This window comes from Rhinolophus sinicus, linkage group LG17, assembly GCF_036562045.2.
Source record: "Rhinolophus sinicus isolate RSC01 linkage group LG17, ASM3656204v1, whole genome shotgun sequence".
Lineage (NCBI taxonomy): Eukaryota > Metazoa > Chordata > Mammalia > Chiroptera > Rhinolophidae > Rhinolophus > Rhinolophus sinicus.
The window spans coordinates 16524310-16812667 of record NC_133766.1 but is presented as its reverse complement, the minus strand read 5'-3'; the positions used below and the strand labels follow the sequence as shown (position 1 = coordinate 16812667).

Here is a 288358-nt window from a genome sequence, read left to right as displayed (position 1 = left end):
CCTCCTCTTACTAGCTGTGTGACTTTGGGCCCGTGATAACCTCTCTGAGCTGAGTCTTAGCACCGGTGTGTTGGGAATTACGTGTGAGTGGGCTAAATGACAGACACTGCTTCTTCCCCCACAGCACAGATGCTCTACAGCATCTCATGTCCAGGGCTCAGCCAGGGCAGGCTGGATGTCAAGACCAAACAGCCTGCCCCGCAAGCTGGGTGCATCCTCTGGGAAGCCTACCGCTGCCAGCTCCTTCTACAAATATGCAAATCAGAGCCAATCCCCTGAGTGCTGAGCCTCCTACCCTACTGTGTCTGAGGTCAGGGGTCAAGGGGGAAAGCAAGTGGCCTTTGTGTCTGGACTTTTCCCCCTAATTGAGCTCTGATGTCACCTCCAACCCTGCAGTTCCCTGTCAGAGGCTGAGATGGGCTCCGCCCTGAGGGCCCATCTCATTTTCTCTTCCCCCTCTGCTCCTCTGCCCCAGGGTCCCCAAGCTCCTGTCAGAGGCCCAGGGAGGGACAAACCAGTTGAGCCCTGCGGCTTCGGGGGCCTAGTTGGCAGGATTGCATCTGGAATTCTGTGTCTCCCAAGGAAGAGGCAGCTCTGCTTCTCCTGGTATCCCACGAGGATGGCAGCAGCATTTTGGAGTCTGACCCCTAGTGGGGTCCTCAGTCAGATTCTAGAGGCTTCTTCCAGCCAGCTGCGCCTGGTCCCATGAAATGTAAACGTTGATGGGTTTACCCTCCTGGAAATAGACTTTGGGTTTGGCTCTGGCCTGGACTCTAGTCTATGTCTTAAACACTGTCCACAAGACAGACTTGGATGAGCCTCTTGCTGGGCCTGTGGTTTCCCTAGTACTTTCCAGAACTTGCTTCCCAATAATCAACTTGTTAGCTGCAGCGTGGGCTCCTCCGGTGCTGGAGGCTGGGCTGTTGGTCACTGTGGCCACTAGGTGGCAGTGTAAGCACTTTCCTACCTGCACCCTCCTGCTGGGGCGTGATCTTCAGCCCGGTGTGCCCCAGAATCACCCAAAGGGCTTGTTCAAACACTTTTGCCCTGCCTCTTACTAGCTGTGCGACTTTTGAGCAGGTTACTCCTCTTTCTGAGCTGATTTTCTGATTCAGCAGGACTGAGGTGGGGCTGAGAATTTGCATTTCTAACAAGTTCCTAGGTGATACGGCTGCTGCTGGTCAGGGAACAGTGTCAGGGGTGAAGAGCCCTTCCCAGACTCCTGGGAGCCCAGGGACCTGGGATCAAACTCTCTGATTCCACAGGAAGCAGGTGGAGGTGGCCAAGGCTCTCCTTCCTGGAAGGCTCCTCTGCGGGCACTCCCACTCCGAACGTCCTTTGTCACTGAATCCCTAGGGCATCTCTCTCCACCAAAGCCCTCAGTGGCCAAACAATTAACCTTTCTTCAAGCACAGGAGCTCAATAGAGGAGAGGTGTTATTGGAGAGAGAACAGGAATTGGAGGGAAGTAATCAGAGAAGGTCAGAGAGGAAGGAGACCAGCGAGGAGTGAGCCCCACACATGCGCAGTGTCCCAGGATAACCACCACCCATGCTGGGGGCCTGGGATGGGGAGACAACGGCCTCACCAGCTAAAAAGAGTCCTGGAGGCCAGGCCCTGGAGATCCCTCCAGGACTTCTTCCTGGCACCCTTCCCTGGTTCTTTGGGTCTTGTTGAGTTCTGGCCAGTGGACTGTGGGTGGAATGATGCCATTCCTATCTGGCCCACAGAGGGCGTCCATGGAATCCTCACTCTCTCAGCTTGTGGGCCACTTGGATGTCATAGCCCTGGGCTGCCTTGGGGATGATGTCGCCCTGGCAGGCGAAAGGACTGCATGGAACAGAAAACCCCTCCCAGGCCCATTAGACGTGACATGAGAGAAGAATGAACCACTGAATTAAGCCACTGAGATTTTAGGATCTACCTGTTACAGCATCTAGTTTTCCCTTCACCAGTGATTCAGACACCTACCCTGATGGAAATGAGACAGAGGAGATGCCGCCACAACATACAACCTTGCTGACTGTCCATGAGCTCAGTCAGAACAGCACATTGAACATCTCCAGCTCTAGGACAATAACAGTCACCACCTACTAAGTGTGGTCACGTGCCAGACACTGCTGTGCCTTCATTAGTTCATTTAGTCTTCACGACAGTGTGAAAGTTAGTACTGCTACAATGCCCCCTTGAAGATGCAGATCTGAGCTGGGCAGTTGGGATGCTGTTAAGGATTGTGTCCAGGTCACCCAGTGATAGCCTCTGGCAAGAGGACGAGGCACGATTTGAATCCAGGCTTTCTGTCTGTAGCCTGCACACTCTAAACTACACCATGCGCCCCCGGAAGACGCAAGGCCAAGCCCTCGGCTGGGAGGACCTTAAGCTGAGTTGGGAAGACATAGTGTACACTTCCGAGTATGGATTTGGAATTGGGGAGAAAATTTTTTCTGACTCTACAGTTGCTTGCTAATTGCAGATATGATGACCCCACAGGTGGAGGAGGAAGGAGGAGGAAAGGAAGATGGGATTAATGCAACAAGGACAGATTCCTAGTAACCTTAGGAGTTTGATGAAATAATGTGTCCGTTTGGGGAACTTTGTATGAAGTAATAGATTCCCAAGCTTCCCTTCCCACTCTCTGCGCCATCCTGCATCCTTCTCTTTAGCCTCATTGTTTCAGATCTGTCCCAAGAGTTGGACACAAGAGAAGTCTCATTCGCTGTTCTATCTCCAGCATCTACACAGTGCTAGGCACATAGTAGGTGCTCAATAAATATTTGTGAAATGAATAGGGAGAAATACAGGTGATTGGAACGTAGCAACAAAAGTCTGTCCACTCAGAGTCTCAAATAATTGAATCTTAGGGTAGTGGAACTCTCAAGAGGCCATCTGGTCCGTGCCTGGCTTCTACTGAGGACGGCCTGCCAATCATCCCCTCTCCTTTCCTTACAGGCTTAATGAATGGCAGGGCTGATTGAGGTCTTTAGAGTCCATGCAGCCCTGAGGGTCTCACATTTGGCCGTGAACAGTATTCTGGTTTGTGGGATACTGATGCCTGGACCCATTCCTAAAGATTCTGATTTAATTGGTCTGGGCCGCCACCTGGGAATCAGAATTTTGAGCAGCTCCCCAGGTGATTCTAATGTGCAGCCAACATTTAGAACTAGGGGTCTAATCCAACTCCCTCACTTTATAGACTGACCCTCAAAGATGGGAGGGGCTGCCCAGGATTATCCCAGCCAGTTCGCAGGCTGAGTCCCAACATAGTGGGTGCACCTCTCTCCTCCAAAAGCATCAGCCACATTTCTTCTGCAAATGCATCTTAGGATTTCCTGGCTCTTGTGGCAGAATGTTCTTCCTCAGGTCACACCTTTGAAGCCTTTGCTCCATCTGCCCAGAGTGGATTGAGTTTGAATCCAGCCCAGAATGTTCTGCAGCTTTACTCAAGTCCTCCTTCCTGCGCTGAGCGGTCCTCCCTTTATAACCATGTGTATCACTTTCTTCAGCTTCTTGGGAAAGCCTCCAGTGCAACACCCCACCTCACCGGCCCTGGGCCTCTCTTTGCTCTCCCTCTTTCTTGCCCCGTTTGTTTCTGGCCTTCCTTCCTGCACCTCAGCTGCCTTTCATCCACTTAATCTTTTCCTGGCCATAGTCCTTCCCCGATCATCTCTCTCTCATTGAGCTGTCCCCAGCAAGACCTGGAAGAAAGTGTGTTTTGTCTCCTTTTTCATTTCTCCTCATTGGTGACTCCATCTAGCTCTGCAAAGGAAAGGCTGGCCCCCAAGGCCTACTCTGTCTCCATCACAGCTGGCAAACAGCTAACTTAAATCATGGCCTTGGAACACACAAATCTGATCTCATTTATTTACGAAAAACACCACCAGCAGCCAAAAAAAAAAAAAAAAAAAAAATCTACTGATAAAGGCTATGGTGAAAGATGATCCAGAGCAGATAAACTGTTCCTTCAGCAGCAGCACAGTAAATAAACCCCCTCCTGGGGAGCCTAGCTCAGAATATTTTGGGCATTCTGGAGAATTTTAACTCTCATTAGCCCCCAACTAAAAATGGACCCACTGGAATTTTTATATGCAGCTATTAAGCATCTATTAAGCATCGAGTAGCACTTTCAGTGCGTTGTTACACTCTTACTAATTATGTCTCCCAAGCCCTCACAAGCAGAGGAGGCTGTTTTGTCCCTGTCTTCCAGGGGTGGAATCACTCTTGCTCTCATCCCTGACAATTTCTCCACCTTGCAGCTGTGCCCTGGGCTTTCCAGAACACCCTCTGCTACCTTTCAGAACTTTGCTAATCGTTTCTATTTCAAGCATGTGACAACCATGAAAGCCACCAGTCTCCTCTATGGAAGGAGCTGAAACACCGTACATAGGGACACCAGATAGCGTATGGAAAGCTCTGAGCATAAGGGCTCTGAGCCCTAGCGGGGCTCTGCACACACGTGATTATTTGCCAGTTGCTTCCTCATGCATGCCTTTATTTAATCCTTCCAGAACTCTGTGAGGTGGGTGTTACTGGACCAATTTGCAGAAGAGGAAATGGACGCAGAGTTACCTGGCTCAGCGAAGTCGACACAGTGTTCTTTGCACGGACTGGACCTTGAAACAATCCTGGGTGACGATGGTCCTCATCTTCCTGAAAGCAGGGGGCTTAGAGCCTGCACAAAGGAATACTGCCAAAGGCAGAATCATTGCCAAGGAGAGAGGGAGGAGAAAGGAGTGTAGGAAAATCATCTAGTCCAGAGGGAGCAAACCAGACACTGCTTATCAAACATGGCCCATGGATATGTGTCTTAATTGGCTTGCCCACTGTTTCATGATGGAATTTGTTGCCAGTATTTGAAAACCCACATTTCGCCAAAAGATCCAGACTTCCACGTTTGTCTTGAAAAACGAGATCTGAGAACACTAGCTACTTGGCCAACTGTTAGTTGAAGCTGACCAGGGCTACCCTCTCTAAAGGGGCCTGCCCTCTACAGTTTGTCACAGTCCCCACTTGGCCAATGTCACTCATTTCTGTTATTTGCCTGACCCCTGTTGACAACTGAGTTTATGGCTCCTGATCTATTCCCACCTATCTTCTTCGTATAAGAAAAGCAAGACCCAGAGAAGTGAAGAGATCAAAGTCAAAGGCAAATGGGGTGACCTTAAGAAAACCACTTAGCTTCCCTATGCTGCAATTTCCTCACCTATAAAGTGGGAATATTGACAGCACCTGTCTTAGTCTGCTCGGGCTGCCATAACAAGATACCACAGGCTGGGTGGCTTAAACAACAGATATTTATTTTCTTAGTTATGGAGGCTACAAGTCCTTGATGAAGGTGCCGGCAAATCTGGTTTCTGGTGAGAGTTCTCTTTGTGACTTGTAGATGGCTGTTTTCTTGCTGTGTCCTCCCAGGGCCTTTCCTTGGTGCATGTGCTGGGAGAGGGTGACAGACGCTCTAGTGTCTCTTCTTATAAGGACACTAATCGTATCATATCAGGTCCCCACCCATATGACCTCATTTAACCTTACTTATTTCCTTAGAGGTCCCATTTCCAAATACAGCCACACGGGCTTGGGACTTCAACATACAAATTTTAGGGGAACACAATTCAGTCCATAACAGTTCCCATTTCCTAGGGATGTGAGGATGGGATGAGTAAACGCAGGAAGAACATTCAAAACAGTGTCTGGCATGTAGTATGTTCTCAGTATCGTTGATCCTTGAAACACTCAGAGGTTAGGTGAACTGAACCCCCTTCCTGGTGCCGTTGAAAATCTGCAAGTAACTTTCGACTTCCCCCAAACTTAACTACTAATAGCCTACTGTTTATTAGAAGGCTTACCAATAACATAAGTAATCAATTGGCACGTATTTTGTATGTTATATGTATTATATACTATATTCTTACCATAAAGTAAGCTAGAAAAAAGAAAGTGTTATTAAAATCATAAGAAAATACATTTATAGTATTTATTGAAAAAAAAATTTGCATAGAAGTGGACCTGTGCAGTTCAAACCCATGTTGTTCAAGAGACAACTGTAAATGCTAGCAATAATATGTGATGATAATATTGAGGGTTTGGCTTCCTCTTTAGTGTTTTGTATCGCTTCTTTGGCCAAAAGATACGTTTGTTACGTGCACTCACCCTGCTCCCGGAACAGCTGTTGTCTTTCATAGGGCAGAGGAAAGTGACACAATTAAGAAAGGAAGACGTGTCAGCACATTTCTAATGCTGACCCCTATCCTCAAATCAGATATTCAGTGAGCTTCTAAGGGGACTGTCCACAAGAGACCCCTGGGTCTTACTCAGGGCAAGTCAAGCCACCTCCCCACACAGCCCTGGGCTCACACTCTATTCAGCTCACCTAGGAAGTCAGTCAGCCTCTGATGGTGCTTACGCCCATGTCTTCTTTTCCCTCTTGTGGTGTCCTTGTTACATCTTATCTGTCTTTCCCTTTCATCTCCGTGTGTGTGAAATTCCCCTGGAGGGCACTGGGGCCTGTGCCCTGGCCCTGAAGATCAAAGCACACTCGTCTGTCTCTCTGTTTGCCCCTACTCCACTTTCTGCTCTGCTCTCTGCCCAAGACACTGCCCTTGGTGGACTGGGCTTCCATCTCTTGTCCTCACCCAGCTCCTTCAGGCCCAGGGCCTGTAATGGCTTCCGGGTCCCTGGTCCTGGGTCCCTCGCTACTCTCAATGGTTCCCTTCACCCTGCCAATGCCTCTGTCAACAGGCCCTCCAAAAATATAGTTCGCTTAAACCTTTTTGAGAGTTGCCCCTGCTTGGCCCCTGACCGATATAGGAGGAACCGAATCTGTACATAGTTTTTCAATGGACAGTAGAGGGAAAACCCAGAAAAATTGCTCAGTGGCCAGGCCTGCTCAAGGAAGACTGTCCAACTCTCATCTCTGTGAGTATTTATAATACACATCTCGTGGAATTTGTCAAGTACCTGCCTCACTCAGGATGATACAGGCAGAGTGAAGATTAGCAGGTGGGGCTCCCTTCACATCACTCGGGTTCCCAGACCTCCAGAAGCTCCCCAATATAGCTCCCGTACGATCTCAACCGACGCGTCTCTAGCAACTGCATTAGGTCTCATTCATCAGACTGGGCAGGCCTGGATCAGCACGTTCCCATTTTCTTTTAAGACACAGATGCTATCGTGTTCAACTTCCTTCATTTTCATCTTCCTAAAGTGCCAGAGAACCCAAGGGGGAGCTTTCCTTACATCACCCCAGCGATGGCAAGGCATCTGAGCAACTGCTTCTCTTTGCAAACCTTAAGAAAGCCCACCCAGAGGCCAGATCCAAGAGTTTGCAAGATGGTTGCTACTAGAGATGAAATGTTTGTATCCCCTCCAAAATTCATGTTAAATCTTCACCCTCAAGGTGATGGTATTAGGAGGTGGGGCCTGGATTAATGCCCTTATATAAGGTGCCCCAGAGAGCACCTTTGTGCCCTCTGCCTTGTGAGGACACAGTGAAAAGATAGCCATCTATGAACCAGGAGTCCGTCCCTCATCAGACACTAAATCTGCCAGCACCTTGATCTTGAATGTCCCAGACTCTGGACCTCTGAGAAATGTTTGTTATTTATAAGCCATGCAGTCTATGGTATTTTTGTTATAGCAGCCTGAACTGATCAAGGCAGTTTCGTTCCTAAGAAGGGGCAGGTGGGTAAGAGCCTCCAACTGCACTGTCAAGTAGGGAACAGCTGGTTTCTCCCTGCGGGCTGCCACTGTAGGAGAAGGAAGGAATTTTACAGCCGGTGATCTTCTTTTCTGGGCAAAAAGTAGCTGTAATCCAAGAAAGTCTTAAATTTCTGCTTCCTCTCGCCAAATGTCCTCAAAGCACCTTAGCACCCTAAACCTGGCAGGAAGGACATTGTCCAGGGCCCCGCTGCTGCCAGTGGGTTATTCAGGCCTCACTGTGGTTCTTTCCCTGGTCTTGGTCAATTTGTTTCTAACTGTTCTCCATACCACACCCCCCCACCCCCTTCCCGGGCATCCCCTCTCTAAAGAATACGTTAGAAAAACAAATGAACCTGAAATTCAAGGGAAGGCAAAAGTTTGAAACATCAGGATAGTAAAACTTTCTGATCATAAGGACAGCTGGGAATTGCCTGTGATTACCATTTAAATCCATGTTCTTCCTGCTATTACAAGAAGAAAGGAAGGAAGGAAGGAAGGAAGGAAGGAAGGAAGGAAGGAAGGAAGGAAGGAAGGAAGGAAGGAAGGAAGGGAGGGAAAGAAAAAGAAAGAAAGAAAAGGAAAATGAGAGGGAAGAAAATGGAGGGGAGAGGAAGGAAGGGGCGGGGCGGGGAGGAGAGGGGAGAGCAAAAGAAAGAGTTGGATTAAGAGAATCTAGATTTAATTCCCAGTTCTGACACTAATTGTATTATCTTATGCAAGCTACCTAAACTTTCTAAACCTCAGTTTTTTCTTTTGTTAAGTGGAAATAATAATACCTATCTCACAGGGATTACAGCAACATTTATTATGTTTTCAGAGGTTATTCAGTTCCCCCCACTTTTTAAAACTTTTTACTTGGAAATAATTTCAAACTTACAGAAAAGTGGCAAGAATCAGAATAGTACAAAGAATGCCCATATATACCCTTTACCCAGATTCATCTACTGTTAACATTTTACCATATTTCCTATATCATTTTTCTCTCTGTGTACACACAAACACGCACGCACGCACGCACGCACACGCATACACACACAGAGTGGGGTTTTTTCCTGAACCACTTGAGTAAGTTACATATATCATAGCCCTTTTCTCCTATAAACCTCAGTGTATGTTTCCTAAGAAGAATCATGACCTCCTCTTACATCACTATAGCACAGTAATTAACTTCAGTAAATATAGACACAATATTTTTATCTAATTGAACATCTATATTTCAATTTGGTCAATTGACCCAATAATATCATTTACACCCTTTCTTTTCTCCTGCAGGTCAAGATCTAGAGTATGATCAGATATCATATTTACCTGTCATGTCTCTTAAATTTGGAATATTTTCACAGATTTTCTTTGTCATTTATCATGTTGACAGTTTAAAAACTATATAGTTTTTAAAATACAAGTTTTCTTATTTTGGATCAGTCTGGTATTTCTTCATGATTAGGTTCAAGTTACGGATTCACAGCCGGAATAGCGCATTGGGATGTGTCCTTGTCAGGATATTCCATCTAGAGACGTATGTCCACCGGCCCATCATTGGTGACGTTAATTTTGATCGCCTGGTCACGGTGTTGCGTAACTAATCCACTGAATAGTTACTATTTTTTCTCCCCCAGCTTCTTCCGCCTCCCCCCACCCCCTCCAGTTCAAGCCGTTGTTTCTCAGTCTAGTTGTGTAGGACACACTCCCTGGCCCATGTTGGGATTATGAGCCTTGAGCTCCCCGGGCTGATGCAGTCAGTCACCAGTCGTCGGTCAGCCGCTCACAGCAGCTCATGGCAGCTCTCACCGGCTGCTGGCCGACTATTTTTTCTTCTGAAACTAATAAGCAATCTTATTTGCTTATTAGTTTCAAGAGAGGAAGACACTTTAAGACAATGCAGACATCGTGCTCCTCGACAAAATGTCACCCCTAGATTTAGCATCTACTTATGACTCTTGCTGAAATAATCTTTACTATTAAGGTTGCAAAATGATGATTTTCTAACTCTAGCACTCTGTCCACATTCACATTCTCGAAGGCATGCCCTTCTACTGTAAGCAAGAGCCCTCCCTTCTTTCCCATTTATTTATTGATTTATCTATTTATAATCAGTATGGACTCATGGATTCCAATTTTTTTCCCCAACGGTTTGTAATTCGCTACAGTAATTATTTTGTGCTCAGATCGTCCCAGATCTGACCAGTGGGAGCCCCTTCAAATTGACTCTTTGTCCTCGTGTCCTTGTGAAATGCCTTCATCATTTTTAAAGCTATTCCTTTCTGAGATAACATGATCTTCTGGGCTCATCTTGTATTTACCCTGCGCCAGCCATGGAACTGGCCATTTTGCCAAGGAGCCTTGGCTCCCTTTGGTGGGGAATGGTTTTAAGATACCAAGATATGGGTTCTTGGCGTGCTTATTGCTGCAGGGGCATCTCTCTCTGCTTCTTGACCCTTTCAGCAGACGGTGCTAGTAAGTGTAACTCTATAATACACATACATATGCGTAAATATACATCTTACATGCACATACACATATTTAGAAACGAGTTCACATCAATGTCTGTAACTCCAATTCATCCCACAAGGTTCTTTTTTGCTTCCTTCCATTCCATATTTGCATGACTCTGCTTCCATTGTGAGAACATTCTCTCCCAACAATAGCAATGTGTTTACTCATTCGTTTAATCCTAGCAGACATTTCAAATAGTTGCAGAATTGTGCAGCCTCTTTTGAACACTCTTGTTATGTCTGTGGCATTTCCCACCATGGGAATCTTTTTTCCCCCCAAGATAAAATCTAGGAAACTCCCTCTTCAATTTTCTTTGCAGGTCGGGCACAAACAAGTGACCTGGATTTTACCAGTCACACTCACCACATTCAATCAATGTGAGATGTTGATTCACAATAAAACAGGGGGAGGAAATAAGCTCTGCATTAAACATCCATTCTGCTGACGAGGGTGGGTGATGGCTGAATAGTCTGGATTTGAGGACTTATTGGGGATGTCAGGCGGAGCTCTACACAGAAATGCCATTGTAGGTGGCAGTAAGCGCCACTCCAGTCAAGCCAAGCTGACAATGCAAGTTCTATGGTCTAGTATTAAAGGTGGTAGTAGGAATTCCTCATCGGTCCAATTCTGCAACACCGTTTTGTATGTTGGAAGCTTAGCTTCAAGCCTGGTTTTCTAGTCCTCTTAACAATTCTGTGAGCTACTCAGCATCCTTTAATAAATGCTTTATCTACTTGGTCCTCCAGAGTCAGCTTTGGTGCTTAGTATGAAGAATTCTGCCCAATAAACTTTCCCTATCCTGCATCATTTGCCTATATTTTCCTCTAAATATTTAAAATTTGCTTTTCACATTTAGATAATTAACTCCCCTAGAATTTTTTTTCTTAAAACTATGTCTTAACCCAGGTTCCCTAGCACTTGCTTCTCAAAGTATGGTCCTCAACTAGCAGCATCATTGGGAGTTCGTTAGAAACGTGGAATCTCAGGCCTCATCTCAGACCTACTGAATCAGAAGCTACATTTTAATGAAACCCCTTGGTGATTTAAAATTTGAAGAACTTCTGCCCTAAAAACAGAGCTGGAAGCAAGGATTAAATACTAATGCTTTATTTGAGGGGTGTTAACTAACAACAGAAAGAATAAGAACAAAGAGCAATGAGTCCGAGAAACCTGGGAAGCAATACACGGTGATGGGTTTCTACTCTGGCCTTTGCTGTCACTGAGCCTCAGTGACCAAGCAGGTGGTTTAGCAGGTGTGAGCACCTGACCATGTGGTAAGTCTTTGGACAGGCTGTATGGAGAAACTGTGCCTCAGAGAAATCCAACAGTGAGGCAGGTGAGGGAATTTATCCTCATAAACCTTCTATTTCATGTTTCCCACTGGTTGCCCCACAGGGAGTTAACACCTATGCTTCTGGATTACATCACGCAGCCTCTTTGGTGGCCATTCAGAAGCCAGATTTCACATCCAAATCTGAAAGTAGGAGGAGCCAGGAACACATTTACTAGCTGGCTAGCCTGGCTATACAACAGCAGCCAAAGAGAAAGGCCTCGGCACTGGAATTGTGTGGAGCTGGTTGGCTGCAGAACCAACCAAGGCCAAGAGAATCTGAGAAGGCATCGTAAGGTATGTCCAATCCAGTCTACCCATTCATCAACCAGAAAAGTTGTATGGGGTGATGTCAATGGATGCTCTTAAATGGTGGTGCTGGTTGAAGCCCAGCGCACAATGAAAGCAAGTCCATATGTGGTATATGTGTGGATTCTGGTCAAGACAAATCACTGCCCCTTCAAGGATGGAAGGCATGTGCTTCCATTATACATGGGTCCCATCCCAGAATGCAGAGCCATCATTCTTTTTCCTTTCTCTCTCTCTCTCTCTCTCTCTCTCTCTCTTAGAATAAAACACCCTCACTCTTTTTCAAGGTTGTGATCAGTTGCAATCTCCTAGACAACCTAAGGGAAGAGGGCCAATGAGTCTAGCTACGGTCAGCATGATTCAAGCTACTATAGCTGGCCCTAAGGCTGTAACTGATATTCATCATCTCCCTTCCCCATCACGCAGTCTAGACTTCCCTCACTCTTGTCCAGCACTTCAGCTGGTTTATTGAAATCGGTTGCCTGATTGGGTGATTGACACACCTGGGAGCGGGTCTGAAGCTCTCAGTTGAACTGCTCTTATTGAGTTGTAATTGCTGTCATTGCAAAATTATTGCTTTACCAGGCATGGAAATATTAGGAGCTATCCCAGTGAATCCCTGGGGCTCCCTGCAATCCAGAAGGAGCAATCCAGGCTCCTTGATGTACTTAGGATATTTTAACTCCGTTCTTTGCTCAGGGGCCTTAAGTGGCCAGTACAGCCAGATAGCAGTCATAGCTTCCAGATCAGTGGAACCTTACTGTATATCCTGGCAGAGCTATCTCAGAGTCCCAAGTTGCAGCGACAAAAAGCACAAATTCCTCAAGCGTGTCACTAGGTGTAATAGTGAAAGGTGCCACTTCTACTTCCCTTGGTTCCTGGATTCATTCTTTCTGGCTATTGGGGATTAGTACCACAGATTGGTCATTAGTTGAAAGCATATTATGACTGGGAGGACTATGCCACAACTCTACAAGCTGTTGCCCCAGCTTTGCCTTAACTATTTCAACAGGCTTTCCCACTGTATTGTCAGCTCAGCTGCTCTGGGTGTGGGATACGGAGTAAGACCACTAGACCGTGGTCATGAGCCCACTGCTGCCCCTTCCTTCACCATAAAATGTGTCTCATTTGAAGGAAATGTTGTATGGGGTAACATGTCAATGGATAAGGTATTCTAGCTCTCAGATGGTGTTATTGCCTGAAACCCTGAGGGCAGGGACACAAACCTATATGGTGTTTATATTAATTGCAGTAAAGTCACATCACTGCCCTCTCCAAGCAGAAGATGTGATATAAATTTATCTGCCACCAGGTGGCTACCTGGCTCCCCTGAGGAATGCTGCTACATGGCGGGCCAGCATCAGCTTTTGTAGGTGGTCATTTGGGCTCACTCGGCAATGGCAATAGCTTTGGGACAGACCTGGCTTAGATTTGGGAATCAGGTGAGGGTCTCTGATTTTTCACCATGGTGACTGTCCGCCTTCTGCTCACCGGTTATTCTGATTATACAGATCAAGCACCACACTGGTTGGCTGCTCCTATGTCTCAACCTTGGTAGGGTGACCACAGGGGTCAGTTTGACTGAGATGGTCCTGGTGTGGACCAACTGTCCCCATGTAATCACTACTAGCACCCCTTTTCACTCTCAAATGTAGCTCAGTTTGGACAATAAAGTAGATGAATACCCTTCCCTTAGGAACACCGCGGTCTACTAGCCAGGAGCACGAGTCCTTGCAAAGAACGTCACCCAGATCATTCCTCCACCTTGCTGTCCATTGTGGTATGTCCACCTTGCCCGTTATAATTATGTGGTTCCACTTGGCCTCTGCAATTCTGCGATTTTTGTCGTCTTCACTAAGAGTAGGGAGCCCAGTGATACAGCAACCTCCCCCCTACCATCAACCCTGGACGGCAAGGATAGCCACTACCAACTGCTCAAAAAGCCTTAGGAGTGCATTCTTTCTTGCCTTAGTGAAAGGAATGTCTTCTGGGCAGGCCCAGGGAACTAGCCAGGTGGTGGGTTCTTGAGCGATTCACAATACAGCCTTCTAAGAGTGCCACCTTCCTGAGTCTTCTGATGCTTTCCTTAACACTACCCAGGGAAGTCTGGCTTCTCAGAGTTGTTTATAACAGGCATTGTTGAGACCAGGCTTCCAAGAGCCATCCCAGCAAACTATTAGGACAAGCTCTAGGCATCGTGGCTAAAACATTAAATCCTGAGTTCTGTATGATTATCCCCAAATCAGTGGAGACTCCTCACTGAGCTCTGCTTCACGCCTGCCCCCAAATACAATATCTTCAAGTTCCACTCCCCCTGTCTCCACTTCCACACTTCCTGCCTGTACACAGTAGCCAAGTCCTACAAATATCTCTGGCAGATATTTTTTCTTCCCAGAATGGGCTACAACTTGACTAGGGGAATTGGTGGAGGCCAACAAGTGGTGAGGGCAGGTCTTGAGAACAAGCTGTGGAGAAGGGGGTCTTCTTCGGGCAGGAGAATTCAGAGGATTTGAAGGGTCAAGATGCTCCTCCATCACAGCATCCCTATTTCCGGCCTCAGGGTCCCACTGTCATCAGGCTCTGGCTTTGCCATGGAGGCCTCTGAAGGTCATGCCTTTAGTATCCTTTGCTACCCTGTGTTCAGGGCCTGGGCTTGATTTTAAGAGTCCATCCTATGGCTGCAGGAAATAAGGCTCTCCCTTAAAGTTGCCATGGAGGCATTCCAGCTTCCAGAGCATTCCAAGAGTTGGTAATTAACTGCTCTGAGCCTGTCATTGTCTATTTCCCAGGTCTCTGGTTCCTTATAATTACCAGTTTCCAAACAGATTGAATGCCACAGCTACTTGATCTCCCAATGTCTTACTCTCCACCCAGTGTACACCCATTAAACACAAGTGAAAGCTGTGATTATTGCATATCAGAGTTATTACCATTTCTCTTATCACCAGCAAAGGGGTCTCTATTGAGCCAGAGATAGGTAGGCAATACAACCCCAAAATCTGTCCAGAGAATTTGTTTTCTAAAGCCATGAGTGGCACCAATTGTCTGAGCTCAGTTTCCCTAGGAAGCAGAATCTGAAGCAAAGATGAAATCTGACTGAGAAGGCAGCAAGAGTGAGTGAAAAGGGAAATGCGGTAGGTTAGGATGAGAAGCAGTGCAAGGTGGTGTGTTATCACGCAGGTAACTGCTTCACGCCCGGCTGTGAAGAGCCATGGCAGGTTCTCAGTAGGTATGTCTGCTCAGCCATGCAGGACATCTCCAGACAGGCTATGTTGGAAAACTATGACTCTGGACAGTTAATAGGCGGGAGGAAGAGAATGTATCTGCCCAGCTCCCTCCCATCTCGTGTTTCTCACTGGTCAAATTGCTCCCCACAGGGAATTAATTTCCTTGGACTCATCTAGCTCCTTTGATGGCTGCTTAGAAGCCACATCCTGTAGTGTGGCATTTCCTCTGAGTCCAGAAGTAGTGGAAGAGTCAGAGGCTCCAGACATGTGGCTGGCCAGCCTGGCTGTGCAACAGCATCCAAGAGGGACTTGGCTGAGCAAGTGACTAGTCAGTCTCTGGTGGCTGAAGTGTACAGATTTAATTGGCTGTGGAGGTAGCTGTGGAGCCAGCAGACAGGCAAAGTCTAGCCAATGTGAGCAGGCACATGAGATGTGTCTGATACACACATTACTAGGCTATTAACATCAACAAGTGGTGAAGCTAGAAAAATGATCGTCAGGTCAGGATTTTGTCTCATTTACCTTTGAGACTCCAGCAGCTGGCACTTGAAAAATGAGATGCTATTTAAACCCCGATTTTCCTTGTTCCAAACTTTCGCACTACACGTCTCTGCTATACCAGTCATTATGCCAATGAACAGAAGTGACTAGGCTCTCGGAGGCTGAGCACGTAGTTACCAGGTGTCCCTGTTCAAATCACAAGTTGGCTCTGTCTCACTGTGTGCGTACGTCGCTCTTACTAACTACCTGAACTTTCAAAATCCATAATCTGTCAGGCCTGGGTTCATTTGAGTGTGATGGAACACAAAACACACAGGGAAAGGAAGAGCAGAGTTGGCTGGTCCATGCAACTAGCACAGCTCTCAAATGCAAAAGAATTGTGGACAACAGGGCTCTTCTGCCTCCCAGTCCCTTCACTGGGACGGCACAGTTTAATTCAGAAGCCTCTCACCACCTTGTGGGAAATGTAACCAAATCTCACAGTTCTCTTCATATGTCACTTGGCTCCCCAGTGCACCCCACCCCCAAGGAATAAGAGAATAGACAGTTGGAATATTAGAGATGAGCCTCCAAAGCTTTTCCCGGACTGTCAGGGAGTCCTGAGGTGCCGGGGCAGTAAGATGAACCGATAACCCTCTCTGGTCCCTAGGATTTTGATTCAAGCAAAGCAGGATCCAGGCCTCGGTCACAGTAATTGTAGATGTTTGGACTTGGCCTGAGTCGGACACTGGGAATCAATGCCAGGGAAGGTGACACTTGCCAGACATTCTGCGATGTTCACCAACTGGTCTGATCACTTGAGCTTTGAGATCTCAGTTTTCTCCTGAGGGATTGTGAGGCCAAATTCTCATCCTCTGCATATAGGTCTTCATGCTGAAATCCTAGTCTCCTGGACTTGAAACTGCAGGGAAGTGCAGAGAAAGGGATGGATCTGAGAGACGAGTGAGAAAAGAGGGAGGAAGGATGTTTGAGATGAGAAAATAGATGGCTCGCTGTGGCATGTTTTCTTTTAATCAGGAAACGAAAACTGAAGCAATTGAATGGTGAGAGGATAATTTTTTTTTTTTTTAATTTCCTGGTGTTTTTCTGGTGTGCTTGTTCCACTTGCATTATTTGGGTAATTTCCTGAATGAGCCTGTTCCCTTTGTCTCTGTGGACCTAAGTTATTATTCTCATTGTTGAATCCATAAGGTCCTAGGCATGCAGTAGTGCAGGACTGGTCCAGAATCCAGGTCTCCTCACCCGTCTTGGCTCTCAGCTACACTCCAGGGGCCTCTGCTGGCAATGGCCTCTCACCACACCTTCCCATAGAAGAGAAGTTCCAGAAACCGATCTATCTATCGTCAGTGGCTCTTTGACAGTTGCATTCTTAATTCTAGGTTAACTTAGCATTGCTATTGCAACTGCTTCACCATCTCATATCTGGCATGCGGGCCTACAGTTTAAAGAGATATTATGGCCAGGTTCCTAAGTGCCCATGAGAGAGGAAGTCAGAAGATCACAGAATCTTAGAGTCAGAACAGACCTTGGAGAGTGAGGAGTCTGTTCTCTTTTCAGAAAGAGAAGCAAAGGCCCGGAACAGGCAAGTGGATTGTCCTGGGTCACACAGCTTAGCCAAGTGACAAACCTGGACTTAGAGCCAGCCCTCAGGTCAGTGGTCTGGCACTCTTCCCACTTCATGTTGCTCTTCTCTTTATTTAAAGGGCGAGGGGGAGGCCTTTAAGGAAAAGGATCTTCAGTGGAAGGTGTGGAAGGGCCTCCCACTTCACTATGGCTTTGAAGCATCTCTCCATTGCCTCCTAATTCTGCAGCTGTGACAGAGCAGTTAGGGTCTGGCTGACTTCTCAGGTTTTACTGTGGCATATTCAGCTTGGGTTTAAACGAACCTTATTAATCATGACTCATGTCAGAGGGTGGGTACATGGCTATGTCCCCTTGTTAGTTTTGGGTAGTTTGTAATGTGGGATTAATAAAAAATAAAAGATGTAGTTTTGTACCGTCATGTGGGCAGCCCCTGCCTGAACCATCCACTACTACCTCTTGGTAGCGGCAGGTGACTGTGTCTAGCCTTCCTCAAGGAATGATGCCCTAACGACTAGTCCTGCTTTACCTCGGTGACTTTACTTCTCCTCTGCTTCCCACAGTTGCAAACCCTCGCAGTGTCACGACCCCTGGGGAAACTCAGTCTTAAATCCCTTGGACAAACGCTCCAGCCTCGCAGGGCTCCCAGGACAAGACAACGATCGGATTTCTCGTGGCAGCGCAGCTCTCCCTACTCCTCTCCCCTCCCGCCCCGGAACCCCCCGAGCCAATCAGAGCGTCGCGGAGCTCCGGGTTGTAGAGTCCCGAGCCCGGGACCCGCCCCTCTTTGTTGCGGCGGCCAATGGACGCATTCGGAACATCGGCGGCTGCCCGGGTGACTCGGTTATATGTCACAGAATAACATTCGAGAATGGGACTTGGAATGAGGGGACGGCCGCAGCGGCCCCAGCAGCCCCCGCCGCCCGGAACGGCGCCGCAGTAATGAGGCCGAGCGTCCCAAGGTAGGGTCCGGGAGCTGCGGCGCCCTTCCCGCGTCCTGTCTGCAGCGGGTTCCCCCGGGTGCCTGGCGCGGGAACTCGGGGGACGCGGGCGGATGGAGCTTTTTCCACTGGAGCCTGGGGGCTCCGGGAGGGCTGCCTGGAAGAAACGCGGCCGCCTTTGCAAACCGAGGCTTCTGCTGCGCCCTCGCGCCGACCCCGGGCGCTCGCGTGCCGGCACGTTCTCGGCTCGCTCGGCGCTCGGCCACATCTGGCGACCAAGCAAGATGTGGAGCCTTGCGGGGACCTCCTGTGCCTTCACGCTGCACGAGCTGCCTTTCTTCCCCCCTTCCCCGTCCACTCCGCCTCCTCCACGCTCCTTTATTTCCCTCCGGTGTTTGGGTGTGCGTGAAATTCGTGGTAAAATTCCAGTCGCCTTTCGAGGTAATTGCAGGGCTGGAAGCTCGTCTGCAAATCCTGGGGTGGGGGGGTGTCTGTCAGCGCGCGGGGGTGGGGGTGGGGGTGGGTAGTGACGTGGGGACACTCCGAGGCCCCACCGCCGTTGGACACGGCTTCCCAGGATGTCCACTTACCGCGGTGTGTGCTGTGTCTTCACTGATTTCAGGCACGGCCCATAAGCGGAGCTCCCGCCGCCGCTTCCCCTTGGCGCGTCCTGCAGCAGCGCGAGGCATGGAGGCGGCGGCCCCCGCGGGGCGCTGATCCTGGCGCCGCGCCCGCGCGCACACGCCCCCCGCCGCCGCCGCGCGCCCCCCGCCCCGCCCACCCGGCCCCGGCCGCATCATGACCGGCTCTGCGGCCGGCACTCATCGCTGCCCCCACCCTAAGGGCGCCAAAGGCACCCGGTCCCGGAGCAGCCACGCGCGACCCGTGAGCCTCGCCACCAGCGGGGGCTCGGAGGAGGAGGACAAAGACGGCGGGGTGCTGTTTCACGTTAACAAGAGCGGCTTCCCCATCGACAGCCACACCTGGGAGCGCATGTGGATGCACGTGGCCAAGGTGCACCCCAAGGGGGGAGAAATGGTGGGCGCCATCAGGAACGCCGCCTGCTTGGCAAAGGTCAGTGGCTTCCAAAGAGCTGGGTGGGGTGGGCGGTGATGGGAACATTTCAGCTCGTACAGAGCAAATAAGAGGCAATTTCCGTGTTTCTGGTCTTGCTACAAACTCCCTTCTCCCCAGTCTTCTCCACAGCCCTATCCCCTTTGCTTAATTGAGACGTTTGTCTTGGAAGCCTTAGAAGTGGGGGAGGGAGGGTTAGGTGCTTGCTGTCCTGGGACTCTATGGTCGAGTTGTTCCAAGGCTTCTTTGAATCTCCATCCAGATTCTATTATTTATTTATTTACCCCAGTCCATCCTCCTTCAGCAAGAGCTGTAGTCCCCAGGTAGCAGCAGCGATGCCAAGAATGCATAGGGGCCCCCTAGGGATCCCATCCTGCTTCCCCTCTTTGGAGTCTCTTGGTCTTTCTCTGCCTCCCCCTTGCAAATGATTTATTAAGCTGTGAATGAATTTGCACTCAGCCAGTCAGACTTCTCAGCGTGAATCATTTCTAGACTTTCTGCCAATTTTTTTTTTTTTTAAATGACAGTGACTTTCACCTCTGAAACTTGCGAAACAGTGAACTATCTCTTTTCCCAGCTTATCTGGGCTCCAAGAAAAAAAAAAAAAAGAGTTTGGCGATGGCTTAAAAGGGACTTTCCAGGACACATGATGAATTAGTCTCACTGGATAGAGAAAGAGGCTTTCTGCCTTGGAGAGGAGCCAGCAAGCCGACTGGGTTTGGTGGCCAAGGATAACTTAGCAAAACGGAGGAAGGGAGCTGTGCAGTGGTCGCTATATGAAACGTCAAAACGCAAAGTGAAGGAGAAATGGTGCAGAGCCTGGGGGGTTGTAGCATGGCAGATGGGTTCCCTGGCACCGAAGATTCCTGGGCACATCTAGGAATGCCAGGCCTGAGACCTGGAAGGCCATCTATCTGGTGGAGTCCCCAACCTGGAGCATCTGGTGACCCAAACATCTGAGCCCTACAGGCCAGAGCGCTGTGTGTGCCCTTGGGGAAGTGACAGCGCCTATAAGCATCTGCTGCCGTCAGTTACAGTGTTTTATTTCTCGGCTTGTCAAGGAGATTGTCATTGTGCCCAATGAGAGTCTTGCCTGCTGTAGTGTCAGCTGTAAGTCCTCCTTGAGCATCAGAAGGTTCTGGATTGTGGTTGTGACTTCAGAACTTGCAATTACTTGAGTGAGCCTTTCTTTTCTTGAGGAGATGGGAGCCTTTAAACCCGGAAGAGAGGTGGCTAAGGGAAGAGAGAGCGGCCGGTTCCCACTGTCTAACTCCACACCCTCAGCATTGACTGTGCTTCTAATTGTGGCTTTATCCTTCTCCTGATCTTGTGGGCGGGGTCACCCCCCTGGTTGGTGGGACTCAGGAATGTTAGTGTTCGTGGAGACCAGTCTCCCACCTCTCAGGAGAATCCCTTCCTCTTTCTGAAGCCCTCCTGGAAACAGGGGGTTCATGGCTTCACAGGGCAGCTGGTCCCAGCCCTGGCCAGATTTGATTGGTGGGAAACTCTTTTCTTAGACTGAACAGAAACCCTCCTTCTCCCCCGGTAGCCACGTGTCACCACTGATTCTTGTGTTGCCCTTTGCACTAGGGCAGCACATGACAACTTCCTTTGCTACTCACCCACCCTTGATTGTCTCAAGACGGGGTTCTTGGAGTAAGGAAGGGACTGAATTCCAGTCCTGGTTGTGCTACCTCTAGCTTTATGGCTTAGGTCACTTACTCAAAAAAAAATCTCTGGCCTCAGTTTTCTTATCTATAAAATGGGAGTAGACCAGACTTCATGAAAAGTTCTTTCCAACTCTCAAATCCCATGATGATGTGACCCTTGAGTCTCTAGGCCTCTAATGCTGAGTATGAGTCTCATTAACTGTGACATTCTGTCAGTCTGCATCTTCCTTTAGTCTTCCTTGTCCACAGGTAGCTCCTTTCGCCTTTCTTATGTGTCATCGTTCCCAGATCGGTTTACTCTCCTCATCCTCTTTCTAGGACATTTGCTAGTTTGTCATCAGTCAATCCCCCTAAAATTAGCACACGTGAAACACAATATTCTAACTGTTGTCTAAGCAGCTTAGAACACAGAGCACTATTCCCTGAGGCCTCTACTCAGTACTTCCATTATTGTGGCTGAATGCTGTGGTCTTAAAAAAGTGTGGTCCCTTTTTTTATAGAGTGGCCACATGACATAGTAACCCTAAGGTCACATGCTAACTCCTGCCAAGCCAGGACAATGCCAGCCAGAACGTGGCCATTGGCTTGTTGAGCCTAAAAAAAGAACTCTCTCTCTTACGTTGTGTCCTAATGGTTGGTTCTCTGTCCCCAACTCCATCATGGCATGCCTCATCCCTGGTCCCGACATTTCCCAAACCCTGACCCCTATGCAGGCCCTGAGATGGGACAGCTTCCAAAGCTCCTGTTTCCAGGGGGTGCTCTGATTCAAGGGCTATTCCTGCACTCAGCTTGCAGACTTTTCCCTCTGGGGCTAAGTCTTTTGCTCCTTTAACCAAATCAATGTCTTCCTGAGGAATTTGTGCAAAAGAGACGGGTGGTGGGGTCAGGGTGGAAGGGTTGGAGAGTTTCAGGGAGATTTACCTTTTTTTGGCAATTGAATTTGGCAGAGAAGTGAACAGGGAAGGTGTCACAGACCTAAGAGGACTGAATGACACTTCCTTTGACTATAGGACATTCTGTTGGCAGCCATGGTAAGTTCTGCCTGAAGGTCCAGGTCCCCCCACCTGGAGGCAGAGTGGGGAGCTCACCAGCTCTGTGATTCTCCTTTAAATTTGTGACCACAGGCCTCTCCCTTGGTGGGTACTGGGTCTGAAGTTAACAACTGACTAGGTGAAGGCCAGGGTGTTAATATGGACAGTGGAAGAAAGCAACTCCAGTCAGCTGGAGGATGACAGAGAATGGGAAGTGAGGTGGCTGGCCCAGAAAAAAACAACCCCACGTCTTGTGACTCATCTCACCAAGGAATTCTTATTAGAGGACTCAGCTTTGCCTGAGCGAAGAAGTGAGTGCTGCGGGATGAGCCTTTGCTGCAGTCAGGGCTCCACCCCTGCCCCCTGCTGGCTCACACCGGTAGCTCCTTTTCTCGCCTGTCCTGTATGCAGAACCATTCATCTGTCCTTGCTGCTCTGCCCAGGGTTGTGACCCCTGGGCCTCTGGACCAGGCCCCTGTCAACAGATTCCTGGGCCTCGGGCCCATCCTGGGCTCAGGAGTGATGATCTGTGCTCTCCAGGTTGCCAGAGGAGATTCTTCTGCCTGGTGCCTGCCCAGGGTATTTTTCAGAGCAGGGACTGCAAAAGGCCTTGCTTTCTCCTTGTTCTTTCTTGTCAAAGATTCCTGGTACCCAGGCGCTCTTACTGCCTCCCCGGCTCCTTTTCTGTTTTTCCCCTTCTCTCCCACGTGGTGATGCCATGGTAATGATACACATTTATGTCCGTCCACACATCCCTCCTCCTCACATTCTTCTGACAGGTCGTTGTGTTTGGAGTGAAACACAAGAATTGAGTGAAAGAGAGCTTGTCTGCAAAAGTCGAGTCTGTGGTTTGTTTCATTGTTCTTGAATAACCATCTTCCTGTCCACTCCACTCCCTCCTCCTACTCCCTCACCCCCCAGGGCCCCCACCCTGTACTGCTTGGTGAAGAGGGTGGTTCTGGTCTGTTGTCTCAAGATTCTGCCTTTGTCAGCTGGGCTGTGGCTTGAAGGTGGCTGAATGCAGGTGGCAGGAGGTGAGAACCTGTAGGGGAGGGTCTATGGACAATGTAGTCTAGAGTTTCAGGTGAAATAGGGCAGAAAAATAACATGAAGAGATATTCTCAGGACCCCCGTCAGAGAGAAAACAGAAGTGTGCCCTGGGATTTTCCTAAAATGGTACCGATTTATGTTCCCATCTGACTGTATGAGAGAGCATCCTCACCAGCATTGAATATCACATTTCAGAATATCTCTGCTAATTGGAGAGGTGAAAAATGACATTTTGCAGTGGCTTTAATTTGCATTTCTTAAATTATTAGTGAGCTTGAACATTTTTTCCAAATATTTATTCACTATTTACATTTCTTATTTTGTGAATTGCCTTTTTATGGCCATTAAAAAGAAATTGTGGTAAAACATACATAACATAATTTACCAATTTAACCATTTTTAAGTGTACAGTCCTGTGAATTCAGTACATTCACATCATTGTGCAATATCAGCACCTTCCATCTCCAGAACCTTTTCTTCTTTCTCAACTGAAACTTTGTACCCATTCCTCCCAAACCCCTATTCCCTGGCAATCACTCTTCTACTTTCTGTCTCTATGAATTTGGCTACTATAAGAACCTCATATAAGAGGAATCATACTATTTGTCCTTTGGGAATAGCTTATTTCACTTAGCATAAGGTCTTCAAGGCTCATCCATGTTGTACCATGTGTCCGAATGTCCTTCCTTTTCAGGGCTGAATAATATTTCATTGTGTGTATATATACCCCATTTTGTTTATCCATTCATCTGTTGATGGACACTTGGGTTGCTTCCACCTTTTGGGGCCATTTTTCTTTTTTTTGAGGCTGAAAGAGTTTTCTTACCACTTTGTGTGAATTCTTCGTGAATTGAGATTAACTCTTGGTCCCCACGGGGACGTGGATGTCTTTTTTTCATCCTCATTTATTAGGGTGAGAAGGCATCTGTGTGATGCTCCTGAGTGTCCGGGGACTCAGGCCCTGCTAATTCTGTCTTCCATTTCCTGAAAAGTGAAGACCTTTCATGCTTCCCCATTCTAGACCCCTGAGAAAACACTGCCGATGATAACATAGCTAACACTTGAAAAGTACCAAGTACAAAGGCCCAAGTTGCCTGCTTTATACATTAGGTCGTATAAACCTCATAACCAGCCCAGAAAGCTGTAGGTAGGTGACATTTGCCGATTTTATCAGGAAGGATACAGGCTTAGAGAGGTCATGCAGCTTGACCAGGGACAAAGCAGGAAACCGAACCTCTGTATGTCGGATTTGTAATTGCACCCCAAGTAGCCCACCTGGTTATAGTAACGCTATATATATATATATATTTTAATTAAGAGTGTTTTTCCAGGAATCATCAGCGCCAAGTCAAGTAGTTGTTTCAATCTAGTTGTGGAGGGCGCAGCTCCCAGTGGCCCATGTGGGGATCGAAGCGGCAACCTTGTTGTGAAGAGCACCGCGCTCTAACCAACTGAGCTAACCGGCCGCCCCTCCCTACCTGGTTAATAGTCCGTCGTCCTGTGGGGCTGGTTGGGAGCTGAGCCCTTGCCTGAGCCCCCGTCAGCTATCCCAGATGTCAGGGGGAGCTGTAGCCGGATGACATCATCTCCTCAGCAGGCTCAGCTTCTCTCCCCACCACAGCTCTGCTTCCCAGCTGGGGTTTGGGGAATGTGGCCACAGCTCCTATACTCACTGTCAGCAGGGGCTGAGGTAACCAGGCAGCTGTTTTTAAAAGCCTTTGGGCGCCACTGGGCTGCTATTCTGAGGACCAGCTGCTGCCTGACTCCCACCCCATCATCCGGCTCTCGTGGGCTCTGTTGGGCTTTGGGGAGTTGAAATAATTTGGTGGTAAGCCCCCATAGCCGACTCTGACCCAGTTACTCTGGCCACCACAGGGTTGTGGCCAAGGAACACCCCTCTGGAGATCCTTTAGGTGGCCCTTGAGTCTATGGGGCATTTTCCCATGCTTATCAGATTTCCTCTTAAATAGGTACCAACATCACTTTTCTATGTAGAACTATGCTCACGCCTTAAAAAACTGTAATTTCCCTCCTCCCTTCCTCTGTCTCTGTGCCTCCTCCCCCTTTTGTATCTTCTCTAGAACTTGGAACTAGGAGGTGCTAAAGACATGTTGATTTACATCTCCCCTTCTCTCCTCACTTCTCTGTGAAATCTCTCGCACATTCCTACGCAGAATTCCAGGTTTGGAGAGATCAGTGGATGTTACTGTTAAAAAAACAAGGACAAGCTGGGCACTGCCTAGTGTTTGTTAGGGCAGAATAACGAGGAGACACTTCATATGTTGGCTCTGGGGATGGGGCATGTGAGCAGATGTTCCCTTTGGAACATTTTGCTCCCAAAAATGACTCTCCGAGACGTGAATGGGATTTGAGCTGATACGTTGTAATCATCGTGTAGTTCACAGAACAGCTGTGTGTGTGTGCGTACGTGGGCGCGGGTACACACACACGCACGCACACAGCACCTTGGCTGTGAAGTAGGAAGTATGATTTTTTGTTGAAGGGGTGGTTGCTGTGAAGTAGGAAGTTTCAAAGCCAAGAGAGAATAGAGGCACTGAGGGGAAAAGAATAAGTAGCATTTGGGGTAAATGCAGCCCAGGGTGTAGAAGTATGGGAGTGCCCCCGGCCGCGGGCCCAGCGGGAGCATGCCCTCCAGCCTCACTGTGGGGCCTGAGCTCAGGGAGCTGGGAGAGCTCGGGTGTCCAGCCATGCTGCTCAGCACTGTCCCCAAGTCTGTTCACCAGCAGCTTCGCTGTCCATCAGCTAAGCCCTAAATCCCCAGGGCCTCCCTTTCGCTGTTGGTGCCCAGGTGGAACTAATCTGTCCTGAGGCCCCTTCTGCTCCTCCCTAATCGGCTTAAGCCTGGAGGAGCCTCCCCTGTCCTGGACAGCAACCCTGCAGGCGCCGAAGGCCCACGTGGGCTCAGGGACTCTGTCCCCATCAGCTCCACCCCACCAGAGAGTCCGAGGTAGAGACTGAGGAACATAGTGGGGATAAAGCAGAAACCATCCCTTGCTTCCCAGGAGTGGCCGGGTTGGAAGCCCCAGCCTGTTCTCGCTGGTGGCCCCGTTGGCAGGGTTGCTCGGAGCTCAGTGGTGTCTTAGCTCTAAATTCCTGAGGAGAGGCGCTTCCCTCCCCCTCTGTCCTTGCCTGCTATTTCTTCTTTTCTTCCCAGCAGGGATTAAAACTATCTCAGTTGTAGACACTTGGTGAGTGTTGACTAAGAGGCAGACTAGGAAATGACGAGGTGACTGGGCAGCCATGAGGGACAAAAGGGCGAGATGGCGTCTGAGTCAGAGGAGCTGCACTTACCTGGTGAGAGTCAAGGCAAGAGGGGAATCTTTCCTAATCCATTTGGGCCAGACTTGGGGAAGGGACATAATGGGCGTTGGGGGTGGGGGATGTTGAGAAGTGGCGGCTGTGCTGCCATGTTGCATTACCATTCATCTGGTAATCAGTGGTGCCCCGGAGTGGAGCACATATAGTGGGTCACACCAACCATGCAGCAAAAGGTGTAGTCATGCAGTGAAAATGTGCGGATTCATGGAACACCTCTGTGAACGTCCTGGGCCGGGCTCATCGGGGGACCCTATAGGATACGGTCCTTGTCCTCAATGAGGCGCAGAGATGCCCATGGAGAGGCCGGCTGTGTTCACACAACCCACAGAGCGCCATGGAGAGCCACGGTGACCCAGGCGGAGTGTGTGCAGAGGGAATGCATAGAGGGAGAACTTGAGCCTTTAGCAAGGGACTGACTGGTCTGGGGAGACCTTGTCAGGAGGAACCACTCGAGCAGGTGACCATGGCAGGGTGGCCCTCTGCTCTCAGGGGCAGCTTTCTGGTGGTCTCAGCACTGCCTGGCCCCAGGCCCTGGCCCTCAGAGCATCTCCTTGATAAAAAGATCTCTCTCTCTACTTCTCTGCAGCCTTCAGTACCCCAGGTTCCAAACTACAGGCTGTCGATGACTATCCCAGACTGGCTCCAGGCAATCCAGAACTACATGAAGACACTACAGTATCCTTCAAACCGGGGTCTGAGCAGGGGACAGACGTGGTGATCTCAAACCTGCTGGCATGTTTGTCCCCAGCTGGTCAGCAAACGCTCTCTAAGGTTGGTGAGGCCAGGCATGGAGGGATGGCCCTACGTGAGAGTCTAGAAGGAGTGATAACAGAGGATGTAATTGCAACGATAAGGTTCTTCTCCCTTTAAGCAGGGTGTGGGCCAGGATGGCAAGAGGGCAGTGACTCAGGGGTGGGCCACCTGGAGTCCCTCTGCCTTCCATCTCCTCCTTCCTCTCCACCTCCTCCTTCTCAGTCATCTTTCCCTCCTCTCTTCCTCTACTGTCTTTCTTTCTCCCTCTTCACTCCTAGTGTTCTGTTCTTTTTCTTTCCTTTCATTTTTGCTCATAATCTATAATAGGCTCACCTGGCACAGCCTGTGGCTCCTCAGGTGACCCAGACTGGTGGCCTTGCTCCATTCCGCATCACCGAATGGGGCTCTGGGGTGGGAGCCTGCTCCCCTCACTTGAGCTTGTAGAGAGCTGAGGAGCCCTGTGGGTCCAGGCTGGGTTCAGACCAGCCAGAGTGTGGTTCTTTTCTCTCCCAGTGTCCTCAAGTTGTTTGTGGTCAGGATTAGATCAGTTCTGAGGGCCTGCATGAGCAACATTGACAGAGCAAAGGGGCTGAAGTAGATGATCCACTGGCTGCTTCTGGTGCTTTATCAGGGACAGGCGTCCCAAGGGAGCTGGGCTGGCAGAGGTGTATGTGAGAGGGACCGGCCATTTGCCCAAGCGAGTCAGTAACATTTCGAAGTCAAGCCAGCATCAGACTCCCTACGGAGGCAGCTGCCACCACCCCAGGCTCCCAGCATGTTGTCCAAAAGGTCAAGCCTCTGCTGACCTCTGTCTTTCCGCTCTAAAGACCTAGAACTTACCAGAAAGGATTTCATGGGGTACTGACACATGTCCCACATGCCCCAGAAGAGCCCCCTCCTCTTGGTGCCATAGGGAAGAGTCTTTCCTATGGATTTTTGTGACTTCCCTGCTGGGATGGGTACTCCCAGATGGGAATAACACAATTCCTGCTCTTTTGGGTGGGCCAATTACTTGCTTAGCCTTTCAGTTCCCACGTCATACATGAACTCCCCCGCATGACATCTTCCCAGTGGAATCCTGAAGCGATATTAGAGGGGGAAGGTAGCACCAGCTTCCAGGGGTGAGGCAGACAGCCCCAGCCCTGGGAAGGCTATCTGGTGTGTTGATCCCCAAAATGGGACTCAACATGGGGAGCTCCATGTGGTCCAGAACCGTAAACTCCTGCCAGGGTAGAAGACCTGGACCCCAAGAATTGAACCTTCCCGGATGTTCCCAACTCTCACAGAACATTCCAGAAAGTGACAGAAATTAGAATGGCTCCCCATTTCTATCTAGGGCATGGCCTTCACAAGGATCATTTGGCCAGAGATGAAAGCGAATGAGCCTGGCTGGGAATGCATTGGTAGGGGCAAATTTGGATGCGCTTTACACATCATCTGCTCATTCTTCTATAAACCCTACAGCACATTCTCAGCCCAGTTTTCATTGTTGGCCTGAGGAATCTGCTTTTTTATGTTTCTCTCTGATGCATTATGATGGTCACTGACCTAGATCACTGACTGTAGAGAGGGCTGGAGAAGGGAAAGCATCAGCAAGCTCCTGGGACCATGCTCCCTGTCACCTGGTCATTAGAGTCACCTGGTCACTACACAAAGCAGAGTGTGGCCTCTTCTCCCTTCTGACCAGACTTTAGTGACTTGGGACTTCCTACTTTGTCCTGAACACAGCGATCCATGCTAGAGTACGGGGACCTCTTGGGGCCAGCCCTGACTATATTGCTGTGCTCAGCTGGCAATGGAGATATGAAAGGACAAATCCTGCCTTCCCTTCTGACAGCCTCAGAGCATTGGCCAACAGGAGTGTTGGTCTTGCATGAGGTTCTGGAACGAAGTGCCACCTGAACTCTGCTGCCTGGGAGAACCTTCTGATCGTGGGCTCAGTGAGTCTCTCACTTTGAAGGCAGTGTTTACAGGAAGCTTTCCTCCCAGCTCACTTTCAGGCCTAATAACTTAGGAGCTGAGAAGAGATGGCCAGGTAACTTTAAATTATTGCAGGTTTATCTCACTTTATGCACTAGATGTGTGGACTATATATATACGTAACTAGGGAAAGTTGGGTGTATATATTGAATTTTTGCCAGTTGAATTCTACTTTAAATATACTGGGAATCTCACTGTGTGAATGAAGTCTTTGGTAAAGTTGAAAAAAGAAACTCACTTCACAAGGAGGCTAGATAGTCCCTCATTTTTCTTTTACTTCTAGGGTTCTGTGTGTTGGATTTTTCTGAACGCTGGGCAAGCCTGTCTTGTTACTGGTTATCCTTATGACCACGCCAGTCCTTTCCAAACTGCTGGTGAGCTTGTTAAAATTAGCCCCTGGCCCTTACCCTGGAACTTTCAATTCAGCAGTCAAGATGGGGTGACTCTGAATGGCAGCTAGGGTTAAAACCATGGCCTGAAATCAGAGTCTCCAGGGGTGGGGCCTAGAATCTGCTTCTAAGGAGCTTCTCGTGTCTGAGTGGCCACGCCCCTCTGTGCCAGGAGAGGACTCCCACCCCTTCTCAGGAGGGTGTGCAGCACCTTTAGGCGGTCAGCACCACATTCTGCCGCTGCCTCTCCCACTGGAGGGACAGTGTAATCTCCTACACCCACCCCACCAGGGTTACAAGTTCATGCTTCGTTAGCACCTTCCCAATACGCACTGTTTCTGTAGGATTATGTTTGAGGCAGGATAGGGAAACATACAACCTGACTAGTTAGCCTCAGAAAAATCAAGACCAGTCTCAGAGAGCACAGCAGCAGGGAATCTCTGGTCTCCTACAGGATGAGCTGGTGCAGCTGACCAGTCCCGGAGACCTTCTGGGCAGCCCACTAAATCCCGGGTTGTGGGTAACGTCGTCTTCTCAGATTTAGTGATCAATGTCAAGTGTTAGTCCGGGCATGAAATGAAAGTGATGTTTCCACAGTAAGCTCTGCTGCAGCGTCTGTGTGTTACTGAGAAACCTGTTGCCATCCATCCACCTTTCTATCCATCACCCTTCCCCTTCCTTCTTTCCTTCCTTCCTTCCTTCCTTCCTTCCTTCCTTCCTTCCTTCCTTCCTTCCTTCCTTCCATCCACTTACCCTTCTATCCATCCATCCATCTACCCTTCCACCCATCCACCCGCTTATCCATCCATTTGTCTGCTCAGCCATTCTCTATTCCTCATTCATTTAATAATACTTGCTAACTGGAATATGTTGAGCTTGTACGAGGCTTTATGGGTGATATGAAGATGATAAATGATCTCAACTCTCAAAAAGATCTTGTAGTCTGGTAGGTGCATTAAGACATGTATTCGAATAGCCAGAATATAGAGCAGATTGAAAACAGCTACAATAAAGGTCCAAGACACTGTGGGGCCTAAGTTAGAAGTTAGAGTTCCACAGGACAGTGAGGCATTAGAGGCTGTTGGCTGTCTTCTGGCTACTAGTCACCTCTGGAAAGCCCCCACTTCCTCATCCCACTGAGAAATCAACGCATAGCTTCCTCTGCTGGATTCCTGGGACCTTTGGAGTTTCTTGTCACTTTCCCTTTACATACTTCACACAGATACAATCATACAGGGACCCAGTTCTTTGAAATTAGGAAAATGAGACCGCTGAGTGGGTAAGTGGTGCATGATCTGTGGGCCAGATGACGTCTCTCCTACCTGAGAGCTGCCAACTCCTCCTACCTTTTATCCCTGTATCCCAGTGCTCAAATATCCTGGTCTGTAAGGGGTGGAGATGGGGGCGGTGCCCCAGGGCCATGTTGGAGGTAGAAGCTCTGGAGTGGCTGCTATCTGGGCCATTCTAACAGCTAAGTTAGTGGTGGAGACTAACTCTTCCAGAGGATGGGAGGGGGCTATGAAATTTGTTTCATGTGGCCTCCTTTACTTGCTCCATGTAATGTCCCTTGTCCTAGGGCAATGGAATATGGGCATTACCATCCAGGAGCTCACTGTTGGAGAGAGGAGTGTAGAATTTAGGATTTTGGTTGTGCCAAGTATGGATGTGCTTTGGCACCCTCCTGTGAGGCGAGTTCTTCCGGTTCCCTCTGTTTTCCTGCATGGTGCCTAGGGAGGAGAAAGGCATGCTGATGGATTGGCAGACAGACCAACTGAATCATTAAATAAGACCTGAGATCCTTTGCTGTGCTCTATCCTACAGGTTAATGGAAACAGCGAAGGAAATGACTCGGGAGTCCTTGCCTATCAAATGCCTTGAAGCTGTCATCCTGGGCATGTATCCTTTAAGTTTGTTTGCTTCCATTTACTCCATAGATGGTGGTCTCACTCTGGGGCTAGCTGTGCCTTTAACATCCTAGATCCACAAGATGATGGCTGTTGTTTCCTTGGAGGAAAGTATCAAGCTCTCCTAAGGGTTCCCTTTCATTTCCACCATCTGGAGTTGAACGAAATCAGAGCTTGGCTCCTTGGACCATCATCTGTGTGACCTGTTAGCTAAAGCCTGCCTCCAGGCCAGCTCTCAGGCCAGCCTCACTAGTTATAAGGAGAATTCTAACTTAGAAGAACTAGAGAGTGTGTGTATCATTGTTTTTTGCATTAATCTGTCATTGCAACAGGAAAGACATTTAGGGGAAATGGGATCCTCCAAATCCATCTCCAGGGAAAATTCTTTGAGTGGGTTGTGGAGGAGACCATGTCATGGTATGGTGTCCTGACTACAGAACATAGAGCTGAAAAAGGGGTCCTGTCTCTCCCACACTTTCTGTTCTGTTTTCCACCAGACTCGACTTGGCTCCTCAGCCTAAGGTGAAGATGGCCCAGAAGACTGTGATAGAACTGACATATTAGTGGTGATAGCAATAGAACATGATCTGGTAGAAGAGCAAGGAAACTCCCAGTCCTTTGGGGTAGATGGCTGGAAGGGACAGTGACTAAGGGAACACAGCAAGTCAGGAGCTTGAGAGGGGGTCTGAGGTAAGAGCAGTTAGGTCTTTAGTGCTGTGCTGTTGAGTGTGACCTTTTCCCAAAAGGCAATGGGCAGCCCAGATGGAAGCGCTTGAGGGGAGGTGTACACTTCAGAGCAGTGGGTTTTAGGGCTGATTGAAGGATGGGGCTGGATCTGCAGAGCCAAGGACAAACTGTGACATGAGGGAAATGGGGATGCTTGAACCATGGTCCCGGCAAGGAGAATGGATATCAAGAGATATCAGGGGGGTAGAGTTTACAGGACTTGGAGGCCAGCTGGGTGTAGTTGATGAGCAAGGAGTCAACAAATACAGGTTTCTGGATTGGGTGACTGTCTGTGGAGGATGGGCTGGAGGGACGGGAGCAACCGAGAGGTGAGATACTTCAGCACAGATCCGCAGCAATGAAGGTGGAGGGATGGAGCTGGAGTGGTCATCAACACCACTGATGGACTGATTAGATGTGAGGAGTTAGAGGAGAAAGAGGCTGTGACTCCACATTTCTGGCTTAGGAAATTGGGTGATTGGATAGTAACGCCACTTCCAAGTCCAATGGAAGGACTTAGAAAGGAGGATCAGATTTATAGGGAGGTGAGTTCAGATTTGGACGTGTTGAGTTTGAAATGCCTGTGGGATATCAGGGTGGGATGTCACTGTGGAGCTTGAGGGGTCTCAGTGCTGTAAATGCGAGCTTGGAGCTGTGAGTGTTTGCGGGTGGTAGATAATGTTCAAGGAGTGAGAAGAGAAAAAGATCAAGGATGAAGTCCCACTATTTTGGGGTCTAGTTGGACGCAAAGAGCCCCTAAATGAGACCAAGAAGGACAGCTTGAGAGGTGGAAGGAAAACCAGGAGAAAAAGGAGATGCAGCAGCGAAACGTCAGGTGGCTGAGAACTGGACTGGAGACGGGGACAAGCCTAGTCTGCTTTTCTGATCTCCTGGACATCTTTATGGAAGGAGGAATTGGTGCCCCCTGCAGAGCACTGGCAGGCCTGACCTGAAACACGGTCGTCCACGAGTGCCTGGGCCCACATTGGAAAAATGGAAACTTGAGCTTTATTGAGGCGCCTCCCCAACATTCCTTTCAGACCTCCTCTTTGCTCCCCACAAAGGAAATGAAATGTGTGCCTGGGGAGCCCAGCAGGAGGACAGGACAGGTGGGGACAGCAGATGGCTCAGCGCCCCCCTCCTTTGGTAAGTCAGCCACAGCTGTTGGGCAGAGCCTCCTACAAGTTTAATAAAGGTGAACAATAGTTGGGATTTGCTGGTGGGGATCAGTGAGGGTGATCACAAGCACAGTCCCTTCCCCAGGTGGAAGCTCACTTCAGACCCCCTGCTGAGGGATGTCTGAGTGCACCTGGACAGAGGTCATCTTGCTTTACACAACAGTCATGTACACAATAGTCTTCTCCCTGTGCAATTTGATACATCTAAACCTTACATTAGGTTACGGGAATTACCCAAACCTTTTAGGATTATGGAAATAGACCTGTGACCAGCCTCTGGCCCTTAGTTCTAGCATCGGCCAAATCTGTGGGTAGGGTGCTCTTGGTTGTCCTTTGTTCTTACTGGTGTGACATTTCAGAAAAGTATGGGGAGAGTAGAGAAATTCAGCTCACACTGCCAAACTCAGGGAAATTTGACTCTTGGACACAGACAAGAAACACAGACCTGAATTCTAAAACTTACAGCATCTTTGTCTTTCCTCTTTGCTCTGTGTCAGCATCCCTGTGGCCTGCTTCCCTCTCGGGCACAGTGAAGGACAGAGGTCTGGGATACAAATAGTGACAACGCTGAAACAGGTCTGATTGGCTGTGCTTGGAAGCCTGTGTCCATCCTGGTTTGATCTTGTTTGACGTTAGCCCAGAGTTCAGGATTCATTCTGGTTTTTTTTAAAGATTTTTATTAAAAATATACCTAACAAAGAATATTATATTAGTTTCGGGTGCACACCATAGTTGCTCAACATTTATATACCTAAAGAAGTGATCACCTGAAGCATTTGAGATCTTGCTTCCAGGCAATTGTCATCAGTTTTGGCTCAAATAAATTCTTATAAAAATTTTAAAAAAAAGAAGTGATCACCATAAGTCCAGCAACCATTTGACACCGTACCACACTATCACAATATTATTGACTGTATTCCCTATGCTGTATGCTGTATGTCTTTTGATTTTAAGTGATAACTTTGCTGGGTAGAGTACCCTTGGTGGTAGGTCCTAGCTTTTCGTCACTTTGAATATTTGTGCCAATCCCTTCTGGCCTGCAAAGTTTCTGTTGAGAAATCAGCTGACAGTCTTATGGGAGATCCCTTATATGTTACTAGTTGCCTTTTTCTTTCTGTTTTTAGGATTCTCTCTTTGTCTTTAACCTTTGCCATTTTAATTATAATGTATCTTAGTGTGGGTCTGTTTGGATTCATCTTGTTTGGGACTCTCTGCACTTCCTGGATTTGTATGTCTATTTCCTTTGCCAGGTTATGAAAGTTTTCATTTTCTTCAAATAGGTTCTCAATCCCTTGCTTTCTCTCTTCTCTTTCTGGTGCCCCCATCATATGAATGTTGTTACGCTTGACATTGTCCCAGAGGCCCCTTAAACTATTCTCTTTTTTTTTTTACTCTTTTTTTGCTATTCCGACTGGGTGTTTTCTGCTATTTTGTGTTTCAAATCTCTGATTCAGTCCTCTGCTTCATCTAGTCTGCTGGTGATTTCTTCTAGTGCATTCTTCATTTCAGTTATTGTATTCTTCACTTAGTTTCTATGTCCTTTTTTATGCTTGCTATCTCTTCGTTGAAATTTTCATTAAATTCCTTGAGCATCATTATAACTCTGTCTCTGGTAGGTTGGTTGCCTCCAATTCATTTAGTTCTTTTTCTGGAGTTTTCTCCTATTCTTTTATTTGGGACGTATTTCTTTGTTTCCTCATTTTGGCTGCCTCTCTGTGTTTGTTTCTATGTATTAGGTAGATCTGCTATGTCTTCTAGTCTTGACTGGGTGGCTTTATTTAGTAGGTGCCCTGTGGGGCCCTGGCACAGTTTCCCTGGTCACTTGCTCTGGGTGCTCCCTTGTGTGGGTTGTGTGTGCCCTTGTGTTATAGTTGAGCTGTGGGATCAGTGAGTGGGAGTGACCCTCAGTACAGTTGGCTGTGGGGTTTGGCCACCTCTACAGCTCATAGACTGCTATTCTGGGGGCTTACCCCACTGAGTGGGATTCACCCAGTGGGCATTGGTGCCTGTTGAGACTGCCCTTTGTTGCTTGTGTGGGGCTAATTAGGTGGTGCTCTGCTGTGGTCTGAATCCAACCTCCAGATATGTTGGTTCTGGGACCTCTTGGGAGGGGCAGTGCTGACCTGCTGAGGACTATGTGGTAGGAGCAACAAAGCGATCCACAGTTGTTTGCTGCCTGTACTAAAGTCATAGGCATGTGAGAGGCCACACTGTGAACTGAGGACATCTGCCACCAGTACCAGATCTGGAGTAGGTGCATAAAAAGCTTGGACACCCCGAGGCCTGCTGCCAACTGCTGACTCCCTTAAGGTTCAGACACTCATAAAGCCTCGTGCAAGCTGAGTGAGTCAGGATCTCAGGGAGCAACTAGAATGGGGAAAGTTGTGGTCACCAGGTTAATGTAGCCTCTGGTTTGGTGCCAGTATTGAGCCTGGAGCTACTCAGCAAAAGTCCCAGAGTATACTGAGGCCAGTTCCTGCCCACCTGGGGCCTGTGGACTCCAAAAGTTTTCAAAAAAAGAGTGCAATGTGGGTGGGGCTGGCTGCTTTCCAATAAAATGCCTCTGGTGTTGGGGAAGTTGGGTGGGGTAGGGTCCCAGGGAGTCAGCAGGGCGGAGCAGTGGAGCTCACCAAGCCAATCAGATTCAGTTTTGGCTAGAGAGGGTGGGCTCAACACAGAAAAGATGTTGCCTGCCTGCTGGCTACATGGGAGAAGGCCCCCCTCACAGGGAAAATGGCCTCACTCCAAGGCCACACACTTCAGTCTGCCCCCCTGTATGCCTCTGACGCCCCTGAGTCACCGTTCCTCCGCCGGAGCCCCGGGTAAGTGCCTGTGAGTGAGTGAGTGTGTGTGAGCCATTTAAGAGGACGTCTGAGTTTCCCGCAGCCTTCTGACCCACCCGGATGGTTGGAATCCCCACTGGTTTTCACAGCCAGATGTTGTACAGGCTCCTTTTCCCGGCAACAGTACTCCGGGCTGGGGAAGTTGGTGTGGAGTTGGGACCCTTAGCTCCTCTGGGGTGAACCTCCACAGCTGAGATAGCCCTCCTGATTCTCAACCTCCACATGGAGGTTTGGGGCTGGCCCTTTTCATGTCTCTGCCCCTCCTACCAGTCTTAATGTGGTGTCTTGATATCCTTCGTTATATAACTCTGTTCCGCTAGTCTTCAAATGGTGCTCCAGGTTGATTGTTCCATAATTTAGTTGTAATTTTAATGTGTTCACAGAAGGAAGCAGGCACCGTGTTTTTCTACTCTGCCATCTTGGATCTCTTCAGGATTCATTCTTGAAGAACCTCGTCTTTTGATCTTGCTTGAGTGTGTGCACACTTTCTTGTGCATACTGGAGAGAGAAACTTTTGGTTCCAATTATCTTACGAATCATGGCCACTCTTTTGAGGCCCCTATTGACCCTAGTGGGGCTTAATCCTGGTAGTAAAGTACGATGGTTCATTCAAGTAGCAGGTTTGTTAGTGGAGATGGGTTAGACATATCTCCGGCAGGCTGAATGCTAGGCAGATCTACCAGGAGCTTGGGGCCCTTCTGCTCTCTTTTCCCTAGAGTTCAGGCTACTCCTCTGCTCTCATCTACCCTTCCTTGTCCCCTTCCTCTTGGTTCCCAGTTGTTCCAGGTCCCAGGGCTTTACTGATGGCCATAATGATGGAACGCATCCTAGAGACTGGTGACTTGTGACAGAATGGACTGGTGTTCTCTCCTCTCCTCTCCCCGCTTCCACTTCTCCATTAGACTAGTTTTGGGGCCTCTTCTCTGCTCTCCCTGTGGTCACTGGGCGTGTTTCTCTTACAGCACACCTCACATTGTGGGTTTTTTTCCTCTCAGTTTTATTGAGATATAATTGATATATACATCATTGTAGAAGTTTAAGGTGTATAGCATAATGATTTGACCTACATATATTGCAAATATGGGTATTTTTTAAAATTGTGGTAAAATATTCATAATATAAATTTACCATTTTAACTATTTTTAAGTGTGTAGTTCAGTGGCATTGAGATTATTCCCATTTGTTGTATGGCCGTCACCACCATCCATCTCCAGAACTTTATCTTCCCCAACTGAAGCACCACACCCATTAAACACTAACTCCCCCCCACCCTCCACCCCACCATCCTCAGCCCTTCGCACCCACCATTCTACTTTGTCTCTATGAATGTGATTACTCCAGATACCTCAAAATGAAATTATATAGTATTTGTCCTTTTGTGACTTGACTTATTTCACTTAGCATAATGTCCTCAAGAGTCATCCATGTTGTAGCATGTGCCAGAATTCTCTTCTTATTTAAGGCTGAATAATAATAATAATCCATTGTATCTATAGATCACATTTGTTCATCCATTCATCCATCCATAGACACCTGGGTTGTTTCTATCATTTGGCTGTTGTGACTAGTGTGGCCGTGAACATGGATGGACAAGTATCCGTTTGAGTCCCTGTGTGTAATTCTTTTGGGATATATACCCATAAGTGGAATTGCTGGATCATGTGGTAATTCTGTGTTTAAATTTTGAGGCACTGGCATACTGATCATATTGTATCCATTTTGAGCCTGTCTCCCCACCAGACTTCTGGAGAAGGGCTGCGTTCTTTAGCTCCTCAGCCCTGCCCAGCAGGCTGTCTGCCACAGAAGCTACTCACTCAATGAGTGTTTGTTGCACTGACTTAAACAACTAAGGAATGCCCTTATTCCAGCCCCAGAGCCTCGTCCCAGAAAGCAAGAAAGCATTTATGTAAGAGGACTCAGAAGGATGTGATTTCACTCCCTGACTGCCAGTCGATCTCACATGATCAAGTGAAGAGAAAGCAGGTAACCATTTTTATAGAGAGATGCCCTCTATTATTGAGGGCAGAGGGCAAGGCTGACTTCAGGGCTGGGGTAGGGTTCTGTCAGCTTCTTTCTAATAAGGGTACCAGGATTAGCCCTCCATTGAGTGCAGTCCTTTTAAGTGGAAGGAAATGTATCCTCACAATCGAAGGTTCCTTCTTTCAGCAAGCATTTCTGTGTGCCAGGCCCCTGCTAATCCCAGGGATACTAGGACACACAACACAACCCCTGCTCTCACAGGATACAAACAAACAAACAGAATGTTGAATGATGAGGCACCTAGTGCTATGGGCGTTCTTGTGGGGTGCAATACCTAACCCGGGCTGAGGAAGTTCAAGGAAGGTATCACACCAAGGAACGGGGAGGGGATTATAGTGAGGCTTTTGCATTCAGAGTGCAGCCTTGGTGAGCCCACAGCATCCTTATTACTAATGATTCTTAGGAGACCCCAAGTATCTCTGCCAGGTGTGAATCCCCTGTACTCGTAAGGCTGATGTGTGAGTGAAGCCATAAAAGAAGGGACATGATGTAGTATACAGAGTGTGTTTCATGGCATATGTTTGAGAGTTTCATAGATCACTTTGGTCTCATAGCTTAGTAATATAAAGGCTATGTAAAAGTCATTTAAATTTTTCAGTTACATTTAACTTCATGTTATGGGGGAATGTATGTGCCGAGGACAATGGGCACAGATCTGGTCTCAGGGTGTAGCCTTCACAAATATCATGGGCCTGCCCAGAGGTAGGTCAGGGTCCTAGCCCAGAGTGTGTACTGGGGGGACTCGGGGGGGTGACAAGACTGTACAAAGGATAGACAAGTAGGGACCAAAATCATGGCAGGACTTTGCTAAGGGTTTTGGCTCAAGTCCTGGAGAAGATGACAGACACTGAAAACTTAAGCAGAAGAGTGACATGTACCAAATTTTGGCATAAATGGATCGTTCAGGCCACTGTGTGGAAGGTAAGTTGGAGTGGGGACAAGAAATGGTGAAGACAGATTCTCAGAATGGAAAACTGTACCCACTTGCTGTGCATTTACAGTGCACAAGCCACCATGTTAAGCATCTGGGTTGTTATTTAGGGACAGTCTGGAGACACCAGAGGTTTTCAGCAGAGGAGTGATTTTATGAGTTTCCAATATCCCTCTCCAGAAAAGCTGGGTCGTTGGGTGACCATGCCTCACCAGGGCTGTCCAGACTCTTTGAGATGGACTTGAGGATATGATGCCTCTTGTCCATCATTCCAGGATGTGGCGTCAGTGGGCAGTTGCTTGAAGCTGCACCGTAGGGTTGCTGGGCCTAAATTCAGGTAATAGTGAGAGGCTAGGTTACTCCATCCTAACGGGCCAACACATGGAGAAAACTAGTGATGCCACATGGGTTGGGGATGGAGGGCAGCCAGAGGTTCTGGTGTTGCAGGCAACTTTCTGTGTAGTACCCACGGCTGCTGCCAGGGCTGTGACGGGGCCAATGAGAGGAGCAGATGAGGTGCACACATGACCTATTCTCACACCCTTCTGTCCCTTACCATCTAGATAATCAGGCAGTCTGTCTCTTACATCTCCATGGCCTTGTCTGGGTTCTGTTTGTCTTTTCTCCCCTGCTTGAAGAGGCCTTTAATTCCTGGTGTATCCCACATACTCCAGCCAGAATTAACTTCTGAGAATATCATTCTGATTGTATTAAAAAAAAAACCAAAAACCATTCATAGCTTATCATCCCCGTAGAAAACCTAGGAAGGAAAAGGGGGCTTGTTACTGTTTTGTTTTACATCTATTTAAGTACTAAAGAAGATGGCAAGTTTTTCCTCTTTGTCCCATATTCATTTGGTTTTGGTTTGTGCCATATAGTACTAGGTACTCCAAGATAATCAAGTGATTAGTCTGGAAAAGGTTAGCTGTGGTCCTGCTCAGAGGTGGAGGGATGGACTCACCGACTGAATGGGCTCCTTTCCCTTCTTGGGAGTCCAGGCTCTGAATTTTCAAGGCCTCCTCTCTCTTCCTTAACTCAGATTGTCTAAGATACTTAACCAATGGACAGCCTTCCATCGAGCGATTCCCCATCAGCTTTAAAACCTACTTCTCAGGAAACTGCTTTCACCATGTTGTGCTGGGGATTTATTGCAATGGCCGCTATGGCTCACTGGGCATGAGCCGAAGGGCTGAGCTGATGGACAAGCCGTTGACCTTTAGGACTCTGAGTGACCTTATCTTTGACTTTGAAGACTCCTACAAGAAATACCTGCACACAGTCAAGAAGGTCAAGATTGGGCTGTATGTCCCCCATGAGCCTCATAGCTTCCAGCCTATTGAATGGAAGCAGCTGGTCCTCAACGTCTCAAAGATGCTGAGGGCTGACATAAGGAAGGAGCTGGAGAAATATGCCAGGGACATGAGAATGAAGGTAGGTGCTGGGAAGGCAAAGGAGTGATGCAAGAGAGTTCTTTATCTGTTCCTCCCTCCCCCCTCTCCCTCTTGCCCCATACACCATATTTTTGGGATGGTCAAAAGTTTCTTGAGGTTATCTTGCTTGGTAGCCACTCTGAAAACAAAAAAAGATAAGTCACTTGCTATTTGACATGGACAATTCAATGCTCTCTTTGCATGTACTACTTCAAAACCCAGAGTTTAGATGTTACAGTTAAAGCAATGTCTTGGCCTGCAATTCCTTCTATGAAATCAATCTAAAATGTTTGTCATTTTCTATTAAGGCTCTAGCTCTGCCTTGTCTTTGTAATAGAATGGCCAGTAATCCCAGTTGTTCTGAAACTGAAGGGTTTCCCAGGACATGAGATTTTCCGTATTTAAAACCAGGAAATCCCCGGGCAAACTAGGATGAGTGGGTCACCCTACTTTATGACGTGTTGCATAGTCACGTTGTATCTCTGCTTTGCTTTATAAGTTGCAAAGCCCTTTGGCAAAAAATTCTGACCGGGTGTCACAAAAGCAAACAAAGCAGCATGCATGGTGCTGGCTTTGTATAAACTGTACTCATAAGCCCTTCTTCTTCCTACCATGTCACTTCCAAGATGACATGATGCCTGCTTGTCCTTGTCCGTCCAGGACTTGGGGAATCACTGAAAGAATGCTCTGCAGACACTGAGGAGCACAGGGGAAAGGATTGTCTGAATTCAGGCTTTCTTGTCTTTAGCACGTGGGGACTTGTCATCTTCCGTATGCGGAACCTGGAGTGGAGATTCTTGATTAATTGAAACCACTCTAGAACAGGCAATATACATGGGACTCTGTCTTCATGAGACAGGAATTTGCTGAGCAACTACACACAGCCCCCGGAGGCTGAGGCCCTGTGCTCTGCTTCCTCTCTGTGCCGTGGAAAAGCAGGCACAGTGTCATCATATCACCTCCTGGGAAGTGGTACCTTTGCTTCTCGCCAGTGCAGAACGAGAGAGGAGCATCTGTATCTCAGACTCCTCCCGGAAGTCTTCCAGCTCAGGGCCTTCTAAACCATGGGGTCACGAACGGGCTGGGGGCTGGGATGCCGCGCTGTGGGAAGACACGAGGGTGGGGTCTGTGTGGTAACTCCTCATCTCGCCTTCAGATCCTGAAACCTGCAAGTGCCCACTCTCCAACCCAAGTGAGAAGCCGGGGAAAATCCTTGTCCCCCCGAAGGAGACAGGCAAGCCCCCCGAGACGGCTCGGCAGGCGAGACAAGTCGTGAGTAGTATTTCCTCTAAGCCTAACACACCCATTCGTGGGGTTGTCCTGGCCCACGGGAACAAAGCTGTGTCCTGGGCTTGGCATTTGAACCAAACGGGGAGCTCCAAGTCCTGCCCTTCATTCAAGGGACATCTTTTATGGGAAAGGATCTACCATGCACATCACCCCCATTCTTCTTACTCTACTGACTGAGCTGTAGACACAGTTGGAGGGATAAGCCCCAGACACGGTGAGATGAAGGGTAGCCCGAAATCCTGGCAGTATGGAAGGAGCAGTGGACTTAGAATTAGGAAACTGGGTCGGGAGCCAGCTCAGTGCTGATAACCTATGTGACAGATATGTCGTGAAAGCTTTCTGGGCTTAAATTCTCTCATCTCCAAAATGAGACTGTTAGAATTGATGAACTTTTCCTAAAACTCTGTAGCACTCTGTGTGATTGCCCTCCATGGATGGTGGCATCAGAAATACCCACAGGCTCTTCCTCTTCCTTGGCTGACTCTACGCTCCCCTGTTTTAGCCCTGAGGCTAGTAACTCCACGCCAACTTCTTAGGTCGAAATGACCCACTTAAGAAATGACAGATTGCAGATGCTAAGGCTGCCCAGAGTAACCAGTGAGAATCCACTGGCAAATATTTGGGCCATAATTACACTGGGAAAAAATACTACTTTTATTAATAACGGCCGCATGCTGTGTCACGTGATGTTCTCACCATGCTGGGCCATGTGGCACAGTGCACAGAGGTCCAGGTTGAGCAGCCTGGGCAAATCCTTTGGGAGCCTTTGTTTCTTCATGTGACCAAGAAGATAAAACTGCTTTCCTTGCCTACCTTACAAGGTGTCAGGAGCAAGTTAGAAGAGGTAATGAGAGGGATTTGTTCATTATTATCCTATCAATCCTGTAGAGGAAGCAGGCAGAGTTTTACAATTTTCATTTTCCAGTGAAGAAACCAGAATACAAAACAAAGTGGTTCTTAGTACTGAGTTTGTAGCTGGTCAGTGATGGAAGTGGGGCTAGAGCCCAGCTCCCCTGACTCTGGGAAGGTGGTGAGGAAGAGGAGTGTTGGATCTGTCTGAAGAACAGGACAAGACGAAGTGCTGTCCGTGCCAAGGAAGGTTCCTGGTGTGTCTCCAACCTACTTCCTACTGCAACCCCAGGGCTCAGCATCGACAGCCAGGACGGCCTTGGCTAAAATGACCGGAGTCCAGGATTTGAAAGGGGAGAAATGACAAAGTGGGGGGGTTGGGTGGTCCTATAGCAGGAGAAGCTGGAGATCAGGGTGGTTTCAGCCTAGGTTTGTCCTTTCAGGGAGCAGGATGGCTTCAAACATTTCAGACGTGGCCTCTGACCCTAATCCTGCTCCTGATGCTGACCGCCATGCTTGACCCTTGACCCTGACTCTTACCCTGTCTCTCCTTCCTGATTCAAACAGCCATTCTTTCATTGCTTTCACTGAACAAAGTAGCAGTGGTCTCAGAAGACTGTGAACATGTAAACCCTTCCCATAGAGTGAGTGACCCAGAAATAGGAATCTGATTACTCATGATGCAGGGGAGGGGGGCCCTTTAAGCTGATTTGTTCTCCTTTCTGCCAGAGGAGGGTTGAGTCCTTCTCTTTGGGGCTCCCAATCTTCAGCAAATGTTGAGCAGTCCCCAAAGTCCTCTTTCCTCTGGCTGCGATCCCAGAGCACTCGGAACCCTAAGCATTCTACCTGCTTGATTTAGGCACAGAATGGATGAACACTGTTGTTTTTTAAGAGGATTCCTGTTGGAAGCATTTTACTTGGATCCTCAGGAACTTTGCAGCCCAAGGCTTGTTAACCAGGAAAAGTTACCATGATTGTCCGGAGATGGTAAAGCTGATAAGATCTTAGAAACTGGTTGTGCAGACAAAAGTCAGGATGATAAGCTACACGATGGTGGTGGCGGTGGCGGTGGCGGTGGCGGTGGCGGTGGTGCTTTGAGAAGAGTGGAAGAAGAGGGGGGCTTTGAGTCTGGACCGTGGAATTTGAGGTGCTTCTTAGGCATCCAGGGGGAGTGTCTTAGAAGCTGCTGAAAAGCGCAGGTCTGGAGTTTGTGGAAGTTGGGGAATAGAGATAATATTAGAACCATCTACTTAGAAGTGACAGCTGAAACGATAGCTGGATAAGTTTGTGAGGAGAGTGAGAAGAGAAAAAGAAGTGATGTCAAGGCCCTAAGGAGGCCAGAGGAAGAACCAGAATAGGAGGTTGGCAAGGAATAATTAGAGAGAAGGGCTGGATTAGAATGTGCAGGGCATGGGTATGTCTGCAGAAGACAGTGGTTGAGAGGGCAGGGCCAAAGAAGGGGGAATGAGGGAGGGTTTAAGGTAGATGAGGTAGAAGTGGACGGACTAGACATTAAATGGCTTTTATCCTGCCAGTGAAGGAGGCCTGGTCACCCAGTGGGAGTGAGGAAGTGTGGGTGGGTTATCAGTACAGGATGAAGAAAGGGCTGCATACAGCACAAGGGCCCCGCTGAAGATACAGAGAAGGGTCCTGTCACTCTTGGGCATGCGTAGACTCACCCAGAGGGCTTGTCGAACCAGATTGGTGGGGGGCATCGCTTAGTGTTTCGGACTCAGCAGACCTGGATGGGGTCTGAGAACGTGCTGTTCTAACAAGTTCCCAAGTGATGCTGATGAGGTAGGTCCAGGGACCACACTTGGAGATCCACCATTTGCTCAGTCGGTTTGGGAGAACTGGGGGTTGGCCTTAAAAAATAACAGTATGTTAAGATGAAAGTACATGGTTTGCTGAGAGGGGAAGATGAGGCCATCGAGTGGTTCAGCAGCTCAGCCCTGCCCAGTCCTGCCTGGGCTTCTGGATAATGAGGTTACTGAGGTGAAGTCAGAGGATGTGACACTGGCTTGGCCCCATGTTTGGGCCCCACTAAAGTCCCTCTGTGTGGAACCAGCACTCTTTCTCCTGGGGGCCAGATAGAGAAATTCAGTTCTTGGTCCTCCCCTGGGCCATGCCCATATCCTAATCTCTGGCTCCTTTGTCATGCAGCCAAGGCAAGCGTCCATGTCCGTGTCTGCAGAGGACAGCTGTTAGACCGCCACAGTTGTGAGTGCAAATCCACTTTCCAGTGTCAGGCCCCGCTCGCTCTCTCCCCTCCTTCCCACCTGAAGTGTGGGAGGGGGCCTGGGAATGGGGAGCAAGACTAGGGACAGGGAAGTCACCAGAGGGGTCGGGAAGGAAAATCTGCAGAAAGGTGGGGATTCCCTTCCATCCCCCTCCTCCCTCCATGCTCAGCGTGGAGACCCCAGAAGTGCCGAGGTGATGGTTCATTGTTCACTGAAAACAACCTCTTCCAAAATGGTGAAGAGTGGCTGCCACCAGCCCCTGAACCCCCAGACCCATGTCCTGTCCCCACAGCCTTTTGTCTTGGGCAAAGCCCTAATTCCAGCGGCTCTTCATGCACTCCTCTCAGTGGGTCAGAATTTGGGGATATTTTTTTCACAGTTAGAGCCAGTTGGCTTTGGAAGACTGACCATCAAGGGAGCCCAGGTAGCTTGTAGGTTCCTGTGGACAATTTTATATGAGCAAATCCAGTAAGACCATGGTTATTGTTGGTGATGGGAGCCTTCGTCACTTCTTTTCTCTTTTCTCCATGCTTGGAGGTCGGGAAGGGAATCTACATGGCAAATATCTTAGCTGAAGTTTCAGAATGGATTGAGGTGTTATAAGAGAGAAGATTCTCTCCCTAATTCCTTCTACACCCTGATTTCTGAGCTGCAGGGCTGGGTAAGGGATTACAGAGGCTGCCATGTTGGAAGAGAGTAAAATGAAGGGCTGAGAGAGGTGGGGACCACGAGAAGAACTGAGGCACCAAGCCCCTCCCTCCCTCTCCAGATCCCTGCTTCTGCCATTGCTACACCACTGTACCCGGACACCCTGGTTCCCAGGGGTGTGTCTGGAGAAAAGCAGCTTCTCAGCTTCTACCCCTGGCCTTCACCAAGCAGGCTTTTCTCCATGTAATCTTGCTTTGGGCAAGGAAATGAGAAAGTAACCAATTTGGTTATGACCCACTAACTCCACCAAACTCTGGGAATCCTACTATAGAATAGTCAGGACTCGGAAGAGTTCGGTGACTCTGTCACTGTTATTATTTCCGCATTACGTAAGGCCATCAAGTCATTTCTAAATGTGTTGGGTTCCATCATAAAGCTGAGGCGTGGCCCAGAGGGTGGAAAATGACCATAACAGGCAAGAGGCCCATCAGCTGTGGGGTCCCAGCCCATCTGTGTGGATAATTTTAGTGGCTTTGTACCCCCATCCCCCTCCTCCCTACACCTGGAGCTACTTCCAGGCCTGCATTCCTCTCCATTTTTGTACTTGTCTGAATAATCCTTCTGGAAAGGAGGATCAGTGTCACTGGGTTGACAAGAGTCAGCTGAGTGGGAGGGCAAGTCGCAATGGCTGCGACTACCGTGTTTCCCCCAAAATAAGACCTGGCCGGACCATCAGCTCTAATGAGTCTTTTGGAGCAAAAGTTAATATAAGACCCGGTCTTACTTTAAAATAATAAAAGACCTGGCATGATATAATATAATATAATATAATATAATATAATATAATATAATATAATATAAATATAATATAATACCGGGTCTTATATTAATTTTTGCTCCAAAAGAGGCATTAGAGCTGAGGGTCTGGCTAGGTCTTATTTTCAGGAAAACACAGTAGCAGCAGCTGAGACAAAGTTTCAAAAGGGAAACAGAGACTCCTCCACTCTCCACCCACCAATCCTTTCTCATACTCTGCTCCCCAAGGAGTGTTTAAAGCACCTTCCACACAGAATAGTAGAGTTGTTTCCTGTGGTTCTTAAAGAGACAGGGAGATGGAGGTTGAGATCCATGTTTAAAAGATCTTCTGTGAACTTAAATAAACCTCCTCCTTCACAGGCCTCCTCCTCAGTCGCCTTGTAGCTCTTTCTTCACTGAGGGGCGGTCACAGTGGTTCTCAACAGGGGCCAGGATCCCCTCTGGGGGAGAATGGTTAGAAATGCGGTGGGACGGGAAGTGAAGACCGTGCTCCCCACTAGGGCCTGGGGGCCAGGGATGGTACATGTCCTATGAAGCTCAGGACCACTCTCCCCAGTAAAGAACTGTTCTGCCTACAATGCTGCAGCACCCCCACTGAGAACCACGAGTGCCCTCTGGGGTCCTTTGCCTCTCTGACCGCCCAGGGCTCTGGGCTTGCTGCCTGTGACCTGAACCTGGGAGCATCGGGATGAGCGGACAGTGGTTTTCTGGCTGGACTACCTGTGTTAGCATGAAAGCAGCTCCTACGCAGTGGCGTGACCGTGTGGAACATTCTTCTAAATTGGGCAGGAGTCCCTGAGGACACATGACAACCTCTTTGTCTTCTTTCTCATCGGCTCCTGTTTTCCTCTGTCCGTCCTCCGCTCCTCTTTGCTGTTCATAATTCTTTTCCTCTTTTTCTTTTTCTTTAATTTGACTTTTTCATTCTCTCTCTCTGTATGGGAAAGCCCAGTTTTTGTCCTGTGTAGGGAACCCCCCCCCCCCCCCCCCAGTTCTTCCCTACGGTTTCTCTCTTGTGCGTCTCCTTTACTATTCATCCAGGACACTTCATTTCTGACACGGCTGGTCACCAAATATGTGGAGGTATTTCCCCCCACACCAAGCAATTTTTGGCAACACCAGCTTGGTGTCCTACAATTGAATTCAGTTCTGACACTATCTGCCAGGAGACAGCGTCAGGTCCCACAGGTTAAGGGCCCGGGTCTACAAGACAGCCTCCCCTTGTGCCCACTTCAGACTCTAGTCGAAAGTACCAGTTTACCACCCATGCTTCTGACCGACCAGCTATAGAGCAGAGGTTGCAGTGACCCCCATCTCAGGTTCAGTTAATTTGCTAGCACAGCTTACAGAATTCAGGAAAACATTCACGTTTACCAGTTTATTGAAGGATATGATAAAGGAAGGATGAACAGCCAGATTAAAAGATACATAAGGTGGGGTCTGGGAGGGTCCCAAGTGAGGGGGTTTTGTCCCCGTGGGGTTGGGTGCATTGGCCTCTGAGCATGGATGTGTCCACCAGCCTGGAAGCTCTCTGAACCCCGTACTTATGGGATTTTTGGGGAGGCTTCATCACAAATGCATGATTGATATTAGGTTGGTGCAAAAGTAATTGTGGTTTAAAAGGTTAAAAAAAATTGCAAAAACCACAATTACTTTTGCACCAACCTAATAATTAACTCCATTTTCAGTCCTTCCCCCTCCTAAGAGAAGGGGCGATGGGCTGAAAATTCCAAGCTCCTAATCATGGCTTGGTCTTTCTGGTGACCAGCCACCATCCAGGAGTCCACTCAGAGTCACCTCATTACCATAAAAGATGCTTCTAGGGCTCTTCACATGTAGGAAATGGGATGAAGACCAACTCATATATTTCTTATTATAAATCATAATGTCACAGTCTCTACGGCTGTGGCTGTCCTGGGCTTTGCTCACCCTGCCTGACACCCTCAGGGTTGCGGAGGTCAATAAGCCCCACCTTAAGATAAGGTCTCCTTTCACTGCTGGGCCGCAAGCTGGTCAATGGCCTTCCCGCTCCAAGTTGTCATGAAGGATCAGGAAGCTGCCTCCAGGCATCTGGCTGAGTGAGGGCAGGTCTGGTGCTGTTTAATGACGTCACAAATCAGTTTGTTCCCCTGTGCTCACCACACTGAAGTCACTTTGAACAGGGCCCCGGAAGTCATTGTCTTTAGATCCCAAATGAGAAAATATCCCCAAGGGTTGAAAGGAGAAAATTTCCTTAGCATAGAAGATAAAAGGGGTTGAGAGAGAGAGAGAAAAAAAAAAACTAGAAAGGCTATGGAGGGAAAAGTAAAGTAAAACCTCCAAGATGATGTAAAGTTTATTTCCAGAAGCCCAGAGAAAGTAGTTTCCCACCCAGAAGAATGCCCAGTTTAGTTCCCCACGGGATTTCACGTGGGCCAGGGCCCCTGGGGATGCTTGGGGAAACCGAGATGGAGTGATGGGCCTTGTCAGGGGAGACCACAGGCAGAGTGAGCCCGGGGCATCCAGAACTGACTCTTGCAGATAGTCAGAGTTGGGGTTCCTAGAGGGGTTCCGTCACAGAAAGGAGAGGTGAAATCAGAGCCCTGAAGGTGTGCTCTGGAATCTCAAACAGTGGCTGGTGGCTCCCGCCTGGGGAAGCCTGAAGGAATGGGCAAAGGGCTGGAGAGTCTCTTTAGAGCCAAATCTCTCTCAGCTGAGGCCTATTTACAAAGCAAGTTCAGCTGTCTGTCCTGCCAGCTGCCAGCGGGGTGCCTGCAGTCCTGGGAAGTGAGGAATGTGAGTGAGGAGCACGACTGGCCTTGAAGGAGGGGGACAGGTGTGAAGGAGCCACTCTACCCCAGTGCTCCTCCAGCTGGCCTGCCCAAATAGGCCGGAAATCCTGAATCGGGGCCTGGCCTGCCCTGGTTCCTGCCACACTAGACAAGAGAGGAGGGCCTGGGGCCTCCGGTTGACTTGTAAATGCCGGGCAAGCACCATCCCGATTTAATCTGTTTCACATCCTTAACAGATTAAGAGGTTAATGGTAGAGTTGCATATTTACTGTATGTCCCTTTCTAGAATCCTGAGTTCACAAAGAATACAGCCAAAGTGTGTCTGTGTGTGAGGGTGAGTGCATGTGAACACATGGACATGTGCGCCCCCACCCAAAAGGGTAGTGTGACCTCGGGGGAGACAGGAGCAAGAAGCATGGCTGGGCTGACTGGTGGCCCCCATCAGGCAGCCCCAAGTGACATAGATGGGCCATGTCCCTGAATTATCTTACACTCAGAGGGGAGACAAGAGGTAAATTTGCATCAGAAGAAAGGGAATGGATTTTGGCTCCACTGAGGGCAGGAACTACTACTCTTTGTCTTGGTCACCCCAAGGTTCTTGGGTTCTAGAAGGTTCTTGGCACAAACTATTGCGTAATAAATCCTTGTGAATGAGTGAGTAGCAAGCAAGTTTCAGGAGCCCTGCTTTTCGGCTGCCACTCAGGCCCTCTGACCAATCCTGCCCAACAACAGCCGGGCAGAGGACGTGGGGGGCGTTGAGAAGTGAGGAGAGGAGATGCCCCCAACACAGCCCTTGATCAGAGGTACAGAAAAGGGACTGAGCGGTTTAGGGGGAACCCTGTAGGCTTTCCTTCCACTTACTGCTTCTTTTCTTAAACCCAGTGTCGCACAGACACATGCCAATTTGTATGTTCAGCCCCAGGATGTGATGTGCGCCCCACTTTGGTCCCCAATATGCTGCCGTCACTTTCTGGTTCTGAGGCTTCTTGTGGCTTCCCTGACGCCCTCATCCAATCCAGCTGAGCTCTTCCTCTTCACTGAGGCTGCCTCAGGATGTGTGAAGGACGGTATGTTGCCCGGCACATGTAGGAGGTGGTCCACTCTCCCCCAACTGTCAAGGTTTGGGGAGCGGGGGTGAATACTAGGAGTATGTCCCACAGAATACCTTCTCTGTGGAACCACCACCTGTCCTCCCTAACTTACCCCCCCTGCCGACAGCCTGTGTCACAGCTGACCCTGGAATGCAGGCCGGAGGTTGGGGTTCAGGATAGACTTCGGATCAGACCGTCAAGCGGTCACCCTAGTTCATCCTGGATACACTTATGTGACAACAGATGAGGCAGGGATTATCCATTTGTGTGCCCCCTCCTTCCTTGCACAAAATGCATCAAAAGAAAGTTCCCTAGGGATCCCTGTTCCCCTAAAACAGAAGGCGGCCTGAGAGCCTTTCAAAAGAAAAACCCTTATTTGGACTGGGGAGGGGTTTTGAGAAACATATCGTTCTGTCTAAAATATAACCCTAGATCTGATGAAAGGTTCTGGGCAAGTGCAAACCCGGCTGAATCATCGCCCTGGTGCGTGTGTTTCTGAAAAATAAATCCCTTTGCAATGTTCTAATTATAGCCAGGGAGCCCTTGGAAGAGGCCTTTCCCCACACAATAGCTCACCCAGCTCTGGCCCTCAGAGGAGCTGGCAAGGACTGAACAGGATTTCTGGCTGGGCCCTGCAGGCAGGTGGCATGCTGTGCTAACCCACTTCTGTGCTTCGCCAGGCCAGGCAATGGCAGCGGTGTGGCTGTGAAAGGAAAGGGTTTCATCTTCCAGGCAGTTCACCAGGAACCTCAGTTTAACTCATTTCCTGCCAGTATTAGACTTTTGTTTCCTCCTCTAGATTCTGGGTTCCTAGGGGGAGGTGGGCAGGGTGGGATGCAGAGGAAAGAGACAACCTAGTTCCTTTCCTCTGGAAACCCTCAAGCTATCTGTCATTACTTAGCTTTCCAAGTGGGCAGGTTCCCCAAGTGGCTTTCAGAGGTTAGCTAAAGCCTCTCCTACCCAGGAAAAAAAATATATATATATATATTCTTCCTACTTGTTAATTCTTAGAATGTTGTCATGGTGACTTGGATTCTTAGTTTAGGACTTTGTCTCTGTTAAAATAAAAATATCCCATGATAAGGGTGACATAATGAAGCCTTATCAGCCCTTTACACGTTAGTGAGAACTCGACCAAAGTTTATTGAGAGGTTCAGGATATTCAACTGTAGCGATTCATAGATGAATTCATTTGATCCTGTTCTCAAGTTGTTCAATCTCTGAGGCAGGCACAGGATTATGAAAGTGCAGGACTCCTGAACTGACGTACAAAAAGAAATGCCATAGCATACAGAGCAAGGAGCCGTGTAGGCGGTGAGGGAAGGAAGTCAGGAAATACTTCACAGAAGTGGCAACTTCGGGGTGCACTTCGGAGGGGTGACAGGAAGACATGCGGGAGGGCATTCCATAGGCCAGGTGCGGAAGCAGGAGTGGCCACGGTGTCATCCTCAGGTGTTTGGGAGGGTCCTTGCGTGGAGTGCAGGAGGACAGGGGCAGTTTGCGTCATGGTTAAGGGCATGGGCTCTAGATTCTGGGACAAACTCTGGCTCCACCATTTGCTAACCATATGAGTTTGCTTTGAGCAAGTTCCGTAACTTCCAGTGCCTGTGTTTTCTCCTCTGTTATATGGGTAGGAATGGTATCAACCCCATAAGGTGATGGTATTAATTAATCCATATAACCCTCCTAGAACAATGACTGGCACATTGGAAGGCTAACAGTTTAGAACGGTAACTTTTCAGGGCCTGGAGGCATAGGGGAACTGGAGGAAGTGCTAAGGAAAGGTTTAGAAAAAGGAGGCCAGACCCCCAAGTGAAAGTGCACCTATTTCCAAGGCTGCCGATAGCAGAACAGGGGTAAAGGGAAAGGGTGAAGTTTTAGGGACTCACAAACCATGAAAAATGTGAAAATTCTGTTCCTCAGGGCTGAGTGGCTCCACAGGGAGGAAATCAGGTGAGTGGCCACCTGAGAACTCAGAGCAGGTGGCTCGCCCATGGCTTGGTGCTGCTGGGGTCTGGGGAAAGCCCACGTTACAGGGTTGAGTGGGTCGGCTTGGGTCCCCTTGACCTTCCCATAGCCTGTCCTGCTACCACCAACTTTCCAGCAGGGGCTGTTGGTCCAAAGACTGAGGGAGAGAAAATAGGTCAGTGCAGTTCCTTTCCAGCACCTGAAAACTGTGGTAAGCTAGTGTCTTATTAGCATTACTTTCATATGTGAAGGGCAGCATGCGTTTCCGGAGGAGAGGTGTGACTTGGTGTTGAGGAAGGTGCCAGGCCAGGAAGAAAGCACGTGCAAGAAAGGTTCAGAAACTAGGGTGAGCGACTCGGTAGGTGCTGCAAGGACCATGGCACAAGGAATTCTCCTGTTAGCACAAGAACTGCTTACTTTTCAGAGACAGTGGGAGATCTGAAGAGTCACTGTGGCTTAGGGCCTCCATAGGACCTAAGGTTCCAGGGAAGAAGACTGACTCTTAGAAGTGAGTCTCTGGACTCCATTTAGGGTTGCTTGTCCTGAGTGGAATTATAGAGAACATGCTAGAAACATGTTCTCCTTACTCCACACACTAACCTGCCTTAGGCCTCCTCACCACCCACTGTTCGTAGCATTGTCTGAATTTGCGTGTATTAGTGAGTTAATGGAGGGAAATGGTACCAGTTAGGGTTGGCTTTGGCCACGGGGAAGGTTAAGTTGAAGCTGTGGCTTAACCATGATTCACCATAACATGAAAGAAGCTCAACAGAGGTGGTGGGGGGGCGTTTTACTGCTCTGCCTTTTTAGTGTGCCACTCGAGGGGCCAGCCCCAGCCATCACTTCTGCAGGAAGGAAGAGAAAGAAAGAGATGAAGGGCACGTGCCAGCTGTCGTTTGAAGAGGTGTTCTGGTAGCTGATGGCCACACCCCGCTTCCTCTTCATTCTTGTTGGCTACACCTTAGTCCAGGCCATGTCCAGGTTTCAGGGAGGCTGGGAAATACAGTTTGTATTCTAGGCAGCTCTGTGCCCGGCTAGAAATCAGAGGTGTCTTTAGTAAGGAAGAAGGGGAGAATGGATGTTGAGGTAATTTATATTTGGGTAAGGAATATGCTTACAGAGTTACAATACCCGGAGAGGTCGTGTGGAAATCATATTTTAATTGGTCTAGGAAATGACTCCCACTTAATCTTTTTCCAAAGCAAGGAATACAGATGAGTGCTTCAAGCTTAATCTTTGAAAAAGTGAATTTTTGATTACTGGATTTTCTAAAAGTAGGGCACATGGGGGAGGGGAGAACACAATGTTTAGGTGTAATTGTATATTACAGTTAGCACAAGAACGGGAAAGTACTTTTAAAAATGTGTTAAGAGAGGTGTTTTGCCACTGAATGATTTTGCATATTGACGTGCTTTTTCGGATGAATTCTGAAAGGGTCACCCTGATTTTGTACCTTCACCTCTGGAATAGTAACCTCTGTCAGAGATTCACCTCTGGAATAGTAACCTCTGTCAGAGACAACCGAGACCCGCCCGAATCGGGGTCGCTTGAGATGGCTTGCAGCTGCTGGGCTTCCCCCATGGCACAAACACTAGGAAGCCACGGTTTTGGGAAGCATTCGGCTCAGATTTTTAGTTTTCCTGTAATGTATGTGACTTTTTAGAACCTTGTCAAGTTCACAGGGACAGGGTTTCCGAAGTTATAGCGTGACCCAATTCAGGCTTCAAGTTGAACCAACTCAGTCAGCAATCTGTAAAACTGTTTGGCACTGTAGGCTGAAAGCCTATTACAATGTTCCTTAAACTGAGTCGAGGCCCCTAAAACTAAGTGTTCTTTCTCCATCCCATCCCTTTTGCCCCACCCCCTTTCTGTCTTTTACCCTTAGGCCTGCTCTGCCTGAAAAGAAGGTGGCTGATCTCAGCACTCTGAATGAAGTGGGCTATCAGATCCGAATTTAGGCAAAGCCATACACCAACCAGCAAGAGGGCTTCGATGGTGCTTCTCTCTGCACTTTACCCAGCATCTTCAGGAGGAACTGCAACTATTTATTAAGAACTTGTGAATTTTATTTTTAAGGCTTCACTTGGAAATAGAATGAGTGGGCGGAAACCTGAAAATTCACAAAGGGGCAACTATGAAAAGGCTAAAATCATAAACCCCACTGGGGTTGGACTGCCTCCCTCACTCCAGATAGAAAGGATAATACCATAACTGTAGTTCTGTATTTTTCCACTTACATTCTTTTACTTGCTTTGAACATTCTGTAAATGTTCATGAAATCCTCCCTCCCACTTTTGATATAGTAAGGTAACTCAATCAGTGTTAATGTCTTTTGCAGCAATAACAGAGGCAAAGATTGGTGGGTTGTTTTTAAGCAGTCAATATTACCTCAGCATCTTGACATCAGATATGCAAACTTAATGGTTTTTTTTATATATATATATATTCTATTTGTATTGTTTCCCCAGTATTTCCCACGGGGATCTCCACAAAGTTTGGAAATCTTTTCCTGGTGCATACATGTGATGAGATTTAAGGTATTATATGCAAGTGTTTTGCTAAAAAGCACTGAAATTCTTTTGGCAATACGGGAAACCATTTTCAGGATCTTGGAGTTACTTCTTTCTTAATCTTTCTTAAAGCATTCACTGACAGCAGTTTTTGTTCTTTCAAAAACAAAACAAAAAAAAGCACGTTCAGAAGCTAGTCTATGTTCTGTCACTAACATTTAAACTTTGCAGACTCGAGCAAAAAACACAGGTCACACACTATTATAAAAATGTAGCAGTATTGCAATAACCTCTGGCAATAACACTCAGAAAGGCAAATCAGTAGGTCTCCAGAAACAGGTAACCTTTCTGTTCACATTTCATCAGATTTTTCAACTCTGAGGCAGGCCTTGATTCTGAAGGACTCGTTGTTGTTAGAGACGTGTTCTGATGTCTTATATTAAGACCAAATGTGGCGCAATGTGATTATTTTCCAGTATCTTGCTTTTCAGTACCACTTCATGACATTTAGGAAGTGGTATTGGAAAATGCAATGAGTTAGAGAAGTGGAACTTCTTTTTAAATGGAAAAGTCTTTAAGTACAATGTTACACCTTATAGCGTGACTTAATTCCTGAAGCAAGTATGACTATCTGGCCTGCATATGGTAGTTACAGTGTAACTTCTGGCTGCAGACCCCACAGAATAACTCTAACAGCATACCAAGTCTGTTTGTTATCAAGAGTACAGCTTCCCGTTTCATTTGTTTTAATAACCATGCCAACTCATGAGACCAAAAGGCCTATTTAAGTGACATCTGCTAGTCAACAAAAGTGTTACTTTAGTCTTAGTGCTTCCCTTCTGGCTTTCTTTGACTGAGGGTGATTTTAGGAAGTGAGTAAAAAAATAACCTGCTCATTGAGGTTATTTATCTGAGGCTGACGTGGAGAGCAAAAGGACTTCATCCTTTAGCCATGTGCACAGGAGCTCACTTTACCCTAAAAATCAATATTACTACTGGAAAGTACTATTTTCTTAAAGAAGTCTAATGACCTTTACATGAACAGGAGCAAGTAAGTATACATCTCGATTAGATTAAAATATGGCATAAGTTACAAATTCTGAACTTAATCACTTTCTTCAAGAATAATATCAGTTAGTAGAGTTTGAAACGAGTTAATCTTTGTATATCTTCATAAGGCAAACCCATTTGCAGCCTCATGGCCACAGGTATTTAGATGTTTGGAGTGAGTGAATCATTTCATTCTCATTCTAAAACAAACTGACTCCTCTCTGAGATATTACACACACACACACACACACACACGGTGCCAAAAAAAATGTACACACATTTTAAGAAAGGAAAAAACTATGTTAAAGTTGTAATACTCAATATATGCCTATAACAAAAGATGAATACAAGTCGCGTATGCATTTTTTTGGCACCCCTGGTATATACATCTTATCAATCTGAAACTTTATTATATCCAGTAAGTAGAGAATAATATTGCAATCATTCTACGAACTTGGAATAGGATTTTCTAAGCATTACTTAAGTACTGTCCCAACTAAAATATAGAAAGTCAATAGTTGCATAGCCTCGTTTCCGACAAAAACAGGGAAAATAATAGGAATACAAACTGTTTCTAATACGATGTATAAGTCTTAAAACGGCTAAGTGGTTTGATGATTCAATTAAGTAACCTAATGTCTTCCACACTAACTTCTTGATTGTACAATTCATTTCCCCAAAACTAGTCAGTTACAGAAACATGAAAATTCACTGAAAATGTTCTTAGTTGTCATCTGTTTTAATACCTATGGAATGTTAATTTCTAAAAGATATGGGAAAGGCACCAAACCACTAAATTCTAGTGCAGTAATTTAAATATTTAAGGCACAACAAACCAAAAAACCCATGACATGATTTACCCCAAAAACTGATTTTAAAATTGGCTATAATTCAAAAGATTAAAAATAAAATGATTTGAAATCTAGTTTTGAAAAAGTTATCAATGCAAGAGAAATTTGATGCGTAAGCCATTTGGCAATATATGCAAAGTTTAAATGAATGACAGAAATCTTGATTTTAGACTACATGTTGTGCTGTTTTGAGTACACTTTGTTTCAGAAAGTGGTATTTAGTATTTTCTATACACTGAAATCATGAGCATTTCACTTTTTCTAAGTCAATTATTTCATAAGGATTTTATTAATAGATACTAGTAAATAGAACTTTGGAAATCTTGATTCAGTATTCTTACTATACCCAAGGCTTTTGTAAGCTATAGTTTTATGTACAACCTTGTACAGTTTTTTTGACATACAATTCAGAATCTTGTTTATTCTCTTGGACTTTGTTCTGGCCAATACATTTTTTTCCCCTTAATCTTTAAGGAAAACTGTGATTGTTTTAGTGGATATTTTTCTAAGTAAATGAAAACTTGTATAACAGTATTTTAGAGAATGCCAGATAGTGCATGTTTCAAGTTAATGTTTTTCTCATCACCTGTATGTTTATACAGCATGGGACTTTAATAAAACCATCCCGGAAACGTAAGGATTGTTTTTCTTCTGAAAAATGGAAGATGGTGTGATCTTTTTTTTCCCTTGTCCTCCTATTATATACTTGTCCTAGTCGACTAACTTATCACTCTGTCACCCTTGTCTTCTTCCACAATTTTCAGACTCTATATTAAACATCACTCTATTTTGGCACATCTTAATTCACTTACATTTTAACATCAGCCTAAGTAATAAAGGCTGAAAAGGGTAATGAAATTGTTCAGAAGAGGCAACAGGCAAGCCTTCTTCGCAGCTTACTCCGTACACCTACCACAAAACCTTCAGGCACAGATGTACTAGTATAATAATTTATTAGGTAATTTATAGATACACAGTGCAAATGACATGACATCTGTTTCCCCAATCCCTTGAACTCTCTGGATTCTAACTTAGTTTTTTAGGAAAGCAAAGGGTTAAAAGCAGAAAGTTGCTCAATTCAAAAAAAAAAATTCAAACATGTATGTTCTTTTGGTATCAAAAGGTACAGTAAACCAAAATTTCATTATGGTATCCCTTTCCATTTAAAACTTGGACAGTATAGCACTTGAAGTTGTAGGAGACTTGGTTTCAGCAATTAACCAGATTTCACTGCTTTTGGTGGGTAAATACAAGGCTCCAACAGAGTTACCAGCTCTTCTGACCAGAAAAAGTAAAAACAAGTGGATAATTACTTTTCGTAGACCTTTAAAAACGTGTGAAAAAGTTGTATTGACCCTTTGGCCTCCAGTCTACAAAATAATACTTCATTTTATATGCTACAGTAGAAAGCAATTTTATGGATTAACTATCAAAGTGAAGCACATAAAAAGGGTCTAAAATCACATTATATTAAGGAGGACATAAAAAATATTTTCACAGCTGTTTTCAGGGATGTTAGTTTGTCAAAAATGACCTATATATAGTTATTTGTTAATAAACTCACATAACAGAAAGCAGTAATTATTATAATCAATGATTTTTTATTTTTCTTTCCCCAATACTGAAAGGGCCGAGGTCGCTGGTTGCATTCCCACATGGGCCAGTGAGCTGCGCCCTCTACAGCTAAGTTTGTGAACAACAGCTCTCCCTGGAGCTGGGCTGCTGCGAGCAGCCAGAGGTTGGCGTGAACTGTCGCGGGCGCTGCTGTGTGTTGCCCCGGCTTTCTGTGTACTGCCATGGCCACCATGAGTGGCTGGCAGCTGCCATAAGCGGCCGACCGACGACTGGCGACAGACTGCGTCAGCCGGGGCGGGGGGGGAGCTCAAGGCTCATAACACCAGCATGGGCCAGGGAGCTGTGTCCTACACAACTGGACTGAGAAACAAGGGCTTGAACCAGAGTATGGGGTGGGGGGAGGCGGAAGAAAAGGGGGGGGAAGATGAAGTATTCTATTAAGAAAATGCATTGTAAAAACTTGTAATTCAGAATAACTCAATTACAAAATTACGTAGTAAAAAATGCATGTTAATTCTTTGATCCCCATATCTAAAAAAGAAATGTTCACTTTTTATGTTGTAGAATTTTTGATTCAAACACTCATATGGAACAAACTGCAGGATTATTTGACCTGCTCTTAACCACTTTATAAAAAATGTCAGCACCACCTCACACTGCTGCATCATGGCAAAAGAAAACCATTTTAGAAACAAAATTACCATTAAAACAGTTAAATGACTACTTAAGAGTGTTAGGTCTCCAAGTTGGTATCTCCCACTAGAGCTGTGCTGGCTTCCTCAAATTTCTGAGGCAAAACAAAAATAATCTTATAGCTGCCACTTTGTTCCAAAGATAAGTTTCTTAAAATACATTTCTATAGAACTGATCCACTAAAATAAAATCTCTCCCCCAACCCAGGGATCTTTTTTTTTGAAACTGAATAGAAAAAAAGAAGAAAAACTGCTAGGGAAACAAAGGCATACCCCAAATTCTGCCTCTCTCAGGTATCCTGTAATGATCTGTTACAGGATAGAAAGAGAAGGCTTGTGTGAAGTACCTCATCCTTCTCTGTATAGTGACCTATATTTTCCCAACAAAATGCAGGTATATTACATGGCAGAGGATAGCAATAAGATGGACTGAGCAATTTGTACAATTTGAAAAAGCATTACCAAGCTCCCTGAAAAACTGAAATGGTTAGATGGACACTTGTGAATGACCTAACGACTTCTGAGATAACTAATTAGGACACAACAAACATAAGGTCCTCACAATGAAATCAGGTCTTTAGGAAGAAAAATGAGTTGTAGTTTGCAAGAACTCAAAGGTAGTTTATATCCATTGTAAAACTTACCAAAACATGAAATGAAATTCTTTACTAAGAAGACTAAAGAAGATGCACTATATTTAAAAATCACTGTCAATTTTACTGGAATTTAGAATAAAAAATATACAACTCTTTTACAATAGAGAGCGTTTAGATCTCACTTGTCAGGAAAATAGTCTTTCATTATTAAAAAAGAAAATTGTAAACTTGCTTCTTCTGATAATCTGTTTCAAGCATTTAGTATTTAACATAACCTCTTCAGGAACTCCACAGTATAAAAATGAACAACATGCAAAATCTGTACACATTCTTTGAAAAAGAATATAAACTGGAAAGAAAAGTACATATGTAATCAAAGAAAAGTCAGAGCTCAAGTCTGAACTTGGCCAGTAAAGGCAGATGATCTGAAGAGTTATTTTCATTTGGAAGTCCATTAACAGTCCATAAGTCTTGTTCTGTAAGAAGTGACAGTCTAGCTAGAAGTTTCAAGCCACCAACCAAAGCAACTTCAGTTCCTACATTAAAGAAACACATATTTAGTGAAACTGTGTCAACGAGTAATTGTAAATTAATCATACAAGTCATTTTTCCCCCCCTAAACAGCAATGATATAGAACTTGAGACCCCTTTGGAAATCTAATATGAAACAGTTTTCAGAGTACGATTAAATTTTTATTGAGTATAACCTAATTATAATCCTCAAATACACAGCAGTTTCAGATGTTTGTTTTTTTCTATTTCAGGTATTTTTCGATTTCAAGCTGCAAATAATTTTAATTTTCTTTTTAAACTTTTGTTTAAGTATGTTTTTCCAGGACCCATCAGCTCCAAGTCAAGTAGTTGTTTCAATCTAGCTCTGGAGGGCGCAGCTCACACTGGCCCATGCGGGGATCAAACCAGCAACCCTGGTGTTACCAGCATTGCGCTCTAACCAACTGAGCTAATCGGCCGCCCCCAAACAGTCTTCAGAAGAAAATGTCATACATAAGAATGTTAAGAGTAATTTGAAATTGACAACTATGTAAAAAATTCATCTATCGACCATTCTACAGTTGTATAAAACTAGACAGCCCAGTCACAGCTGAGTAGGAAGTTTATAAGGTGACTGAACCATACATTAGTATAATCTGGTCCCAGAGAGTCAGTATCCACAGAAGTACAGAAAGAGGACATGCTCTTAATGTTAAAATTTGAGATGCTGGTCCATGACACACTGCCGCCACCCAGTGAACATTTATGGCATGACAACCACCAGAACCTTAACATAAATTCAAAGCAGCATTTTGCTGAACTGATGTAGTGGGGAGGAGTAAGCCATCTCCTGAGTACTATTAGGTTGGTGCAAAAGTAATTGTGGTTTAAAAGGTTAAAAATAATTGCAAAAACAATTACTTTTGCACCAACCTACTACTGATGTTATCCTTGGTAGGAAGGGAAAACAAAAGGGGAAAAGAAAAGTAGCACCAAAAAAGGGAAGGAAAGATGAGAAGACAAAGATGCCCCCATTTTGGACTTCCAACGTTTTTTGAATGGTATTTTGACTTCCAGGTGTATGAAACTGCATTTTCTTCTCCACGCTAAATCCTTTGGTTAATAGTTCAAACCTTATTTTCACTGAATCATACAAGGAAAAGTGTTTTATCACCTTTGCTTTTTTGAAAGCACACAGTCATATTATAAACTTCTCTTTCCAGAAAAATCCAGTATTCCAGGGTCAACATGACAGAATTGTCTATTGTTGGCAGTATAAGCAAGGTCTTAAATGAAGGCAGCATACTTTAGTAAAATTTAAGCACAAACTATGTGATGCTGCTGTCACAAGAAAACAGTAAATTTATGGTATATAAAACCAAGTGCAAAATGAAAGACCCAGAACTCAGAAGGTGATGGGAACTCAGGTAGAACGGAGGGCATAATTCTTAGGTAATAACTTGCTTTGAGGTGTTTCACTGCCTCCATCTTTTATAGGTGGCTAAATCAGTCTGTTTAAATATCATACCACTTTAAAACTATTTTTTAAGTTCTAAATCTAGAAGTTTAGTTAACTTTCTCAACTCTGACCTTGAGGCTTTAGTTCCTGTGTCCTCAAGCAGAACTTAACATGACATGCACTCTTACCTGGCTGCCCAGCAACATCTCCCTTGTCAGCAGAATAGAAAATATAATCCACGGTTATGGCACTTCGGGAATGACAGGTGGTCACTTCTGGAATTCCAGTGTCAGGAAAATAATGTGAATAAACAGACGACAAGCTGAAACGGTGCTGTAAATTTGAAGACAACCTAAATTGAAAAGAAAAAGTGTTTAGCAGCCATCAAGTTTTTCATGATTTATAATTCCTCCTATTAAAACACTTTTTCATTTCATTTCTAGACAAAGCCAAGACATTAGGACAAGCATTATTTAAAGAGATGATATCACAATGTGGCATTCATTTATTCATGCAGTGATATCCAAAACCTATTAACAAGGCTGTGAAATGGGGGGGAGGGGAGAAAAGCTCAATAATTAACATACTAATGTGATTTTTTGTTAATTATATTTGAAAGCCTTCTCTCATTAATAAACACGTATTCTAAATTTACAGGCATACCTTGTTTTAGCGCACTGCATTTTATTGCACTTCGCAAATTCGTTTTTTTACACATTGAAGGTTTGTGACAATCCTGCATCAAGCAATTCTACCGGCACCATTTTTCCAACAGCATTTGCTCACTTTGTGTGTCTGTGTCACACTGCAGTAATTCTCACAATATTTCAAACTTTTTTATTGTATTTGTTATGGTAATCTGTAATCAGTGATCTTTGAGTTACTATTGTAATTGTTTTGGGGTGCCATGAACCACACCCCTATGAGACAGTGAACTTAATAAATACTGTATGTGTTCTGACTGCTCCACCAACTGTCCATTCCCCCATCTCTCTCTCTCCTCGGGCCTCCTTATTCCCTATAACATAACAATACTGAAATTAGGCCAATTAGTATACTCGCAATGGCCTCTAAGTGTTTAAATGAAAGAATCGCACGTCTCTCACTTTAAATCAAAAGCTAGAAATTATTAAGCTCAGTGAGGAAGGCATGTTGAAAGCCGTGAGACAGGCCAAAAGCTAGGCCTCTTGTGCCAAACAGTTTGCCAAGTTGTGAATGCAAAGGAAAAGTTGTTGGAGGAAATTAAAAGTGCTACTTCAGTGAACACATGAATGATAAAAAAGCAAAACTGCCTTATTGCTGATATGGAGAGTTTTAGTGGTCTGGATAGAAGATGAAACTGGCCTAAACATTCCCTTAAGCCTGATTCAGCACAAGGCCCTAACTCTCTTCAATTCTATGAAGGCTGAGGGAGGTGAGGAAGCTGCAGAAGAAAAGTTAAGGAAAGAAGCCATCTCTACAACATAAAAGTGCAAAGTGAAGCAGCAAGTGCTGATGTAGGAGCGGCAGCCAGGCTAAGATAATTTATGAGGATGGCTACACTAAACAACAGACTTTCAATGTAAATGAAACAGCCTTAGACTGAAAGAAGATGTCATTTAGGACTTTCATTGCTAGAGAGAAGTCAATGCCTGGCTTCAAAGCCTCAAAGGACAGGGTGACTCTCTGGTTAGGGGCTAATGAAGCTGGTGACCTTAAGTTGAAGCCAATGCTCATTTATCATCCTGAAAATCCTCTGCCTGTGCTCTGTAAATGGAACAACAAGGCCTGGGTGGCAGCACATCTGTTTACAACATGGTTTACAGAATATTCTAAGGCCACTGTTGAGATCTACTGCTCAGGAAAAAAAAAAGATTCCTTTCAAAATATTACTGTTCATTAACCAAAGTACCTAGCTATCCAAGAGCTCTGGTGGAGATGTACAATAAGATTAATGTTTTCATGCCTGCCAACACAACATCCATTCCGTAGCCCATGGATCAAAGAGTAATTCCATCTTTCAAGTCTTATTATTTAAGAAATACGTTTAGTGAGGCAATAGCAGCCATGGATAGTGATTCCTCAATGGATCTGTTGAAAGTAAATTGAAAACCTTCCGGAAAGGATTCACCATTCTAGATGCTGTTAGAACATTCATGATTCATAGGAAGAGGTCAAAAATCAACATTAACAGGAGTTTGGAAGAAGTTGATTCTAACCCTCATGGATGACTTTGAGGGGTTCAAGACTTCACTGAAAGAAGTAACTGCACATGTGGTGCAAATAGCCAGAGAACTAGAATTAGAAGTGGAGCCTGAAGATGTAACTGAATTGCTGCAATTTCAGGACAAAATTTGAATGGATGAAGGGCTGCTTCTTAGGGATAAACAAAGAAAGTGTTTTATTTTGTTTTTTAAGAGTTGATTTGAACCAAACTGGCAAGAAAGTGGCTCCTTGAGATGGAATCTACTCCTGGTGAAGATGCTGAGAAGACTGTTGAAATGACAACAAATGATTTAGAATATTACACAAACTTAGTTGTAAAAGCAGCAGCAGGGTTTGAAAGAACTGACTCCAATTTTGAAAGAAGTTCTGTGGCTAAAATGCTGTCAAACAGCATCACATGCTATAGAGAAATTGTTCATGAAAGGAAGTCAATTGATGTGACAAACTTCATTGTTCTCTTATTTTAAGGAATTGCCACAGCCACGCCAGCCTTCAGCCACCCCCACCCTGATCAGTGAACAGCCATCAACAACGAGGCAGCACCCTCTACCAGCAAAAAGATTAGAACTCACTGAAAGCTTAGGTGACGGTTAGCATTTTTTTTAGCAATAAAGTATTTTTCATTAACATATGTACATTGTTTCTTGAGACATATTGCTATTGCTCACTTCAGAGACTAAAGTATAATGTAATTATTTTATGCACTGGGAAACCAAAAATTCATTTTATTGCAATATTCACTTTATTGCAATATTCACTTTAGAAGTCCAATGTGCTATCCATTGCACCACAGAGCCACGTGCAATATTCACTTTATTGTGGTGTTCTGGAATGGAACCTGCAGTATCTCTCAGGTATGCCTGTATTAGATTTTTATTGTTTTTAAGAAAGAAAATCAAAGTGGCCTTTAGGAATGCTATTTAGAACCCACCAGACTTTTGATATCAGAGGGGCCATATTTTTCTATGATTATTCTTGCTATGATAAATGAGATAATTTTGTACTGCATCTGAAATAGCTTCTATAATAGTTTACATTTACCCTACACTACAAATACATGTGATATTATGGGTAAGGATTTAAAAATCATTTCCTATTGACACATGAATTTTAAGGATCTTTTATGCTATGAAAGAAAAAACTAAAAAAAAAAATTTTTATTCATCCAACAAACGTTTATTAAGTAACGTTATCTACTAAGTTCCAGGCACTATGTTAGCTGCGGATACACAGATAAAGATGTTGCCCTGCTTTTAAAGAGCTCCGATGTCAATGAACAAAGGTAATTGCTTCAAAATGCCCTTACTTCCAAGCTTTAGCAATTATTTATGTCTAAGGACTTATATTTATAATACTATTAAATGTAAAATAGGTCTCCTACAAACTGTTATCTTAGTATTGACTTTTCAGTTTATAGATTTAAACTGTGTATATAAACTGTTTATATATAGATACTTAAAAGTATCTTTTCTTATACTTCATTTTGTTGTAAAAATTTTAGAATTACTCAAAACTAAGTTTTTGTTAGTAAGATTAGCCTTTTTATTACTCTTACTCAGGGGAGTTTGGACTATTTGAAAGGTTTAATCAAATTTTTATGTGTGTTTTAAAAATTCAAAAAATTGTTTCCTTTCTTATTTTTGTATGAGGTAGTATTTGCTCGTAACAAAGTAAACAAAAGAAAGTAACACTGAAAAGAAAGCAGATAAAATGAATGAGAGATGATTCTAATTTGATCCCAAAATTTAAATGTTAAAAATCAAAACTATAGAAGAGGCGTAATATAAAACAATCAAGATATTTCAAGACTCTCCCAAAGAGACAAGATTTAAGTCTCCATCTGTCACGTTAACATACGTCTGTTTCTCAACCATAGCCCCACGCAGTCTTACTTTTTGAATAATAAAGAATCCAGGGAGCTTCACCTCTCTACCTCTGAGGAGATAAGCAGAAACAATTATCTTCTCTACTGACATATTCTTTTTGGGGTCAATTCTCCTAAAGATTGTTTTGAGATCTAGTAAGTCAAAGGAGGCTAATGATCCTGTTGAAATCTGAAAGATATTTTTCTGTGATCTTGACCTTTGTTTAAATATATAATAGTGTGTAAATACTTACTATACGAGTATGTCAAACATCAAACTTTACATGCTTCGTCTCATCTAATCCTCACAATAACCCAAATTATAGATAAGGAAACTGAACCTCAGAGATGTTAAGTTTCTTGCCCAAAGTCAAAAAACTGAAAAGCAGCAAAGTCATGACTGGAACTCGGGTCTGACTTAAGAGACAGCATTCTTCACCAGAACAACATCACATCTTCCTTTTTTTATCCAAGTGATTTTTGAGAATTGATCAACAGAAGTCAGCAAAAGTGTACTACTGCTTTCCAGAACTCACTTTTCAGCTGTCACTAGGACCTCTGTTTTGTCCAGCTGTGTTTCTGTCAGATCACTGTCTGTAAGAACAAAGAGAAATATTTTAATACTATCGATATATTGTTTTGTTCTAGTTTGCCTTAGTATAGCCCTCTCACTCTAGAAGTATATTTAAAGACATGTCAAACTAGATATGTATCTGTCTTAAACTAAGAGAGATACCTAGTTAAATGTTTCATCTGGAATCTGTTTTGATTTGATCTCCAGATTAGCAAACATAAAATGAAAACATTTCCAAAGCAACATGCAAGTAATTCATGCAAAGATAGTTTTGGAAGTTCAACTTCAAAAAGGTAAATTTAGAGAGCTTTAAGAAAAGAAATGAGCAAACAGCTGTACGTTTTTATATATCAATATTCATTCCTGAGATTTTATCCCTTTAAAAGTTTAGTTTTATGTCTTCAAAGGGAAACTTAAGAAGACTGCCAAAATGTATTACAAACACTTACCTGTCTTTTCTACTTTTGGTACCTGCTGTACCTCATACACACAGTTCTGTGAGATACCTAGGTTTGGGGGCCAAATTGGAATAGATAAAATTCTTTGTCCCCGTGAAGACTGTTCCTGGCCAGACACCTAAACAAAATTTCAACAGGTATCTTAAGTGAATAGATTTTAAGTAGTTTATGTATTGAAAGTTTATGTCTTAAATGAAAGGGAAGCCAAGAATGGTAAATATAACCCTTTATTCATTATGTTAAGTGATTATGTGTGCTTATAAAATCTTGTTCAAATACAGTTCAGAAAACCCTATTACTTACAAGAAAATGGCAATCTTTTTCTATACATGTTTTTATCTAATTTGGACATCTAAATGATGTACAGTTTTGGACTAATATTGCCCCTCCTCCTTTGCTACCTGCAATGTAGTTCCTAATATATAAATCTAAGTGAAATTAACTCATAAGGTTTTATACTATCACTCAAAACTCAGTGGTGGAAAACTTATTCTGGTTAAATACACTGAAGATCAAATGATCTAAAGTAAGCAGAAGTGAGCCCAATGAAAATAAAAACATGGGATACATTATAAGTAATTAAAATATGTATCATTATGTAAAGGAAAAATCACAATAAATAGTAAATTACTGTTTTGCCAACTGTACTGTCCACATGCAGTATTCAAAATTCTATTCTGCCACCTTATGAGTAGCTCCTCATTTATGAAGTACTCATGTCTGTCAATGTTTTTCTTTTTCTTCTTCTCCCCCAATTTGGATTTTTTGCTGACTGCCAATTTCTCCAAGCAGAATGTCACCGTGAAAGATGAAATTAAACTAAGTGTAGTGGCTCATTGGTAGCTGTGTAAAACCACCAGAACGTGGTAAAGTGAGGGCACTGGATCACCCAAGGTTTTCAATCAGCCCTGTGATGATTATCCTCACATCACAATGAACAGAGGACTAAGTCCGCCTCTTAACAGTAATGAAGTGAGCACTTACCTTTCCTATGGCAAGTCCTTCATAATTCAATTTTCCTTCCTTTATGAAACTATAGAGCGGAGAACCAGGAACAGAATTAAAATCACCACACATCACAATCGGGCAGAAGCTGCCATCTTTCTGATGAGCAACATTGGCAATCTCTGCCAGAAGTATGGCCAGTTGGGTCAGCTTAATATCACCTCGCCTTGGATTGTACAACAGATGGGTGTTAGCCACACAGATGGCAGGAGAGGCGCCACTTGCAGTTTCGGGCTGTTTGGGCTGCAAGAGTAACACTAATCCTACATTGTCTCTGTCCAGCAGAGGGACATCAGGGCGGTAGAACTCCACTGGGTTCACTGACAAGAGTGAAAATTTGGAATGTTTGAAGCAAATGGCACAACCATCAGGTTTCCTTCCTGTCCGAATCTTGTATTCACAGTGATAACCTATAAGAAAGAAAGAAATTTAAAACAAGGGACTGCTTTACACACATACACACAGCAAAACACAGCTCTCCTATTATTTTTAACAATTTTATTATTTAACAATTTTTACAAGTGTATCCTGCAAAACATTAGTAATGTAGGATGTTAATAAGTGTATCTTGCAAAACATTAGGATTGTAGGATAAAAACATTTGGGACTGGGTCTAAGAGGTCTCTGACTAGCACACTTCAGTCTTAAATATGCTAATGTGTATTATCCTGCTCTCATTTCCATCTTAGTAAGTCAATCATGACAAAGACACCAAGGCCTGATAATAATCTACCCACCATGTAATTCTGATGATTTTGCCTCTAACTCCCCACCTCCATCCCCTCCACAGCTGGGCTCACCTGCCTTAAGGAACTCCAACCTCAGGGCCTTTTCCTTGCTATTTACAGTCTGGAATGCTCCAGGCATCATTTGTTCATTCATCTCCTTCACGTCTTTGCTCAAATGTCACCTTCTTTGATCATTTTATTTAAAATAGAAACCTGACCATTCCACTTTCCTTTTTTCTCCAGAAAACTATCATTACCCAATGAACTCTTTGTTTTTTTTATTTAGCTTACTGTTTCTCCACTAGAATGTATGCTTCTCAAGGGCAGAGACTTTATCTGTTTTTCTCACTTCTGTATCCCCACTACCTAAAACACTGCATGATGTACACTAGGCACTCAAAAAATACTTGCTGAATGAATGAATGCAAAGTAGGCAGCACTTCTCAAACAGATAACCTTGTTTTTAGAAGTGTTCATTCATCAAAGAGGTTTCTAGCTTCCATCCAATAAGCACTGGTAGACATGTGTGTTTTCATGATGACCTAAGTAAATCTCACGAAACTCAGAATCTTAGGGGTCTAGAGGTGGGCAGAGCAACTCCTGGAAAGGAAACTGTAAGAGATTCTTATACACCTTTCTCTTCGAATTAAGATTATATCCACACAAAAGTTTCCACTTGAAATATCTCTATCTTTTCCCAACCTTTTGAAACTGGAATTAAGTTTTTTCAAAATTAAGATTTTTGGCTCAAATATGCCACATATCTTTGTTAGCAAGTTATGCTTTAACAACATACCAATCTTCCAAAGCAAATTTGGTAAAATAAAAGTTACATTGTACCCAACGATTCCAAACTTGGTCTGATCTCTGTTCCATAATGATCTTCTTGGACTTCTTGCAAACAAAGTACCTTGGAAGAAAAAAAATGGCTTGAATTAAACAAAGATATGTAAATACGAATTTTCTGGTGCTTCCATCTTTAAAAAAGACTTCTAAAAGCCTGATGAAAATTGAAATAAAAATTCTTTTTTCTTGTCATTTATAGCTCTACCAAATTAATGTTTCCACATCTGATCAGTCCCCCAAATCCTGGCCTATAATCGCATGAAGCTCTCTTACTATCTAAAACTGGTATTTCCCAAAGGAAATACTTTTAATTTATGTCAGAATATTTTTCCTGAATTTACATGTTTATTAGTACTAAATCCTCCTGGTCCTTTCTTAAGAGGTAATTTTCTTGAATTCTTGAATGCCATCATTTAGCATAATCTTTGCACAAATTAAATTTAAAATCAAAGGAAATATTTATTGAATACTTAATATGTTGCCAGTCCCTATCTTAGGACTGACCAATACTTAAAATTTTTGGATCTGTTTTGAAAAGTTAGATGATTATTTCTGCCAACAACCATTAGCAAATAATTCTTTGAAAGTCACGATACCTTGTTTAAAACTGTTCCATCACTATATTTAAATGTCTTCTCTCCTTACCAAAGGGAGAAAACTATTTAGTTCACAAATGAACTAGTTAACCTAACTTTTTTTCGTGTGAAGAATTCTGATATTTTGTACTTACATCTGCATCAAAGTGTTTAATTTCTTTCAGAATATTGGGAAACCTAAAACTCCAGTGTAATACTGGCCGCCGGCAGTGTCTATAGAGGTGTGAATTATCTTCCAATAAATTTTGTGAAAGTATATTATAAGACATCACTGAAAAGTCAAACTTGTTCTCACTGTCTTCACATTTGGAGTCAACATTTTTGTCTCCTAGGATCTTCATTTTTTCTTTATTATGGTGACATATATACTCCCAATGCCGTTCTATCATGCCTGTTAAAACATATTGGACAAAACATAAGTAAAAAACATACCACATATTTTCCTGTATGTAAGTATTTTCTTGCCTTTTAAAAATTTGCATACGCAATAAACAACGTGTTTCCCTGTTGAGTAGCACTAAATAACTAGAAGTTGTCATCAAACTGATTAAAAGGCAGTAAAATGATATATTGACTGACCAAGAGGTACACAACAGGCTTAAAAAGTCATTCTGGAGACTGAGAGTGTGTGCTAATAAAACTAAAACTATACAGGGATCATGGTTTCTCAATTCTTTATGGTTAAGAAGTGGCTCTGTCACAGACATGCTTAGCAACTTTATAACCGTAATATGTTTGTATGTCACAGTTAGCTTTTTAATAAGATAATTTCACATTTTTTATTCCCTTTTAGTAAGATAAAATCATCAAGTGATGAACTAAGTTCCAGAAACAACTCATCTCAGAATTTTGCTTTAGACATGAATGAAGGGTGTACAACGGCAATATATGGAAGCATTATTTAGTGCCTAAAATACAAGTGGAAAACACAAACAAAATGAACGAAAAAGACATCTTTTAAATGCACATTAAAGCAAAAGTTAAATGTAACATGGTTACAGAATGCTAGTAAATGGTAACGGCTGATTGATGAACCTAGTATGCAGCAACCAGGAATGCGAGATGGTTTATATTCTGCAAAGACATCATGTACCCTGAAAAAAGTGATGAAAAGAGGATCAAAAAAGCACAAAATTTGGCAATTATAGGCAGTCCTTGACTTAGAAATGACCACACTGTATGTGTGTATGTCTCTTACCCCATCATTAAAGAGCATACTCATATTGCCATGGAAGTCATGAAGAAAAACGTGGAACTTTTAGAGAATCTATGAGTTCAAATGAAGGAGAAAACAAGAAATGGGAAGTACTCAGAAAATAGACTTGGAAATAGATTTCCAAGCACGATTAGATTATGTGGGAAAGCCCTGCCTGAAGGCTTTTACTTCACTGGATTGCAATGCCTAAAATTCCAGCAAATAAAAATTAAATTGAGGAAAAATATTCTATACACAGGGGAAAAAAGATTAAAAGAAAATAATCAGTATTTTTAAGAGCAGTTATCTCTGAGTGGTATGATTGTGGGAGATTTTCCCAAATCTACAATGATATACCAGGGGTGCCAAAAAAATGTATAGAAGTGGACACTTTGGTCAGCGTTGCTCAAGCAGTAGTTCGCCGTAATCAGAAGTGTCTGGACGCTGATGGTAACCACTTTGAGCACCTCTTGTAATTGCAGAAGTCAAATGTGACTTGTATGCATCTTGTTACCGGTATATACTGAGTATTACAATTAATACAGTTATTTACTTTCTTAAAATGTGTATACAGTTTTTTGGCACCCTCTGTATTTATTATCGGAACACTAATGCAATAGAAAAATGCCCTTGAAGTAAAATTCAAAAATACCCTACGATCCATGAGTTTAATCAGATTACTTTCCTCAAAATCTAAATGCTGATAATCTGCTGCACAAAGGGAATAGAAATTTTGATCAAAGGATAGAAGAGGAGGATGATTTTTGTGATTAGTGAGGTCTGAGTGGAACAATGGAGTTGGAGACTTTGATACCATGAAGGTGCTTGGAGCCTGAGGAGAAGGGTGAAGAGAAAAAACGTGTAAGGAGAGAAAAGCAAGCTAAATAAAAGCCTTCGACTATCACAGAATTTAGCCTAGAGTTTGTCCCATGCCCAGAAAAGGGAGGGAAACTATTCCATTCTCTTTCCTTTACGGAACATAGAGAACCCTACCCCTAATGGCCCAGAAGTAAGGCTAATTGTACTAGCTCCGCAGAGCTACTGAGATTTGGATCTGAGTTTCTATGGGGAACTCAGATATAACTGATTCTCAAGAACTGATGATCTAGAACAAAACTCATTTATAAATTGGGGAGGACTTATGTTTTTAGCCACAAATCATAAAGTCCTCATATGGACAGATGGAAAGGGCTCCAGTTATGCAAAAAAGATGTAAGCTTTCATCAGTTAAAGCACTACACTGGTATCACATTAAGATATGAAAGCTGAAAAAACTCATAGTTTCTTGTAAAAAAGAAAAAAAAAATATATATATATGGGCGTATAAATGCATTAAGATTTTTATAGTCCTGGCAACTAAGCGTTTTAAGCCAATTCTTTTTGCAATTCCATTTTTTTTAAATGACTCAGACCACCAGATTACCTAATTTATGCGGTGTCTTTCAAACTTCTAGAGGTTGTAAAACCCTTCAGCATTACCTTTCATGTCATGAATATCAACCCCTGGTATTGGGACTGGGGCTGGAATGATGGGGTAAACACATTTGACCTGACCACATTTGCTTTGAATAAACATAAGGAAACGTGTTCGAATGCTAGAAGTCCATGGAAGACAATCTGAATACTGATGGAGTAAACAGTCTTTGGCCTTCATATACTTCACAACAAAAATTCACACTACGAAAGCTTATATACCTTCCATGTCAGGAGGAACAAGGTGATCACAGCAGAGAAGACAGATGAATCAAAGAAAGTAAGCAATAGGCCTGATCAGGTTTTTAGGGTGCCTAATTAAAAAGTCATAATTGTGTCACATAAATCCTTCAAATACCAGTTTAAAGTGATAGGCAAGTTAGCAATGCTGTTCTCTTGATTGAAAAGTATTAGTGAAATAGCGGAAGTCACAGACATGGCTTAACGAAGAGCATTTTCCTTATTCACAATACCTAGGAAGAATGGACATATAGAGAGTCAGGTTGCAATCCAAGTTTATCAGTGTGCAAATGTAATTCCGCATCCATCAAAGGGAAAACGACACCATCACGCTTTTGTGAGCACCTACTATGAAGCCAACAGTGTGCTGGGCACTTGGACATCTCTGTTCATCTTCCACAGGCTTTCAAAGCAGGTATTATTTTACAGTAGGAAACCAAGGAGCAGAGAGGCTCAGTAGCCTGTCCACGTTCACACGATTCGTGGTGGAGCAGAGTGAGAGCAGGGAGTGGTTCCTAAGCCCACGCTTATGGCATTATTCCACAGCTCCACCTGAGAGCCACCAGATTTACAAAAGGCTAAACAAGTGTGCTGACCTGTTGGACAGTGAATATGTGAATGAAAAGCAATCTTATGTCATCATACAGCCCTAGGTTTATAGACTATGGATTGTTCTTAGAAACCTAATTCTAATGCCTCTACATACACCTTTCATTCATTCAAAGAAATATTTAGCAACACATACTGTGGCTAAATACCACACAAATAGATTTTTCACTTCTGAATGCTTAGAATTTCTACTTAAATGTATAGCATTTCTACTTAAAAGAACACAAGCTAATCTTCTAGCTCTAACTTCCAGGTGAGACTTACTGTGAATGTCTTCTTTTGACAAACTTATGTCCACTCCCTACACATTAACACTCACGCAGCCTATTTTCAAATATCTTCAGAGGAATTATCCTCGCTAAGAACCACAGCTCAGTAAGAAAGACAATTCCAAGTCCTACTTGGACAATTCATGTACGTTGGGGGGTGGCAGCACAGAGGGAGCCTGGTGAACTGTTTACGGTAAAAAGAGTTATGAGAAAAATAGAAAAAAAATCAATATATTTAGAAAAAACTTTTTCTCAAAATTGAGTAAGATCTGGTTTTCTTTTTAAAAGATTAAAACTTTCCAAAGACTCTCAAGATTACATCTATAGACTCCAGTATAAGAAATATAGAATAAGCTAAAATCTTATTCTGTAAAGTATCTTCATTTATGATTGTTTCTATTAAAGGAATGCTATCTTATTTTTTAAAGTTAGCATTAAATAAGTTAGCATTAAAAACGAAAACATGAAATTTAATTTTTTAATAGATCCGTGAACTCCCAATAATACATCCACCACACCAATTTCTAAGACATCTAAGAAACTTTGTTTCAAAAACACTGGATTTGAAAATCATTCTTAAACTTAACGTTTTAATCTAGTCCTCCATTCATTTCCACCTTATTCTATATGTAGAATCACTTCTATTTTTACTGCCAGTAATACACAATTAATTAAAGATAAAAATAGAAACTTCATTAAACGAATAATTTTTTTTTCCTAACAGAAAACTATTGGCTGAAAACAAACCTCAAATATCTATAAAACCTGCAGGAGGTTTTCCTGAAGATTAGATATAAAAGCTTCAATTAGTCTATGGCTTATGTCTATTTCTGCACCAAGATACACGTCACCTTTACCTTGGTGTTTTCTTCGTTTTGATGAAGGTTCATCTCCCTCAGTGTTCATGATGTAACTAGAGAGATGAAGCAAAGATGTCTGGCTCAGGTTGTCAGGTCTCCAGTTCCAGTACTGAAACTGAGTTCTAGACTCAAACAAACAAGGTGGTCTCCAATTTAGTGAAAAATGCCTACTACTGAAGTACGGGTAAGGAGCACGAGAATAATGTCCAGGCCACCTCATACAACTAGAAACATGTCTGTTCCAGCAACACCTTTGCAGATTCTCCCACGGTGTAGTCCAGTCTCTGCCCAGACTCTTCTGGTGATGGGTTAACATGGGGTATCTAAAAGAAATAAATATACTCCTTGAGGCACCACTTTTTGTTCAGCTATACCACATGAAATCTAAATCTGTTTCCTCAAGGGAAGACAATGTCTAATATTTAAAATCTGACTTCTAAATCTGTGGCTGGGGGAAAGCAGCTATGATCTAACTATTAGCAGCAATCTCAATACTCTTGCTAAACAACTATGAATCCACCAGCCTCCCAAAACACATACACTTCAAAAGCCCACAGTTCAACTGAGAAATGAATCAACCATCAAACTGGTATTCAGAATAGCTTTCTAGCATTTTATATAACTCAACAAATAAAATCCACAGCAAAAGTAACACTTAAATCAAATATGGAACACATAAGCTGACTACAATTAAAGTGAATCTCTCCTCCAACTTGGGTCTGGGGTAAAAACACATTTTTGAACAGTTTTTTTATACCAAGGTTATATTTTCCAAACATTTGAATAGCTAAGAAAACAAAAGCCTATTACAATTTCACAAAACTCTCTTGCTAATCAGGCAGATAATTTATTTTTCCATCTTTTTTTTTTCCTTTTTAAAGCATGCTTCTCCTTGAGGGAAATGAAAGAGGATAAAGTTTACTAGAAATTCACCAACACTCCAAACCCAACAGCACCAACTTAACCTATCATCCAAAATATCTCTAAAGTAGTGTTATCATTATGTTGAAGATACGTTGCTCTCAGGCTCTCTTAAGCACCATCTTCTGATACTAGTATTCTGGCAAAATGTTAGGATTAAGAACATTTATCTTTTCCTCCAGAATTCCTTAAAGGTACATTTCCAAGATCACGCCAACAATGTCCACTTTCATCACCAAAGGAATTTTACTTGAACTGTATTTTCTGTTATTTGACTTTTATGTATTATGTTCGTTTCATTTCAACATTTAAATTTTTTATTATTTTTGTAGTTTATGCATTTTCAAGTTATTCTCTAAATTCAACTTAATTGTAAACCTTTTTTTTAAAATTAAATTTATTGGGGTGAAAATGGTTAGTAAAATTACATAGGTTTCAAGTGTACAATTCTGTAATACATCCTTTATATATCACATTGTGTGCTCACCACCCAGAGTCAGTTCTCCTTCCATCACCATGTATTTGACTAATTGTAAATATTTAAATGCATTACATGGGCAGACTATCCTGCTTTGTGAAAACTCGGAAAGCCATGGAGATTTGGGCGCTTGTTCCATACATTGTCTATCCTATTAAACTACCATATTGAGGTATAATACTTGCACTACAAAACTTATTCTCTGTATTTGTAATTATTTATATAGATGTCTTTTTCTCTTAAGATGGTGTGCTCCTTCAAGGCCAGAACTTTCTTAATCACTTTAATCCGTCTTCCCAAGTGCCTAGCACAGCGCCTGGCACACAGCTGGTACTCAGGAAAACACTGTTGAACTGAATTGTCAAGTCCCAGGACTATAGGAGTTAAAACCAGATCCCCAAAACTTATGTAATAATACAGTGCTGTGCTTCCCATGTGTGGTACACCAGTCGGTTTCATATGGTACACAATTAAACTTTTTTATTTTTAACATCTAAGTATTTAAAGTGTATTAGAAAAAAAACACCCCAAGATTTCGCAGGTAACAGCTTAGAGCGACGCTAACGTATGTAGCACCGATTGAAGTGCTCTTTTTTAATGAGTCAATTCCAAAAAAAAAAATATCTAGTAAGTAACACAGGCGTGAACGAGAATTTGGTAATAATCGTAAATGTAAGTGACTCAAGTTCGAGGCATTAACACACCAACAAACCAACGCCTGGGCGTGTGAACTGCGCGCGCGCGCCTCCCTCGGGGTCCGGCCGCCCCGGGACCTACTGCGCCGGGCGGCCTCCCCGCGGGCGGTCAGCTCCTAGAAGACGCTCAGGAGCCGGAGAGTAGCCGGGGACCCGGAGGCTCAGGCAGGCTTGGAGGTGGCGACGGGGTAGTGGGCCGGCGCTCCAAGGCCAAGCCTGGTGGGAAGGGCATCAGCCCGGCCAGCGGCCGATGCGGTCCGGGCCCGGGCCCTGGCCAGTCCACCGTCCCGCCGGCCGCGTGCCGGGTTTACCTATCCTTCGGGGTCTCCGGAGGCTCGCCACGGCCGCACCACCGCCCCGACCCTCTTCCTCCTCCTTCCTCCCCCAGCCCGGCCCGCCCCGCCCCGCCCCGGCTCACCCGGGCCGCCCCTCCCTCTTCCCTACCGCCCCTCGCCCTACTAACCGGCCTCTCCCCGCTACACAGCGGCCGTAGCCCCTCCTCACACAGCGCCACGCTTCCATCTTGCCCCGCTGTCGTCGGCCAGGTCTCAGGCCCGTGTCTCAACCTCAACCTCTACAGCCGATTTGGCGACGGAAAGCTCCAGGGACTCCCCATCAGTAGCCCTCGGGCCTCCCGGCCCGGCTGCAAAGCATGCTGGGAGGCTCAGTCTCGCCCGTGGCCAAGTCCCCATCTTGCGCCGCGAAAGTCACTTAATTGTCTCAACCCTGAATTGCGTTCAAGATGCGTGCGCAGAGCGTGTGAAGAATGGGCAGCCATTTCAGAAGAGGGCAAAACACCCGTCCTGCGTCTTAAAGAAACAGGAAGAAACAAACTGCTGACTAGTTTTCAGGCCTGTGGGAGGGTGCAGTGGGGTTACTGTATGAGAACTGAGAAGAAAAAAAAATTATTTTCGCGTACTTTTATAATGTCTTTGGGAAATTCGGAAGGTGGATGCCCAAGGTAGGGAAATGCCCTTCTCTGGGTTCTCATAGAACTGAGGTACCACGGAATTTTGCAATTAATTTTGCAGGAACACTTCCCGCAGAGGTCACTTTTAAACGTATGTTATTGTCATGTGTGTCCATCTCTATCAAATTTGGTATACGATTCTAGGTTCTTGGAAAACGTATTTAAGTGGAGACTCCTCCAAGAGATATAAGTGTGGAAGAATAAAGTAGAGAGAGCAGAAGGGCAAAGGATACTGGAAGGCAGGAGCACTGCTTTTATAGGCTCTTTGGGAGAGCAGCGGAGTAATTTTTTGGGAAGGCTTGTGTTAATAAGGAAATCAGTTGCATTTGAAGAAAACTTCTTTCTTTAGTATAAATATAGTTGATTACCCTTTCTTGTGGTAGTTATGTTCTACTGCCAACATTGAATTAGTGAATACTGAACCCTTTCTCCTAGGGGAGCACCTTAGTGGTTTTTGTTTTGTTTTGTTTCTTAATTTCTCTTTGTACATTTATCTCTCATTGCTATGTGTATGGAGCAGAGGATATCTTCAGTGCAAGAACTTATATCTCAGCTGGAAGTACAAATATATTGTGTTAAGTAATGTCCAGAAGCAATTTCTTTATAAGTACAAAATTTATGCCTCAAGAACCTTGAGGACACTGAGCACAGGAAATGGGAAGACTCCTGAGTCACATAGACCAGGGTTTTAGCACAGACCCTGACATGTCCCACCTGTGCCATTGGCAAATACTCATATGTATATCACCTCTTTGACTGCAGTTACCTCATCTCTAAAAATTGAGATAATAATGCTTATGAAATATTGTGAGGATTAAATAAAATGATAGCTGTGAAGTATCTGTTATAAGACGCACAGAGGCAGAATTGTTTTATGTTGCATCAACTTTGTATGCAAAACAAACTTGAACGCATAAAATTGGTTAAATAGTTCCCGAAAGCGGCCTGAGGTGACCTCTGAAAATGGTTCCCTATTCGCTTGACCCAGAGAACCCCACAAAATCATGTAAATCGAGAGGTTCAAATCCACAGATTCATTTTAAGAACACTTGTGAGACTGGCCATCCAGGGTATGCATATCCGAAAAGCCACCAAGTATTTAAAGGATGTCACGTTACAAAAGCAATATGTGCCATTCCATCATTACAATGGTGGAGTCGGGAGGTGTGCCCAGGCCAAACAGTGGGGTTGGACGCATGGTCGTTGGCCCAAAGAGAGTGCAGAATTTTTACTGCACGTGCTTGAAAATGCAGAGAGGAATGCTGAACTTACGGGTTTAGATGTAGACTCTCTGGTCATTGAGCACACCCAGGTGAACAAAGCTCCCAAGATGCGGTGCAGAATTTACAGAGCTCACGGGCGGATTAACCCATACACGAGCTCTCCTTGCCACATTGAGCTGATCCTCAATGTGAAAAAGAACAAATTGTTCCGAAACCAGAAGAGGAGGTTGCTCAGAAGAAAAACATCTCCCAGAAGAAACTGAAGAAACAAAAACTTAAGGCCCGGGAGTAAATTCAACATCAAATAAATGCTAATAAAAGTAAAAGCAGAAAAAAAGATTGGTTAAATAAACTATGATATACTGAATAGATAATACGCTCGTACACATAAAACAGAACTTTATGCAGACCCTTTGGGAAACTGTCAGGAAATTAAAAACGAGATAAAAATGTTATAAAATTAAATGAAAAGTAATCCAGTATAGATTCAATGTATATGGTATTCATTTAATACTCTCAGGTTTTTTAGCCAAAAACGGGTATCCTAATGTTTAATAACCTATTTTGAACTATTGATATAAATTTTTCCTATTTTCAAGAAACCTTGTATCCTTTGTTAATGAAAACCTCCCAATTAATGAAGTTACATAATCATATGTACATGTACATGACATTTATATATAAATATGGGGTATAAAAATTACTTTTGTTTTTTGCTCTTAGAAAAACAGGATTTGGCAACGTGTGGATTGCAAGGAAAAGCTAAGAACTAAAGATTAAAATCTAAATTTGAAATGTGTCTCAACTCCCACACATGTTCTTCTACTTCACTCTGAACCTCTAAATTCTGTTAAAGATTTCGTTATAACCTCACAACTCACATAATAAAAATATCCCAGGTTGTCATGGTGACATAGTTCTTTCCCCTGCGGAACCTTGTAGTCTGGTGCAGTGGTCTCCTAATTCCTGATGGTTGTGGAATCTTTCCCTTCTTTTTTTCATACTGTTTTTCAGTTTTCCAGCCAAATATTATTAATAACTCTGAGCCTGCCAGAGTGGTGGCAAATTAAAGATTTAATTTGGAACAGGGCAGATTTAATTAACGGTCTTACAATAATCAGTAAATCAGTCTGGAAAGCTAATGGAATCCTCCATGGGTATATGTTCTGTAGTGGTTCTTGATTAAAACATTACAGTGCTCAGTCGTTGCTAGAATTTCTCATTTATTTCTAAGCCTGTATAGGCTGATTAAATTAAGAACTCTTGGTGTCTAGCTTTTTAAAACAGAGGTACAATGATGGGAACTAGGTAGTCAGGATATAAACTTCAGGTTAGCTATTCTCTTCCCTCCACCCCTAAGCCCTTTCTTTTCTCCAGCTCTCAGTCCCAGAATGGGTGCTTTGCACATTTGTGAGTTCCTAAAATGCAGAGACTCGTGGATGTTACAGAATTGAGCTTAACTCTGACAAATGATCCTGCTGCCTGGCTTGGTCTGTTTTAAGTCTCCTACAATTATCTTTTTTGGGAAGGTATTCAAGAGTAGATCTCAGCAGGAGTTCCTTGGACTCAGAGGAGAATGAAGTGGCTGAGAAATAGAACAGCAGAGGAAAGCATGAGAAAGCTGCATGTAAAAAAGAATAAAACACTCTTTGTGGTTGTCCAATACCCATTTGAGGAGAAAAACCATGTCTTTTGTTTGTCTACATGATGAATAAATAAATAGCTATTTGATGGTAACTTTACCAAGTATTTTGACTTTGCCCCTGTCAAAACTACACATTAGCTAGAAGCAGCATAAGTCCTTCACAAAGGCTAACATCAAGGTGTAAGGTATGTATCACTTTATTCTCTTTAATGAATCTTTAGTTCATAAAGAGTTATCTGAGAAGTCTGGGATTCTAGAGGTCAAAAAAGATTTAAGGGAATCTTTGAGCTATTATAATATTTTGAAAAATCTAATAGAAATTGAAGGAAAATGCAAGAAGGAAGCAAAGATGTACCAAAACCTCAAGTTTCTTTGCTTTTGACTGATATTACATATACGAGTTTAATATGGGAACATTTGTTATTTCATTCTGGTCAGAAGCTCAGGTCAGTAGTTATATATCAATGACTTTGGTGAAGAAGATAAAACAAATAATTATACTTAATGTATATAATTAGATTGGCAGGGAAAAAAAATCTTTAGAGCCTTGGAGTTCATGCATTCAGCAAATACCTCTTATCTTCCAGCCACTGTGACAGATACTGAGGGTAAGAATACCAGTGATGGATAGTCCCCATCTTTAAGGAGCTCACAACATAGTGGGATAAAAACATGTCAGCCTAAATTACTGTATTTCCCTGAAAATAAGACCTAGCTGGACAATCAGCTCTAATGCGTCTTTTGGAGCAAAAATGAATATAAGACCAGGTCTTATTTTACTATAATATAAGGTCTTATTTTACTATAAGACTGGGAATATAATATAATATAATATAATATAATATAATATAATATAATATAATATAATATAATATAATATAATATAATATAATACTGGGTCTTTATTAATTTTTGCTCCAAAAGACGCATTAGAGCTGATTGTCTGGCTAGGTCTTATTTTTGGGGAAAGACGGTAGCTTACGTAACATATCACTATCCTGTATGAATTGAATTGTGCTGTAGTTCAGATGTGGGATAGAGGCATGGGAGCAGAGAGGCAGGAGTGCCTAATCCTCCTTGAAAAAGAATACAGGGGCTGTGAAAGAGTGCTTTAGAGAGAAATTAGTCCTTGAGTGGGCTGGTTCCAGAGGCTGGTTGGGGGTGGTGTGAGGTAGGGATTTCAAAAGAAACATGGTTTGAAGATCTGGAGGTGCAAATTTGCAAAGGATTTGGCTGAAACCCAGAGAAATGAGACTGACAGGTGAGCAGGCAACAGACAACATGGATTCTAGAAACTATGACAGAAATGGCAACAAGACCCACTGAAGAGTTTTACAGAGGAGGGATATAATGACATGGTTTTAAAATAAATAATTTTAATGGGACTATGAAGGATGGATGGGAGGAGGCTAGGAAGACCAGGGTAGTTTTTACTTCCTTAAAAATTTAAAAAACATTAATTGGGGTACAACATACAATAAAGTGCATAATCTTAAACGTTGAGCTTGATAAATGTTTTCATGTATATGTGCTTATGTAACCGTTAATCAGATTATGAACTGTTCCAGCAACCTAGAAGAGTCTCTCATGTGCTTCCCAGGCAATACCCATTGTACGTACTACCCCTCACCCCACACTCTATGGAGAGCCATTATTCTGACTTCAGTTGCTATAGATTCGTTTTGTTCTTGAACTTTATATGAATAGAATCATAGAATATGTACTCTTATGTCTGCCTTCTTATGTTCAACATTATGTGTGAAAGATTCATCCTTGTTGATGAATGTAGCAGGAGTTCATTCTTTTTAGTTGCTCTGTACATTCCACTGTATGATTTTATACCACATTTTAACTTATCCATTTTACTGCTGATTGACACTTGGGTTGTGTCAAATTTTTGGATCTTATGAATAATAGTGCTTAGAACTTCCTTATGTGTGTCTTTTTATATTGGATATATTCACTTTTCTTGAGTATGTATCCAGGAATGAGATTATTATTATCAGTATTTTTAACTTTAGTCATTCTGGTACTACAGTCTATTAGGTGGATATTTGGATTGTTTCCATTTTGGGACTGTTATGAATAAAGCTGCTATAAAAATTCACACATATGTCTTTATGTGGACATATATTTTCATTCCTAGGAGTGAGATAGCTGAGACATCTGGTATGTGTACAAGTATGTTTATAAGAAACTGCTAAACTGTTTCCCATGTGGCTGTATCATTTTGAATTCCCACTGGCAACCTATGCAAGTTTCAGTTGCTCCTATCCTTGTCAACATTGGGTAGTGTCAGTTTTTAAGATTTTAGCCATTGTTGTAGTTCTAAGGTAATATCTCGTATTTAAAAAAAAATTGAGATAAAATTCATATAACATAAAATTTACCATTTTAAAGTGTACAGTTCAACGGTTTTTAGTATATTTGCAAGTGTGTGCAATCATCACCATTATCTAATTACTGAATCAATAGTTTTACTTGTTATAGGCCTATTCAGATTTTTTTTTCTTGAGCCAGTTTTGGTTTTGGCTTTGGCCAGTTTGGAAATGCTTTCCTTTAGCTCTTTGAACATATTTAAAATAGCTTATTTAAAATCTTCATCTAGTAAAGACCAACATTTTGGCTTCCTCATGGGCATGGTTTTTATTGATTGCTTTTCCCCTATGTATGGGCTATATTTTCTTGTTTTTCAGGATGCCTCAGTATTTTTTGTTGAAAACTGGACGTTTTGAATATTATAATGTGGCAACTCTGGAAATCAAATTTTCTTTCCTTGGGGAGAAGGGTGGTGGCTCAGTTGGTTAGAGCGCAAGCTCTGGGCACCAGGGCTGCCGGTTCGATTCCCACATGGGCCAGCGAGCTGTGCCCTCTGCAACTAGAATGTAGTCAATGAGCTGCCACTCAGCTCCTGGGTAGCCAGATGGCTCAGTTGGTTGGAGCGCAGGCTCTCAACCACAAGGTTGCCAGTTCCACTCCAGCAAGGGATGGTGTGCTGCACCCCCTGCAACAAACAACGGCAACTGGACCTGGAGCTGAGCTGTGCCCCCCACAACTAAGATTGAAAGGACAATAACTTGACTTGGAAAAGTCCTGGAAGTACATACTGTTCCCCAATAATAATAATAAAAAAGTCCTGTTCCCCTTCCCCAATAAAGTATTAAAAAATGTTCTTTTTCTTTCCTCCCGCAACTGGACCTGGAGCTGAGCTGTGCCCCCACAACTAAGGTTGAAAGGACAGTAACTTGACTTGGAAAAGTCCTGGAAGTACATACTGTTCCCCAATAATAATAATAAAAAAGTCCTGTTCCCCTTCCCCAATAAAGTATTAAAAATTTTTTTTCTTCTTTCCTCCCCGGAGTTCACTGCTATTGCTTGACTAATTCCTATCTCTCGTTTCAAGAGTCAGCCATAGTTTCCCCTTTATCAGAAAACCTTAGCTAATCTTCAATTCTGAATTAGATGTACTCTATAGCACTCCATATGTACATCTGTCATCGTACTTGTCACAATGTATTTTAATTGTTTTTTCCTACTGGATAGCACTTGAGAGCAGGGATTCTGTAACTCCAATGCTTAACTGACATGTCTGGCATGTAGGAAGTGATTAATTCAAATTTAATAAATAAATGACAGATTTAGGCATTTGTAGACTGAGAAGGAGCTGGTAGTCAGGAAGAGATTGCAGGCAGAAAAAGCATAGTTGGGATGTCATTGATGGAACAATGTCTGCCAACGAAGGTCGGTTTCAGTGCACAGGTGGAGTGATTAGTCTTAAAAATGAAGTAGGGATCTGTCTACATCTTAGATAAGAATACAAATGTGAGAAGAGGGAGGGATTGTTACTAAGGGCTCCTTCAAATTTTTCCCCTGTAAAGAGGCAACACTGCAAAGGGTAGGGAGGCAAGCCGAAGAGGAATAGAGGACTGAAGAAAATGGCAGACTTGGAACGACTTATGGAGAGAGAATCCTGATCAATGAAAGGTAAAGGAATTGCCAAGTAGTGGATAGCAATCAATTGAAACTGTAGCTTTGAGAGGTCGTGTGATTTTTTAAAATTTTATTTTCCTTTCAGATGCAAGCTCCCGCTTTTAGAATCGAAGGGAACAAATGTTAAGATTGATAGCGTTGGGGTTTGCCGTGGAGGTAGACAGGTGGACGGGATTCGTATTAGAAAGAAGGACGGGTTATGTCTGCGAGAATTCAGATGTTGCTGTGGGTATTTAAAATGATAGACCGCGAGTAGGGAAGGAAAGATGCTGGGCTAGCGCATCTTCCATCCCTTTAGGACTCCAAACAAGCGTGTACAAAGGCTGGGTAGGGCTGTGGAGGACCAAGCTCTCACCGGTGTGTCGTGCCTACAACAGCTGTCACAAAATATAGCAGTGACAGAGTTAGCGCACTACGAGACTCGGTGAGGACGACTCAGATCTCCTCAGTGACGAGAGCGGCGGTGCGACCACCTGACCGTCGCCGACGTGCCGGGCTCAAGCCCAGATACGGCTCAGAACATAAAACGAGATCTTCTTCTCCCAGGATGCAAGATGATGCCTGACCCGGAAGCTCCTCTGCCGACCCGGAAGCAGAGCTGTGCGCCGGTGGCGCTGGTGGAGCCACCGCCCCCTCGCCGTTTCGCCGCCGCTTGGGGAACCCGGAGACCCGCGGCGGCGGGTTACCCTGATGTTACCCCGCAGGCGGCGGCGGCGGCGGCGGCAGAGGTGGCGGGAGGATGAGCTCTACCCGGGAGCGGGGTGCCGACCTGGCCCGTTTCTACACTGTCACCGAGCCCCAGCGACACCCAAGGGGCTACACCGTGTATAAGGTTACCGCCCGGGTGAGTGCCGATGTCGGGCGGGGGCAGGAGCCTGAATTGGGACCCGACGGACTGGCGTGGGGACCCTGTTCTGAGGGTACCTGACCCCGGGTCACAGCCGAGCGGGGGACTGGGTGGGCCGGGATGTGCGCGGAGGTGGGACTTCAGGAAGGCGGGGCAGGGCTGGATGCGGGATGCCCGGGATTCCGCTGGGGAAGGCGGCCGTCGGGTTTCTCATTCCAGGGTGGGGCAGAGATTGATGCCTTTTAATTCATGACTCAGCCCCCATCCCATTTGGACTTTCTCTTCGGAGGCTGAAATTTGCAGAAGTGGTTTTGCTCGCTTCCGAGGGATAATGCAGAGTCAAGAAATAATTTATGTATTGTTTGATTTATGTAATGGGTGGTATTTCTTGTTTCCACCGTTCATACAGCGTCAGGTTTGCTCTGAGGCAGACAGACTGTAGAGAAGGACGTCAATGTGAGGGCCACCAGCCTGGGATCTTTGTCTGTCTTTTGGCCTTTGGTATTTCATCGTTTACAGTAGGAGACATGAGAAATTCTAGTTAAGATGTCGTGTGTGAGTTGTCTTGAGGGCACATTTAAAAGTTGTGAGTCTTCTTTACAGGAGCTAACCGGTCCAATTTGTAGTACCCACTTTGTTTATTTTTCGTTGCTTTTGCTCCTTTTAAAGAGAGTTTGCATCTCCCTTCTTGGAAAATAAGAGTAATAAAATTAAATACGTCTATATGTATGTAATGTATGTATGAGTATGTATGTATATGAGGCATTTTGTACACATCATCAGTTGAACCCTAATTTTAATGACGAGGAAACCGAGGTTCAAGGAAGTTTCCTAACCCAACTTTACATTGCAAGGCAGTAGCACATCTGGGATTTGAGGCCACTTCTGCTTAACTCCAAATTATATAAAAGGTTAAGAATTAACTTTGCTATTATCATTAGTTGTTAAAAAAAGAGAGGTACAGGTAGCAGTAATAATATGGTATACGTTTGGAGGATGTAGTAATCGTCTGATAGAGAGCTCAGGAAGGAGGCCTTGAGAAGAACCTTGAAGATTAAGTAGATTTAGAGAAGCAGAGTTTGGGATATGGGAGTGGCATGAGGTATATGGAAATGGTGCAGAATTGAAACAAATGTGAGAAGACGGGATGAGCAAGTATGTTTAAAGATATTAAGATACTGCAGGGCACTGTACTGAGAATAGAGGGAATTTTGCTACTCCCTGTTTAGGTGTAGTGTTAGTTGCAGGCTGTGTAAGAAATTTTTTTAAGGTTAAGGGGCCCTTATTACACCACTCTTAAAATCTTTGTAGTCATTGGGCCCTTCAAAAATCTAGACTTAGTTTCCTAATATAATTTATGGAATTAGAACGATTTTCAACATAGTGTTTCCCTCATAGCACCCTGTTCATTCTGTATTATAACAGTTGCCACATTTTTTTTTGTATTACTGTTTATATGTCTATGTTTCCAGTAGATTTAGAGCAGGTCTGTATCACTGGTATGTTTCCTTTTATAACACCAAAGGCAGTGCATGGCACACAGTGCCTAAAAATCATTGTGGAATGTTTTCCTCTCTATTCTAGGCAACATGCCGAATAAATGTTTAGTTCCAGGCACTAAGTGCTGTGAGGGATACAAGGCTGAATAAAGCATGGACCTTCCTTTCAAGGATACTCAGAGTAGAAGAGAGTTTACTGGACTTGAAGAAGCATAGTGCAAGATAGAAAGTGTTAAATGTCAGAAGAGACTATAGGAAAGAGCTATGGGATTTCAAAAGCTAGAGGTTGCTTCTGGTTCAAGGGATCAGGGAGCATGTACCAATTAAGATGGGTGGTGAGAGGTGGGATAGAAGGAGAGAGGTAGGTGGAAGGGAGAGCCCAGAAAGGCTTGAAGGTATGACTGGGTGGGGAACTTATATAGGTAGCAATGATAGTGGTAATTACTTTTATTCTTTACAAAAGGGAAGGTTAACCCAATTCAGACTTTAAAAATCTTTTCTTAAGCTGTGAACTATTTGCTGAGCTTTTATGACAACATAAATTAGAACGTAAAGTAGAACGTTGCCTTTGAACTAACCAAATCCATATAATATGCATGTTATATATTACTGCTGTAGTTATTTGAACGTGAAAATTGCTTACACTGCCTTTTTTCTCCTTGTAAATGTTTCTGTCCTCATTTATTCCCTATGTTACATATTTTAATTTTAATGTTTGAGGGTCAACATAGAGATATACTAAAAAAAAACTGTGCTTAATAGTATAAAACAAGTAAAATGTTTATTATTTTTTGAGGTGTAAGGAGAAAAACATCTTTTCTCAGGAGAATTAACCAGGTAAGCAGTGCTCTCCTGAGAGAACTTCATGAGATACAAACTAGGAATGCCTTCTATGTTTCCTACTTCTGATTTACTTTTAGCTTTAAGGAATAATCTCTATATTCTTGCTCTTTATGGAGGAGTAGAATTAGAATAATTGGAAGTACCATTGTTAAATTTTGGGTAGCATAAGAACTCTTTCATCTTTTTAAATCTCCTTTATACTTTTTTCTTACAGTTCTCTAGAACCTGGCAGGTTTAGATAACCTCTGGCCAGTTACAAGCTTGTTTGATAGATTTCCTAGTTAAACTCTGTGATGCTTATTAATTTTTATGTAAAATAACTACCTCTGTTTAGAATTCAAAAATTCTTTTGTAGGTTTCCTTTAAGTCTTTAGTTGAAGGAGACAGATATAAAAGAACCATTAACAATGTTTGGTTGTTTCATCATGCTGAGTAACACTGTAATATTGTATTTATATTGTAATATAGATTTATCAACAACATTAAGTGAATGGTGATTCTTGCCTGCATTTTTTCCATGAGTATGGATAGCAGAAGGTATGCCTTTATTTAAAAGACAGTGTTGCCCTATGACTTTATTTTGTTTATATTGAAGCAAAATTTATATACAATAAAATGCACCAATGTTAAATGTACAGTTTGATGAGCTTGGACAAATATATATAGTTGTGGCATCACCACAACAGTTATCACTGCAGAAGTTCCCCCATGCTCCTTTGCAGTCAGTCCCTTCTCCTTACCCCCTTTCCTTAGGCGACCACTGGTCAGTTTTCTGTTATAGATTAGGTTGTATTTTCTAGAAATTTATCTAAATGGGATTATACAATATGCACTATTTTTTTTGTTTTGGCTTCTTTAACTCAGCATGAGTGTTTGAGATTCATCTATGTTGTGTGTTTTTATTCTCTCTTATTGCTGACCAGTATTCCATTATATGGTTATACTGCAGTGAATCCATTCACCTGTTGATGGACAGTTGGTTTGTTTCCAGTGTTTGACTATTATGAATAAAGTTATTATGAACACTTGTATACAAGTCTTTGTATAGACACGTGCTTTTGTTTCTGTTGATAGTACATAGCCTTGTTTACTGTAGCTTTATACTAAGTCTTGAAATGAGGTAGTCTGAGTCCTCTGACTTTATCTTTCTCAAAATTTTTTGGCTAGATTATTTTCATTTCCATATAAAGTTTAGAATTAGCTCATCAAGTTCTATAAACATGCCTACCCAGGTCTGGGGATTAAATGGAGAATGTCAGTCAGTTTCTGAATTGATAGTAATATTGAGTCTTCTGATCCATGAACATATATATATATATCTTCCATTTATTTAGCTCTTTAATTTGTCTGAACAATGTTTTCTAGTTTTCAGTGTGCAGGCCTTAACACATACTTAAATAATTTGGGTTTGTTTTCAAAATACGAGAATACGTAAGTCCTCATTTTATATAGCTAATATTTGTTGAGTAATAATAGTAAACACTTATATGGTGCTTATTATGAGTCAGGCACTGTTCTGAGCACTTTATGTAAGTTAGCACATTTTTCATAGTAGCCCAATGAGTAGGTGCTATTATTCTCACGTTATCAATGAGGAAATTGAAGCACAGAGAGATTAAGTAACTTGCTCAGGATCACACAGCTAGCAAGTAATAGAGTCTAGATTTGAAACCAGGCTGACTGGCCCCAGTCACAGTGCTTTTAATCCCAGTGCTACGCTGCAGAATACTTATATTATACAACCCATTTTATTAGATGATGTGGGTGTACATGTGGGAACGCCTATTTGTTCCCGCAGGGCCTTGCTATAGTTTGGCAAAAGTGATGATACATAGAGAACACAATGACGATGATGATGTGATGATCAAAGGGGAGGGAGCAATGGAATGAATGGAAGAAGTGCTGCTAGATTTGAGTCTAAAAACAGCCATTTCCAAAGATTCAAATGGAAGCACTATTTTATTGCTTGGAGGGAACTTGCTTTCAATTCCTGACCGAATTCGTAATGTGGCCTGCTTGTGCTTGGGAAAGGAATTAATTGTAAGTTCCCGAGTGACTGTGTATTATGTTCTTCCTCTGTTTGAAATGCTTTTCCCTTTTGTCTTGGCAATTCTTGCTCCTCTCATGTGTCTGCTCCTGTCCTGTGCTCTCTAGGAATCCTTTCTTAGGTGTAGGACTCCATGTGAGTTATGTGCTCCTCCATTAAAGCCTTTACCATACTGGACTTGATTGTCTCATCTGAGGGCAGACTGGAGCCGAGCACAGAGCCTGGGCTATTGTAGGGACTTGAGAGAAGGCTGGAAATAGGCAGTACATTTTTTTTAAAGTGTTGTTTTAAAAATTGACATACAATAAAATTGATCTTTTGTTATATTTGGTTGGTGCAAAAGTAATTACGGCTTTTGCAATTTTAACCTTTTAAACCACAATTACTTTTGCACCAACCTAATATAATTCTATGAATCTTGACACATATATACATTCATATATCCACCACCATAATCAGGAAACAACGGTTCCATCATTCTAAAAAAACTCCCTCATGCCATCGCTTTTTCACATTCCTCTCCCTTACCTCTTAGCCTCTAGCAACCACTGATGCACTCTCTACCAGGGTACTTCTGTCTTTTTAGAGTATCAAGTCAATAGAATCATGGTATTTCACCTTTTGACACTGTCTTTTACCCAGTTTTTTTATTGGGTTTTTGTTTTCTTACTGTTGAGTTTTGAGAATTGTTTATTTGTTCTGGATGTAAGTTTTTTTGTCAGTATGTGATTTGCAAATATTTTCTCCCAAATGTGTAGCATATCTTTTAATTCTCTTAACAGTCTTTTGCAAAGCAAAATTTTAAAATTTTGGTGAATTTCAGTCTATCATTTTTTCCTTTTATGGAATGTGCTTTTAGTGTCATGTCTAAAAACTCTTTACTAGCCCCATGTCACAAATTTTTTCCCGTGTTTTCTTCTTGGTGTTTTATTTTGGTTTCTACGTTTAGCTTTATGATCCATTTTGAGTTTATTTTTGTATAAGGTGTGAGGTTTAGGAGGAGGTTCATTTTTTTTTTTTTTGTATGTGGATGTCCAATTGTAACTAAGTACCATTTGCTCAAGAAACTAGCCTTTCTTCATTGAATTGCCTTTGCACCTCTTTCAATTAATTGGCCATGTGAGTGGATCTGTTTCTGGGTTCTCTGTTTTGTTCCATACCACATTGTTAATTATTGTAGGTTTATAAGTCTTAAAGTTAGGTAGTATGATTCCTCCAACTTTATTCTTTTTTTTCAGAACTGTTTTGACTGTTCTAGTCACTTTGCTTTTCCATATAAATTTTAGAATCACCTTGTCTATATATCTACAAAAAATCCTGATGGGATTTTGATTAGAATTGCATTAAATCTATAGATCATTTTGGGGGAGAATTGACATCTTTGCTATGTTGAATCTTCGAATCCATGAACATAATAATATGTCTTGTTATTTAGATGTTCCTTGATATCTTTTATCAGCATTTTATAGTTTTCAGCATACAGATTTTGTACATGTTTTATTAGATTAATTCCTGAGTATTTCATCTTTTCATAGCTGTTGTAAATCGTGTTTTTTTAAAATTCAATTCAGTTTTTAATTTTTCATTGTTAGTATAAAGAAATTTGGTTCATTTTTCTGTTGACCTTGCAACCTGTGACCTTTCCAAGGTGACTTACTAGTTCTTGGAGTTTTGGTAGAGTTCTTGTTTTTTCTGCATAAACAATCAATGTTGCCTGGCAAAAGGGATAGTTTTATTTCTTCCTTTTAATCTTCTATTTTTCTTGCCTTATTGCACAATGCTGAATAGGAGTGGTAAGAATGAATATCCTTGCTTTATTCCTGATCATAGGAGGAAAGCATTCAGATTTTTTTCCTCTTAAGTATGATACTGTGAAGTTTTTGTGTATGGGTGGCAGCATATTTTAATTTTTAGTTTTGTTAGCTTTTTATTTTGAAAGTAATGCATATTCATAAACATTTCAAGTACTAATTTAAGTTACTTTAAAGGAATAAAAGAATCCACTAAATTTTAAACCCTTAACCTCTTACATTATTACAAATGGCCAGTGTTAAAGCAGTGAGAATTATTAGAATTCAGTTGTTTAAACAGTAGGTCCATGAAGATTTTTGAAGAAATACTTGGTTTTGGCTTAATTTGGAGATATTTTCAGCAAATAGAATAATCATGGGGGTAGGGAGGGAGATTAGTTTGTTGTAAAATGTATTTATGCTTACAAATTTTGAAAAATCATGGCTCTCAAGTTCAGTTTTTTCTAAATTCTTGTTCTGTTCTACTCTTTTTTTGTTTTTGACTCTTAACATTGTTTTGTAGAAGACTATCTCATATACCAAAAGTTTTAGTAAGGGGGTTTTAAAAAATTTCTGTTTCCATCTTGTTTATTGAGAGCTTGTATGCCCAGATATTAAGATTTTATGTTAAACTGTAAACTTTCTTTAACATTAAGGATTTTGATTTCCTTGAACCTTGATTGGAAAGTAGTTTACCTTTTTTTTTTTTTTTAAGATTTTATTGGGGAAGGGTGTGGGAGCAGAGCCCCAGAAAGTAGTTTCAAGGCTCTCGGCCTCACGTGGAGGAGTGCTGGCTCAGGTAGTAGATGGCCGTCAGCTGTAGCCAGTTAGCCAATTGGCCGCTAATATAACTGCTGCGGCTACGGAGGAGAGCCGGGGAGAGTGGAGGAGAGTGAAAGAGAGTCGTCGGTGGGTTGCAGACAAAAGGGACAGCATGTCGCAAGTCCAGTGAACCCAGCCTCCAGTGAGACCATAGCGGTATGACTCCCCTACTTATGGCTCCGTGGGTGTTCCTTTTTGGCCTCACCATATCCTGCGTTCTTGTATGGGGAGCGGGAGCAGAGACCCCGCAGGGTCCCCCGCATGACAAATAGCGCAGCTAGCAGGGTCTCCCGCACGACAAAGGGGAACAGGACTTTATTGGGGAACAGTGTGCACTTCCAGGACTTTTCTCCAAGTCAAGTTGTTGTCCTTTCAATCTTAGTTGTGGAGGGTTCTGGTTCAGCTTCAAGTTGTTGTTCTTTCAGTCTTAGTTGTGGAGGGCGCAGCTCAGCTCCAGGTCCAGTTGCCGTTGCTAGTTGCAGGGGGCACAGCCCACCTTCCCTTGCGGGAGTTGAACTGGCAACCTTGTGGTTGAGAGGACACGCTCCAACCAACTGAGCCATTTGGGAGCTCAGCGGCAGCTCAGCTCAAGGTGCCGTGTTCAATTTTTTAGTTGCAGGGGGCGCTGCCCACCATCCCTTGCAGGACTTGAGGGATTGAACTGGCAACCTTGTGGTTGAGAGCCCACTGGCCCATGTGGGAATCGAACCGGCAGCCTTCGGAGTTAGGCGCATGGAGCTCTAACCGCCTGAGCCACCAGGCCGGCCCAGTAGTTTACCTTTTGAGGGTGCTATACTAATTGGCAAAATTTTAAGTGAGAAAACAACTTCAGCAAACATTTATTGAGTACCCAGAGGTAACTTGCTGTTATAGCTTCTTTATTCTCTCTTGAGATTTTGGGATTTTAATAATGTGGAAAGCAGCAATTCCTTACTTTCATAAAAACTTGTTAGAAAATTGAATGTCTAAAATTTGTCCCATTGACTTTTATCTATCTAATGTGGGAGTTTTAACACTCCAGAGAACTAAAAAAATGTAGAATGTCTAATTATAGTTTGTGCAGGTGCCGTCTCTTGGGTCCACACTACCTGGCTGGTGGGTGAAAACCAGCCCAAATATTCTTGCCAACCAGTTACACCTGCAGCCCTGCAGGGAAAAGAGGGAGAGACGAGATGAGATGCAGGTGATGGGGTGGGAGGGAGGTTGAGGTTGGTATGGGAACCCTCGCCTTTGTGAGCTGGGCGCTTGGAGGTACCTACTGTTCTTGCCAGAGTTATTGTTTTATGTGTATGAAATGTAGTTTAAAGGTGTCAGTATGTTTATATAAAAGTAGGGATTTTATGAAAGTCAAATGTCTGAAAGTAAGGATTGCATGCATTACATTGATGAATGTGCCATTTGTTTTACCTGATCACCACAATGGGAACTGCTCAGTATAGTGTAGCCCTACATTTTTATCTATCCTATTATACCTGTCCAACATTTGGACGGTCTTGTCTTTGAAAACTGAAGGGTGGGCGTGTTCCTGTCCCCCCCACCACATGTTTGATTATTTTTACCTTGACACTTAGTTTTTTAAAAAATGTGTTACTTTTGTAAACATTTTATCCTCTAAGTTCTCCTATTACCCTAAACTAGCAGCTTAACACTAATAGTGAAGTAGCCATCAGAAAACTAGACATAATAAATTGCTCATAAAGGTACCATCTTAAAATGTATATTTAACCTTATTCTACTTGTTTCTAAAGGGACTCACTTTGTGATCCTCTATTTGTCAGAAATATAACGGTTAGATTTGAATAACTTTTACAGTTTTGTTTTCCAGTAGCAATCTCTTAATCTTACGAAGAAGACCATTCTTTTGGATATATCTGAATCAAGAGGGTGATTTCAAATCATTGTTATAATGGTAATTAGGTAAAAGAGTGCTTTTGACTGGTTTTTTAAGGAAACTTGGTCATATTTACTAAATAAATTAAGTTAGCACACTGGAAAGGATTTAGAGGACCTAATGACGGTATAATCTGTTGATTATTATGGGCCTGAGCCTAGGCCAAGCCACAGTGTCTGGTCCCTGTTCTAAAGACAGGCAAAAGGGCTCATTTTAAGGTGGCTTTTTCTTTGGTTTATTAGTGAACTGGGTAAAAAGCAGTTCATGGCTAGTGCCAGAGCCAGTATTCAGATCCCTTTCTTAGTTCTTTCTGTTCTGCCACAGTGCTTCTTCAACTTCTATTTTTTGGTGGATTTACGTTTCTTCAAAAAGAGTTTACTTAGTGGGCATGAGGCACATTACTCCTATAGCTGGAATTTGAATCTCTAGGAGGACTGATTTGGTTTTGTCCTGGAAAGAGCACTTTGTTTGGAATCATGGACTTGTGAGATCCAGTCCTGCCTCTTGCTGATTAATGTGCTTAGTATGTTACTGTGTGCTCTTGACCTTGGTTAGCCCATCAGGCAGGATTGTTGTGATGATTGTTGAATGAAGGGAAAGATTTACTTTCTTACTTAGCACAGTAAGAGACGGTTACCTTCACTAGAGCCCTTATTTGTTTTCCTAAATTCAGGTTTGCTTTTGGCATTAACAGAGGCAGATGGGCAGTAGCATTTCCCAACAGTGTTCCAAAGTTTAGTAGGTGTTGCACTAAGTAAATAAAATAATAATAAACAACATATGATAAAAATAAAAAGTTGAGTGGATAGATGACCTTGGGAAATACTATATATCTTCCTTTTGGAGATTTACCAGGCATGATAATGTAGTATATGTTTCTTTTTTAAACAAAGGTAAACTGAGTTCATCATTAATCCTTCCCTTTGAGATCTCTAATTTTAAAGAATACTGGTATTCCAGGCGGCAATGTTGGTGAAGCACTGCTTGAGGGTAATAATTTTCAGGATGACTTGGCAATAGAATTCTCTATATATATCTTGAGAATTCTCAAGATAAATATAATACTTCACTGAGCCATTGGTAGTTAACGCTTGCAGTGGAAATTTATGAACTTTAAATGAAAGGTATCACTGCTTTAAATTCCAACTTTTGAGGAATTTGTTGGCTGAATGTTATGACAAAACATTGAAATCTACAGGGTGCATTGAAATATTTTTATTTTAGACTTGTTAAGATAATTGCTAATATAGCATTAAAAGTTGTAAATATGTGGGTCTGAGGGCTCAGTTTTGTTTATTTTCAGTATGATCGTATTCTTAAATTTCTCATTGATATTCTTATTTTTCATCAGTTTTGCAGTTCTGCTGAAGAGAATTACATAGTTAGAGTTGTGGGGTGGCCTCTTAGCTCAGTTGGTTAGAGCGCGATGCTCTTAACAACAAGGTTGCCAGTTCGATCCCCACATGGGCCACTGTGAGCTGCGCCCTCCACAACTAGATTGAGACAACTACTTGACTTGGAGCTGATGGGTCCTGGAAAAACACACCTAAAATACAACTCTTTTTTAAAAAAGGAAAAAAATCTGAGTTCCAGTTAAGAAGACAAAAAAGAAAGTTGTTACTAATGGACTGGGTCTCAGTTCATGTTATCCTAATCTTTTCATGTTTTTGGTTTCCATTTCAGAGAATACATTCTTAACCTATTTAAATTAGATTACTGAATCCCTTAGGGTGGGGTGCAAGTGGTTGAACTTGGTAATATATCTGGCAAATGATGATATTGTAGTGGCATAGGAATCAGACCTGGTGTATTCTCCATTGTATTTCAGTACCTAGCTGTGGAGTAGGCACTAACATTTGTTGAATAAGTAAAAGAATAAATAAAGCCTATGGTGATAGGGTTTTGTGGAAGTAATTAAACTTAATTATTGCTGAAAATGCCACAGATAAATGAGGGAGGCAATGTAGTACAGTGGAAACTCAGCACTAGACCAGGATTCATAAAATCTGAGCTCTCCAAATCTAAAGGTGAATAGTCATATGTCATCATATAAGTCTCTGGGTCTCGTTTCCTTGTCTATGAAAGGGGCACTCATTATAACATTCCTGCCTAATTCATAGATTGTTGAAGAAATAAAATGAATCATTAATATAAGATGCTTTCCAAATGCAAATGTACAAAGTCAAGGTTATTTTCCCCATGTCTGGCACAGTGCCTTCAACAGTATTAGCACAGGTAGAGATTTTCTCTCTTAACAACAAAAAAGAGGCTAAGAAACCTTCTAGGACTGATTCTTGAGAGAGGAAGAGGAACCTACAAAAGAGAAACAGAAAAACCAAAGCAGAAAGAATAGGAGAATCAGGAAAGTATAGCCCTCTGATTTCCAGACTGGATTTTCACTGAGCTTTGTTTATGCTGTTGGGGAAAGAGCTAGTTAATAGCAAATAGCTTTTGATTTAATTTTCTGAACTCTAAGTATATTCTCTCCCTTTCACTTAAGGGTGAACACAAGTTCCTCTTGTAAGCTGAAAGTTAAAGATCTTCGCTTAGATAGTTTAAGAATATTTAAAATTTCACTTTCTGTATTTTCTGTAATAAGCGTAAGTAACTTATTATCATGAAAATATTGAAAGTCTTAAATCACTAACCGGTGTTCTTGACTTGCTAATGGGATGCAGTTTGCTGCTGTGGAGTGGACAGCGAGCATTCAGTGTCATGGGAAGGGTCTAGGATGAAGCACTCCCCCGTTTGTTGCTTAGCACACTACTCTTCTCTGAGATACTGAAATAAGTTTGGGAAATACCCCTCCCCCGCCCCACCCACACAGTCATGTGCACCCCCAGACTGTGGGCATCGTGAAGGCAGGGACTTTTCTTGCTCATATCGTAGCCCCAGTGCATAGCACAAGTATGTGAGCCACTCAGAATATGGATGAGAAGTCATAATCAAACTGGTTATTTCTGTTAAGGTGGTTTTAAAACTATAGATATAATGAGGGGATGGCTAACAGTTTTTTGCTTATGTAGTACACATATATCTGATTTCCAGGAATGGTTTACCTGAAGAAAATCCAAATTGTGTGACTTGTAATATGTACTCATACACCAAATCAGGAAATAATTTCTTTTGTCACAAAAAGACCATTTGTACGTGTAAAGGAACATTACTTAAAATAATAATGTACCTTAGTATGTTTGTAAAATGATTGGGTTATAAATTCAGGAAGTCTGTTAATTTTTCAGAAAAATATAACTTGTAGAATGTAAGGTACACCTAAATAAACCTATTGCCAATGATTATATGTTGACTGTTTTTGGTGCGTGGATTCTTAATGGATTGATTATTCCCGACTTTCTTCTCATTAGCTCATTTTACAAAAATATAAGAAACACTTGTGAGGCAAAGTTAAATCATTTTATTATGTGAAACACCATAATTTGGAACGGGGTGTGTGTGTGTGTTTGGTGGGATAAGGGGGGTGGCACTTGAAAATAATAGCTAAAATCTAATCTTTGAATAACATATGGTTGTTAGTTATCTGATCTAGTCTCTTATTCTAAATCTGTATTGTCTAATATGGTAGCCGTTAGCCATATGTGGCTATTTTAATTTACATGAAATAAAATGAAAAATTCAGTTCTTTAGTCACAGTAGTTATATTTCAAGTTCAGTAGCCACACCCATGTGGCCAGGGGCTACTGTTGGACAATTCAGATAGGGAGCATTTCTCTCCATCATCAGAGAAAATTCTGTTGGACAGCACTGTTCTAAATTAATGAAAATTGCTATAAGATTTTTACCAAATTTATATATCCTGGAAATTGGAGAATAGAGTGGCAAGAAATTAGAAACTTTTCCTGTCTGGAATTCTTAGGTGGGACCTTTTAAGATAGTTAAATTCTCTAGTAAGGGAGAGAGGGAGCTGACGTTTTAATTACGGAGTTCTTGCTGTATTCTTATTTGATGTCCACAATAGCCAGGCCAAGTCGGGAGTATTATCCCCATTTTATGGAAGATATCAAGCCTAGAGGAACTGTAATTTGAACCCAGGTGTGTCTGACTTTACATGGTAGTTTTGTGTTTTTGTTTTGGACCTCAGTAGTGTTGAGTTGATCATAATTCCCAGTTCATGGTATTGTCACTAGTCATCAAATAATTTTTCTTCCTCTCATCCATAGGCAGCCATTTTTATGTGACTTTCTTCTTTTTAGCTAATATATTTTTACTTAATGTAGTACACATATATTTGATTTCCAGGAATGGCTTACCTGGTATCTGTTTCTGTTTGTTTTTGCAAAATGTATATTGTGGTACCAAGTTCCTGAATTTTACATTTACGTAGATAATATTATGTATTAATAGCTAAGGTGAGATTTTTCCCTCTCTACAATGTGTTTGATGATTGAAGCACCCAGCCTACTTTTTGTCAAAAATTTTGTGAGGAAATCTTTCAAAATGGTGTTAGATTTTTTGGCCTTTTGTAATTAGAGAATTCTATAGGAATCCCCCTCTTCTTTGTTCAGAGAACATAGATAGATAAGATTGCCCTTGAATGCTGTCCTCATAATTTTTTTTAAGTTACTTTTGTTGTCTTCTTCATCATTAGGTGGTCAGTGATTACTTCTCACAGATATTGATGTGTGGCTGCTTTTATTTTAAATTGAAATTTTTATTGAGCTAATTGTAGTTTCACATCTGAGTGTAAGAAATAATGCAGAGCAATCTCTTGTATACTTTGTCTAGATGCAGCTGCTTTTTATGCTTCTAATTTATGTGGAGGCTGGGAAGCGGAATAGACAAGTTTGGTAGAATTATGTCAAGTAAGAGTGAAGGCCTGAGGCATTCTCTTTTGAATGGAATACATGAACTTTTAGCATGTGGATTATTTCAGCTGCCTTTTTGCTTAATTTTTTAGTATGTATTTTATTCAGCTAGTGATATTATATAGCTGAGTTTCTTGTGATGTAATATGGTATTTTCCTTTAAGCATATTGAATTTTTAATACAAATACTGTTGAAAGTAATTATGCAAATGTGAAATCTTAAATTTTGATAATGAGTAGATATTTCTGTATATGTTTTATTTCAGGTTGTTTCACGAAGAAATCCAGAGGATGTCCAGGAGGTAACATATTTATTCATATGAAAATATTTTTTTATATATTTGACCAAAATTTTAATTAAAGGCTTTATTGAAGAAATTGAATTATTTATATGTCAGTCTTTGTACGTTTGTGTGGAGATTGTCTTCAGCTCACAAAACAGTAACTGAAATATCCTATTTCAGGCCTATTAAATATGAGGTAAGTTTTAGTAGGTGTTAAGTTATATAAATAAGAAATTGAGGAATTACTCAGACCTATTAAGTATGTGTTCAATTTTAGTAAATGTCAAGTTATATAAATAAGAATTTCAGGAATTACAGTGCTATTAATAATGTGATAATTTCAAGATTTCAATATTAGTTAAGGGACCCTAATTACCTATTTCAAAATCAAGATGCCTGTTTAGTAAAAAAATGAAAAGAATTGGGTAGCTGCATTAATTTTAAAGATTATAATATTAAATTATGGGTTTCCATTCACTTCCATTTTTATATTGACTTGACATGTTGACATCTTGGAAAACTGCTTTGGATGTAGGTGTTTCTTTTTAAAATTTTGTAGTTTTATAGTAAGTTCTTTTCAGACCCTTTCCCTCTCTTTAAAATGATACCAGCTTAAAACTGTGGAATTCTCTGTATACTTTGTGCTTGTTATATACCTTTAGGAATCCTAACTGAGGAGCTTGCTGCTTTTAACTTTTTTACTTTCATTTTGGTACTTGCTAATTTTCTGTTTTAAAAAATTAATTTATTTTCCAGCTAGAGTTGACATACAATATTATATTAGTTTCAGGTGTAAAACATATTGATTAGACATCTATATATTTTATGAAGTGATCACCCCAATCTCATTTTCACTAAGATTAGAAGGGCATATATAGTATATATTGGGAACTTTTTTTTTTTACTAAAGTGTTTAAAGGAGACATTGTAAATTAGCAGTCTTGATTCTGCAACAATGTTTTTTCTCTTATTGAATTTTAACGTCTTAAGTGGGATATGTATTTTCTATTTAGCTGCAAGCTCCATTACTCCTTACTGAAAAATCTGGCTTGATTCATACCTTTAAGGTGATTGTTTGGTACTGGTTGGTTTGAGTATCTGACATCAGGTTTAGAATACTCATGTATTTTAACTTTCATACATTAACATTTCTTGCTATATTTGATTTTATGTCCCATGGCCAAAAATATTTCAATAAAAGACATATTTTAAAAAGATTTCATACTATTTTCCTTAGGGTTTTAAGATATCTCACTCCCGCTCCCCCCTCCCCCAATAGCCATGAAGAGAATGTTGTAATATTGTTATTTTGGAAGAAAAGGAGATATCTATATATCTATGTCTATATATCTATTTCTATATCTGTATATCTATTCTTCTAAAATGGCGGTGAAAGTGATTTGTACCAAAGTACTCTCTCTACTTAAGTGGCAGTTGATTAGTATGAACTATTCTTTAGAATTTAGAACTTTTTAGAATGTTAAATTAATAATCAATATTAGGCTATTCTGATTTTGAAAATTTACAACTCTGTTAAAATTGAAAATGGGTTGTGTTTCTTTCGAATACCTTATCTGATTGCTCTGCTGTAGTTTGTAGCTTGATGTTCCCCTTTTCCAGGGAGAATCCTGAACCAACCTACCCATGAACATACTCTCTGCCATTTCCTTAATCCTCTTTTATAATAACAACTGTTGGTGAACCATTCATCAGAAAGCTCTTGTAAGTGTCCTTTAGTTAGATGATTGCATGGTCCTTTGTTAGAAATGCTATAAAATAAAAAAAAATGATGTCTTCTGTCTAGCTGGCTTCTTAAAATATAGAATAACCTTGAAATTATAACAACACTTTTTAGTTTCTCACATATGTCATTTAAACATTGGAATTCTCATTTAGGAGAGGAATTCACCCTCTAGAATTTGTTTCTATTTCCTTTTCTTTTACTTTTCTCTCTCTGTTAACAGATTCATTTTGTTATTGCTTGAGAATTTAGTCAGGCTTCACGAGGGCTTTTGAGGATTAGTAAATGTACAATTGATCTAATCAAATATAGGGCTGGTAATACGCTGTCCCTCTAAAACTGGAGACATTTTGCTGTTTTTTTCCTATGTGTACCTTGGCGCATGCTACCGTACAGCAGTGTTCTCCAAGAATGTTTAAACACTGACATGGAGTAAATAATTTAAAATTATCCAGGTAGCTTTTTCTTTTTTTTTATCTTTTAAAAATTCCCTCTAAATTTTTATTTATTAAGAGCAGTGTGGGTGAATCTGAGGGGGGACAACAACAGTTAATGTGGCCTCTTGTTCAGGAGATTCTCTAGAGCACAAACACTTGCAACAGGGTAGAGAAAGAGGTGGAAATGTTGTACCTTTCCTTCCCCACCTTTTAAAACAGTAGCCTGCATAGAGCTCTGTTTCTCTCTAGGTAGTAAACTTCACTGGTGTCAGAAATTGTCACGGGAAAGAAAACGCTCTTGAAAAGGGGGAAAAGGAAATATGCAAGCAAATAGTATGGTAGTGATGTTGTTTGCAAGAAAAGATGACCCAGTGAAATTTAAGTAGTATAGGCCAGTAAAGGGATGAAGTTAATTGAATTGAGTGGTTTTGTAAAATACAAGAGATCTGACGGTTTTTGGTATCATTAAACGAAATTCTCTTAGAAAACTTTTTTAACCTAATATTTAAGCGAATGTTTTAAATGAAAATTAAGCTTTTATTAAATTTGTAGTCTACATATGATTGTCACTGAATTAATATTTAATTGCGGGATTTTATTCAGATAAGTTTAATGAATAAGAAATTTCTGCAGAGTTGGTTCAATAGAGCAATAGCTGTTATACGGTGATTTTTATTTTTATAATAGGAAAAATTGGTTATTAGAGAAAATGGTTTTTGCATGTATGTTTTGGGACTTTGTGTAGTCCAATTATAAACATTAATACTTTCTGATTTAATGGTAGTGTGCTTCTGTTCACTCTTCCATTTTGAAGATTTCTAGAAATGTCCAAGCTTAACAGAAGTAAGAAGAAAAGGAGGCAGTGGATGGAGACATTTTGTGATGCTTTGGTTTCCCACATTTCTTGAGGGTTTATATTTGCTCTTAGGTATTTCGGTTCTACAGTTCTAGTGTTGAGAATAAGAAATAATTGAGTGAATAAATTATGGCATGGTGAAGAAACACAGAAGCTCACCTTGGATGGGGGGGTTCTAATTCTAGTTCTGACAAACTGTCTACTGGTTTATATACCATGGTATTATTATTATTGTGATTGAATTGTTAACTTTTGCCTCTTAAGTTACTCTGCCTCTATTTTAAAATAACCCTAACTAGAATATGAATTTTATCTGCAGATTTAATTGTTTCCATGAGCGACAGTCTTTTGAATAGCTCTCATGTCTAGTTCATGGCTTTAAGGATGGCACTTGTCTTATGATGACTTTTACAAGTCTGTCACCCACTTCCCTTTTAAGCCCTTGGTCATGTAGTACCACCATAATTTAGTTTATTTAAAAAATATGAAACCAACATTATTTTTTCCCACGACAGAATTATGTTCATGTATCAACATTAGAAACTAGAGAGAAGTACAAAATAGGAAAATTAAAGTCACTGTTAATTTCACTATCCTGAAGACTTTTACTTTCCAAGTGTTTGGTTTGGCTGTCTCAGTTAGTTCCTCTTTTATTAAAATTTTTTATTGGGGAACAGTGTGTTTTTCCAGGCTGTGAAGTTGTCTTTCTTTCTTTTTTTTTTTTTCCAATCTAGTTGTGGAGGGCGCAGCTCAGCTCCAAATCAAGTTGTTGTTTTCAATCTAGTTGTGGAGGGTGCAGCTCACTGGTCCATGTGGGACTCGAACCGGCGACCTTGGTGTTATGAGCACTGCGCTCTAACCACTGAGCCAACCAGCTGCCCACTGAGGGCTCAACTCCAAGCTCAAACCATTGTTTTCAATCTAGTCATGGAGGGTGCAGTTCACTGGCTCATATGGGAATTGAAACGGCAACCTTGTTGTTAAGAGCTCATGCTCTAACCAACTGAGCCATCCGGCCGCCCCAGTTAGTTCCTTTTTGCTCTCTGTCTTTTGCTGGAATTATTGGTTCTTTGCTATCAGCATTTGTCTCATTCACTTCCATTTAAAAATAAAATCTCTTCTTCTATCCACGTGGCCTGTCTCACTACACAGTCAAGCTTCTTAAACACTCACTTTGTACTTTGTTTGCTCTTCTTCTGGCTGGCCCCTCAGTGTTAGGGTTCCCCATCATTCTGTTGTTAGACTCCTCATCGCGTTACAAATGCTGAGAAACCTTTCCTGAGTGATTACCGCCTCTCTGCTGAAGACTCCCAATTTAATATATCTTGGTTAGTGCTCTCTTGAACCCCAAACACATGTATCCCATTGGACTTCTCGAATTAGATGCCTTACCTATCAGATATGTCCAAAATTGAACTTTATTTTTGTCTCAAAACAGCTTCTCCCTTGGCTCTTCATCTTCAGGAACAGCATCACCATTTATCCAGTTGCAAAAGCTTAAATTCTAGTAATTATATTTGACATCTCGCTGTCCTCTTAAAAACTTCATCCACAGCCTTTTCTTTTCCCCTTATTTTTGTTGGTCTAAGCACTGTTTCCCTTCAGGCAGCTCACCTAAGATAATACTTTCTGTAAAGCCTTTTAGATCCCAAGGCTGGTGGTTTAGGTGCTCCTTCCATAACATCGTTGGGCTCACTGCTCTTCTAGCACTTATCACGCTGCTGTCTTGTGATGTAGTTATTGTGCTGGCTCATTCTTCCTAACGACAGTGGGAACTCTCTGCAGACAGGGAGTATGTTTCTCATTTCTTCATCCTTTGTGCCACAACAGTGCCTATCACAAAATAGGGCCATGAAAACATTTGTTTTGATGACTATTTTTGTTGTTTAGTACATGAATAAAAGGAAGCATCAGGAGGGAGTAGTTTGTTTAAATTAATTCATGTTATAGTCTGATTAGTCCCCTAGGATTATAACTATATTAGAAACAAGAAGCTTATTAATCATGGTAGAATTTTTGGTAGTATGACCAAGTTTAGTGAAGAATTTCATATGTGTAGAGAGTAATTTTTGACAAGAGTCTTAAATCACACTTGGTTACCTGCTTGGCTTAAGTTTTGCTTATTAGCATTGCACTCTAATATTGAGCTTGTTATAAGTGAGGGAAGTAGGTTTTTTAGAAGCAAAGGCCCCAGTACACCAGATGACGGAATTTAAAACTCAGTTTTACTCTATTTTGTAGAGACTGAGGGGTGAATCAGTGATATCAAAGCCACATGTCAAATCCTTCTTCTTTATAAAGTGTATTTTTCTAATTTGATCTGAATGAGGCTAAACAGTAATTCAAACTAGTTAAGGTAAACTTTTACATGTTGCATAATGTAGATGATTGTTTTGTTTTTGGAATATGCTAGTTTTAATGGTATTCTGATAGGATTCACCTTGCCTCCGGAAATCTTATTGCTACTTTAAATTTGACACTTATGAAATAAAAAAGTTCATGTTAATTACTTGCTACACAGCTATCTCTTCTTCAGTGTTATTTATTTTATTCTTTTAGGCAAATGCTGAGTATGTATTTTGTGTTGAAAAATTGTCTAAATCAATTATTTCGTGTTTCTAAACATGCTGTTTTTGGAATAAAATATGTATTTTGACATATAGCTCGTTTCCAGGCCAATAGTAATTGGCTTTTTAAGAGGTTATGTGACATTTTATGTAGGATAGACCTTCTTTGTACTAGTGTGAATATTTTTCCAGTATGAAGAAAACAGTGCTTGTTTTAAAAACCAAAACAGAACATTTGGAGGAAGAATTACTGTTTTACATTTTTAAAGCCAATATTTTTAGTTAATTTTAGACAGTTACCATATATTGCTTAAAGTTTTATTTTATTTTTGCCTTTGCATGACAATTATTAGTGCTTCCATGAAAAGACTATTTGTTGTTCAGGTATATGAACCTAAATAGTTTCACTGTGAGATACACATTTAATTTTCTTTTCTAGATAATCGTGTGGAAGAGATACAGTGACTTTAAGAAACTACACAAAGAACTATGGCAAATTCACAAAAACTTATTCCGACATTCAGAATTGTTTCCTCCGTTTGCTAAAGGAATAGTGTTTGGTAAGTGATTATTTTGAATTTATGATTTTAAAAGTGATGATTACCTAATTAGGTATATATACTAAACCCTGAAATACTGTACCATTAAGTCAGAAGTTCCTTTATTTGTTAAGGTAATTCATATCATGCAGCAAGCACCCGAAATTGTTTTTCAGGTTCTTGGTATAGTTTTGCTAACTCAAAATGCATTTACTCCTCCCCTTCCATGAAACAATAATACAACAACTCCAACTCCAACCAAAGAAAGAAAGAAAACCTATAGGATCATAAGAAAAGATGACGTTGCATTATTCTTATACTGAAATTTTTTGACTTTTTTTTTTAATGTCTATACGTTGTATCTCGGTGAAGGTTGACCCATTTCATTATAAAATATCAAAAAAAATTTGTTAATATCACAGGCCTCTAAAGGAAATTTTTTTTTTTAGCTTATTTTTTATTTTTTTTTTAAGTATTGGGAAGCTGTCAAGCTCACAGTGACTTGGCAGCTTGAATTTCATCACTGAAAACAGTGCTACTTTGAAGTGTCAGGTTCATTTTGTTTATTTTTGCGAAAATATCTGCCAGCTGTCTAAGTCTGAATAGTTGCATATTAATTGTTTTTTCCACAGATTTTTAGAAAGAAATGGTCTCAAGGGTTGAAATTTAATAAATTTAATATATTTTCTGCTTTGTCAAGGACATTCTTAAGGGAAACTAGCATTTAAAAAAATTTTAATATGAGTGAATGACAGTAAGGAATATGGTGATTAGTAGTAAGTATAGTTTGGTGCCATTGTCTTGATTCATGCTAAAAGGTCAGCAGTTTTACTGCTGTTGCTATTAGATTATCAGTGCAAATGCATCTACTATCTTAGTATTATTATGAAAATGGTTTTGACCTTGTTGATCTCTTCAGCAGTCTGTGGATCACAGTTTGAGAACACACACACACACAAATATGTACACACACATATGTACATACACGTGGATGTTCCTTGCAGCATTTTTAATAGAAGAAACTTACACTGAATTTTCTCAATACATAATTGTATGGATGTGCCATGATTTAGCCAATTAACTGCACATGTCTTTAAATTTAAAGTTGGACGATACACAGCCTGGCTTCTTGAACAATAAGCTTGTCAGTGGGTGAAAGGGAGTGGCTTCTAAATTGGTTCTTAGCTATTATTGTCTGTTGCTAATGGATTATCTTCAATTTTTCTTCACATCCTTACATATTATAGAGTGAAAGTTTCTTATTAATCTTAGTAAGTAACCAATTTATCACTCTTTAGTAAATGGTACAGTCCATTTGTAATACTTGATTACTGCAGTGAACCCTGTAGGTGGCAGCTGGAGGGAACTGTTGGTTAATCATCTATCTTTTTAGCTACTCTCATACTTTCAGTACGTAAGCCTCAGCAGCAAAAGAGACTCCTGTTGTAATTTGCAGAACCATGAAATATGTAATTACTATTCTGGTGTTATTGTGAAAAGAACATGCCTTTTGGAATCAAATAGATTTAGGCCCAAATCTTCTATCCACTATTTACCAGTGGTGTGATCTTGTACAAATTAATGTCCCAGCCTCTTTTTTTTATTTTATTGGTAAGATAGGGATAATACCTTCTTGTATGTCCCAAAGGCAGCTTTTAAATCAAAGAGAGAGACTATTTCCAGTGTTTTACCAGCTTTATTAGAATGTTTGAATTTACCTTCCTGCCTCAGATTTTAATAAACAAACCATTATTTATTGAGTACTTGGGAGCAGTGGGGTGGCTTATATATAATATATACTCACACACAAATAACAATATACATTATATATAATATGGCACAGTAAACTTTGTCAGAAAAATTTGTTTTGCATTTTCTATTGTAAAGTATATTCAATTTTTCTACTGTGTTCACAGGAAAATGAACATTTACTCTGTGAAGGGAAATTTAAAGCAGTGATTAAGAGAAGTGCCTACTTATTGTTTCTCATTGTTATTGCCTATAAATGGAAGTTTTGATGGTATGAAATAGTTATCAGCTAGAGAATAGCTACCAGGGTATTGTTTACCATTAGGATGACTGTTGAATCTTGCTACTTTCTAATTTCCTTTTAAAATTGGGTGGTTTTGTTGTATATATTAGGGCCAGTAGTTATTAAAATTCATCTACTTTCTTTGTCGATGCTACCAGAACTTTTTTGATTGTTCTGAAATCTTAGGAATAAAGAAGTGAGCATGTTCTTTCATCACATTTGCTCTGGTGATAGCATTCAGTGCATTGAACCTTTTAATGCATAAGCCTTTATTTTTGGTTGTGCTCCACTCTGAAAAATGTTTTAATTCATCTATGCTTGTCCAAGTTTAGTGGAATGAAAATGAATATATCAATAACAGTACAACAAAGACTTTTGACATGTGTATTCTATTTAGAAGTTGATATGCTCATTGCTTAAGCATTTTAGTCTAGCTTACTGGGGAGGTGGGATGAGTCATTGATCACTCTAGAATTAAAGCTCCCAAATTTTTATGTGTTTGTTTCAGCTAGTAAATAAGATTTTTTAAGGGTGTCATCAAATATTAGGAAGAGTTTCATTAAAATTTATTAATCAGTAGTTATGCATTTAAAGATAGCAGGTGGCCTTATGGGTTAAAATATAGTATAATGTGTGCATTTTCTGGGTTTCTGTTCTAAGATTATAGATGATTACAAAATTACAAATGTTCACAGACACTGGAATTTACTTTTTTTGTTTAAAGGATAAATATGTTGGATGATAATTATAAGCACCAGTGCATACTTAATTTCTTATTTAGGAAAAAGAATGAATAGTGGACACTTAGCTGTCATTTTAATTTTTTTGGCCAGTAGATTTTCCTCAGGATTGACTAACTTAGATTGTTTTCAGGCCAGAGAATTTGCTCTATGGATTGGGGCTCTCGGAAGTTTTTTCCAGGTAATGTTTTTGATAGGTAAGCTAGCAGTGTCAATTTAGATGTGCTTTTGTCATTGGGAGAATTGGGTTTAATTGAATTGTTGCACATGAACTGACAGCTAATAGAAAAACAGATACAGCATAATGAATTATATTAGATTTGGTTACTTGTGACAAAGCTGAATACCAGATAGACGTCAGTTTCATTCTTGTGGTGTAAGATCTGGAGGTAGCCTCAGGCAGGGGCAGCTCCACGAAATCAGGAATGGAAACTCCTAGCTTGTTGCTCTGCCAGTTTTTAGCTTCCACGTCATCATAATCCTGGGAAAGGGAAAAGCAGAAAGGACAAAAGGGAGGGGAGAGAAGGTGTGTAACAGCTGTCCCTTACAGAGATTTCTGGGAAGCCGCAGTATAACTTTTGTGATATGTTGTTTGTCAGAACTTAGTCCACGTTCAGATGTAACTGCAAAGGCAAGCTGGAAATGACAGCCTTTTTCCCCTGGGCTGTCATGTACCTAGTTAGAAATTGGGGGTTATTTTACTTAGGAAGAAGTTGAGAACAGATTGAGACAGCAATTGGAAGCCTATTCCATAGTAAATAAAAAGTATACTGGATGTTAGGAATCCTCTGATTGATTTCCCTGCTAACCTCGACTGGGCCCTGGGCTCTTTGAGAATGTGGATAAAAGTGAGAGACCCTTCTAGAAATATGTACCTATGGACATGTGCATGGATTGTTGTAGGATTGTTGTCTCTGAAACCCATCCATTAAGCTTAGTGGGTTGTTTATGGACCCACTGTTAAAATTTCTTATTAGTGAGATATTACTATTTTCTAGGATAGAATGTTCCACTGCAAGAGAGTTCTTTTTGTTAGATGATTTTTATAAGTTTTCATTATTCACTCATGCAGTCAGCAAAAGTTTATTAGCATGTTCTGTGAGCTGGACACCGTGATGGTACTTGAAGATTCAAGGACACCATGACTGATTTATTAAGTACTGTGTTTCCCCGAAAATAAGACCTAGCCAGACAGTCAGCTCTAATGTGTCTTTTGGAGCAAACATTAATGTAAGACCCGGTCTTTTTTAACTATAATATAAGACCTGGTCTTGTATAATATAAGGCCAGGTACAATATAATATATAATACCAGGTCTTATATTAATTTTTGCTCCAAAAGACGCATTAGAGCTGATTGTCTGGCTCTTATTTTCGGCGAAACATGGTACTTACTTTGTGCCTAGCATGGAACTGGGAGCTTTATGTACATTGTTCATTTTCTCCATTTTATAAATCAGGAAATAATTTGCCTAAGATACAGCTAGTTAATGGTAGAGCTAGTACTTGAACCCAGGTGTAACGCTAAGACCACTTCTTTTAGTGACCATGAAGCAGACACTTCACCATAAGTGTGAGAGGCACTGAGCTGAGTTTTTTTTTTTTTTAAACATTTTATTGGGGAAGGGGAACAGGACTTTATTGGGAAACAGTGTGTATTTCCAGGACTTCTTCCAAGTCAAGTTGCCGTCCTTTCAGTCTTAGTTGTGGGTGGTGCAGCTCAGCTCCAGGTCCAGTTGCAGTTGTTAGTTGCAGGGGGCACAGCCCACCATCCCTTGCGGGAGTCGAACCGGCAATCCTGTGGCTGAGAGCCCATGCTGCAACTCCAACCAACTGAGCCATCCGGGAGCTCAGCAGCAGCTCAGCTCAAGGTGCCGTGTTCAATCTTAGTTGCATGGGGTGCTGCCCACCATTCCTTGTGGGACTCGAGGAGCTGAACTGGCAACCTTGTGGTTTTGAGCCCACTGGCCCATGTGGGAATCCAACTGGCAGCCCTCGGCGCTGGGAGCATGGAACTCCAACCGCGTGAGCCACGGGCCGACCCCTGAGCTGAGATATTTAGTGGTTCAGTTTCAGTTGCCTTGAGTAATATACTAGGAATCTTTTGTGCCTCAGTTTTCTGTTAACATTTTGCAAAGCGACTGAAAATGTTTAAGTGTATGATGATGCTACTCTTTTGATTTTGTATTTTTTTAAACCTATATTGCAGTCAGTATGGTACATGGCATATGACAGATGCCAACTGCTAATCTGATATGGGGTAGAAAAAAAATGATCGTATTTGAAAAATGCCTTGTCAGCAATCAGAATGTATGTATCATTAAAAAAATTCTGTGAAAACCACCTTTCGATCACCTTGTAAATCAGCGCTCAGGGGTGCTGTGTGTGTTCTCTTTTTTTCTCACAAGCAAAATGTCATCTATGCTGATAGCATCACACATGGAATTTGACTTAAAAGCTTTTTGCTTCAAACTGAGGGTTTTGACCCCATTGATACACAGATATTCTCATAATTTCCTCTCTTCAGTTCCTTTAGAAATCAAAAAGAGTGGGAAAGAGAAAATTATATGAGTAATTACAGTATTAAATTACTATAGAAAACCATTTGAATTCTTTATAATTCTCTTTTCAACTTTAGTTTCAAACCACCAGTTTCTTAAATGGTAAGTTTCTTACATTGACACGCTTTAGATTATGATGGCACCATTTTTTTATCAGTTGACACCCTTGCCTCTTGTTTTATCAGAAACGTTCTTTTCTGGTGAGAGTGTGGCTGATTCTCGTTGTGGAGACTGGATTTGACTTCAGAAGACTGCAGATAGGCAGGACAGTGATAGGTCTGCTGCTGCTCTCAGTGAACGTAAACTATTATGAACCCGTGTTTGAGCCTTCTCTACTTAGGGTTGATTTCTTATTTAATTCTAGGACGATTTGATGAAACTGTTATTGAAGAGAGGAGACAGTGTGCTGAAGATCTGCTACAGTTCTCTGCCAATATTCCCGCTCTTTATAACAGCAAACAGCTTGAAGATTTTTTCAAGGTTTGGTAGTCTTTCTGAAATATTTTCTATTTTATTAAACACCTTTGTTTTCTAATTTGTAGTAAAGCAAGATTCAAGTTGTTGTTTTAAAAAACAAAATGTCATTTACTTTGGAATTTCATTATTCACTAAAACAAGTAGAAGTTAGTAGCTTAATAACAATGTCTATGGCATATCTTCAATTTTTTATTTTATTTTATTTTATTTTTTATTGGGGAAGGGGAACAGGACTTTATTGGGGGAACAGTATGTATTTCCAGGACTTTTTTCCAAGTCAAGTTGTTGTCCTTTCAGTCTTAGTTGTGGAGGGCGCAGCTCAGCTCCAGGTCCAATTGCCATTGCTAGTTGTAAGGGCACAGCCCACGATCCCTAGCGGGAGTCGAACCGGCAACCTTGTGGTTGAGAGGACGTGTTCCAACTAACTGAGCCATCCAGGAGCTCAGCGGCAGCTCAGCTCAAGATGCCGTGTTCAATCTTAGTTGCAGTGGGCGCTGCCCACCATCCCTTGCGGGACTCGAGGAATTGAACTGGCAACCTTGTGGTTGAGAGCCTGCGCTCCAACCAACTGAGCCATCCAGGAGGCAGCTCAGCTCAAGGTGCTGTGTTCAATCTTAGCTGCAGGGGGCGGAGCCCACCATCCCTTGCAGGATTTGAGGAATTGAACTGGCAACCTTGTGGTTGAGAGCCCACTGGCCCATGTGGGAATTGAACCGGCAGCCTTCAGAGTTAGGAGCATGGAGCTCTAATTGCCTGAGCCACCGGACCGGCCTATCTTCTATTTTTCGTAGAGAAATGTATAAGATGTTTGATTCATAGATTTTAAGAAATTGATGCAGAGGGCTTAGAGATTATCTAATTTATTACATCATAATTGAAATACATTTAAATATCAAGAAACTCGAATAGTTATCTTCACTTTTTGAGGTGTCTTTCACTGGTAGATATTTTTTTAGGATGGAAACCACTGTAAGTCCATATTAAATTTGTTATACTAATTTGTATAAATATAGAACTAAGGTAGTCACTGTATAGTTTTAGAGCGGTAGGCTAGTACAGATTATATTGCCAGAGCTCATTGGATATTAGTGTTCCTTGATATGTAGTGCCTTCATTCTGAGTTCTTCATCATTTGTAATAATAATTTTCTTATTTTGAACTGAACCTGTGCACATTGTTCGTTGATAGAGTGCCTTTAACGACCACAATTTGCATTTAGCTTTGTAGGAAAAAGCTAGGTGATTGTGCCACAATTGTTTTTTTCCTTCTTCAACTAAAAAGCTACTCATTTGTATAAAAGTAATTTCTTAGAACATATACCCAACAAGGTATATGAATAGTGGGATTTTTAATTTTCCTGATGCTAGTGGGCCTACAAAAGGACTTTATTTTTTATGACCTTGTTTTAGTTTACTGAAGAAAGTTGATCTTTGAAAGATATTACTACAAACTTATGACTTATGCAGTACATAATAGAAATAGAAATAATAATAGAAAAGTTTGTAGTAACAATAAAATTCCCACTGATTGACTTTTTTGCTTAATTTTTCATTACTCTGCAAATTAGGCTAAGATGATGACTTTGGCTCCTCCTTATGACCTAACGCAGATCTTTAAAATCAAAGGCCAAGTCAAATTGATAAAGTATTTAGCTTTTTGCTACTTGCAGTTACAGCTGTTTCTGTGTGGCAGGGAGTCTGTGCTTATAGAAAAGGGCAGCATTATTAAGCAAGAAGAATACTGCTTTATAGAAATTGGGAAAGGCAGTCATGCAAATTAACACATGCCAAGGGCTAAAAGAACCAGTCTAGGAATATAGAAGTCAGATCATAGACTTTGAACACTTTAAATAAAAGTTAACTGTCATTCCATTTCTTTTGGATCTGGGAAATCCTAATGGAAGACACTTTTTTTTTTTTTTTTTAAATAGTTTATTGGGGTAAGAATTATTAGTAAAATTACATAGATTTCAGGGGTACAATTCTGTAATGCATCATCTATATATATCACATTGTGTGTTCACCCAGAGTCAGTTCTCTTTCCATCACCATATATTTGATACCCTGGAAGATACTTATTTTTATGCTTTGTAAAATGAGAGACAAAAGAGGAAGAAAAGATTGGGTAGTTTAAGAGAAGTAAAGTTACCTCCCTATGGAGAGATAGTCTTTCTTATATCTCATTGGCTAGAACTGGTCACAGGATTTGTTGGCTAAATCCTTAGCTTCAGAAAGTCTGGGTGGGTGACTCCTTTAGCTTTCTAGCTCTGATTGGGGATGAAGGTATGGATGGGAGGTTTTGGGGTAGCCAGTCCACAGGATGTGGTATCATACTGTAGTTTTTTTCTTTGTGGAAACACTGATGATAGATAACCATGTGCAAATAACCATATAGCCACTTGGTTCGATTTTTTTTTTTTTGAATCACACACAAGAGTAGATGTAGGATAATGAGCCTCCATTTCTCATTACTCAGCTTTGAAAATTATAATGTCACCAAATTTTTTTCATCTGCTGATTGCATTTCAATTTGTTGGCATAAAATTGCTCATAGTATTCCCTTATAATGCTTTTACTTTCTATAGGGATGGTTGTGATGTCACCTCTTTAGTTCATGAGTTTGGTAATTTTGTGTCTTGTCTTTATTTATTTTTTCTTGGTCAGTGCAGCTAAATATTTGATATTTTTGTTGATCTTTTCAAAGGACCAACTTGGTTTCATTGTTTTTTTCCTCTATTTTTCTGTTTCATTTCATTTATTTATACTCTAAACTTTATTTTCTTCCTTTTGCTTTCTTTGCATTTACTTTGCTCTTTATCTAATTCTTTAATTCCTTAAAGTGGAAGCTTAAGTTGTTGATTTGAAATACTTCTTCTTATCTAACATAAGTATTTACAGCTTTAAATTTCTCTCTTAACCACTGCTTGATCCTCAAATCCCATAATTTTTTTTATTTTCTTTTTTATTCAGTTCAGTGTATTTTACGATTTCTTTTGTGATTTTTCTATTGACTCATTGGTTATTTAGAAATATGTTCTTTAATTTCCAAATATTTGTGGATTTCCTACATTTTTTTCTATTGTTGGTATTTAATTTTGTTTTCCTGTGGTAGTGATCAGAAATCATATGTTGTATAATTTCAGTCCTTTTAAATTAATTGAGACACGATTTATTTTTTAGCATATGATCTATCCCTGGAGAATGTTCCATGTGTGCTTGAAAGGTATACGTATTATGTTGTTAGGTGGAGTTTTATGTAAATGTCATTTAGTTCAAGTTAGGTGATCTCATTGTCTTCTGTATCTTTGCTAATTTTCTGTCTAGTTTTATCAATTGTTGAGATAAGTATTAAAGTCTTCACTTGTTATTGTTGAATTTTCTATTTCTCCTTTCAGTTATGTTAATTTTTACTTTATTTTGGGGCTTGGTTGTCTTGTACATGTATGTTTATAATAGATACGTCTTCATGGCTAATCGCATTTCTTAGTCTTACGAAATGTCTTTCTTTGTCTCTAGTAATATTTATTGTTTTACAGTCTTATTTTGTATGATTTTAATGTAGCCACTCTTGGTTCCTTATAGGCACTGTTGCATGGTGCCTTTCTTTTTGTTCTTTTTTTTTTTCAATTTAAAAAAAAATTTTTATTGGGGAATATTGGGGAACAGTGTGTTTCTCTAGGGCCCATCAGCTCCAAGTCGTCCTTCAACCTAGTTGTGAAGGGCACAGCCCACTGGCCTATGTGGGAATTGAAATGGCAACCCTCCAGCTCAGAGCTCACACTCTAACAAACTGAGCCATCCGGCTGCCTTACCCTTCATTTTTAAAGGATAGTTTTGCTGGATATATGGAATTATTGATTGACAGTGTTTCTTTTAGCATTTTGAATTTATCATTCCACTGCCTTTTGTCCTTCATTGTTTTTTTATGTGAAGTCAGCTGTTAATTGTACTTCAGTTCCACTGTATAAGTTTTTTTCTATTGCTTCTTTCAGAATTTAGCCTTTGTCTTTCTACAGTGTTAGTCTAGGTATTGCTCTCTTTTTGTTTATCCTATTTGGGTTTTAATTTATCTTCTTGTTTTGTAGATTAATGTTTTTCATCAAATCTTGTAAGTTTTCTGCCCTAATCTCTTCAAAAAACTTTTTTAATAATTTTTTTTTTTTTAATTGGGGAAGGTGAACAAGACTATATTGGGGAACAGTGTGTACTTCCAGGATTTTTTTCCAAATAAATTGTTGTCCTTTCAATCATAGTTGTGGAGGGCGTAGTTCAGCTCTAGGTCCAGTTGCTGTTGTTAGTTGCAGGGGGCAGAGTCCACCATCCCTTGTGGGAGTCAAGGAGTCGAACTGGCAACCTTGTGGTTGAGAACCCATTGGCCCATGTGGGAATCGAACCGGCAGCCTTCAGCGTTAGGAGCACGGAGCTCCAACTGCCTGAGCCACCGGGTCTGCCCTCTTCAAATATTTTTTTTTCAGCCCCTTTTGCTCTTGTATTTGATGCTTCCATTACATGTAACTTAGTATGGTTGATATTCCACCTCTCTCTCTGGTTCTCTTTATTATAATTTGATCTTCTTTTCTCTGATCTTCATATTGGATAGTTTCGGTTAATCTTCAAGTTCATTGGTTATTTCTCTTTTTCAAAATCTGTTGTTGAACTCCTCAAGTGAATGAAAAATTTTTGTTACAGTACCTTTCAGCTCCGGGATTTCCATCTAGTTCTTTTTAATTTTTTTTAATTAAGATTAATTGATATAACATAAAATCCACTATTTTGAAATGCACAGTTCAGTGGTTTTAGTATATTCACAAGGTTATGCAAACATTATCACTAATTCCAGAACATTTTCATTACCCCATAAAGAAACCTCATACCCATTAATTAGCACTCACTCCTTCCCCACTTGGCCCAACCCCTAGCAACTACTGAACTACTTTTCGTGTTGATGGATTTGCCCATTCTGGACATTACACATGAATGGCATCATCCAATATGTGTCCTTTTCCATTTGACTTCTTTCACAAAGCTTAATGTTTTCAAGGTTTATCCATATTGTGGCATGTATCAGTACTTCATTTCTTTTTATGGCTGAATAGTATTCCATTAAGTGGATATGAATATGCGAGGTCTGACAATTAAGTTTGTGAACTTGCCACTGTGTGCTTACATTGGCAGCACTGTACAAACAGCTCGATAAAGTTTCATAATCTTGGGGTATCAGTGTCTCACAACTGTGTTCGTGTCGACGTGTGGTGGTGACTTGCTAAGTGGTGTTCATTATTGTGTGTTTTTGCGTGCTGTTGTGAGAATGTCTGAGCTTGTATTAGAGTAACGAACAAACATTAAATTTCTTGTTAAACTTGTCAAGAGTGGAAGTGAAATCAGGGACATGTTAGTCCACGTTTATGGGGATAATGCCATCAAAAAAACGGCAGTCTACAAATGGATTAAACGTTTTCTGAGGGGAGAGAACACATCACTGATGAAGAGAGGTCAGGGTGGCCAGTAACGAGCAGAACTGATGAAAACATTGCAAAAATTCAATGAACTGTGCGTCAGAATCATCGGCTAACTGTGAGAAGCGTAGCAGACCATGTAAACATTGATACAGAAACAGTTAATCAAGTTTTAATTAAAAATTTTGGCATGAGAAAGGTGTGTGCAAAAATGGTCCCGAAGGAGCTCACCAATGAACAAAAGCAAAGGAGAGTCGAAGTTTGCCAATACCTTTTGGAGAGGCAAGACGATGTTTTGGGTCGTATTATCACTGGTGATGAAACATACGTGTATCAATATGACCTTGAAATACGTCAAAGTGCACAATGGATGTCAACTAATTCTCTACGACCAAAAAAGTTCATCAGTCCAAATCGAGTCAAAACGATGTTGCTAATCTTTTTTGATATCACAGGGATTGTTCATTATGAATTTGTACCAACTGGACAAACAGTTAACCAAGTTTACCATTTGGAAGTACTGAAAAGGCTGTGTGAAAAAATGTAAACGATCTGAACCTTTCACCAACAATTCATGGCTCTTGCATCATGACAATGCACCAGCTCACACGACACTGTCTGTGAGGGAGTTTTTAGTCAGTAAACAAATAACTGTTGGAACACCCTTCCTATTCACCTGATCTGGTCCTCAATGACATCTTTCTTTACCCGAAGAGAAAGGAAATATTGAAAGGAAGACATTTTGATGACATTCAAGACATCAAGGGTAATACGACGACAGCTCTGATGGCCATTCCAGAAAAAGAGTTCCAGAATTACTGTGAAGGGTGGACTAGGCACTGGTGTTGGTGCATAGCTTCCCAAGGGCAGTACTTCAAAGGTGACTGTAGTGATATTCAGCAATGAGGCATGTGGCACTTTTTCTAGGATGAGTTCACGAACTTAATTGTCGATCTCATGTCACATTATCCATTTATCAGTTGATGGACATTTGGATTGTCTCTATGGTAATGATTCATTTGTTTCTTTTTAATAATTTCTGTTTATATTTGCTGTTTCATGAGTCATAGTCGTCATACTTTCCTTTAATGCTTTAATCATGATATCCTTCAGTTATTTGAACATATTTGTAAATAGCTGCTTTGAAGTCTTGACCTTCTAAGTCCAACATTTTTGCTCTCTCAGAATTAACTTTTCCAATGACTGCTTTTTTCTTCTCTGTATGGAGTGCACATTTTCCTTTTTCTTTGTATGTCTAATTTTTAGTTGACAATTGGAAATTTTGGATAGTATAGCAACTCTGAATTCTGATTTTTTCCCCCTGAGGGTTGTTTCCATTGTTTTGTTAGTGTGTTTAGTAACATGTCTGTACTAAATCTGTGGAGTCTGTTTAATGTGTAGTATGTGACTGCTGTTATGCTCAGTTTTTAGTTTTTATTGTATTTTTAATCCTAACTTAGCAGGAATTAGCCTTGTATCATTATAGCTTAGTGGTCAAACAGTGTTTGGTTTTGGTTTGTACTTATATACTTTATTCCATTGTATGCTTCTCCCTTATGCTGATAGCATGTTTTCAAAGTTCAAGCAATTTTTAAAATTTGCTCTGGGTTTTACTTTCCTTTGGGATCTCTTGCATTTCCTCTGTGCGTGTTACCATCTCATGGCTTGCCAGGGATTTGTAGGTAGCTTGATCCCTCTGTGGTCTCTCCTGCATGGGTGATAAAGAGTTTATTAAGAACCCCGGTGGCTGTCTTATTTTCTGGATTTTCCTGGTAAATGTCTGGCTAATGTGCTGGTCCTTTGCTTGCCACAGCTTCATGCTTGCTGAGCCACTGTTCCTTGCCATTTGTTTGGCACCGAGATCACTACTATTACTGATAATGCTGTTTGGGGTGGATTTTTTTTCTTTCTGTGCTTCAATCAAAATTACGCCAGCTTCTTCTGTAAGGGAATCTGCTGGTTTTCAAGGCTTGCCTTGCCCTTGTATAATTACCATGGTAACACAGCTGGGATGGAAGGTGGAACAACCCCAGGCAAGAATACCACAGATTCCCACAGTTTTTACCTGTGGTTTTGCGGTTTTTCATGAGTAACCACTTCTTCATTTGTTTTATGTTTTTGGACAATTTCCATAGCTCTCAAATCGTTTTGACAGATTTTTTTCAAGTTATATTGCCTTTTGGGGAGAGCATTTGCTGATCTACTTATTCACTTATTCTACCGTACCCGAACTCCTTCCTTCCCTGATAGGTTGACTTTTCATTAACAAAAACTTTGAGATGCTATGTAAGAAGAGGTGTTTGTGTTTTTTTTTTTAACTGCATAATCAGGAATACCAAAAGGTAAATGTTTTTGAACTAGAGATTTAAAATAGAATTGTGGCATATTTTCCTACTATTTCCCTTGAGTTCCTATAGAACAGTTTTTATTGTTTAATTAAAGAGTTATTCTTTATTTTGTATAATATTGTTTATTTCTTTATAATTTTGTATAATATTGTTTTTAAATTAAGTAAATAAAATTTCTTTAGGATTATGAACTAAAACATTTTTCATTCTTTTTTTTTTCATTTTTCATTCTTTTTTTTATTTTCTCTTACAAGCAGATCTTATATTAACCAATAATAATAATAACAAAAAATTATTGAGTGCTTACATTGTTGTAAACACTTTACATGTATGAACTCTTTTAGTCCTAACAACTCCTTGAATTACTCATAAGCATCATTTCCATTTTATAAGTAGGGAACTTCAAGTCACTATACACCTGGTGGTGGAATAGTTGAAAAGCACTTTCTGTTAAATGAGATTGTAAATAGAATCAAGTTTATTAAAATTCTTAAGAATATTTGCATATTTTCTTAAAATTTGGTTTGGATGATGTTCAAAGGATGGCTTAGTCTAGAATAGATATTCCTTTTTGGAGAAACATTCATTTCTAAGCTATGGTTTGAATATTTTAATAAATAAATAGAATAAAGTAATATAAATTCTTGTTTCTAAAGAATTGTTTTTAAAGTCTCAGTCCAGTTAACTCTCTAAGTATTACAATTTTGTAATTTGAGAAGGACCATTTCAAATTTCTATTTCTTAAAGATAAGCTGGCAGGGAGACTTTTAATTAGGTAAAGATAGTTATTGAATTCTTTGTGCTGATGAGAAGAGGAAATAGGAGTCTTGTATTTTTCTGGGGTTTTGTTATCCTGGAAGTCGTGTTTGGGGGCATAAAACTGTTGGTGGAAGGTAGAAGAAAAGGTGTTAAGGAGCAGAAGAGCTATTCTTTTAATTAATTGTAATTATTAAGGATTATAAATTCATATTTTCATGATTGGGTCAGTGCATAAAATCACAGCACAAAATCTCACCACTACCGTTTGGCTGATAATAGCATTCTCTAGTTTCACGTAAGCAAGAGAAAATAGTCTTTTGAGGCCTTAATTTTCAAATCTAATTGTAGTTTAAAATGGTGGTCACATTGAGAAATAGATTTTATATTTATTAAAAATGTGTCTCTTTAATAAAAATATCTTAAATTTATTTAGCTTTACTTGCATTGTATTTAAGTGGTTTTCAAATTCAGGTCACTTCTGGAATCTCTTGAGGTGCTGTGTGATATAGTAATAGTTTTTAATTTGACAAAATTAAATGCTTCCCTAATGGAATCCATTTATCACTAGTTAAAATGACCAGTCATTAAGGATTGTGAACAATATCCTTTAACTGGTGGGTGTTTTCTTTCTCTACATTTTTTAATGAATACTTTTGAAAGATTTTTAAAAATAATGCTTTTATAAAAAGCCATGTATTATTTAAAAAATGGTAATATTCCTATTGAATTTTTAAATAATAGACTATTTTTTAGAGCAGTTTAGGTTTATAGAAAAATTGTGCAGAAAGTGTAGCATTTTCCCATATATCCCCCTTCTCCCTCAGACTTTCTATTAACATCTTGCATTTGTGTGGTACATTTGTTACAATTGATGAACCAATATTGATATTCCTATTGAATTTTTAAAACAATTGTGATCTAGTTTAATAGATAAATAGTTTTTGTAATCCTTATACATACTCAGTTAAGTATTGTTCATTTATCACTGATTTTTTTTAATACTCCTATTGACAGTGAAACATAATTACTCTGATCTTTTCAGGGTGGAATAATTAATGATGGTTCTGAATTGATCGGTCCTGTTGAAGCTTACTCGGATTCCCTCACCGATAGCTTTCCTGAGTGTAGTACAGAAGGTAAGAGATTTTTTTTCTTTTTTCATTTCAATAGTTTTGATTACAGAAGACTATAAACCTTATTTGCATTGCAAAAAAAATGAATATAGGAATTTGAGAGTATTTCATTAATTCTAGGATGCTGTCTTTTTCTTCATATTTATTGTAACGTCACTGGTACTGGGTGCATGATATTGGGTTGATGCTATCTTGCATTTAATTGACAGCTTTTTTCTTTCTTAGTGATATAATCGTTCCTCCTACAGCTAATGGCATCTTAGATTTGATGAAATGTGGTACAATGAGCGTTAAAAATTTGTTTTCTCTAGAATAAGAATGCCTTACTTAAGTTTACTTAGCAGCATCTGACTTTTAGACAATTAATTTCAAGATTGACTTTAAAAGTGTAGTCATGTACCCAAAGAATGAACCTAAGGCAGTTTTAGTGTTTTTGATATGTTTTATAATAAATAACATGAGCCTAAACCAAAGCAATTTTTGTACTTTTAATCACTTTCATTCAGGAATGCTTATTCTTTTGTTTTATTCCTCTGTTAATTCATCCTTGAATTTTTATGAAGATTTAAAATACATATGTTTTGGTTTTTGGATTTCCTTAGCTAGTTTTCTTCCAGGGAAAACTTTGGAATTAAAAAAAGAAGATTTGGGGACATTGGATGGGGCGAGTCTTTAAAAATAGGTAGATTTGTTTGATTTGGCTTAAGTTTGATTTATATAAAAGTAAAATTACAGATTAGATAGTATTTCTTGATCTCTTTCATACATAAGAGTTTATGGCAGAGGAGCATGCTTTAAACTAACATGGGTGGTAGCCATAATTTCATTGTAGTGATGTTTTTGTGTGGGGATATATATTGATTTCCCACATCAGTAGACATATTGATGTAGATCTATTGCAGTAAAGTCCCATCTTGATTTGATGGGAGCAACAAGTTCCCATCCATTATGTAGGCTCATGCATTTAAAATACGTTTTTCTTTTGGTACCGCCATATTGAGAAGTGATTAACTTTTCTTGTTTTTCATGGTGGCTCCTGTTAACTTGAAAGCAAAGTCCATTAACTTATACTTCGTGTTCGGAGTAATGTATGGGGACCTCAGGCCCAGGGGTCTCCATTGAATCCGCAGTACCTTTGACTCCATCCTGAATCAGCCAAGGTCATAGAAAAACATTGTTCACAGTAATTTTACTTTACAGTCCATCATGTTTTTTGGAAAAAATATATCCATTCTCCGCGATCTGTTTTGATCTGAGATCCTTACTAAAGTTTGGAAAATTTAGTGCCTTCTTGGGATCCCAATGTGATCTCTCTTTCTAGAACTAGTTTCCTTGGGAAGTAACGTATCTGGGATAACCTGATCTGGCTGTTGTCTTAGAGATACCCTACTCCTGAGAAAGAGGCAGAGTGTGTTTACTGCCCATAAAACGTGCTGATTTGGTGACGTCCAATAGAGGACACATGGGAGAGGTAGAAGTATTTCTAGGAGAGTATTCAATGAGGAGCTCTTAGAAATTGCAGAATATTTCTTTTCTCTTTTTGTTTTTTGATACTGGACTTGAAGGTTGTGTGATTTGGGAATGGTTATGTTCTTTTGCTATCCATTATAAGCTTTCATTACTAGGTGGGAGTCAGCCACGGTGAGATAAGGGTGTTTCGGGGGCCTGTTGTAGTGCAGGGTAATCATGGATGGGAGCACCGTAGAGGTCGTCTGTCTTTGCCGTAGTGTAGGGGGAAGAGGAGGAGCTTTACTAGGAGGAAGGCTGTGCTTAGGGTGGTGTCCTAGAGGATGCAGAGCTGTTCTACGTGAAAAGGTGGCTGTATTAGTGTTAAAGGAAATATAACCTAAAGCTGGGGTGAGTTAGTAATTTATTGTCCAATCTGGGACACTTCCGAGAATTAAATAAGAGCCCTTTAATAAGTACAAGCAGATACCAAGCATCAACCAGGACTGCCTTGGCAAACTGGGCATTATGGGCCACCTCCGTAAAGCAGTTGTTTCAGAGTTTACAAGGTGGGTTTTCCTTGGAAGACTTTCTCTTTTAGGAATATGCTTTTATCAGAGAAATTGGGGGCAACACTTTTGTTAAAACACAGGAAAAGACTTATGAATCCTAGAAGTAATGTTGACATTTTATCCTTTCAGGACATAGTTTAGTTTTCCAGCTATGTTATCATCTCTAAAATACACTGTGATCCATGAAGAATGAAAAACGTGGAACTGGAAATACTGTTAATGCTTATGTTTTTTACCCCCTTTGTTTACAAAAAGCCTTTATGCTTGGCTAATTAATCCTGCTGAAAGACACCTTGTTGACAGATACAGATTGGAGTGTTAGACAGCTTGCAAATTCATTGCTGTTTGAGAGGGGAAATGACTTTTAAATATCATGAGATTGTCTGGCAGACTGGGCAATGTAAGATTTACTTTCGTACCAAAAGGTCTGCAAACCCCAGAGACAACCAAGGGAGAGGGCCTCTAGTAGCAAGAGCAGGAAAGCCGGCAGCCAGCCAAGCCCCACAGGTATGCAGTGAAATGGAGGGTTATAGAGGGATTGTGGTTGGCAAATGCTGTGGTTTGGGTATAGAGCCAAAATGCGAGGAGGTGATTCATTCTATAACAACTCCTTTGGGTGTAGTATTTTACATGGTGTTTTGAAGGTAGATTCAGTTTTCATACTTGTGAATTAGTTTGCTAGTGGAATGAACCAGAAGGGCAAATTTTAATATACAGTCTGCTGTTTCAAGGTCCTTATACCTGTTTCAAGGTAGAATTATTATAGAATGATGCGGGCAAGTAAATCACCTCTCAGAGAACAGATGTAGAGGCTAAGTGATCATTATTTTTATTAGAACCATAAAAATGCAGTAAGTTTTAAGTTACGTTGAAAAAAAGTTTTCTGAGGAAAACATAAAGACCTGGATTAGTGGTTTAAAAAAAATTATTTTATAGTACAATGGGATAGACGCAGGGGTGTCCAAACTTTTTTCAATGTTTTTCACCAAGGGCCATATGCGGTAAAATACACAAACAGCTGGGCAACTCACTCGAGGTAAAGTACGTGTTGCCTCATCTGGTTTATTTAAGTCAACTAAATATATTTTTGGAATTTGCAGCGGGCCAATTAAAAATGGATTGCAGGCCGCAGTTGGCCCGCGGGCTGCAGTTTGGACACCCCTGGGTTAGAGGAAACCCCCTTAAGATTTCATAAAACCAATAGTTTGGTGATTAACTAGTAAATATATTTTATCTAATATGAAATTATAAAGTTATTCGGTAGGTCTTTAGATAAAAAGTTAATATTGTTTTGTGATTTTAAAATGAAATGCTGGTTACTCTTGATCTCCTTTGTTCAGAAAAATTAAGCTATATATTTTCTCAAAGATGAAAGGTTTAATTGATTGTTAACATCTTATTTCCTCTTTAAACTTCCATCTTTTGTTGGATTAAACTTAGCCATGAAGTTACTATGACATTTGTGGAACCCTGGCCAAAACAATGCCTGAGAATTGAGCTTCTTGACATATTTCTCTCATCTGTTGGTCTGTTTGAAGGATGTAGGTTGCTTTACTGCCATGCTGGCCTTGATATTGGAGACTTTGATGTTGGTATAGTCTCATCTGGTAACCTGTGTCATTTCCTTTTTCTAATACATTACTTCCTTCGCAGTTTTGGGAGGGACATTTTCCATGTGTATGTAACCAATAAGAATAATTAGGGGATCATGACCACAAATACAAATTGAGAGATCAACTTCTTAATATGAAGTAGATCTCAAGAGTGAATATTCTTATGAGTCTTCTGGAGTAGCCATATCTGTCTTTTTATTTTGGCCTGTAAATTGTGGGTTAGGAGCTCCTAAGTGCTCATTTAAATAATTATAGTCTCCACGAAGGATTTATTATTAAGCTTTCTTGAACTAATCGTTTTAAAATAGATGAGATGTACATCTTGAGCATCTGTTGCTGGTCTACGTAAGGGATCTCATAAAATCACATCCAGTCCGAGATTTGTGTATCTATATGATGGCAGGGTAATAATTTTTCCATTATGTATAATAGATAAGCATGAAAATTATAATTAATAAGTGTTAAATTGAATAATGTTGATTATATTATATTGGGGGGACTAATTGGAAAGGTATGTAGTTATTTAAGTTTGAAAAAAGTTATTTGGTGTCAAAATACCTTTTATTATATTTTCTTTCACTGTTTATTGTTTATTATTTTTGTTTAGTTGATGTAAAGTTGATGCTTTGAGGCAGGGTTATTTTAAAAAGGAATATTCTTCAGTTGATTGGATGCTTAATAACTTAAATCTATTTTTAAGACAAACTTAAAATCTGCACTACATGGTATTGTGTAAGTTGACAAAATACAGCAAGTCTAATTAAAAGTAATTTAAATTTAAGTAGAATTTGTAGTAAATGTCCACTAGGTGGCACCACGAGAACTCTAAATCTTGTTACTGGGATTAGTCTAGGCCCTCTATTTTAAAGTATGCTTATTTAGTTTGAAGTTCTTTTTTTCTCTTCAGGGCTTATCTTGTTAACTTTTATTCACTGCCCCTTATTAGTTAAATTTTCTTTGGTCGGGAGCTTAAAATAAATGTGAAAAAAAGAACAGCTCATTGTTCTCAAGATAAACACAAATGAGAATGTGTCATTGTGTGTATTTGTGCATGTAAAACAAATGATACACATTACAAATATTGACTCTTAAAAACCCAAGCGCTATTGAGATAATGTTGAATAGGACTTTAGGCGTTGGGTGAGGCAAATAAAAACTCAAGATATTAGTATGTTGTAGGAATGGATTTGAGAATAGAAGGAACATCAGGGATGATATAGATAAATCCCTTATTTTGCAATTATTATTTTTTAATTTTTTAATTATTATTATTATTTTAATATTTTATTGGGGAAGGGGAACAGGACTTTATTGGGGAACAGTGTGTATTTCCAGGACTTTCTTCCAAGTCAAGTTGTTGTCCTTTCAATCTTAGTTGTGGAGGATGCCATTCAGCTTCAAGTTGTCCTTTCAGTCTTAGTTGTGGAGGGCGCAGCTCAGCTCCAGGTCCAGTTGCCGTTGCTAGTTGCAGGGGCGCAGCCCACCATCCCTTGTGGGAGTTGAACTGGCAACCTTGTGGTTGAGAGGATGCGCTCCAACCAACTGAGCCATCTGGGAGCTCAGTGGCAGCTCAGCTCAAGGTGCCATATTCAATCTTTAGTTGCAGGGGGCACTGCCCACCATCCCTTGCGGGACTCGAGGAGTTGAACTGGCAGCCTTGTGGTTGAGAGTCCGCGCTCCAACCAACCGAGCCATCCGTGAGGCAGCTCAGCTCAAGGTGCCGTGTTCAATCTTAGTTGCAGAGGGCGGAGCCCACCATCCCTTGCGGGACTCGAGGAGTTGAACCAGCAACGTTGTGGTTGAGAGCCCCCTGGCCCATGTGGGAATCGAACCAGCAGCTTTCGGAGTTAGGAGCATGGAGCTTTAACCGCCTGAGCCACTGGGCCGGCCCCTATTATTTTTTCTTGTCCTGCTTTTTTTTTTTATTGTGGAGCAGAAATAATTTTAATGAAATGAGAAATATTTGCACTATGTTTCATTCTCCAAAGCAAGTACTGGATACAATTCATTTTTGAGGGTGAAGAGGTTTGTAAATTCCTTTTTACGAAATTGTTACTGACCCTTCTGGGTCAGGGACCCAATCCAAGGTCCGTCTGCTCAGTACTGGTCTCACCAATAGAACAAGACTGATTTCGGTAAAACTGAGTAGAAACTTTACTTTTTGATCAGGAAATGAGAAGGGTGAGCTCACGCTGTAAGGGTACCTTCTCCCGTATTTTACAATTAAGATTGGAATTTCCGAGAGGTTTAGTACACCTTGTGCTTAAGGCAGTCAAGGTACTCTGGGTGTTTAATAGCAATGACAGAACTGTGTTTTGTGAAATGAAGAGTTTTAACTTTATCAAGAGGAAGACAGCGGGAATACATACTATTTGGTATAGAAAGCTCAGTGTGAACTGCTTGTGTGCTGGTAACAAACAGGTGTGATTTGCAGAGAAGTTTATGGAGAGTAGCAGCATAAAAAGTTCATTAGGTAGAAAGGGAAGCCAACTCATAGATCTTTGTTGTTCATGATACGATAACAGTATTAGGGTTATAATTGTGATGAATGTGTTGTTTTCTGAGCTCATTCTGGTTTTCACTAGACATACACTAGATATTCTGATGCTCTTTTCATAAAATTTCAAGGGTGAAGCACAGACAGGTCTCAGGGATGTTATAAAAAGGTGAAACATCAAAGGAATGGTTCCTTTAGGAACAATAGCTATTAATAAATCATGAGTTGGTAATCAAGTTCAAGAATCTTAACTAGTATTAGAATCTTAACTAGTATTAGAATCTTAACTAGTTTTAGATTTAGGTATTCACTTAAAATCATATTTATAAGGGCTTGTTTTTTAATGGAGATTGGTATGTATTTCTTCTATCTCAGGGTGACCTTTGTTCTGCTGGCTAGATATCTTGCTTTGTGTATGAAGCATGAGTCATTGCTACTAGGAAAAGTAGAAATTCCCTTTCGTTGACTGTGGCAATATTTGAACCTCAGGGCTCAGTGAAAGCTATCAGCTAATAATAATGAGGCCATGTACTTTATATATAGTCGACCATGAGAGACCACCTGTTGTTCTAAAGAAAACTGGTATCTTTTTGCAGACGGTCTTCAAATACAGATTTCTGATAGTTTGTAGTATAAAGATTTATTCTGTGGCAACTCAACCTTTTCCCCTGGTGCCTGTCTTTGAGAGGTGGTGTCCTAGACAGATTGCACTATACTGCCTTACTCTGAGCAGTTCAAAGCACAGAAGGTGAGGGTAGGAGGTGAACTGGGAGGCTAAATAAACCCCTCGTGTCTGTAGCTGCTTTTTAACCAGTCACCTGGGGCCCTCTAATAGCCCCGAGACTTGAATCTCTGTGAAATGAATCTGGAGGCAGAACGCTTTCATAGAACCTTTGACTCCCGACCCCACCCCCCTGCCCTCATCCCTTCCAAAAAAGGCTTAGGTTTTTGACTTGATGGCATTGGTGAAGGATGGACCTTTTACTCTCCTGATCACCTAGAGGGCCCTTTTATACCGTGTTTCCCTGAAAATAAGACCGGGTCTTATATTAATATTTGCTCCAAAGGATGATTTGGGTTTATGTTCAGGGGATGTCATCCTGAAAATCATGCTAGGACTTATTTTCCGGTTAGGTTTTATTTTCCGGGGAAATACCGTACTTGGATTGACTTCAGGTTGGTTTAACTTTTGACAAATAGTGTCTACTGTCAGTTGTTGCTTTGCCTTATCCACAGTTTTCTTCCTACTCACCTTAATGAAAACCTCTTACTTGTTTGTTGCTCCCTATATTTTACTTGTTAACTCTCTTTCTGGGTTATAGAGAGCTAGTCTCTATTTCATGTGGTATTTATGAGTATGTAGCTTTGTATAAAACAGGTTGAATGATAGTACTGTGATTTTAAGGAATTGAGCAAGCACTGTATTAAGTAGATATATTAAAGATATTAGAGGAATAAACTAGTTACTGAATGTTTAAATAGATATTATTTATTGCTGTGGTGGTGAAGGGGCTATTATTCTTGAGCTGTTCGGGGAGTACTTCATTGAGAAGACGGGAATTTAGAAATTCCTTAAATATGGAAGAGAATGATATCAAGAACTCTAGAAAAGATGATTAGTTGTATACGGTTGAGATATGATAGGGTTAGGCTTTTTAGGTATAGGAGGGAACATCTTAAGAGGAGAATTGAAGAAGATAGGCAAACAAGTGTCAGGAGTTAGTCTGCTTTAAACAAATCTGTCTTTATAATCATTTCTGTCTTCTAAGTCAGGAATTCTTCGCACGGGCTGCTCGATAATTCATACAGGCTTGTATTCTGTAAATGATATTGGTATAACATATCTTTATTTTCAGGTTCTCAATTTTAGTCTTTTTTGTATCTCCTTTGATATCCTTCATGTACAGAGCCTTAAGGGCTTGTCATACACGTGCAAGGAATGTAAGAGTCAGCTGTAATCCTGCCATACAGAGAAAATTACTTTTAGTGTTTAGTGTACTTTTCTAACCTTTTTTTCTGTGTTTGTGTTTTTAAATTAGAATTATTGTATGTGTGTGTGTGTGTGTACACATATATATACACACACACACACCTATATAGTACTTTGCAGTTTGTTGTCTTTGCATAATAGGTCACGAATACTTTAGCGTTAAACATTCTTCTATAACATTTTTAATAGCTGTATATAGGGATGAACCATATTCTTCTATTGTTAGAAATTTATTTAAAAATTCTCACTAATTTTTGTGGGGGATAGTCTTATATTTAAATCTTTTTTCACATCTCTGGTTGTTTTGGTATAAATTGCTGAATTTCTGGGTCCAATATATAAGCGTTTTTTGGCATCTGATATGTATTGCCAAATTGTCCTCCAAAAAAGTTAAACCAGAAGAAGTTTTTTTGTTTACCTTTGCTTCTCCCACTTAGGGTAAAAAAAATTCCTCTTCCCAACCTGCTTGTTTTGACTTGCTTGCTTACTTTGAAAGATTTTTCCTTTAGAATTACAAAGAAATTGAAAAGGAAACAATTTGTATAGAATATTTATTTATTTACTATTTTATTGTACTGTCTGACTTTCTCCGTAGGTATTTTGATGACCTTAATTTTTTTGATCTCGTTTCATTTAATCATGATTTCCTTTGCTAATAAAATAAAGTTGGAAAGGTAAGAGGAAACGTAACTATGACACTAGATTTTTGTTGTCAAAAGCCAAGAAACTGAGTATACATAATTTTACCCTCTTGCCCTTAGCTGTTATTGTTAGAAAGGAACATCAGGCAAAGCATGAAACAGCACAATGCGATAGGCATTGTGGGTTATAGTGACAAGACACAGGACAGCCGACGAAAGATCCATAACAGCATTTCCTTTCTGTGATTAGCCGCATAAACGAGGACCTTTCTTTTACATTTTGTCCATTTGTTTATTCATTTCAAGGGGCTAGGTTATATAAAGGCATCATTTAAGGACATAAATTTGCATTGAAGTACATAAAATATTTAAAATTTATTTAAAAACTTTTATAAAGTTAATATATTTCTCAGAACAGTAGATAATTTTGTATGTTGTTGTAAAAGATTTTGATTTTGAAGTACTGTCTGTATAATTGAAATGTCAAAGAATTGAAAAGAGTTCTACTAGGTCCAATGGATCTCATCTGAGATTGTGCATTTAATGAAATCTGTTCCTTTTAAGAAACAAAATTGGATTTATCTATCTGTCTCTTTTATTGAGGTATAATTGACAATACCGCATTATATTAGTTTCAGGTATACAACATAATGATTGAATATTTGTGTACACAATTGATCTGTGAACAACACAGGTTTGAACTACTTGGGTCCACTTACATGCAATTTTTTTTCATGTAAATATACATTTGGCCCTTCGTATCCCCAGGTTTTGCATCCACGAATTCAACCAACTGTGGGTTGAAAACAGTATTTTCTATCTGTGGTTGGGACTCTATGGGTGTGGAGGACGCACTGTTTGCACTCTTTGCACTGTTCTGTACCATTTTATATAAGGGACTTGAGCATCCCTGGATTTTAGTATCCGTAGGGGGTCTTGGAATTAACCCCCTGTGGCTACTGAGGGACTGCAGGTAAGTTTTTAGGAAGTCATAAGTTCTATGCCACTTTGAGTTACTTAATAGTGTTATTATGCAGGCCTTTAAATGTGGAACAGTGAATGCATATAAAGCATAATATAACTCATTAAATTATAACTATTGTAGCAATTATATAATAATTATTTAACTATTAGACAATGTATCCTCACAGGTGTGCTTTTAGCTCATTGTCTATATCTGCAAAATGTATGTCACTTAGTTTCCTTTTTTAAGAACTAAGTTTTCCAATACTTAAAGAATTTCCTGGTTTGATTGTTCTAATGTGTTGTTTTGGATGATATTGTAATAATGAAATTTGTCACCATTTGGAAGGTCAGTGTAAGTCAGGGACCAGTATTTGATTTTTCTAAAAATAAATTTTATTGGGGACTATTGGGGAACAGTGTGTTTCTCCAGGGCCCATCATCTCCAAGTAGTTGTCCTTCAATCTAGGTGGAGGGCACAGCTTACTGGCCCATGTGGGAATTGAACCAGCAACCGTGTTGTTCAGCGCTTGCGCTCTAACCAACTGAGCCATCCAGCCGCCCCCGGGAACCAGTATTTTCAAAATGACCAATGTGTGGTGTTACAAACTCATGATGGATAAAAAGATCCATTCAGTGTGCAAGACAGACCAATGGATTTGAATGTAACAGAAATAGAAATTTCATTGTTAGGAACTTATATTTTACATGGTAACCTTAAGAAACTACCACTTGTCAAGTTTTGGTGTAGTATCAAAAAACAATATCCACAATTATTTAAAAAGGCTACTAAAATATTTACCGCATTTTCAATTACATATACATGTGACATTTTATTCAAATTTTTCAGTTACAACATACGACAACAGATTGAGTGCAGAATCAGATATGAGAAACTGGTCATCTTCTGTTAACAATATTTGCAGAAATGTAACAGTGCCACTTCTCTCACTAAATATTTTTTGTTTTGGATAATATAGTTATTGTTTAATAAAAGCTATGTTAATATGTAATGGGCTTTAATGTTTAATTAAAACATTTTCAGTCTGTTTTCTAAATATCAAGATTGGTAACTATTCACAGACATAATCCTCATAAACAGAATCTCTTTGAGGTCCTCAGTCATTTTAAGAATGTAAAGGGAGGTTCTAATACCAAAAAGTGTAATAACTGTTATTGTAGATCACGCTCATTTACTATGAAGTCAGTTACATGAAATAAAAGGAGTAATTTTCATTGCTATATATTTTAATAGCACCTATTCATTTTCTGTTAGAAAATTAAGATGCAAATACAGACCCAAACTTTCTCCAAAAGCTGTGAAAGAGACTGAAACAAAAAATTCTGAAAATTCAATTCTTAAAAAAAAACTAAATGACGTACATTTTGCAGATATAGATGGTGACCTAAAAACACACCTGTGAGGATACATCGTCTAATAGTTAAATAATTATTATATAATTGCTACAATAGTTATGATTTAATGATAGTATATTATGTTTTATACGCATTAACTCTGTTCCTCATTTAAAGGCCTGCATGATAACACTATTAAGTAACTTGCTGTTGGTCACACAGTAAGTTTTAAGAGCTGGGTTTCAAGGATTTCTTTTTGTCTTCTCTAAAGCTTACTCTTTTTTCTTTATCATGTTCACAGCAGCTGTGTGTACAAGTTTCAGCTTTCTATAAATGGTTTACAAGATCTTGTTGTAAGAGTTGTTTTTGACGAGGCCAGATAAAGACCTTTCTTCAGTTTTAGTTTGATAATTAAGGCAAGAAGATGGTCTTCCAGAGCTTTAGAGAAACAGTGCAAAATGAACTAAGCTGAAACAATTTGCTAGACACTGACTTCCGTCAGTAAATTACAGCCTTCCTAATTGACTTGGATAGTTGAAAAAATGAATAGGCAGCATGATTGTATTCTTTAGGCTAGTTCTCAATTTAATATCTATTTACTGTTGTCATCACATTTCCAGGTTTCTCCAGTGACAGTGATCTGATATCTCTTACTGTTGACGTGGAATCTGTTGCTGAGTTAGATGATGGAATGGCTTCCAATCAGAATTCTCCCAGTAGAACTTTTGGTCTCAATCTTTCTTCGGATCCTTCAGCACTAGGGGCTGTTGCTTCTGACAGTGAGCAGAACAAAGCAGAAGAAGAACGGGAAAATCGTAGCCTCTTTCCTGGCAGTTTAAAAGCCAAGCTTGGCAAGAGAGATTATTTGGAGAAAGCAGGAGAATTAATAAAACTGGCTTTAAAAAAGGAAGAAGAAGATGACTATGAAGCTGCTTCTGATTTTTACAGGAAGGGAGTTGATTTACTCCTAGAAGGTGTTCAAGGTACAATTTTATCTGTATTAATGTTTTAGCATGTTCTTATGTTGGTACCTGGGGAAAAAATGTATACATGTAACTATATCGTGTATAATCCTATGTAAAAACAAGACTGAAAATGAGAAATGACTGAAGATTAAATGACCTAAATATGGTTATATGCTTTTAGTTGCACGGCAGTAGCAGGGATACTTAACTTTCTACTTTGATCAATTAATCAACAAAAACAGGATGTAAAAATAAATCAAGTTTCCACGTCTTATATGAATAATAGTCTATTTTTTTCTGACATGACCAGTGTTCACCAGCCTTCAGCTCTCACAGGAGTGTTCACAGGGATTCTTTAGTGCATTTACTCAATGGCTTGAAGAGATGAGATGAAATGGGCTTTTAAACTAAGAGTGTAAAGGTTCTCGGCTTTGCCTACTGTTCTGTTCTTCGTTAGTTGCAGTAAATTCTCAGGTAATGAATGGTGGTGCTATGGGACATGAAGAGCGAATGTTTCTGCTGAATGTAAGAACTTACTTTTTTTTTTTCCTTCAAGCATCAATTTTTATTTTAATTTTTTGCCTTTTCCTTATCTAAACAGAGTGAAGCATGCTGCAGTTAGTTACATGACTTCCTGAACATAAGAATCAAAGGTTGATGGGAACTTCTTTCGAATGGTTTTCTTTCCAGAAAATTATCATTTTCACTGTTTGTGGTCTTTGACTTGTCAGGACCATTGAGATGACCACAATCTCCTGTATTTTTAACACTTTTTGTTGTTGTTATCTGCTGGTACTCCTTCCCTCACTATGCCTGGTGTCCTGTAGTCTAGAAGCCTTCTGCCTTCCTCTTCCTAGACTATAAACTTTCAGTCTTCGATTGTGGTGTAGAGATGAGTACTTGGCTGTGGGGAGTGGAAGAGGGAGTGTGTGTATTGGTGACCTAACTGCTTCTTAACTAATTTTGACTAATTTTCTTGTTTTTAATCCTTCACTCTCACTTTTAGGCAGCTTTCTTGAGTTTCCCGTCAGAAACCACTCATCCATCTTCTTTCCAGCTTCTAAAATTTTGTTACTGCTATCTTTTCTTTCAATCTCTTTGTCCTTGTGGGCTTTTGGCCTTAAAAATAATTCTTTTACAGCCATGTTCATGGAGTTTCAGAAGGGAGCATTTCTCATGGTTTGATACATAATTTTGATACAAATTTTTGTTTTTCAAATACTTTCATAAATCTTTTGGTTTTTTTGTTTGCTATTGGAGAATTCTGCTAAAGATCTACTCATTTTTCCGCGTCTTAACTTTCATTTTGGGTTGGGGGTTTAAAATAATTGTAAACTATCAGTTCTGATATTTTTTCTTTTTAGATAATTTTTGTGCTAAAACATCAGTAGTATTTAATTGACGTAGATATAACACATCAGTGTGATATCTTTTGTCTAAAAGTTATTTTCATTTCACCCTAGAACACTTCATAATGTTACCACTTGATGGCACCAGAAAAATAAAAATCTTTGCTTCAAAACGAGAATTATGGATGCACATCAGCAAATAACAAAAAATATATCATTTGAGTTACTTTGTAATTATGGTGAATATTTCTCCAGTAGAACTTGAAACCAAACCTCCTAGACCTCTATCTTAAGGAATGTTACCATTTAAACATATTTTTCCTATTTAATGTGTGCCTGTCTTTCTGAAACCACAATATCCATTCCTGCCCTGGATTGGGATTGGGTTTTGTTGTTAATGTGCCATCAAATCCAAAAAATTGTAATATACTAATTGCTTTTAGCCTTTTTGTGTTTATTCATAATGTGATCAATTTTTGTTCATACAAACTTTTGGAGCTATAATCACAGAATTTTAATTTTAACCAATATGTAAAATAACCTCTGTTTCAGTCCTTGTGGTTATACATTTAACTATATGTCAGATACAATGTCAGGGCAGTGTTTCTTGTCCATGGACTATATTTAAAAGTATACCAATCTCCTCTTAACAGACACGTGGGCATGGACGTTATTTAAAAACATTACCCCCCCAGTTTTAATGAGATATAATTGACATACAACATTGCATTAAAGGTGTACAACATAATGATTTGATACATGTTTATATTGTGAAATGATGACCGTAGGATAAGTTCAGTTAACATCCATTATCTCACATAGGTATACATTTATTCTTATGATGACCAACTTTTAAGATCTACTCTCTTAGCAACTTTAAAATACACAGTACGGTATTGATAACTATAGTCACCATGTTGCACATTACATCCCCAGAATGTACTAATCTTATAAATCGAAGTTTGTAACTTTTGACCACCTATTTTATCTACCCCCTACCCCCTGCCTCTGGCAACCACCAGTCTGCTTTCTTTTTCTATGAGTTCAGTTTTTTTTAGATTCTACGTACGAGATCATTTGGTATTTGTCTTTCTCTGACTTATTTCCCTTATAATGCCACCAGTGTCCATTTAAGCTGTTGCAAATGGCAGAATTTCCTTCATGTTTATGGTTGAATAATATTCCGTTATTTATGTGTGTGTGCACACCACATTTTCTTTATTCATTTATCTGTCGATGGATGTGTAGGTTGTTTTCTTGGCTATTGTAAATAACACTGCAATGAACATGGGAGTGCAGATACCTTGTCAAGATAGTGGTTTTGTTTCCTTTGGATATATACCTAGAAGAATTGCTGGATCATATGGTAATTCTATTTTAATTTTTTGAAGCACTGCCATACTGTTTTCCGTAGTGCCTGCACCAATTTACATTCCTGCCAATAGTGTATAAGAGTTCCCTTTTCTCATATCGTCTTAAATACTTATTTACCTTGTCTTTTGATGGTAGCCATTCTGACAGATGTGAGGTGATATCTCATTGTGGTTTGATGTGGATTCCCTGATGGTTAGTGATGTTAAGTACCTTTTCATGTACCTGTTGGGCATCTGTATGTCCTCTTTGGGAAAATGACTATTCAGTTCCTCTGCCCATTTTTTAATCAGATTGTTTTTGTGCTATTGAGTTGTGTGAGTTCTTTATGTGTTTTGGATACTAACCTCTTATGTATGATTTGCAAACATTTTCTCCCATTTACTAAGTTGCCTTTTCATTTTGTTGATGGTTTCCTTTACAGTGTAGAAGCTTTTTGGTTTGATGTAGTCCCACTTATTTATTTTTAGTTCTGTTGCCTTTGCTTTTGGTGTCAAATCCAAAAAGTTATTGCCAAGACCGATGTCAAGGAGCTTACCCCCTATGTTTTCTTCTGGGCGTTTGTGGTTTCAGGTCTTATATTCAAATCTTTAATTCATTTTGAATTGATTTTTGTGTACGGTGTAAGGTAGGGGTCCAGTGGCATTCTTTTGCATGTGGCTGTCAGTTTTTCCCAGCACCATTGTTTGAAGAGACTATCCTTTCCCTAGTGTATATTCCTGGCTCTTTTGTCATAAATTAATTGATCATATACGTGTGGGTTTATTTCTGAACTTTCTGTTTTGTTCCATTGATCAGTGTATCTGTTTTTACGCCAGTAGCATACTGTTTTGATTGCTATAGCTTTGTAATATAGTTTGAAATCAGGAAGTGTGATGCCTTCAGTTTTGTTGTTCTTTCTCAAGATTGCTTTAGCTATTTGGGTTCTTTTGTGATTCCATACAAATTTTAGGATTGTTTTTTCTACTAATGTGAAAAATGCTGTTGGAATTTTGATAGGAATTGCATTGAATTCATAGATTGCTTTGGGTAATATGGACATTTTTAACATTATTAATTCTTCCAACCCATGGTCATGGAATATCTCTCCATTTACTTTTGTCTTCTGTTTCTTTCATCCATGATTTGTAGTTTTCAGATCTTTCACCTCCTTGATTAAATTTATTCCTAGGTATTTAATTCTTTTTGATGCAATTATAAGTGGTATTATTTTTTAAAATTTCTTTCTGATAGTTTGTTTTTAGTATATAGAAACAAAATTGATTTTTGTGTATTGATTTTGTATCCTGCAACTTTACTGAATTCAATGATTAATTCTAACAGTTTTTTTGGGGGAATCTCTAGGGTTTTCTCTATGTAATATTATGTCACCTGCAAATAGAGACAGTTTTATTTCTTTCTTACTGACTTGGATGTCTTTTACTTCTATCTCTTGCCTACTTGCTCTGGCTGGGACGTCCAGTACTGTGTTGAATAAAATGGCGAAAGGGGGCATCCTTGTCTTGTTCTTCACCTTAGAGGAAAAGCTTGCAGCTTCTCACCATTGAGTGTGATGTTGAGTATTATGGACACTATTCTTTCATTTGGGGGAAATGTGAGCTGACTTGACATACATGAGCAAAAGAAAGATTTCCTTGGGGAAAGTTTGTTCTAGTGTGTCAGAACTGTTACTGAAACATCACCGTAACCAGTAATAGCAGTGAGTCATTTGAATTTAACTCTTGCTATAAGAATTGTTACCTGTGACCTTGGTTTGGATTGGGATGCTTTATAATAAAGTAATTATTTATGAATATCTGATAATCCAGAGGAAAAAATCTTCCAGAGCTAAGTAGGAGTGCTTTATACAGGGGTTCTTATGAGCTGGCAAATTTTGTTACTCTAAATAGTAACTATTCATCCTAACTATTCATCCTAAAGGAGTTGTTTGTAGATCTGATTAAGAGGGCTTGATATTTTTCTTACTTAACTAGTGTTTGCACAGCTGAGACTAGATGCAAAACACAATAGCAGATCTCTTTGCCCATCTAGCAGAGAAAAAGTATACCTGATAGTGGTAGCTTTGAATTCTCCTTTTGAACCTGACACTTTACTTATTCAATCTAGAAGTGGCTCTTGAAATTAAGGTACCGTCTACTCTTCTAAGTTCTCAAGTCTTTATGGATTTAAGAGAGAAAATCCAAGTCAAGGCTGAAGGAAACAGCTTGAATCTTTGAAGAGAATGTCTTAGTACATACCTTTTCATTTCTGTCTTGTTTATATATTTCTGTGAGTGGCTGACATGATTTACCTATATTCTCAGTGTGGATTTATAGGAATAATTGTGATAATGTCGAGTGGTAAATGGATGACATAAAGGTATTAATGAAATGTTTAAATAACAACAATTTATTATTTATCATATACCTGTCACTGTACAAGGGGTTTTTCCTAACGTTATTTTTAGTTCTCAGAACAAGCCTATCTGCTGAACTATGGCTCATCATACTGGGCTTTGTCTTAGGACACCAACATTTATAGGGTGTAGACATTTAATATAATGATTTTAAAAGCTGGACACCTAGTTAGCAAGAATAATTATTTAAAACAAGAAGCTACCAGATGGTGAGGATTATTAGTAACACCCATTTGGGAACTATGTTATGAACTGCAGCATTGTTTTGAGAGCTGCTTTTTTCTAGTATGTTCTAGGTGCCAATTTTTTTTTAGTGTGTTCTAGGTGCTGGTTTTCTCTGTAAGGTAGATACCGTAATCCCCATTTTACAGCTGGAGAAAACCAGGATTTACATAAAGCAAGCATTTGCTCACTGGCACAAGCCAGTAAGGGTTTCAGCCAGGATTTAAATCTGGATATTTTTGAGGTCAAATCTTGTCTTCTTTCCATAATGCCACGCTACTTCTCACACATCTCCCCTCTTAATTAGACTAGCTTTTTAAAATGGAGCAGCCACAAGTCTTTTCCAGTGTTAAATACTTTTAAACTGTATTTTGAGTGTTTATTCTTCTTCTTTCTACCCATTTGTTTGCTCATTCTGTCATCTGTCCATTCAGTTATTTACATATACCAAGGTATTGTGACAGTGAATACAGAATAGTTTTCTGTAAAAATATAAAATAGTGATGGTCCTTCAAAATGACAACCCCTCCCCTCCCCTGCATATTTTATGAACCTCAGAATGAAAAAGAGTTCCTGGATGTTCTCTCTCTCTCTCTCTCTCTCTTTCTCTCTCTCTCTCTCTCGCTTTTTTTATTTTTTTTTTGATAGTTTATATTTTTGACCAGTGAGACTATTTCTGATGTTATGACTCAACTAAGAGATGCAAACAATCTTCTGCAATTTTCATCCTGGTAAATGGTATAATAAGCAATATCAAGCCATTTTTTATTTACCCTGTCCCTGGGTACATGTGTGCTAGGTTCTCAGGGATGGCCAGACATACTGTAAAAACTGATTTAGTGTGCTGAGGTGCTGCATCATTCTGGGTCTCTTACTGGGTCTTGTCTATTCTTTTTTTTCCCATAATGAGAAATAAAATCCCCGGAGAAACCACAAACCCACATAGACGTCTAAGTATATGAAAAAGGCAGTAATGAGTCTGTGTTTGATAAAGGGAAGCAAGTCACAGTATTTCTTATTGCGGAATTTCAAAAGTGAAAATGTATAGCTTTAAAAATAAAATTAATTTAGCTTGTTTATGGTATTTTTTTTTAAACCACTTTATCTTTGAGGGAGTGCCCAGTTCAGTACAACATTTGGTATAGAATAAGGCTAACAAAACCAAATGCTGTATTTTTAATAGGCATTGGTGGTGTGATCTTCTTGCCTTCTAATGCATTGGCTCCTAGCTTTTTAAATTTATGCTCGCCTTTGACAACTTTGTTGTTCTTTTTCAATTTTGTTTTAACTATTTGCTCCCCTTATAACTCAATATAAATTTGAAAATCACCTTTTTTAAATTGAGATGTAAGTGACATATTTTTATTTTTTAAATTTATTTTTATTTTAATTTTTAAAGAAAATCATCTTTCTGCAAAAAAAGGCTGTTGGAATATTGATAGGGATTGTATTCAATCTAAATACATTTGGGGAGTATTGCCATTTAAACAATATTAATTAAGTCTTCTAATCGTGAACACAGAATGTGCCTTCTTCCATCTTCAAGGCCCACCATGTTGTATCTGTCTGACCATTCTCCCATAGGTACATCTCACTCTGATCTTCAGGAAGAAAAGATGATCTGATTTTAAGGACCCAGGTGATTTGGTGGGGTCTAGTCTGATAATCCAACAGGATAATTATCACGATTCTTACCCTTAATCACGTTTGTAAAGTTGCATTAGCCCACAAGTTTCTGGGTTAGGACACGAGCATGTTTAGGGGTCCATTAGTCTGCCTACTGCACTTGTGGATTACTTCTAAGTATATCATAAGTATACTATTTAATTTTCTAGCAGTTGAGATTTTTCAAATTATCTTTCTGTTATTCATCTTTAGCTGAATTCCATGGTGTTCAAAGAACTTTGTCTGAATGATTTCAGTTTTTGAAATTTCTTGAGGCTTTTTTTATGGCCAAGCCACCCTGCCTATTTAATCATTTTAATACAAGGGATGCTCGATACATTCAAAGAAGTATTTGAGGGTTTCATGGTACTTTGTATAAATGATGGCTATCATTTTTATGTTTGTAGGACACTTTCTTGCCTTTTAGTAGTCTCTGCCTTGTTTTTGGTAGTTAACCAATCATTACAGAATAGTCACTCTGTAATAGTTGATTATAGAATAATCTTAGGTACCTATGATTAAATTGATTTTTGAACTATATGAGAGATGTCATTAAATTGTTCTCTGATTAATGAAAGCATATCTGTTTTATTGGCTGTTGGTGAAAAAGCTCACAAGTGTAGTAAAATCTTGCTGTAAGATAGTTGAGTGAGTCCTGAACAGTGATAGCTCCTTCCCCTACAAAAGAAAAGCACACTATAGGACAATAAAGAACAAAGACTTGTGCACCCAGGACAAATAAAAGCAGAGATTAGAAATAGAGAACCCCAAATTGGATTTTTGTTGTTATAATTGATTGGTTTGGTACTTGGAGGGGGAACAATACCCTGATTCTGACTTTCATTGTTAATAAAAGACCTATTTTTACCCAAGTAAAAAAACCCAAGATGAGAAGGAATAAATGAGAAGAGGCAAAGATGTGACATGTAAGTACATGATAATAATCCCTTAAAATGAAATGATCCAGTAATACAGGAATCTGCATTGTGATCCAGGCTGTGGTTCAGGAAGAGGGAATCAGATGAATCCTGGCAAAACCCCCGAGTTGAAGAGATGAGCTGAGAGTCCAGTAAGACCAAAGCTAGAATTCACAGTTAGAGCTTGCAGGATCGTTGCCTGATGCCTAGTATTTTATGTAAAGAGGAGATGACAGTACAGAGATTCTGAGAGTGTTCCCTGGAATATTCAGCAGTATTGATTAGTGGATGGATGTGGGGAAAATACCCAAGGCCAGGGAAGGGTACACTGAAAGGTTTAGGGGAAACATTCTGGTCACTCCCATAGGGCTGGGGATAATATCTTTTCCTAACAGGTAGTCTCAAAAACCTCAATCATAGGGCACTGAATAGAATACTCAGAAGAATCTTGCCTCAGTGATGTGGAATAATAGCTGTACTCTACGCCTACTCTTACAAATCTTAGAAGCAAGACCCAAAAGGATCAAACTTCTCCCAAGAAACATAACTGTATCTCAGAACATTTGTATCTCAATAGTATTTGTAGGATTAGAAAAATACCCACTACCTAATAATATAAAATTCACAATGGCTGGCATATATTAAAAATGTTCTATTCATTCAAAGAAGCAGGAAAAATATAACCTATAATGATGAAAAAATGAATCAATCAAAACCCACCCAGAAATGACACAGATGTTAGAATTATCAGAGGACTTTAAAACTTATTATAACTGTATTCATTATATTCAAAATTTAAGTAGAGACGTGGAAGATTTACAGAAGAATCAAATTGAACTTATAGCGATGAAAGCTACAGTATTAGAAATGAAAAATACAAGGAATGGGATTAGTGGCAGATTAGATATTGTAGAAGAAAGGATTAATGAGCTGGAGGATATAGCAATTGAAGCTATGCAGAATGAAACACAGTTTAAAGAATAAAGCAAAATTAATATATAGCATCAGTAAGCTATAGAACAACTTCTTTATGTATTATTGGAGCCCTTGAAAAAGGAGGAGAGGGAGACAGAAAATTATTTGAGTAAATAATACCTGAAAGGTTTCCAAATATGATGAAAACATTCTACAGTCATGTGCCGCTTAACAGCAGGGATATATTCTGAGAAATGCATCATTAGATGATATCGTCATTGTGTGAACATCATAGAGGGTACTTACACAAACCAAGGTTGTGTAGCCTACTACTGTAATTGTATGTGCTATACTTTTATGTGACTGGTGTAGTACATTTGTTTTCACCAGCACCACCACAAACACATGAATGATACTTTGCGCTATGATGTTATGATGGCTATGATGTCATTCGGTCACAGGAATTTTTCAGCTCCATTATAATTTTATGGAACCACCATCATATATGGGGTCCATCATTGATTGAAACGTTGTTATGTGGTGCATGACTGTATAGGTCCAAGCAGTGCAACAAACTCCAAGCATAAGAAACATGAAAACTACACCAAGGCATATTATAACCAAACTACTCAAAACCAGAGACAAAATCTTAAAGATAAAAGCAGGCAGGAAAACACATGTAATGAAGAACAAGGATTAAGAATTTCCTCAGATTTCTTGTCAGAAACAATGCAAACAAGAAGAGTTGATTAACATCTTTAACATACAGGAAGAAAAAAACCCTGTCAACTGAGAATTCTATACCTAGTGAAAATATATTTAACAAATGAAGGCAAAGATAAAGAATTATTAATTGGGAGTGATGGATATGTTCATTACAGTGGTACCTTGGTTTTCAAACGTAATCCGTTCTGGAAGACCGAGTTCTGAAATGTTCGAAAACTGAGGCACAGTTTCCCCATAGAAAGTAATGCAAAATGGTTTAATCCATTCCAGACCTTTAAAATCAACCCCTAAAACTGCAATTTTAGCATGAATTGTACTATCTAATGATACCATAGATCCATAAAATTTACGGCGTTCATAAACTGAAATGTTTTTCAACCGAGATGCTGGAAAACTGAGCTACTACTGTATTTTCATTTTGGTGTCTCTCTTTTTCTTGGTTGGTCAAGCTAAATGTTTGTTAGTTTTTTTGATCTTTCCAAAGAACTAACTTGATTTTGACTTCTCTGTTTTTTTTTTGTTTTTCATTTTACTGATTTCTGCTCCTTCCCCTACTTTGTTTTTGCATAGTTTGTTCTTCATAGTTCAGATTTCATCTTAAGAAGTGGAAGCTTAGGTCAAAAGGATTGGAGATCTTTTCAATATGTTTAAAGCCATAAAGTCCTCCTAAGCTCTGCTTTCACGACAGCCCATAAATTTTGATATGTTGCTTGCATTTTCATTAATCTTGACATACTTCTAATTTCTAGTGTGGTCTGTTTTTTGACCCATGTGTTACTTAGAAATGTATCTTTAATTTTCAAATATTTGTGAATTTCCCAAATTTTCTTTTGTTGTTGATTTCTAGTTTAATTCTCTTGTGGTTGGTGAATATACTTTGTATGATCTAGATTCCTTTACATTTACTGAGGCTCATTTGTTTTGTGGTCTATCATGTGGTCTGTCTTGGAGAATGTTTCATGTGTGCTTATAAAGAATGTATATTCTGGTGTTTTTGAGTGGAGTATTTTGTAGATGTCAGTTAATTCAAGTTGGTTGATGTTGTTGCTCAAGTCTTGTACATCAGTGCTGGTTTTCTGTCTCTTTGTTTTAGCAATTATTGAGACAGCTTTGACTGATGTTGAATTGTTTATTTCTCCCTTTATTTCTGTCAGTTTTTGCTTCATCTGTTTTAGGACACTTATTAGGTCCATGCATGTTTATAACTGTTATATCTTCTTGATTAATTTAACTTTTTAACATACAATGTCTGGTTTTGTCTGTATTAACATTTTTTTTTTAAAAAACTATTTTGTTGGCTATTGGTATAGCTATTCCACCTTCCTTATTTTTGCATGATACCTCTTTTTCCAGCCTTTTACTTTCAACCTGTGTATTTCTTTGAATCAAAGTGTTATCTACTGTAGACAGGATAGAGTTGGATACTAAAAAAAAAAAGAAAAAAAAATTCAGTTTTATGATATCTGTTTTTTGTTTTGTATTTAAATTTTATTGTGGAATATTGGGGAACAGTGTGTTTCTCTAGGGCCCATCAGCTCCAAGTTGTTGGCCTTCGATCTTAATTGTGGAGTGCACGGCTCAGCTCCAAGTCCTGTTGCCATTTTCAATCTTAGTTGCAGGGGATACAGCCCACCATCCAACGCGGGAATGGAATCGGCAACCTTGTAGTTGAGAGCTTGCGCTCTAACCAACTGAGCCACCTGGCTGCCCCTCCGGCAGCTCAGCAGCAGCTCATCTTCAATCTAGTTGTGGAGGGCACAGCTCACTGGCCCATGTGGGAATCATACTGGCAACCTTGTGGTTCAGAGCCCGTGCTCTAACCAACTGAGCCATCTGGCCTCCCTGTGATCTCTATTTTTTGATTGGCATGTTTAATCCATATACATTTAGAGTATTTAATAAGGGGTGTCCAAACTGCGGCCCACGGGCCAACTGCGGCCTGTGATCCATTTTTTAATGACCCGCAGCAAATTCCAAAAATATATTTAGTTTACTTAAATAAACCAGGTGAGGCAATACATACTTCACCTCGAGTGAGTGGCCCGGCTGTTTGTGTATTTTACTGCATATGGCCCTTGGTGAAAAACGTTGAAAAAAGTTTGGACACCCCTGATTTAATAATATGGTTGGGTTTATGTCTGCCATCTTGCTATGTGTTTTCTATTTGTCTCATGTCTTGTTTTTTACTATCTTCTGTTATGGTAAATAGATATTTTTCTACTGCATCATTTTCTATATATTAAACTATCATTTTGAGTTTATTATTTTCTGTAGTGGTTTTTTTGAAGATTATAGGAATAAGTATTTTAACTTACAATATCCTACTTCAGAGCAAAACTATCTTAATTCTAGTAATATGTAGAAACTGCTTTTAATATAGCTCCAATTGTGTTCTGCTCCTTTTTGCTAGTATTTTCATATATGGTACATCTTTATATAAACCCTACAGTGTTGTTTAATAATTATTGTTTAAATGTACTTTAAAACTAGTTTGGAGAAGAAATGAGAAAAATATTTATACTGTTTGTTATATTTGTGTAATTTCCTTTACTCAGTTTCTTTATTCAGTTAGATTTGAGTTCCTCTGTGGTGTCATTTCCTTATTTTCCCTCCAGTATTTTGTGTAAGGTAGGTTTATTACCAACAAATTCTTTCATTTTTTAATGTGGGAATGTTTATTTTTGCCTTTATTGTTGAAAGGTAGTTTTGCTGGTTATTGGATTTTTGTGTGGTATTTTCCCCCCCTCTCAGCATTTTAAATATGCCATCCCACTGCCTTTGGTTTCCATTTTTTCTGGTAATAGGTGAGTTGCTAATCTTGTTGAGATTCCCAGACATGATTAATTTACACATTTTGCTACTTCTAAGATTTTCTGTTTTGGCTTTTGACAGTTTAGTTATTATGCATTTATGTGTGGATCTCAAGTTTATCCTTCTTGGTGTTTGTTGTTTCCATGGTATTTGATGACCTTCTTGGATGTATAGGTCAATGTTCATCATATTTGGAGAAGTTTTCAGCTATTATGTCTTCAAATATTTTTTTCTGCCTTTCCTCCCCTCCCCTTCTCGCTATTGTTTCTTGGACTGCATTATGTGTATGTTACTGTGCTTGATGGTTTCTACAGGCGTCTGAGTCTTGTTCTCTCCTCCCCCCTTTTTATTGTTTAATTTTATTCAGTCTGGATAATGTCTACTAAGCTGTCTTCAAATTTGTTGATTTCTTTTTTCTGTCAGCTCAATGTGCTGTTGAGTACTTTTTAACAGCAGAATTTCTATGTGGGGTCTTTTTACCATTTCTATGTTTTTATTAATCTGTATTTGATGATTCATTGTCTTTGTACTTTTAAAAATTCCTTAAACATGGTTTCTTTTAGTTCTTTGGACATATTTATAATAGTTGTTTGAAAGTGTTTGTCTACTAAGATTTACATATGAATCCTCTCAGACAGTTTCTATCGATTGCTTTTTCTTTTTAAGAGCTATACTTGTTTGCATGTCTCATAATATTTTGTTGAAAACTTGACATTGTAGGTAATATAGCAACTCTGGACTCTAATATCCCCCCAGACCCTTGGCCAGTGATTATTTAGAGATCATGCTTAAATTGCAAGAGTCATTGAGGCTGTCATTTGCTGAGAGTGCCTGTGTAGGATAGGGCATTCAAAATTCAAGTCCGTCCTGGCATATCACATATTTCAGGAATGTCCATTTTAGGACGGTTATTGGCATGTTTTTATTTTTTGCTTATGTTAGGCCTCCCATTCACTAGGAATGAGCGAATAGCTGGGGCCCTCTATGGTCTCTTCTGTGTACACGTATACGTTTCAAGATGTTGGAGCTTATCAAAGCACACTATGACTAGCTTGTTTTCTAGATTTCCCTGCTAAAATTTTGGCTTGTCTGTTGTTTGTCATTGATTGCGGTTGATTTCAATAGCATGGAACTTTTCACTGGAGACAAATCAGACCAGCTCCCTCCAGCAGCAGCAGGAAGGCTGTGCTCCTCGCATCTTCTATCGCGTTGTGCTAGGGCATGGGTGGGAGTAGCTCCCTGTTAAAACCCTTGCTTCTCTTAGTGCTTACAGTTCAGTACTTCTTCTTATATACATATTTCCCAATTTGTTGTATGTCTCTAGTTAGTTTCCAGAATGGTTTTGATAATTTTGACTACTTTTGTCCGGGGAGGGGTTTTGTCTAGCTTCTCACTCTGACATTCTGCAGGTCCCACCTTCTGTCATCATTTCTCTAACAACTTTATAAATGTTTTTTCTGCTTCTGTTCTTGCTTGATTCTAATCTATTGTCTCTCTGCTGATAGTCTGAGTGATCTTTTGAAAATGGAGCCTAATCATGTCACTTTCTTGCATTAAACCCATTGCTTTGAGGATGAAACTTAAAGATATTATGGTCTACAAAGATATGAATGATTTGGCTTCTGCCTCCCGGTGCAGGCCCATCTTGAACCATTCCTTTTCTCTTGTTCTTCTTTAGCCACAGTGGCTGCTGTTGAACTCCTAGAAGGCACCAAGGTCCTTCCCAAATGTTAGAGCTTTCACATAAGGGAGCTCTGAGTGTTTTACTGGGCGGCTTCAGTTGATACCCCTCCTGATTCATCAGGTTCTCAATGCCAGTGACGTTTCCTGAAGGAAGCCTTTCCTTACCTCTGTTCAGACCAGAATAGATTTCCTGAACTTTGCTGCATACTGTTTGCTTCAAATACTTATTGTATTTATAATGAAATAATTATCTGTGCAATTATTTAGTGAATGAATATGTATTTACTTGTAATGTCCTTGAAGGTGGGGAATTTTCCGTTATTGTGTCTTCTAGGACAGTGTCTCTTACATAGGAAATTCTCTATGAACATTTTTGAATGAGAACGATTCTAAAGATAGATATAAACGGGTGCTTGACCAGTAGAAAGAGAAAGCTTATAGGGAAGCGTTCTGGAGGAGGTGATAAATAAGCTGAATTTCAAAGTATGTGTAGGAAGTAGTTTCAGAAAATATCAAGTAGCCTTGAAATGCCCCATCTGGTATATCAGTACAATGCTCCTCACAGACATCGGTGTATTTGTCCTGAAGGTTTGACAATGTGTAGAATTCAGCCATTTGAAATAGCATTCATTATATGCATTATTGCCTTTACATTTATAGCTATATAAGCAGTAGAATTCAGTATTTAGACTTCTTGCATAGCTGATCCCGAGTTTGATTTCTGGTTTTAATAAATAAGCTTTTGTCTTGTTCCCCTTTTTGTCTTGATCATGTATTTTTCTATTCCAGAATGTTTGGAACTAGGGCTTTGTTCTGTGTTGATCAAACCCAACCCCAAATTTTCCAAAATAAGCATTTGATCTGAAGCTCAGGTTTGGCAATTGGGAAACTGTCATTGGATTTGCTATAATACGTTTCTCATGTTCTTTTTGGGGACCAGGTGGAGATAGACAGACACCTATGGCATATCCCGGTAGCTGATTTGACACCTGTAGCATATCACAGTAGCCAATACTCAGTTTAGAAATATCTGTATCAAAATAAAGAGTTACATGAACTTAGACCCAGGAGGGCTAATTCTAAAAAATTTGATTGTGAAAATAAATAGAAAAATCTTGTTTCCTTGGAGTTCTTTATTACTAAGGTTTTTCTGTAGATGTTTTTAAAATTGTTAAAAAGAGAAGGGAGCCTAGAAAATACTGTAGGGTATGCTTCTTCCTTAATTTTAGATTTTATTAGCTCTGGAAACAACTTTACAGATTTATGGGCCTTCAGGCATGTCCATCTGAGGATGGTTATTGGTTTGCAATATTAGTTATTATGTAGTAATAATAGCAATAATAATTATGATCTTTCATGTCAGAACTCAAGCATGATAAGTTGAATGTGAAACTGTTTTGGGCAGGATTTTGTTCTTCATTTGTTTATCTCATGTCAAAGGTACATGTGTTTTGTGGATTTAGGTAGAATGGATATACATTTAAAACAGTAATGGATATTATACGTTAAAAACTTCTGATACTTAGGAGACTTGGCATTCTGCAGCCGATTGGCATAAAATGCTGTATTTCCTACAGGGTTACAATTGAAGAAAGAAAGTCTGCATGGATATTGCTGGCATATGCTTCTTGAACTGTTGGCTATTTTGGTGTCAACTTTTATGTTGAGGGTTTCATGTTTTAATGCCAAAAATATTTACTGGAAATTATAGCTTGGAAAAGAAAACCACTTTCCTGCTTCTGCAAAAAGCTAGGTAAAACATTGCTGTGGGGGAAAGTAGCTGTGGAGTTTTATATTCAGATTGTATGAACAGTAAACAGAGCATCTAAAATAACCACTTGCACATTGCAACAAACACATCATCATTTGCTTAAAAAAAGAGTTATAATTACAGTTGACGAAGCATGGACACCATAAAAAATGCATTAGTTTGGCTTGACACATTAATTACCTGTTTTTGCAGATGTTTTTATGTATTGTTGTGTGAACAGTTTACAAAATAATTACAGGAAAGTCATATGGAAAATAAACTAAGTGGGTGGTTTCTCATCTAAATATTTTCATTCATGTGAATCTCTGAGGCACAGCTGCTCTATAGCAGAAGCAGAGAGATAGATGAGGATTCGCAAAGGGTTTTTTATTAGATGGTCTCTGTCATCAGTATCACATTTTTATGTCTTTAGCAACACAGTTTAAAAAATTAAAATGAGAGGGTTGGTTTAATCCCTGTGATTATTGAAAAAACCTTGATTCTGCTCAGAAGAAATGTGGATATCTCCGAGTATTTTAAAGTAAACCCAAAATCCCTAAGTGGAAAACTACTTCTGTTTCAGTACTAGCAGGTGATTAGGTACTTTGAGAAAGAGTTATTCATTGTTTTGTAGTTATTTGAGTTACATAGTTTCATGCAATTTATAGCTTAAATGACATCTTTATAATTAAACATTGAGTGCTGTGTAAATTGCACAGAAGTTCAGCTTATCTGTCCTCTTTCAGGAAATACTGGAAACATAAATCTGCTTCTCCTCAAAGGCTTACTGTATTGCCATTAGTGGTCTCAAAATGTGTTTCATTTGAAAAATAACTAGATCATTGCGCAGACATACTGTACTTTTGAAAACTATTAAGAAACACATTTTCTAAAATTGCAATTGTCAAACAAAAAGAGAGTTGTATACTTCATTCTATTTACACAATGGTTTCTAAGTAGAATATCTGTGCTGTATTTTCCTTATTGATACTGTTATGACCGTATTTTAAAAAATTAAATCAAAATGTAGATTCTCTTTAGTCCATCCATGCCAGTTCTATGCTATATTCCTCTATATTCCTGTTTTATGCATTTCACCTACACAAATGATAGAGACTATAATTATACACATTTTTTGACAGGCATTTGATGTAACTCTTTTTTCAGTTAGAGAAAGGCACTAAGTTATAGCAAGAGGTAATTGGAGCATCTCTAGGCATAAAGGTATTGTTATCAGACCATGTAATATTGGTGCAAAATCTTTTATTTACTTCTCCATTCATTTGTTTAACAAAATTTTATTGAGAGTCTTCTATATGTAATGAAATGACTGCAAACATTGAGAGGACTGTGTCTGGAGCATAATAGATGCTCAGTAACTGTTAGACATCTCTTCTTCTAAAGGGTGGGAGAAAGTGGTATGGAGAACTTCTTGGTGGCTTACTTAAAAGAAAGCCATTTGCTGGGGAGGATTTTCTTTGTTATCCTGAAATGAGCTTTAAATGTCATCTACTCTGGGAGTATTGCTTGACACATTCTTTGAATTGTTTAAATTTGGAGATGTATACATATATACAGAGGGTGCCCAAAAAATGTATACACATTTTAAGAAAGGAAAAAACTATGTTAAAATTGTAATACTCAATATATACCAATAACAAAAGATGAATATGAGTCATGTGTATACATTTTTTTGGCACTGTGGTACATAATATATATGTGTATATGTGTACATGTTAAATCAGTCTGAAGAAAGATGGGGTGGAATCTGTTCTAAATCTAGTATCCACTAAGTCAACTTAATTTTTAAGGTGGGACACATTCAAGGAGTGTGTAAAACTTCTAGGATTGAGAAGAATTTGCTGCTTATAATCAGTCGTTCTATTGATCGCTTTACATATTAAAAAAGAAGAATTTGTGCTTCAACATCACGACATCAAGAAAGCAATTGTTGGACTTTAGAGTCTTTCAAGGATTTACTATTTCTCTTAAGATGTGTCTTATAGCCAATGAAAGCATGAGCGCAAGCCTGTGTGAGGTTGGGGGACTTCCCACGTTTACCAGTGTGACAGATAAAAGATTCTTGAGTTTATGGAGATGTTATTTTTATTCCATATCATAAGGCAAAATTTTGGCTTCTTGGTTTTAATTCTGTATTCCTTTTTCTTTCAACATATCTCTAGCTCTTAATAATCTTTATATCCTTTAGAAGCCTTTGATTAGCACATAAGGGACACTTAGGGAATTATTATTATCATAAGGGACACTTACGGGATTATTTATTTATTGACAAGTTTATTGTCACAAAGAGATTGGCCAGGCAGTGTTGTTTTGAAGGGATTAAATGATTAGTTTTTTGGGTACTCCCCTTTAAAATTGCAAAACAAAGAAAAATAGGTTAGGGAGCAAAAGAAAATGGTTGACTCTCAAGAGAAGGCTGTCTCTGTGGGCATTTAAGACTATGATCTAATGATGTCTGAGTTTTCATTCAGTATTATTGGTGGTGGAAAAACTGCTCAACAACATTGAAAGCAGACATAATTGAGGCAACGCATGGGCATGAATTTTATTATGACTTTGGTTTTACTCTTCTTTGGTGACTCTGAACTCATAGGGGTCACATAACTTGGTTTTGTAAAAACAAAACAATATAACAATTATATCTGTTAAATGCAGATGGGAAACAGATTCCCTGACTGACCGGGTTCCTGTTGTACACAGAAAGGCTGATGGTACAGAGTTGTAGATGTGTAGAACAATACATTACTGTTCTTCTCAAGGTTGCCTTTTGTTGTCAGAACACTTAGCATAAGTCATAAATGGTAGGCTATACCTGAAAAGAACAAAATACCATTAAATATAATAAATCAGCACTTAAAAAACACACGACTATAACCACCAAGGTCATCTCAAACAGGCGTATTCTTTTATGTGGCTAAAGTTGTTAAAAAAAAATGAAAAAAGCACCAACAAACAAAACTCATTCTAGCAAACCCAGGTTAGTTTAGATGTGTTTTCTAATGGGATAAATTTGAATGAAAACTAAGCACGTTGACCAAGAGTGTAGATAGGTTCATAGGGCCTATTGGATAGTGTTTGTGGAGAAGAAAAATATAAGACTATAAGATGTGACTAAGTAGAGTCTTATGTGGGGATTAAATTCTGTGTATGTGATGAAAATCAAGTACAGTCAAAATACGCCTTTAAATCCCTTAAAATTTCCCATAAAATACAGATATAGACATACTGTCTTTCGAGAAGTCTAACATGGCCAGTTCTTCCTCCAGCATTGTTTTTCTTTTGTTGAACCAGTGACAAGGCATTAGCTATATTCTTTTTAGGGACTAAGGGAAGAGCAACAAAATTGGAAGAACTACTTTTTACTCTAGTTTGTGAAACTGGTTTTCATTACCATGTTTCCCTGAAAATAAGACCTACCCCGAAGATAAGCCCCAGTTAAGATCTCAGCCAGACGGACACATTTAGTACGTTATGACGATGTTCCAGAAGAAGATGACATGACTGTATTTGAATAAATGTAGATTATTGTACATGAGAAAAATAAGACATCCCCTGAAGATAAGCCCTAATAGAGCAAAAATTAATATAAGAACCGGTCTTATTTTCGGGGAAACACGGTAGTTCTATGAGTAAAAGTGCCTTTTTGCCTTTTTGTGGGTTAAATGAGAAAAGACCTCTGTTTTCCAAGGAAATCCTTGGGTAACAAGGATGTTTGAGAGACCAGTTTTTCTCAGAAAGGCCCATTCTCTTTTACGTGGTATGAAATTTATACCTCTTTGTAGCTCCCATTTTTCTGTGTGCTTGTCTGTCATCTTCAGTCTCTTTCTGTCTCTCTGATTCTATGCTGTGTTGTTTGACAGGCATCTCTTTTTTCTTTGTTCCCATACTCACCTGTACTAGTCTTGTACTCTGCATTTTTATTGTTCTGCTCAGTAACACTAGAATAATCTAATTCAAATTTAGTTACTTAAAGTGTGTGATGTTATAAGACCTGGTTTAGTTTTAGGCTTTTTTAAAATATTAACTTTGTAACTGAGAAGGCATTTCATATCCCCAAGCCTTAATTTCTTTAGGTATAAAGGGAATGTAATAAATATATCCCGTGTACATAGAATTTGATATAATGAAGGAATGCCAAATGGTGATGGCTTCTTGGGTAAATTAGAACTTCATGATTCTATTATCTACAGACTATGTCTTCTATAAAACTTCTCTTAGTAACTTTAAAGCAGTTGGTGCTCTGAGAAATGCAGGGTAGGTGATCCATTGTTTCCAAAAATTTCAGTGACAACTTTGGAATTTTTTGGTCATTTTAGCTACATTCTCTTCACAGATTATACTTTAAATCACCATATTTCCATCTTGTCTCCTGATCAGAGATTGATAAGGTAAAGAAATATAGGATGATACAGTGAATACATAAGACATCTTTTATGGGAGCAGTTTTTCTTTTTTGAATGCCAAAGCCCAATGGAAATTCTTGCTTTATCTGAATGATTAACAGAAATGTAGAGAAATATAGTGAAGGTATTGGTTTATCTTTAGGTAGAATGTGAAATATGTATCCATTTTTAAGAGCAGTTATTAAGTGTCTACATGGATATATTACTGAAGAAATACTGTGTTTCCCCAAAAATAAGACCTAGCCGGACAATCAGCTCTAATGCGTCTTTTGGAGCAAAAATGAATATAAGACCTGGTCTTATTTTACTATACTATAAGACCAGCTCTTAATATAATATAATATAATATAATATAATATAATATAATATAATATAATATAATATAATATAATATAGTATAAATACCAGGTCTTATTCTACTATAAGACCCTATAATATAAGACCGACTCTTACATTAATTTTTGCTCCAAAAGACGCATTAGAGTGGATTGTCTGGCTAGGTCTTATTTTCAGGGAAACAGGGTAATAGCCACATGACCTCTTATGGGATTAAAAATTGAATTCCAGTTAACTTAGTTTTCCTTGAAAAATAATAATTGTGGGTAGTGTGTATTTTAAAATAAAAACGAAGAAATTAAGGTTCGAGTCAATTAAAAATTTTTAATCAATTAAAATCTGTTTAAAGTCACATCCAGCAATAAGTTGATCAGTTCGAAGTATTCCTGAAATCTGTACATGAATCTTTTCTTTCTAGTACAGGCCTCGCAAAACTCAGTAAGCATCCAGCAGCCCAGAGCTGCAAGAGGTTGTTTTTACCCTTGACTGCTGCTATTGATAAGTAGTGGTTGTGACCTACTTTTAAGGGGCTGATAAGGAAGGAGTCACAGGATGTATGTTTAAGGTTACGTTTTAAAAGCCTTCCAGTATTTCCATCACTTCGTTGTTGTTTCCATGGGAGCTGAACCACTATAGTCAGCAGGAGTCCGTTTCAACTGCTGGCTTGTGGTTCTTGTTTCTCGGTTCCTATGGAGACTGCCTAGAAAGCAGAAATCCCAAAAGTTTAAAAAACAGCGATTTGGTCACAAAATACGGTTTTTAACTCTAGCTCTAATTGGGGGTTCCATATTCTTGGCATTTTTGACTTTCAAATTGTTTTGGGAGGCAAGTTGATTTGAATAAAGCAGAATTTGAAGTTTCGTGAAAGTTTAATCATACGGAGTGAAAAGATTAAATTGCTGCAGTTTCTACTAGAGTTGAGCCTAAGAGGAATCGAAAATTGTAAATGGGGATTTAAATTAGGGCTTGAAAGGTATAATCTGAAATGAGAAGAGCTAATGATAATGGAAATAGCAGTTAGAGTCCATGAACAGCAAACTCAAAACCAAAGGGCTAGTAGGTGAAGAAATAGGGAAAGTTTCTTACTTATGTGGCAAACTTTACCCTTGAAATATGTTATACTTACACCTAAGTATAACTTACACCACAGATTGCATCTGTTTTTCAACTGAGAAAAATAAAAACCTTGGGTTTAGAAATTAAATAAATTTAAAGGTCAGAGGCAGGATGCATACTGATATTTTAACTGAGGTTTGAGGAGCTGGAGAGTAAATAAATATGGATTGTTCCACAGTTAAAAAGCAAAAGAGATTTTTTGCCCCCTCACTAAGACAGGTTATATTTGGGAATTAAGGAGAGAAGAGATGGAATAGTAATGTAAAAGCTGTGAATGGAAAGTTGTTTAGCAGAATTGCAATAAAATGCAATAAAAACTTTATTGCAGCTTTTCTTTGAGGTCTGTATTCAGTCACATTTGAACTATCTTAGGCAGAGAATGGCAGGAATATAGGTTCAGGTGAAATCAGGGACCCTGATCACACTAGGATTTTTTTATATGTGCGTCTCTCATATCTGCTTCTCTTTGTCAGGGTCCTTCCTTCAGGTTGCTTTTTGCTCATTGGTAGGAACTGTGGCTGCTGGCAGTTTCCACTCCTCTTATTTCCAGTGTCAACAACAGAGAAGGACTGATTGGTCCAGTTTGTGTGGGGCCAGTTCCTCCCTTCTCCAGCTGTGGCCAGGAGGGTGGGGGCCTGTGATTGGCCTGGCTTGTGACCCTTTTTTAACTAGTATGTATTGACTAGAAGGACTGATATCTCAAACAAGATAGCAGTTTTCATTCAAACCACTTGGTAAGAGTTGGTGAGGAGAGGAGAGATGGGGGAGAAAGACGGGGAGGAGAAGGGGGCATTTCCCAGAAGAAATAGAGAAAATGCTGTTCCAGGCAGAAATAAGAGTATTTCCCACTAGTAGTCTTTCGTGGGAAAAGACTACAAAAAGTCTTTTGTCTTCTTTGCTATAATACAGTCATTTCCATTCAGCAAACCAGGTAACATTATTTTGTAGGATTTGGTTCTGAGAGCAAAATCAAGATTGAAGACCTTTACAATTTAGTGCTTCCTATGTTACTGTCTCTGTTGTAGTATCTTTTATGTGTGTTGTCTTCTTTAATCGCCTTAATCATTTGAGGTATATTTTCATTTTAGGGAATGAGGAAGAGGTTTATAAGACCGGTGAGAGACAGAGCCCAAATTCAGATAACCAGGGTTTCTGCAATGATAACTTGCTTTGCATTGACTTCATTCAGAAGATGCATAGGGTCAGTTATAAAAGCAGTACTATGTGTTAAGTGCTTTGATAAAAAGGAGTCATGAATAGTATGGAATATTATTTATGAAGGGAACCTTCAAGATCATAAGTAGTGCAATGGTTCTTAAAGTTTTTGACTTTCAGCTATGAAAAGTTTACTGTCAAGTACCATATGAACCGAATAAAAGCATAGGATCCTCCTACTCTGGAGAGAAGAGAACCCAGTACGCTGTGGGCTGGACCACCTCTTTTTTGAGATCTGGAGTTCAATGGAGGCCGCTTAGAATACTTTTGTTTAGGGAAGCAGAGCCAGACAGGATAAATGACTTGTCACTTTCACATAATTACATATTACAGGGATTTCAATCACATTCTTGTTTTCATTTGTAGGATGGGTGACAATTTGTTGTTAATGAAAAAACTGTGACACTTACAAAAATCAATTAGAGTGAATTCAGTTACCCTAATTTTATTCTCCAGTTTGGTGGTCCTTTTATAGCATGTCATATCCATGTCACAGGTCTTATTAAACATCTGTTGTCCTATTTGTTGAGTTGAACTATTGTGTACTCTCTGGGCTAGGCTAGTGTTTTGTCTGCAGAACTTTTTATACAACACTTCTTATATATCGATTCCTCCTATAAAACATCAAGTTCTCTATACATATTTAAATAGGAGAGTTTCAGAATTTGGATAAATAAAATTCATGCAGGTGATATTTAGACCTTGCTGATATTAATCACTTTGATGTCTGTTTTGAATCGCTCTTCTTTTCAGTTAGAAATGTGAACAAGTGATGAATTGGGTAGATAGAAGTTAACCTTCAGATTGGATAAAAGAAAGTTAATTTATGTTTCACATATCCTGACTTCTGTTTTCTCCTTTTAGGAGAGTCAAGCCCTACCCGGCGAGAAGCTGTGAAGAGAAGAACAGCAGAGTATCTCATGCGAGCAGAGAGTCTCTGTAGCTTTTATAGAAAACCTCAGTTCGATGATGTGTCTCAGGTGTGTGTTACGCTCCATTTTGTATTTTCTTTTGCCATTTTTGCTGGTCTTGTCTCTCAGCTTTATTTCTAATTAGAATGTTTGAGAATTTTGGTCTTTGGCATTTTATTAATAATTTTCTTAAGTTATTGGTAGTAAGGAAAGCATTAAAGCAAACCACCAAAAGCGGAATAAAAGGGGGCTTGTTTTCTCCTCTTTCTTGGCCCTTTGTTCCTTATTCTATCCCTGGTATCCTCATGTGTAGAAAGAAAGTAATCGATACTAAATTTTATTTGAATGTCTGAATCTTAAATTATAATTCTTGCTAAAACTAAGTTTTATTGATTCATGCTAAAACTAATCATTTAACCATAAGTCCTATAAGTGGCTGCTAAAATTATAAAGGCATAATTCTAACAGGGATGTGTAGGTTATTGGGACTACCCTTAGTCTTGTGTAGAAAGCAGGTGAATGCTCAAAACATTAGGAATATTGTGGCTTGCTTGCTTATTTATTTATTTATTTATTTATTAAGATAATTTTTATAAGAGTTTATTTGAGCCAGACTGATGACATATGCCGGGGAGCAAGATCTCAGATGCTCTGGAGAATAACAGTTCTGCAGCTTCCTTTATGTGTTTGAAATTAAAGGGAGGTGTGGCTTATTGTTTTTATGTCTTAGCTATCTGGATTTGGTAAATTTCTGGAAGAAACTTTTTTGTTATTTTTTTTTTCCTTTATATAAAACTAAGTTTTTTTTCTGATACAATTTAAGAATCATGTCTTCTGGAGATCGGAGAAAGTGTTTATTTTCTTAGTTGACCTAAGAGGCAAGCAGGCTTGTTTCATATCCCCTCTCTGTCATTTGAAGCCATGGAAGACTGACAAGATACTTACCACCACCTCTTAGCTTCTACATCTGAACAATGAGGATAATAGTAATTCCTTGCTGGGTTGTCTTTAGGATTAAATGAGTTTTCTTTTTTTTTTTTTAAGTCTCTCTCTCACACACACACACACACACACACACACACACACACACACACGGAAACACTCTCCCACCCCACCCCCACAGACAAATACAAATCAAGTGCCAAAAAGACCAGCCAATAAGCCACATGTATGAGATTAGATTAATTAGTTTTAGTCCTATTTTCATCTCCCCTTATATACTGCTTTATATACCTTTATACGCTTCTTTCTACGTTTTTTAGTGCTTTACATACTTTTTTCGTTTTTCCCCCTTTCTTCCCCGACCCCGGTTCAAGCCGTTGTTTCTCAGTCTAGTTGTGTAGGACACAGCTCCCTGGCCCATGCTGGGATTATGAGCCTTGCGCTCCCCCCGGCTGAGGCAGTCGGTCACCAGTCCTCGGTCGGGCGCTAACAGCCGCTCACGGCAGTTCTTGCCGGCTGCTGACTGCTCACACTGGCTGCCGGCCACTCACGCTGGCTGCCGGCCGCTCATGGTGGCACACAGTAGCCCATGGCAGCACGTAGCAGCCCACAGCAGCTCACGGCAGCTCACTCCAACCTCCGGCTGCTCACGGCAGCCCAGCTCCGGGGAGAGTTGTTGTTCACAATCTTAGCTGTAGAGGGCACAGCTCCCTGGCCCTTGTGAAATTCGAACTGGCGACCTCAGCGTTAGGAGCAAGGTGCTCCAACCACCTGAGCCACTGGGCTGGCCCTGTACTTTTAAAAAATTATAAAATGTTTCAATTTTCTAGTTTAAAAACAACTCAATACTTAATCTTGATTCATTGGACCATTAAAACTGTTGCTAATTTTGTGAGCCCTTTTTATTTCCTGTGTGACCTTTTAAAACATTCAGTTATCAAAACTATACTTATTAGTGAGAATTTTCGATGTTAAGTGTTAGACCATTCCTTTTGGAACAAAAAGATTATATTCCAACTTGGAAGTAATAGACTCTTGTTACTAATTCTAACATAATGAATATGTTTTAAATAAGAGATATGCAGACTCATTTTCAGATTATTAATTATTGGGACTGTTCTGTACTCTTTGCTAATCTTTTCCTGTTTTTTAATCATTGTTGTTTTAGTTATATTAAGTTTATTTCCTTTAACTCTTCACTATTAATTTTTACTTTTTTGTCATGGAATATTTATCCAAAGATTACTTTGCATTCAGCTATTTTCTGTGGGGTTGGCAACTCTCCCTGTGTGCAGTCTTAATGCGCACATTCTCAATTCTGTTTTGGAGGGCATTATAATAAAAGTATTAAATAAAATGAGCCTCTATGAACTTATTTGTTTACTAAATCCATCTTGTCTATAAATAGTGTAAAAGTTGTAGGGAGTCAAAATTACCAGTATTCTATTCTTTCCATTAATGTTAACTTTGAATGTTCTATCTGTACTTATTCAAACACCCTACTTACTGTGTACCCCCTGTTACATTTCCCATAATCACTTCTATGAGCAATAGTTTATTAGGAAAATAAACATACAAAGCCTGCTGTAAAGCTTTTGACTTGGAGAAGGGAACCAGAAAATATATCAGTCAGAATTTCCCTTCATGCATAGCTTCTAATGAAAATCAAACAGGAGATATAATATAGGAAAGTTGATTGTATAGGTTGTATATCCACTAAGCATCTGTTAAGACGCTGTGTACGGTGTCAAACTACATATACTTTGGAGTTATACGAAAGATGATGATGCAGTCTCTGCTCTTGCAAACCCTCGAGTATAATTGAGGGCCCAAAATTGGTACATAATTGATGAAATAAAAGAGAACGGTAAGGGCCATGTAGAATAATGGGAACTTGGGTCAAAAAGGTAAATAGGGGTACCTAGTGAATCGATTTAGATATACTAGAATTTTTTTTTCAGTTCTTAGGCAAGGAGGCTGGAGGAGAGTTTTTCTTGCCCCAGACAGAGCAAGTTGTTTTTCTTTCATGATGAGCAATTGCTGTTTATTTTCACTTTGTATTTCATTCTATTAAACCTGGGCCTATTTAGGTCAGGGACATGCTTTATTATTTTCTTATCTGTAATTTAACTTAAATGTCTTCTACAGGTTATTGATTAGTTTGGTGAATTCAGTATTTCTCTTCTTTAACCTTCTTTGGGCCTCAATTTCAATGAACACAATGAGAAGACTAATATAAATGGTTTCTAAGGCTCTTTTAGCTCTTAAATTCTGTGCAAAGCAGATATTATTTCTCTTTTGAATCCATGTGCAAACATTTTTTTTGAGCCTGGTTGATTAAGAAATTAAAGGAATCCTGTCTGGTTTTAGAATTATTTTGTTGATTACTCTTCTTCCCTTTGGTGCAGTCTAGGTCATGACTCACTCCACCTGAGTATTCTGTAATGGTTTAAGCTTTTGCTTTATTGAATTTATTTATGAGTCTTAAGTTGTAAATATAGAAGTTCTGAATTTCCCAGTCACTGATGATAGTACCCTTTTCAAAAAAGGATAGAAAGGAACAAAAGTGTCTCTTACTGTTTTTCCCTCCATTACTACATTACTAAAAGGCTCCAAGAAAAGAGCAGGTTTTAGAAAAAAAAGGAAATGAGCTATGTTTGCAGTAATGGTGAAATCTTAACTGAAGGAGACAGATTTTTTTTCTCCTTTTAAAAAAATAAAATTATAGATGACTCTGAATAATTTACGAATTAATATTAAAAGGGAGATCCCAGGAATAGACTGGAAATAGCATCTTTTTGGTTATTTTTAGCTCTAGGAATTTTAAACTCAAGATAAATGAAATTTAGAAAAAGTAAATAGTCTAAATTTAGGACATAAAAGATTGTGTAATTTCTAAAGTGTAAGTACATTTTTTTGTCATGCCATTGCAAGATGTAAATGAAAGTTAATATGTAGAATGTGTGCCTTTCCTGAATATTTTGCAGATTTTGAGTACAATTGCTATAATACTGAAAATATTTTTCTGTTGTGCATTTTGTTTGCTAGTATATTTGGTATTTCTCAATTTTTCAGAAAATATTTTAAAATGTGTCCTGTGTCACTCTTAGACATAGGCAAAGCAGAGATGGCAGTCAGGGGTAGTCCAGATGAGCGAGTAATAAGACTGCAATGAAGCGTCATGCTTGAAATGGTCTAAGAGAGGCTTTGGAGACTGGATATTGAGGGTTAATAGGTTCCTAGTGAAAATTTGGCAAAGCCAAACATCTATAGAACATATAAAGCCAACTTCAGAAACTAGAGTAGGTAGCTATCAGGATTTAGAGTGTGGTTTCCGGGTAAGTTCTTTGTAGTGCTTTCCTTTTGCCCTGGATTACTTATTTCCCCCCAAGAAATGGTGACTTACTCTGAGGTGACTGTAGGAGAAATAGCTGAGCCTACCCCAAACGTGATTGCTAGACCAACAGCATCACGTCACAGGGGGAGCTTGTTGGAAATGCAGAATCTTAGCCCTCCCTCCCTCCCTCTCCACATCAAAATCTCCATTTTAACAAGGTCCTCAGGCGATGTGCACACATGTTCAAGTTTGAGAAGTACTGCGCTCGCTGATTGGTAAAAGTAGAGCTAGAACACATTGAGAATAGGGAGTAATACTGAGTGAAAAAGACGGTGGGCTGGATAAACAGTAACTTAAAAAAATTCCGTTTGAAAAAAACCACAAAGGTAAGCTTCAGTTAGCCATTTAGAGAACGAGAAGAGGGATAGTAAATAAATTCTATTAATACTAGTGTGCTGCCTAATCCAAAGAGCACTGTGTTGTGGGAAAGAATGAGGGGTTAACAGAGATCTCTGCCATGGGCTTGAGCCGTTGAGTGATACGTACTTGCTATCTTTGGTTTTGAAGGTTGTTGGATCCTCATATATTTTTGCCTCTTCCCCCCCTCCATAACCCCTGTATTTAGTTTTGGTTCAGATGAATACAACTACCCCTTGCTTCTTCTCTAGGCACCTTCTGCTACAGTAACTAATACATTAAGTGAACATTTGGCTTTTTCCCTTAAGGAAATAAACCTTGTTGTCTGGCCACACACTGCATTCCTCCCCCAACCCCGTAGCATCGGCTGAAGTTTCCCCAAACAATGTCCTATTATTTTATCAGTAAGATTTCATCCCCTCTTACCTATTACCTAGTTTTGTCATCTTAGACAAGTTGTTTAACCTTGCTGCTTCTCAGTTTTCTCATTTAAAAAAAAAAAAGAATGTCAGACTTGATCTCTGTCTCTTTCTGTTCTTCAAATTCTGTAGATTTATGTTTCCTTTTGCCGTCTGAAAAAAGGAAGAGATCTATAGGGATTCTACCCAATTTAAATGCTGCATATAAGAAATACAGGATTTTTTTATTGATGATTTTATTTCATGATCTTTCTTTGTTCGTCTCTTTGATCTTAAACTTTTATAGATGGCTAAAGTAGAAAGAGAACTTTAATGATCCCTTTACCTTTGGTCTTTCCCCATTACAACTTCACCATTCCCATCTTTACAAAAGTAACCTTATTAAATCACTGATTTCATTGGGTTGTTTCTCGTGCAAAAACTTGTTTTCTAGACTTTGGAGAATAATAGCCCAGACTTTTCTTCCTGGCATTCAAGGCCTGTGAAAACTGACCCTAAGTGTGTAGTTTTATTTCCCTCTGTTCTACAATTTGACTGTTTTTTCCCTAGCCAGGCAAGTTTCTTTCCAAACCTATATATGATTTCCTTTTCCTAACCTAATTGCTACATAGCATTTAAAAATCACCTTTAGTTCTACTTCTTTCTGAGACCACAGTTTATCATACACTAACTAGTGACTTATCTCTATTGTTGTGTATTTTCCGAAGAAGTTTTACTGTAATTTAACCTTTTCATGTATTTGGCTTAGCTCCTCAAGTTGTAAACTTCTTGAAGCTAGCAACTGTGCCTTTTTGACAGTTTGTATCTTTTTCAGTTGTCATGCACATAGTGGACACACAGGAATTATTTATTGAAAGGTGCAGTAGAGATTTTGTAGTTTGCTGTCTTGGCTGTTGAGATTGCTAAAGTGAACCGATAACTTTCTTTGGAAACTGATAGATCCAATGACATCAGAGAATTAGAAAGTGTAAGTAGGAGACAGGGATGTTGGCTACGTTTGGCCATATTTTCAAAGACGATGTAATGGATGCATTATTGTTTAAAGTATTCTTTTTCCTTCTGTAACTTTTTCTCAACATTCCTTTTACCCAAATCATGAGCAGTTCTTATTCTTTCTTGATAATAGAGGAGGAGGAGATGACTTTTTAAGTATCAGACTGTGTTGTGTAGCAGAAAGACTGCAAGCAATAGAGGTGGGGCTCCAGTCTGGGGTCTGGCACCGATCTTTCTGACCACCATTTAGTCAACCATTCTAAACTTCCCCTTATTTACCTGTAAAATGGGGATTAAAATAACTTCTTGTAAGTACTACGCTTAGGGTAGAGTGAGGGAATGAAGGTGGAAAATGTAATATAAATTAAGGTAGGAAAGACTATTTCTATGATGTGTGTCTTAAAAATACCCTTCTAAGTGTTTTCATCTCCTTAAAAATTCCCCTTTGGATTTTAAGCTTTTAGGGAGGCAGAGATGTATCGGTTTTTTATGTCACCTAGCTCAGCACCTCATGGAATGAGATATTAAATAAGTATTTCTTGAAACACATCCTAGAAGTGTAAATGAAATTGATTTTAAAAGATTATTCAGTCCAATTGCCATTATTAAAGTTAAGTACTTTTAAAAAATAAATAGTCGTCTTCTGTTTTCAATCAAACATCACTTCTTCCGGTATATTGAAGTTAGTATTTCCTTGCTAAACCTAAACACACACACACACACACACACACACACACACACACACACACAATTGGAAAGCAATTAGAATTGCTGCTTTTCGCAAATTTCCCAAGTGAGAGTTTTCCCATTTGTAAATGACACCTAATTTATCAGTGCAGCCTCCCTCTCTTGATTCCTTCCTCTCTCCTTTCTTCCTCTTTAGTGTGCTCTTCCTCTCTCTTTTCAACTAACGTGCTAGGGACTGTGAATATAAAGATGAATAAGGCGTATTTCCTGTCCTCAAGGAGCTTCCTGTCTTGGGATGTTGGCCTGCACAAGGGCTTTAAGTACCAAACTGGTGTCTCAGTAGCTGTTAATCGTGACACTCGGTTAATCAGGATATTTATTTTCCACTCATGGGTGGGGGCTGGGGCATATTTCCTATATAGTCTAATAGATTTTTGGCAATGAAAGGTCTGCTTTGAGGATATAAGGCTTTGTGTTTCCTGTCATCCTTTGCAGCATCACCATTTTAATGTAAGGATTACTATAGCATTGCTTTCTGGTTGTACATTAAATGCTAAATGCAGGTGTCTTTGGAGTTTACCTAGTCTAATGTCTTATTTTACTGATAGGGAAAAACTAAGACCGACAGATGGGAAGTTAGGGTGATTCTTTTATTGTGTGTGGTACTGAAATATCCCTTCCTGTTTTCACTGATTTTTGTGAACTCTATGTAGCTAACAGACTAAATTGTCCACATCACAGATATTCAGATATTTAAAAAATTTTTTTTCCTCCTGTAAATCATCTGCTTCCTAGCTTAAACAAGTTTAGTTCTAATAATTATTGGTTATGTGATGGAGTTCCTTAATTTTTCACCATTATTGGTATTTCTTCTGGTTGAACTTGAATCTGCCAATCCTTCTTAAAACATAGTTTATAATTGTAAAGTAACATTAATGGACTGTAGTTTCAGGATGAGAGATAATGACTTGTGTTCAAGTTTATCTATGGTGGCATTGTTTTTTAGTTCCCTGTTGTAAATTACTCTTGAGCCGTCTGGGGTAAATATAAGGATGTGATTGATTGTTGCCTCAGTTATCCATTTGTTACAAAGTTTCATTATAGTTGTACAGTTCTGAACTGAATTATTGCTCTAGAAACTGTATCAGCTCATTAATTTTTCTTTTTAAAATTTTGTTTTCAATGTTATCATGATTTATTTACTTGGAACTTTTTCTTGCTTTTTCTTTTTGATTTTCTTTAGTTTTGATTTTATTATTTTTTTTATTTTACATTACAGACAAACAGCAACTTCTCCTTTCATGTTTCCATCCTCTGATTTATGATAAATTTAGTTTCTTTTGGCCTGGCATTTGCTTCAGCAGGCAGCCTTCCTTCAAGTACCTCCCTGATTGATGTATAATCTTTGATATCTTCCATTAGCCTCCAGGATCACTAAGTTCAAGGCCCCCTTGGAACCTAAGGAGCCCTGCCGAGGAGCTGAAGGCCTTCAGAGTCCTTGGGGTGATTGACAAGGTAATTCTTCAGTGTCTCTTCAAGAGTTCAGTTATAAATTGACTGCATGCTGACATTATGGCTTTGAAGCTTTGGATCTTAAGGATATGAAACAAAAGGAGAAAATGACTCAAATGCATCTGCACTTTAAAATAACAAAAGCAGAAGAGAAAAAAGCTTTTATCTAAGCAATTTATGTAAGGTCATGCAAAATATATTGGAGCTAAAGGAGAAGGTGCATATTTGTTGGCATTCAGTGAAGTAAGGGGTTTGGTTTTTTAAACCTGTTACAACAGGGTAAAGACACATTTTGTGTCTTTACCAGACATTTTGTGTCTTTACTAGTGAGTCGGTAGTTGTTCAGCATTAATTAGTGAGTCAGAGTTGTTCAGCATTAACTGGTATAGTCAACCTAATGGTCAGAAAGAAAAATGGCATTTTCCTAATGACTACTATTTATTGAGCACCTACTATGTGTCAGGCCATATATTAGTCATTTTATATTTTATCCTTATTTAATCCTCTCACAGCTCTGTTACTTGCATCTTGGTGGGAAAGTGTTGTTTAGAACAGGTTAAGTTACTTGCCCCCAAATCACATAGATTAAATTTAGAGTAATGCTAGAATTCAAACCTAGATCTTTGTGACGTCAAAAGCTGTGCTTTTTCCAATACACTAACTCCCACCCCCCAGACTTTCATATTTGGAATAAAAATACTGAGATTACGGAGGTATCTGCCATTGAGTTTCCCCCCATCTGAGATATGCACATCTGAGATATGCCAAACGTTAATAGTACTGGGCCTCTCAGAGAATTTACAAGTGTAACTTAGAAACCATATCCCATAAACTGTGTTTTAAATATATTTGATTAATCACTACTTTACCTTTAAAGTCAAAGAAAATGCCTTATGTAATATTAAGGTAAAAATTAATTTAGATCTTTTTTACATTAACTATCTTTTATGAACCACCTTAGTGGTCATTTGTAACTCTAGTGTTCTAAAGTATTCATGTGATTCCATGATACAAGTGAACAATATGCCATGTATCTCAGGGAATTTAGACAGTAATTAATAGTTTGAGGTATTCCAAAGGGGACATTAGGTTGGCTGTTACTTGAAGCTGTCAGTGTCTTGGTTAATTCTCACAAGCATCATTTTTCTCAAATAAATTCATAGGAGTGAGTTTTGAACTTAAAGATTTGTAAGCAGTAGGAGTTTTGAGCCTGAAATAATGCCTTAACCATGTTTTCCCTAGCTTTTCCAGTGGGAGAACATTCTATTTGAGAGTACAGAGAAGTAAAATAGGAATTGAATAGTTTCTAGGTTCTTGGATTTCTTCTGTACAGGCAAATCAACTTTTTTGATGTACCGTACCTGCTCTTTCTCCTAGATCTGTTTATTTTGACAAAGCGTGTTCTTTCATTGCTGTGCTCTAATTATGAGTAAGTCACAGTGAAGTTCTGGTTTATTCGACTAAGGACTTTTGACAGTAGAGGAATTCCTCAAGTCTCGGCTGAGGCACATTTCATCACTGTCTTTATTCTGTTAACCTGAGAAGTGTACTTGGTATTTAGAAGGTGACATTGAACTTTTCTAAGTAGAGGTAAGGCAACATGTTTGGGAATTAAAGAAGCTTTGCAAATAATCTCTTAACATTTGTAGCGTAGGTACAAATAGGTAGATTTTTAAACATTTGAATTATTTTTTAAGGTAGAGTCCTAGCCACTGTACTGAGGAATACGTAAAACTTGGGTTTTAGAAACTTGACGTTTGGAAGAGAAGTGTTGACTAAATTTAAACAGCTAGAAAATACAGGGTACATTAATCTAGCTTGTGCAGAACACAGTTTCTCTGATTTCATCTCATTACAGTATTTGTTCTTTACGGGTTATTTTGAGTGTTATTGCCTCTTAGCTTAGGAAAATAAAATTTCCCCAGAAATACGATTATTTTATAAGTTTTATATAGAAAGTAGATAAAGCAGATGTGTTCATTAATGTCTAGACCGTAAGCTCCGGAGAACAAGATTGTGAGTTTATTGTTCACCTCTATATTTTCAGCACCAGGGACCATGCCTGGCACATAAGGGTGCTCAGTAAATATTTAATGAATGAATCGAAACTTAAGTAACTTGAAGTATATTATATACAGAGCGACACCTACTGGTATCATGTGAGACTGCTACCTAGTACCTCTGTTCAAGACGCTCACGTGTCTGTCTATCCCGGGAGACAGTCCTTCTACAGCTGTATCTTGGTCTGGTATTCAAAGATAAATAAGTGACTTTCTGTCTTTAAGTGGGATTAGAAAACCCTTCATTAACATATATGTGCAACAAGGAATTTAGGCATTAGGGCTCTTGGATTATAAATAAACGTGTGCATTCAGAAGCAAGGATGAAATGGTAAGGCTAGTGACGGCCCTCCAGATCATATCATGTAAAGAACAGTGAAAAGTGAGCCATGACTAACTTGATAAAAACATGTATAATCTTCATATTTTTAAAGGCTAGCCATAGTTTAGCGGGACTATACAATGTTTTCTTCAAATCTTGAGGGTGAAAGGGGATATTAATTGTGCCAGAACAATATCTTGGGCAAATCAGATGTCTGGTTTTCCTGGGAGAAAGGTAGTAAGAGATAAGACTTGCTTGTTAATCTCCTTAGAGGCTAAAACTAGAAGTAAATGAGTGTAAGTTGTCAAAATTTTGGTTAATGATTAGAGATACCTTTCAAGAATTAGGATTGACCGAAGGAGGACTGGATTCCTTCCTACCTTATTTGTTTCACGTCATTAGAGGAATTCAAGCACAGGCTGAAGAATCATTGGTCGGGATGTTGTAGAAGAATTAAAGCGTTGGATGGATTTTTACCTTATGTAGCTTTTAAAGATTTCTTTTAGCCCCCAGATTCATTTCCACATAATCTTCATGCAGTAATAGCAGGGGAAAGTAGAGAGTAGTGGAAAACCATACTCAGATGAGAATGATGGGTTGCTGTTGTTTTCGTATAAGTTTGTGCATGTGTGGGTGCAACCTTGGTGTTGTGTGTGTCAGATATGAATGTACAGAGGGAGTATATGTTTGAGTGTATCAGGATGTTTGTATATAGGTAATTTGCAATTGGGTTTGAAGTTTGGATTGGTAGTTTGACTGGTGACAGGATGTCTTAAGTGCTGGGAGACTTTCTGAGAAAGTTCACTATTGTAGACTTATATATAAAAAGGTTAAAGGAGTCCATAGGGTAATAAGCAGTAATGGACTAATGTCAGTTTCCCGGTTTTCATAGTGTGCTATAGCTATATAAGACGTCACCGTTAGGAGAACCTGGGTAAAGGGTATATGGGACTCTGTGCTATTTTTACAACTTCCCATGAGTTTTTTAAAAAAGAGTTTAAAAAAAATGTCTAAGAGGAACACTGATTTGAACACTAGAGTAATGGTGCCAAGATGTGATCATCTCGTGTCCCGTTAACGCTCCTGGTTTGTGTGTAGCCAGAGAGTCATCCAGCATGTGGGAGTGTGTTTAAGTGTTCACAGGGTTAACCAGTGACGATGGTGTGACTGCAGTGCCAGAATTCATTGCCACTCCTTGAAAAACCACTTCAGTAGGGTGCTGTATAAGTCCTTGTTATGAGAAATGCCACGTATTTTGTAAACCTGTCACTATTTATTATTTCAAGTGCCTTGGCATCTTGTAATCAGGATAGCTTCCCAACTTTGTCTGATGCTTGCCAGGCAGAATTCTTAGGTTGATGTGCTATTGGAAAAACATTGGAGTTTCTATTGTGTAGCTAAAATATGATTGAGAAAGTTTGTGGAGATTGTTTAAGTTGAGTAGATGTTGAGAGGTTGGCACTTTTTTTTTTTAAGGTTCCTAAGTAGGATTCTCTCTGACGACATGGAAAAGCTGTTGTCATTGGGCACCCACAAGCATCTGTATTTGGGTATCTGCTCATTGAGGGGACACTGAATGGAACTGGATTAATAAGAATCTGTCCTTTGTCTAAACAGCGTGGTGAAAATATTACCTCGTATCTTTGAGATGGTGTCAAATGACAGGTGTTGACTTTTGCTTTAGGAAAAATGGAGTTGAAGTCCTTTTCCCTCTTCTTTCTGCTAAGTGCACCTGAAACTCTGGACATCACATAGAAGACAGACATAGGGAGACACTGAAAAGTAGAGAGCAGAAGGGAGACTGGCCGGTGCCATGGGACCCAGTGCACTGTGTGGTGAGGAATCCCTGCATTTTCTTTGGCCTCACATATTCCAGGCTGGATGTTGGAGAAATGGGCAGCTTGGAAAAGCCAAAAGGCACAAACCAAAATAACAAACTGAACAAAAGCCTGCTCTTTCTAGCCAAAGGATGAGGAAAGGGGCAGCTTAGCAAAACAGAAACTTTTACACAGTAATTCCTGTACTCTGGCCAGACTGCACAGAGCGATGTTGGTTCCACCTCACCACCGCTAACAGGCTGTGGAGGCACCTAGGCTTTCATCCTTGCGAGGCTGGAACAAGGTGCCGCATCCCCGTTGGGATGGTATCTTGGGGAGCCTGGACTTTTAGCCTCACCTGGTGGTAAAGAGGTTTCCTTTCTCTCCCCCCTGGGGAAGTGTCAGAGGAGGCCTGGTGGGGATTCTGGATTTGACCACTGCCCCATAGTAATGAAGCCACACCCACATGGTGTCATTGGAGGCCACGTGAGGAGCAGTAATGAGGCACCTTTTCCTTTCCCAGCCAGGGTGGCGGCAGCAGGGCCCTGAACTCCTGCCCCTACCCAGCAGTCACCAGGAGTCCCATTTTCCTCCCCAGATATCAGTGAAGGCTGAATGGGAGCCCTGAACTTCCATCTCTACCTGGGGGTAACAAACCGATGACCCCATTTCCCTGTCAGAATGATGTCAGGGAGGACTGGCAAAATAAAACATTTAAATAAGATCCAGAGTCTCATAATATAATATTTAAAATGTCCAGGTTTCTATAGAAAATCATTGAGAAAAGACAATCAGCTATTACTAACACTGAGCTGACATAGTGCTAGAGTTACTGAAAAGGATTGTAAAACAGCCATCATAAAAATGCTTCAGTGAGCAATTATAGACATGCCTGAAACAAACAAAAATAGAAAGTCTCAGCAAAGAAAGGAAAGATATAAAGATGAACCAAATAGAAATTTTGAAACCAAAAAATATGATAAGAAAGAGGTGGGGGGGAAAAACCTCATTGGGCTCAATAGAAGAATGGATAGAACAGAGAAAATAGTGAATTTGAATGTAGAACAATAGAAATTACCTAATCTGAAGAGAGAAAATAATCGGGAAAGGAAAAAGAGAAAAAGAACAGAGACTCAGGAACCTAGGAGAAAAATCCCAAGTTCTAACATTCATGTCATTTGGGGTCACAGATGAAGAGGAGGAAGAGCATAGAGCTAAAAAGTATTTGAAGGAATCACGACTGGACATAATCCAACAGATTGAAGAAGCTTTGTGAACCCTGAAGAGTATAAATCCAAAGAAATCTACGGCAAGGCACATCGTAGTAAAAGTTCTAAAAAGTGAAGATGAAGAAAATTTGAAAGCAAACACTACGCATGGAAGGAAAACAGTTTGAATGACAATTTCTCATCAGAAACCATCAGCATCATAAGGATGGCACAACATTTTTTAAATGCTGAAAAATAATGGCACGGAGAAGAACCTCACAACCTCCTACGTGGGGATCTAGCACAAGACCAGCAGCATTCTGGGAGCTCACGGGTGAAAGGGAGACTGATGTCTTCACCATTTTGGTATGCAGGTTTTCACATACTGCTCCTGTTTCCAGTACCACTCTTCAATCCCACCTTCAGCTGTCTGATTCCACATCTTCAGAGAATGAACCACTAGTCGTCTGCCAGGGAGGAGGAGGCCAGCTGTCCCGCTGGCTGTGCAGTGGCACAGAGTGTGTAGATGCTTTCTCAGTCCTGTTTTCAGGAGATAACCTGGTACCTCTCAGCTCTGGAGTTCTGCAGTAAGAACTGGCTTGCTGTTTTTAGACAGACATTACCACACAGAGTTGCAAATTTTATTTTCTTGGGATGAGAACTTTTAAGACGTCCTCTCTTCGTGTCTTGGGAATATGCAATACAGTATCATTAACTGTAGTCCCCAAGTTGTACATCACATCCCCAGGATTTATTTATCGTAAAACTGTAAATTTGTACCTTTTGACCCCCTTCACGGATTTTGCCCACCTCCCAGCCCCGGCAACACTGATCTGTTCCCTATCTCCGAGTTCATGTTTTTAAGACTTCACATGTAAGTGATATATACAGTATTTGTCTTTCTCTGACATATTTCACTTAGCGTAATGAGAATTGCCTTGCTTTTTGTTGTTGTTTTTTTGCCTATAGACATTTAGCATCTGTTTTCTGTCTACTAAAATTTTGCCATCTTTTCTCATCTTGTTTTCTCTGTAGTCATCGCTGTGTATCTTTTAAAAATTCTTGACTTTTTTAATGGGGTTTCTATAGGGATTAGTGATCTATACTTAAGAGAATGTTACATTTAACATATTATGTAGCCCTTTCAGCTTCAGGGCATTCATAATTTTGATCAATATGTCTTCGTTGACCTTTTTCAAGTTAAATTTTTTTCAACAAAATAGTACAAAGAGTCCTATAGGTGACGTATAGCTAGAATAATTATTTCAGGTTGACCCAGTACCCTCTGGGTACTGTTAGTTATAGCTAACCCATCTTGCCTTGAACTGTTTCGAAGTAAAATTTAGGCATCCCAAACTGTTTCTAAGTTTAAAGGTGTACACTATTTTCTTTATCTCTTTTTTAAGATGTACTATTATTTACCTCTAGTCTGATTCTCTAGTTTATCATCAACACTGCTGCCAGAACAATTTTTAAAAATTAATTACACGTGATCATTCTAATATAATAACCCTCTTAAAATCCTTTAATGCCTCCACATAGTTTTTAGGATGACATTCAAACTTCTTAGCTAAGCCTACAAAGACCTTTGTGATCTATCTAGCCCCTGTTTTTCCTGTTGATTCTCAACTTACTCCTCCCCTCTCCTCCCAGACCACACCACACCTGCTGTCACAGTTACAGCCTTGTTGAAGCTGTGAGGTGTACAAGGCGTCATGTTTCACACATGATGTGTCCCTCTACCTGGCGTGACCCTTCCTTTTCTTCCTCACTTAGTTTTTCCTCGTTCTTAATTATTGTCTCTTGGAAGTCTCCTTTGCTTACCTCTGCTGTCTGATTTAAATATCTTTTGCTGTGTCCTTTTCATGGCTTGAACTTACCTATGATAGCATCCATCCATATTGTATGGTAGCTTTTGAGATTATTTCTGTGCTGCCTCCAACAAGCCTTCATATGCCTCAAATGACCCAAATGTTTGGCACTGTATTTACAGACATCTGTTAGAAAATCCTGTGCTCAAGACATACGTCTTTGGAGAATAAGTCTCTATAACATGTCAAACACCAGCTTCATGACTATATCTTATTCAATTTTATATTCTTGGCATTTAGCATAGTGATTTACAAATAAGTAGATACTATTTGTATCTAGTGTTGAAAAAAAATGAATGAATGATACCTACCTGCTCACATTACCCCCCAAAAGGTAGGACCCATTTATTCTGATTGGCCTGCCTCCTCACCGTTTCTCTGCGTGTCTTTTCCATTCCTGTTTTCTCATTCATTCATTCAGTAAATATTTATTGAGTTTCTGCTACGTGTCAGGGGATGGGATTAGCTACTAGAGATAGAATGGTGAATAAGACAACACCTCATCTCTACCCTTTTAGAGCTTGTAATCGAGTGGGAAATATAAAAAAAATGAACTGAACTTGACAATACAGTGTGAAAGTTCTTTGGGTGAAGGCAGTGCACTATTGTGAGAACATATAGGAGGGACACCTCACCTGGGATTCTGCTGAGGCTCCTTAGAGCACACGAAGCAAAGACATGAGGGGGGAGTAGGACTTAGCTCACAGAACAGTGTTCCAGGCTGCAGGTGTGGGAGGTTCGGGGAGCATGCCTTCTCTCTAGCTTCTTCGACTCTAAAATCTTCCTTCTCGCCCACCCATATTTAGTCCATTCTTCAAGACAGCTGACAGCTTACCTCCTCCTTAACTCTTAACACTCATCTTTCCTTTCTTTGAATGAAGTTTAGCATTCAGTTGTGTGTTATTTTCACTCCTATTATTTTAGCTGCCTTAAATGTATTGTTAACCTGTCCTAGAGGGCAGGAACTGTATCTCATATTCCTTTTTATTTCCTCTGATAATGCCTAATTGAATAGAATGCTGTCCATGCAGTAAGAATTCAGTAAGTGCTTGCTGAATAGTTGTGAAGGGAACAAAGAGACGATATACAGGTTTTAAGATTCCAAATACTCTTGAGTCTGCGCCTCAAAATGTACTAATGTACTACACCTGCAGGATCAGAGCAAGAGGGTAGTTTGAACTGAAAACTGTCAGAACATTCCTCCTCCTCCCCTTCCACCTTCTCTCACCGCGTACAGCTATAGATTATTGACAGGGCACTTTGTTGCAGTCAATGAACTTGTCAATTTGGGAATGAGGGTTGTGCCTTGGTGTTTCATATATGCTTTAAAATGTTTTCGAATTTTTCAGAATGTGAACACATTGTATTCTTACACTAAATAAATTTTCTAGGTCAGATTAAATCGTTGTTAACTTCTAATCATTACAGAAGTTCAGCTCCATCTGCTATAAGAGTACAAAACTCATTAAAAACATTAAAAAATAATAACTTCCTTGCCCTTGAGGCATTTTCTTCTGAATCGGAAACAGGCTACCTTTGACTTTGGCAACTTAGTTGAATATGTATTGATTTACTTGAAGATGTAGCCTCTGTATCCATCATCATTATTAAATAGCATTTATTAACTGTCGCAAGTAGACACCACTAATTTTGAACACTATGTAAAAACTGTGGACGTATTCACTGCTTTTGGGGGACGTATGTCAGTTTTCAGGGCCTACAAATTGATTTGAACATATTTATAGAGCACATCTAGCAGTAGAATGAAAATATTAGACCAGGGTATGAATACAGTTTATATCAGCACTAGAATATTAGGTTTTTCTAGCAAATGCAAATAAGAAGGGATCTAAAGCTAAATATAGCAGACTGTACTTTTAATTGCATTAATTTCATCTAAATTTAACAGTGTTAAATCATTATCCCAAGTGAACTCCAGAATTCAAACCAGAGAAATTGTATAAATGGTTTCATTATGGAATTGAATGGCATGAGCTGAACTTGGTCCTATAAACCCAGAACTTCAGAGTTTTCGTCTGTCTCTACTCTTTGTGGCCTTGGGCAAGTTGCTTCACAGAAACAGAAAACAGACAATCAAAATGAGAATGACAAAGGTGCAGAAATCTAGCTTTTAAAGCCTTTGGATCTGAGAAGAGCTTCCTAAGTGGATGTTTTTCCTAGCTCTTCAGCATTTCTGTTTTAAACCCAATTTTTCTTTTGTGTTCTGCCTTCTGCTGTATTTATACCCAGTTTTCTTACAAAGACACACAATGTCCTTTGGAAGCAGGTTTTATGAAGTAATAAATATATAGGCCTAGGATTTGAAAATTAAACAAAATGAAACTTTTTTTCGTATCTATATGGCATTTCTGTGATCACTTCATTGTTCACAAATCATTAACCTCACATGCTGGTCTGAGACATCATTGAGGAATAATAGCCCACATTTACTGACATTGGTTAATAGGAATATAAGAAATTGTAAATTAATGTTTGTGGTTGGAATAATTACTTCTTGGACTCTTTTCTGGAGAATAACATGTGTTTTGCATGGCAGGACTAGTTTTAGCTATTTGCCTCAAGATGAATAATCCAGAGGTTTGGCCAAGTGGCTTTTAGATGGGAAATGGAGAAACATTTTTATCTACTGATCCTAATATTAGTCTGTCAAAGGAAACAAACTTTGCTAATCATTTTTCAATGTCCCTTAGAGGAATGAAACAATGTAAGCTTTGAATTTTGAGTAAATTACCTCTATTTGCAAATCTGTTTCAGTACCACCAAAATATGTTTATTTTCTTTTTCTAATTGTATGATTCATAATATATTCATAACATCTTAGAAAATAAAGTTATTCTGGTAGCATTGACTCTATTTTTAGCTACCATAATGACAAACTACGATCCTTAGAAAGCAATCATCATAATTATTATTGAAGTTACTGAGTATACAAAGCCGTAAATTGAGTTCACATGGGGCATACACACAGTACAGTATTGTTTTAGGTAATAGAGACTATACCTGGTTGCATTCAACAGGTTATAGTTGTATTCAGTTTAAATAGTGGACAGGACAAATGGGATTCATGATGCCCTAATTTTAAATTATGACTACTTCCCTATGGAACTCTTGAAGAACTTTAAAAAATCTGGATTAAGATTATAACTAATGCAAACTAAATGTATCTGTTGCTGTTACAGACCAAGAATAAGAAGGTACTTTTTGCATTCTTTTCTAAAAAAAAAAAATATTTTTTATATTGATTTTTTTTAGCTGCATTTAAAATACTAAAACAAACAAACAAACAAAAAAAATCAAAGATGAAGCACAAGAAAATTTCATATTAGTAAATTTCTTTTAAGTTGAATCTATGCAAGTTATTCAATATTATAATGGAATGTAGTCAGGTTCTTGAAGTTCTCTGTTTTTAGTATTTTAAAAGATAACACAGTATTTTTTTCTACTATATGAGCTATTGTGGTCATTACCATAAATAAATGGCATTTTTGAGTAGCCAGAAATCAGTTTTTAATTGGTATTTTGTGGATTTTATAAAACCTCGTCTCATATTCCACTTTCCTCGAGTAACATTTGGATTGTGGGTGTGATGGTACCCAGAAAACAAAACTCTCAAAACAAAGTGCTTTATTTTATGAGTATATAAAAAAATACATACCTTTGTTATTATTCATAGACAGACTGATCAGCACACCTTAGATTTTCTATTTCATTTTATTCATTGTATGCTTATTTAGAATAAAATTGTAGGTGATTTTCAATGTGACTACATCCCCCCGTCCCTTTTTAAAGGAAAACTATCACATTTACTTAAAGTACTTGAGTAAATTCCATTAGAAGTAGTGTTTCCCTTGTCTTGTTGTTCAGCCGTTAGAATCCCCTGTGACCTTGGGCACATATTCTAAAGGGTGACTAGATGGTTCGTGATGTGCTGTATCTTCTGGTAGCTTGCCTGTTGCCTGCCTCTGGGTTCGTCCTCCCCCTTATGCTGACTTAGGCAGTATCTCTTCAGTCTCTTATCTTGGGGCTTTGATGCATATGTTCTGAAGGTGGCCATAGCGACTTTGGGTAGCAGCAGATGGCAAACCTTCAGGCTGCCACCGGCTATACTGGTGTTAAGTTGGAAAGTTAACGTTTGATGAAGAGTCAGTAGTGCATATGAAAGAGCTTTCACTGCTGAAATATCTTTTAATTAAAAAATTAGCATATTAAAACCTTTATAAATGTCTGGGCATTTAAAGAAATCTAAAAGTAGTTGTTTTCTTATAGAGAAATTAGTTATTTACCAACATAGTTTTGTGTTGCTTCCTCTTCCTAATGTCCTTTTCCTCCTGTTCCTGCTGCAATTTGTCTGTAGTTAAGACAGATCCTTAGATATCTTGAAATAGGGGATGTTTTTTAGGAGTTAAAGGTGTTTGGATAAACATTTAAAGTATACTTTGATTATGGTATGTTGGATTTTAGTAACGAGAAAGAAATGTGGATCGTGAGTACTATATACAAACAGACTGTAGATTCAGTCTGTTTCCGACCTTTGAAGATATTTCTTATATATAGAAGCCTGGACAACTCAACCTGCCTCAAAGAGGAACATGTTTCTCTTTGTTCGGAGTTGGTTGGTGATTTTTTGATTGCCATCAATCCACAAAGTACTACCCTCTTTGGATTGTTTGTTCACTTCATGATAATGTGCCATGTTGAAAGTTCTAGTGTAACTAAGACTGATGAAATGCCAAAGGACTTTTTTCTTTCTATTTTCCTTTAAATCCTAGGAGTACCTTTTATGCTTTCCTGAAAATAGATCCTTGGAGTAGTAAATGAAAATATCCTTTAGACTAGAGGTTATAAGTATCCATGTCGAATTTTCCTCTTTATACTTCAGTTCTCCTCATTGAAACCTTTGTGCGTATATGACCACCAAGAACAGATTGGTCTCATGGCAAAACATGAGAGAAGTGCCTCTACACAGTCTGTTCATGCTGACGCTCTTGATGCTGCAGCTTCTGACGGGCTAAAGCTGTAGGCTCAACATCTTCTGTTTTGGAGTTGCTGGGCAGTGGTACAGGGAACACTGCTAGGCTTCTGATGCCAAAGCAAGAGACATTTAGACCCCAGTGGGGAGAATTGTTGGTAGTAAAGGTCACCTATTTCTTGTTTTCTGGTAGTTGAATTTTTATAAGGGATATCTTGTGAGAATAAGGTATGGAATGAACAACTAACAGTAGAAATACATTTGGAATATTATAAGCATACAAAATGATACGGGTTTTTAGCAGTGAATATAACTAACATTTGAATATCACCATGTGGTCTTGGGGGGAAGCAAAGATCTGCTGCTCTAGGTTTTTTGAAATCCATTTCTGCAAACGAGTAACATTACCAGCTCCTGCAATGCCGCCAAGATGAATTTAGTTTATAACTCACCTAATAATGGTTGTTAAGGATGGACTATTTTAAGAGCATACAGTAAGTAAAATCTTACTCATCTGAAACTATGTCGAGAAAATGTGTCTCACTTGCAGAATTGGGCTTGTATATTTTCTCTGGCTTCCTTATGTTGCTCCCTTTCTTTTCTGGTATGTTATTTATGTGTGAACGCCCTGTAGTAAAACTTGCACGATTGAAGTTCAGATTGTATGTAGCACATATAATAGTACTGTGACACCACTAAGGGAAAGGCTGTGTTTGTTGAAGATAAGTGGAAGTTTGTTGAAGATAACTCCCTCTGTAGACTTTTCTTAAACATTTTTCTAACTTTTATTAATTATTCTGGAGTCCTGTGAAGTAACAGGCACCAAAGTAGAGACAGACGTTCCCTTAAATTACCCAGGTAATCTTTCTTTTTAAAGGAATTGGAGCTGAAGTTATTTTTAGAGACTTACAGACTTTGAATGTCAACATTGAAATTAAATCTCTAAAAAGATTCAAGAATGGGTGACACTTAATCTTCAGCGAAGGGAGCTGTCTCTACTTGCTTCCTCACCACAATCATTGTGTCTTTATAGTAGCACCTTTCTCTTTTCTCCAAATTTATTCTTCATTTGCTTAAAAAATCATCATTTGATGCTTTCGATATACTCCCCCACTCTCCCTGTCTTTCAAGGTGGAACCTAGTTAAGTATTAGACCTTCCCAATCATAATTAACAAACAGACCCAGACCTATAGTCAGTTGGAGCTTTTCCTACTGCTGTTAGGAAAGAGAAGTGGACAAGTCTCAATGTGCTGTGGAACTGAAGAACAAATGAGGCTAGTCCTTACAGGATAAGTTGTCTGCTTTTTTTCTCCCAGTGAGGAGCAGTCATTCTGTATATTATTACTACGGGCAAAGACGGAGTAATCTCTTCCGTTAGACCATATGTTAATATAGTGCTGATAAGCAAGCGTGAAAAATGGAAGGGAGAAATACATTAATTGTATTCTCTCAATAAGGTGTGCTATCCAAGATAATTATTTCATGACAGTTTTAGTTATAGTACTTGTTTTATTATGAAATAAAAGGTGGTTTTAGGAGCCTTTTATTGGAAAGACAATTGTATCAAATTAGTACCAAATTAGATTTTTGTCTTCACAAAGGTGAGCAAACCCATGAGTAGTTTTTAAATTGATGTGTTCTAGTCCACAAATGAACAAATCCTGTTTGAGGGTTAAAGAAGCTATTATTTTGTCCTTTATGCTGACAGCTTCATTACAGATTGGCCTACTGTTGGCATTACAAAAATGTTTAGCTCCTTATGATCTTTGTGCGTGCATCTGTAATATTAATGCAGCTCCACAGCACTGTTCATTAAGAAATGACTTTAAATGAGGTTGAAGCGTGTACATGTGGAAAGATAGAGATGTTAAATGCAGTCGTTTCTCTTTGTATACAGCCGTATGGCTAATAATTTCCAAGTGGCTTAAGCTCCTGTTAGCAGGAGTGCTGGTGTGTTAAGAATGGCTCTATAAATAACTTTAAGAACTGAAGTTGAAGGTGCTTCTTTTAAAGACTATTGTTAACTAAACATTATTGCCAAACAGATGGAAAGCATTCAGCAGCCTGATGTTTTTTGGGTCTAATTATATTATCACCAGCCCTATACGGCTCAGTTGAAGAGGTGTATCCAGAGGCCAATTTATAATCATTTAGCCAACACCTGTTTGGGAGAAATTGACAGTCAAAGGGCACATTTTAAAAAAAATCACATATGTTCTTGTGTTTATTGCCTCAATGTGAACGTTGTCTAGCTGCAAACAAACTTGGTAGGAGAAGAAAGTAAAATGTAAACAAAGCAGCACTTCCCAGCCACGTTTATCGATCTTAATTTGGCCTTTTTATCTGATCCACTTCGTGCTTCATGGTTAAGTGAGGCCAGCAAAGAGATATCACTTCTGATTTATGCATGTATATTCTGTTCAGTCAATTAAGAGGTTTCTGGTAGGGACGAGAAGTTCTTTCCTTTGTAAAGATTCCATACCTTTTACGAGTGAAACGTTTTCAATTTCATATAGGTGAGATGTATCTTATTTAAATAGGATTGACATTCTGGTGAGTAGCTTACAAGAGTCACACAACAAGTGAGATTTAAGGTACCCTACATGTCTTCACAGGCTCAATGGTCATTGAGTCCTTTTTTGGCGGAGAGAGGGCCCTGGTATCTCCTTTTGCTCTCATGGTGTGTTAATTTAACTATCAAGGTTCAAGTTCTTTAAATGTGTTTCCATGCCATGAAGGTTCAAGATTGGTGGCGCATGTAGCTAAAAGGAAATTATGGAGAGAATAGATCTACGTATCTATTTTTTTTGCAGTTGTTTTATTAAAAGTGAGTGCTCTAATTTTTAAACAATTATTTTTTTCAGTTATAACTGACATTTAATATTATTTTATATTTGTTTCAGGTATACGTCATAGTGGTTAGACATTTACATAATTTATGCAGTGATCCCCTGATTAGTACCAACCCGGCATTATACATAGTTGTTGCAACATTATTAACTATATTTTCTGTGCTGTACTTTACATCTCCATGACTGTTTTGAAGCTATCAATTTGTATTTCTTAATCCCTTCATCTATTTCACCCAGCTCCCCAACCCCTCTCCTCTCTGATAACCATCAATTTGTTCTATGTATCTGTGAGTCTGTTTCTGTTTTGTTTGTTTATTTTATTCTTTAAATTTCACATATAAATGAGATCATATAGTATTTGTCTTTCTCAGTCTGACTTATTTCACTTAGCATAATACCCTCTAGGTCCATCCATGTTGTTGCAAATGGTAAGATTTCATTCTTTTTTATGGTTGAGTAACATTCCATCGTACAAATGTACCACATCTTTACCCAGTCGTCTTTTGATGGGCACTTGGGTTGCTTCCATATCTTGGCTATTGTAAATAGTGCTTCAGTGAACACAGGGGTGCATGTGTCTTTTCAAATTAGTATTTTTGATTTCTTTGGATAAATACCCAGAAGTGGAATTGCTGGGTCAGAATTCTATTTTTAATTTTTTTGAGGAACTTCCAAACTGTTTTCCATAGTGGCTGCATCAATTTTCAATTCTACCAACAGTACACGAGGGTTCTCTTTTCTCCAAGCCTCACAAACACTTGATGTTTGTTGATTTATTGACGATAGCCATCCTTTCTATTCAGGTCCTCTGCCTATTTTTCAGTTGGATTGCCCCTTTTTTTTTTTTTTTTTGTGTGGAGTTGTATGAGTTCTTTATAAATTTTGGATATTGACGCCTTATCAGATGTATCATTGGTGAATATTTTCTCCCATTCAGTAGACTGTCTTCATTTTGTTAGTGGTTTCCTTTGTTGTGCAAAAAGTTTTTAGTTTGATGTAGTCCCATTTGTTTATTTTTTCTTTTGTTTCCCTTGTCCAAGGAGATAGATCGGGAAAAGTATTACTAAGAGCAATGTCAGAGTTTACTGCCTATGTTTTCTTCTAGGAGTTTTAAGGTTTTGGGGTCTTACATTTAAGTCTTTCATCCATTTTGAGTTGATTCTTGTATATGGTGTACCAACTCTTTCATTTTAGTATTTTTCCTTTTTCTGACATATTTCTCTGTTGAAAGATTTGTGTATGTCACCTCCGTTTTCTTATCGCCCGTTATTAACTCAGAGGAGTCTGGCTTCTGTCCCGACCAATTCACTGCATAATGTGGTATTGAAGGTTACTTTCAAAAAAGGCCCAGCTTGATACCCAGAGACAAATTTCAATATTAAAAGGCTGGCAGACAGGAAGTTCTGTGGGATTAAGAGATTCTGGAAAAGGAAAACCAACGAAAAAGAACAGGTAATGAAGATACAGTCCTACGACCGACAAAGAAATATCCAGAAGCTATTAACACAAAAGAACAAACAATCCATATGCCCAAAATAGAAATTGATGGATTTGGGGAGTGATAGTATTGCAAAGTTCACTGAGGAGATATATTAATTCTGCCTTTGTTTATTTCTATTATTTACAATACACTAGCTTGTATACCATTCCTTGAACTCAACTAAATGTTTCTGCTTATTATATTCCACGCACTATTTTAGGTCCTTGAGATATATCACAAGACAAAACATCCCTAGACTCAAGGAGCTTATATTCTAGGAGGCATATATTAGGTTTTTGTCACTGTTTAATCTAGTTAACACGTTGCGTACGGATCACGAGAATCTTCGTTTTTTTCCTGAGCCATGCGTTAAGGACGGATAATGAGACTTCTCGTTTTTACTGTTGACTCTTTTTACTTTGCATATTTTATTGAATTATTTGTAGAATAATTATTTATAGAATAATTTATTTGTAGAATATTATTTATAGAAAAATAATAAATGACATAGAAGCACTTACGCTTTAAAGAGAAGAGTGCATTTTAAAGTAGTTTCTTTTAAAAACCTGCCGGAACAGAGGGGTATGAGGGATTTAAACTCTGCCGTACGCAACGTGTTAATAAAAGGTAACAAAATAGAAAGAGCAATAGATGTTAACAGAAAAAAAGACAAGAAGGAAATGAAAATAAGAAAATAAGCATGAAGATATATGAAGAGTTAAAGCTGTCCACAAAATGTAGGTTGCTCCTTCCATTCGGGGGTGGTGCTTGTTTCCCTGCCTTTTGAATCTGGGCTGAACTGGTGACTGTTTTAACCAATGGAATGCGGTAGAAGGGATGCTGTGCCAGCTATGGGTCTAAACCTTTAAGAAGCCCCGCCAGGCTCCATGTTTAAGAGTCTGGGAACTCTGAGAAATGCAGCTACACCAAGGAGAGATCATGTGGAGAGGCCACAGTGGAAGGAGAGCCCCTGAGACAATACAAAGAGAAAGAGAGGTCTGACCACCCTGGCTGAGCCCAGGCGCCATGGCCCCATCATGGAAGTACAACAGTTTGGTTGTTTCAGCCAAGTCAATCCCCCAGATGACCACAGCCCCAGGTGACATTACATGAAACAGACCATCCAGCTAATCCCAGTCAACGCACAGAATCCTGAAAGGTAAAAAATGGTTGCTATAAGTCACTACATTTCAGGATAGCTAATAATGCAACAACACAACCACAACAGGAAGTGGTAGCTGGAAGTGAGGTCTGTGTTACAGAAACCTGCAACTGCATGTTGGCTCATTTTTGCATCAACTTCGCTAGGTCATGGTACCCATGTGTGGATATTTGGTCAAATGCATCTGGATATCGCTGTGAAGGTATTTGTTTAGATGAGAGTCACATTTAAGTCAGTAGACTTTGACTAAAGCAGATTACTCTCCATAATGTGGATGGGCCTCATTCAATCAGCTGAAGGCCGACATCCCCTGAAGAAATAGGAATTCTGCAAGCAGACTGCCTTCAGACTTGAACTGCAACATCAGCTCTTCCCTGGGTCTCCAGCCTGATTGCCTACCTTGCAGATGTTGGACTCACCAGCCTCCACAATCACGTGATCCAAGTGATCCAATTCCTTAAAATCTCTCTCTCTCTCTCTCTCTCTCTCTCTCTCTCTCTCTCATTCTCATTCTGGGCGACCCTACTACTACAATGTGGCATTAGCCCTGGGGAGCAGCCATAAGTAAGGTCTCAAGGACACTGTTCATGAAGGCTGGATGGACACAAAATTCAGACATAAATAGTATAGCTTTGCAGTTAAAGAGGAAGAACCATGTAACCAGACTGTTAGGGTTTCAATCTCACCTACACTGCTTTTTAGCTTTGTGGGCATGATCAAGCTAACAGTTTTATGTTTGCTTCCTCCTCTGTAAAACTGATTAATAAAAGTATACCTACCTCATTGAATTGTCGAGAGCATGACATCATTTCATGCTTTAAAACCCAGCATAGTGCCTGGTATGCAGTAAGTGTTCCAGTTGCATTCTCGTGTCTTTGTGGAGAATGCTCAATTATAAATCTCTAGTCTCGACTTAATTTCTAAGCTCCATTCCCCTATTACCGTCTACCTTCCAAACTTTCATACCTGAATTCATTCACTTATATTTATTGAACATTTACTATGGGAGACACATGTGTTGGAAGAAATGCAGTTTTGCCATGTACAGTTTTCTATTGCTGTCATAACAAGTTACCACAAACTTAGCGGCTTAAAACAACTAAATTTGTTATGTCACAGTTCTTCAGATTGGAGGTCCTGCAGGGGTCACTTTGGGCTAAAATCCAGGTGCTGGCAGTGCTGCATTCCTTCCTGGAGGCTCTGGGGAAAAAAAATTTACTTTCAGGCTCATTCACGTGCTGGCTGAAGTCTTCTTTTTTGTCTTTTGTGGTTGTAAGACTGAACTCTCTTCCTTGTCTGGCTTTCAGCAAATGGCTGGTCTTTGCTCCTAGAAGCTGCCTGTTCTCATGCTTGCTATGAGCTTCTAGAGGCCTCTCACTAGTGCTTACCTGTGGGCCTCTATATCAGAGCCAGCAACCGCGCACGCCTCTCATACCTTGAATCTCTCGGATTTCCTCTCCTGTTATGTCATTTCTGTACTTTCCACTTCTGGCCAGTGACAATTCTGTACTTTCAAAGGTTCATGTGATTTGATTGAGCCCACTCCGGTAATCCAGGATAATCTGTTTTACGATCTGGACCTTCATTACCTCTGCAAAGTCCTTTTTGTCAGTAACATCACATATTCACAGGTTCTGGACATTAAGGGATGAACGTCTTTGGCAACCATTATTCTGCCTACAACATAAAACCAAATTGGAGGGTTAGAAATGCTACAATAGAAGTTGGTACTGTATACAAGTGGGAAAACAAAGGAAGGAAAGAATCAGTGTTACTGAGAGATAGACACTTGAGCTGAATGTGGAAAGATGAGCACTTGTTTGGTAAGTGGTGGGCGGGCATTTCAGGGAGACGCCGTAATATAGAGGCAGCAATAATAATAACCAGCCATACCAAGCACTTTTACAGGATTAGCTCACTAAAATTATCACATATGGTAGGCACCATTATTATCTAGCATTATAGCTTCTACAGGTGAAGCTGTAATGTCTTCATAGTTAGAGTAGAAATGGTAAAATGATCTCATTGGGTAGTTGAAAGAATTAATATTGATTACACGTGGCTAAAGCTTAGTACATAGCAAACACTTAAAGCATGGTAGGTGAGAGAGAGTGGAGGGTAGATAAGAAAAATACTCAGGAGGTAGAATTGACTGGACTTGGTCACTGCTCGTGAAGGTAGGGCACAGGAAATTCTTGGTGATGCGTGGAACTTTGTGGTTTGTGGGGGTTCCGTGGATGGCAGTGTGGTTCAGTGCTGCAGGAGGAGCAACAGGATTTTGGTTTGTTTTTAGTAGGGACAGGGCTTTGGGAAGAGGAAGGGGTGAGGTCAGGAGATATCTGCGGGAATATTCAATTGAAATTAAACGGAGACATACACACTGTGTCAGACACTCAGAAGAGAGGTCAAAATTTATCCTGTCTAAAATGGAAGTTACCATGCTTTTCTCACACTGACTCCCCATCTTAACTGGCCTGTTTCTTCTCACCATTTTTTATTTTCTTGAGCTTGACATCTTTTGTTTTCATCCTTGACTCCCAGTTCTCTGGAATTGGAGGAAAAACCCCTGTGTATAGTGTTCGCAGATTTCTGTGGTGTAAATGCTCCCCCACCATAGCCCATTTCAGATGGTGGCTACTTTTGTGCTACATGGCACAGTTTGACTTGCTGCAACAAAGACCGCATGGGCCTGCAAAGCCTAAAATATTTACTATCTGGATATTTACAGAAAAAGTTTGCCAACCTCTGATATAATGTATGCAAAATAATAGAATATTAATATGGTAGGATAATTCCCCTTCTCTCCCTTCCATCCAGATGGGTGAGGGTAATGTGTAGTTTGAGTGGGCAGTGTGTGAGGTTATGAAAGGTCTTGAGGTCATTTTTTGGACTAAGGCCTGTTTTCTGAATGAGTGGAGTGATGTGGTCTACTTCCGTTTGGGAAAGAAAACCATAGGGCAGACCATAGGGCAGCAAAGATGGAAGCAGAGAGCTGTTGGGAGGCCATTGTGATGATTCTGGTGAGTCTTTGTTTGGATCAGGGTAATAGCTGTAGAAATGGGGAGGCGAGTTCAGATTCCGGATACACTCTCAAGATAGAGCTGACAGGATTTGCTGATGGAAAAGAGAAGTTCAGGGTGAGTCCAGGATGGAGAAGTAGTACAAGAAGAATACCTTAGAGCCTGAGTTATTGAGATCACACTGTAGCCAGTTGCTATGCAAAGGATTTTAGGAAGAAAATTGAGACTTCAGTATTTCCTGTAAAATGTCTTTTTACTTCTTAACCATAAATGTTTCATGAGGAAAAATTCTTTGTCTAAATAATTTTTCCTTTACTTTTAAGAAACATTTTAAAATAAATCTAGGAAACTCAGTAATGTTTCCAATATATGGCATTTTTAGAAAAGGAAACCATAATAAAGTTCACTTTAGATAAGACTGTTTTTTAATCCTGTGATTTGGTGGCTTTAAAAAAACATCTATTCAGAAATGAACAATCTTGGCAGAGTCAATTCCAATACTTCCCCGCAAATCCTAAAAGTATAGTTTTAATAAGTTATGAGTTAATGTTTCATTGTATTATGAATAAATTATTACTCATCTTTTATGTAGGTTTTACTTGTAATGGACACAAGGACAGAACAGACATTCATTTTAAAAGTAAGTAGAATTTGTACATTTAACGAAAATAGAAATTTATTTTCAACCTTAGCTTCTGAAAGAAAAATTATTTAATATTTTTTTCTTGGGTGTTTGAATGTTCTTTTATGTTTGTGGTGATCTGTATTTATTTTATTTTTTTGTCCTTCCATCACAGTTGATATATACTCTACAGTATATGTTTAAAAGCGTTTTAAGGAAGAGAGCATGGAGGAAATAATATGGATACATTGAAGACTCGTTTCATGCTGTTTAAATGTGTAGTGTATAGTTTAAATAACTCTCTAATGCATTTTGTATAATTTGTGAAGACCACTTACAGTCTCACCTTTGATTATGATTAGTTCTTAAGTGCTAAAATTTTAAAGTCTTTGTTACAGGTATTTGGGAAATGTTATCAACATCCCTGGTCCTCTTTGATCTAAATTCAATTTGATTTTCCATGTAACTCAATTTGCAATTAAATGAAAAAAGAGAAAAACCCCTCAATTTTTTAATTTCGAAATTGTATTTGAAATGGATTGTGACAGTACATATTCTAAAAGTATCCCAGTTTAAGCATTGCCACAGAATCTAGAATTAATCAATTTCACATTAATTTCGTATTTCTTTTTCTGATACTTTTGCTTTTACTTATCAGCATGGCAGGTCGCGTTGACATATACTAAAACAAATTTCTTTTTATGAGTGTACTTTATCACTGACATTTCCCTAGATTTTCAAAACAAGGTATGACATCGGAAACTACATACATTTGTTTCTTTGGAGAAAACTTAAAATAATCTTTGTACTTTTTGGGACTAGAATTTTAGAATTACCTGTTTAATGTAGAAATACCTATTGTGGCTCAGGAATCTGAATTGATCTTACAGGGTCCACTGCTTTCAAAGATATACATACACAAGTAAAATAAAACTTAAAAGGTCATAGAGAAATAACTGTGTGTCATCTGATGACTTCGTTTGAGAGCATCTCTAATAAAAACACTGACCCACGTAATTGATTTTAATGGCAGCTTTGTGGCATCTTCCGTTCTCTGGATTCACGCCAGATGCCATCAGCAGAGCCTCCAGGGACTGAGGGGCATAGAGCAGCAGATGAGTGGATTCTCTGAAGCCCAGAGTAACTTGGATAGATTAGTTTGGTTGATAAACACAGAGCACAGCAGGCTCCAAAGGCAGCTGAGGGTACAACTGACCTTTTTGTTCTCTGTCAGGGTCTCAGGAAAAGCAGTGAATACAGCGGGAACAGAAAGACCATCATCCCCCGCCGTGTACCCAACATGGTGTGTCTGCACAAGTACATCGTTTCTGAGGAGTCGGTGTTTCTTGTGCTGCAGCACGTGGAAGGTTGGTTTGTGCTCTCAGTTGTTTATGGAACGAAGAACATCACATACCTAGCTTTGTAGTTTCTAGAATGTCCTTCTTACTTCTGTCATTACATGAGCAGATAAAACATAATGAAGCACATGTAAGGAACTGTTTCCTTATTCCTTTGCTTTCCTTCCCCACTTTGAGTTGGGAGGGAAACATCACAACCCAGGTAGGCAGCAGGTTTCATCGGAAATACGACATTCTTAGATATACTTAACTACTTACTATCTCCTAGAAGTGATCTGATATGATGAGAACTTTCAGGTGAGTGGGTGCTACGAGAGCCAAGTTTTATTTTAGAGATTTTATTTTGTTCTCTTGTTTTCTGCTGAAAGGATACGTTACTGTTAGATGACTAAAATAAAAAGCATCCCCTGAAGAATTAATTAATTCCCTCCTTTTTTAGAATGCACGGGTATTTGCTTGACATTTGACATGACCTCATTATTCTAATCTGGGTTTTTACTAATACAGCCGTTGGCATCACATATGGGTATAAAGCACAGGCATGGTACTCTGCCTTCAAACTATTTATGAAATTTCAGCTCTTAGTAGAGGGAACAGGTGGCAAAAAAAAAAAAAATACTGTGTTTTGATTTGTTTTGCCCTTTAATGCCTGAATTTAAATAATAGTCTTTTATTTAGAATGACTGAATACAGCATATAAGTATAAATTCACATAATAAATATTAACTTTTGGCTTTTAAGAGGTATTCTCAAAATAGTGAAAAAAATTAAATTATTTTTCAAATTTCATGAAGGTGTTATTTTCCTGAGAATAAAGAACTATTGTGCTTTACTAATAGGTATAACATTTGATTTTAATTCATTTTCCCAAGCAAATGAGTTATTGCTTTGCGGACTGAGGTCTCTTCTGATAACTAATGCAAGATTTTTGACGGGGGCAATAAACTATTAATACTGTTTATTATGAAGTACAGTACAAGATAACTACAGATGGAGGGAAGACCTCCATATGTGGTATTTAATAGGAAATTCAGAAGGGGCTCCATGGTCTCTCAGGTATTAAGAGAGTTAATTGCGTGTGTGAATTGGATAACTAATTCACCTTTATTCAGACATTATAGACAGCTTTTATCTGAGGATACCAGTGCATTACAGACATTATTGAATTAGAGGTCATGTCATCTGATAGCAGAATACAGCCACCTCTGGTGTGGAACAAAAATAACTTGCATAGTAATAATCCATAATAATTTAGAACAAGGTCAGTAGGATGAATGTAATTATAGTCCATATTCTATTACCCAGGGTGGATTATTCATGTTGGAGATTATCTGTGGCAAATTTTCAATCCTAGTTTACCTCTGCTGTTTGCAATTTTCTCTTCCTGTTCTTCTCTTCCTTCTCCAGTCATACTTCAGGTTTTCTTCTGCCCTCTTCTCACCTTTTCTTATACTCTCTAAGACTATTTCAACTGCATTTACTTGGTAGCATAGAAAATCTTTTAATCTGTCTTAAAGACAAAGACATAGTATGAGGCTTTGGAGAACGAGAAGTAGGCAGGAGCCTTCTATGGCAGGGTAAGGACTTTGGCTTTTATTCAAGTGTATTGGGAAACCATTGGACATTTGAAGCAGGGACAAGGTCTGATTTACATTACAAAAATATCACTGGCTATTGTAGAAAGACAAGAATAGAAACAGTGAGCAGGCTAATAAAGTAGTCTAGGCAAGGGATGATGATGGCATGGCCTTCTGGGGTACTAGCAGAGAGGCTTTGAGGGTAGAGTCCATGGTACCTGTGATGAAATTGATGTTTGGGAGAAAAGACTCCAGGGTAACTGCTCGGATTTGGTTTGAGCAATCAAGTGAGCTGGGCAGTGTGTTGTCTTTCACATGTTAGTGGTACTTTCTTTGTTACCTCTGTGAATTAGGAAGTTGTGCATATATCATAAAAAGATCACTTTCATATGCGGGATAAACTATTACTAAAATGGTAAATGTTGAACAGTTGTTTTTTTTCCATAATATGAATGCTTGAATATTTATGATTTGTGGTTTTAGCGTCCCTCTGCTTACAAAACTATTCATGATTCACATGAGTCTTTTGGACTCATTTTCTGTCCTTTTTTTAAAATTTTTTTTAATTGGGGAGTATTGGGGAACAGTGTGTTTTTCCAGGACCCATCAGCTCCAAGCCAAGTCGTTGTCCCTCAGTCTAGTTGTGGAGGGCACAGCTCAGCTCCAAGTCCAGTCACCATTTTCAATCTTAGTTGCAGGGGCGCAGCCCACCATCCCATGGGGAATTGAACCGACAACCTTGTTAAGAGCTCGCGCTCTAACCAACTGAGCCATTGGGCTGCACCCTTTCTATTTTTAATTCATTCAGTCAGAAATGAATTGAATGCTTACTGGGATACAGGCTTAGTTCTAATATGGCCATGAACAAAATAAACCAAGACTCTGCCCACGTGGAGCTTACATAATTGAGGCAGAACAAGCAATAAGCAAATATGTAAGTAAATATATATCAGCTGGAGAGAAATTAAATAAAGGAAGGGAGAAGGGTATGCCAGAAGGGTGAGGTAGGGGTTGCTATTTTATATGGAGTGGGCTCCTTATTAAGAAGAGACATTGGCTAGTGACCTGAAGGAAGTGAGAGAGGGAGCAATGTGGATACAGGAGGGAAGAATGTCTTGGCAAGAGAAACGTAGTACATAGGTCTGGAGGCAAGAGTGTACTTGGTGTACAAGAAACAGCAAGGTCAGTGTGGCTGGAACAGACTGGGAAGAGTGGCAGGAACTGAGCTTAGAAAGATGGGTAGGCAGGTGGGCAGATCTCGTGTGGTCTTATAGGCTATTTTAAGAACTTGATTTTTAGTCTGAATAGATAGGAAGTCATTAGGGGGCATTGAGCAAAGGAGGGACCTCTAAGGAGCACTCTGGTTGCTTTGTGGAAAATAGAATATAGAGGGGCACAGGCAAAAGCAGGAGACCAGTTTGGAGGTTGTTGCAGCAATCCAGGTGAAAATAGGGGGGCTGGGACAAAGTGCTGGTGCTGGAGGTGGTGAGAAATGGTTATTAGGTTCTGAATGTATTTTGAAGGTAGAACTGGCATGATTCTCGCATGACTCCAAGGTTTTGGCTCAAATAACTGAAAGAAAGGTTGTGTTGAGTAGGTAGGCAGTTGGATATACCAGACAAGATTTGAGGAGAGGAGTTTAAAATGTCCATTGTTTCTATTAATGAATGTCTTATTTTAACTCTGAGGAAGAAAACTTGGGAAAATAATTGTATTCAGTCAAAGTCATGAGTGTTATTAAAACCTTTTAAGTTCCTAAGGTTAGGGATTTTTGTCATATTCATCATACATATCCCAGCATTTAGCAGAACGCTTAGTACACAGAAAGTGCTCATTGTATAATTGTTGAATACTAAGAGAGAAGATGAATGATTAGGTTAGAAGAAAATGATTGGAAAAGCCTCCAAGTGTGGACACACCAAATAAATGGGCGATGGGAAAGAATTTCTCCCTAAGTTATTTGTGGACCCAAGGGGTGAAATTATTCTCTTTACTAACTAGCTTAAAAAATTTTAAAAACTAATATATAACAAAATAAATTTGAACTATGTAGAAGTATACAAATTAAAATTAAAATCTCCCCTCCCTATTCACTTTAATACCCAATTTCATTCTCTAGAAATAGGGGGAACATTTCTTCTGTATATAAACATATACTCCCTACCTATCTGCTTTAAAAAACCACATAAATGGGTCTTACATATCGTTCTATAGGTTGCTTTCCCGCCTCATCTTAACAATGTACCTTGGACAGCTTTCCTTTTGAGTATATATAGGTCTGCTCTAACTAAGAGAGGCAGTGTTTATAGTGTGGATCCTGGAGCCAGCACATTAGCTCCAAGGCCGGCGCAGCATTTACTAGTTGTCTGACCTTGATCAAGTTACTTCACCTTTTTGTGCCTCCATTTCCTTATCTGTAAAATAGGGATGGTAGTAATTGCCTACTTCATAGGATTGATGTGAGGATTAAATAGTTGGTACATGGTAAACACTGTGTAAGTGTTTCCACATATTGCTATTATTTTTTTATTAGGTTGGTGCAAAAGTAATTGTGGGTTAAAAGGTTAAAAATAATTTTTAAAACTACAATTACTTTTGCACCAACCTAATAATAGGTACAGAGTATTTGGTTGTGCAGATTTACCATAATTTATTTGACTACTCCCTTGTTAATTGGTGTTTAATTTGTTTCTAGTGCTTTTACCTATGTATCTTTGTGTATTTTTGTTTTGTTTTTTTGAGAACCATTTCTAGGACAAATTTATTGAAGTAGAATTTCTGGGTCAAAAGATGATTTTGATCATTGGTCCAGCAATATTTTATCATGCATATTAATTTAAAGTCCTAATTCTGGCTAAACAAATTTAACAGATTTTCTTTGCAATCTTGTAGAAAACCAATAGATTAAAATTTGATGAGAGAGAGAGAATTTTTATTAATTATGAATTGGCTATTTTCATAGCTTCATGGCTTTTTCATAGCTTTCTATGCTTCAGTGGGACTTAGAAAGGTGTCATTTATATTCCTAAAGTGTAAAAATCATGAATATGTTAGGGGTTGTCTATTTATATTTTGTGGTTTAGCAATAACGGACTTTGTTTGTTTGTTTGTTTTTAGGTTAATGTTTTTAATGTTACAATAACAAAGTTGACATTTGTGTAAGCTTGTCTATTGGGCCTGATCTTTACTCTGTAGAAAGTGAAACCTGCTCAGCTTTTGTAGGTGAGAAACTTCAATAGGAATAATCTGTTCTTGGAAGTTATGTGATTTTCAGGGTTTTTTAATTTAAAAAAAAAGTATGTGATAGGACCAAAATTTTTGTTTCTATAGCTCTATATTGAGCATTAAATTTAACTGGGCACCCAGCAAAGAATGGAGAAGAGCTAAAACAGTTTTTTTCACTTGAACATGCAAAGTTTTAATAATTCAGTGTGAGTACTTGTTTAGTCTAAGAACAAATTCCATAAAGAAAGTGCCAGCAAACACATTTAGAATTTTTTTTCACATTCCTCCCCTTTAAAAATTTTTCAATTATACTTTATATTCTATACTAGTTTATATTAATTTCAGGTGTATACATTTAGAAATTTTTATCTAATACTGAAAAAAAGGACATTAAATATGATGCCATATTTATGAATCAAAGTGCTATAAAGATGGTACCAACACATTGCTTATAGTGGTGGATTCTGGGACAACCTTTCAAGTACAAAGTTGTTTAACAACACATATCAGAAGTGCTAAAAATATTCATGCTTCTTGCTTTAGTACTTTTATTTCTGGGATTCTGTCCTGATGAAATAATCAGAGATGTCAAATATTTGTATGCAAAAGTATGTATTATTTTAATTCTAATAGTAAAAGACTGGAGTATCTTAAGTGTTCATCAATAGAGGAATATTTAAGTATATCATAATATCTTATGACATAGATGTGCTGTATAGCAATTCAAGTTCATAGTCTCATGAAAATCAGAAAATGTTTATGATATGTTAGTCATGCATAAAAAGATAAATAAATGTACTAATTAATAGTCGTTATGGGTAACATTATGTGATATAGTCTGAATCTTTTTTCTTTTTTTCTGTATTTAAAAATTTTTACAAAAAAACCGTATATTTGTATTAAAATAGGAAGAAAGTCAGACCAAACTAGTGACATTATTATCATTTGTAGACCCTTATCCTTGAAAGGTTTTAAAAAACTTGTAAAGGTGTCATCTTTTTATATCCCAATTTAATATATATTTATTTAATACCTATGATTTTACATGCTGGACAGACTCCTCTCCCTGTAGTTAGGAAGACCCTACAGTCTGGTAAAGGAGATAATAAATGCATAAAAGTAATATCAATATGAAATAGATATTGTAAATGTAATAAGAGGGACAAAATGATATAGAGGAGTCCATAGAAGATAGGAATTGTATCCAGTTAGGGAATAAAAAAAAAAAAGTAAAAACAAATTCTGAAAGACAGGCAGATATTTGGGAAATTAATAGGAAAGAAACTTCTCAGTGGTAGGTATAGTTTGAACAAAAGCCCAGCATGGGTTATATGTGGAGGAATCCAATTCAGATAGATTATGCCTTGAGTTGAAGGAGAGGACCACATCATGAGTTGATACTGTATTACTGTGGGATTCAAGTGCCCTGATGTAGCTGGTACATTATTCAATGGGTGGAAGGGATCTGGATTCTTGAATAGAAAAATGCTAAAATGGAAGATTAATTGGGCAACAGTTAGGATGGTAGAGTGAAACAGGAAGGACTTAAAGTAGAGATCTAGTTGTAGCTATAATGTTTGTTACTCCAGAAAACAAAAAGAGTGGTCAAAGGAATTAAAAGAAGAGAAAGACTATGAAAAACCTTATGGGTAGATCTTATAGGTCTTGGAAACTTGTCAGATGTAGAAAGGACAAGGAGAGAAAATAATCCAAGTTTGGTCCAAAGCTTTTGTGTCAGAGTGCTCGGAATTCAGAAAGAGGAAGTGGGGTGAAAATAAAGAATTTAGGGACATGGAATTTTAGATTTCAGTAGCTCATCCAAGTGGAGTTGGCCCAGGAATGAAGGAAGCTTTTCTTAGAACTTTACTAGATAAACTGTTTCTTGCTGACCGCTGGAAGGAGCTTTATAGCTGTAGCGACTGTCTATGTTGTGATGGCACAGGTCATTCTGATGAGTTATCATCTGAGCTCACAAGCATTGACTGAATGCCTGTTATGTCCTGCATACTGTACAAGCAGTAGATACACAAAGATGAAAAAGACTTGGTACTGTCCTCACAGTAGTAGTCACTATCTAGGAGAATTGGAAACAACATGCATCATTTTTTTTGGATTGCATACAAGAGGCCCAGCTTCACGCTTAGGCATTATTGTTAGTGTGCCACAGTAGATGTATTTGTGATTACAGGAGTGCGGTTATTGTCAAAAGACTAAAAAAGATGAAATCAACACATAGCTCCTTTTGTGCGTGAGTTTCAAGGCCATATATGAATCCTTAAACTTTAGATTGAATATGGGAAAATATTAAACACTAAGTATAATCTAGTGAGGACAGAAAGTTAGCTAAGGAAAAATGTTTCTAGTCAGTAGAGCTTTGGTAGATTTTTGATACTTAACATAGTTATTTATTTTTCATATTTATTTACTCAAAAATTCTAATTACCAAAAGAGGTTTAGTTTTTAATGGTTTAAAAAAACCCCAAAAGAATAATAAGGTGAAGTAACTTCCGAACAAATATTGCTGGTAAAACATTGGATTATTTTGTGTTTGTTTGATTTCTATGATTTCATTGAAATTGATTTTTATGATTTTGGTTTTTGTAGGTTTCTGGTATATATCAGAATACAGAATCAGAATTACAATAGCTTGCCTCATAAATGGCTGCCCAATTAATATTCCTTAATGGCATTATTTGGTCTCATACCACACATGATGTGTATGGGGAGGGGACAAAATGAGAAAAATATTATTAATATATTATTTATAATGACATAATTATATACCAGCTGTCAAATCTCCCCTCTAATCCTGGACTGAGCATTTTTTCAAAAGGGAATAATAATACAGATTTTTTTCCCCAGTGAAGTATACAGTTTTAAGTAGTGCTTATTTATGGGTTTCCACTTAACCAATGGGCCATGCTTGAAAAACTTATTACATAAACATATTAGAACGTAAGTGTTTCTAAAGCTAAATTATATTTAGCAGAAATTCAGCTTTGAGATTTCATATTAGTATTTGTTATAATTAATTTCCCTTCAAAGAAAGAAATAGGTTGTCATTTCAAAAATAATTGATATTCGGAGATATGCTTGAAACTATACTCACCAGTCAGCATTAACAAGAAGACATTTTATTAAAATGCTTGTCTTATACCAGACTTGATGTATTAATGGGTATCACTGACTGGCTTTTGATCGATTATTTGAATAGTTCTTATTTTTCTAATGGTTTTATTAAGTAACCATTAATTTGGGGACCTTAATTTTTTTTTTTTTTTGGTTATACTTGTTCACAGGTGGCAAACTCTGGTCATATATCAGTAAATTTCTAAACAGAAGTCCTGAAGAAAGCTTTGACATTGAGGAAATGAAAAAATCTTCACTTACTAAAGTCCACCTACAACAGCCAAGTTCTAGTCCTCAGGACAGCAGTAGTTTTGAATCCAGAGGAAGTGATGGCGGAACGGTGCTTAAAGTTCAGCCTGTGAAGACTAGTCTTACTCTAAGCTCTCAAGATGATAGCAACCAAGACGATGATGGCCAGGATACCTCTCCAAAATGGCCAGATTCTGGCTCAAGCTCAGAAGAAGAATGTACTACTAGTTATTTAACATTATGCAATGAATATGGTCAAGAAAAGATTGAACCAGGGTCATTGAATGAGGAGCCTTTCCTGAAGACCGAAGGGAATGATGTTACTGCCAAAGCCATTGAGAGCATCCCAGCACACCTCGCTGCTGACAGTGACAGCCCCAGCGCACAGCTGTTCGCTCATGAGCTGAAGTTCTTCCCTGCAAACAATGACCTGGAAGCAGTTAGTTCTCCAAGAACATCTGATTCCCTCAGTAGATCTAAAAACAGCCCCCTGGAATTCTTTAGGATAGATAGTAGAGATAGCACTAGTGAAATCCTAGGACTTGATTTTGGAGGAAAAATGTATAGTCTAAAGTCAGAGCCTTTGAAACCATTTTTTACGCTTTCAGATGGAGACAGCACTTCCAGGGGTTTTAATATCTGTGAAAGCAAGGTTATAGCTCAGGACACCATTAGCGGGGGCTCAGATGACTCTGTCCCAGTCATTTCTTTTAAAGATGCTGCTTTTGATGATGTCAGTGGTACTGATGAAGGAAGGCCTGATCTTCTTGTAAATCTACCTGGTGAATTGGAGCCAACAAAAGATGGTGCAGCAATGGGACCTACTAAGTTTACACAGACTAATGTAGGCATAATAGAAAGTAAACTCCTGGAAGCCCCCGATGTTTTATGCCTCAGGCTTAGTACTGATCAGTGCCAAACTCTAGAAGAAAAAGGCTCAGAGGAATTGAGTGATCCCTCTAGGCTTCAACCCCATATTGTAACAGAGAAACACTATGTACAGGGGGGTGTGGGGATGTTATTTGCAGCAGCTGTTGACCGTAGTAGTGCAGGACACATGTCTTTGTTACACAGCTCAGATCCTAACTTTCAAGGACTTGGAGCGGTTGAGTCAGCAATTACTGCAAACAATGCAGAAGAAAACTTATTTCCTATTTCTGACCCACTCTCCGGTGCTAATGAATGTAATGCGAACACAGACACTTTAATAACTGAAGAAGTCTTGCTCTTTGCAGAGCCTGCTGATGATTTGGTTGAAGAGGAACCGACTTTATTTCAGAGAACCTCTGTGACTAAGGGAGCCAGTGCGTTAGCACTAGGAGACGACCAGGAAATACATCAGATTTTTGAGGACCTTGATAAAAAATTAGCACTAAACTCCAGGTTTCACATCCCCGAGGGCTGCATTCAAAGATGGGCAGCTGAAATGGTGGTAGCTCTTGATGCTTTACACAGAGAGGGAATTGTGTGCCGCGATTTGAACCCAAACAACATCTTATTGAATGATAGAGGTCAGGAACTTGTGCAAATGCATTTCTTTTTATTCGCTGTTGCTTCCAATTAACTGAGTAGGCGTTTTATCTTGTAATTAGTATCTTCATTTCCTGTCTAGAGCTTCATTATCAGTGCAGCAAATTCACCCCCAGTAATAGCTTCTAGTACTTAATGATGCCATTATTCTTAATGATACTGTTTTTAGCTACAAAAGGAGTAATTACAGTTCACTTCTGCAGAAAATGGAAGAGAAAAATGTTTTGATTTCTCCTGTCGTTTTGTTTTTAGGACACATTCAGCTAACGTATTTTAGCAGGTGGAGTGAGGTTGAAGATTCCTGTGACAGCGATGCCATAGAGAGAATGTACTGTGCTCCAGGTTAGCGCCATCTCCTAACCGTGTTTCACTTGAAAAAGTAGTTCGGCAGCTCTCGTTTCTTTGTAGAAGTTGTGTTTGTCACTAGCAGTCCACGTATATGTTGGATTTGGTTCTCTCTTTAACCTTTCAAAAAAGAAAATTGGGGGACTAAAACCATTATATAGTTTCATAATGTTTTATATGTACATGTATATGTGTGTATGTATATATTTATTTGTTGTTAAATGGGTTTGTACTTGTAGAATGGGCAGTGAATTCTGTCTTAGAACTGTCTTAACTTCTTAGTGTTTAGAAAGACCTTAAAATACCCTGAACCTCTTTAAATGGGTGCTTTTTATTAAGATGTGTGAGGCAGTTGACTAAAAGGACAGTCAATATTCCTAAGGCTAAATATGGTAAAACACAGAATTAAAAAACAAAACAAAAGACAATAATACAATGTTGTGACTCAGTGATGAGCCAACCTGGCATTTTACAGCAGATTTAAAAGTGTTCTTTCTATATTTGAAAAATTTTAGGAAGCTTGTTCTTCTTGTTCTAAAATAGTCTACTTAGCCAAATATTTGACACAGCAGGTTTCTCTTGCTCTTACTATATTGTCTTTATTTTATAAAAATTAGAAGTTTACTTCTGGGGGTGCTAGATCCTTTGTTGGTAATTACAGGTCACTGATGCACATGGTTTGGAACTGAGTTAGTTTCTCTCTGTCATCAGTGCAGATAGGGCTATATTTGAACCCAAAGTTCGTTCACCTTTTGCCTAGCATTCAGCCTCTTTGGCTGGCCAAAGTTTTTTCACTTGTCACCCCATCGGCTTTCAAAGGGGGCTCAGGCTTACTATATTGACGTGATCTACTTAGCTGTTGATTAATACGGTATTTAGTGCTTACTAACTGACCAGTGTATTACTGAGGCAAACATTGTTTCCCTGCATAATGGCAAATGATTATAATTAGGATTGAAGGAGTGATCTTATTTTTAGTTACAACCTTCATTGTTAGGAATTATTTCTGTATTGGGGAATAGCAAAGTTTTTCAACCTGCAAAGCAAATATCCTAAAACTATTTCCTGAAAACAATGGTTTGGATTTTCTTGTTACTGTTACTCTCTTTTTTCCCCCAAGTTAGGGCTGTTTTGTTTTTATATCTTCCTAGGGGCAGTAGAGCATGCCTATATTTTTTTTGTTTCTCGCAAATAGGTAATATGTACTATGCTGTTTTTTGAAACCTTATTAGTAGGATTTAGTTAATAGGATAACAAAAAAAATTTCACAGTAATATCACCTTATTATGATTATCTGGTTCTTTTTTTTCCCCAACAGATCCTCTCATTTTCTAATTTGATGAGAAATAACATTTTATGTACCAATATACATAAATATATGAGTTAATTATAATGAATTTGGAGGTTTTAGAATCAAAATTAAATCTGGGGAGTATTTTAAGTGAAATTCTGTTAAATCCTGAAGTCAAGTGTAGTGTAAACCATATTAAAACGAAATTGTCTTGGGCATTGTTTAATGTTTATAACAGACTCATTATTTCCTATTAATATTGTTACTTTCTTATTGAAAACTATCTGTAGGATTGTACTTTGTCATTCTAGCAGATTATTTTTCTTCAGTTTGAAGTACAGTCATATTTACTTAACATTATAGCATGTTGACGTCTTGAGAGTTTTAACATATGTGGGAAAAAACCTACTACATTAATCAATAGATACATACTTTCAGCTTTGTGTATTGAAATACTGAATTTAATACAGATCAGTTTCCAAGTTCTGATTTTTAAGCCTTTTCACAGAAATTACAATTCTTCTAGTTTACCAGCAGGTGGCAGTCTACCATTAATTAATTTTTTGCTCTCATCTTCCAGGTTGTCCTTCACTAACATTTGAAAAAAGCTGTAGTCTGGAGAAGGGCTTGCTTTGTTTTAATTATTTGCATAAAAGAATTGTACTTTCAAGCTTTGTGAGTTGCAAAAGTGTTCTAATATTATGGCACACACTGAACAATGTGGAAAGTCTCTTCATTCCTTGGGCCTATTAATTTGTTTTATCAACAGGATAAAATAAAACCAGTAATGGCCTTGACTCAAAAGTAATGCTACTGTTCTAATTTGGAGGATCTTAAACCGACTGAGTACAGAACTCAGTGAAGTCTGTGTATTCCTGCCCCTTTCTTATAATGCAAGGGAAATGGGAGCGAAAATTTGTAGATTACTGTTTGTCCCCAGATTGAATAGCATTGCTCCTGATAAAAACAGCAAGTAGGCTTTCCTCCTCCTCTCAAAGGGATGGGAGTAATGATAATATACTAATATTTCAATGCCTAAACATCACAAACCAATGAATACATGGGGACATAGAATGCTTAGTCCTCTTTTGGAAGCACTAAAGGTTGAAGTAATTCTCCCCCCACCCCAACCCCAACCCTCCCATTTCCCAACTCTAACCTTAGAATTATTGCCCAAGTTACTCTAAAGCATGTTAAGCATCTGATGTTTGGTTAGAAAGGAAAGTTGTCACAAGACTATGATGAGAATGATTCACTGACGTTTAAACAGCATGCAGCCCCTACCCCCCACCCCCGCCCCTCCTCCCGCCTGGGAACCCTTATCACATATCTGTCCTAAAAACATTATCCACCTGCCCCTGTGCTTTATAATATTAGCAATGTATCTTTTAATCTTGTGGATGATGTGCCTTTATATTTTGAGAAAAATTTCCAGTAACAGATTCGATTTACATGGACAGAAACTTGAGCAAATGCCAAACTAGCAGGGGGTCCATTATTCTGCTCTATAAATAAGATTTTTTTTTAAAAACCACACACACAGAAACCTGTGAATCAACATGTTTTGGTCTAATTGAGGGGAAAAGCAAGATAGATAAATTTTGATATGCAAATGATCACCTTCTGTTATTTAAGTACAGTTTCTGCCAACTTGGTGATCTTAGATTATAAAAAGCCATAGTCATTGCAACAAGGGTGTTCAATATTCACAAGTTTCTGCAACAAAACGAAGAACTTTAAAAAAAAAGTTGCCACTTTTTTATATTAAAGAAAACAAATCCAATAACAAAAAGACAAAACCATGGAGCGTTCTCTGTCTACATCTGTGAAAAAGCCAGCAAATAAATGGCTGCAGCTGCAGGCCCATCAAGAGGGTCTTGAGAATACGAATTCACTGATCAAACCCAGCCCTGTTTTCAAAGTAGAAGCCATTCCTTTTAGGTTCACTTTGTATCCTCAGATTATCGAGGGTGATTCTCTAGAAAGGTTTTATTTTAAATAAACATCATTCATGGTAAATGGGTTCCTTTCATACCAGAGAAACAGACCGGAGTTCAGGAAGAGAAAGAGCAAAGACATAGTCCCCAGAGTAGGAGCAGATTGTATAGCATGACAATATAAACATCACCGTGTCCAGTTTCCATATTAGGAGACGTTCAGATGCTGTGTGAAGAGACTTTTAGACAGGTTCTCCTGTTCTTCATTGTGTGCGATCATAGAATAAAAACTGGAGTAAACTGGTTATTGTTCTCCAGAGGACTTCCGTGTCGTTCTTCTGATTTTATTTCTACTTGTGTACACACATGAACACGCACTCAAAGGAGTTGATGTGTTTTATCATTGCAAGTATTAATGTATCATAATATAGAATAAATTTCTGTTGTTGCATTTTAAGACACAAGGAAAAATAAAATGTCAAGAAGTATTTTTTTCATCAGTACTCTTTAGCAGTTTTGACTCACAAAAAAGCAGCTAGAAAATAGAATCTATAATAGTAAGCATATAAATACAAAAGACTGTATTTGAAAGCTTAATATGCAATCTAAGACAAGTAACATTATATGTTAGTGTGCATATGTCACCACTGAAGTTTCCCTTTCTAGCCTTTAAGAAGTTGGTATGGTATGCTATCAGTCTGTGTCTTTCACCTTTATTTTCCACCCCACTGTAAGCGTTTATAAATTCTTGAAATTTGCATTGACATTTCTCATTGAATACTTTTCAGACCTGAGAATTTATAAGTGGATATGTGTGTAAATCGAAGAAGTCCAAAATGTTCTTTACTGCAGCCCAATCTCCATGCTCCCAGATGTCAAATGACAGCTTTGCTTCCTCTCTCAGGCGATTTCATACTTGGAAACAGCTCCCAGCTGACAGGGAAAAGTGAAACAGAAAAAATCATGTTGAAAACTGTCTGCAAAATTCAGTTTTAGAGCATGACATTTATTTACTACCAGCTTTTGCTCTTCTAGTCTGACTTGATCAGATAGTCCATGAATATATCTTTGGAGGGTGGTGTCCCCCTCTCTTCTCCATAAACATGTTTTGCACACAGTTGGTTACTTTTTAAATATGGTGCTCTGTGTGATAGTTATGCGTTTGATAGTTAGATCTAGGACCAAGACCATGAATGGCTTAAAATATCAGGAGGCCATCATAGTTTTAAAATTTAGACTATCGAGATGGAATTGAGAATTACCAAACCTCAATATTTGTCCCATATCAGCCATAAACACGTTGTATGACCTTGTGCAAGTTATTTAAGACTTTCTAGGCCTTAATTTACCAGCAGTGAAATAGATTTGTTGAGTATTAAAAAAGATCACAGACGTCAAATCCTCTAATACCCTTCTTATACAAAACTTAGTCAAAATTTAAGTCAATCTTATCAAGGCAAGAATTTTTTCCTCCAAGGATAAATACTGATTTCTTATCGAGGGTTAAAAGAATTATTTCATGTATAGGACTTTCTAAGTACATATTTTAGAGTTTTTACATAAAGTGCATCATGTAGAAATGAGACATTTATGGAAAATAATTAGAAGAAAACAGCTAAGACAACTTTTGAGTAGGGTGAAGTTTGAATGCCAAGATTCTCACCAAAAAAAATTGTTTGAAGAAGAAAGAATCATTTAGATCTGAAAATTTGGGGGTCCCGGGTAAGTAACTTCATCAGCACGAGGCATCTAATTTTAGGACTGCAACGTTGATAGAGAAAGTAAACAAATATAGATACAGATTTTGAAATAATAATGATATAACCAGGAAACATGGCTATGTCCCTGGTGTAGTCTTTTTTTGTCCCCCCTCCAAAGGAGTAAAGAAGAAGACAAGAGGCAGCTTTAGAAATAATTTTAAAAGAGTGAAATATTTGTGGTTAACATTGAAACATTATGCTTCAAACAGTAACTCTTTTGTTTCATTTACCTACCCTTAAGCAAAACTTCAACAGTAGCGCTCTGGTACATAGTAAATGTTTTAATGTTTTTCTTGAGTGATTAGCAAGTACTTTTAATCTTTTGCCTTTGGTTACTATTGTCATAAAAACTGAATCTGTATCTTTTTTGAGAGAACCAGTAACTTTTCAAGTTTGTGATGGAGTAGTGAAAATTTTACACTGAGGGGAATTGCCTGATGGCCATCCCTGTATATTGAGAAGCTTGTGCGCTGAGTATAGAGCCTATTAGGATAAGTAAAAAGAGCATCAAGTCATATCACATCTTACCTTGTTCAGACAAGGCCCTTCTGATGGAAAGAAGATTAAAGGGTTGCCTTATATAGGTTTGAAGGTCTGGAACCTTGGGATCCATCCTTAGGTAGGAAGTATCCTGGAGCCCTCCCAAACCCCCTGATGATGGGCCAGTGACCTTCAGCTCTGCATTAAGGTCACTCCATATTGAAGCAGACCCCGTCTGAAATCATACTTCTCATCAGGCCAGAATGTGATTTGTCTCTAGGGGTAGGAATGAGACAGAGTAATAGTGAAGTGTTCAGTCTCTGTTATTTGGCTCCTTAGTGAATATGAATAGCATACTAGCCCCTCTCAAGAGAAGAAATGCTTTAGCTGGTGGAACTAGTGAAAGAATTGATATGGTCGTTCACCTCTTCTGTATGAAAACATGATCATTTCATGTGTACATTTCATGATGCTTCCTGATATTGGAGAATTGGGGGGTTTACCTCAAACTTTCAGTTGTTAAAAGGAAGTTAATTTTAACCTCTTATTTACTCCAGACCTTTTTCTTTATGATCTTGGACAATTTTTTTTTTTTTTAGAAGAGGAAGACAAGACTAAATACTTGTAGTCTGAAGTAGTAGTGGCAGTGTAATGCTTCTTAATTTTCAGGTCTAAATTGATTTTTGGCAACTAGACAGTGAATTGCCCTCACCACCATATTTTTATAAAGAAGAAAGGGACTATCTTTTACCTCTGCTGTTTAACAAAGAAGACGCAATGCTGAGTGAAACATTAGGTACTAGAACTGTGGCTAACTACCTCGACCAAATGATCAGTTTCTGTACCATGTAAAATCTTGTCATTTTGAATTTCCATGAAGTAACCAGGACTTATTCTTTCTAAACAATTATTTGCAAATACTTCCTTCAAATAAATGTTTTAAAAATGCTACTAAGGTTTTAAAAAATTAAAGATAGTAAAGCAAATCAAATTCCTGAAGTTCCTTTAATAACAGTGCATGTAGCTGTAACTGCCTAACATGGCAACAGAGCAGTGGAGAAAGAAAGGGAAAGAGGGAGGGAAAAGGAGAGGGGAAGGGGCGGGGGAGGGAGAGAGAGCACACCCGTCTGTCATTTTCACAATTTTCAGTTAGCCTTTTTCTTACCATTCAACTTGAAGGACTTTGGTTGGGTAACACCGTGACACCTGATGGCTATTCAGGATGGAGTTGTTGTGATGTGATCAACAGGAAATGGAGCATGCTGTGATTTTTTTGAACTAGAAATGCAGGGTGAGAGAGGAAGCAAGACTGTATAGAGCTCAGAATTGTAATTATAATCAGTCAACCAGAAGTCACCTGGTAGTTACCTGTTTCTTATTTTGTCTCACAAGAAAATAGTATAGTGATGATATTTATAAACTCCCTCGAACAAGTAATTCTTGGCTTTGGAATGCTGAATCAAGTTAAATCAGAGAGTTTTGACTCAAGTTGTGTAGTTAATTGCAGAAAAGCTCAACATGGTTGCCAGGTCACCACGACAACAAGAAATTTAGAGCTGGTAGTGGGAGAGAAGCACAATTCGATATTTTGTCAAGCCTAGCCTGAGTTAGCTGAGTGTAGTGTTGTACTTACGTCCAAATCCCCACCTATAATGCAGCAGGCCCAGGGTTTCAGGAAATTAAATTACCTGAAAACCAACTGAATTAATGCGGCGGTGTCAGGAGGAGACGCTAGAGCCTGGGATGAGACAAGAAAGCAAGTATGTGGAAGGTGGAGCAGCATCACGCCTCTCCCATCACCTGTGGCACTGGACAAGAGCAGAGCCCCAAGGCTGCAGACACTTCGGTCTGGAAAGTGCTAGCCTCTGTCATTGGCCTCCTTGGGATAACACTGACAAATTGGAGAAAGTGATACAGGCAACTTTTAAGCAGTTCACGTACCCCCCCCCCCCCCCCCCCCCAGTATGGCATTTGAATAATCAGTTGAGTGTGATGTTGGCTGTAGGTGGCCTTTATGGAACGTAGAAATGCTAACTGGGCTGCCAGCATTTTCTGAACTAGTATAAAATAAGGAAAAAGGAGCAAAATGCCCACTTGAAAGGATGGGCTGGGAAATGCAAATTCCAGGCCCTAGATAGCTCTCACCCTGAGAACTAAGATCTTCTGCACAGAGACGTTGTGAGACCTTCGGCAAGTAAATTTCTTCTGTCTCAATCACCTCATTTCAAATACACGGTGTCTCTCTAAACAGTTGTGCACTTTCAGACTTTTAAACTTTAAACTTCTAAACTTTGATGATTTAGGTTATAGGTATTAGAGGAATAACCCAAACCTGGAATTAAAATGCAATTTTATTCTCATAGTTGAGAATGGCTTTTAGTTTTGGTTTTGCTTTCAGTTGAAACATTTTGTCTTGTTGGTGGAAACTGTGAAAAATATGTCTGTATATCTAAAATGATACCTTGAGGGGAAACTAGGCAGTATAGCTGTCCTACAGCACACTTAAATGCATATGACTTTGATAACATTTAAGCAAAATGTCTAACTGACAATTATGTCACCAGACCAGCAACCAGGTAGTATGTCCTGCTACCATATTCGTAGCAAGTTTCATATAATTGTGTTCCTGGATTCCTTACATTGGAAAGGGACAGGGGAAACCTTGAGTTACCTCCCAATCCTGTCTTTTTCCTGCTCCCAGGGCTTTTTTCCCCAGAACAAACTGTAGTGGTTGTTGCGCTCTGCAGAGGGGAGCACTGGAGGTACCCCTCCAGCATCCACGTCAGTCATCTCTTGTCTGGACGACTCAGTCATCAGCTGGCCGACCTCCATTCTCACCCTGCTTTTCTCTGCGTTTCATCCAGCAGCCAGAGTATGTCTTAGATAACGCTTGAAACTTTCTAGCTGCTCCATGTAAAAGTGCAAAGGGACTTAATGTCGCTCTCTGTGTGCAGTGGGACTTCAATGAATGTGATAAGGCCTTTGGAGGAGCTTTGAATGAATGCCTCGAAAGAACAGTGCTCCCAGACACAAGAGCGATATATTTATTCAACAAGCATTTATTAACTGCCTCCTGTGTCCCAGGCACTGTGTCTAGGAGCTAGAAATAAAGGACATAATTGGTATGACACTGACAGTTACTTCTGAAAATTTATATAAAAAAGAGATCACCCAAACAGAAGGTATATACCATTGGTTAATTAGGACATTAATAGACCTTTAAAGTTAGTGAATAGTTGTATTTACAGACTGGTAATTTGCCAAGCTAGCAAAAGATATGCTATATACTCTGTTTAGTTCCAGATATTGTTGGATAAAAAAAAAAAATTTCTTCTGTGTTTTTCTTTGCTCTTCAGTCATCAGCTGTAGTGGAAAACTAATGCTCAGCCCCTGCATAGAAAATCTTTATACACAGCAAGAGCTGGTGAGAGAAATTGACTAGAATTTTGTAATTCTAGTCCCTTTCAATTAGCAACAGATGCTGCCGGCAAAGACTGTAGGCACATAGTGCTAGTGTTTCCATGTTCTAGCTGACGTGGAATGCTCATTGCAGAAGAAAGATGTTCTTTTCCTTGGTCCAAGTATGTCATTAATAATAGATCACATTTTTTTCTTTTTTAACCTTTCTCTACTCCTACATAAGGCCATTAATGAAGTCTGGCTCTCTGGGAAGAAAGTTACAAATTTTTGATGATTTATAATAACATTTAAATCTTACTGAACACTTACAGACTTTCGGGAAAATGTGGATCCTCCAGCTCTTTTCCTGACACTATAAAAGTGTACATGGTATTTAATTTTAATGTTTATAAGAGTATGGCTTAATTTTCATACTGTCTTACTCATCAAAGATCTCGCTTTTATTCCTAAAGCTAATGTATTTTTGTTACTTATGTTTCTTTTCCAAAAGAAAGAGTTGGAATTCTTAAGGTCAGGTGTTTAAAGTTAATTTTTAAAAATTATTTTGGAAAAATTCCTGTGGCATTAGAAAAATATATTTACTCTCCTTCCCCAAAATGTACTTATTACTGATTATCATTTTAAGTGTATTATATAGGTCTGTGCCTTTAAAATTGTCTGTCATTCTGATATTTGGTTAAAGTGCTATGTCATTTGTGTGACAGATTCTTCCAGAATCTAAATGGTGGTTTAATTTGATTATTACATAAGCACTTACTTTAAACAATTGCTGCTTTTTCCTTGAGTTTTATATGACCTCTTTAAAAAAATTTTTTTTTAATTAGTTTCTTGTTTAATATATGACCTCTCATAGTTCCACAGTTTTTTTTTTTTAATGCTTGTCCTAAATTAAAATAGAATTTCTCTATATGTGAAACTCTTGTCTAAGAAAATTCTGCTTACTCTGTTTCCTACCATATCTTGGAAGGAAGATAGCAACAACAGGACATACTGCCAAGATGGAGGTTATGGAATTGTCTCTGGAGATTGTTGGAATGGGTATAGGCACCTAGGGTTAGTTGTAATAGAGGTAAGTGGAAGGATGAGATGACCTGTGTGTCTCCCTTACTGGAAAAATCAGGGAACAGAATCAAGTGATGTCACCAGTTTGAAGGTGAATCTCAACGACTCCATCAAGGAGTAAATGCTGGGGGGAAAAATAAGGAGGGAAATAAATGTGGAATGTCCGATTCCCTTACTTATCATGCATTGTAAAAGTGATGTCTCTTAAAGAAGAGTCAATTCTGAATTTGGGATGTCGAGAGCACCACAGTTGCTTGAGATGCAAGATGAGACATCTTTACAAAGCTGTGCAGAAAGGTTGATCTTCACTTAAAGCTTGAGTTGGAGACACGTGGTCTAACCTTTTCCATTTTCTGTACAATTTCCAGCATAGTTTTATCATTATCTTTGGTTATTTTTGAGTCATGTCTCTGACAAATCCATGTGGTTTAACTTGTACAGTCCTAAAAGGCAGGCCTGTTGCTAGGTACCTGTCATGATTTTAGTAACGCTCGGATCACGTGGTTTCTCCAGTGCCTTTCAGACTTCCTCAGGTCTCAGTGGATGCTTTCCCGCCTTCCCTTCACTTCTCATACAGATGTAGACGTTTTATGGTTTCCTGAGTCCAAGCTTTCTGCGTTTGTTCTCCTTTATTTTTTAGGAGCGAGGCTTATTATAGTTTTGGGGTCAGGTTAACATTGTTATATAAGAGGACTGTAAGAGGGAGACTTAGTAAACCTACTGATTATCATAAGGACGATAAAACTCTCTTATTCTAAGTTTTAGCAAGCCCTTTGACGATATGGGTTACCAAGGCAGCATTCTTTTTCTGAAAGTGTTCTAGGAGGTGTTAAACCTGAGAAAAACCATGGTAGGCAAAGCACATTTATTTTGTGATATCTTCATTGTTTTACGGAAACTTGTTTATTCACTTGTGGAATATGATTGTTTGAATCGTTAGTATGTATCAGTAAGATTCTATATTGTTGGACTATGAAGATTGATAGTACTGAAGTGAGAGTTCTAAAATTATACTCAACTGTTCTCACATATTTGATATCGTTAAAAAATTTTGGATGGTTTGAAATCTAATCTGGAGCTGATTCTGTGTCTCCATTACAAGATGACAACGGTTAGATTTAGTGACACTGATTCATTTCGCTTGCCACCAGGTCTTTTAGGAAAAGGGAAGAATGGCTGTTTCTAGAAAGGAGAAACAGGAAGATTGAGGAATGCGAGCTCATTTTAGTATAATCCCACTCTTTGGGCATTTTAAATTAATGGAGGGAGAAGAAGTTATGAGAAAGGCTCATGAGTGCTTTTGAAAACACTTTCAGGATCATAAAATTATAGGTAAAAAGAATGTTAGAGGTCTGGCTCTCTCATTCTCAGGGACATCCCCAGCCAGGCTCACACAGTAGCATAACTAGATCCCTGTCAAAACATTTCTTTGACTCAGAGACAAAAATCCAGGATTTTTAAATATTACCAGCACTTTCTGAGTTACTCTGAGAATTCGTTTTGTTATTTCCCCCCCGATCACTTTGCTTAATGCCTATGGTACTGCTGCATTTGTGGAGAATAAGGACACTATTTTACCATCCTAGAAACTGCAAATATAGAATATAGTAGTGGGGGAGGGACATGCACAGAAACTTATCACATTAGGTTTTATAGGAAAGATATTTTTAAAAATGGAGAAAAGAGTGGTAGAATTTATCACTTAAAATGTGTTTCTGCTTTTTTCCCCCAGAGATTTAAAAAATTTAAGGGAGCTTAAAGGGATTTCTCAGCTTCACCATGTTGTACTTTCAAGGTAGCCTCACAAATTTATTTGGTATTTCTTTATATTCTCTATTTGTGAAGTTAGACACATATACCTGACTATTCACCTGGTGTTTGTAGTAGCCATTATGAAGCTTTATTCTAAATCGGTACTCTTGGTTTATACTTAATTTTTGTCTATAGATTTTGCAAATAAAGTAGTTTTAGAGCAGTTTTGATGGCCTCACAACTTTAGGCTTCTTTTTGGCAATGCAATTTCAGGGTATATCTTTACAATTTTAATCTAAGAATTAGAATTGGGGCATATTTAATAATGTTATATTAATATATTAATATTATATTATAGTATATTAATATAATTCAGATTGGGGCTCACCAAACATTGTGACAGTCCACATTTGAAGCAGCATATTGGTCATTATCTACCTGTTAAGGACGCTGAAAGAAAATTATGAGGGATTTCAAAGCATAAAACCAATGAACATACATAGTTCTTAGATTCCTTAGCTGAGCAAATTCACAGAAACCAATAAAGGAATACACCTTGTCTGTTTCATGAAGTGCCTCTCAAACTTTTCTACCCAAGTACAGTAGTACCTCGGTTTTTGAATGTCTCTGTTGATGAACATTTCAGTTTACAAATGCCGTAAACCCAGAAGTAACTGCTTCGGTTTTCGAACACGCCTCGGAAGTCAAACATGTCATGTGGCTTCCGCTGAGTGCAGGATCCTGAGGCTTAGCTGTCAGCTGTTTTTGAACGTTTCAGAACTCCAACGGTCTTCCGGAACGGATTACGTTGGAAAACCGAGGTACCACTGTACTTCTGACTGTGAAGATAATGTGAAATGGGTACCCCAGGGAACTAGTAAAATATGATCCTGAAGTTGCTTTGAAGTATTTTTATTTACAAATCCATGTAAATTTTACATTCTGTTCCATAATAGATTTGTGTTTCTTTTAATAGTAAAACAATATTCCACTCCCTCCCACACATATAAAAATCTTTATGCACAGGAAGATGTACTGTGCATATCTGGTGGTTTCAAGGACCCCCACACCCTGCAAACACACAGAGTGCCACATTTCACCCCCAGTGCACATCCCCAACAGTGATACGGGGAACAGGCGCATACCACTTCGGATGATCTAGACCACACTGGCAATGGCACTTTGGACCTTTTACTGAATTTAAAAGGCACCTTCATAAATTCTGTTAGCCATTGATTGCTGCCATTCTGTAGACTTATCTCAGTGATCCTCTGCTCAGTTCTAACAGGAAACCTTTCTGAGCAGAGACGGGGTATGTCTCTAGTACAGAACTCCTCAGGGTATGTTCTTAGAACCTATAAAACCATCTCTTTACTTTTCACAACTTTTCTTAAGCTGACTGGGTCATGTGTTCCTCATTTCCCAGGACACACAAATATAATATTTTCTCCTCCAGAGTCACTTTCCCTAAATAAGTTCTCCATAAGGTTGCTTGGAAATTTTAAATAAGTTATGTAAAGTGTTAGACACAGTTCCTTACATACAGCAAGCAGTCAATAAATGTTAGCTGCTTTTTAATTGTTGCAACTATCGTTATTAGTGTGTATCTGTATGAGCAAAGCAACAAATCGTACACAGAAAGTGGCGAGACATGTTGGTAGCATATTCAGAACGGATGGTTGATCAGTAATTTTGGGTCTTGTGAACAGATATCCCCTTTATTATAAACATAAAACTAAGAAATATATACTACTTGCTGTATAATTAATGAAAATAGAATACCTTAAATTCTTGAGCAAAAACACGTTAGAAGACAAAACCGTTAACTGTGCGAGTGGGAAAATGGATTTTGGCCTCACATCATGTGGCCGTATGGCCAGTGCGTGGAGCTCCCGGGAGGAATAGTGCCTGGTCTGTGCTGCTCATGTGTGTCGGTTGAAGGAGCTCATAGGTTGAGACCTCGTGGATGCCTGAGTATATACATGCCTGATTAAGCAAGACATTAGAATGTCATTTCATGGTCAATGAGAAGCCATTGCAGAATTTTGAAGAGGAAAATGATGTATGGCCTGCTGTAGGCTGGAAGGAAATGTGCAAAAATTTCTACTTGACGACAGGACCATGGTAAATTGCTTTCACTTTCTGAAGTTTCTAAGAACGTACACCCTTTCTCAAGTTTTCAGAACACGCTTCTGAAGGTGTCAGTGGCTCTCTAAGGGGAGGTTGGGAGTGGGGGTGGGCACAGTGTATTTGCATCAGGGAAGGGTAGTATAAGCACTTTGAATGAGCCCCCAAGGAATTGTCCTTCGAGAGAATCACTATTTTAGGAAATCTCTGAGGGTCAAAGAATGTAGAGCTAAATTTAACCTAGAGGCCCTCAGATCTAACCCTCATATTACAGATGAGATCAAGTGTATTCCTCAAGACTCTTAGCCCTAGACTCCTGATTCCTAGTCCATTGCTCTCCCTGACGTATAATAACATTAAAGTTGTATGGGAACACAAGATATTCATGGAGGTTAATAAGTGTAAGAATGAAAATAAAAATCTCACCACCGCAGAGGCAAATCGCTAAAACATTACACCGGTCTTTTTTTTCAAAACGCATACTTTTAAAATTAGAGTTCTATCGTTTTATAGCTTCTTTTTGTTTTAATATCATACATCCAGACATTGACTTACATACTTAAACCTTGCATGAATGTATCATTTTAAATGCTTCTGTAGTACTATTCCATCATATGAATGGGACACAATATATATGCTTAAATCTCTGGTTAGGTAGTTCTTGGTTTTTCAAACAAGCTGCTGTTTTATAAATGGAAACAACTCTAGGAGGATGCGGAAACTTTTGGTCACTCACGCAGAAGTTAGAGTTAGTTAAATATCTGTGTGTTCTTTTTGCCACCCAGTTGAGAGCGGCTAGTTAGAGAGTGGAGGTTGTGATTTGGCATGAAGTTCAGTAGGGAGAAGAAAGCCGGGGAGGGGCTAGTGAAGAGCCGTCGTGCTACATGCATCTTACGAAACCCACAAGAAGAGGGTAGGTGCAGGGACATGGGAGAAGGTTGCTGACATGGAGTAATTCAGTATTTTGCATAGGAATGGCTCTTTTTTTCTTCTCTGGTCCACATGACCTTTGGTTCCAGACTTAAGCAATTTTATGAGTTCTGTGGTTCTTCTGCACATATATTTACTAAGTATTGGTTAAAAGGCAGGGCACCAGAGCACCACATCCCGTTACTACTTCCATCCAAGTTCCAACCTAACTAGTTAAAAACGTTGGAACATTACTGTTAGGAATTGTGGGCTGCCTGCCACAACTAATGAGTATATTTGGTCAGTCAAATGGAAGTGAAAGGGCAGGTATTGATACGACTTAGTGACTACTGAATGTGGTTAGGAAGGGGCAAGAATCCATCAAACATGACTGAAGGGCTAAAAGCCTCAGAAATGGTGAAATGGGAAGTTTTTGCTGATTTGTGGAGAAACCTGAAACAGGACACCTGAAAACTCGTATTACATTTCGGAGCTTGTGCTGGTGAGAGATAGGGATAACAGATACAATTGTAATTTGTTGATATTCTAAAAGCCCTTATCTTAGCCAGTAGTTTCAGCTGTGGTTTAAAACAGCATATCTATCTGTACTTCTGAATAATAAAACGGGTAAATTTGCATTTTACATGCTCCTCCTTTAGTTGAAAACAATGATTATATAGGAGAGGATGATACTGGGAACTAGATTTTAGTTCTGCGGTTTTATAAACTAGGTTTTATATGACATTGGACAAGGCATTTCACCTCTGGTTTCTAATCTGTAAAAGGATAATTAATACGGGTTTAAATGATTTTTGCAGTTCCTTCTGAACCTAGAGTCTTTATTTCTAAAACAAAACATGACCTCTGCGGTAGAGTTGGCTATACCTTCTCAAATTTGAAAAATTAAGCAAAATGCTGAACTTGTAGATTCATGTAACTTTTAAGTATAGCATCTTGAAGGTGTCCCTCTATCAACTAAAGAACACATGTCTCAGTTTAATATATGACTGCGTCAAAAAGAAAAAATGCAACCACAGTAGGTGACCAAAGGGATAAGTAACTTTCAGGAATTTTGAAAGCCCAGTAGTATTTAGTATATGCTCTCTCAGCATTAAAAAGGTCACCTTGCTAATACATGTTAATTTTGAAGTTTAATTGACCTTTGGAATTTTAATATCAACCTTTTTTGCTGTGTTTAGAGGTTGGAGCAATCACTGAAGAAACTGAAGCCTGTGATTGGTGGAGTTTGGGTGCTGTCCTCTTTGAACTTCTCACTGGCAAGGTAAGCGGTGACCTGGACATTGAATAAGTGTACCCAGATGCTACCTTGATTTCAAGTTGAGAACATTTAGCCTTTGCCTTTAGTTTTTAGATCAGGGACTAGATAAGAAAACCTTTGGTATACAAAAAAAAAGAAAAAAAAGGGTAAGTTTATCAAGATTCCAGATTTAAAAAAAAATGGAATTGTATTACACTGAGTAAATTGGTGGTTTAAATTTTATTATGTCACAGTGTTAGCACATAGTCAGATATAAGACTAAACATTTTTTCTCTTTTCTATGATTCCCTTTTAACGGAGTTAAATCTGTAAGTTTCATGTCAGGATATGTTAGAATTCTCTGGATGTTTTAAAAATCTTGTCTGAAATCAGAAGGGAATTCTCATTTTAGAAAATTAATGTGGATTTTAAAGGTAACATCTTTTTTCTCAATACTGTAAATTTTTCCAGTCTGTTCTAAAGGACAGAATTTATGCTCTTTGATCAATAACTTTTAAGTAAGATGTTTGAGGTTAATAGACTTTAATAGAGTATCATGCAGATTGTCTCCTGGGAAGAAAATAGAGGAAATGAACAGTCATGTTTTTGTAAGTAGTCACCCACCTTAAACATGTAGATGATACCGAACTCCCAAGATTGGTGTGGAATTAGAAATCACCTCTACATGCAATTAAACCATAAAGTGTTATGCATACATAAAGTATTATTATTAAGAAATTCTAAACTTTGAAGGTTTTTAATACATTAAAAAATTTGGGGGCTATCAAGTCCCTTTTTTGTTTTTATGTCTATTGTTAGCTTTCCTATTAGGAACCATTCTGTTTATAATATAACTAAGAGAAAACGGCTAGTAGCATAAATTCGGATGTGCTTTCACAGATTGCCTTCATTCCAGTTAGAAGTTGTGCAGGCTCAGAGCCCCTGCTTAGGTGGCACTGTGTGGATTACTGCACCTCTGATTAGGAAGGTCCTTGAGCTCTCTGTACTCGCTGTCTATAAATCCTGTGATAGAACCGAATGTGATGTTACTGGGGGTAAGAAATTTACCTGATTGATTGTTTCAGACTCTGGTTGAATGCCATCCAGCAGGAATAAATACTCACACTACTTTGAACATGCCAGAATGTGTCTCTGAAGAGGCTCGCTCACTCATTCAACAGGTAATTTAATTGACCTATTGGCCACGTCTATCAACCATGCAAATTAACTGAGCCCACAGCTCCAACACCTTAAAGAAATCAGTTTTGGGCAAGGAAGACTCACTACTAATTATGAATTCAGGCCTAATACTGTGTATCTTTTTGGTTTCTACTATATTATGTAAGTATTGTTGAGGTCAGAGAGAATAGTTAAAGCTTCTTGGTACTAAAATTTCTTTTGTTTTTTGAAAATCCAGGCTAATATTTAGCCAATTTCATATATTTGTGTAGTAGGCACGTGAGATTTAAGTATTGCTTTGAGCTTGTTTGGTGCTGCTCTGTTTTCGTTACATTTTGTAACCACGTATGTATGGCTATTTTCAGTCTTTAAAAAAAAAAATCTATCAATTTAGGAATGGGCCACTCAAGTTGCTTAGGAGAGAAGTGTGTTAGAAAATCATGCCCAGTTAGATCACTCCTAGCTTCATCCTTGATGGGCATTGGTGTCAATGAATTTCTGGTGGCTTTGAAGAAAGAGATTGATTATTATTGATTGATTATTAAAGTTCAGTATCACAAAGATAGGCTTGGACTCTGGTGAGCTTCTTAAATTGATTCCCCACATTTCGAATGCCTCTCTAGTTTTGAATAGTGGGTTTGTGAGTATACACTGAGGGTTGTTACCATTGTGGCATGACGGGCTCACAGCAAATCAGTAACGGTCAGGCCTGGGATCCTTACACTTTCGTGAAAAATATAAAGAGAAAGGTTATTTGAAAAAGATCAAGAACTAAAGTTTTTGTTTAATGAAACATGGATTATTTTTTTAATCATGGAAAACAAATTTAAAAGGGGGGACTATATTAAGAGAATTACCTAGTATTCTCTTGAAGAGTGATTTTGATTCCATTCAACAATTATATGGAAGGCATAGTGTTGTAAGCTGTAAGGGTAAGACTTACAAATAACTATATCGCAGATGGATGTGATAAGTAAAGGCTGTCAAAGAGGTTTAAAAAATACTTTGGCAAGTGAAGATAAGGAGGGGTGATTGTTGATGCAGAGGTGGTGGTATGAGGAAAGTTTTTGTGTAGTGGGTGTTATTTTTGTGTTGCCTTAGACAGATTTTTGGCATGATAGGATTGGATGAGGGGGGAATAGCTAGGTGGAATGAACAATTTCAACAAAAGAATGAGTCCGAAAGACTCAATTTGGAAAATCAAAGTTTGGTTTATCTAGAGTGGAGGGATGAATACAGTGATGAGTGATAGTAGTAGATGAGTGTGGAAAGATAAGTCGGGGTTCTCTCATGGGCTTCTCTGATCATGAACAGCAGGGTAGAGTGACAATATTCAATTGAATAAAAAATTGAGACTTGGAATTTTTGTGCAGAAGAGTGAAAAGATCAGAATTGTGCTTCATGAAGATTAATTTTTCCAGAGTATGTAACATATAAAGAAACATAGGTTGGAAATACTGAGATGAGAATACCCTGAGCACTTTGCAGAAGGACTAAGAGATAATACAAAGACATATAAAACATTTTATTCTGATGGGAAAAAGGACAGCCTACTCATTTGATTTCATCTTACTTATTGTGTTACAAAGGTAAATTCAAAGTAATGTGGTAAATAATTTAAGGAAGGCTAGCAATTTAAGGAAGGCCATGTTTTGTTTCTCTTCCTTAAAGAAGTTGTCATCATCATATAATATTGGGAATAGAATTCCCTGCATTGATTTATAAAAGTCTACTGTTGCTCTCTTTAACAGAAATTATGTTGTGAAGGAGTCTAGACTTAAGGTATGTTAAATCCCAAATACAGATACGTGTAGCTTATATAGTAAATCAGCACTCTGTCATTGGCCTGCCTAAGGAAACTACCACTCATGTTGAGGAAACATCATCAGGAAAGGGAAAAGGGGTCTCTTGGCATGATTAGCAATTTGTCATTTTGACTTTTCCTCTTCCACTACCTCACAGGTCGTAGAGGTCATTTAAAAAAATCACAAAATGATTTATATGGACATAATTATCCTGCCTTGGGGAGATTTCCCCCCTCTTTGCTCTGTCAGCTCCTTGCTTGCTTCTTAGCTTTCATAATCCCCTGTACCCATGGTTCAGTCATCTCAGGCAAATGAATGGTGCTAAAGTAAACGTAGTTACATTTTAAGTGTAATTTTTAAAAAAGGTACATTTTACAAATCCTCAGAGCATGAATGTTTGTACTTCACAGTGTACATTTAGTTAATTATGACACAGTTGCTTTGTCAGTTGAAGGATATATGAGAAAAAAACCTTAAGAACAAATTTCTGTGTCTTTATTGCTCAGCTTCTTCAGGAGAAAGGAAGTTGGCAGTGACTATCTTGGATTTGCCACTGGTTGACACATTCTCTTAAGCAGTAGAATTTTTGCATGATCTCTCTTGAGGCCTGGTATGGTATTTAAAATGACAGATTATGCAAGGTCGTCCTGAGTAAAACAGTTATACTTTTGCCTGTAGATTTATCCTTGCAAATTTATAGAGGAGTCCCATGAACTAAGTAAAAAATAAAATATGAACACATATTGGAATTTCATAATGAGGTCATGTTTTAGAAAGAGCTATAGCATATATCTTTTTCAACTGGGGTGGAAAAGCCAGTTGTAACAAAGAAGAAAGAGTTTACATGTTTCCTGCAATATTAAACAAATATGCTATAGTTATAGTTAATTCTTACCAATATTTGATATTTTAGATTTATATTAAAAGTCTGATGCCTGCCACATTTCAGTCAGTCTGAATTGTCTGATTTTGAAAATGGATTTGATAATTTAGGATAGTCTTAAGATTTTTTTTTTTATAATAGCTTTTCTCCTAGAACATTTTAGCAACTTCGTATAGAAACTTCTTTGAGCAATTAGCTTTAATAAACAGTAACCATTTTGAATGCTAGATACAATAATTTCAAGTGAAAAGGCTGAATGCCTGCTGCCTGCTGTCTTTTGAAGTCTGTGCTTCACTCCTCTTGTGGACTTGGCGATATCAAAGTGAAGCAATGAATTCTTGGCATTTGCAGATCACACACTCGTGAAGTAGTGTAACATGGTGGTTTAAGAGCATGGATTCTGGAGCCTTAGTGCCTGAATTCAAATTGTGTCTTCCTACTTCCCACTTGTATGATCTTAAACAAGTTGTTTAATTTCGCCGAGTCTGTTTTCTCATCTATAAAATAGAAATAATAATTGTAGCTGTTCATAGAGTTGTTGTGAGTTAAATGAATTAACCTATGTTAAGCACTTAGAATAACACACAGTAAGTGTCACATAAATGTTTCGTATTATTATTATTGATAGGACAATGTTGAAAGTCCATGAACATATAGTAACTTGTAGTTTGACGAAGCATATAGTTGAATTGTAGGGCTGCTAACATAAGAGTGAGGCAACTGCTGATGATACAGGTGAGAAAGCCTCAACAAGTAATAGATGGGCACATAATAGGAAAGCAATTGATATTTTTCATACAAGTAATTGAATGAATGAATCATGAATGAAAGAAAAAGTAGAAATAAAGGAAAATAGAGCAGAAATAGAAGTTGTGGTTTAATTTGAATAGTGGAATTTCCTATATGTATAGAACCATTAATGTAAAGAAATCATTTAAATATTTCAGTTGCAGTTGGCTAAATTCTGTAGAAAAAAATATTTGCTATGGGAATATTCTCAGATTTGAATGGTATAGTCATATGAGGAAGTTGGCAAATTCTCTCCTCAAAAAAGGAAATTATAAAGTTAGAATTGGCAGAAACAACCATCTCAGTGTTCTGGAAATTGATCAGAGGGGTACAACAATCTGAAAAGTGTTTATGCTTGAAAAACAGTGGAACTTTAGGAAAGAACAATGTGACTCTGCGGTATTCTTGCCTGGGGCTGATCCCATTCTCTCTTCCCTGCTTGGTCAGGTATGAGGGCTCTGCCATATTGGGGCAGGCCATGAGGACCAACCTCAAGGCTGTGTGCAGGTGCGTAGGAGCAGGGAGAGGTCCCAGTGGAAAGTGAAAACCAGGGCATAGTTGAGAGTGGCCTAAATTTTGATCGTGTTCTCCAACCCATTAGCAAAGGATGGAAGCTTTAGTGGTTCAGCGATTTGGGTTTTTTCCCCCCTCAACTCCCCCTCGCCCCCACCTTCTTCCCCTTGGGCAACCATCAGCTTGTTCTCTATATCTGTGGGTATGTTTCTATTTTGTTTATTCCTTTCTTTTGATTTTTTAGATTCCACATATAAGTGAAATCATAATGGTATTTGTCTTTCTTTGTCTAACTTATTTCGCTTAGTGTAACACCCTCTAGGTCCATCCATATTGTTGTAAATGGCAAGATTTCATTCTTTTTATTGCTGAGTAATATTCTAGTATGTATGTGTATATGCCACACTTTTAAAAAATCCATTCATCTATCAATGTACACCTTTCATATCTTGGCTCTTGAAAGTAATACAAGGAATGTAGGGGTGCCTATATCATTTGAAATTTGTGTTTTTGTTTTCTGTGGATAAGTACCCAAAAGTGGAATTGCTGTCTTGTATGGAAGCTCTATTTTTAATTTTTTTGAGGAATCTCCATATTACTGTTTTCCATAATGGTTGCGTTAACTTATAATCCAGTATATGGGGGTTCCTTTTTCTCTACATCCTTGCCAGCACTTGTTGATTTGTTGATTTATTGATGATAGCTACTCTGACAGGTATGAGGTGACATTTCATTATGGTTTTGATTTGCATTTCCCTGATGATTAGTGATGTTGAGCATCTTTTCGTATATCTGTTGGCCATCTATATGTCCTCTTGGGAGAAATGTCTTTATTTGCTCTGCCCATTTTTAAATTGGATTGTTTGTTTTTTTGGTGTTAAGTTACATGAATTCCTTATGTATTTTGGATATGAACCCCTTATCTAATGTATCATTTGTGACTATCTTCTCCCATTCAGTAGGTTGTCTTTTTGTTTTGTTGATGGTTTCCTCCTATGTGCAAAAACTTTTTAGTTTGATGTAGTGTTCCATTTGTTTAGATTTTCTTTTGTTGCTCTTGTCCGAGGAAACATATCCCAAAAGACATTGCTAACAGCACTGTCAAAGAGTTTACTGCCTATGTTTTCTTCTAGGAATTTTATGGTTTCGGGTCTTACATTTAAGTCTGTAATCCATTTTGAGTTTACCTTTGGTGTAAGAAAGTGGTCCAGTTTCATTTTTTTTGTATGTATCTGTCCAGTTTTGCCAACACCACTTATTGAAGAGATTGTCTTTACCCCATTGTATATCCTTACCTCCTTTGTTGTATTTGAATGCAGCCTCTTTTCAATCACTGGTTGACCAGTAGGCTTGGAAGCTAAGCTTAAAAACAAAAACAAGAAATAAAATGGGCAGATATTAATAGCTGCTTGTTACAATGGGATGGGGGAAGCAAATTTACAGATTTAGCTTAAACAAGATACTAAGCAAAGGACAAACCATCTAACAGCAATGATAAAGTCTTTGTGGAAAGAAAATCAGACTCTAGAGTTGCTAAAACATATTCTCTAAAATGTCCCTTTTTCTGCAAAATAGAAGATATACACAGAAACAAAAATGTATGACCCATATACAGGGGAAAAAAGCAGTCTATAGAAATTGTCTCTAAGTGTCCCCAGATTTTGAATTTAACAAAGACTTCAAAGTGGTTATTATAAATATGTTCAGAGACCTAAAATAAACTATGTTTAAAGAATTAAAGGAAAGTATGACAACAATGAATCTACAAATAGAGATTCTCCATAAGGAGATAGAAATTATATTTAAAAAAAAGAACCAAATAGAAATTCTCAAGTTGAAAAATACAGTAATTGAAATGAAGACTTCACTAGGGGAAACAAATTCATTAGACTATCTCAACAGCAAATTTGAGATAGGTGAAGGAAGCATCAATGAACTTGAAGATAGAACAATAGAAATTACCCAGTCTGAAAAACAGAGTAAAAAAATTGAAGAGAAATGAACAGGACTATCGTGACCCATAAGACAATATCAAATATATCAGTGTACATACAGTGGGAGTCCCAGAAGGAGAGGAAAGTAACAACTTTTGAAGAAATAATGGCTGAAAATGTCCTAAATTTGATGAAAAAAACACTGATATGCATCTAAGAAACTCAATGGACCCTAAGTAGGAATATACAAAGAGATCCATGCGTAGCTATATTGTAGTCAACTCACTGAAAGACAAAGAGAAAAATTTTACAAGCAGCAAAAGAAAAACAATTCATATACAAGGGAACATTAACATTAATGTCAGACTTCTCATCGAAAACAATGGAAGACAGTGTTAACTAGACTTATTGTGGTGGTCATTTCACAGTATATACAAACATCAAATCATTATGTTGTACACTTGAAACTAATATAATGTAGTATATCAATTATACCTTAATAAAGAAAAAAAATGGAAGACAGTGAAACAACATGTTCAAAGTGCTGAAAGGAAATAACTGTCAACCAGAATTTCTATATCCAGCAAATTCATCCTTCAAAAACAAAACTAATGACAGAAAATCGATTGCTAACAGACCTGCCTTCGAAGAAATAATAACAGGAAGTTCTTCAGACTGAAAGGAAAGACAAACCATGCAAACAGTAAGAGAGCAGGAGTGGCTATATTAAATACCAGACAAATAGATATTAAAACAAGAGACTTACTAGAGACTAAGACAGATGTTTCATAATGATAAAATGGTCAATACATAGAAAGATATAACAAGTATAGATACATGCTCTAATAACAGCCTCATAACATAAGAAGCAAAATCTGACTGAATTGAAGGGAAAAACAGGCAATCCAATAATAATACATGAAGGCTTCAGTACCCCATTTTTGATAATCGATATGTAATCAGCAAGAATATCAAGAAGACTCAACATCACACATCTCTAACGGACATATATAGAACACTCCACACAATGATTGCTGATTACATTCTTATGGTATGTGCATGAAACATTCTCTAATATAGACCATGAGATATGTTATAAAACAAGTTTCAATATTTAAAAGGAATTGAAATCATACAACATAATTTAATTAGAAGTCATCAATAGAAAGAGATCTGGTGAGTCCACAAATATTTGGAAATGTAACGACACACTTCTAAATAACCTATGCATCAAAGAAGAAATCCCAAGAGAAGCTAGAAAATGTTTTTAATGAAATGAAAACAAATACACATTATATCACAATTTATAAGATGCAGCTAAATCAGTTCTTAAGGAAAATTTATGGCTTTAAACACCTATATCAGAAAAGAAGAAAGGTCGCAAATAAAAATCTCACTTTGCACCTTGAGAAACAAGAGAATGAAACTATAAACAGCAAAGCAAAATAAATTTAAAGCAAGCAGAAGAAAGGAAGAGAAATCAATGAAATAGAAAAGAGAAAAAGCAAGGTAACTAAAAGTTGGTTCTTTGAAAAGATGAGCAAGATTGGGAAATCTTTGGCTGACTCCAAAATGTATATGAAAAGGCAAGGGACCTAGAATGTTCAAAAGAGAACAAAATTGGAGAACTTACACTACCTGATTTCCACACTGAGTATAAAGCCACAATAATTACTTAATTACTGTGTTATTAGAGCAAAGATAGGCATATAGCTCAATGGATTGAAATTGATAGTCCAGAAATAAACCCATACACTTACGGTCAATTGATTTTTAATAAAGATGCCAAGATAATTGGGTGGTGAAAAAGTCCTTTCAACAAATGGTGCTAGGAAAATCAATATTCACATGCTATCAAACCAAATGAACTAAGACCCTTACTTTGTACCATATGTGAAAATTAACTCAAAATAGCTCATAGACCTATGGGAACTAAAACTATAAAAATTGTAGAAGGAAACATAGGAGAAAATCTTTTTGATCTTGGGTTAGGCAAACAGTTACTAGATATGACACCAAAAAGGAAAAAATTGATAATGTGGGCTTCATTAAAATTAAAAACTTTTACACTTCAGGACATTAGTAAGAACATGAAAAAACAAGCCACAGACTGGGAGAAAACATTTGCAAATCATGTAACTGATAAAGGACTTGTATTCAGAATGTATAATGAACTCATATAACTCAACAGACAGACAACTTATAAAAGTGGCAGATTCACCGAGGAAGCTAATAAGGACATGAAAAGATCATTAATCATTAGGGACTACAAATTAAAGCCATAATATGATACCACCAATACCCACTAGAAAGGCTATAATAAAAAAGATAGACAGTATCAAGTGTTGGTAAGGATGTAGAGAAACTGGAACCCTCATACACTGCTGGTGGGAATGTAAAATGGCACAGCTACTTTAGAAAAGTTTGGCAGTTTCTTTAAAAGCTAAACATAAGCTTATCACATGACTCAGCAGGTCCACTCCTAGGAATGTCCAGAAGAGAAATGAAAATATCTGTATGTCCACACAAAGATATATATGCAAATGTTAATAACAACTTGATTCATTCTAGCTTCAACCAGAAAAGTCCACATGTCTATTGTCTGGTGAATAGATTCAGAAAATGTATTATAGCCAAACAGTGGAATGCTGTTCAGAAATAAACAGGAATGGATTGTTGATACCTGCTATAACATGCATGAATCTTAAAAACATTGTATGAAGTGAAAGAAAGCAGCTGCAAAATACAACGTATTCTATGATTTCATTGACAGAAGATATCCAGAAAGGGCAAGTTTATAGAGACAGAAAGCACATCAGTGGTTGCCTAGGACTGGGATGGAGGTGAGGATTAACTGCAAACAGCACAGGAAACTTTAGGGTGATCAAAGTGTTCCAAAACTGGATAGTGGTAATGGTTGCACAACTCTTCACATTTACTAAGAATCATTGAATTGTACGTTTACAATAGGTGAAGTTTATGCTATATAAATTATCCCTCAAAAATTTGAGAATGTGTATGTATGCCTCAAGACACATTCTTCCAGCACACCCAGAGTCTGCTATAATCATATATGACTGCTCCTGTTTTCCCACACTCAACAATTGTTACATATAATATAATATTAACTTATTTTATATATGATTCTTAATAGTGAGGAAGTCAAAACACTTTTTAGTCAATGGATCTAATTATTCCACGTTGGGTCAGCTATTTCAAAGAAAACAATTTTGGAATAAAAATTGGCTAATTCAGACTCTGTTAAAGTTTAGTCCCAGTGCACATATAATTCACTAGGGGTTGAAAGACTGTGTCTCCCAAACTTTCTAGTCACCCCGCAGCTAGAGTGATGTTAGACATAGCTCCCTTTCGAGGAAACAGAGTCAGCTGGCTATTAAGTCCATTTGTCACTGAGTTTTATTTAGATGTTCTTTCCTTTCACACATGTTTTGTTTTCCTTTGATTTGCTTATTGGATTCCTGTTAGTCATTAAATCCTCTTTTTTAGCTCTTGCAGTTCAACCCTCTGGAGCGTCTTGGTGCTGGAGTTGCCGGTGTTGAAGATATCAAATCTCATCCATTTTTCACCCCTGTGGACTGGGCAGAACTGACGAGATGAACATAACGCAGGGCTTCCTGCACACATTCTGGTCTTCTCTGGGCCAGGTGTCTCCAGCACACAGGCGGCTGTGCCTCCCAGTCACTTGTGGAGCACCAGAGCCCTGGGATAACGACGTTTAGAGGAAATGGGGGAAGAAAAGGCTGAACAAGACAATTCTTTTACAATTAGTGTCTGGACAAGATCCTGGCTACATTCGCAAGGGGCTGTTATGTACAAACCTTTAACCAAGATGTGATGTTTATTTTATCTGCATTTAATGTCACAGATGAGTTGTAAACTCAACTGAAAGAAGAATGCCCTTCCAGAACTTCCTCTGATGGGAAACTCCAAGTGTAGAATTAAATGGTACTTGAAAGGAGGACCTTTACATGGCAGCTAACCATGCTTTCTGCTAACCAAGACTGGTATATATGATCACATTAATATTTACTGAATAATATACTACAAGTGCTTCATGAATATTGTGATCTATGGATCTTAAAAAAGTGAGGAAAAAAAGAAAAATTCCTATCATGCCTGATAGGAAACGTGTACCATGATGCCCTATAATTAATGGATGTTGAATGTGGTCCCAAATCGTTTCATACTTTCAGAAGTCCACATGAGAAGAAAAGTCCTCATGATGCCTGCTTTGTATTTGGTTGGTTGATACTGCTTACAGAAGGGTTCATAGAAACACTCACTCTGTCACTCTCTTCAACCGTGTTTTTCCACTTCCTAAACCTTTTGCCTCTTCTCTCATGTTCTGTTCCTCCTACCCCTACTAAAACATATGCAGCAAAAAAGGGAAAGGAGTATTTATTTTCCCAAATTGTGTCAACTTGATAAGGATTAAGAAATAATGATGTAAAATAAACGTGGCAAAAATTTAAATCTCTCCTTCATTTAATTCTTTAAGTTGTTTTTGTTTGTTTGTTTTGTTTTTAGTAGAAAAGCCTCTCTTCCTTTCATTTTGGAATGTTAGCAATTTCTGCTGCTTCTTATGCTCGACTTCATTTTAGATTTTTATCTTGACATGTTAAGAACCAAAGGAGCTCATCTAAATGGAATTGAACAGCAATCCTATTTTATTACCTATAATGATGGCATTTCCAGATTTGACCTTCTAATCTGCTTGACAATGTATAGAAAGAATATGAGTATTTACCTATCTCCAACATTTGTGTTTGTTATTTCTTTGTGTTGCTAAGATAGCTCCTGTAATCATGCATTGTTTACAACAATTTACAATTATTTTTAAAGTGTTACATGTCTGTTTTTTTTTTTTTTAACTTTCTGCAAAGAAGAAATACAAGTCACTATTTCCAAGTGAGATGCCACCAGAAATAATGAAAGCTTCCCGTGTGTTTTCCTCCTTCGTGTTTTTGAGCTGTGTGAGAGCCCGTCCGTACTCCAAGGCTTCCATCTGCCATCGGCCAGTTCCTCCCATCCAATTCAGTGGAAGCAGAAAATGCGTTCGTGAAACAAAGGAAATGTGCAAGCATTTTTTCTTTTCCTCTTATCCTGCTCCCCCTTTTTCCTTTTTGGTCCCCTTATAACCTGAACCTCAGCTGAAGGGCTGCGACAACACCAGGCTGGGGAGCAGGTCACCAGGATCATAGCTCAGTCAAGATGACATCACTCCCTGGAACTGGATTTCAACTTACCAGCCCCCGGCCTCATAACAGGAACACACACAGGTGAGGCACAGGAATGACTTCCTGTGTAGGACTGGTAGGAAATCTGCAAGGACTTAGAACCTGCCGTTACAGAGCTTCCTTCCAGAAGTGCCCTGTGACACGAAAGTAGGACTTCACAGCTGGGGTGAGGCTCCCAGCCCTACCACGTGATTTTGGTCCCATGGATTCAGAGGACAGCAATGGCAACAGATGGTTGCTGTGTCAATGAGTTGACACAATTCCATTGCTTGGATTTCTCTCTGTATGTTTGATTGGAACTTGTGCTTCATGTAAAGGCATCATTCATAATCATGGTGGACATGAATTATTTTAGTAATGTTAAGCCATATTTAGGCAGGAGCAGGAACCTTATCTTAAAAGCCATCTCGTCTTGGTCCTTTCTTGCTTTATCTCCTAGGGGCCTGTGATCAGCAGGCCTGGGTGGGCCTGGGCGGTCGGACAGCGACCTGGGACCAGAGTGTGGAGTTGGAGGACTTGGTCAGGCCCTGAAACCCTTTGTCAATGAAAACCCCCTGAAGCATTGAAGGGGACACAGCCCCATTTACCCCCCTTATAAAACGCCATACCCCTCTTTGCTCGGGGAGGTTATGGTCTTTTCTAGCCTGACCTCCCACAGCTCAAACATGCCAAATCAATTCTAATAGACCAATCTTGGTCTCCCGCGACTCATTCCTCCGGTCGTGCCTGACAAGTAATAAATACACAGGACAGATGGCTTCGGGTTGATGAACTCAAGTCTGTTTTTATTTGATGGTGTATAAGTATATTAGAAATCACATTTCTAATGCTGTGGCTGATACTGACTTTTGTTTTAAGCATATGTCCTAGGGGTCAAAATCATAAAAGAACCTGCCACTTAGTATTTCTCATTTGTTTTTTATTGTGGTAAATATACATAATGTAGTATTTACCATTTTAACCACTTTTAAGTATGCAATTCAGTGGCATTAAGTACATTCACATTTTTATTCAACCATCACCACTATGCATCTCAGAACTTTCTAATCATCCCAAACTGAAACTTTGTATCCATTAAACAACAATTTCCCATTCCTACTCTCCCAGCCCAGGTAACCACTATTTTACTTTCTGTCTCTATGCATTTGACTTTTCTAAGTCTTTGTAAGTGGAAATCATATAATATTTTTTCTTTTGTATTTGGTTTACTTTACTTAGCATAATGTTTTCAAGGTTCATCCATGATGTAGCATATATCAAAATTTTATTCCTTTTTAAGACTGAATAATAGTCCATTGTATGGATAGACCACATTTTGTCCATTTATCTGTCAGTGGACCTTTGGCTATTGTGAACAATGTCATTATGAACACTGATGTACAAACATTTGGTCGAGTCGCTCTCATTTGATTTCATATTTTTATATGAAATTACCAATGTCATTGACTATTATTTTGCTATGCTTTTTTTTTTTTTTTTAAAGATTTTATTGGGGAAGGAGAACAGGACTTTATTGGGGAACAGTATGTACTTCCAGGACTTTTTTCCAAGTCAGGTTGTCCTTTCATAGTTGTGGAGGGTGCCGTTCAGCTCCAGGTCCAGTTACCGTTGCCGTTGCTAGTTGCAGGGGGCACAGCCCACCATCCCTTGTGGGAGTCGAATTGGCAACCTTGTGGTTGAGAGGATGCGCTCCAACCTACTGAGTCATCCGGGAGCTCAGTGGCAGCTCAGCTCAAGGTGCCGTGTTCAATCTTAGTTGCAGGGGGCGCTGCCCACTATATCTTGCGGGAGTCAAGGAATCTAACTGGCAACCTTGTGGTTGAGAGCCCACTGGCCCATGTGGGAATCGAACCGGCAGCCTTCGGAGTTAGGAGCACGGAGCTCTAACCACCTGATCCACTGGGCCCGCCCCTTGCTATGCTTTTTTAAGACAGCTTTTCCATCAGGTTGCCAGTAACATTATGGTGTATTGCCACCTATCTTAAAGTAATGATATGAAAATCTACCATTTCTATTTCACAGATGGGTAAGTTAAGCCCCCACAAGAGTAAAAAAGAATGCAATTTGTTTTAACTATCACATGAGTTAATACTTTTTGAGACATAGCTCTTTTTAACTCGTTATAATAACTGATCTCTTGACGATATATTTAAAACTGCCTTTTAAACATTTTTAAACAGCAACAATTCCTGTTGTGTTCTGACCCTCAAGCTTTTCCTACCCTATTTTATTTCAGAGTCATTGTGAACCAATACTGAGTTTTGCTTCCATGTAATGCTTATCCTGAAGAGCATAAAACTTACAAATAACACTCACACTCTGACCAGTAACACCATGTTAGGACTCCATACATAGTATATATACCTTGGTTGAAATCACTTGCCCATCGTTTATGAATCCAAACAGAAAGAAATCTGACTATAGCACTGAAATGCTCTTTGCCTCTCAAGGGGCGCCTTATAGCATCTTTATTGGACTCACGTAGGGATTACTTTATAGCAAAGGCCACGGCATCAAGTGGACCATCTTCCTTAGAGTAGTTGCTATAACTTCTGGTAGAGCTAAACGCTCCGGGTAATGGAGCCTGGTATTTCAAGCTCTTTCTTTAGGATTGTGGAATATAATGGAAAGTCTTAGAATGGAGTTCTGATCCTATCTCTGTGACTAGCCTTTTAACCTTAATCCAATAACTATTCTAGACCTGTTCCCTCATCTATAGAATGAAAACGTAGGTGAGTTCTAAGCTCCATTCGCATATGATGGACTTTGTATGTTACAGAGTGAACTGGTTATAGAAAGACAAGGTTAATGACAGTCTTAAATTGGTACTTAACTGTTGTCTTGTAATTATTTTTCTAGTAATCCCAGATCCTTATTTGGGTTGCTGCCATGTACCCTCTCAGTAGCATAGCCCTTAGTGGTTATGTGGCTATAAAAATTATAAATAGAATGAAATAGTAGAAGGTTACTTCTCAGTGAGCTCTGCATTGGAAAAGGTCCAGATAGAAGTATGTGGAGGTGAAAAGAGGTTAGGACACACCTACATTTGCTCCCTTCTTAGACCTTTCTCAATAACTGTGATGTATTCCTACCCTATTGCCCTCACCTATCATATTTTATGTGTTTATTTGACTTAGTTCTTTGGCAGGCATCATCAGAGTACAAAATTGATACTTTCTGTTCCTATTTAATGCAGAACATTAACCTCCGCCAGTCTAGGTAATTTGGACTTTTGAGTATTTGATCCGCTCATTTTAAGGATTTCACATTAAGTCCTTGTGTTGAAGTGTCACCAAATGGCAAAAGCTGTGAAGTCAGCTGTTTTTAAATAAAGATGTAAATAGAATAGCAGTAGGGAAATGGGAGGCAAAATACTACCGGTTTTTGTGACTCGGCATCACTTACTCGCTCAAGGACAGTAAACAGGAAACCAGAGCACAAGCTTCCTTTTGGGGAAGATTGACGGTAGTGGTGATACTGTCAGATGGTATAACTTTGCATTTTGTGTCTTTATCACATGTTCTTCTTTGATCCAGATATCTCATCCCAGGGAGAAATCGAAGCAGAGAACATTTGTGGAGGTGTAATGAAGGTAAATTGAGCAATGGTCTGGAGAAGTTAAGGAGGGCAGCTGTCAGGCATGTGGGCCCAACTGTCTCGAGAGCCTTCTTTGTTGAGCTAGATTTAAAGTGCAATTCTGGGTTCTTCCTCCAGGAAGAGTTAGGTGGAAACAAGCTATTTCTACTATCCCAGGAAAAGAGAGGCTGAACTGCCTCTTTGGAAAGGATTAAGTGACAAGCTTTTCTAGAGTCAGTCCTATGTCCATCTCCTTCCTGAAGACAGTGGTGGTCAAGGAAGAGACCATGTGTGTCTGCGAAGAGCTGCCATGATTTCTTTGGGCAAGAATACCTTTTACTGAATGTGGTGAGGAAGAATGACAACCAGCTTTTGGTCACACTTAGAGTTGCTGGCGTTTTGCTTTTATAAATCTCAAAAAAATTCATAAACTCTTTAGGATTCCTCCTAAACCTAATCCACAAAGCAGGAGTTTGATCACTTCCCCCCCCCCACCCCCCAGGAGGCTAAAGTCAAAGGGGATTTGACAAATGTAAAGGGACTTGAGCCTGTTTTAGTGCCAAAATAATGGCTGCAGTGATAAGGCGCCCTTATCCCAAGGGAGATCTATATAGATATATATTTGACTCAATAGTGGCATAGATAACAGAAAGGGAGGTGTGTAGTGTTGGCAAAACAAAAGGAAATTTGTACATCTATACAGTCTCAGGATTGTTCTGGAAAGAAAATGTGTTAAATAGTTGAAGGATCTGTCTTCAGCCAAAAGTTTTTGAATGATTAAGAAAACTTTAAAATTGAACTTTCCCTCCTGTTTTCTCATTTCTTCTTCTTCCTTTCCATCTTCTCTTCATCTACCCTCCTCCCACCTTGGGTGCTTCTTTGGTCACTGAACAAAAGACGCTGTGCTTGCCTTCAAGGACCTTATAGAACCCAGGGGAAAGAAAGCATAAATAATAAGTAGGGCAGAATGTTGTGTTACAAGGTACAGAGAGAGGACGGTGAGCACACAAAGGATAGATCTAAGGAACTACAGGAAGGCTTCCTGTACTGGGGCAGAACCTTGAAGTTTGAATAGTATTTTTAAACAAGGACTTACTCCCCCCACCCCCAAGATTTTGTTTGGGGAGCAGGAAAGTTTCCAGGGGGACAACAGAAAAAAAAAAGTTGTGTACAGAGGCGTGGAGGTGGGAAAATGTGTCGGCTGATTTGTAGGTAACATGGATTTGAAAGGTAACTTGGGGCCAGATTAAATGCCGTGCTGGGACATTTGGACGTCATTCTCTAGGTTGTAGGGAACCAGCGAAGGTTCTTAGAGAGCTGGTATTACAGCCTGCTGTTAAAAAGATAATTTTAGGGTTAGGGTGGAGAATACATTGGAAAGAGAGCGATAGAAGCAGAAAGATCAGTTAGAAGCTATTGCAGAAATTCAGGCAAGAGATAAAGTCCTGAGTTAAGTTGGTAGAATACGAAGGGGTGCGTAATCCTCGTCCATGTCTCTCAGGTGTACAGAGCAGAGTTTCCCTATCAAATAAGTGCTTTCCTTTTTTCCTGAAGCTGGCTTATACTTTATACTGGGAGATTATGGATTTGTTATTTGTAAAATCAGCCCCAAGGAATCACCAAAGAAAAATCAGGAGAGCTCATACACTTTCCCCCATTGATTGGTAATATTACTGTTCAGTGCATACCACTCCGGGGCCCCACCTCTCTTTCATCGTTTTGTGACACTTCCCACTTTTTACTTTTAATCATTAGTTTGCTTTCTATTTGGGTAGCGTTCTGCTCTTGCTCTTACAAGGCATTCCGTCTTACCATGGATTGTTCTCTTTTGTACCAGACCTCTGACATATACTCACTTAGCTCAGTGGTTCTCGAAAAGTGGACCCAATCTGGGTCAAGGGAACAAAGTGATTTTTCCTCCTCTTGCAACTTTTCTTTAAGTTTGAAATTATTCCCAAATAAAAAAGTTTCAGAGAAATGAAAAACAGAAGTGATCTCAGATGACCAACATGAGCATCACCTGAAAACTTGTTAGAAGAAATGCAAATTCCCAAACCCTATCCCCAGTCTACCGAATCAGAACTCGGGGGCCTGTACAACAGTCTGTGTACAAGTTCTTCCAGGTGATTCCGAAGTATGATCACGTGTGAGAACCACTGGGTTAGTTTCACATCAGCTTGTCACCTCTGCCTTGTATGAACATAAGCTTCACTCCCGGTGGTGTTTTGTTTTGAGTTTGAAGACATTTCCCAACACTTAGCATATTTCCTAGGAGACTGGCCCAAGGAGTCTTTGCCTCAATGGGGACAAGGGACAGGAGTAGACAGATAATGAGGACAAGGAAGGGAAGAGGCAAGGGGAAGAGCCAGCTGATAAACGGAGAACAGAGGAGGGGGGCATGCTTCTGTTCCCCCAAGAGACTGCACCTTCTGTCAGAGTAGTTCTCTAGAGTCAAATACCCACCTTTTTTGAACAGCTTCTGTTATCTCAAATCCATTTTAGAAACAGAATAAACATGACATTACAATTGCAACATTCTTGATTACTTGTATATTGTTGAGTTTTTATGCCCTGTAAGCAGAGCAGCAGTGGACATTTAGTATTTGATCCCTGTATTATTCAAAATCTTAATATAAAGACCAAGCCAAGTTTGGGAAAGACACCAGAATGTTCTCACTGATTCTGATGTTACAGCAGAGCTGCTCAGCATTCTCTTTAGCCCTGAGGTCCTCGGCTGGGGATGCACTCTGGGCGAACTTGGCTTTGCCTTTTGAAAATGGGCATCAAGCGTCACAGAAGTCAAGTGAAATGTATTAGATGTTCCCTGAAGGTGAAGTGTGTTGTGTATGTGTGGGGGTGACGGGAATGTGGGTGACCCACTGTCTTTTTATTTTTCACTTTAAGATGTCTTGTTTATAAGGTACCAAGATTATTAGATGAGATTATCAATGAAAAATATTGTGACCATCATATATATATATATATATATATATATATATATATATATATATATATATTTGATCTCTCATTGAGCATCTGCAAACTGGATAATTTCACGTTTTCAGTAAGTGGGATTTAGTGTCAGCAGTTGCTTCCTCTGTCTCTATGTTCTTGCTATGCCTGGCCTCAATAGTACCGTGCTGTCCTTCTTTTTTAAAAATGAGATTATTGCTTAAACCACCACTGATAGCACATGCTTTGCACAATTTTTTCTAATGGGAGTCAGAGGTTCCCACTAACACCCCTACCTCCCCCTACACACCCCGAGTGAGACCAGAGGGAATGAATACAGTGTCTGGTGAACAGAGAGAAGCCAGTTTGGCCCTAAGAGAATGAACCCTCCTGCTGGGAAATGACCTTTGGGGCTGTTCCCCTCACCTTCTGGCTGCAAAGGCTGGGACTCCTTCCACTGTGTAGTCGGTCTCTCATTCCCTTGCTCCTGTAACCTGTCGAGTGTAAGGCCCCGAGCAACTCTTGACAAACATGAAATGGGTAAAGGGGATGCTGGATAGAATTTGATATTTTGAGAAAACTGGCTGCTTTTATTTTTCTCACCTCTTACTGCAAACACAAAACTTACCTCAGTTCAACCCATCGTCCTGGGCCATCCCTCCACCTCATATGACGCTGGCAGGCCTGGAAGTCTCGCGCAGGTGTCTATATACTTTAGTGTCAAAGGTCACTGTAAGGCACGGGGCTTCCTTTTGCATGCACCCCTGTTCCTGTGACCAGAATGTCCCAATCACACCTGTCTTGAGTATAAGGATTTCCGTGACCCTGCTGGTCTGGATCTCACCCTCGCCGTTTAGCCAGACTTCCTTTTGGGGAAGTGGACATTTAGTGCACTGGTAAATCTTGTCACCCAGAAAGCAGAAAGTGACAGTCATCCTGATGTTGCCACTCTGGTCCCTCTGCTGCGATTTAAGCTCTATCCAGTAGCTTATCTCCACTGGGGGCTATCATGGTTTGAGGGAGAGGAGGGGAGAGCAGTTGTTGCCTGCTGCAGCTGTCTCCTTTTGAACCCCCCCCCCACACTCCCCAGGTGCCAAAATAGCTCGCAGGGTTTAGAAGGCTCCCCATCTCTACCTCTCCCGCCCATTGCAGCACTGGTAGCAGCTTTCCAGCGAGCCTTTTGTTGTGGAAGCTCTAAATCCATGGTAGGAAATTACCAGGAGACTCTTCCACAGTCTGCCCTCCCTCCACTTGCTCTGTCTCTTTCTTTCCTTCCTTTGTCTCCTTCCGGAGCTAGGGTCAGAATCCCTAGCCAGACTGAGAACATGGTTGCTATTCCAGGACCCAGATGCCAATATGTGGCAGCATCTGGCTTATTGGCAAGCGTTGCCGGCAGTTGTGCTGGCTGCTTCTGGGCCTGTCATGTGGCTGAGCCTGCTAATGGGGGTCCTGTCACAAAGCGGAGTTTCTTTGAGAATATGGTTTCGACCAAGGAGCCCACCAGAAACAGCGAGCAGTACTGAGAGGACAGGAATTATTGGGGAGGGTGACTGCAGACTCGAGCTTTGATGCTGATCCGGGACCTGTTTTGCAAAGATCCCTGTTTCATGTGGTTGGAGTCTGCCCCTCCGTAACCTTACCTTCTTGTGCTGTTAAGTGTTTCAGGTGCCTTAAGGCATGGAGCTCCTTGAAAGAGAAACACAAATCACTAAAAACGTGGAGATAAAATCCTGCTCCTCAGAGGCGCCTGTTTGGCACGGGGAGCGCATGATAACAGCTTGCTTTAGAAAGGTGACATTTCTGCTGAAGGCTGAATAATAAAAAATGCATTTTAAAAGCTCAGCTCTTCCCTGTCTTCTGATGGTTGACTTTTGGAGTGAAGGCCATTTCTTCAATGTGAAGGGTCCTTTTTTGAGGCTAGCCTCTCCAGCCCCCAGACACGGACATATTAACTCTTGTCATCATTGATGAAGCTGAGGAGCTTTTAAAATTAATTACCACATAATAGGGCTGCTGGTACTTTTTTCAAGGTACAAGAGGATGTGTCCGAAGCAGGGAGGGGCAGAGCCAGATGAAGCGCGCAGGGTTCCTGTGCCCAGGACGCAGGTCATGGTTGACCAGGCTGTGTCGGCTTCCATGATTCCTTTCTTCCTCACAACCTGTGCAGTGAGACAGGGCACGTGATGCACTCTGTGTTTTACAAATGGAGGAACTTGACTTGCCCCAGTTGGCATGGCAAGCCAGTAAGAGCCGTGACTGGAAACTCGGGAGTGTATTCGTGCTTCACGGAGCGGATGTGTATTGGATTCTTAGGTTATAAACTCCTCAGGGCAGGAACTGTGTCTTTAACTTTTTGCAGTTTCTGCCTCCAATTAGCAACCTCCACTCACTTGTGACCCACTTTCCTCACATTTCTCCCCAATACACACACACACAAATATATACAAATATATATGTGCATATATAATATATAGTATATATGTGTATATATACTATATATTATGTATATGTATAAAATATATATATACATATATATGTGTGTGTGTGTGTATATATATATACATATATATGTGTGTGTGTGTGTATATATATATACATATATATGTGTGTGTGTGTGTGTGTGTATATATATATACATATATATATATATATATATATATATATATATATATATATACACACACACACACACACATATATATATATACAGGGGTGCCAAAAAACATATATACACATTTTAAGAAAGGAAAACTATTAAAATTGAAATAATATATACCAATAACAAAAGATGAATACAAGTCACATTTGACTTCTGCAATTGCAAGAGGTGCTCAAAGTGGTTATCAGTGTCCAGACACTTCTGATTATGGCAAACTACTGCTTGAGTAACCTTGACCAAAGTGTCCACTTGTATGCATTTTTTGGCACCCCTGGTATATAATATATGCACATATATACATACATGTGTATATATATAGACACACACATATATACATACATGTACATATAGGGGCTCTTTACAAACTGAGGCCAAGTTCTTCCTGTGACAGGCTGAAGGGAGGAATCAAGAAAAGGACACAGCAAACATTAGCTGGAATTAAAAGGTGATGAGGATCCTGGGAAGGTAGCGGTGGTGATGGCGGTAGCACACTGCCCACATAATCCCACATAAAAATGTACCGAGCAACTAGATTGCAAAATCAAAAATTCATAGACAGCATTTACAACAAAACCAGCTGACAAGATACAATGAATCTCAAAATGCAAACAGGTGGGGACAAAATACCAATAACCACAAGATTTGCATGAGATCGGCATTCCTGTGGGAGACAAAAAGAAGCAACAGTGTAGTTTCTGACTGAATCTGAGAACAGGAGAGCCCTGAATAGCCAACTGGTGCACTGACACTGTGTGGGCCAATTTGAGAAAAGCAGCTGAAGGTCAAGGCTCTTTGCCCATCTAACACCTGGTAAGTGCAAAGAGTTTGCAATGGAGGGATTAAAGGTGCTGGCCCTTTGAACTCTAGAAATTGACCTGCCAGAACTGCCTTGTAGGCCAGGGCTCTACACTGAGGAGAAATTGCTGGGAATGGAATAAAAATTGAGCAGGGTAAGGACAAGAGAAAGGTCCAGTTCAAAGGAATGGAAGAGTAGCCAGGAAATCTCAGAAAGCCAGAAAGCAAGACGTCACACGATTTTTTTTTTTTTAACACTTCACAAAAACAACAGAAGAGGGAGCTCTGTGAAGTTAAAGCTGTTTAAAATTCAACCTGCTTCATTCTCATAGTTTAGAAAAACGAATTTTACATAAAAATGCACCGCAGAAAAGAATATCAAGAATAAATACAAAGTTATTATAAGAAAAAAGTAGACTTAGGAATAGAATAATATCCTTACAGACACTAAAAGCATTCCAGAAAGATGTGTTCACAAAACAGATCAAAACTAATTTACTGTTTCAAAACGAACTGAAAGACATTAAGAAAATTAAGACATGAAAGAACAACATAAATCATAATTAGAAAACTCGGGAAATGAGGTGACAACTCAGGAAAGAATTAGAAATGAAAGAAAAGAATTGTTTCAGAAATGAAGACGTTTTAAACCAGGAGGAACAAAAGAGTGAACAAACAACAGATAGCGCCTTAAGAGAAATATTAGGTGGAAAGAAAATATTTTTTAAAAATTTAAGACTTTAAAAAAACACTTAGTGCAGTTTTAGGTTCGCAGCAAAATTGAGGGGAAGGTACAGAGATTTCCCATAGACCCCCTGCCCCCACACATGCACACGTCCCTTATCACCATCCCCCATTGGAGTGATACATTTGTTACAGTTGAACCTACATTGACACATCATTATCACCCAAAGTCCATAGTTTGCGTAATGGTTCACTCTTGGTGGTATACATTCTCCTGGTTTGGACAAATGTACAATGACATGTAACCATCATTATAATATAAAAGAGTGTTTTCACTGCCCCAAACTCTGTACCGCCTGTTCATCCTTTCCTATTACACCCCCCATCACCACACACACATCTGGCAACCACTGAACATTTCACTGTTTCCGTAATTTTGCTGTTTTGAAAGAATGTTATATAGTTGGAATCATACAGTATGCAGCCTTTTTAAATTGGCATCTTTCACTTAGTAATAGGCATTTAAGCTTCTTCCATGTCTTATTGGCTGGATAGCTCTTTTCTTTTTAGCGCTGAATAATTTTCCATTGTCTGGATGTACCACAGTTGGTCATCTACTGAAGGACATCCTGGTTGCTTCCGAGTTTTGGCAATTACAAATAAAGCTGCTATAAATATTCACGTGCAGGCTTCTGTGCAACGTAAGTTTTTAACTAATTTGGGTAAATACTAAGGAACACGATTGCTGGATTGTATGGTAAAAGTATGTTGAGTTTGCTAAGAAGTTGTCAAACTGTCTTCCAAAGTGGCTGCACCGTTTTGCATTCCCATGAACAATGAATGAGGGTTCCTGTTGCTCCACATCCTTGCCATCATTTGGTGGTGTCAGTGTTCCAGATTTCTAACAGGTGTGTAGTAACATCTCATTGTTGTTTTAATTTGCAGTTCCCTGATGACGTATGATGTTGAGCATCTTTTCATATGTTTATTTGCTGTCTGCATATCTCCTTTGGTGAGGTGCCTGTTAAGATCTTTGGCCCATTTTTTAAATGGATTATTTATTTTCTTGTTTTAAGTGTTCTTTGTGAATACTGGATAACAGTCCTTTATCAGATTTGTCTTTTGCAAATATTTTCTTCCAGTCTGTGGCTTGTCTTCTCATTCTCTTGACATTGCCTTTTGCAGAGCAGAAGTTTTAAATTTTAATAAAGTCCAGTTTATCAATTCCTTCTTTTCATGGATCGTGATTTTGGGTTTATCTGAAAAGTCATCGCCATGGTGAAATTTATCTATCTTTTTCTCATATGTTCTAAGGATTTTATCGTTTTTTGTTTTATAATTAGGTCTGTGATCTATTTTAAGTTAATTTCTGTGAAAGGAGTAAGGTTTATGTCTAGATTCATTTTCTTTTTCTTTTGCATGGGGATGTCCATTTGTTCCAGTAGATTTACTTGGCTCTTCTTTTTCTAGTTTCCTAAGATGGAAACTTCAATGACTATTTTCAGACCTTTCTTCTTTTCTAATATGTGCGTTCAATGTATTATTTTCTCTCTAAGCACTTTTGCTGCATTCTACAAATTTTGATTAGTTGTATTTTCATTTAGTTCAAAACTATTAAAATTTAAAAATTTCTCTTGAGATCTCTTCTTTAACCCAAGTGTTATTTAGAAGTATTTTTTGTTTATTTGTGTAATATCCATGTATTTTGGGATTTTGCAGTTGCCTTTCTGTTTTTGCGTTCTAGTTTAATTCTGTTGTGGTTTAAAAGTAGACATTGTATGATTTCTGTTCTTTAAAATTTGTGAAGATGTGTTTTATTGCCCAGAATATGGTCTATCTTGGTGAATGTTCCAAGTGAGCTTGAGAAGAATGTATATTTTGCTGTTGCTGGATGAAGTAGTTTATAGATGTTCATTATATCCAGTTGATTGATGGTGTTATTGAGTTCAACTATGTCCTTACTGATCTTCTGCTGGCTGGATCTGTCCATTTCTGATAGAGGGGTGTTGAAGTCTCTAAAAAGTTAGTGGATTCATTTTTCTTTGCAATTCTGTTAGGGTTTTTTTTTTTTCCCCCCCGTATAGTTTGATGCTCTGTTGTTAGGCACATGAACATTAAGGATTGCTATGTCTTCTTGGTGAATTGACTTTATCATTATATAATGCCTCTCTTTGATAACTTTCTTTACTTTGAAGTTCTCTGTTGGAAATTAATATAACTACTCCTTCTTTCTTTTAATTAGTGTTAACATGGTATATTTTCCCCCATTTACTTAGTTTAATCTATATGTGTCTTTATGGTTAAAGTGGGTTTCTTGTAGACAACATACCGTGTTTCCCCGAAAATAAGACCTCGCCGGACAATCAGCTCTAATGAGTCTTTTGGAGCAAAAATTAATATAAGACCCAGACTTATATTATATTATATTAGACCCAGTATTATATTATATTATATTATATTATATTATATTATATTATATTATATTATATTATATGTGTTATACCTGGTCTTAGATTATATTATATATGACCTGGTCTTATATTATAGTAAAATAAGACCGGGTCTTATGTTAATTTTTGCTCCAAAAGACACATTAGAGCTGATTGTCCGGCTAGGTCTTATTTTCGGGGAAACACTGTATAATTGGTTCTGGTTTTTTGATTGACTCTGACAATCTGTCTTTTAATATCAACTATAATAATTAGACCATTAGTTCAAAGTGACTGTTGGTATAACTGAATTAATATCTACCATATTCATTACTGTTTTCTATTTCTTGCCCTTGTTCTTTGTTCCTATTTTTGTCTTTCTTTTTCTGCCTTTTGTGGTTTTAATTCAACATTTTATATAATGCAATTTTACCTCCTTTCTTAGCATATTGGTTATACTTTTGTAAAACTTTTTTTAGTGGTTACTCCAGAGTTTGCAATATACATGTATAGTTAATTCAAGTCCACTTTCAGTAATACTATACTACTTCACAGGTAGTGTATGTTATAATAACAAAATAATCCCGATTCTTCCCTTCTGCCCTTTCATTATTACTGTCATTCACTTCATATATATATATATATATATATATATATATATATATATATGCATATATAAGCATATATCTTACATATCCATAAGCATACACAATTGAATACATTATTGATATTATTTTGAACAAAATGTTGTCTTTTAGATCAATTAAGATGAGAAAATAAAGTTTTTATTTTACCTTCACTTATTCCTTCTTTGTTGCTCTTTGTTGCTTTATGTGGATCCAAATTTCTGGCGTATATTGTTTTCCTTCTTTTAACATTTCTTGCAAGATAGGCCTACTGGCAACAAATTTCCTTAATTTTTGTTTGAGAAAGTCTTTTTATTCTCCTTCACTTTGAATATTAATTTCTCAGGGTACAAATTCTAGGTTGGTGTTTTTTTTCTCTTCAACACTTTGAATGTTTCACTCTACTCTTTATGCTTGCATGGTTTTTGAGAAATCATCTGTGATTCTTATCTGTGTTTCTCTATAGGTAAGGTATTTTTTTCCCTCAGGCTTCTTTTGGAAATTTTCCTTTGATTTTCTGTAGTTTAAAATGATATGCCTAGGTGTAGTTTTTTGTTGTTGTTGTTTATGTTTTGTTTTCATGGATCTGTAGTTTGATGTCTGACATTAATGTGGGGGAAATTCTCAGTCATTATTGTTTCAAATAGTTTCTCTGTTCCTTTCTCTCTTTCTTCTTCTCTTGGTATTCCCATTACCTGTAAGTTACGTGTTTTGTAGTTATCCCGTAGCCCTTGGGTATTCTGTTCTGTTTTTTTCAATCTTTGCTTTTTGGTTTTCAAGGATTCTATTGAAATATCCTCTAGCTTAGAGATTCTTTCCTCAGTCGTGTCTAGTGTACTAATAAGCCCGTCAAATGTTTTCTTCATTTCTGTTACAGTGTGTGTTTTTTTAAATCTCTAGCATTTCATTTGGTTCTTTCTTAGGATTTCCACTTCTCTGCTTACATTGCCCATCTGTTCTTGCATGCTATCTACTTTATCCAATAGAGCCCTTATCATATTAATCATAGCTGTTTTAAATTCTCAGTCTGATAATTCCAATATCTCTGCCATGTCCCATTCTGTGTCTTCAAATTGTGTTTTTTACCTTTGATATTTCTTGTAATTTATTCTTTATCACTCGACATGATGTACTGGGTAAAATGACCTGCTATAAATGGCCCTTTAGTAATGTGGTGGTGAGGTGTGGGTGAAGAAGTGCTCTGTAGTCTCATGATAAAGTCTCTCTTAGTGGGAATGTTCCCCTGGACTGTGAACTTCACAAGTGTTTCTCAGTTTTTTTCAGGCCCCTTAGGTAGGACAAGATGGCTACAGAGGACTGGAGTTGAGTATTTCCCTTTCCCAGGTCAGTTAGGCTCTGATAATACGCCAGCAGTTTAACTAGTTTCTTCTGAGGGCAGGTCTTGTTACAAAGAACTGAGTGCTCTTGCATATTTCAAAATGTTTCCCCCCCTCCCTTGTTGGAAGCAGGGAATCATGAGGGGATTTTTCTCCAATATTCACTCTAGGGACCTGGTTGAGCCCTAGGAGGCAAATATCACAATACTGTGGAGGCGCCTCATGACGGAACTCTCTTGGAGTTTTTAACTCTGACTTGTCTGCACTGAGCCTCCGTCAGTTTGTCAATTACAGTTCAGGTTTTTGTACCATGGCCTTGGTTCCTGCAGCATTTTCCACTTTGGAGTCTCTGTTCCAATAATCCATGACTCCCTGTATTCGCCTGCCTATCTCTCCAATCTTGGGGCCAGTGGTTTGCCTGATGTCCTCTGCCCTCTCTTATGGATCCAAGAAGAGTTGTTGTTTTTCAATCTGTTCAGAATTTTTCTTGTTGTTGGGATGGAGGGCGACATCCAAGCTCCTTACATGTGGAATTGGAAACTAGAAGTTAACACTTTTAAAAATAAGATAATTAAGAAAGAGAGAAAGAGACAAAAAGGATTCAGGAACAAATGCCTAATACTGAAGTAGGAAATCACAAAGAAAACCAAAGCAAGACACCTGAACTATAAAAATAATTCAAGAAAACTTTCTGAAATTGAAAAAAAAAATTGAAACTACAAATGGAAAGAGCACACTGCATATTTGAGAATGTTGGCAGTATGACTTCAGCAAGAAAAGGAAAACAACACTTTGAGCTTCTAGAATAAAAATTGCATATAACTTACAAGGGAGAAAAGTTAGTTTATTATTATACTTTTCATCAACAGTGCTTCATTAAGGAGGAAAAATGAAACAACATGTTTAAAACAAGGAAAGAAAGAGTGAGACACAGATTTTATTTATTTATTTATTTAATTTTTTTTTTTTTTTTTGCCACAGATTTTATACACAGCAAAGCCTGACTTTGAGTGTAAAGGGCACAGAATATTATCAACGTGCAGGTATTCAGGGAGTGTTGTTTCCATGAGCTCTTCCTAAGAAATCTAATAGAGAATATATTGTAGATGACTGACTGAAGTGATGAGGACACCAACAGAAGAATGGAAGCATTAAATAATCGTTCCTGTAGAACTAGGATGAAAGGAGGACTGAAGGGGAGAGAGTGTAGTGTGTAATGGCTCTGTGTTCTGACAGTGTAGATGTCGTAGAACTATTTTTTAAAATGGGGAAAGTAGGAAGAGGATATCAAAAATTTAAAAATAATTTTGCTAATCACACTGGTGGTGCTATCGGTATTCTCATTCTGAGACTTGCTATGTGACATTTGATAAAATAAGTAACATTGGAATGTTCTGATTCTATCATCCCCACCTGCATTTAAGAACCACGATTCTCAGAATGGAAGGAGATTATGATGTTATCGAGAAATGGCTAAGTAAACGCGCTCTAGTATTAAGTTTGAATAGAAAGTGTCAACATGTTTTTATGAAATGTTTTAGCTTCGAATCAATAATATTTCCTAGTTTATTCCACTGACAAGTCCTAGAAACTATGTCTAATTTAACAAGGAGCATCTCTAGCACCCAGACTGTGGTTATTGAAATGCCATTTCTCTGTAAGGTAAATTAGGGCTTCTTGGAGAAGTAAGTGTGGGGAAGGAAGTTAAAATGAAGCTGGAACATCTTAGATAACAAGGAAGCCATCAAACATGTCTGCGGTCATGTCAAAAGGACTGAGAGCCTCCTGCTGGCCAAAGATGGGACAATTTGATCTTCAATAATGAGAAGAATGGAAATGAAACCTGTCCTATATATTTCACCCATAATTTGATCATGATATTAAAAAGAATCGATCACCTTTGGAAAAATCTAGGGAACCAATGTATTATATTGAAAACTGGGAAATAAAGGAAAGAGTCAAGCATTTAGCCTGATTTTTATATGAACTCTGCCACCGGCTATCCAAATAGAAAATAAGGGGTAGAGTCTCTTATAAAAAACTATTCCAGCTACAGAATGAAAAAGAAGTGATAAAATTAGAATGTCACCATTTTGTAACCCCCAATGAATGGATACAGGCATGACGCTTCCATGTCTGCTAAGATCACAAAAAGAAGACAACCTATATTTTGGGTCTCCTGTAGTATTGCTAAGCACTGCCTATAGTCTCACTAAAGGGATCTGAACTGATCCTTAACTGGACTGAGCTTCCAATTGGCAGGAAAGAAACACAGGGGACACAGGAACATGTTGCACTTTTCCAGGTGTATGCAGTCAGCCACATCAAGGCACTGGGAAATTGTAGATCCAATTGCCTGAAATCTTCAGCAGATAGTTTGTCATGAAATGAAAGAGGTGATCGAGAAACCTGTAGATTCAAAGAGAATGAAAAGACATTGAAAATTTTTAAAAAGGGCAGGTCTAAACACTAGTGTTTGGAGATGTCCATTTGGGTGATGAAATGATTTTTAAAATGCGAAGAAGTGATAGCTAAAACAGGATAATTGTTCCTTTGGGAGAAGGGAGGGGTTATAATTGGGTGGAGCACATTTATAAGTAATAAAGACAAGAGAGGAGAATGGCTACCTTGTCCTTTTATTAGATACGGGTTTCAGCTAACCTTTGTTGGTATCTTTGTGCAGTTTAGAAAAAGGCAACCTTTCTTCAAGGCACTGACTGCTGTTGGCCAACAAATAACAAAACCCCTAATGCCTGTGATAGGAGAAGTGCCTCTTTGCTGGTGCTCCCGTCCGGTGGACAAGCTACACAACTATATGAAATGGCCGTGAGTTTCTGTCTTGGTTCAAGCTCATCTTTGTTCGGTGGTATTACGGAAAGAGATTTTTTTTTTTTGCAAGCACCATTTTGTTCTTTGCGGAATTTTACTTCAATGCAGTTTAGCAATCCAGTGGGATAGAGAAAGTGCTGTTCTGGGTAATATTTCTCTTGCTCATTTTAGCATGCAGTATTCCTGAGGTAGAATTAAATACTTTCTGAGATGTGATGTAGTATTAGGACTGTGTTAGAGGGCTGGCTGGCCGCTGAGGCAGAACGTTCCATGGCATTACACCCCTGCTGTGGCTAGCGCAGTTTGGGTTCAGAACTTGATTCACCAAGTTCAGGGGGCATTGACCCATATTAGCCAAAGTTCAAAAGATTGTGATATAGATCAGAATGTCAGTTTATTAATTTCGCATAATTAGTAACTGCTAAAGGGACGAGAGCACTCGTGTTAACTCTATTCCATCCCAACTAGGCAAGTACCTTTGAAACCAGAAGGTTGTGTGGTTTGCAGAGGGTGGTGGATGATCCTAATGGTTGGTGACATTCTCATCACATCCTGATCCACCCATTTCCACTCCAGGGAGATACCTGCCAGCTGGACCAAAACACTTGTGTCAACCGTGTCAACGTGCAATACACACCCTTACGAATTCTTGCTTTCCAGCTTAGCTTTCCCCAGGCTGCACATACAGGGAGAAAGGGAACACCTTCCCACTCAGCCAGAGCATCTGGGTCAATGCTAGTGATGAGTGGCATGACAACTGAAGCAGCCAGCTCACCTGACGTACAAAAGAATTGCAGGTAAATGAATCTAACAAACACGAGCACCTTCCGTGGAACAGACGCGAACGGGAAGCAGCAGTGGGACCTGGCCTTAAGTGGCCCACCACCTGGTAGGGCCAGATTTCAACATCCCTCCCCCATTTCCAGTAGGTTCCTGATCTTTAGTAGCTTACAGCCTGCTAGGGCCAGATGTCAGCATTCTTTGCCCACTTCTATTTATTGATGTATACAGAGGGTGCCAAAAAATGTATACACATTTTAAGAAAGGAAAAAACTGTATTAAAATTACACTGCTGGTAACCACTTTGAGCACCTCTTATAATTACAGAAGTCAAACCGTGACTTGTATTCATTTCTTGTTATTGGTATATATTGAGTATTACAATTTTAATACAGTTTTTTCCTTTCTTAAAATGAGTATTCATTTTTTTTGGCACCCTCTGCATATATGATGTGTGATTGGATCAGAGAAAGCATTGCAACAAACTTCAGCGTGGCTTGTGTCTGAGCTATCCAAAATTCAGATTACTGGGTCTCTATCTAAATCAAGTTGTACTGGGTTTCTTTTCTTGGATTTTTGTATAACAGGACTGAACTATACCTGAACCCAACCCGTACATTTTATTAGATGGGACTGGATCTATTGGATCTTATTGGGTGCAGCCTTATCAGTTTGTCTCCTGCTGTTTGGTTGCGTATCTAGATAAATAGCAGTGACTTCCTCTAAGGGTGGCCAAGTACTGAAAATGGGACTGCACCTCTCCACCTTTCCTTTAGTGCTGTAGGTCTGTATGGGTGGGTTTGGCTGTTTGGTGTGCGTTTGTCTGTTGTTTGAATCTGGCATAGAACGTGGAACTATTCCTGCTGCTCCAGGTTTCCGGACTCCTCCTGCCCTGAGCTCAGGTGACGATGGTGTGGGAGCCCCCTGCTGTCCCTCAGGCCAGCAGCCACACAGCCACTGCATTATCTTCCCACAGGCCTGGCACCAGGTCTGGAAATGTAGTTTCTAAAATTAAAGACTTCTTTCCATTCTGGAATTTTGAACTCACCTTTAGAACGTAAATGAGGGCTTGGTGATGGCAGCAAAAGAATTAATCTGGAGAGTTGGATACTCGAAAAGACTTAAAGTCCCCGCTCCTGAAAATATGTTGGACCTGAAATGGAGACAATTATGTGTATTTTGGATTTAAAAGAGTTTTGTAAAGAAATTTTTTTGCCCCATAAGTTTTTGGTTTAATTGCCTGGCAGGGTGAGAAATCCCAACACAACAGTGTGGAACTGGGGCATGAAAAGCAGCAAGTGAAACGGATTTATGAAGCCCATAAATAAAAATGAAAGTAATTTCATTGTCCAGATTGAATACGGAGGCACAACCTATCCCAATCCTGATAAGCGGAAGAATGGGACACACATAGGGGTAAGTTCTTTCCATTTTAATACAGCAAGGTAATGGGTGCAACATAACAGGGATTTCAGAAAAAGCGACATTTCATTTTGCCAGACTTGACCAAAGAGGCCCGTTAACCATATCTACTCTACGGGAGGAAATGCACACTTTTCCAAAAAGAAGTACAATCAACCCCATGTATAAACAGTACCCGAATGAGCATCTTCCTATAAAGTGAACAGCGGTGAAAAGAATGAGAAGTGAAGGCCACTGTGAGAGCCACGTCAGGCAGCACATTTTCATACTTGTGGGATCTGGGGGTTGCTGGCCTTTTATTATTCTCTCCTCAGAAGCACATTGGTACTTAACAGTCCTTTGAAGCCATTTATTCCTGTACAAATGGGTCAGATAAGACTGAGGTGCGTGCCAACATTGAACAGTTATCGCAGAAGAAAAAGGATGATGCAACTTCAATGGCGGGCTGTCGGTGCCCGGCGGGTCCCTCAGCGAAGTTCAGGCCACCGTCTGCCTCCTTCTCCACAATGATTTCCAGCCCCACCTTCTCGGGTGTGTCAATTTAGCCTGTTCACTTTCCAACTAAATTCCTGGGTGTTTTAGATTTTTTGTTTGTAGATTTAAAAAACAATTTTTTTTTTTGCTGGTCCATTATCGGTCCCTTCCTGGGCCTACTTGTGGCAAGCGCAAGCATGCAAGTTGGTTGGTCCAAGTTAATAGCACAGTCACTGGTCATGAAACTAGGGGGAAGCCAGTGGGTTTACAAGGGAATCAAACCCAGACATGAACTTACCATCTTTGACATGGAACCAAAAACTCACTTGTCATTCATTGACTCAACATGTTGAATATTTGTCCTACTCACTCTGCGAGGCATTGTCCATGATTTAAAGATAAATTAGCCCTGGGTCCCACCCTCAGTAATCCCACAGCGAATGGCAGAGTTTTTACTTCCTCCCTCAGTTTTCAACAGCATCCCCACGCCACCCCAAGATACAGTCCCTATAGATAAAAATGACATGTTTGCTTTGCAAATGTGACTTCCAGACAAATTCTCTAATCCCCTTCCGACTGGATTGGTCCCTAAACCTGTCTTAAATAGAAATTCTGAAGCTACCATTGCGTCCCGAATAGACACTGAAAATGCACTCTAGCAACTAAAAGGCCACAGAATCAGTCTCTTCATCCAGCAAATGCAAGGCTTAAAGTGAGGCTACGAAGAGGGTAGATTCCCTCCCCTTTTGTTGTATGAACTTCTAGAAGCATCCTGCCACCTTTTTGTATGTTGAGGAGAAACCACCCCCTCTGGGACATGATGACGTCTCTTCCATTTCCTCCTCTCACCCTTTAGCTTCAAGAATCGACTCCATGTCGACTTAGCCAACTTGCTTTAAAACACGTCCAATGCCGACTCCTGGAATTGATCTTTCTTTTTTGGTGTTCTATCCTTGGATCATTAAAAACTGACTGTGAAGAGCTTCTCCCATGGCGAGAATTTAACTAATTAAATTACGACAACGGGAAGAACTTTACTGTTAGATAAAGTGAAAGATGTCAGTGAATGGGGGAGGAACGTGCACTGAAAATTGGAGCCCAGAGAGACCAAAGCCAGCAGTGTTTGCTGCCCTGTGGAAGGGGTCAGGTGCTCTGACCATAAGAAAGAGGTTCCCTGTGGTGCGGGTGGGGAATTGCATTGGGCAGACCCTCCCACACCATTCTGCTTCCCTGTTCTGCTTTAGAGTTCACCAGGGAGGCTTATGATTAATAACTCAGCTTCCTTTCCTAAACATTTTGATATTCGAAAGGGAATCGTCTGGGTAGGGAACACAAGAATTTCAAGCTCTAGAAAAGGAATTTCTGAGCTCCATGATAAATTATGATTTATTGGTCAATTTTAAATTATTTTGGTTAGAATAAGGTCATCACTAAGAAAATATGAATTGTAGGGCTGGGGACTCATCCCTGGAACTTTCTGCCTTGAGGTGCTTGAGAAGCCCTTTCCTGCGACCATGCCCATTGCATCTTCCTAGATGTCTCCCCAAACTCCAGCACATTCCCCATCACTTTTCACTCAAGGATGAGACCCTCCACCAGACTGTGTGCTAGTTAGGTCATGGGTTTTAAAGATTGTGTCTCTCTCCTCCTTACCACCTTATGCTAGACAATCATTTTCTAAAAGAAAGTAGGGTCGAGGGAGTAGGATTATGCAAATTAACATGATTATTAAGAAACAAAGGAAGAACTGCAGATTGTCGTAAATCAGGGTTGGGCAGTTGTTCTGATTTGCTGGTGTAGACTCAAATAACACCTCTCTGACCAATGAGTGCTTCCCAGCAACACTCCCTACAAAAGGGGGAAAAAGAGAGCAACTCACTATTAAATCAGGCTAACCTCCTCTTTGAATAGCTCTGACCTGGATAAGGGAAAAACCCAGAAGGAAAAAATTTGAAAAGTTTACCTCAGGTTGAGAATTTCTAATTCCACCACTTTTGTGTGTGTGTTGTTGTTTGATAGACATGACAGCATCTCCTCATTATTATGGAAAATATAGGGTTGGTAGTAATTACTATCTGAATATGAATGGGAGCAGAAGTGGGCATAGCCTGCACTGGCCTTTCTTTGACAAGGTATAACTTTCTTCTGAATTTCCGTGTTAATTAATGCTTATTTAAAAACCACTTTAATTGGTAGTAAACACCTCAACTTTTTGTACTCATTAAAATGCAGCCATTGATGTGTGATGGATTTTTTTTAAAGCTTAATTAACTTTCCTTCTGTATATATAACCTATAATAATGACAAACATATTGGGAAAAAATTACCCCTGCTTTTTTCCCCTCTATCCCTACCCCCATTATAAAGACGTTTTTAGCTGTGGATGTCTCACTTTGTTAGGATTTGATGCCATTGATTTGGCATTTTGGAGATGAGTAGGTGGCAGGAAATCAAAGCTTTTTGAGACATTGGTCATTTCTAAACCAAATATTCATGTTTCTATGGGAAAAACAGTCTTTTTTTTTTTTTTTTTTTAAGTAAAGAAAAAGTTTCAAGAAACCAGTACCCTAGATGAGTCAAGACTTGTCTTGAGTATCTTTGTGGAAAACATCAAATTTTTAAGATGTTCTTGGAAATCTTTTTTTTTTTTTTTGGAGTGGTTATAATCCTCTGGGAACTAAGTAATGCATCCCTCTCTTTTTTTCATTAGGAAATATAATTACTATTAAGATAACATAGCCACCTTACAGAAAACTTGGAAAATAGGAAACCATTGTTAATAGTCTCAGTAGCCTAACACAACAACAGTTTTTAATTTTTCATAATCCCCTTGCATTCTTTGTCCATAGTGGGCACACAATTGTTAATAATAAACCATAGTCAGCAAGGGTAGGAGGAAATTGGCCAGGGCACCGTTAAGAGGAACAGTTGGAGGAATGAGGAGGCATTGATGTTGTGGTTTAACAGCCATTGGATAGGAAATTTGGGTTTTTATCAAGAGGGAGCAAGAGTTGCAGGAGCCAAGTCATACAAGGGCCACAAATGGGAAATTTTCAGTCACTTAGAATCTCTTAGAGTCCCTCCTTTTGGTCAACAGGGAGACCAGGTCTCATCATTTGATCAGATTCTGATTTATTCTTTCCTTCAAATTATATCATGTCAACTGCAGCTTCTGAAGAATCCTGAGGGACTCTCAGTTTTAGATGTCCTGTCAATATGGAAGTCCAAGACGTGGGTGTATGAGATCTTGGGAATTATAAATCCAACGCGGGGGATGATTCCTTGGGCTTCCACTGCAGTGTTTGTATTAAATAGAAACTAAAACCAATAAGATACCTTCCAAGAGGTACACCTCAGGTTTAAGACCATCAATACAGAAAGTAGATAAGGAAATTGTGATACCTTTCCAGGGAGATCACTGTCATCTTGGAAAGTGAGATAGTTAATAGTTTCTGAGATCAGAATGGCTTCATTTTACGGGACTGGATTTTTGACCAATTTTGACATGAAAGATCTTAGGGAGAAATGCTGAGAGATCTTGTCTAATACTTGTGTTCTTTTTATGTCCATCGATGATCAAATTTTGATTCATATATTTGACATCAATTTTATAATCAAATAAATCGATGGAAACTAAGGAGTCCCAGAATATATGCTCCAGGACTATCCTTGTTAGCCTTTCCGAAGGTATCCTTAAAGGAAATTTTAGAATTGTACTGTCTTTCAGTGGCCTCTTTATACTAGTAAAAAAACAAACAAACAGAAAACCATTGAATATTTGAAATCTTTGAACACTTTGATTCAGACGGATTATTTTACTCATATCCCAAATTCACTGGAGTGGCCTCTGAAGTTCTAAATTGTTCTTGGTAAGATTCCATCAGAGCTTCAAATTTTTGATGCTGTTGGCACTATGTTTGTCCATGTACGAAGCTGAACAAAGAACTGGAGGCTCATAGAATGGCAGGGTACTCCCTCAGAATCTCAGCACTACATACCCCTCTTCGTTGAGAGCCTTGAGTTGTAAAATAAATTGAATGAAAGGTTTTCACCAAGGACAACTAAGAGGGAAGAATAAAGGCTTAGGTGGTGCTTCAACATAAATGAAGCCTAATATTAGTCAGGGGCAGGAATTACTCAGCTGTCCGTCCCTGGGACTCCCAGGAGAGACTCAAGGGGTCTCTTGCATTCTCTATCCTCATCTGAGTGGCCTGGGCTGATCAGCGGTGGGTCTGGGTAGTGATTAGAGTCTTGGCATCAAAATCTATGGAAGATAATCAATCAGAGCACCATTAGCATAAGCCTTTGTTTTGAATGCTACAGCAGGAGAAGATTGAGCAGTGTTCTGCCTGGGGGAAGATGGATAGTGTTTCTGTAGAGCTTTTGCAAGAAGAGTCAGTTTTGGGAATAGTTGGTCAAAGATGGTTCTCAGAGTGGGAGGGTTCATTCTTGTAGTTTAGCAGCTATTGGTGGGCAATTCAAGTGTATCTAAAGGAGTGGGTCAAACAGTTATGGGCTAAGGTCAAATAAAGGTCATAGCGAACATTTTTCAGTTCGGTAGGATCTTTTTTACAAGGGTGCTTGCTACAGTGAAAATAACTAGTGTGATAGCAAGGCGTGAGTAAAGTGGCCCTCTGTGCAGACGGTTTTTGTTTACAGATGTAGAGTTGGGGTGGTTGATTTTTCCTCCCTGATGCTTCACCCCCATCTTCACACTACTTGTTCCCAAAATCTGCCTTAGCAGCAGGGAGAAGTGAATTTATAATCAAGCAGCAATAGACAGCAGTATGATGCAGAGTTTCAAAGCGGATGTTATGGGCTAAATATCTGTGGTGCCTGTGGTAGAAGAGGCAGCCCTAGAACTGGAATGTGGGGCATGGCTCTTCCCCAAACGTGGCCCGCAACTCTGGCTGTGTTTGTCCTGAGACAGGTGAGTGCAGGAGGTGCCACAGGCCTGGAGAATTCGGTGCCTTCCTCCCAGCCATGCAGAATTATTTTAAGAATCCCTGGATTTCAAATTAGTTAACTTGAGAATAGCCGTATATTACCAAAAGCTTTTATAAATAACTTAGCAACGAGGTTCCGAATAGTGTGATAGTAGTATTTTATTTAATTGATAAGCTGTCAACTGAAAAACATAAAAATGAAACATCCCTTCAACAGAGGCATCATACTGAACATTAATGACCATTATTTAGGATTGTATTTAGAAGGTATTGATGGATGAGCCAAAGCTTTCCTCACCCTAGAACAAACTCTGGAGTGATTAAAATCACTGAATCCCTGATACGACTTTATTTTGTTTAAAATAAAAATTTCTGCTAATTTAAAATAATATGTATTTATTAAAGAGAACTTGAAAAACGTAGACACTTTCAAAGAAAGAATAAAAATCACCTTAACCCACTGCTCAGAGATAACCACTGGTACCATTTTTAATATTAATATATTTCCTTCTAGCCTTTTTATGCATATTATGTATTGTTATATAAAATTGACATCATTCTGTCTAGAAAATTTTGCGTCTTTTTGTTCACCTAACATTATATTGTGAGTATTTCTACATCCCACTAAACATTCTTCGAAAACAGCATTTTGCTTTACCCGTACAATTCTATTACATGGATGTCCCCTGCTTTTGTTTGTTTGTTTTTTAATGATTCCTCTTTTGCTGATCACTTCGATTATTTCTAATTTTTTCTGTTACAAGTAATGCCACAGTCTCCTTTCCTGGAACTTGTCTGTGGGAAACAATTTGAAATTGACACAAAAATCTTTATTACTACATCAAGTTGGGATTTAAGCTTAAGACTCTTGCTATGTACTTGCCAAACTAGTATCTGGAGTATGGTTCCACTTGGCTCTGGCTTTATGGAACTAGTTTTGTGAAAAGTGCAATGTCAAAACCTCAACTCCAATCAGTGGAGTGTTCTGCTTCACTTATCTCAGCGGAAGGGGGATAGTACCCATGGCTGAGCTGGTGGGAGGTCTCAGAACACAGAGTAGGGAGTGGAGAAGAGTTAGGAGTGACAGCTGGGGCTCACTTAGATGGTATCAGTGTTTCTGGTGTCTCTGTTAAGGACAGATCCCACTGGCCAAATGTACACCACAAACTTCCTGAGATTGGATCCCTCTGTCCATCTTTCTTTGTCCCTACCAGCTCCTCTCTCCTGAGTCCTCTGCCCTTTCCATCTCTACCTGTTTTCTTTACCAGTTTGTTTGCTCTGCTATCCACCATTTTGACCCTGTAACTTCTGAAAATCTGGCCGACACGCCAGACTGGGCTGAGTTTGGGGGCAGGTATTTCATCACAGCTCACAGATCTCATTCATTACTGTATTAGTCAGGATAAGCTAGGTAATGCTATGGTAACAAATAGCACAAAGCCTTAGTACCTTTACCCAATCAAGTGTATTGCTCACTCAGGTAGCTGTCATCCAGTGGAGTGTGACTCAACGATCCAGTCTGCTTGGATTTTGTGGCACCTTGATCTTAAGACATGATTTCAGGATGGCCATGGCAGGTGATGAGTGTACAGAAAGTTGAGCATTGTCTCTTAAGTGCTTATCCCTGGAATTGACACACAGGTACAGCCTTTGGATCACAACTAAGAACGTGGCCTCACCTAATTGCCAACCGTCAGGAAAATATGATTGTTTGTATGTTCAGGAAGGAAAGACAACTGGAAATATTGGTGAGCATTATTATGATGTGTAGCTGAATTACGAGAGAGAGAGAGAGAGAGAGATATTTTCAAATATACTCCCAACACAGTAATTAGGAAAAAAACCCACTATGAAATATGTGCAAGCAGCATTGATAAAGTGACTTACGAGAGCCTCATCCATTATGTAGACCTAGGTTTCAAACAGAATTTGTTGTTTACAAATATGGGAAGCTGTACACCTCATAGTGGAAACAATTACATCAAATTAATTTTTATTTCATGATGGAGTGCACGGTAACCCAGGAAGCTACCTATATTTTCAGATACAAATCGCATCATTTAAAGGAAGACTGTTGGGGGTTGGCTACTAGTGAAAGGGTGGCAAGTAGGTTTGGATTTGTGAGCCACTGCTACCTGGTTTGGTCGTAAACCCTTGGAACTAAACTGCTGTTTTGCGCAGGACTCTAAAGCAGCATCTAGGCTCAGTGGGAAAGAGTACAATGGTTCATTCATTCACCAGATTTTACAAAGCACTTACTGTGTAGTAAGCACTGTACTAAGTGCTGATTTAGTGACGCCTGCGCGCCTGCGTGAGGGGAGGGGAGGCACATTATCGTCTTCAGATGCCCATCTCTGAGCTCATGCGACGGTTCTGTTAGTACCAGATTAATTCAAGCATTAGAAGTCATTGCTGATTGGCTGTTGCTCCTATGCACTCCCATAAGAAGGATGTAGGTTTTGAATGTTTTCCCCTCATCACGGTGAGTCCTGCAGAACTAACCACGTTCTTCATCCCTGTGACGTGTGTTTTCGAGGAAACTCAAGGTGTTGATGGGGTACCATCTCCTTTTATGTTCGTCTTTCCCCAGATCATTCCTCTGGCTGTTGTGTAAAACTTTGCTGACTCTTATTAGGTCCCAGGGGCTGTTCCCTGACACCGAATTTTCTATTTTCTTCCAAAGCTTAAACTAGGACATGAGAATGATATTAATTACCCCCCCTCCGTTCCTCTGAGTATTTTATTTTTCTAATCCACCCAGGATGGGGCAGGAGGAATGCCACCTTCCCTCTTCAGTGGCTTCAGCAGAAGTGATCTAAAGATGAATGGGAGCCACAGGGGCTCATTGGCAGCAGGGGCTCTGGGATGCTTTCACTGTAGACTCTGTACCATGAAACGCAAGGGAAATGGGAAACAGCACAGAGAGAGCCTCAGCAGGACCAACATAGTGACCTCACTGGTTTCTTGTTTCCCTTTGTTCTCATCAGCCTGCCTCTCTTTGCTCCCCCAGCTTCTCTCCTTCCAGTGAGCACGGTACTTGCTCGGGACCTTCTCATGGTTTCCAGTGGGTCGCAAATCAAGGACAGTGCCAGCTGAGAGTAGTAAAGGGCTGTATAATGAGATTGGGCTATTACCAAAATTGAAAAGAAAGAAGAAAAATGAATTTATTTCTAAAGAAAAATAGGAAATACGTGGTTACACATTTTCCTTCTTCCTCATTTTCTCTGTGTCTGTATAATGCATATGATGAAATCTAGACACAGTTTTTCCACAAATATTGTCTCTGTTGGCACCCACTGAATATTTAATACTCATAATTATAATTTTATATCTATATCTATATCTATCTATCTATCTATCTATCTATCTATCTATCTATCTATCTATCTATCTATCTAAACAGGTTTGAAACTAGGTATTAAAACACCATGCCTGTCTGCTAAAAGGCATTTCTGATACATTATGGGAAACTTTCTGAAGCTATTTCCCTGATGTAAGGATCCTTTTGTTTTCCAAATATTCATTATCTGAGTCCCAGTTGTATACGGAAGGAAAAGTCATTCTAACAAGGAGATTCTTGGAAATAATGTGACCACTTATAAAATCAGTCTCCACTCAAACATCCCTCTCCGTTTAACACTAGAGTTTTAACCCTGCCCATTGGGTCAATATCTTTAACATTTTTGGCTCTCAGTCCATCTCTGCTAATTTCAGGGTATGGGAAACATTTGACAACACTCACGAAAATAAAATATAAATAGATGGCAAAATGAAATCGGAAATCTTGAAGAAGATCCAAGTTTTCAAAAAGTTGTTGAGAGTGATACGCAGAACTGCTCCAGTTACAGGCAAAGACTTTGACACCTGGGGATCTGGCCCAGCTGGATTAATTACACATTGAAGAAGAGACCATCGAAATGGATGGTGACAATTTAGGGGTTTGAAAAGAGAATTGTTTGAACCCTAAGAACACTGATATAATTCCTGAGTATTTAAAAAATGATCTGCTTGAGGGCTCGTAGACTGGGAGGGGGTTTATCACTTTGTGAGGGGTATAAATGTCTAATTATTATGTTGTTTTGTACACCTGAAACTAATCTTAAAAATCTTAAAAAAATTAAAAAAAAAAAAGATCTGCTTTATAATCTTACTTCATGCCAACAATGAAGTGGAAAATGTCAGACTCCATAGGAACTTTAGACTTCTTTAGTGTAACCATCTCCCTTTAAAGATGAACAAGACCCAGAGAGGTGAGGATGTACAAGGTCAAGGTCACGCCACTGGTGCAGGAGCAGGACTAGACGTTGGCTCTGTCCACTTGGCCAGTTCTCTGGTCTCCCCAGCTAGAGCTGTGTTTGACTCCCCTCTTCTCACACCTCACATCCCACCCGTGAGCAAATCCTGTTGGCCTCTCTTCCAAAACATCATCCCCACTATCCCACCCTCCCAACTCCAATAGCTTTCTCACTGGGCTCCCACACCAACCCTTGTCCCTATATTGTCTATTCTCCACATGGCACTCATTGTGATCCTTTGAAAACAGGTGAGACCATATCCTCTCCTGCCCAAACCTTCCAGCAGCTTCTCCTCTCCCTCAGTAAAATTCCAAGTCCTCCCTGAGGTTATATGGCCCCACCAACTCTTGACCCTGTTTTCCCCTCTGCCACCCTCCACTTTGCTCTCCTTCTAGGCACTGTGTCCGTTCATCTGGCATCTCTGCTGTTTCTCAACTCCCTAAGCAAGGTGTCCCTGCTCAAGGTCTCACACTTCTTTCTCCCCCCCCCCCCCAGAACGGGAACGCTGTTCCCTGAGGCATCTCACTTCCTTCTGTTTCTTTTCACACGTCCTGAGCACCTATTTAAAAGAGCACTCCACCTTATCATCCTTTCTGACTTAATTTTTCTTCATAAGAAAAATGATCAAGGCCTGGTATATATATTTATATGTTTATTATCTGCCTTCCCCTATCAGAATATGTGTTCTGTGTTCATTGTATGTTTTTAGTGTGCTCATCAGGTACCTGTTATCTCGTTCGTTGGCAGGTACTGTCAGAACGCTAACACTCTTAAGAGATGCTAAATAAGTAATTATTGAATAAGAAATAAATAAATAACATGAATGACGAAACGAGTAAGTTATATAATCTATATTGGGGTGCCATGTGAGAAGGTTGTTTTAAAAGTCAGAATGTTTTGCCAGGTTTCTTCAGATCAATGCCAGCAGCATTTCTCTGTCCCTTGTCCCACCCCCTGGGCTCTTTGCCTGTATGAATCGTCACCCAGGGAACCAGACCGTTCATGTCTCTGCCTTTCACTCAGTCTCTTGGTGATCTGATGGGGACAGTCACTTATTCAGAGCCTCAAGACCACAGGGTTCAAGGGCCCTGGTCACCCAGAGCCATGGGTGTTTGAAGAAATTTCTTACATGGATGAAGGACTTTTTAAAAAAAATTCTAAGTTTAAAATGTAAGCAGGTCTCTCTTGATCAGAGATTACTGATGCATTTCTGGGCATTTGGCCCCTCTGTTTGGACTCCTGTATTTTGGCCACAAGGAAGGAGGGAAATTCCACTTAAGTTGTCAGCCTTGTGGTGAGAAAAGAGGTTGAAGCTCCTGGTCAGAATCAGCTTCCTTGAATGCTTTTCCTTTTTTCTGGTGGGTGTGGGGTTGGAGGTCCCTGGAGAGCTGGGTAGAGAGGGCACTTTCCATGTTAAGGTGCATGTGCTGTTTGGAAACATTAATTTTGAAAGTTTGGGAAACATTTAAGGACAGGTTTTTATTTTTATTTTTATTAGTTTCAGGCGTACACAACAATGTAGTAGTTAAATAAGGACAGGTGTTTTTAAATTTTTTTTTTATTGTTATCAATTAGCACTGGAGAAGGGAACTTTGGGGGATAGGTGAGGTGAGGAGGGGGCGACTCAGCAGAGAGTAAGAGCAGTGATTACAGTGGAGGGAAGTTGGGCCACGCATCGGGAAGAAGTGTGTGACTTTATACACAGAGACAGAGGCCAGGCGTCTCACCCCAGAGCAACTGAGCAGCTGTATCGCTCTCTTCGCAGGTGGTGTAGGTGTCTGGGAGCAGAAAATGGCTTGAGGTGACCCGTTTGGTTTTTATAACCTTTGATTCTGGGTTATTCCTCTAAATGTCAGGGTAAGCAGTATTTAACTCATTTTGTTGGCAATTGATCTAACAAATTGGCGCCTGGAAGATTTTCAGGGTAGGAAGATTCTCTCCTATCTCCAGCCCCCTCCCCCACAATAGAATCAACTTGGGAAAGTTTGGAAAGTGGTGCTAAAACTCCATCTCCTGCCCTTGGCGTTGCCCCATAAACACTTGCCGTAATATTCTGCAGTGTGGAATTTCCCTTGCATTATAGACTGAAAGCGAGCCTGGCCCTTTCCTCAAACCTCAGTCCTGATTGAAAGATGAGTGAGCCTACTATCTGCCATCTCGAGCAGCTTCCCCAGCCCCAGCATGCGAGGACAGGGTAATGATGTCCAATTTTGCACACTTCAGATCCATTAGTAGCAATTACCTTTCTCAGGGTGTTTTGAGTTAGTTTTAACATAGCATTCTTACAGTTGGTGGATAATGACAGTAATAATGTATACAACATTTTCAAGTCGCTGTTTTTAGCTACAATCACACCATTACTAGGTCTATTTAACAGATGCATTTCATGCTAAAAGTTAAGGTTCTCGTGATTCCTTTCCCTTCCCCCAAGCAAACCTTAACTGCTATTTTATTCAATAGAGATTTTTACTCCAAAGTTTCAGAGATATATATACTTTTTATTCTGGGTCTTCCTATTGAAACAGGATGGTTGTGTAACTGGTTTGACCTAGAATTATTGTTTAGTTGTTCTTATTTAGCTGTTCTTTTAATGACATGCAAGCTGACCCAGAAATCCAAAGTTCACAAAAACTGAAAAATGCACGTATTTTCTAAAACTCACTTGGGATGTCTATGAGAGATTGCTGGGTTTTATATGATGCCTTCAAGACAGATGGATGGCCACTGAGCTATCCAGGGGAGAAATCTCTCAGAAGGGAGGTATCAATATCTTATAGTGACTCCATCAAATGTGTGTGTGTGTGTGTGTGTGTGTGTGTAATTCCCCCAATAAACCAGGAGGTCTGTGTTTACTCCTCTCACTGTCCCATTTCCTTCTGGAAGTCATCTCTGACCACTCCAGCCACCAGAGAACTCTACTCTGCAGCCCTGAATCCTTGTTTTCTGCACTCCCTTTTTGACGCTCTCCTACATGGCTTCCTTCCATTCTCAACTCACATTGTATTGTTATTCAGACTCCATTTCACAGCCATTCATGTGTCTCATCCTCCTGTATTAGTTTCCTAGAGCTGCTACAACAAAGTAACATACACCGGGTGACTTAAAACAACAGACATTTACTCTGGAGGCTGAAAATCTGAAATCAAGAAATTGGCAGGGGCTCCCTCCAAATCCTCTAGGACATAATCCATCCTTGCCTCTTCCAGCTTCTGGTGGTTGCAGGCTTCCTGGGTTTATGGCACTATAACACCACTGTCTTCCTGTGTTTTCTCTTTGTGTGTCTCTGTCTCTTCACAGGACATTCTTTTTATAAGGACACTAGTCATACTGGATTAGTGGCCACCCTGATGATTGTATCTGAACTTGATTACATCTGTAAAGACCCTATTTCCAAATAAGGTCACATTCACAGAAAACAAGGATGGGGCATCAACAGATCTTTACAGGGACACAATTTCAGGGACTCATGCTGCCCCTCAGGGAAGTTGTGACCTTGAAGCCTAGAGCGTTGGATGTATCCCCTTAAGCAGTGTTTCCTAAAACCTTGACTATGGAACAGGACTCCTTAGGTTCTTGTGAAAAAGAGTGCCCCAGTGTCACACACGTGAGAGAAACACAGTGTCTGTGTCCCTGACCTGAGGACTGAGATACCTATTGGCATATTAAAGGCTCTGAGAAATCTCACTTAAGTCAAACTTACTTTCTCATTAGCTTTTTTGACCATAAGGGCTTTTGTTTTGGCTCCAACTTTCCTCCATCAACAGTAATGGAATATACTTTGGGGGAACATAGGCCCACTGAATGTTGTTTCTGCCATTTGAATTGCCCCAAATGAGGTAAGCAGAATAATATGGCATTCAGTTGAGTATTTTTAGTGAGTATAACATGAAGCAGGCACTGAAGAATAGGAGCAGTTTTGAAAAACTCAGTTCTGAGTGGTACTCGAATTCAGCCAAGAGCTGGACAGAATGGCTATGAGTTGCCTCCCATGCTCCGTCTGCTCACCTGACTCTTGTGTGCTGCGTTTCCTCACTGGACAGTGGGGACGAGCATATATCTTAAAAATGTACAGTGCATAATTATTATTTGAACCCGGTAATTCAACCAGGAAAATCAGGGAAGTCAGTGAGTCCTTACGCTATTCTATGCTTTCAATCACAATGATTTTAAATGGAGGGATGATATGGTGAGCTACCTGGGGGAAACTTGATTTTCTGCCTATATTTAAAGGAACAGAATGATGGTAATTTTTCAACCACCACCACCACCACCACCACCACCACCACCACCACCACCACCACCACCACCACCATCACCACCACCAGCACCATCACCACCATCACCACCACCATCACCACCACCATCACCACCACCACCACCACCACCACCACCATCACCACCACCACCACAACACAAAATCCTCTTGTTGATCCTTTCAATACCATGTGAGTTCTTTATACACCCTTTTTGGAAAAGTTTAATGCCAGCTGGGTTTTTCAACAAACTTGTGATGGTTATTTCCTTTCCCTGTCTGTCCATTGGTGTGATTTGAGGGGTACAAATGCATTTTGGTACTAGCCTGGGCAAAGCCTAATTGGGACGGTCGATCTCCTGGTAAAAAAGTCACACGTTATATTATAAAGCCAAATAAAAATGGTTTTTGAATCATGGATATGTCCTGGTTTAAAAGTAAGCTAGTATATTTATCAAAAATAGAGACATTAGAGGGCTAGTTTATAAAAAAAGCACCTTTGTTTTTTAAAATGTACAAACTGAAATTCAAACAGTAAATACTCCTGGTGTATTTCAGTTAAGGTATAATTTACGGGTATCTGACTTCCATACCACTTTTCCGATCATATCAGGAGATTTGTAGTGTGGTGAAGAGCATGGGCTTTGAAGTCAGACAGACCTGTGTTCAAATCCTCATCGACTTCACTCCTGGCTATCCTTGTGAGCTTGTGCAGACGACTTGTTCTGTGAGCTTCAGTTTTCTTATCTGTAAAATGGGAATAACGACACCTACCTCAAATGGTGATGGTAAAGACTAAATGAGATGACGTATTTCGAGCTCTGCTCCTGGTATGTAAAGAGTTTAATGTCCAGCGTATATACATATAATGTATGTTAAAAGCATCACTCATCACTCAGTACCTGTAGCTATTATTGTTATCTGCTACCGCTCATGGTTACATTTAAATTTAAATAATGGGCTCTCAAATATTACGTTGTTACAAAAGTAATTGCAGTTTAAAAAGTTAAAGATAATTGCAAAAACTGCAATTACTTTTGTACCAACTTAATACAATTTTCTGAAGAAAGCCTCTTCTGATTCAATGCTTGTCTTTCTTCTCCTTTTCTAGTTCTAGTCTCCAATATCCTTTTACACATTCTCGTTTTGTACAAAGCTGCCCATTTCCCAGGGCAGCTAAATATCGTTGATGTTTAGGGCAGTGTCTGAGCTCGGGCTGCCATAACAAAATACCACAGATGAGGTGGCTTAAGTAACAGAAATTTATTTCTCACAGTTCTGGGGGCCGGCCGTCCAAGATCAAGGTGCCGACAAGGTAGGATTCATTCTGAGGCCTTGTCTCTTGGCTTGTAGATAGTCTCCTTCTTGCTGTGCCCTCACACGGAGGGGAGAAAGATCATTGTTTTCTTCTTATAAGACACTAATTCTATTAGCTTAGGGCTCCACCCTATGACCTCATTTAACCTTAACTGCCTCCAAGATAGCTGTATCTCTAAATACAACCACATTGCACGTTGGGGCTTCATATGAATTTGGGGGGGAACACAAACATTCTGTTCATCACAGGAAGGAAGTGACATATTAAGAGAAGAGTTCTTCTTATCAGAATGGAGAGCATGTTCATTTAGCTGAAACAAGATCTGTCACCCTCTGTAAGGAGAAACCCAGCAGTGACCATCATTTGTCATTCCCAGGCGTAACCTAACAGAGTTGCCCTCTGGTAACATCTACCGGAGGATTCAGACCTGGGGACCAGGACTGTATCCCAAGGGCCTCTGTGGGGATGATTTGACCAGATTGCACCGTGCATGAGAAGCTTGAGGAGGAGACAGTCAGCTGCACCTCCTTAGCAGGGCCGCCCCAAGCATCATGCAGGTCACATTCTCTACAGGGGCCAGTGAGGGCTGAAGTCCAGCCGGGCTCCTCTCACTTGAGCTCTGTGCCCTCATGGGCCATGTTGGCCTGGACAAGCGTGCCCCTTTCTAAGTCACAGGGAAGTACCTGTGGGCTGGCAGCAGTCTCCTTACTGCAGGGGTGTGATTGGACATTGAACAATATCTTCTCTTGTCCTCAGAAGAAATTTGCCTCTAGTATGAATATCAGAAATAGTCTTGCTTCCCTTGGGCTCCGGGTTTGTTTTATCTTCTTATCTTTTTTATCTGTACTTTCCTCTTCCCGTGGACTATGAGAAAGCTTAGAATGAGGTTGGAGCCTTTCCTCTTGCAAGCAGGTGGGATTTCACGGTAGGCGTTCGTGTGCCACGGGCCCTTATCATGCAGGATTCCTGGCATCTTTGAGCGCAGTGGGTGGGGCTGGGATACCTTATATATTTTTTAATTTGAGAACACGTTTTATACATTGGTTGGACTGGGTCATCAGCTGAGTTTGGTCTGCTTACTTTAGGTGATTATTATAAGTTTGCATCCGTTCCACAAATATTTATTGAGTATCCGACTCTGTGCTGGTCACATAGTGGTGAAGAAAACAGGCTAGAGCTCTGGGCTCAGGAGCTTGTATGCTAATTAGGGAGCAGGCCCCTGGACAACTGAGTAAGGTGATTACAGATTGGGACAGTGGCCCACAGGAAGCAAGCGCGGTGTTCTCAGAGTAAGCAGGGAAGGCTTCTAAAAGGTCGTTAATTTAGATCATGTGAGTTAAGTCCTTAGCTTGGTGCTTGGCACACGCTAAGCTCTCCATTCACGATAACTGCTATTGTTACTATTAACTGTCACCTCTACCTCATTCTGTGCTGCTCAGTGTGTGAAGGCAAGAAGACGACATTGCCAAGTTCAAAGAAATGGTGAAGGCTTTGCAGATGTGCCAGCACTGGATGGTCAGGGAACTCTAGTTTGTAATAACGTGTCTTTCCCTCTTTCCGTCCCATCTCGAAAGGCCGTGACACTGAGCAACTTTGCTGCTGTACATCTCATCTTGGGTTTGTCATGTGAGCCCTCTCTCCAGACCATCCTCCCCAACCATTAATTTGCTGCAACTGCCTAGTATCTTTAAATCTGTATTTTCCTGACTGTTAGCAGGGTGCAAGTTTCAATTTGTGTCCATTTAGAACTGAATGCAATTATATCCTGCATTAATTTGAGGGCAATGAATTGCAGAAGGCCCTTCCTTGCAGAGAGAATATTCAGTGTACAGGAGAGTCGTTAAATGGATTGAAATATATCCTCTCTAACGTCATGTTTTTGAGTATTCTCTGAGTTGGGGTAGTCAGCCTATCGTGAAAAGGAGGGAAGGATTAGGGCCTGAGGCTGAGAGTCTGGATGAGTGTAACAGGTAACTTCCCTGCCTTACACCTAGGAGTGATGCAAGGGAAGTGAAAGTACGTGAGCTAACGGTGTTGAAGTACCTGGAAAAGCAGAAGGCCGCCATCTTGCCCACAACTCAGCGCCTTCCCTAGTTATCTAAGGGAATCCACTTATGACTCTATTACCTGGTAAATTAGGAGAGTGATTCAGTCAGGTATATTTATCATGAAGAGAGCTGAAGATAATTAATACACTGCATTGAATGCAAATTGCACCCACAGCACTTATCTCATTTTCAATTAGCACAAATGTTACAGCACTGCAGGCTTGTTATGGTTTTACCATGGGCTGGGTAATTAATTTCTGTGAGCCACGTATCAGGCACCTGGTAATGCCGTTTATTAATAAATGTCACCCCAGGTATCGGTTTGTCGAAGAGGCAAATAAATGGAATGCACAGTTGTCTACCCTGCGCAAATCTATTTTTACACCTCGCTGAATCTTTTCACGTGTTTGTTTATTGACTAGAGTGACTACTGAGATTACAATTGCAAACAAAGGAAACCCCCACCCTAATGTGGCTCAAAGGGGGATTCCTTTTTCTTCCCCGGCAGGGATGGTTAGGCCGGTGAGTAGAGTTGTCATAGGTGAGTTTCTGGTGCTTCCAGAAGCGTTTCCTCGCTTGAGAGTCAGAAAGGAGGGACTTCTCCCAGAGCGCCTCCCCCATCTGACCACAGACTCAGTCACTCAGGCAGCACGGGTCACGCTTCCCCATCTGGGAGTGTTTGGGGGCCAAGAAATCTTACAGACCCACTTATTATGCCCCCGTCGCATCTTATCCTTCCCTCCTTTCCTTGCTCTCAGTCTCATCTATACTCTTAGCTACTTACCCTGTGCCATTTGGGTTTCTAACATGAGTAGGTGGGGAGGATTTGGCAGCTTTTGAAAAGGGTGGGTTGGTGAGCAGAAGTTCCATATTTCTGTGAGCTTTTCCTCTTTCTCTATATTGGCAAAATATTGGCAATTTTTTTTTTTTTTTTTGGGTAAAAAAAGCCAATTATCAGATTCTGACCACATACCTACTATGGTTCAGACACTTTCCAGAGCTGGACAGTTTATTGAGTCCAACCCCATTTGATCAACACTCTTGTGATGACATCAGTTTTGCCCAATCAATAGTTTCCTCTTTTTGCCCTGAATCAGCTGGAACCTTAATCAGAAATCAGCAATTCCCACTGTACATTTTGTATTTTGTTGTTCCTTGAGCACCCTGTGAGAAGAACTACTGTGATTTGATGCACTGAGTTAATACATATAAAGCACTTACTACAATGCCTGGCACTTAGTAAGTACCCAGTAACCTAGCTGTGATCAGTATGCCTGTTGTTATCTGTACTAGTTATATTGTCTCATGGCCTCTACAGGGAAAAGCTGGCAGAGAGTCATTATCCATTTCTAACAGATATTTATTGAGCACCTACTAGGCCAGGCACTGTTTTAAGTGCTGCAGATAAAACAGACTAAAATCCTGGTCTTCATGAAGTATACATTCTACTGGAGGCAGGAAATAAGCAGACAAGTGAAACATAATATATGTCAGAGAGTGTGAGTGCCATTGAGAAATCTCAGGTAGGGAGGGAAGACAGGGAGTGGAAAGGGGCTTCAGTTTTGAGGGTTCAGTTTTAAATAGGGCCCTCGGGAAGGCCTCATGGAGGACGTACCATCTGAGCAAAGACATGAAGGCGGTCGGTATCCAGCCCGTGGATGTTTTGGGGAAGGAGCCTTGTAGACAGAGGGCAGAGCAAATGGAAAGGCTCGGGGATGGGAGGATACGGAGGATACCAAGGAGACCAGTAAGTCCAGAGTGGAACGAGTGGGAGGAGATGGCAGGAGAGAAAGTCTCAGAAGTTAGGATGGCGAGGCCAGGCAGCACCTTGTGGGTGATATTAAGAACTTTGGATTTTACTCTAAGCTGCTGCAGGCAGCTATCGAGAGGAGGAGGGACATGATATGACTTAGGTTTTGAAAGGATCTCTCTGGCCTTTGTGTTTAGAAATAGGCTGCAGAAGGACAAGGGCAGAAGCAGGGAGGCTAGTAAGGAGGGTGTATTAGTTTCCAGCTTCCAAAGACTGCTGCATTCCTTGGCTCGTGGCTTCTGGCTACCGTAGAGGTTAATGCATTAATGTAGGTGAAGGATGAAGGCGGCTTGAGCAACGGTGGGGAGAAGAGTTGGATCCTGGCAGTGTATCAAGTTGCTTCATAGCTTGGGCCAGTTTCAGTATGGAAGCCTCTGTAGTTCCCTGGGCCTGTGACATGGGCAGCCTCTCTTTCTTATCATTTCAGCTGCCTTGAGGTCTACTTCTCAGCCCAATAGCTTGTCCACAAAGTAAGGAACCATAGACAGTTGTAGCGGGAAGAGACTTGAGAATCTATCCAGTCCCCATTACCAATTTATAAATTCCTGCTTTGTCCTGGGCCCATTGAAAACATCTTGGGTAGTTTTTACCAGCTTTATCTGTTTATTCTTTGATTCATGTAACCAGCATGTCCTGGGCTTCTGTTGAGTGCACTGCTGTGTGCTATGTAAAAGGAGAAACAGGAGATGTGAGAGTCATCATTCTTATCCTTGGGAGATGAGGATCTATTTGCAACTTGTTTAGAAAGAATCAGAGAACAATTATAGAACTAAATGTAAGTGAGTGAAAAATGAAATGCAAGATTTATGCATTAGTACCAAGGAAGTGAGGAAAGTGAAGAGGCTGCTTGGAAGAAGTAACAGGTCATGGGTTTTCATTTTTTAACTGGGAGCCAGTCAGAGAATTGCCAGCTTTAAATTTTGTTAAGAATAAACATTACAAACATTCTAACCACCTCTCATTGCCATAATTTCATAATAAGTAAGACATTGAAGCATCCAAGATATAAAAGTGACGTGGTCTCAGAATAAAGGGGACTCTGTTAAATAAACATATTCAGCTTTATAAAAACTCAATGCCCTGGCTTTATTTTTCTTATTTCGCTGAGGGTCATTAAAACTTTATTGTGGATTGGCACAAGTCTGTCCACCTCAGTCTAGAGAAAAAGGCTGTTTGGGTGGTTTATAGTTTGAGTTTCTGACTTTATTGAACATGATTTTGTCTGTATTTCTTTGGGCTCTGACATCAGATAGCTGGTGACCACATGACTAGGATTTGGTGTCTTCCTTGTGGAGGCAGAGAAGGGAAGAGAAATGCAGACCAGTTGGTGTTGGGGGCGTCTGGTCATCTTGTGGTGAGCCACTGGTTGGCTCAAATGATAATCTAATTCTACATTGAGATTTTGGGATTTTCTGTGGGTTTCAGTCACCATGGTTTTGTTAGTTTCCTGTGGCTGCTCTAACAAATGACCACACAGTAGGTGGCTTAAGACAACAGAAACTTATTCTCTCACAGTTCTGGAAGCTGAAGTCTGAAATCAAGATGTCATCAGGGCCATGCTCGCTTTGAAGGCTCAAGGTAAGAATTCTTCCTCGCCTCTTCCAGCTTCAGGTGGTTGGCTGACAGCCCTCAGCATTCCTTGGCTTGTAACTGCATCTCTCCAATCTCTGCCTCTGTCATCACATGGTGTGCTTCTGTCTGTCTGTGCTTCTGTCTGTCTCCTCTTCTTATAAGGACACCAGTTATTGAATGTATGGCCCACTCTAACCCAGTAACACCTCATCTTTACTAATTACATCTGCAAAGGCTGTATTTCCAAGTGAGGTCACATTCTGAGGTTCTGGTGAACATGAATTTTGGGGGGACACTGTTTTGGGCTGAATTGTGTTCCTTCAAAGTTTACATATTGAAGCCTTAACCCCCAGTACCTCAGAATATTACTGTTTTTGGAGATCGCGCCTTTAAAGAGGTAATTAGGTTGAAATGAAGCCATTTGGGTGGTGCCTAATTCAGTCTGCCTGGTAGCCTTATAAGAAGAGATTAGGACACACAGAGACCCTTGGGATACGTGAGCACAGAGGAAAGACCATGTGAGGACACAGCAAGAAGGCAGCCATCTGCAAGCCAAGGAGAGAGACTAAATCTGTTGACAACTTGATCTTGGACTTCTTAGCATCCAGACTGTAAGAAAATGAAGTTCTGTTGTTTAGGCCACCTACTCTGTGGTATTTTGTTATAGCAGCCTGAGCAGGTTAGTACAGACACTATTCAACCCAGCACAATGTCTGATATTGTTATTTTTCAGCTTAGACAACCCAGTGTGTGATGGAGGGATTCCAAAATGGATTTCAAGATGTCTGTCTGTGTTATACCTGTGTCTTTCGTTATAATCTGCTCCATATCCATTCCTACAGATGGAATAGATGTGCTACACTTAGAGGGTGGGTTGAGGGGGGGGGTGAGTGAGCACTTTTACACGAGATGTTGGACAGGGCGGCCTCCAGGTAGACATCTGGAGGCTGCTCTCACGGGGGAAATTCTGCTTAGGTAAATTGTGGATTTGCCACATTGGGAGTTCTCTTTAGTTCCGGGCTCAGCAGACTTGTGTACCTGTTGGGGATCAGGTACATGAGGGGAGGGCTGGCGTGGAGGCTCTAACAGCACCATTTTCCTGCTCCCACCTTTATTATCGCTCTCCAAGGACCTAGGTCTCAGCCAGGCCAGCCCTGCCCCCTTTCTGCACCCAGTAAACATTGCTGTTTGCTTTCTCATGAATATGGATTTCCATCATCCCTCGCTGTAGGGATGGATGTTGGGGGCAGAGCTGTTGAGTACACATCCAGCCAATCATTGCCCATTAGCAGGGAAGAGCGGTGGGCATTATGCCTCTTCAGTGAGGAGCCATTTGCATTTGGTTGGGCCCCCGCTTTCTTTCTGAGCATCTATGGACCCTCAGTGCACTCAATTACTCCTGCATCCGGCTCTTCCTCTGCGATGCTCATTCCCTTTCTAAGTGTCTTGATTGGATTTGCCAAATAGCTTGGTGGTAACTACAGCTGTTTAGCATATCCCTGGATGGAGCGTGATAAGGACATCAGGCCTTGGGGTGGCTGTAACCCCCAGGGAACAAATACCTTGTCCTTTCTCTTTCTGCCCACACCTCTCCCCATCCCCTCCCCCAACTGAAAGAACCCCCCAGTTTGGAGGGAGTAGTCCCAGCAAGCCGTGGGTTCATGCTTGTATGTTTTGCGTCTTTGTAGGGAAGCGCTGGACGCCCTTCATTCCAGAGTTCTCTGCCCAGCGACCTAGCCCCTGGGGATGTTGGTTTCTTGAGTGCTTTGGGGGGTGGGGAATCTGTGGGGTCTGGCACAGATAGATGCCGAGTTTCCCTCACCATATCCACTTCTGAGAAAAAGGGTGTAAGTGGATCTAAGGAGATCCCATTGGGAAAGCAGTCTCCCCTCCTTACCCAATATGCCAGCAGAGATATACCATCTGGGAAAAAAGGAGGCTTGACCTGAGGCGCAGGCATTTTCACATCGTGGTCACAAATCCTCATAATCAATAATGTGTGAAGACAACTGGGAACGACAGAGACTCTGTCTTTGGCAGGACGGTGTTATTTGCAATCCACTTCTGCTGCCCACTGTCCTCTGGAAAGCCCTTGTCCAGAATCACAAACATTTGTTTGCTCTTGTTAAGGTTGGAGCCATCTCCCCTCCCCCCTCTGGGCATCGCCTGTGCTCCCCTCGCCCCTCCTCTGCTGTGTTTCCAGGGATGCTGTTTTGTTTTCTTTTCCTCTTTTGTTTTGCCTCTTCAAGAAAATGAAAGTGAGCACCTGAGAAAGAGAAAGGGAGGCAGAGAGGAGGAAGAGAGTGTGAGCACCAAAGGATCTGAGAGCGATAAAGGAAGGTTACCTGTGTGTTTGTCAACAAGATGAAATAAATAAGAGCAAAAAAAAAAAAAAAAAAGGACAGCAGTCAAAGGCAATCAAATATGTATTTAATTAAAGCAAACATAAAAATAAAAGTTACATGTTGAATCAATAAACAGCACTTTTTTCTACATGCATTTTGAACAAGACAGATCAGAATCTTGCATGATGAAGACATAATGTGTCATAATAATTAGGAACACAGACAAAAGAACAGCTAATCAGCATGCAAATGTATGCAGTTCTGGTGATTCAGATGAGGCAGATTTCTACCTCTTTTTTGCTTGATTCATCTTCATTGCTAATCATCTGAAGGCTGCCAAATGTTCACTGACACTAATGTATTATAGGTCAAGAGAGGCAGGTCTTCACCTATTACCCCCCCGAACAATATGCTTCCCTTCCCTGTTTCCTCTTCAGGATTTTCTGCAATCACTGCCAGATGCAATCAGACTCCTTGAATAGGAGCAACTGAGGCTTGTTTGTGGCTTGGATTCATTAGAATCAGGAGGCTGAAGAAAGGAATAAATTACTTAATTGCACAAAAAAGTTGCAGCCAAAGTGATGGTGAGAGAAAGTGATTGTGTAGATACGCATTAGGCCACTCTTGGAATGGGGCGTCTTAGAATAGCTGGTAGTTTGGCCTCACAGATTCAGACAGATTTGGGTGTCCTCCAAAACAGATGGCTCCACACACCATCTATTCTTCTCTTTGTCAGGTTTTACCATTTATTTGATCTTGGTCCCTCTCTGATGCTGGTTGTATTAGTTGTAACACAAATATGCATTCGGATCGTATCCATTTAGTCTGGTCTCTCCCAACTTTTATTCTTCATCTTTTTTTCTTTTTCTTTTCTTTCTTTCCATTTTTTTTTTTTTTAGATGATCAAGTTGAATAAAACCCTTGTTGTCCCCTCCTTAACGCCCCTTTGCATGAAGGAAATACGGGAAATAGGAAGACTGCACAAGCCTGCGGTGCAGGGGCTTGAGCCTGAACCTGAACCAAAGAGAAGGGAGGAGTTGCTTAAATGGGGCAAAGAAGGGAAGAAGGAAGTCACTCTATTTTCCAACCACTACTATACTTTTCTTGCCTTTGCCTAACTCTTAATCTCTCTTTTTTTTAAAGGCACACTATTAATCAGTGCTGTTCATATACAACCAAGGAAGAAGAATCAAAACCGTGTGACACAGTTTCACAAATGCGTTCTCCCTCTTCTCTGTCACTCCAGCATGCGTCTCCAGCCATGGGGCCTCTTCTCAGGCATTCCACTCAGGGTTTTGGTCATGTGCCCGATTTGTGGGTGGTCTCAAGGTCTTGAAGAAGGAACTTCATTTTCTCTCTGAAGTCCCTGTGTTGCTTGTAGCTGTGGTTTGTGTGTGTGTGTGTGTGTGTGTGTGTGCGTGCACGCGACGCTTGTTAGGGGAAGGGGCTGCTATAAGACAAGAGGCCCTGGCAAGGAAATTGTGAAAGAAAATAATTATGATTGATTTCTATTTGGGAAAAAAAAAGAAAGAAAAGAAAAGGATTCACAAAGAGAGGGGACTTTTCTGGTTTTGCTGAAAAAGTAATTGGCTAAGTTATTTACTCAGGTGTGTTCATCTGACACTTCTCCCCAACCTCCCTTTGTTTTTGCTGTTCCCTCTGCCTGACAATCCCCTCCCCCAGATCTTTCCAGGGCTGGGTCATCTCATCACAGGGAGCTCAGTATCAATTCCATGTTCTCAACTGGGGCCAACTCTGCCCTCCAAAGGTCAGTTAGTGGTCACCATTCCACTCTCATCTCTATCTTGTTAGCATGTTTTTATTGCCTTCATAGTTTTTACTGCTATCTGAAATTTCTTTGCATAAACATTATTTACTTATTTATTTGGTTTTATTTACATGTATATTATTCATTGTCTCTATCAGAAAGTAGGATTTGTGAGGGTAAAAATATTATCTCCCTCTTTTTGTCCCATATCCCCAGTGTCTACAGGTGTCTCTGGCCTTCAGAAGGCATGCAATACACATTTGTTATTTGAACAAATGATTTCTGAAAACGAATGCTGTCTAGAGGTCCAATTACATTGGCCATCAATTCCCAGAGGTTGCTCAAGTTATTTTCCTGAGTTGTGGTATCAGCGCAAAATGTTCTGGAAGCGAAAACGTGAGCCACTGACCTCCCTTCTTTACAAAGAAATTTTGCTCAGTTCCCCTTTTTAATTCTGGGGCTCATTTGACGACTAAGCAAGGTAGCAACTTCTCAGAAAGGAAAGCCATTCATCATCTGTGTTCTCTCCACTTAGTGTGAGCTGGGAGTCAGCCATCTTTACGGTTCTGTGCAAACTTCTGGGTGTGCATGGGAATGGCTGGGAGGTGATGTGAGGAGAATGGAGAAGAGGAAGAGGAGAGATGAGAAAGACATTCTAGACAAGGGAGGGTTAGAAGACTCCTCCAGTGACATTGCAAATCTTAGAGATCCTGTGAATTAGAGACACAACACTGCGAATGGACCTCACAATGGCTGAAATACTGAGTGAAGTGCCAGGTAGGTCTCTATTAAATGAGCGGACATAGGTTAACTGCTTTTTTCCAGGACCTGAATAAGCCAAGAGAGTCATGGGGAAAGGCATTTCCTCCTTTGATTTAATCATGACCTTGCACAATTCCTATTACATAGACCAAGGTTCCAGGTGCTAAGAGTTCCATCGCCCAGCCCTGAGCCCCTGACTGGGGCTGGGTGTTAGCTGCAGCTTTTTGCACAGACGTGAAGAAGTCTTTTTCTGCTGGTTTAGAGTATCACTTGGGCCATTCAAAAACAAGTTCTTTTTTTTTCTGGAACTTGCCATGACTGGTGTAAACGGAAATTAAATTCATCTTGAGCCTTGTTTCCCTTTATCCATCTTGCAGTGGGAATGATTTCTTTCTCCCAGGAAGCTCAGTGAGGCAGCTCACAAAGGTCTTGATCTCATTTCCAACTCCAGGGGACCCATGGGATCACAGATTTATTGGGAGTGGGGAATGGAGTTGGGGGCAGGTCCCGAGTGATCGGCTCAGCTCCGGGCATGTTAATTCCATGTGGAGTTGGCAGGGAGAAGGCCAGAGTAGGCCCCAGACCACCTAATCCCTTATCTCAAGGGCCCCAGCTCCACGCCAAGAACTCCACTTTTGGAGAATGGCAGTTGTCTTGGGGGAGGCTCTCCTCTCTGCAGGAAGCCAGCAGGCAGAATGGCCACCACCAGATACAGCCTTCTGTAGCCAGTCCAGAGGCATCTGATTATTCAGTGGATTTCTTTTTTCTTCTCCGGGTCTACATAAGCCTCATATCCCTTCATCAGAACAAAGCTGAACTTTCCCAGTCTCGGGCTGGCGGAGATAGCTGTCTTAGGCTCCTTGGAAAAAGCTCCATGGTTACCTTTCTTTCCCTTTTCCTTAGATCTTTTTGTTTGTTTGTTTGTTTTCTTTCTCATAAAGTAAGAAAGACATTCTTCTGTGCCTTGGCAGACAGCTGTCTGAGGTCCTTCCTCTATTGGGGTCTCACCGTTGGACCCCCCAGCCCCTCCCAGTCACACAGGCGACAAAAGCTCCGCCTGCCTCGCCTTTCACATACTGTGTCTGAGGGAAGGAGCCGATCTCCGTGCCAGCAAGTGAAACCTTGGCACCCTCTCAAAGAAACCTGAAGTGAGAAGGGTTCAAGAGGGAGGTCGCTTTGTGCGGAAAAGTGCCCGCCGCAGACCTCTCCACCAGCCTGTCTGAGGGCCTCCTGTTGGGGCACCGGAGAGATGGAAACCCGTTCACATTGGCTATTGTGTCCCCCCTGGCTCCTTCAGCCATTACTTTAACTTTAAACAGACCCAAGAAAAAGATTCCCATGGGATATAGGGGAAAGCTAACCCCACTCCCTTCCATCTTTGTCTGCTCTGGATTTGGGAGTTTAGTCTTAGAATGCCTCACTTCCCCTAAGGACCTCATTAGTTCACTGACCCTCTGCCTGGAAATGCCATAACCAACTGGCCTCTCTATTTGTGTCTCAGGTTTGTGTTTATTTAGCACAAATATGTAAAATTATTTGTTGTTTAATTTTTTTCCAGACACTGGGGACTCAGATAATTAAATCACCATCCTTGTTGGAGCCCACTAGGGAAGAGAGACAGTAAACAATTAACTTACAGTGCAGTGTGACAGGTGCTGGATGTCTGTGACCCAGACTGGAGGTGAGCAGAGAGAAACTCTTCCTGCCCAGTACCTGATCCATGCGCGGTTGGGGTGGTTAAAGGCTCCGTCCTGGGACTGGTGTGTGTGTGGGGGATTCTTGTTGGACTCAGGGTTAGGGAAATTGGTGGTGTTAAGACCCAGTTGAAGTGTCTACTGAAAGAACAGAGAACCACCCTGAACCCCATCTCATTTCACTCATACAGGGTGGTGCCCAGTTTGGAGGGTGGGGAAGGAAATTTCCATGATGTCATGGGAACAGGGTGCTATCTACTTTCCACTCCTCCTCTTGAGAAGGTGAACAGTGAGGATTCTACGGTTTAAGTGTCCAGCTCTTGGGTTTGAATGTTTTCATTTTCTCCTGGGAGGAGAACGTTTCATGGCATCAGTGGCTACTTTCAGAAGACATAATTGCTAAAGGAAGAGGAGATTAGATTTCTGAGAGCAGTTCACAAGCCAGAGAAATTACTGGAAAGGTTCAATCAGAAGGTGACATTTTATTTTGCCATGTGGAAGTAGAAACAGAGACGAGGTGGTGGTGGTGGTTTTCTTTTTTTTTTTAAATTTTTTTTTATTTGAAGAAAAATGAGAGAAATGAGCATTATACATTGCTTTGTCCATGATAGGAGGTGAACACGTGTCCCTCTCTGGGTGCTAATATCTTGGCACAGGAGACTCTTCAACTAAAGTTTCTGTTTTAATGATGTTTGGAGGATTCATGTCCAAGAGGAAGGTTGGACTTGAACTCTAGGGCCTCATCCATCTCTTCAAGTTCTACTTGTCCGTGAGCTAATCAACACCATGGACCGGGTGCTCACTCTGTGTAGGAGGGTCCTCTGGATGCTGCCCCTTTCAGTGGTGGGAGGGTGCTTTGCTCTAGTTGGAACCAAAAACTTGGACTAGGATTTGAGAGCAATGTGGTAAGAGTATCGGGTCGTGGGGTCAAAGTCATTTGAAGTTCCGCTTGGTCAATTATTAATTGAGCAACTATGTAGTATAGGCCTGGCCCAGGGCTAGTGTGGGGATATAGGGATGAAGGAGATGAATGGGGGCACGTGGAGGGCCTCTGCGATGCCGCTGGGCAAAGCTGGAACCAGGCCTCTGCCCCTGAGTCCCCACAGCATCGCTGTCCCTCTGTCTGCTGCTGTCTAGGGGCTGGTGGGCCCAGACCCGCAGGCTTAGCCGCCTTGGTAGGGAAGTTGATGATATTATTTGGTTTTGAAGGAGGCCATGACTTCTGTGTGAAACCGAGGTGAAAAGGCTGTGGTCCTTCTGTGTGGCCACGGCACCACGTCACCCCGCAATTCTCTGAAGACTCCTGAGGAACTTGTGCTGGCAGATGAACTCGTGGCCTCTCTCCTGGATTCCTCCCTCGCTGCCCACCCAGGCGGCTTTTGTTTTCACATCTTTTACTCTCCTCTCCATGTTTCCTGTTTTCATGGATCTTCCCCTTCTGCTGTATTTTTCCTGTGTCTGTTTGGTCTCCCAGATGTTGTAACCACTGGTTATTTTGGTAGCTATCTGGGCATCACAAGGTCCGAAAAAAAAAAAAAGACAATGGAAAAATCCTATATTGGAAAAAAATTTTCCATACATGTGTCCCAGGTTGCACACTGGACCATCCCAAGGATTCAAATGCATAGCTTGGGTGTTATAATGACAGAGCCAACGAACTGAAATGTAGTAAATTCAGTCACAATGTCCACAATTCTTTTATGTAATATTATAACACTTCCTTGAAGCACATCCCAGCACACCATACATAGTTGGCTCTCACTAAACATTGGCTGAATTCAATTTATTAAGCACTAGACCCTCCCTGGAGATACATTTTTTCGGTGTGGCAATTCACAGGCCTTTTAAACACCTTTTTTCCCCCTAACTGTCACATTGGAGAAAATCCACTGATACAGCAATCCAGTCAAATGACAGTGGAGGCCACGGTTATCTGTATACGCAAAATAAGCAAAATGCCACAGAAGACATATGCTGCTCCGATGGGGACTCTAATAGATCTCTGGCACCGGGACGGCCAGCAGTGCCTGGGAATTTGGCCTGAGAAAGGCCTATAGGAAGAGTCTCATTAGTAATTCTGTGTGGGCCAGATCCTGCAGGTAGGTAAACTGTTTTCTTAGACACCATTTAGTCGGCTCCTCTGCGGGTGTCTGTGGCGGCAGCGTAACCAGGCCGTGAATTCCTCTCTGTGTGGATGGGATGTCTTGTCTCTGCCCTCACCCCACACCACACTTCTATCCAGAAGGCCAACCTCACATGGTATGGCAGGACACCTTGCTCCTTATACACTATTCTTTCTCACCCGCCATGGGATGGATCCAACATGACAACTAACATAACAATTGACAAAAAAGACACAAATTCCTCAGTGGATTTTCCCCCCATTCCATGGATTAGGTAGAGGAGGCGTTATTATCTTGTTGGGTTAGAGACAAACTCCGGGTGCCCAGAGGCTAAGTGGCACCGCTGAAAGAGTAGGGGCTGGAAGTCAGGCCATGGGAATTCTAACCAGCTCTCTTCCTGTTCTTGAACCCCTCACCCTGCATCCGGTCAACGGGAAAGTCTTATTCATTCTACCTCCCAAACTATTTCTCAAGTCCATTTCTTTCTTTCCATTTCACAATCACAGGTGACTCTAAGGCTGGTGGTTACATATTTAAAGAGAAATAGCTCTTCCAGCCTTTCCCTTGTGAGCGGGTGTAGACCCTCAAGTCTCTCCACGAAGACTTGGAAGAGGGGCCTGTCAACCGATCCTACACATTTCTTGTCACATTTGTGACCATAATTCCTATTACATGGAGATTGATATTTTCTAAAAGAGAAGAGCTGCGTTTGGTGGCGTGAATGTTATGAATGAAGGGAAAAGACTGATGCGTCACCTGTGTGAAGGGTGTAAGACTTACTCCCCCATGTGGTGATTGTCTCCTGTTTAGTGAAAATTTCCACGTCCATCATCTCATATACACAAGAGACTTCAGTTGATTTGTAGGATAATCTAACCTAATGATTCATCCAACTGTGTTGAAATGTCTTGTGAGGTGCTCAGGGTGCGATTTTGGGGTACGTGATGTGTTTGTTTTGGTTGCCTGCTTTTCTGCAGCTTCATGAAAGATATAACTGTAGAAATGTTCTGAACTCTTTTCATATGTCGCTGTGATGCTCCATGTTGCTGATCATTTTGGCAACAAGAAGGACTGACTTTTTAATGGTGACTTGCTGGAGAACTTCCAGAGCAGGATTGACAACTCTTGGGCTTCAAAAGGGAAGCAGACAGAAAACTCTTCCAATTTCAGGGTGATAATAGTAACAGCAGGAACATTTACGGAGGTCAGGTTTGAAGTGCTTCATATGAATTATCTCCTTTAATCTCTACAACCACTCCATGAGGTAGACTCTATAATCTTCATTTTATGGATGAGGAAACTGAGGCACAGAGAGGTTGATTAGATTGCCCGAGGTCACCCAGTGTCAAATTTGAGAATGCCTCTATTAAGTTTCCCTCACATACTGTCTTAAATACTCTATGAACAGATGATATTAGGAGTATTCCTGGCAGCCATTCCTAAACTAGGACCACTAGCAGTCAGTGTACAAGGTATTGCAAACCGCACAAATATGCCCCACAAAACCCAAAGTAAATGTCACCAATTCAGCCTTCCCGTAGTGGAATCCCCCAAATACCTGCAGCCATTCCTCCACCACTTGAATGGAAGTCAAATGGAAGTTAAAGTGGAAAGAGGGAGACGTCTTAACTGACGCTGGCTAAAATATCTTACTTTTTCAAATTTTATAAAAATGTATGATCGTAGGAACATGGGGTCTTTGAAGTGGTCTGCATGAGGGAGTGAGGGAAGGGCTCTGAAGCTTATGCTCATTAGCTTTACAATAAATTTGCTCCTGGTCATAAGATAGTTACAGGATTTATCTGTCTATCTATCTATCTATCTATCTATCTATCTATCTATCTATCTATCTATCTATCTATCTATCTGTCATCTACCTACCTACCTATAATCTATCTATCATCATCTAGCATCTATTCATCCATCCATCCATCCATCCATCCATCCATCCATCCATCTCTCCCTCCTTCCCTCCCTCCCTCCCTCCCCTCCCTGCCTCCCTCCCTCCCTCCCTCCCTCCCTCCCTCCCTCCCTCCCTCCCTCCCTCCCTCCCTCCACAAATGGTACCAGGATGCACGTCTGAAAGTGCTGACGGCTGTCTTCTGCCTCCAGTCCTATTGGGTCTTGCTGTGACAGGGATAATGCCTCATTTGTGGATAATATGAAAAGGCTCCATTTGAAACCCTTTGTGAAGTTGAGGGTTCTCCCTCATGCAATAGTATTAGACAGGAATGATTATCCCCATTTTGCACATGTAGGAGCCGAGACTCAGAGAAGTGTACGAAGTGAAGACCTGGCTCTAACAGTCACTTGTTACTTGTATGAACTAATGCTGGCCTCTGTAAAAACCACAAATAAGGATCACATTTCATGGCCTCAAGAGGATGGGGTGGCAGAGAGCTTATTGCTCCTTAGGGGAAGTTAAGTACATAATGATAGGTTGTCGTATTAGTTAGGATTAGTTTTGGCTGTGAATGGCATAAATCCCTACACGTTTAACAGTGGTTTAAATCAGGTGGATATTTAGTTCTCACATGTGAAGGTCCAGGTAGGTGGTCCACCAGTATCAGGGGCCATTTCCTTCTACTTCAGTGCTCTGTCATCCTCCACATGTAACTTCTAACTCATGGTCCAAAGTGGCTGCTATAGCTCCATGCTTGAGGTCTATATTCTAACAAGCAGGAAGAAGAAGAGGGCAGAAGGAAGATATACAGTAAGTACACTTATTGAGGACTTTGTGTATATACACATTCACACAACTTCCACCCCTATCTACAACCCCATTGGCCAGTACTTTGTCATATGACCATACCAAGATACAAGGGGGACTGGGAAATGTAGTTTTTATTCTGGGCATGCATGTATACAGATGCAACTGTGGGAAATTATCTTGTGCTGTATTTCATCATATTTTGCTTCTTATCTTCTCAAGAAGATGACATTCACTTTGAAGGCAAGGATTTTGTTCTGAGTTCATCCACAGCATCAGATATTTCAGTGTGAAAGGGCTATAGAGATCATTCAATTCAGTGATTTTCAAACTTTTTTAAAAATCAGTATTATTTTATTTTTTGAAAGAAATACTTTATGTGACCCTAATAAGTAAGACATAGAGGCAATGTAGTATTAAAATAAGTTTTTAAGTTCAAAGTTACAACATTTTCTTATTTTAAAATCAACAAGGACTCAAGTTAAAATATTGAAGGTATCTAACGTGCTAATATTTGATACATGATACATTTGAGTATGTGTGTTTTCCACTGGTTTATAAATAGTTTAAAATCCACTTTTAATAATGAAATTTAATGCAATATTTTCAGAACCTCTTCAAACTTGAGCTTGAAAATGACTAATCTAGCCCAAACTTCTCATTATATAGCAAAGGTCGTAAGGCTCAAAGTAGTGAAGTGATTTGGTTACATCCCAAAGGTAGGCTGTGGTGAACTAAGCTAATGTCAAGTTTATGAGTCAACAAGTATGGGCTAAGGTGCCAACATGGTGCCAAGTGCCAAGTACTTTTTATTAAATCCCTTGATATTGCCTAGCAAACTGTTGGGCGCATAGAGGCTATGTGATACGTATTTGTTGTAAGAGACCTTTTCTTAATGATGGGTAATAATATCCAATTAAGGAGCGTAGAGACTCTCAGAGTCTTGGAGTCTTTATTTGATATGGAGGATATGACAATACCTAACATTTTATGGCTTTTTACATATTTACAAAGTGTTTTCATACACCTTATCTCATTTAATCTTCTCAAAAATCTTTCAACACTTCGGGCCACTATTATTTGTATTTTATGGATGAGGCTCCTGAGGCTCAGGGTGTTGAGTAACTTGCCCGAGAACACAGGGCAAGTGAGTGATGGAATCGGAGTTACATCTTAATTTTCTGACTCCAAATCGTAATGTCTACCTGTGCTAGTTGAGTTTTTCAGGCACTCCTTGTGTTTTTCTGTGTAGCACAACTCTGGGCGTTACCATTCCCGCTGCAGTCTAGGGAGTTATGATCCAGTCTAGGTGAATGGTGCCCTTAGAATGGACGGGGGTAAACCTTGTTCCCCCTTCCCCATTGAAGTCCTGCCCTCCTTATTCTGACTTTATACAGGACAGGGCTCAGAGTTCTCCCTCAGCCAGCCCACGTATTGCAGCAGCAAGTGCAGCAGTGGGCTAAACTCTGATAGGAAAGCCCAAAGACCTGGGTTTCAGTCTCACCTTCATTATTAGTGAGCTATGTGGCCTTGGATAAGTTCCTTTGTCTCTCTGGGCCTTAGTTTTCTCCTCTGTAAAAGAGGAAGATGCTTTACCACTGTTTATGGTTATGTTGATAACATGGCGTTTGAAGCCATGGAGCTTGGGGTGGTTTGCTCTGCAGCACTGCGTAACCAGTGCATTCCATGAGATGACTCTGGTAGCTGGGCAAAGTGGTTCTAGAAATACTCCCTTGCACTCATATAATGAATTCATTCTATGCGTCAGATCTCTTTCAGGCCCATCACCTCCTTTAATTCTTGCACAAATTTTTGAGGAGATGGGCAGTTGTCACCATACCTATTTTGCAGATTAGGAAGTCAAGACTTAGAGAGGTTGCCTTAGACATGCTCTTAGCTGGAAGAGGATGTAGGACTAACACTCAGCCCACTGTCATGCAGAAGTCCCAGGACACACAGTGGCCTTCTGTGTGGAGGGCAGGTTAACCCCGAGGGCAGTAGCCTGAGTTAGACACAGAAAGCTGAGACCTGAGGGCCTCACTCTGAGGCTGCCTCTTCTAATGAGCCCTGCTGCCCCACCTCCTCTCACCTCCAAGTAGGAAGGTTGTATAACGAGAAACTCATAATGAGGCTTAGCAAGTCCTTGTTTTTTCCAGAGTAGCTCTGAGCCTCTGCTTTGCTGCTGGATTCTGCTTGTGAAGGTTTCTAATTTGGGGTCTTAATTTTTGTAAAGCGTGAATTACAAGAAGTCAGAAGAATGATGCAAAGAGCATTTAATAATGCACATTCACAAAAGAAGTGGTGTAACTACATTAATTAGGCAAGTCTTGCGTAAAGATGCAATGTAATTATATATTTGAGACAGTTAATTAGGGAGCTACTTGGAAATTTCAGTGAATATTAAGGTAATTATACATAAATACTATAACCATTAAGACTGCACCCATAATGAAAGCAATAACTAATTACATAAATAACAGCATACTTATGTTTTTACATTACCAACACCTAACAATGCGTCCTCTCCCCCGCCTCCCTTCACCATGCAAATGACAAATCTTCCATTTTTAACTCAGATATTCTTGCAAATGGTTGGGAACTATGACCTTTCCTCTTCTTTCCTCTATTTTGATAAATCTGGGCCCACGGCAGGAGCTTTGAGTGAGCGGACAGAAGGGTAGGATGTGAGGGCCAGTTGGCCCTGCCCGACTCCATCTGAGTGGTTGTGGGCAGGAATAAACCAGGGTCAAACTGGGCACTGGCTGGAGAGGGGCAAGGCAAGGCCATGACACATGACAGAGTCAAGGCATGGGCTTGGGAGATGTGGACGCCTGTCCTGGCCCTGTCGTTCATCGTTTGAACCACCTCAGAAAAGTCACTTAGCATTTCTGAGCCTCGGTTTCCTCTTTCTAGCAAATGGAATGCTAGTCAGCCCTGCCTCCCAGGGCTGTGATGGAGAACAAATGCAAAACTGAAGTGCCACGCTGTGCAGTTGGCCAGAGTTTGCCTTGGAAGCTCCTGATCATTGAGCTCTGTGCCTTTTGCGCCTCTCAGCATGCCCCCTTTATCTTCAGGGTGCTTAGAGACTCATCCAGCTGCCTGCACCATCTTCCCTAGGAAAGGATCTGCAGCTCATTCACACTTCAGTGTGACTGACTGATGGCTTAAAGTGTTGGGAGGGCTTGGGGAGGAGGGCGTGTAGTTCTATTTTCACAGAAAGCAAAGCCTTCCCTACTGCCCTGTGGAAGCCCAGTCACCAGGTGGTTAATGAAATGTTTGGGTAGGAGCACTTCTGGACACTCCAGCACCTCACCACGTGGGCATTTGCTAGTTCACTTGAGAGGAGCAACACAGAGCAGTGGGTAAGAGTGGACTGAGAATGCTGAGATATCTGTGGTTAATGTATTAGCTCCACTACACTAACTACTTAGCCCCTCTAATAATAACAATAATTTAAAAAATTCCGTATATAAGTGGACCTGCACAGATCAAACCTGTGTTGTTCAAGGGTCAACTGTATTTTGGATTCGTGACTGGGAACCCAAATATACAGATGGCTGATTAGCAGGTACTCATGGAGTTTTGACTACATGGTGGTTGGCGCCCCAACCCCCGTGTTATTCAAGGGTCAACTGTTCTGTTTATTTTTTCAAGAATAAATTATTGTATTGAAGTATAAGCTACATTCACGAATCAAAGGGAACAGCTTGATGAATATTATTACCTGGGTCAAGAAACAAAACACTACCAGCATCTTAAAAATGTTCCAGTTATTCTCTCAGTTTAGTGACATTATTAATCTTCTACTTTCTTGAACATAATAATAATAATTTCAAAGTTCTTATCTGAAACCCTAATATTTGGATTTCCTGTGGATCTGTTTTGTTTGTTTCTTTTTTGATAGACTATTTTTTTAGAGCAGTTTTAGGTTCACAGCAAAATTCAGTGGAAAATACAGAGAGTTCCCATATATCCTTTCCCCCCAACACCCACAGACTCTCCTACAATCAACACCTGACACCAGAGTGGTACATTTATTACATTCAATGAACCAAAATTGACACGTCATTATCACTCAAAGTCCGTAGTTTACATTAGGGTTTATTCTTGATTGTGTTCTTTTATGGGTTTTGTCAAATGTATAATGACATGTATTCACCATTATAGTATCATGCAGAAAGGTTTCACCACCCACCTTTTCATCCCTCCCTTCCCACAAGCCTCTGGTAACCACTGATTTTTTTACTGTCTCCATAGCTTTACCTTTTTCAGAATGTCATATGGTTGGAATTATACATTATGTAGCCTTTTCAGATTGGCTTTTTTCACTTAGTAATATTCATCTAAATTTTTTCCATGTCTTGATTGCTCATTTTTTTTTTTAGCACTGAAGAATATTCCATTGTCTGGATGTACCACAGTTTATTTATCCATCACCTACTGAAGGACGTCTTGGTTGCTTCCAAGTTTTGGCAATTATGAATAAAGCTGCTATAAACATCCATGTGCAGGTTTTTGTGTGGATACAATTCTTCAGTTCCTTTGTGTAAGTACCACGGAGCATGATTGTTGGAGCGTATGGTAAGAGTATGTTTAGTTTTGTGAGGAAGTGTCAAACGGTCTTGCACAGTGGCTGTACCAATTTGCCTTCCTACCAGCAACGAATGAGTTCCTGTTGCTCCACATCCTTGTCAGCATTTGGTGTTGTCAGTGTTTTGGATTTTAGCCATTCTAATAGGTGTGTGTCTCATTTGTTGTTTTAATATGCATTTCACCCATGACATATGATGTGGAGCATTTTTTCATGTGCTTATTTGCCAGCTGTACATCACCTTTGGTGAGATGTCTGTTAAAGTCTTTGGCCCATTTTTAAATTCAATTGTTTGTTTTCTTATTGTTGAATTTTAAGAGTTCTTTGTATATTTTGGATAACAGTCTTTTCATAGATATGTCTTTTGCAAATATTTTCTCCCAGTCTGTGGCTTATCTTCTCATTTGTCTTGATAAATCTGTTTTTATTAATTATTTTTTTCCAGTTTTGGTCATTTGATCTTGCCTGTTATTTTACCAACTAATTTTTGATTGAATTATGGCTATTGTAAATAAAAGTTGTATAGGTGATCTGAGGCTCTGGCTGATGTCTTGCAGTGATGGCAGGCAGTACACCTGAATCCACGCTAGGATTAAGTTTATTTGAAGCTGGGCTTTAGTCTTGGTAAAGATTGGTCTATTTTGGTTTACCTTTACTTGTAGGGAGTCGTACTTCTAGGGAATGACTGGGGTGTTTTATAGGACTACTCTATCTTGATGGGCCCTCAACTCCAATGTTTATTCCTCCAGCCATGTGAGGTTGCCTGGAATTCTGCTTAGCCTCTCAGACTCAGGGCTGTTACTTTCTGATCTGTCTCTCTGACCCTCTGCTTCTTGGCCTCTTATCGTATCTTTCAGAATTGAAAATTCCTTGAGGTTAAAAACTACACGGAGAGCTGACTTTCTCCTGTAGCTGCTTTTCTTTGGTGTGTTGGCCCCAGAAATCTTTATGTCTTGGCAAGTTTCCAGAGCCTATAAATTTCTTTTCTTTTGATAAATGTTTTATTGTGGAATAACTTTAGATTTACAGTAAAGTTGCAAAAATAGTATAGAGACTTCCCATATATATCTCACCCGGCTTCCCCTAATGTAACATCTTATATTATCATGGTATACTTCTAAAAACTAAGAAACTAACATTGGCACATTACCATTACAAACATTTCAGACTTTATTTTTGATTTTTCTTCTTGTGTCCTTTTAAAAAATTACTGGATCCAATTTATGATATCACATTGCATTTAGCAAATGTATTTTTTAAATCAAACTCTTTAGTTATTCTTAGCAGGACAGCTGATCTGTTATAAGCTCATATGGCATACCTGGAAGCAGAACTCCTATTTATTGGTTTTAATTTTTTATAATTAACGTGTAGATAAGGCACAGAAGACTTAATATTGGATATTCATTATTTTAAAGGTAATTAATACAATGATGAAAACTAACCAATAAAAATCTGGCAATAGATGCGAGGTAAGAGATAGTATAAAGGAGTTAAATGCTCTCATTTTTAGTAGAGGAGAGTCAGTTGATACCGTCAAATTCATGTCATGACAGAATTATAAGAATTATGATGAAAATGATTAGAAAACAGAAAATAGAAAGAATTGGTCATCTCTTAGTAATGGGACAAAAAGTTGTGCAGCACGAAAATTTTGCTTTTCTTTTATGGATGCTGATTTGCTTAAAATTTTCCTTTTCTTTAAAACCATATGAAGTAGAATCATTGTGTCCTGACAGTATAATGCCTATTGCTAAGTTTAAGTGGAAAAGACAACGGGTAACATGTATGGATATAGGGTGACTTTACAAACATATATGTGCTCATTCTCATGGAAAGAACACGTCCGGGTGAGCCTGTGAGGCACAAGGGGTGGGTGAGAGATGCGTGGAGCAGGGCTGCCCTACAAACTTCTTATAGGAGTTTGATCTGAATCTGAATTACCTAGTCCTTTACTACCAGTAGTGGAAGTCAAGAATGACAAATAGTCATTTTAAATTTCCATAACTAAAAATAAATACAAACAGAGATATTATCTTTATGTGCTGAGTGACAACAGGCATTAACCCTGATTCCATAGCCAGAACCCCCCCCAATATTTAAGATGATACATACAACTTTTCATACATATAAAAACCAAGAGAATTAACCCTCTAAGACCTCTCCAGAATAAATTAATATGGGATGTACTTCAAAAGAAGAAAAGTGATCCCAGAGGGAAGGAGATGGATGCAAAAAATGTGGTGAAAATGAAATTAAAATCTGTCAGTAATACAATTAATTATTGTAAAAACTTTTTTTGTCCTTGTTTAACAAAAGGTCCAACAGGAAAAATGAAGGTTATTGGTTCTCAGGAGATAGTTAAATAATTCTTGTTTTATTTTGGAGATTAGAGAAATTGAACACCTTTAGAATTAGGAAAATATATAGTTATATATGTACATTAAAATATATGAGTGACTAGGATAATAGAAATAAAAGCCTAGCTTTTAAAAATCAGATGAAAAATAAAGGAGTAAAGGCAACTTTATCAATCGTGTAGTGTTTAGGAAATGGGAAAGGAATGTGATTTAACCACAGCTGCAAACTCCTTAATATAATCGCAGATTATGGGGATGGGATATGAGGTCTGACAATTAAGTTTGTGAAGTTGCTGCTGACGATGTTGCTGACATTTTTTGATATCAGATGGATTATTCATTATGAATTTGTACCAACTGGACAAACAGTTAACCAAGTTTGCTATTTGGAAGTGCTGAAAAGGCTGTGTGAAGAAGTTAGACGACCTGAACTTTTCACCAACAATTCATGGCTCTTACATCACAACAATGCACTAGCTCACATGGCAGGGAGTTTTTAGCTAGTAAACAATAACTGGTTTTTAGCCAGTAAACAAATAACTGTATTGGAACACCGTCCCTACTCACCTGATTTGGCCCCCAATGACTTCTTTCTTTCCCCGAAGATAAAGGAAATATTGAAAGGAAGGCATTTTGATGACATTCAGGACATCAAGGGGAATATGACAACAGCTCTGATGGCCATTCCAGAAAAAGAGTTCCAAAATTCCTTTGAAGGGTGAATGAGGCACTGGTGTCAGTGCACAGCTTCCCAAGGGGAGTACTTGGAAGGTGATCGTAGTGCTATTCAGCAATGAGGTATGTAGCGCTTTTTCTGGGATGAGTTTGCGAACTTAATTGTCTGTCCTCGTATGTACCTATTTGGGGAGCTGTTATTCAACCTGCCCCAGGAACACAAATGCAAGGGCCCTGAGGTGAGAGTGGGACTGGCATGTTCTAGGAGGTCAGTCAATGCAGCTGGAGTGAGGAGGGCAGGTGGGAGCAGCTCATGAGGCCTAGTGGGCAAAGCTAAGGACGTGAATCTTCTCTTTAGAGGGCCTGGGTGGGGGGGGTTAATATTCTCAAAGTCACTGAGCGTGAGAATCAACTGGGATACTTGTTCAAACAGACATTTCCTAAGTGAAATGAGTCAGACAGAAAAGGACAAAAACCGTGTGATTTCACTCATGTGAACTTGAAGACAAAAAAGAAACAAATGAACAAACAGAACAAAACAAAAGCAAACTCATCAATACAGACAACAGATGGGTGTGTTCCAGAAGGGAAGGGAGGTGTGAGGCGGGTGAAATGGGTAAAGGGCTCAAATATATGGTGACGGATGGAAGCTAAACTTTTGGTAGTGAGCACACTGTAGAGTGTCCAGATAGCAAAAGATAATGTTGTATACCTGAAACTTGTATGGTGTTATTAACCAATGCTACCTCAATAAACAAAAAATAAAAAATAAATAAAAGTGAAACTTTAAAACGTATATATTTATGTATAGATTCTGATTCAGTAGTTCTGAGGAAAAGCCCCAGAGACTAACACTTGCTAAAGCATCCCAGATGATTTCAATGGATGGTTAAAGGGGTCAACCTGCCTACTTGCTCCCAATGCAAACAACGCAGAGGGTTGTGAGACTAAACATCCTCCATCTAATGCTTCCTCTTCCTCGTTACTTTTGTTCCCACTGCCGGTGATGGCACACGTGACCTAATTCTGGCCTAGGAGACATGGGGAGAAGTCTTCCAAAGATGCTTCTACAGACGTTGTCCTTACTCTTAAAAGAAAAACCTCCCTGGATATGGCAGCCATCATTCTGTTATCTTGAGGATGAGGCAAACACCACGGGTGGCAGAAACGAGATGGGAAGATGGTGGGACCTGGCATTATGAAGCTGCTGAATCCACCCATCCTGAGAGTACCCTGTCTCTGGATGCCCTGCTGTGAGAAAGAATACATCTCCATATTGTTTAAAGCAATTGGAGTTGGTATTTCTGCAACTTGCAGCTGAAGCATTCCTAGTGCATACAGGAAGAACGGCCTTAGCTTTTCTCGGCTGCTCCATAGCTATCCCTTTGGGTAGACTGGAGGAAGCTCTTTGCTTCTCTCGCTTCTTTATACAACAATCAATCCTATGGGGCAGGCTTGTGAAAGGACGAAATGAGACCACATCTTTAAAGCGCTTAGCGCAGTGTCGGGCATAGAGTAAGTGCTGAATAAGTGCTTCGTGAGTTGAATGGATGAGAGGGGAAGTAAATCAAGGAAACATAGAGAAGTTAACACCACCACCACAGCCTTCATTCCATTTCTCAGAGCAGGATTGAAAATTACTTTGGCTTTCTTTGGCAACTATCCTGTTGTACTCATGACTCTTTTTAAACAAATTTTCTATTAGCTTAGAAAAGGGTTATTAACCGAATGCAGATCTTATAGATGTGTTTTTCCCCTAAGCCTCTGCCCATACCCTGGGCCATTTATTGCCACCAGGACTGACCTGTTGTAGGATAACACATTACCACTGGGATGTTTCAGGGTGACAAAGTGAGGTAGGATGGATTTAGACTATATGATACTTGGGTGCATTGTCAAGATGCTTGTGTGACAAGCTTTTTTTTCCCCACCCCAGGTTTCTCCAAGTTTCTGGACACCGCTGGCTTACAATAATTGCAGCAAGCAGACTCAGCCTGAAGTCAAATGCTAAGGTTCAGGTAATTCACAGTCATTTCTGGTTTGAACCCACATTTGTAAAACTTGAAAACCGTTTCAAACACAAAACCACAGATCACATGGGAACCAAAACATTATTGTATTTCAGTTTTTAAAAATAAAATTGGAAAACAGTCCTCCTGTCCTTTATAGTAAAGTTGCATAGATTTGGCTGTGACCCTGAATCTGACTGTGATGATCAAACTTGACAGGGCCATGAGCATGTGATAAAACGTGGTATTATTAACATTTCTGTCCCCAGAGACAGAGAAGCTCATCATGGGAAACATAAATGTTTATGTTGATTGTTAGAGTGTTTTCATTTTGAGAGTTATGACTCTATATCCCGCCCTTATCCAAATCCTCACCCAACTCCTAGCTGACCTCTGGGTAGGCTGAGTACTCCCATAAGTCCCCAGGGATTGAGCACCAGGTAACTTGGGACATGTGAATTTAGACCCCCCAGAAAGAGTTATGGGATGACATGTCTTCATTGTGCCTGGCTAAACCCTTGATCCGGAAGTCTATTCCCTTGT

General features: G+C 39.8%; 3 protein-coding genes across 13 annotated transcripts; 2 read left to right on the top strand and 1 right to left on the bottom strand.

The window, feature by feature from the left end:
- The first annotated feature begins 17935 nt into the window (after positions 1-17935).
- Positions 17936-56489, top strand: VASH2 (vasohibin 2). 3 transcript variants are annotated; one of them, XM_019738038.2, is made up of 8 exons: positions 17936-18094; positions 18696-19147; positions 26824-26912; positions 30582-30638; positions 31181-31255; positions 40031-40412; positions 41568-41683; positions 53970-56489. In XM_019738038.2, the coding sequence occupies exons 2-8, from the start codon at positions 18872-18874 to the stop codon at positions 54040-54042; spliced, it is 1068 nt and encodes a 355-aa protein (XP_019593597.1). In that variant the 5' UTR covers positions 17936-18094; positions 18696-18871; the 3' UTR covers positions 54043-56489. The 3 variants fall into 3 exon arrangements, with proteins under 3 accessions (XP_019593597.1, XP_074178276.1, XP_074178277.1); XM_074322176.1 differs by lacking the exon at positions 17936-18094 and adding an exon at positions 24980-26213 and having other exon boundaries at positions 19018-19147; XM_074322175.1 differs by lacking the exons at positions 30582-30638; positions 31181-31255.
- A 942-nt stretch (positions 56490-57431) lies between these two features.
- ANGEL2 (angel homolog 2) lies at positions 57432-77070 on the bottom strand. Of its 6 annotated transcripts, none has more exons than XM_019738032.2 (9): positions 76789-77070; positions 74229-74554; positions 69720-69976; positions 68984-69053; positions 67395-67825; positions 66402-66528; positions 65915-65972; positions 61498-61661; positions 57432-59894 (listed from the first exon to the last, which is right to left on the bottom strand). In XM_019738032.2, the coding sequence occupies exons 1-9, from the start codon at positions 76845-76847 to the stop codon at positions 59743-59745; spliced, it is 1644 nt and encodes a 547-aa protein (XP_019593591.2). In that variant the 5' UTR covers positions 76848-77070; the 3' UTR covers positions 57432-59742. The 6 variants fall into 6 exon arrangements, with proteins under 6 accessions (XP_019593591.2, XP_019593592.2, XP_074178275.1 ...); XM_019738033.2 differs by lacking the exon at positions 76789-77070 and adding an exon at positions 76335-76721; XM_074322174.1 differs by lacking the exon at positions 76789-77070 and adding an exon at positions 76637-76692.
- A 6732-nt stretch (positions 77071-83802) lies between these two features.
- RPS6KC1 (ribosomal protein S6 kinase C1) lies at positions 83803-225210 on the top strand. Of its 4 annotated transcripts, XM_074322170.1 has the most exons (16): positions 83803-84147; positions 84700-84997; positions 98982-99017; positions 105040-105160; positions 110836-110951; positions 120553-120646; positions 132342-132704; positions 156446-156561; positions 164710-164802; positions 186175-186222; positions 187439-187571; positions 195664-197253; positions 197525-197614; positions 213555-213637; positions 214699-214794; positions 224224-225210. In XM_074322170.1, exons 2-16 carry the CDS (start codon positions 84893-84895, stop codon positions 224332-224334), a joined length of 3195 nt encoding a protein of 1064 aa, XP_074178271.1. In that variant the 5' UTR covers positions 83803-84147; positions 84700-84892; the 3' UTR covers positions 224335-225210. The 4 variants fall into 4 exon arrangements, with proteins under 4 accessions (XP_074178271.1, XP_074178272.1, XP_074178274.1 ...); XM_074322171.1 differs by lacking the exon at positions 164710-164802 and having other exon boundaries at positions 83885-84147; XM_074322173.1 differs by lacking the exon at positions 195664-197253 and having other exon boundaries at positions 83990-84147.
- The last annotated feature ends 63148 nt before the right edge of the window (positions 225211-288358 follow it).

Bases quoted from the DNA above. Each gene is read 5' to 3' on its own strand.
- VASH2 (XM_019738038.2), top strand. From the start codon at position 18,872: ATGACCGGCTCTGCGGCCGGCACTCATCGCTGCCCCCACCCTAAGGGC. The intron at 19,148-26,823 runs GTCAGTGGCTTC...ACTTCTCTGCAG, and splicing joins ACGCCGCCTGCTTGGCAAAG to CCTTCAGTACCCCAGGTTCC. The intron at 40,413-41,567 runs GTAGGTGCTGGG...TCTCGCCTTCAG, and splicing joins CCAGGGACATGAGAATGAAG to ATCCTGAAACCTGCAAGTGC.
- ANGEL2 (XM_019738032.2), bottom strand. From the start codon at position 76,847: ATGGAAGCGTGGCGCTGTGTGAGGAGGGGCTACGGCCGCTGTGTAGCG. The intron at 69,977-74,228 runs GTAAAGGTGACG...ATGTTTTAACAG, and splicing joins AAAACGAAGAAAACACCAAG to GCATGATAGAACGGCATTGG. The intron at 67,826-68,983 runs GTACAATGTAAC...TCTTTCTTATAG, and splicing joins ACCAAGTTTGGAATCGTTGG to GTTATCACTGTGAATACAAG.
- RPS6KC1 (XM_074322170.1), top strand. From the start codon at position 84,893: ATGAGCTCTACCCGGGAGCGGGGTGCCGACCTGGCCCGTTTCTACACT. The intron at 105,161-110,835 runs GTAAGTGATTAT...ATTTAATTCTAG, and splicing joins TGCTAAAGGAATAGTGTTTG to GACGATTTGATGAAACTGTT. The intron at 156,562-164,709 runs GTGTGTGTTACG...ATCTTCCATTAG, and splicing joins AGTTCGATGATGTGTCTCAG to CCTCCAGGATCACTAAGTTC.